Source organism: Ranitomeya imitator, chromosome 4 (genome assembly GCF_032444005.1).
Source record: "Ranitomeya imitator isolate aRanImi1 chromosome 4, aRanImi1.pri, whole genome shotgun sequence".
NCBI lineage: Eukaryota > Metazoa > Chordata > Amphibia > Anura > Dendrobatidae > Ranitomeya > Ranitomeya imitator.
Window position 1 is genome coordinate 285,812,441 of NC_091285.1, and position 277,948 is coordinate 286,090,388.

The 277,948-nt window shown below is 45.0% G+C and overlaps 3 protein-coding genes across 5 annotated transcripts; 2 read left to right on the top strand and 1 right to left on the bottom strand.

Moving 5' to 3' along the window:
- Positions 1-26,115: 26,115 nt before the first annotated feature.
- FGD6 (FYVE, RhoGEF and PH domain containing 6) lies at positions 26,116-198,841 on the top strand. 2 transcript variants are annotated; one of them, XM_069764725.1, is made up of 21 exons: positions 26,116-26,259; positions 115,296-117,405; positions 128,227-128,365; positions 133,066-133,133; positions 133,214-133,244; positions 147,406-147,572; positions 148,235-148,391; positions 150,767-150,854; positions 156,120-156,170; positions 159,344-159,402; positions 159,537-159,608; positions 172,227-172,295; positions 175,551-175,634; positions 175,730-175,809; positions 178,590-178,692; positions 179,443-179,586; positions 183,259-183,361; positions 190,864-190,988; positions 191,969-192,097; positions 195,374-195,522; positions 198,515-198,697. In XM_069764725.1, exons 1-21 carry the CDS (start codon positions 26,250-26,252, stop codon positions 198,549-198,551), a joined length of 3,975 nt encoding a protein of 1,324 aa, XP_069620826.1. In that variant the 5' UTR covers positions 26,116-26,249; the 3' UTR covers positions 198,552-198,697. The 2 variants fall into 2 exon arrangements, with proteins under 2 accessions (XP_069620826.1, XP_069620825.1); XM_069764724.1 differs by having other exon boundaries at positions 26,126-26,259; positions 147,406-147,557; positions 198,515-198,841.
- On the top strand, positions 73,169-74,847 carry LOC138675980 (uncharacterized). Its single transcript, XM_069764721.1, has 2 exons — positions 73,169-73,604; positions 73,756-74,847. The coding sequence occupies exons 1-2, from the start codon at positions 73,258-73,260 to the stop codon at positions 74,639-74,641; spliced, it is 1,233 nt and encodes a 410-aa protein (XP_069620822.1). The 5' UTR covers positions 73,169-73,257; the 3' UTR covers positions 74,642-74,847.
- On the bottom strand, positions 76,722-81,299 carry LOC138675981 (pneumococcal serine-rich repeat protein-like). 2 transcript variants are annotated; one of them, XM_069764722.1, is made up of 7 exons: positions 80,806-81,299; positions 80,354-80,436; positions 79,467-79,528; positions 79,294-79,380; positions 78,937-79,132; positions 78,629-78,788; positions 76,722-77,857 (listed from the first exon to the last, which is right to left on the bottom strand). In XM_069764722.1, the coding sequence occupies exons 3-7, from the start codon at positions 79,509-79,511 to the stop codon at positions 76,756-76,758; spliced, it is 1,590 nt and encodes a 529-aa protein (XP_069620823.1). In that variant the 5' UTR covers positions 79,512-79,528; positions 80,354-80,436; positions 80,806-81,299; the 3' UTR covers positions 76,722-76,755. The 2 variants fall into 2 exon arrangements, with proteins under 2 accessions (XP_069620823.1, XP_069620824.1); XM_069764723.1 differs by having other exon boundaries at positions 80,354-81,299.
- Positions 198,842-277,948: the final 79,107 nt, after the last annotated feature.

Here is a 277,948-nt window from a genome sequence, read left to right on the forward strand (position 1 = left end):
CACGGGCTGCAGGTGACAGTAGTGAGGCACGGGCTGCAGGTGACAGTAGTGAGGCACGGGGTGCAGGTGACATTAGTGAGGCACGGGGTGCAGGTGACAGAAGTGAGGCACGGGCTGCAGGTGACAATAGTGAGGCACGGGCTGCAGGTGACAGTAGTGAGGCACGGGCTGCAGGTGACAGTAGTGAGGCACAGGCTGCAGGTGACACGAGTGAGGCACGGGTTGCAGGTGACAGTAGTGAGGCACGGGCTGCAGGTGACAGTAGTGAGGCACGGGCTGCAGGTGACAGTAGTGAGGCACGGGCTGCAGGTGACAATAGTGAGGCACGGGTTGCAGGTGACAGTAGTGAGGCATGGGCTGCAGGTGACAATAGTGAGGCACAGGCTGCAGGTGACAGTAGTGAGGCACGGGCTGCAGGTGACAATAGTGAGGCACGGGCTGCATGTGACAATAGTGAGGAACAGGCTGCAGGTGACAGTAGTGAGGCATAGGCTGAAGGTGACAGTAGTGAGGCACGGGCTGCAGGTGACAGTAGTGAGGCACGGGCTGCAGGTGACAGTAGTGAGGCACGGGCTGCAGGTGACAGTAGTGAGGCACGGGCTGCAGGTGACAATAGTGAGGCACAGGCTGCAGGTGACAATAGTGAGGCACAGGCTGCAGGTGACAGTAGTGAGGCATAGGCTGCAGGTGACGGTAGTGAGGCACGGGCTGCAGGTGACAATAGTGAGGCACGGGTTGCAGGTGACAGTAGTGAGGCACGGGCTGCAGGTGACAATAGTGAGGCACAGGCTGCAGGTGACACGAGTGATGCTCGGGCTGCAGGTGACAGTAGTGAGGCACGGGCTGCAGGTGACAATAGTGAGGCACGGGTTGGAGGTGACAGTAGTGAGGCACGGGATGCAGGTGACAGTAGTGAGGCACGGGCTGCAGGTGACAATAGTGAGGCACGGGCTGCAGGTGACAGTAGTGAGGCACGGGCTGCAGGTGACAGTAGTGAGGCACGGGCTGCAGGTGACAGTAGTGAGGCACGGGCTGCAGGTGACAGTAGTGAGGCACGGGCTGCAGGTGACAATAGTGAGGCACAGGCTGCAGGTGACAGTAGTGAGGCACAGGCTGCAGGTGACAGTAGTGAGGCACAGGCTGCAGGTAACAGTAGTGAGGCACGGGCTGCAGGTGACAGTAGTGAGGCACGGGCTGCAGGTGACAGTAGTGAGGCACAGGCTGCAGGTGACAATAGTGAGGCACGGGCTGCAGGTGACAGTAATGAGGCACGGGCTGCAGGTGACAGTAGTGAGGCACGGCTGCAGGTGACAGTAGTGAGGCACGGGCTGCAGGTGACAATAGTGAGGCACAGGCTGCAGGTGACAGTAGTGAGGCACGGGCTGCAGGTGACAATAGTGAGGCACGGGCTGCAGGTGACAATAGTGAGGCACGGGCTGCAGGTGACAGTAGTGAGGCACGGGCTGCAGGTGACAGTAGTGAGGCACGGGCTGCAGGTGACAATAGTGAGGCACAGGCTGCAGGTGACAGTAGTGAGGCACGGGCTGCAGGTGACAATAGTGAGGCACGGGCTGCATGTGACAATAGTGAGGAACGGGCTGCAGGTGACAGTAGTGAGGCATAGGCTGCAGGTGACAGTAGTGAGGCACGGGCTGCAGGTGACAGTAGTGAGGCACAGGCTGCAGGTGACAGTAGTGAGGCACGGGCTGCAGGTGACAGTAGTGAGGCACGGGCTGCAGGTGACAATAGTGAGGCACAGGCTGCAGGTGACAATAGTGAGGCACAGGCTGCAGGTGACAGTAGTGAGGCATAGGCTGCAGGTGACAGTAGTGAGGCACGGGCTGCAGGTGACAGTAGTGAGGCACGGGCTGCAGGTGACAGTAGTGAGGCACGGGCTGCAGGTGACAGTAGTGAGGCACGGGCTGCAGGTGACAGTAGTGAGGCACGGGCTGCAGGTGACAGTAGTGAGGCACGGGCTGCAGGTGACAGTAGTGAGGCACGGGCTGCAGGTGACAGTAGTGAGGCACGGGCTGCAGGTGACAATAGTGAGTGTCACGATATGGTATGAAATATCATATAAGTTTAGTTGCTCGTCAGCTCATGAGGTGGGCTAAACCCCCCCTTCACTAGCTGACTCTACTTGTTTCTCTCTGGGCTACGGACTGTATGCTAGAAGGGGGTTTTATTGCCCTGGGGTCGTAAATTCCAGGCTCCGAGGAAAGTCCCTCACCCCTCCCACCTTCACTAGTCAGAACTGGTAAAGTGGCTCCAAAATTCATGAAAGATCCTTTGTTTGGTTTTGGTACGATATTATGCACCATGTTTACGGTAAGAACACGAAAATATATATTCGTATTCCCACTCGGTGTAGGTACCCATCCCTTTAAACTCGGGCTTCTAACTCCGTCTGGTAAAGAAGTAGGGTTTTCTCTGTAAATATGTATCCCAGATAGGACATATTTGATCTCATTAGAATGCTCACGTTAACCCGAGATGATTGATGGGTTTGTTAGAACTATGACGTGTTTTGTAGTGAAGTTATAGAAATTAGAGAGAATAGTTTAAAGTTTAGGCAGAATGTAGAGAGAGGAGGGTCTGGATAAGCCAGCCTTTCTGTGATGTCACAGCCTTAATGTTTTAAGTGTCTGGCAGGCTCTGAGGAGTCTCTTGCTGCTTGATTTCTTGTCTTGTCCTGGAAGAGCCTTGCTCACGTCCAAATGAGCTGGGACGTATGGGAAAAACTGCCCTAGCCTGGTTGCCTGTCATGCTTTGAACATGTAAGTGTTGCTTTTTCTCATTTATTCCCTTTATGTTATAATTACCCTTGTACATATTTGCAATTGTCTCATTTGTAACTTCTTTATAAAATATTTTTGATAAAGCACTGCCTAATTAATTTCAATGGAATATACTATTATATATTAGTTCGTTCATCCATGCTCTAAACTTACCCTGTCTTCTGAAGGGAAATACGCTACTGTTACTGTTGTGTTGGGTTAGCTTCGGACCCGTTTAATTGAAGCTGGTGGCAGCGAAAGTGCGCTGACTGTTGGATTATGCTGAAGCAACTGCGGGTTTGATAATTATTGTTCCTGCCTGAGTGGGAGTAGTTATCGCGTCGCTGCAGCGTGCCCAATAGCCAGTACATAGCAGGCAGCCTTTCTGGCGACTAATTACCCAGGGTGCAGTACCTAATCTGACCTGAGAGTAAGGGGGGCGCCAGAGAGCTGCAAGTGTTAAGGGGAACTGTAAGCGGGATATACATAAATCCCTGCAGTTCGTGATATACAGAAAAGCAGTGGGATACCTAGAATAAGCCCCTGCTGTAAACTAAGAGGTCAATAGCCTTGTGTGTGGTTTTTCATCACATCGTGGAGTGGAGGGATAACTAAGATAAGCCCCCCTGCACATGTGATAGCCGTCTGTTGGCCTAAAGTCACCTCAATCCGTGACGTAGGGGTGACGGTCACGGTGTGAATCCTGACCCATTGGTGACAGTGGTCAGGGGAATCGTGACAATTGGTGGCAAGGCGGTGAGATATCTTAGAGCATTAGTGATTTGGTTTGAGTAATCATTCCTCTCACTAAAAACTTGCAGAAAGTTCTTGCGAGGACTCTGCGCAAATAAGTTTGGAGAACGAACTCAGTGCTTTTTAGTTGTGAGACAATTGTGTACTGGTAATTATCCCTTCCCTTTCTCTTCGTTTTTCTATCCTATCTTTTATTTGGCAACCATGGCTGCGAAAGGGGAAGCCTGGTACAACCAGCAGAAGAAGGACATTCTTGCTGGGATATGCACGTACCATGGCCTGAACCCCCAGGGTAAGACCAAGATCCAAATGGTCGCTGAACTGGTGCAATTTGAAGCAGACCAAGCCAGGTCACAGAGCCCAGAGGCCGCAGAAGCCAGCACAAGCGAACATGGTGCTGCAGCAGAGGTCCAACCACTGAATACGGGCCCTACTGGCAACCAGGGGGGTGCAGACCTCCTCCTGTAGCTGGCTCTGCAACAATGCTCCGCAGATGACCTAGAGAGACGTCTGCAGCTGATCCAGCAATACCAGGAGCAAGCCGAGAGAGAGGCCCGAGCTGAGAGAGAGGCCCAGGCCCAGCGAGCCGAGAGAGAGGCCCAGCGAGCCGAGCGAGAGGCCCAGGCCCAGCGAGCCGAGCGGGAGGCTGAGAGAGCCGAGCGCCAAGCCCAGCGAGAACATGAACTGGAGATGCTCCGGCAGGGGGGGATGCCCTCCACCGCCCAGAGACGTGAGCCCAGCAGCGCTCAGATACCTAAGCCCCAGCCCGATCACTTCCCTGTTATGGAGAAGGACGGGGACTTGGACACTTTTCTGCGGGCCTTTGAGAAAGCCTGCAGGCAGTACCAGCTGCCTACAGATGAATGGGCCCGATACCTGACACCAGGGCTGAGAGGTAAAGCTCTGGAGGCGTTTGCTGCCCTCCCTCAAGAACAAGATGGTGACTATGAGGCCATCAAAAAGGCTCTGATAGCCAAGTACCAGCTTACACCCGAGGTGTACCGTAGAAAGTTCCGGACCCTCCAACGTGGCCCACACGACAGTTACAGTGATGTGGTGCATGGACTGGGGACCCACTTTGACCAGTGGACCCAAGGACTGTCAGTGACCACCTTTGCACAGCTGCGAGACCTGATGATCAAAGACCAGTTCTTTCATCTTTGCCCAGCTGAGGTGCGACAGTTCGTGATGGACAGAGAACCCAAAGACGTGACGAAAGCAGCACAGATTGCCGATGCCTATGAGGCCAACCGTAGATCGGAAGGGCGGAAGCCAGTCACCACCAGCTGGAGAGGGGGTAAGCCTGCAACCAACGCCAGTACCCCTGCCAGCCAACACACCAGAGGTCCTGGCCCCGTGGCCAACAGCACCAGACCGACCACCGAACCTCGCACGTGTTACACCTGCCATCAGACTGGTCATATCAGTCTCTCCTGCCCAACCAAGCAGAAGAACACCCAAGCCAAGGCCCCAGGGCCTAATGCAGCAGTTCTTTTGGTGGGTGGTGTGGTTGGGAGGGTGTGTGACAACGTACAGCACGTCACTGTGGGAGGCCATGTTGCTACAGGCCTCAAAGACACCGGGGCTGAACGAACCCTCATCCGACCCGAACTGGCGGCCCCTGAAGAAATCATTCCGGGGAAAACCCTAACTGTCACTGGGATTGGGGGCATCAGCTGTCCCTTACCGATGGCCCGGGTTTTTATTGATTGGGGTGCCGGGAGCGGGGTGAAGGAAGTGGGGCTGTCTGATAATTTGCCCACTGATGTTTTGTTGGGGACTGATTTGGGGAGGATGTTTGCATACTACGTCCCTGACACCCCTCCCCAATCTACTAATGAGGGTAAAGTTAACCCTGATGATGATGATGATGGGAGATCGCATGTGTTACCTGACCATGCTTTATCTTGTAATGATGCATCTATTAACCATTTTTTTCCTAGGATTGATGGTGAAAATGTTGTACCTGTGCCAGCTGAACCTGATAATGATTTTTCTGTGAAGGTTAATGTGTCCATAGGTACAGGTGTGCCCAGCCACGTCGCTCTGCGGAGTGAGACGGCTGAGGAACCCCTACCAGGGGCAAGTGTCGGTGCTACAGGAAATGGGGAGATGCATGGGAACCGTGAGGAAGGTGACGCCATGAAAGTGACCAGTGCCACCGAGGAAGGTAACTGGCCCATAAGTAGCACTGCCCCTGGAGTGTTGGGGGTGGATGGGGAGGTAGAGCCCATAGCAGCGCCGGCTGATGGGACTGTAGAAACCCCCGGGGAGACAGCCTACGTAGCTGCTGTCACCCGCAGTCAGAGTGCCCGGAACGCAGATAACTGTCTGCCTTCCGGACCCTCCTCAGTCATCACTGTGACTGAACCAGAGGTGGACCCAGAGCAGGTCCAAGAGGGTTCCCGTGGGGAAGGGACCCTGACGTCGCTTTTGGCTTCCCCTAGCCAGGAGTTTCAGGCCGCTCTGCACACAGATGCGAGCCTAGAGAGTTTGAGACAACTCGCCGGGACGCGCTTCTCCGAGACCGATAAGGAGAAGGTGTTCTGGGAACAAGGTAGGTTGTACCGGGAGACAGTACCCGGAGAATCACAAAAGGAGTGGTTGAGGGAAAGACAGCTGGTCGTCCCACAGCAATTCCGGGGTGAGTTGTTGCGGATTGCCCATGAGATCCCGCTAGCTGGACACTTGGGGATCAGCAAAACTCAGGCCCGGCTGTCTCAACACTTCTATTGGCCTAAGATGGGGACAGATGTGTCAAACTACTGCCGCTCCTGTGTCACCTGTCAAAGGGTGGGGAAAGCGGGGCCTGCTCTTAAGGCTCCCCTGATCCCTTTGCCAGTGATAGAGGAGCCTTTCCAGAGGATCGCGGTGGACATTGTGGGCCCGCTGGCCGTCCCCAACAGCTCTGGAAAGCAATACATCCTTACTGTGGTAGACTATGCTACCCGGTACCCAGAGGCAGTAGCTCTGTCGTCAACTAGGGCACATAAGGTGGCGGATGCCCTGTTGGCCATCTTTTCACGTGTAGGATTTCCCAGGGAAATGCTTACTGATCAAGGGACCCAATTTATGTCTCGCCTATTGGAGGCTCTCTGTAAGAAAATGCAGGTGAAGCACCTGGTATCGAGTGCGTATCACCCACAGACCAATGGCTTGTGTGAACGCTTCAATGGTACCCTCAAACAGATGCTACGCATGCTGGTTGAGACTCAAGGGCGCGACTGGGAGCGGTACCTCCCACACCTGCTGTTCGCTTACCGAGAGGTTCCACAGGACTCGACGGGGTTCTCCCCCTTCGAGCTCCTGTACGGCAGGCGAGTCCGGGGACCCCTTGGGTTGGTAAGAGAATCCTGGGAAGAGGAGCCGAACCCTTCTGAAGTGTCCATAGTGGAGTATGTCATGCGCTTCCGTGACAAGATGCAGACCTTGACGCAGTTGGTGCATGACAACATGACGCAGGCTCAGGCTGATCAGAAGCACTGGTACGACCAGAACGCCCGGGAGCGGACCTACCACGTGGGTCAAAAGGTGTGGGTGCTGGTCCCTGTACCAACGGATAAGCTTCAGGCCGCCTGGTAGGGCCCGTACGTCGTCCACCAACAGCTCAACCCGGTCACTTACGTGGTCACCCTTGACCACGCTCGGGGTAGGCGAAAGGCCTTTCACGTGAACATGATGAAGGCTCATCACGAACGTGAACCTTTCGTCCTACCGGTCTGCAGCTTGCCCGAAGACGGTGAGGAAGACACCCTCCTGGACATGCTGGCCCAAGCCAAGGCCAATGGGTCCATTGAGGACGTGGAGGTAAGCGCCTCGTTAACTGAACCCCAGCGGTTGCAGTTGCAAACCACACTGGAACCCTTCCGGGTCCTGTTCTCCAACCGACCTGGGAGGACTGAGTTAGCCGTCCACGAGGTTGACACCGGGAATCACGCCCCACTACGGCGAACACCCTATCGAATCTCTGACCAGGTGCAGCAGACTATGCACCAAGAGATCAATGAGATGTTACAGCTGGGGGTGATTCGGCGGTCAAAGAGCGCGTGGGCATCACCTGTAGTTCTCGTGCCAAAGAAGGACCGGACCACCCGGTTCTGCGCGGACTACAGGGGGCTCAACGCCATCACAGCCTCGGATGCGCACCCAATGCCGCGCATGGAGGAGCTTCTTGAGAAGTTAGCTGGCGCAGATTACCTAACAATAATGGATCTGAGTCGAGGATACTGGCAGATTCCCCTGAGCCCCGAGGCGCAGGAAAAGTCCGCCTTTATCACACCCTTTGGACTGTACGAGTCCACGGTCATGCCCTTCGGCATGAAGAATGCCCCTGCCACTTTCCAGCGGATGGTCAACCTCCTGCTTCAGGGACTGGAGACGTACGCCGTGGCGTACTTGGATGACATTGCCATCTTCAGTCCCTCCTGGAAGGAACACCTGCAGCATCTCGAGGAGGTGCTCAGGCGAATTCACCAAGCAGGACTGACTATCAAGCCGGGAAAGTGTCAGATGGGCATGAGGGAGGTTCACTACCTGGGGCACCGGGTAGGCGGGAACACCCTGAAGCCAGAGCCTGACAAAGTGGGAGTGATCGTGAACTGGCCCACTCCCGTGACCAAGAAACAGGTGATGTCCTTCTTGGGCACTGCAGGGTACTATAGGCGCTTCGTAAAGCACTATAGTAGCCTGGCAAAACCTTTGACGGACCTCACCAGGAAGAAGCTACCTCACATTGTCAACTGGACAGATGGCTGTGAGGGGGCCTTCCAGGCGTTGAAAACTGCACTGTGCAACGCCCCTGTGTTGAAAGCAGTCGACAGCAGTCGACCGTTCTTGGTGCAGACCGACGCCAGCGAGTTTGGCCTTGGTGCTGTACTTAGCCAGGTTGACTCGGAGGACCAAGAGCATCCCGTGTTATACCTGAGCCGGAAACTTTTGCCGAGGGAAGTGGCCTACTCCACCATCGAGAAGGAGTGCCTGGCCATAGTCTGGGCCCTGCAGCGCTTGCAGCCCTACTTGTATGGTCACACTTTCACTGTGGTGACCGACCACAACCCTCTGCGCTGGCTAAACGCCATGTGTGGAACCAACGGCAGGTTGTTACGCTGGAGCCTTGCCCTTCAGCAGTTTGACTTCACCATTGAACATAAAACGGGCAAAGAGCATGGGAATGCAGATGGACTCTCCCGCCAGGGTGAACCTACTGAGGTGCCCATGGAGGCATACCGTGGGGTACTGCCTCCCTAGCGCACACCAAAAGGGGGAGGTGTCACGATATGGTATGAAATATCATATAAGTTTAGTTGCTCGTCAGCTCATGAGGTGGGCTAAACCCCCCCTTCACTAGCTGACTCTACTTGTTTCTCTCTGGGCTACGGACTGTATGCTAGAAGGGGGTTTTATTGCCCTGGGGTCGTAAATTCCAGGCTCCGAGGAAAGTCCCTCACCCCTCCCACCTTCACTAGTCAGAACTGGTAAAGTGGCTCCAAAATTCATGAAAGATCCTTTGTTTGGTTTTGGTACGATATTATGCACCATGTTTACGGTAAGAACACGAAAATATATATTCGTATTCCCACTCGGTGTAGGTACCCATCCTTTTAAACTCGGGCTTCTAACTCCGTCTGGTAAAGAAGTAGGGTTTTCTCTGTAAATATGTATCCCAGATAGGACATATTTGATCTCATTAGAATGCTCACGTTAACCCGAGATGATTGATGGGTTTGTTAGAACTATGACGTGTTTTGTAGTGAAGTTATAGAAATTAGAGAGAATAGTTTAAAGTTTAGGCAGAATGTAGAGAGAGGAGGGTCTGGATAAGCCAGCCTTTCTGTGATGTCACAGCCTTAATGTTTTAAGTGTCTGGCAGGCTCTGAGGAGTCTCTTGCTGCTTGATTTCTTGTCTTGTCCTGGAAGAGCCCTGCTCACGTCCAAATGAGCTGGGACGTATGGGAAAAACTGCCCTAGCCTGGTTGCCTGTCATGCTTTGAACATGTAAGTGTTGCTTTTTCTCATTTATTCCCTTTATGTTATAATTACCCTTGTACATATTTGCAATTGTCTCATTTGTAACTTCTTTATAAAATATTTTTGATAAAGCACTGCCTAATTAATTTCAATGGAATATACTATTATATATTAGTTCGTTCATCCATGCTCTAAACTTACCCTGTCTTCTGAAGGGAAATACGCTACTGTTACTGTTGTGTTGGGTTAGCTTCGGACCCGTTTAATCGAAGCTGGTGGCAGCGAAAGTGCGCTGACTGTTGGATTATGCTGAAGCAACTGCGGGTTTGATAATTATTGTTCCTGCCTGAGTGGGAGTAGTTATCGCGTCGCTGCAGCGTGCCCAATAGCCAGTACATAGCAGGCAGCCTTTCTGGCGACTAATTACCCAGGGTGCAGTACCTAATCTGACCTGAGAGTAAGGGGGGCGCCAGAGAGCTGCAAGTGTTAAGGGGAACTGTAAGCGGGATATACATAAATCCCTGCAGTTCGTGGTATATAGAAAAGCAGTGGGATACCTAGAATAAGCCCCTGCTGTAAACTAAGATGTCAATAGCCTTGTGTGTGGTTTTTCATCACATCGTGGAGTGGAGGGATAACTAAGATAAGCCCCCCTGCACATGTGATAGCCTTCTGTTGGCCTAAAGTCACCTCAATCCGTGACGTAGGGGTGACGGTCACGGTGTGAATCCTGACCCATTGGTGACAGCGGTCAGGGGAATCGTGACAGTGAGGCACGGGCTGCAGGTGACAGTAGTGAGGCACAGGCTGCAGGTGACAATAGTGAGGCACGGGCTGCAGGTGACAGTAGTGAGACACAGGCTGCAGGTGACAATAGTGAGGCACGGGCTGCAGGTGACAGTAGTGAGGCACGGGCTGCAGGTGACAGTAGTGAGGCACGGGGTGCAGGTGACAGTAGTGAGGCACGGGCTGCAGGTGACAGAAGTGAGGCACGGGATGCAGGTGACAATAGTGAGGCACGGGCTGCAGGTGACAGTAGTGAGGCACGGGCTGCAGGTGACAGTAGTGAGGCACAGGCTGCAGGTGACACGAGTGAGGCTCGGGCTGCAGGTGACAGTAGTGAGGCACGGACTGCAGGTGACAATAGTGAGGCACGGGTTGCAGGTGACAGTAGTGAGGCACGGGCTGCAGGTGACAATAGTGAGGCACAGGCTGCAGGTGACACGAGTGAGGCTCGGGCTGCAGGTGACAGTAGTGAGGCACGGGCTGCAGGTGACAATAGTGAGGCACGGGTTGCAGGTGACAGTAGTGAGGCACGGGCTGCAGGTGACAGTAGTGAGGCACGGGCTGCAGGTGACAATAGTGAGGCACGGGCTGCAGGTGACAGTAGTGAGGCACGGGCTGCAGGTGACAGTAGTGAGGCACGGGCTGCAGGTGACAGTAGTGAGGCACGGGCTGCAGGTGACAGTAGTGAGGCACGGGCTGCAGGTGACAGTAGTGAGGCACGGGCTGCAGGTGACAATTGTGAGGCACAGGCTGCAGGTGACAGTAGTGAGGCACAGGCTGCAGGTAACAGTAGTGAGGCACAGGCTGCAGGTGACAGTAGTGAGGCACGGGCTGCAGGTGACAGTAGTGAGGCACGGGCTGCAGGTGACAATAGTGAGGCACGGGCTGCAGGTGACAATAGTGAGGCACGGGCTGCAGGTGACAGTAGTGAGGCACGGGCTGCAGGTGACAGTAGTGAGGCATGGGCTGCAGGTGACAATAGTGAGGCACGGGCTGCAGGTGACAGTAGTGAGGCACGGGCTGCAGGTGACAGTAGTGAGGCACGGGCTGCAGGTGACAGTAGTGAGGCACGGGCTGCAGGTGACAGTAGTGAGGCACGGGCTGCAGGTGACAGTAGTGAGGCACGGGCTGCAGGTGACAGTAGTGAGGCACGGGCTGCAGGTGACAGTAGTGAGGCACGGGCTGCAGGTGAAAGTAGTGAGGCACGGGCTGCAGGTGACAGTAGTGAGGCATGGGCTGCAGGTGACAGTAGTAAGGCATGGGCTGCAGGTGACAGTAGTGAGGCACGGGCTGCAGGTGACAGTAGTGAGGCACAGGCTGCAGGTGACAGTAGTAAGGCACGGGCTGCAGGTGACAGTAGTGAAGCACGGGCTGCAGGTGACAGTAGTGAGGCACGGGCTGTAGGTGACAGTAGTGAGGCACGGGCTGCAGGTGACAGTAGTGAGGCACGGGCTGCAGGTGACAATAGTGAGGTACAGGCTGCAGGTGACAGTAGTGAGGCACGGGCTGCAGGTGACAATAGTGAGGCACGGGCTGCAGGTGACAGTAGTGAGGCACGGGCTGCAGGTGACAGTAGTGAGGCACGGGCTGCAGGTGACAGTAGTGAGGCACGGGCTGCAGGTGACAGTAGTGAGGCACGGGCTGCAGGTGACAGTAATGAGGCACGGGCTGCAGGTGACAATAGTGAGGCACGGGCTGCAGGTGACAGTAGTGAGGCACGGGCTGCAGGTGACAGTAGTGAGGCACGGGCTGCAGGTGACAGTAGTGAGGCACGTGCTGCAGGTGACAGGAGTGAGGCACGGGCTGCAGGTGACAGGAGTGAGGCACGGGCTGCAGGTGACAGTAGTGAGGCACGGGCTGCAGGTGACAGTAGTGAGGCATGGGCTGCAGGTGACAGTAGTGAGGCACGGGCTGCAGGTGACAGTAGTGAGGCACGGGCTGCAGGTGACAGTAGTGAGGCATGGGCTGCAGGTGACAGTAGTGAGGCACGGGCTGCAGGTGACATTAGTGAGGTACGGGCTGCAGGTGACAGTATTGAGGCACGGGCTGCAGGTGACAATAGTGAAGTACGGGCTGCAGGTGACAGTAGTGAGGCACGGGCTGCAGGTGACAATAGTGAGGCACGGGTTGCAGGTGACAGTAGTGAGGCACGGGCTGCAGGTGACAGTAGTGAGGCATGGGCTGCTGGTGACAGTAGTGAGGCACGGCCTGCAGGTGACAGTAGTGAGGCACGGGCTGCAGGTGACAGTAGTGAGGCAGAGGCTGCAGGTGACAGTAGTGAGGCACGGGCTGCAGGTGACAATAGTGAGGCACGGGCTGCAGGTGACAATAGTGAGGCACGGGCTGCAGGTGACAGTAGTGAGGTACGGGCTGCAGGTGACAGTAGTGAGGCACGGGCTGCAGGTGACAGTAGTGAGGCACGGCCTGCAGGTGACAGTAGTGAGGCACGGGCTGCAGGTGACAGTAGTGAGGCACGGGCTGCAGGTGACAATAGTGAGGCACGGGCTGCAGGTGACAATAGTGAGGCACGGGCTGCAGGTGACAGTAGTGAGGCACGGGCTGCAGGTGACAGTAGTGAGGCACGGGCTGCAGGTGACAGTAGTGAGGCACAGGCTGCAGGTGACAGTAGTGAGGCACAGGCTGCAGGTGACAGTAGTGAGGCACGGGCTGCAGGTGACAGTAGTGAGGCACGGGCTGCAGGTGACAGTAGTGAGGCACAGGCTGCAGGTGACAGTAGTGAGGCACGGGCTGCAGGTGACAGTAGTGAGGCACGGGCTGCAGGTGACAGTAGTGAGGAACGGGCTGCAGGTGACAGTAGTGAGGCACGGGCTGCAGGTGACAGTAGTGAGGCACAGCCTGCAGGTGACAGTAGTGAGGCACGGGCTGCAGGTGACAATAGTGAGGCACGGGCTGCAGGTGACAGTAGTGAGGCACGGGCTGCAGTTGACAGTAGAGAGGCACAGGCTGCAGGTGACAATAGTGAGGCACAGGCTGCAGGTGACAGTAGCGAGGCACAGGCTGCAGGTGACAATAGCGAGGCACGGGCTGCAGGTGACAGTAGTGAGACACAGGCTGCAGGTGACAATAGTGAGGCACGGGCTGCAGGTGACAGTAGTGAGGCACGGGCTGCAGGTGACAGTAGTGAGGCACGGGGTGCAGGTGACAGTAGTGAGGCACGGGGTGCAGGTGACAGAAGTGAGGCACGGGCTGCAGGTGACAATAGTGAGGCACGGGCTGCAGGTGACAGTAGTGAGGCACAGGCTGCAGGTGACAGTAGTGAGGCACAGGCTGCACGTGACAGTAGTGAGGCACGGGCTGCAGGTGACAACAGTGAGGCACGGGTTGCAGGTGACAGTAGTGAGGCACGGGCTGCAGGTGACAATAGTGAGGCACAGGCTGCAGGTGACACGAGTGAGGCTCGGGCTGCAGGTGACAGTAGTGAGGCACGGGCTGCAGGTGACAATAGTGAGGCACGGGTTGCAGGTGACAGTAGTGAGGCACGGGCTGCAGGTGACAGTAGAGAGGCACGGGCTTCAGGTGACAATAGTGAGGCACGGGCTGCAGGTGACAATAGTGAGGCACGGGCTGCAGGTGACAGTAGTGAGGCACGGGCTGCAGGTGACAGTAGTGAGGCACGGGCTGCAGGTGACAGTAGTGAGGCACAGGCTGCAGGTGACAATAGTGAGGCACAGGCTGCAGGTGACAGTAGTGAGGCACAGGCTGCAGGTAACAGTAGTGAGGCACGGGCTGCAGGTGACAGTAGTGAGGAACGGGCTGCAGGTGACAATAGTGAGGTACGGGCTGCAGGTGACAGTAGTGAGGCACGGGCTGCAGGTGACAGTAGTGAGGCACGGGCTCAAGGTGACAGTAGTGAGGCACGGGCTGCAGGTGACAGTAGTGAGGCACGGGCTGCAGGTGACAATAGTGAGGCACGGGCTGCAGTTGACAGTAGTGAGGCACGGGCTGCAGGTGACAGTAGTGAGGCACAGGCTGCAGGTGACAGTAGTGAGGCACGGGCTGCAGGTGACAGTAGTGAGGAACGGGCTGCAGGTGACAATAGTGAGGCACGGGCTGCAGGTGACAGTAGTGAGGCACGGGCTGCAGTTGACAGTAGTGAGGCACGGGCTGCAGGTGACAGTAGTGAGGCACGGGCTGCAGGTGACAGTAGTGAGGCACGGGCTGCAGGCGACAGTAGTGCGGCACGGGCTGCAGGTGACAGTAGTGAGGCACGGGCTGCAGGTGACAATAGTGAGGCACGGGCTGCAGGTGACAGTAGTGAGGCACGGGCTGCAGGTGACAGTAGTGAGGCACGGGCTGCAGGTGACAGTAGTGAGGCACGGCTGCAGGTGACAGTAGTGTGGTACGGGCTGCAGGTGACAGTAGTGAGGCACGGGCTGCAGGTGACAGTAGTGAGGCACGGGCTGCAGGTGACAAAAGTGAGGCACGGGCTGCAGTTGACAGTAGTGAGGCACGGGCTGCAGGTGACAGTAGTGAGGCACGGGCTGCAGGTGACAGTAGTGAGGCACGGGCTGCAGGTGACAATAGTGAGGCACGGGCTGCAGGTGACAATAGTGAGGTACGGGCTGCAGGTGACAGTAGTGAGGCACGGGCTGCAGGTGACAGTAGTGAGGCACAGGCTGCAGGTGACAGTAGTGAGGCACGGGCTGCAGGTGACAGTAGTGAGGCACGGGCTGCAGGTGACAGTAGTGAGGTACGGGCTGCAGGTGACAGTAGTGAGGCACGGGGTTCAGGTGACAGTAGTGAGGCACGGGCTGCAGGTGACAGTAGTGAGGCATGGGCTGCAGGTGACAGTAGTGAGGCACGGGGTTCAGGTGACAGTAGTGAGGCACGGGCTGCAGGTGACAGAAGTGAGGCACAGGCTGCAGGTGACAATAGTGAGGCACGGAATGCAGGTGACAGTAGTGAGGCACGGGCTGCAGGTGACAGTAGTGAGGCACAGGCTGCAGGTGACAGTAGTGAGGCACGGGCTGCAGGTGACAGTAGTGAGGCACGGGCTGCAGGTGACAGTAGTGAGGCACGGGCTGCAAGTGACAGTAGTGAGGCACGGGCTGCAGGTGACAGTAGTGAGGCACGGGCTGCAGGTGACAGTAGTGAGGCATGGGCTGCAGGTGACAGTAGTGAGGCACGGGCTGCAGGTGACATTAGTGAGGTACGGGCTGCAGGTGACAGTATTGAGGCACGGGCTGCAGGTGACAATAGTGAAGTACGGGCTGCAGGTGACAGTAGTGAGGCACGGGCTGCAGGTGACAATAGTGAGGCACGGGCTGCAGGTGACAGTAGTGAGGCACGGGCTGCAGGTGACAATAGTGAGGCACGGGTTGCAGGTGACAGTAGTGAGGCACGGGCTGCAGGTGACAGTAGTGAGGCACGGGCTGCAGGTGACAGTAGTGAGGCACGGGCTGCAGGTGACAGTAGTGAGGCACGGGCTGCAGGTGACAATAGTGAGGCACGGGCTGCAGGTGACAATAGTGAGGCACGGGCTGCAGGTGAAAGTAGTGAGGCACGGGCTGCAGGTGACAGTAGTGAGGCACGGGCTGCAGGTGACAGTAGTGAGGCACAGGCTGCAGGTGACAGTAGTGAGGCACAGGCTGCAGGTGACAGTAGTGAGGCACGGGCTGCAGGTGACAGTAGTGAGGCACGGGCTGCAGGTGACAGTAGTGAGGCACAGGCTGCAGGTGACAGTAGTGAGGCACGGGCTGCAGGTGACAGTAGTGAGGCACGGGCTGCAGGTGACAGTAGTGAGGAACGGGCTGCAGGTGACAGTAGTGAGGCACGGGCTGCAGGTGACAGTAGTGAGGCACAGCCTGCAGGTGACAGTAGTGAGGCACGGGCTGCAGGTGACAATAGTGAGGCACGGGCTGCAGGTGACAGTAGTGAGGCACGGGCTGCAGTTGACAGTAGAGAGGCACAGGCTGCAGGTGACAATAGTGAGGCACGGGCTGCAGGTGACAGTAGCGAGGCACAGGCTGCAGGTGACAATAGCGAGGCACGGGCTGCAGGTGACAGTAGTGAGACACAGGCTGCAGGTGACAATAGTGAGGCACGGGCTGCAGGTGACAGTAGTGAGGCACGGGCTGCAGGTGACAGTAGTGAGGCACGGGGTGCAGGTGACAGTAGTGAGGCACGGGGTGCAGGTGACAGAAGTGAGGCACGGACTGCAGGTGACAATAGTGAGGCACGGGCTGCAGGTGACAGTAGTGAGGCACAGGCTGCAGGTGACAGTAGTGAGGCACAGGCTGCAGGTGACACGAGTGAGGCTCGGGCTGCACGTGACAGTAGTGAGGCACGGGCTGCAGGTGACAATAGTGAGGCACGGGTTGCAGGTGACAGTAGTGAGGCACGGGCTGCAGGTGACAATAGTGAGGCACAGGCTGCAGGTGACACGAGTGAGGCTCGGGCTGCAGGTGACAGTAGTGAGGCACGGGCTGCAGGTGACAATAGTGAGGCACGGGTTGCAGGTGACAGTAGTGAGGCACGGGCTGCAGGTGACAGTAGAGAGGCACGGGCTGCAGGTGACAATAGTGAGGCACGGGCTGCAGGTGACAATAGTGAGGCACGGGCTGCAGGTGACAGTAGTGAGGCACGGGCTGCAGGTGACAGTAGTGAGGCACGGGCTGCAGGTGACAGTAGTGAGGCACGGGCTGCAGGTGACAGTAGTGAGGCACAGGCTGCAGGTGACAATAGTGAGGCACAGGCTGCAGGTGACAGTAGTGAGGCACAGGCTGCAGGTAACAGTAGTGAGGCACGGGCTGCAGGTGACAGTAGTGAGGCACGGGCTGCAGGTGACAATAGTGAGGTACGGGCTGCAGGTGACAGTAGTGAGGCACGGGCTGCAGGTGACAGTAGTGAGGCACGGGCTCAAGGTGACAGTAGTGAGGCACGGGCTGCAGGTGACAGTAGTGAGGCACGGGCTGCAGGTGACAATAGTGAGGCACGGGCTGCAGGTGACAGTAGTGAGGCACGGGCTGCAGGTGACAGTAGTGAGGCACAGGCTGCAGGTGACAGTAGTGAGGCACGGGCTGCAGGTGACAGTAGTGAGGAACGGGCTGCAGGTGACAATAGTGAGGCACGGGCTGCAGGTGACAGTAGTGAGGCACGGGCTGCAGTTGACAGTAGTGAGGCACGGGCTGCAGGTGACAGTAGTGAGGCACGGGCTGCAGGTGACGGTAGTGAGGCACGGGCTGCAGGCGACAGTAGTGAGGCACGGGCTGCAGGTGACAGCAGTGAGGAACGGGCTGCAGGTGACAATAGTGAGGCACGGGCTGCAGGTGACAGTAGTGAGGCACGGGCTGCAGGTGACAGTAGTGAGGCACGGGCTGCAGGTGACAGTAGTGAGGCACGACTGCAGGTGACAGTAGTGAGGTACGGGCTGCAGGTGACAGTAGTGAGGCACGGGCTGCAGGTGACAGTAGTGAGGCACGGGCTGCAGGTGACAATAGTGAGGCACGGGCTGCAGTTGACAGTAGTGAGGCACGGGCTGCAGGTGACAGTAGTGAGGCACGGGCTGCAGGTGACAGTAGTGAGGCACGGGCTGCAGGTGACAATAGTGAGGCACGGGCTGCAGGTGACAATAGTGAGGCACGGGCTGCAGGTGACAGTAGTGAGGCACGGGCTGCAGGTGACAGTAGTGAGGCACAGGCTGCAGGTGACAGTAGTGAGGCACGGGCTGCAGGTGACAGTAGTGAGGCACGGGCTGCAGGTGACAGTAGTGAGGTACGGGCTGCAGGTGACAGTAGTGAGGCACGGGGTTCAGGTGACAGTAGTGAGGCACGGGCTGCAGGTGACAGTAGTGAGGCACGGGCTGCAGGTGACAGTAGTGAGGCACGGGGTTCAGGTGACAGTAGTGAGGCACGGGCTGCAGGTGACAGAAGTGAGGCACGGGCTGCAGGTGACAATAGTGAGGCACGGAATGCAGGTGACAGTAGTGAGGCACGGGCTGCAGGTGACAGTAGTGAGGCACGGGCTGCAGGTGACAGTAGTGAGGCACGGGCTGCAGGTGACAGTAGTGAGGCACGGGCTGCAGGTGACAGTAGTGAGGCACGGGCTGCAGGTGACAGTAGTGAGGAACGGGCTGCAGGTGACAGTAGTGAGGCACGGGCTGCAGGTGACAGTAGTGAGGCACGGTCTGCAGGTGACAATAGTGAGGCATGGGCTGCAGGTGACAGTAGTGAGGCACGGGCTGCAGGTGACAGTAGTGAGGCACGGGCTGCAGGCGACAGTAGTGAGGCACGGGCTGCAGGTGACAGTAGTGAGGCACGGGCTGCAGGTGACAATAGTGAGGCATGGGCTGCAGGTGACAGTAGTGAGGCACGGGCTGCAGGTGACAGTAGTGAGGCACGGGTTGCAGGTGACAGTAGTGAGGCACGGCTGCAGGTGACAGTAGTGAGGTACGGGCTGCAGGTGACAGTAGTGAGGCACGGGCTGCAGGTGACAGTAGTGAGGCACGGGCTGCAGGTGACAATAGTGAGGCACGGGCTGCAGTTGACAGTAGTGAGGCACGGGCTGCAGGTGACAGTAGTGAGGCACGGGCTGCAGGTGACAGTAGTGAGGCACGGGCTGCAGGTGACAGTAGTGAGGCACAGGCTGCAGGTGACAGTAGTGAGGCACGGGCTGCAGGTGACAGTAGTGAGGCACGGGCTGCAGGTGACAGTAGTGAGGTACGGGCTGCAGGTGACAGTAGTGAGGCACGGGGTTCAGGTGACAGTAGTGAGGCACGGGCTGCAGGTGACAGTAGTGAGGCATGGGCTGCAGGTGACAGTAGTGAGGCACGGGGTTCAGGTGACAGTAGTGAGGCACGGGCTGCAGGTGACAGAAGTGAGGCACAGGCTGCAGGTGACAATAGTGAGGCACGGAATGCAGGTGACAGTAGTGAGGCACGGGCTGCAGGTGACAGTAGTGAGGCACAGGCTGCAGGTGACAGTAGTGAGGCACGGGCTGCAGGTGACAGTAGTGAGGCACGGGCTGCAGGTGACAGTAGTGAGGCACGGGCTGCAAGTGACAGTAGTGAGGCACGGGCTGCAGGTGACAGTAGTGAGGCACGGGCTGCAGGTGACAGTAGTGAGGCATGGGCTGCAGGTGACAGTAGTGAGGCACGGGCTGCAGGTGACATTAGTGAGGTACGGGCTGCAGGTGACAGTATTGAGGCACGGGCTGCAGGTGACAATAGTGAAGTACGGGCTGCAGGTGACAGTAGTGAGGCACGGGCTGCAGGTGACAATAGTGAGGCACGGGCTGCAGGTGACAGTAGTGAGGCACGGGCTGCAGGTGACAATAGTGAGGCACGGGTTGCAGGTGACAGTAGTGAGGCACGGGCTGCAGGTGACAGTAGTGAGGCACGGGCTGCAGGTGACAGTAGTGAGGCACGGGCTGCAGGTGACAGTAGTGAGGCACGGGCTGCAGGTGACAATAGTGAGGCACGGGCTGCAGGTGACAATAGTGAGGCACGGGCTGCAGGTGAAAGTAGTGAGGCACGGGCTGCAGGTGACAGTAGTGAGGCACGGGCTGCAGGTGACAGTAGTGAGGCACAGGCTGCAGGTGACAGTAGTGAGGCACAGGCTGCAGGTGACAGTAGTGAGGCACGGGCTGCAGGTGACAGTAGTGAGGCACGGGCTGCAGGTGACAGTAGTGAGGCACAGGCTGCAGGTGACAGTAGTGAGGCACGGGCTGCAGGTGACAGTAGTGAGGCACGGGCTGCAGGTGACAGTAGTGAGGAACGGGCTGCAGGTGACAGTAGTGAGGCACGGGCTGCAGGTGACAGTAGTGAGGCACAGCCTGCAGGTGACAGTAGTGAGGCACGGGCTGCAGGTGACAATAGTGAGGCACGGGCTGCAGGTGACAGTAGTGAGGCACGGGCTGCAGTTGACAGTAGAGAGGCACAGGCTGCAGGTGACAATAGTGAGGCACGGGCTGCAGGTGACAGTAGCGAGGCACAGGCTGCAGGTGACAATAGCGAGGCACGGGCTGCAGGTGACAGTAGTGAGACACAGGCTGCAGGTGACAATAGTGAGGCACGGGCTGCAGGTGACAGTAGTGAGGCACGGGCTGCAGGTGACAGTAGTGAGGCACGGGGTGCAGGTGACAGTAGTGAGGCACGGGGTGCAGGTGACAGAAGTGAGGCACGGACTGCAGGTGACAATAGTGAGGCACGGGCTGCAGGTGACAGTAGTGAGGCACAGGCTGCAGGTGACAGTAGTGAGGCACAGGCTGCAGGTGACACGAGTGAGGCTCGGGCTGCACGTGACAGTAGTGAGGCACGGGCTGCAGGTGACAATAGTGAGGCACGGGTTGCAGGTGACAGTAGTGAGGCACGGGCTGCAGGTGACAATAGTGAGGCACAGGCTGCAGGTGACACGAGTGAGGCTCGGGCTGCAGGTGACAGTAGTGAGGCACGGGCTGCAGGTGACAATAGTGAGGCACGGGTTGCAGGTGACAGTAGTGAGGCACGGGCTGCAGGTGACAGTAGAGAGGCACGGGCTGCAGGTGACAATAGTGAGGCACGGGCTGCAGGTGACAATAGTGAGGCACGGGCTGCAGGTGACAGTAGTGAGGCACGGGCTGCAGGTGACAGTAGTGAGGCACGGGCTGCAGGTGACAGTAGTGAGGCACGGGCTGCAGGTGACAGTAGTGAGGCACAGGCTGCAGGTGACAATAGTGAGGCACAGGCTGCAGGTGACAGTAGTGAGGCACAGGCTGCAGGTAACAGTAGTGAGGCACGGGCTGCAGGTGACAGTAGTGAGGCACGGGCTGCAGGTGACAATAGTGAGGTACGGGCTGCAGGTGACAGTAGTGAGGCACGGGCTGCAGGTGACAGTAGTGAGGCACGGGCTCAAGGTGACAGTAGTGAGGCACGGGCTGCAGGTGACAGTAGTGAGGCACGGGCTGCAGGTGACAATAGTGAGGCACGGGCTGCAGTTGACAGTAGTGAGGCACGGGCTGCAGGTGACAGTAGTGAGGCACAGGCTGCAGGTGACAGTAGTGAGGCACGGGCTGCAGGTGACAGTAGTGAGGAACGGGCTGCAGGTGACAATAGTGAGGCACGGGCTGCAGGTGACAGTAGTGAGGCACGGGCTGCAGTTGACAGTAGTGAGGCACGGGCTGCAGGTGACAGTAGTGAGGCACGGGCTGCAGGTGACGGTAGTGAGGCACGGGCTGCAGGCGACAGTAGTGAGGCACGGGCTGCAGGTGACAGTAGTGAGGAACGGGCTGCAGGTGACAATAGTGAGGCACGGGCTGCAGGTGACAGTAGTGAGGCACGGGCTGCAGGTGACAGTAGTGAGGCACGGGCTGCAGGTGACAGTAGTGAGGCACGACTGCAGGTGACAGTAGTGAGGTACGGGCTGCAGGTGACAGTAGTGAGGCACGGGCTGCAGGTGACAGTAGTGAGGCACGGGCTGCAGGTGACAATAGTGAGGCACGGGCTGCAGTTGACAGTAGTGAGGCACGGGCTGCAGGTGACAGTAGTGAGGCACGGGCTGCAGGTGACAGTAGTGAGGCACGGGCTGCAGGTGACAATAGTGAGGCACGGGCTGCAGGTGACAATAGTGAGGCACGGGCTGCAGGTGACAGTAGTGAGGCACGGGCTGCAGGTGACAGTAGTGAGGCACAGGCTGCAGGTGACAGTAGTGAGGCACGGGCTGCAGGTGACAGTAGTGAGGCACGGGCTGCAGGTGACAGTAGTGAGGTACGGGCTGCAGGTGACAGTAGTGAGGCACGGGGTTCAGGTGACAGTAGTGAGGCACGGGCTGCAGGTGACAGTAGTGAGGCACGGGCTGCAGGTGACAGTAGTGAGGCACGGGGTTCAGGTGACAGTAGTGAGGCACGGGCTGCAGGTGACAGAAGTGAGGCACGGGCTGCAGGTGACAATAGTGAGGCACGGAATGCAGGTGACAGTAGTGAGGCACGGGCTGCAGGTGACAGTAGTGAGGCACGGGCTGCAGGTGACAGTAGTGAGGCACGGGCTGCAGGTGACAGTAGTGAGGCACGGGCTGCAGGTGACAGTAGTGAGGCACGGGCTGCAGGTGACAGTAGTGAGGAACGGGCTGCAGGTGACAATAGTGAGGCACGGGCTGCAGGTGACAGTAGTGAGGCACGGGCTGCAGTTGACAGTAGTGAGGCACGGGCTGCAGGTGACAGTAGTGAGGCACGGGCTGCAGGTGACAGTAGTGAGGCACGGGCTGCAGGCGACAGTAGTGAGGCACGGGCTGCAGGTGACAGTAGTGAGGCACGGGCTGCAGGTGACAATAGTGAGGCATGGGCTGCAGGTGACAGTAGTGAGGCACGGGCTGCAGGTGACAGTAGTGAGGCACGGGTTGCAGGTGACAGTAGTGAGGCACGGCTGCAGGTGACAGTAGTGAGGTACGGGCTGCAGGTGACAGTAGTGAGGCACGGGCTGCAGGTGACAGTAGTGAGGCACGGGCTGCAGGTGACAATAGTGAGGCACGGGCTGCAGTTGACAGTAGTGAGGCACGGGCTGCAGGTGACAGTAGTGAGGCACGGGCTGCAGGTGACAGTAGTGAGGCACGGGCTGCAGGTGACAATAGTGAGGCACGGGCTGCAGGTGACAATAGTGAGGCACGGGCTGCAGGTGACAGTAGTGAGGCACGGGCTGCAGGTGACAGTAGTGAGGCACAGGCTGCAGGTGACAGTAGTGAGGCACGGGCTGCAGGTGACAGTAGTGAGGTACGGGCTGCAGGTGACAGTAGTGAGGCACGGGGTTCAGGTGACAGTAGTGAGGCACGGGCTGCAGGTGACAGTAGTGAGGCACGGGCTGCAGGTGACAGTAGTGAGGCACGGGGTTCAGGTGACAGTAGTGAGGCACGGGCTGCAGGTGACAGAAGTGAGGCACGGGCTGCAGGTGACAATAGTGAGGCACGGAATGCAGGTGACAGTAGTGAGGCACGGGCTGCAGGTGACAGTAGTGAGGCACGGGCTGCAGGTGACAGTAGTGAGGCACGGGCTGCAGGTGACAGTAGTGAGGCACGGGCTGCATGTGACAGTAGTGAGGCACGGGCTGCAGGTGACAGTAGTGAGGAACGGGCTGCAGGTGACAGTAGTGAGGCACGGGCTGCAGGTGACAGTAGTGAGGCACGGGCTGCAGTTGACAGTAGTGAGGCACGGGCTGCAGGTGACAGTAGTGAGGCACGGGCTGCAGGTGACAGTAGTGAGGCACGGGCTGCAGGCGACAGTAGTGAGGCACGGGCTGCAGGTGACAGTAGTGAGGCACGGGCTGCAGGTGACAATAGTGAGGCATGGGCTGCAGGTGACAGTAGTGAGGCACGGGCTGCAGGTGACAGTAGTGAGGCACGGGTTGCAGGTGACAGTAGTGAGGCACGGCTGCAGGTGACAGTAGTGAGGTACGGGCTGCAGGTGACAGTAGTGAGGCACGGGCTGCAGGTGACAGTAGTGAGGCACGGGCTGCAGGTGACAATAGTGAGGCACGGGCTGCAGTTGACAGTAGTGAGGCACGGGCTGCAGGTGACAGTAGTGAGGCACGGGCTGCAGGTGACAGTAGTGAGGCACGGGCTGCAGGTGACAATAGTGAGGCACGGGCTGCAGGTGACAATAGTGAGGCACGGGCTGCAGGTGACAGTAGTGAGGCACGGGCTGCAGGTGACAGTAGTGAGGCACAGGCTGCAGGTGACAGTAGTGAGGCACGGGCTGCAGGTGACAATAGTGAGGCACGGGCTGCAGGTGACAATAGTGAGGCACGGGCTGCAGGTGACAGTAGTGAGGCACGGGCTGCAGGTGACAGTAGTGAGGCACAGGCTGCAGGTGACAGTAGTGAGGCACGGGCTGCAGGTGACAGTAGTGAGGCACGGGCTGCAGGTGACAGTAGTGAGGTACGGGCTGCAGGTGACAGTAGTGAGGCACGGGGTTCAGGTGACAGTAGTGAGGCACGGGCTGCAGGTGACAGTAGTGAGGCACGGGCTGCAGGTGACAGTAGTGAGGCACGGGGTTCAGGTGACAGTAGTGAGGCACGGGCTGCAGGTGACAGAAGTGAGGCACGGGCTGCAGGTGACAATAGTGAGGCACGGAATGCAGGTGACAGTAGTGAGGCACGGGCTGCAGGTGACAGTAGTGAGGCACGGGCTGCAGGTGACAGTAGTGAGGCACGGGCTGCAGGTGACAGTAGTGAGGCACGGGCTGCAGGTGACAGTAGTGAGGCACGGGCTGCAAGTGACAATAGTGAGGCACGGGTTGCAGGTGACAGTAGTGAGGCACGGGCTGCAGGTGACAGTAGTGAGACACAGGCTGCAGGTGACAATAGTGAGGCACAGGCTGCAGGTGACAGTAGTGAGGCACGGGCTGCAGGTGACAGTAGTGAGGCACGGGCTGCAAGTGACAATAGTGAGGCACGGGTTGCAGGTGACAGTAGTGAGGCACGGGCTGCAGGTGACAGTAGTGAGACACAGGCTGCAGGTGACAATAGTGAGGCACAGGCTGCAGGTGACAGTAGTGAGGCACGGGCTGCAGGTGACAGTAGTGAGGCACGGGCTGCAGGTGACAGTAGTGAGGCACGGGCTGCAGGTGACAGTAGTGAGGCACGGGCTGCAGGTGACAGTAGTGAGGCACGGGCTGCAGGTGACAATAGTGAGGCACAGGCTGCAGGTGACAATAGTGAGGCACAGGCTGCAGGTGACAGTAGTGAGGCACGGGCTGCAGGTGACAATAGTGAGGCACGGAATGCAGGTGATAGTAGTGAGGCACGGGCTGCAGGTGACAATAGTGAGGCACGGAATGCAGGTGATAGTAGTGAGGCACGGGCTGCAGGTGACAGTAGTGAGGCACGGGCTGCAGGTGACAGTAGTGAGGCACGGAATGCAGGTGACAATAGTGAGGCACAGGCTGCAGGTGACAATAGTGAGGCACAGGCTGCAGGTGACAGTAGTGAGGCACGGGCTGCAGGTGACAATAGTGAGGCACAGGCTGCAGGTGACAGTAGTGAGGCACGGGCTGCAGGTGACAGTAGTGAGGCACGGGCTGCAAGTGACAATAGTGAGGCACGGGTTGCAGGTGACAGTAGTGAGGCACGGGCTGCAGGTGACAGTAGTGAGACACAGGCTGCAGGTGACAATAGTGAGGCACAGGCTGCAGGTGACAGTAGTGAGGCACGGGCTGCAGGTGACAGTAGTGAGGCACGGGCTGCAGGTGACAGTAGTGAGGCACGGGCTGCAGGTGACAGTAGTGAGGCACGGGCTGCAGGTGACAGTAGTGAGGCACGGGCTGCAGGTGACAATAGTGAGGCACAGGCTGCAGGTGACAATAGTGAGGCACAGGCTGCAGGTGACAGTAGTGAGGCACGGGCTGCAGGTGACAATAGTGAGGCACGGAATGCAGGTGATAGTAGTGAGGCACGGGCTGCAGGTGACAATAGTGAGGCACGGGCTGCAGGTGACAGTAGTGAGGCACGGAATGCAGGTGACAATAGTGAGGCACAGGCTGCAGGTGACAATAGTGAGGCACAGGCTGCAGGTGACAGTAGTGAGGCACGGGCTGCAGGTGACAATAGTGAGGCACAGGCTGCAGGTGACAGTAGTGAGGCACGGGCTGCAGGTGACAGTAGTGAGGCACGGGCTGCAGGTGACAATAGTGAGGCACGTGCTGCAGGTGACAGGACTGAGGTACTTTCAGGCTGCAGATCAGAGGAGTGATGCACACGCCACTAGTACTGGAGCAGGAGCATCTTAGCACTCACTCAATACGTGTAATACTAAATACTAGGAGTCCGTCCACGCATGCGCAGTCGCAGTCTGGTGAGCCGTAGGGTGGTGACGTCATTCGGGCACTCCCCTCCTCCCTCTTTACCATAGTGGGAAGCGGCATCTCCCAGCTCCGCCAGGCGGCCCCGAGTTCGGACACACGGCGGAGTTCATCCCGGAGCAGCCCCAGGAGCCGAGCGCCGACTGCCCGGTAGTATGGATTAGGAGCGACCCTCCATGGTACAACATGAGTTCTGGTGAGTGCTGGCAGGGGTGGTCGGTGCCAGGGGCACAGCAGTGCTCGGCTGCCTCCATACAGTACGGGGAGGTCGCCACACGCGGGGACGAGAACTTCAGCTCTTCTGAGGAGTTCTACAACGGCAAGTACCAGTGCTCCTCATAGTGTGAGAGCGGCTCACTGTCCGTGCATGGGAACTTCTGCCTCACAGCCCGGGGATGAGCCCGGTGCCGGTCACTGCTTACAGTGTGTGTGTGTGTGTGTGTGTGTGTGTATATATATATGTGTGTGTGCCGGGAGGGTGAGCCCGGTGCCGGTCACTGCTTACTGTGTGTGTGTGTGTGTATGTATATATATATGTGTGTGTGTGCCGGGAGGGTGAGCCCGGTGCCGGTCACTGCTTACTGTGTGTGTGTATGTATATTTATGTGTGTGTGCCGGGAGGGTGAGCCCGGTGCCGGTCACTGCTTACAGTGTGTGTGTGTGTATATATATGTGTGTGTGCCGGGAGGGTGAGCCCGGTGCCGGTCACTGCTTACTGTGTGTGTGTGTATGTATATATATGTGTGTGTGTGCCGGGAGGGTGAGCCCGGTGCCGGTCACTGCTTACTGTGTGTGTGTGTGTGTATATATATGTGTGTGTGCCGGGAGGATGAGCCCGGTGCCGGTCACTGCTTACTGTGTGTGTGTGTATGTATATATATGTGTGTGTGTGCCGGGAGGGTGAGCCCGGTGCCGGTCACTGCTTACTGTGTGTGTGTGTGTGTATATATATGTGTGTGTGCCGGGAGGATGAGCCCGGTGCCGGTCACTGCTTACTGTGTGTGTGTGTGTGTATATATATGTGTGTGTGCCGGGAGGATGAGCCCGGTGCCGGTCACTGCTTACTGTGTGTGTGTGTGTGTATATATATGTGTGTGTGCCGGGAGGATGAGCCCGGTGCCGGTCACTGCTTACTGTGTGTGTGTGTGTGTGTATATATATGTGTGTGTGCCGGGAGGGTGAGCCTGGTGCCGGTCACTGCTTACTGTGTGTGTGTGTGCCGGGAGGATGAGCCCGGTGCCGGTCACTGCTTACTGTGTGTGTGTGTATATATATATGTGTGTGTGCCGGGAGGATGAGCCCTGTGCCGTTCACTGCTTACCCTGAGTGTGTGTGTATACTGTGTGTGTGTGTCGGGAGGATGAGCCCGGTGCCGGTCACTGCTTACTGTGTGTGTGTGTATATATGTGTGTGTGCCGGGAGGATGAGCCCGGTGCCGTTCACTGCTTACCCTGAGTATGTGTGTGTGTACTGTGTGTGTGTGCCGGGAGAATGAGCCCGGTGCCGGTCACTGCTTACTGTGTGTGTGTGTATATATATGTGTGTGTGCCGGGAGGATGAGCCCGGTGCCGTTCACTGCTTACCCTGAGTATGTGTGTGTGTGTGTGCCGGGAGAATGAGCCCGGTGCCGTTCACTGCTTACCCTGAGTGTGTGTGTGTGTACTGTGTGTGTGTGTCGGGAGGATGAGCCCGGTGCCGGTCACTGCTTACTGTGTGTGTGTGTGTATATATATGTGTGTGTGCCGGGAGGATGAGCCCGGTGCCGTTCACTGCTTACCCTGAGTATGTGTGTGTGTACTGTGTGTGTGTGCCGGGAGAATGAGCCCGGTGCCGTTCACTGCTTACCCTGAGTGTGTGTGTGTGTACTGTGTGTGTGTGTCGGGAGGATGAGCCCGGTGCCGGTCACTGCTTACTGTGTGTGTGTGTGTGTGTGTGTGTATATATATGTGTGTGTGCCGGGAGGATGAGCCCGGTGCCGGTCACTGCTTACCCTGAGTGTGTGTGTGTGTGTACTGTGTGTGTGTGTGTCGGGAGGATGAGCCCGGTGCCGGTCACTGCTTCCACTGGTGTGTGTGTGTGTGTGTCTACTGTGTGTGTGTGTGTGTGTGTCTGTCGGGAGGATGAGCCCGGTGCCGGTCAGTGCTCAGGCTGCCATCACACTGTCAGTATTTTACCTCCGTATTTGTAAGCCAAAACCAGGAGTGGGTGATAAATGCAGAAGTGGTGCACATGTTTCTATTATACTTTTCCTCTAATTGTTCCACTCCTGGTTTTGGCTACAGATACGGATGTAAAATACTGACCAAATACTGCTAGTGTGACGGCAGCCTTAGGGTATGTGTCCACGTTCAGGATTGCATCAGGATTTGGTCAGGATTTTTCATCAGTATTTGTAAGCCAAAACCAGGAGTGGAACAATTAGAGGAAAAGTATAATAGAAACATAAGCACCACTTCTGTATTTATCACCCACTCCTGGTTTTGGCTTACAAATACTGACATAAAATCCTGACCAAATCCTGATGCAATCCTGAAAGTGGACACATACCCTTACACTGTGTGTGTGTGTGTGTGTGTGTGTGTGTGTGTGTGTGTGTGTGTCGGGAGGATGAGCCTGGTGCCGGTCACTGCTTCCACTGTGTGTGTGTGTCGGGAGGATGAGCCCGGTGCCGGTCACTGCTTCCACTGTGTGTGTGTGTCGGCAGGCGAGGTGCTGGCAGTATGCAGTGCACTGCTGAATGATACGTAGCTGGAGACCCCGCTGTATGGCAGCCATGTCCCCTAGGGGCCAGATGTGACAGTAACTCCATGCACTGAGTGGCTTTTCATCTCCAATACCATCAGTCATTGTTGTGTCCTTTCTTCTTAAGGTACCTTCACACTGAGCAACTTTAGAACGATAACGATCCGTGACGTTGCAGCGTCCTGGATAGCGATATCGTTGTGTTTGACACGCAGCAGCGATCAGGATCCTGCTGTGACATCGCTGGTCGGAGCTAGAAGGCCAGCACCTTATTCCTTCGCTGGATCACCCGCTGACATCGCTGAATCGGCGTGTGTGACGCCGATCCAGCGATGTGTTCACTTGTAACCAGGGTAAACATCGGGTTACTAAGCGCAGGGCCGCGCTTAGTAACCCGATATTTACCCTGGTTACCATTGTAAATGTAAAAAAAAAAAAACCACTACATACTTACATTCCGGTGTCTGTCACATCCCCCGGCGTCAGCTTCCCTGCACTGTGTCAGCGCCGGCCGTAAAGCAGAGCACAGCGGTGACGTCACTGCTCTGCTTTACGGCTGGCGCTGACACCGGGGAAGGCGACAGACCCCGGAATGTAAGTATGTAGTGTTTTTTTTTTTTTTTTTACATTTACAATGGTAACCAGGGTAAACATCGGGTTACGAAGTTCGGCCCTGCGCTTAGTAACCCGATGTTTACCCTGGTTACCCGGGGACTTCGGCATCGTTGTTCGCTGGAGAGCTGTCTGTGTGACAGCTCTCCAGCGACCACATGACTAAACAGTGACGCTGCAGCGATCGGCATCGTTGTCTATATTGCTGCAGCGTCGCTTAATGTGACGGTACCTTTACATACATTGGGGTATAGTGGATGATGTCCACGTCTCTCTGAGGCTGCCGTCACACTATCAGTATTTGGTCAGTGTTTTACATCAGTATTTGTAAGCCAAAACCAGGAGTGGGTGATAAATGCAGAAGTGGTGCATATGTTTCTATTATACTTTTCCTCTAATTGTTCCATTCCTGGTTTTGGCTTATGATGTAAAATACTGACCAAATACTGCTAGTGTGACGGCAGCCTGAGCGCGGGACCCTCACACTGTCCCTGGAGAGGTTGTCCCTATACATGGGAATTCTGACATGTCCTGGCGCCCCGTTCTTGGGATAGGAACATTGGGGATAGCTGCACCTCCTATATATTTGTGGTCTATCAGGATATGCCATACATGCACATGATGGGAATACTCGGTCACATAGTGATTGCTAATGTCGTCTTGCTTTTCTTTCTGACTCTTCGGATTGGCACGTCTTCTTGTGATTGGTCGGGTTGTGCCTAGTAGCGCGCTGGTGTACAGTAGGTACGGATGGAATCTACCTATTTGTAGATTGGTATCGTGTCCGGTGATCGGGAACAAGCAGTATATTGGGCCTGAGTCATTATTCCATTTGTGCCTGTTGTTTTGGTTTTCCTTTTGTACCAAATCCATCTTTCTACTTGTGTCTATTTTAATTCTATTTTATGTATTCATTTTTTTTAAGCTTGTCACTGCCGATTAGGGTTTTCTGATGTGTCTAATTTAATCATTTGGAACTTTTCAAAAAGTTGCAAAATTTGTTGCAGATGTCCAGTCCTTCCTCTCAAAAGAGGCAATTTCTCTTCTGTTCATCAGCAATTTCTGCAACATTTTTTGATATGAAGTAAGTCCCCAGAGGAGGACCGCGGGAGGTCACTATATGTATAACTGCATTACGAGATATATGCCTTCAAAGTATCAAGTACCAGCAAATAAAGAAGGCACTACTAAGTATCTAAATATATATCTATATTTGTGTTTATTATAGATGTTATTAAAATAAAGTGTTTGTATATGAATGGCCCCAATGAATCAAAAGTTTAATAATGACATGCATCATTGGCAGACATTATAAGATACATATAAAGTGCCTGGTGCCAGTACAGTTCTCAAGGATAGGGAATGGACATTTTGCAAAATATGCTATTAATTACACTAAAAGTCGGAATTACGGTTCAAGTCATGAAGAAAACTCACAATTTTTGATTTTGTGCAATATTCACAAATCACGTGCGCCATGTTAATGAATTTGTAACAAAAAATGCCACAAGTTAAAAAAAAAAAAAATAATAAAAAAAAATCTTAAAACTCCCCCCACATGATGAATCGGGGCCAATGGTGTTTTGTCTGGTCACAGGAGGTGCCATTCTTTTACCCTGTGAGTGGTCATGTTTCTGGATTGGTCATGTTGGAAATGTGTGGGGCATTACAGGCAATCCAATGTCTTCAGGAAGGAAATGTTTAGAATGACTGTCTGTCTGTATCATGGATGTAGGGGTCACACTTTGAAGGTGAAGTGCTTCCCCTTGTGTGCAGGCTTGTAGACCACAGGATGTTTATTTGATATATTCGAGGCTGTAGTTTGCTGGTTCCAGCTTCAGTCACTTCCACATGTTCCTGCAAAACATTGGGGGAAAAAAAAGTGCTGCGCTTACTGTACATCAGTATAGCAGATGGCTGAGAACTCGGCATGGCGATATGAGCACTACTGTAAACGGAATTCCTCCATAGTTTATACAGGGCTGCGTGTAGTGTATGGGGGTGTCTCCTTGGAAAATGGTTCTACATGGACAGACCAATGGCTCTGCGCTCTGGCTATTCTAATTCTATTTATTTGTTTATTGAACATTAGCTGACTTTATGGCAGTAGGACAAATAATGTATGTATAGCTAATGCGCCTGAACTGGACACACCACACGTTTTATTTAGAAAACAAACAAAACACATAAGGTATCGTCACACTAAACGATATTGCTAGCGATCCGTGACGTTGCAGCGTCCTGGCTAGCGATATCGTTCATTTTGACACACAGCAGCGATCAGAATCCTGCTGTGCTGTCGTTGGTCGCTGCAGAAAGTCCAGCACTTTATTTTGTCGCTGGACTTCCTGCTGACATCGCTGAATCGGCGTGTGTGACGCCGATTCAGCAATGTCTTCGCTGGTAACCAGGGTAAACATCGGGTTACTAAGCGCAGGGCCGCGCTTAGTAACCCGATGTTTACCCTGGTTACCAGCGTAAAAGTAAAAAAAAAAAAAAAACTTCATACTTACCTTCAGCTGTCTGTCCCTCGGCGCTCTGCTTCTCTGCCCTGTGTAAGCAGCGGCCGGAAAGCACAGCGGTGACGTCACCGCTCTGCTTTCCGGCCGCTGTGCTCACAGTCAGTGCAGGAAAGCACAGCGCTGGGGACAGACAGCAGAAGGTAAGTATGAAGTGTTTGTTTTTTTTTACTTTTACGCTGGTAACCAGGGTAAACATCGGGTTACTAAGCGCGGCCCTGCGCTTAGTAACCCGATGTTTACCCTGGTTACCGGGGACCTCGGGATCGTTGGTCGCTGGAGAGCTGTCTGTGTGACAGCTCTCCAGCGACCAAACAGCGACGCTGCAGCGATCCGGATCGTTGTCGGTATCGCTGCAGCGTCGCTTAGTGTGACGGTACCTATAGTCTTAAGTGGTTAGAATGGAGACATCAAACTTCCAAAGCCACAGACAGAAACTTTCATTTGTATTCAAGTAGCCAAAAAAGGAAACGAGAATTTGGTTTGAAGACTGATGTTTGTTCCTGGGATCGTTTTCACACATTGACAATGAAGTAAGCCTGGGAATTGAGCACATCAACCGTAATTTAAAGGGAATCTGGTTTTACGACCTAATCTGAGAGCAGCATAATGTAGAGAACGATCCTGATTCCAATGATGCCACTTACTGAGCTTCTTGCTGTAGTTTTTCTTTCTTTAGGCCGGCGTCACACCCAGCGTAGGGAAATACGGTCCGTATTTTACAGGCGTAATACGCAGAAATGATCCCAAAACAGTGATCCGTATATCATCCGTAGGCAGGGTGTGACTGCGTATTTTATGCATGTAAACCTCCGTATGTAATCTGTATGGCATCCGTGCTGCGAGATTTTCTCGCCAGCTTGCAAAACGGACATAGAATGCATCCACGCCATGGGCTCAAATATTTGTGAATATCTATCTATCTATCTATCTATCTATCTAGTCATTCCATATCAAGTATATATATATATATATATTTTTATACAGCGCCGCTAGATAGAAGAAAAGCCGGTAATTCAATTGCCGGCTTTTGATATCTCCTTCCCAAACCCGACATGGTTTACATACAGTAAACAATTTCATATCCCTTTTTTTTGTGTTTGCATATTCCTCACTACTAATGTTAGAGTGTGTGTGCAAACTTTGGGGGCTCTGTTGTGAATTCTGTTATCGAACTCCCTCCTGTGGTCATGAATTGTACTTCGGCGAGTTCTGTCCATGGACTCCCTCTGGTGGCTGTGAGTGGTGTTGCTGCTTCTGAGGTTCCTTCCACAGGTGACGGAGTTTATTCGTTGGCTGGCTGCTCTATTTAACTCAACTCAGATCGTTACTCCATGCCAGCTGTCAATGTTCTTGTACTGGTTCAGTTCGCTCTTGGATCCTTCTGGTGACCTGTCTACTCCAGCAGAAGCTAAGTCCCTGCTAGTTATTATTTGTTCATTGTTTTCTGGTCCAGCTTGCTATCATGATTTTGTTTTGCTAGCTGGAAGCTCTGGGATGCAGAGTGGCACCTCCGCACCGTGAGTCGGTGCGGAGGTCTTTTTGCACACTCTGCGTGGTCTTTTTGTAGTTTTTTGTGCTGACCGCAAAGTTACCTTTCCTATCCTCAGTCTGTTTAGTAAGTCGGGCCTCTCTTTGCTGAAACCTGTTTCATTTCTGTGTTTGTGACTTTCATCTTAACTCACAGTCAATATATGTGGGGGGCTGCCTTTTCCTTTGGGGAATTTCTCTGAGGGAAGGTAGGCTTTATTTTCTATTTCTAGGGCTAGTTAGCTCTTAGGCTGTGAAGAGGCGTCTAGGCCGTGTTAGGTACGCTCCACGGCTATTTCTAGTTGTGTGATAGGATTAGGGGTTGCGGTCAGCAGAGTTCCCACTTTCCAGAGCTTGTCTTGTGTCAGTTTAACCATCAGGTCGTTCCTGGTGCTCCTAACCACCAGGTCCATAACAGGGCTCTAGGTGTTAAAATAAAGGGTTAAATCGCGGAAAAACCTGGCGTGGGCTCCTGTGCAATTTTCTCCGCCAGAGTGGGAAAGCTGGTGACTGAGGGCAGATATTAATAGCCTAGAGAGGGTCCATGGTTATTGCCCCCCCCCCCATCCTGGCTAAAAACATCTGCCCCCAGCCAGCCCAGAAAAGGCACATCTGTAAGATGCGCCTATTCTGGCACTTAGCCTCTCTCTTCCCACTCCCCTGTAGTGGTGGGATATCTAATATATAAAGCTGAATGTGTGTGTATGTCCGGGATTGGCATCTGCACCGTCGCAGCTACAGCCACAAAATTTTGCACAGTCACACGTCTGGACCCCGAGAGCGTCATAGGCTATATTGTGAGGCGAAATTTTAACCCCGCGCGTTCCAATTCACCAAACAATTTTGCCCCTATCTACATAATGGGGAAAAAAGTGAAAGGAAAAGTGTTGGAAGCCTCGCAGCTACAGCAACAAAATTTTGCACAGTCACAAACGAAACTCGCCCTAAAACACACACAAGTCTGGTATTAGCCTTCAAAAATAAAAATCTGATTAATAAGCAGACAAACTACAAGAGCAACAAATGTACCATATAGGACATACGGCAGCTGTCAGTCACATGACCTGTCTATTATGTGTATGTGTGAGCTAATATATACTGCCAGGGGGAGGGCTTCCTGTTGGCTGGGGATTTATCAGGCTGCCAATTTAGCTTACAAATACTGAGGTAAAAATACTGAGCAAATAACGTGTGAACGAGTTCTAATACAGGAGGAGATGACACACAGGTATATACTATATACAGGGGAGATGACACACAGATATATACTATATACAGGAGAGATGACACACAGGTATATACTATATAAAGGAGGAGATGACATACAGGTACATACTATATACAGGAGGAGATGACATACAGGTATATACTATATGCAGGAGCAGATTACCTACAGGTATATACAGGAGGAGATGACATACAGGTATATGCTATATATATAGAAGATGACATACAGGTATATACTATATACAGGAGGAGATGACACACAGATATATACTATATACAGGGGAGATGACACACAGGTATATACTATATATAGAAGGAGATGACATACAGGTATATACTATATATATAGGAGGAGATGACATACAGGTATATACTATATATAGGAGGAGATGTACAGGTATATACTATATATAGGAGGAGATGACATACAGGTATATACTATATACAGGGGAGATGACACAGCAGGTATATACTATATACAGGGGAGATGACATACAGGTATATACTATATACAGGAGATGACATACAGGTGTATACTATATATAAGGGAGATGACAAACATGTATATACTGAGGTGAAAATGAGAGGTGTGAGGTGAAAATGAAAAGGTGTGAGTGCAAAATGAGAGGAGTGAGGGAAAATAGTGTAGTGATCGGAAAATGACAGATGTGAGGTCGAAATGACAAGTGTTAGGCGGGAATGAGAGGAGTGACGGAGAAAATGAGAGGTGTGAGGGAGAAAATGAGAGATGTGATTGGGAAAATGAGAGGCGTGATGGGAAAATAAGAGAAGTGACGTGCTATAACTAACCACAGATATTTACTATGCCCAGGCAACGCCGGGCTCTTCAGCTAGTGGGGTAATAAAGGGTTAATGTCACCTTGCTATTGTAAGGTGACACTAAGCCTGGTTAATAATGGAGAGGTGTCAATAAGACACCTACATTATTAATCCAATAGTAGTAAATGGTTAATAAAACACACACATTAGGAAAAAAGTATTTTATTGAAATAAAGACACAAAATGTTGTAATAGTTTATTATACTCTCAATCCAAATGACGATTCTCGTTCTGTAAAAAAGGAAAAATAAAAAAACAACAATATCCCATACCTTTCCGCCGTCAGTCATGTCCCACGATGTAAATCCATCAGAAGGGGTTAAATAATTTTACAACCAGGAGCCTGCTAATGCAGCCACGCCTGCCTGTAAAAGCTGGGGAATTAATGGGAAGCAGGGGAACGTAGCATCGTAGACTTGCGGTGATTTTCCCCCTGCTGGCATAAACTCATATGAACTCTAGCGTGAGAAATTATTAAGAAAAATTCCCACGCTAGAGTTCATATGAGGTTATGCCAGCAGGGGGCGCAGCACCGCAAGTCTAAGTAGCTACTGTACGTTTCACTGCTTCCAATTCATTCCCCACTTTTTACAAGCAGGAGCACAGCTGCATTAGCAGGCTCCTGGTTGTAAAATTATTTAACCCCCTCCTGATGGATTTACATCGTGGGACATGACTGTAACGGTGGAAAGGTATGGGATATTGTTTTTTTATTTTTCCTTTTTTACAGAACGAGGGTTGTCATTTGGATTAAGAGTATAATAAACTATTACAGCACCCTGTGTATTTCAATAAAATACTTTTTTTCCTAATGTGTGTGTGTTTTATTAACCATTTACTACTATTGGATTAATAATGTAGGTGTCTTATGTTTTTAGCCATTTTAAATTTTTCACTATCATTTATAGATTGTCAACCAATATTGTTCTATAATAATACTTTTAACTTTAAGTTATACATTTTCAAGTTTACAAAGGGTAAAAGATCTCTAGCGACTCAGAAAAAAAGGAAAGGAGGGGGATATGATATAGAATGTTGTGACCTATTAATATCCATTTCATAGAGGTCATATTTTAAATATGGCCCAAAAGAAATCCCAAGGGGACTAAATAAGGTTAAATCTCTCTAAAATATTGTCATTAAGGGCTGCCCTTAGATTTCTTATATCCTTGATGTGAGAGTAAAGATCTAGTTGGTAAGGTGGAGCGGTTTGCTTCCAGTGGTAGGCAATCAAACAGCGTGCTGCTGTCAGCATATGTAAGAGCAGTCTAATGGATCTCTAATCATAGGACAGTTCAAAAAAACATGAAAAATACAACCTTTAGATGGGGCGCACCGACAGCAAAGGGATGGAATAGATGGGTCCATTTTATGTAAAAATTCAGGCGTATGGTACCAGAGATGAAGGATTTTGTACTAATTTTCTTTGTATGAAATACAAGATGCAGTCTTGGTGCTTTGGTCCAAACATTTCTCCATTCTACCACGGTCAGTGTTTTACCCAGGTATTCCTCCCATTTGAGCATATAAGAGTGTCTAGTTAGGGAATCTGTGTTTGGAATCTGTAGAATATTGTAGTACTAGATATTAACCCCTTCGCGACATGCGCCGTACTAGTACTGCGCTGCCGGCACTGCATTTGTGCCTGCAGCAGTACTAGTACGGCGCATTGATCACCGCGGTCTCGCGCTGAGCGCCGCAGTGATCGGGTGCGGGTGTCAGCTGTATATGACAGCTGACACCCTGCAGCAATGCCCACGATCGGCGCTAGCGCCGATCGCGGGCATTTAACCCCTCTGATGCCGCTGTCAGTAGTGACAGCGGCATAGAGGGGGATCGCGCAGGGACGGGGGCTCCCTGCGCTCTCTGACCGGAGCAACGCGATGAGATCGCGTTGCTCCGGTGATCCAGAAGGAGTCTCCGGATCCAAGATGGCCGCGGGACTCCTTCCGGATCATGAAATGACCTGGCTAGCCGGCGCCTGCTGAGAGTTGCTGAGAGCAGGCGCCGGAAAGCCACCTAAACTTGCCTGTCAGATCGTTGATCTGACAGTGTGCTACGCACACTGTCAGATCAACGATCTTATCTAATACAGTAATGTCCCACCCTGGGACAATGGTAGAAAGTAAAAAAAAAAAAAAAAATAGAATGTATAAAAATAATAAATAAAAAAAATCACCAAATAAAGAAAAAAAAAACATTTCCCGGTAAATCCATTTATTTATGTAAATTAAAAACAATAAAAGTACACATATTTGGTATCGCCGCGTCCGTAACGACCCGCTCTATAAAACTATCCCACTAGTTAACTCCTTCAGTGAACACCGCAAAAAAAAAAAAAAAAAAAAAAAAAAAAAAAAAGGTAAAAAACATTGCTTTATCATACAGGCGAACAAAAAGTGGAATAACACGCGATCAAAAAGACGGATATAAATAACCATGGTACCGCTGAAAACGTCAACTTGTCCCGCAAAAAGCGAGCCACCATACAGCATCAGCAGGAAAATAAAAAAGTTATAGCTCTCAGAATAAAGCGATGCAAAAACAATTATTTTTTTTATATAAAATAGTTTTTAGTGTGTAAAAGCGCCAAAGCATAAAAAAAATTACATAATTGAGATGTCGCTGTAATCGTACTGACCTGAAGAATAAAGCTGCTTTATCAATTTTATCACACAAACGTGGAACGGTATAAACGCCCTCCCTAAAAGAATTTCAGGGATTGCTGGTGTTTGTTCATACCGCCTCCCAAAAATCGGAATAAAAAGCGATCAAAAAATGTCATCTGCCTGAAAATGGTACCAATAAAAACGTCAACTCGTCCCGCAAAAAAACAAGATCTCACATGACTCTGTGGGCCAAAATATGGATAAATTATAGCTCTCAAAATGTGGTGATGCAAAAACTATTTTTTGCAATAAAAAGCGTCTTTTAGTGTGTGACAGCTGCCAACCCTAAAAATCCGCCCCAAAAAATGCTATAAAAGTAAATCAAACCCCCCTTCATCACCCCCTTAGTTAGGGAAAAATAATAAAATGTAAAAAAATTTATTTATTTCCATTTTCCCGCTAGGGTTAGGGATAGGGCTAGGGTTAGGGTTAGGGCTAGGGTTAGGGTTAGGGTTGGGGCTAGGGCTAGGGCTAGGGTTAGGGCTAGGGCTAGGGTTGGGGTTAGGGCTGGGGTTAGGGCTAGGGTTGGGGTTGGGGTTGGGGTTAGGGCTAGGGTTAGGGTTGGGGTTAGGGTTTCAGTTAGAATTGGGGAGTTTCCACTGTTTCGGCACATCAGGGGCTCTCCAAACGCGACATGGCGTCCGATCTCAATTCCAGCCAATTCTGCTTTGAAAAACTAAAACAGTGCTCCTTCCCTTCCGAGTTCTCCTATGCGCCCAAACAGTGGTTCCCCCCAACATATGGGGTATCAGCGTTCCCAGGACAAGTTGGACAACAACTTTTGGGGTCCAATTTGTCCTGTTACCCTTGGGAAAATAAAAACGTGGGGGCTAAAATATCATTTTTGTGGAAAAAAAATATTTTTTATTTTCACGGCTCTGCGTTATGAACTGTAGTGAAACACTTGTTGGTTCAAAGTTCTCACAATACATCTAGATAAGTTCCTTGGGGGGTCTAGTTTCCAATATGGGGTCACTTGTGGGGGGTTTCTACTGTTTAGGTACATCAGAGGCTCTGCAAAGGCAACATGACACCTGCAGACCAATCCATCTAAGTCTGCATTTCAAACAGCGCTCCTTCCCTTCAGAGCTCTGCCATGCACTCAAATGGTGGTTCGCCCCCCACATATGGGGTATCAGCGTACTCAGGACAAATTGGAAAATAACTTTTGTGGTCCAATTTCTCCTGTTACCCTTGGGAAAAAAAATTGCGGGCTAAAACATCATTTTGTGGAAAGAAAAAATTATTTTTTAATTTTCACAGCGCTACATTCTAAACTTTAGTGAAACAATTGGGGGTTAAAAGTGCTCACCACACATCTAGATAAGTTCCTTAAGGGGTCTTTCCAAAATGGGGTCACTTGTGGGGGGTTTCCACTGTTAAGGCACGTTAGAGGCTCTCCAAATGCGACATGGGCTCCGATCTCAATTCCAGCCAATTTTGCATTGAAAAGTCAAATGGCGCTCCTTCCCTTCCGAGCTCTGCCATGCGCTCAAACAGTGGTTTATCCCCATATATGAAGTATCAGCGTACTCAGGACAAATTGCACAACAACTTTTGGGGTCCAATTTATCCTGTTACCCTTGGGAAAATAAAAAAATTTGGGGCAAAAAGATCATTTTTTGTGAAAATTAATATGAAATTTTTTTTACGGCTCTACATTATAAACTTCTGTGAAGCACTTGGAGGTTCAAAGTGCTCAACACACATCTATTATTATTATTATTTATTATTATAGCGCCATTTATTCCATGGCGCTTTACATGTGAGGAGGGGTATACATAATAAAACAAGTACAATAATCTTGAAAAATACAAGTCACAACTGGTACAGGAGGAGAGAGGACCCTGCCCGCGAGGGCTCACAATCTACAAGGAATGGGTGAGGATACAGTAGGTGAGGGTAGAGCTGGCCGTGCAGCGGTTTGGTCAATCGGTGGTTACTGCAAGTTGTAGGCTTGTCGGAAGAGGTGGGTCTTCAGGTTCTTTTTGAAGGTTTCGGTGGTAGGCGAGAGTCTGATATGTTGTGGTAGAGCATTCCAGAGTAGGGGGGATGCACGAGAGAAATCTTGTATGCGATTGTGGGAAGAGGAGATAATAGGGGAGTAGAGAAGGAGATCTTGTGAGGATCGGAGGTTGCGTGCAGGAAAGTACCGGGAGACGAGGTCACAGATGTATGGAGGAGACAGGTTGTGGATGGCTTTATATGTCATGGTTAGGCTTTTGTACTGGAGTCTCTGGGTGATGGGGAGCCAGTGCAGGGATTGACAGAGGGGAGAGGCCGGGGAATAGCGGGGGGACAGGTGGATTAGTCGGGCAGCAGCGTTTAGAATAGATTGGAGGGGTGCAAGAGTGTTAGAGGGGAGGCCACAGAGCAGGAGGTTACAGTAGTCAAGGCGGGAGATGATGAGGGCATGGACTAGGGTTTTTGCAGATTCTTGGTTTAGGAATGTGCGGATCCGTGAAATATTTTTGAGTTGGAGGCGGCAGGAAGTGGAAAGGGTTTGGATATGTTCCTTGGATTAGTTCCTTAGAGGGTCTACTTTCCAAATGGTGTCACTTGTGGGGGTTTCCACTGTTTAGGCACGTCAGTGGCTCTCCAATCGCGACATGGGCTCCGATCTCAATTCCAGCAAATCTTGCATTGAAAAGTCAAAAGGCGCTCCTCCACATATGTGGTATCGGCGTACTCAGGACAAATTGTACAACGACTTTTGTGGTCCAATTTCTCCTGTTACCCTTGGTAAAATGAAACAAATTGGACCTGAAGTAAAAATTTTGTGAAAAAAAAAGTTAAATGTTCAATTTTTTTTTACTGATTTGGCTTTAATCCTAAGTCATATTGCACAACTCGTTAAAGAGTTGATTGTGACTTGTAGGATCGCTACTTCCAATAGGTGGCGCTATAGAGTTTAAGTCCTCTTTTTCTCAGAAGAGGCAATTTGCATATTCAATTTTTTTTAAACATTCAAAAAATTCCTGTGAAGCACCTGAAGGGTTAATAAACTTTTTGAATGTGGTTTTGAGTACCTTGAGGGGTGCAGTTTTTAGAATGGTGTCACTTTTGGGCATTTTCTGTCATATAGACCCCTCAAAGTCACTTCAAGTGTGAGGTGGTCCGTAAAAAAAATGGTTTTGCAAATTTTGTTGCAAAAATGAGAAATCGCTGGTCAACTTTTAACCCTTATAACTCCCTAACAAAAAAAAATTGTTTCCAAAATTGTGCTGATGTAAAGCAGACATGTGGGAAATGTTGTTTATTAACTATATTATGTGATATAACTCTCTAAGGCTAGGTTCCCATTGCGTTAATGGGAACGCGCTAACGGACAGCGTTGCACGGCGAAATTAACGCCATGCAACGCGTCCGTTAGCGCGCCCATTCATGGCAATGGGAACGCGCAGCACTAGCATGTGCCATGTTCGGCACGCGCTAGCGACGCGCCGGTGTTTCCTGGCGCGCCGCGGACGCTGCTTGCAGCGTCCGTGGCGCGCCCGCGGTCCGTTCCCCGCTCTCGCAGATCGGGGATCTGCGCGAGCGGGGACGTTACCGCGACCCCGGGACGCGGCCCCGTTAAAAACATTGCGTTAGCGCAATCCGCTAGCGCTAAACGGATTGCACTAACGCAATGTGACCCTAGCCTAATTTAAGGGCATAAAAACTAAAAGTTTGAAAATTGCTAAATTTTCATAATTTCCGACAAATTTTTGTTTTTTTCACAAATAAATGCAAGTCATATCAAAGAAGTTTTACCACTATCATGAAGTACAATATGTCACGAGAAAACAATGTCAGAATCACCGGGATCCGTTGAAGCGTTTCAGAGTTATAACCTCATAAAGTGACAGTGGTCAGAATTGTAAAAATTGGCCCGGTCACTTAGGTGAAAACAGGCTTCGGGGTGAAGGGGTTAAACCTCTTGTTGTTGAACTATTCTTGAACAGGTAGGAATTGAGACATGTAGACCATGGAATAATAAGGCAAAGTGCCCGATCTTGGTGTATTGGCATAATGAAAGAGAATGGAGAACTTTGTTTTCGGCTAATAAGAATGTGAAATTCACGCTTCATAGTTTGTCGGTGCTTTCTGTAGTTTTGATAAAATCACTGTTTTATTAGCAGGAGATTATCACTAGAGGGCCATTAAACGTGCTGCCGTGTAGTCTTCCATATTTATAGGCTCTGGATAGCCATGCCCCCACCACTGATTGGCAGCTTTCTGTCAATGCACAGTGGTGTGGGCGGGGTTATACAGAGCCCTGCATTCAGAGAACTCGTAGATCTGAAGCAGCTAAGGCCCCTTTCACACATCAGTTTTTTGCCGTCAGTCACAATCCATTGGATCAACGGATCCGTCTCAGATTGTAAAAATCTGATGCAACGGATCCATTTTTTGGACGGATCCGACTAACGGATCTGGTTAATTGGATCGGAGCATGCTCAGTTAAAAAAACGGAATCCGTTACCGGATTCCGTCATTTGACGGGTCCGGTGCCATAGGCTTCCATTCTAGCAAACGACGGACAGCAACGGATTCATCGCTATCCGTTTTTTTTCGACGGGCACAAAAAAGTTACTTTGTCCGTTATCTCCGGCCGCCGGAACAAAAATTTCAATGGATCCTGCGAACTACGGATGAAATGTGAGGCCATCCGTCGCTAATACAAGTCTTTGAGAAAAAATGGATCTGGCGGCATCAGTCGTTGGATCCGTTTTTTTTTTTTTTAAATTTGACTGATGGCTTTTATCAAACGTGCAGCACAGTAAGTGATACATCTCTGGAATCAGGGTCTATAGGGCAGCATGGTGGCTCAGTGGTTAGCACTGTAGCCTTGCAGAGCTGGAGTCTTGTATTCAAATCCCACCAAGGCCAACATCTGCAAGGAGTTTGTATGTTCTCTCCGTGTTTGCGGGGGTTTCCTCCAGTTTCCTCCCACATTCCAAAGACATACTGATAGGGAATTTATATTGTGAGCCCCATCGGGGACAGTGATGATGTCTGTAAAGTGCTGCGGAATATGTTGGCGCTATATAAAGAGATTATTTTTTATTATTATTATGATGCTCTCAGGTTAGCAATAACCTGGTGACAAACTCCATTTAAGTATTTCTGGGAGATGCAATTGGATCTTAGAAATTGGGTTGCTTTTTCTTTATCAGTTTGAATGGGATAACACAGTGGCTTATTGTGTACAAGTACGGTAAATGGAAAGTCAAACCAACATTTAACAGCTAGAAAGCAGACTCTCCTGCTCCCTTTGGGATTGAATTAGAAAGTTGCACTTATTTCTTTTCGAACAACAACTTTGCTCTGGAAACATTTGAAAAGTCCTGGACAGCCCCTCTAAGCTTGTTTACTCTGGCAAGTTGTCACGATTTGCTGGTTTCTGAGCAATCGTAACAATAATTCTTCAGTGTAAGGCCCCAGTTAGATGTCAGTATTTTTCATGTACGCAAAAAGAAATGGTACAAGTGTTATCAGTGTTTTTCACATATCTATATACATAATTGTCTAAGGGGTACTTCCGTCTGTCTGTCCTTCTGTCACGGATATTCATTGGTCGTAGCCTCTGTCTATCACGGAAATCCAAGTCGCTGATTGGTCGCCGCAAAACAGCCACGACCAATCAGCGACGGGCACAGTCCGGAAGAAAATGGCCGCTCCATACTCCCCGCAGTCAGTGGCCGGCGCCCGCTCCATACTCCCCGCAGTCAGTGTCCCTGGCGCTCCGCTCCCCGCAGTCAGTGTCCCTGGCGCTCTGCTCCCCGCAGTTAGTTTCCCCGGCGCTCCGCTGCTTACTCCCCGCAGTCAGTATACTCACCCTCCGTTGTCCGCTGAACCGCTTGCGCCTGCCGCCATCTTTCTTTCCCACCAGCGATGCTTTGTGAAATTACTCATAAGACCTAGCGGTCTCACGAGACCGCTAAGTCATATGGGTAATTTTGCAAAGCATCCTGGGAACGCAAGATGGCGGCAGCAGCGCCCCCATCTGCACAGCGCCGTTGGATCCCAGAAAGCGGAGAGACGGGACGCTGAGGAGCAGCGACAAGAATGGTGAGTATGTTCAACTACAAGGGGCCCTCGGATCGTTAGGTGAGTATGTTTATTTTTTATTTTTTTTAACCTGTGACATACGTGGCTCAGTAATATAGTACATCACTGGGCAATATCCTACGTGGCTCTGTGCTTTATACTACAAGGCTGGGCAATATACTACGTCGCTGTGCAATATACTACGTGGCTGGACAATATACTACGTGGCTCTGTGCTGTATACTACGTGGCTGGGCAATATACTACGTGGCTCTGCTGTATACTACGTGGCTGGGCAATATACTACGTGGCTGGGCAATATACTACGTAACTGGCCAATATACTACGTCGCTCTGCAATATACTACGTGGCTCTGCTGTATACTACGTGGCTGGGCAATATACTACGTGGCTGGGCAATATACTACGTGGCTGCGCAATATACTAGTCGCACTGAGGGTCCGTGCGGTGTCCAATTTTTTTCTCGCACCCATAGACTTGCATTGGCGAGACCCGGGCGATATATGCGCACAATACCAGCATGCTGCGATTTCTCATGCACATTGAATACCCCTGAGGAAAAAAAACCGTGATGTGAGCTGCACTGGTCTGAGTGCTATGCGATGTTTTCTCACATGGCACTCCTCCGTATTCTACTGTAGTGTGACTCCGGCCTAAATCTAATGTGTATGGGGGGCCTTTACTCTGTAGTTCGTTAGTTCTCCAGAAAATACAGTATATTTGGTTGACTTGTCAACAGTTCTTATCCGTACACCGTCTGATCCTGCCCAATCAATGCTGACAGGTATTATTTATCGTTCACCTAATAGTACTTGGCATCACTGTGGTTGTTTTTTCAGACAAATTCCTGTCCATGGAATTCATGGCGATACTAGTCATCGAAAATATACCAAGCCCATCTATTGTCTATATGACTGATGGGGCGTATGAATAGATGTTGTCTTAATGATGCAGCTCCATTTAATGTGTTTTTAGTAAGACTAGATCCAGTCACTAAATAGCTATGTTCAGATTAAGCAAACTTTAGGCATAGTGGTTGATGTATGGCTAAAATGCCATATTTAACATTTTTATAGTGTACATTCGCTATAATACACACACACACACACACACACACACACACACACACACACACACACACACACACACTCTGTAATTTTGATCGTAGGAACACTTCAAGTGTGAGAGACTAAATGTTAAAAAACAGAACACCATTGTATGATTTTTACATACGGTAATTAATTTGCACTATGTAGAACTCCAGGACCTTGAAATGCTTCTTACGGACCACTCCTGTGTGTTTCGGGTCATTTTCATGCTGGAAGACCCAGCCACGACCCGCCTTGAATGCTCTTGCTGAGGAAAGGAGGTTGTTGACCAAAATCTACATGACCCCATACATCCGCTCTTCAATACGCTGAAATCATCCTGTCCCCGTTGTAGAAAAGCACCCCCTAAGTTTGCCTCTTCCCCCACCACATTTCCCGGTTGGCACGGTGTTCTCGGGTTGTACTCCTCCTCCTTCTTCCTCCAAACACAGGGAATGGAGTTGATACCAAAAAGTTCTATTTTGATCTCATATGGCCACATGACCTTCTCCCATTCCTCGGTGAGTCAAAAGACGTGAGCACAGCTACTAGGGTGCACGGGTAGGTTCCCAAACCATATGCATATAGATATAAAGAACCCGGCACTCAACTTGAATTAAACTTGAGGTTTTTTATTCCATAGTACGAAAAAACGTTTCGGCCTAGTGTCACACCCGGGCTTTCACGCCGACAGCGGTGGACACCGCGTCAGGACCCGGCCACTCTCAGCTCACAGCTGCGCTATATCTATTTAAGCGGACCACCATTAAGTGATAATCCACGGATCTATCACACATACTGAGGTTATTCTCAGTCATCCTTCAGTACGTAACTGACGAAAGCCACACCAGGCCGAAATGTTTTTTCGTACTACGGAATGAAAAACCTCAAGTTTAATTCAAGTTGAGTGCCGGGTTCTTTATATCTTCTCCCATTCCTCGTCTCAATCATCCAGATGGTCATTGGTGAACTTCAAATGAGTCTGGACATGTGCTTGCATGAGCAGGGGGACCTTGCGTGCCCTGCAGGATTTTAACCGCTTTACCCCCAAGGGTGGTTTGCACGTTAATGACCAGGCCAATTTTTACAATTCTGACCACTGTCCCTTTATGAGGTTATAACTTTGGCACGCTTCAACGGATCCCGGTGATTCTGACATTGTTTTCTCGTGACATTATACTTCATGATAGTAGTAAAATTTATTTGATATTACCTGCGTTTATTTGTGAAAAAAAAAAAATGGAAATTTGGCAAAATTTTTTAGAAAATTTTGCAATTTTCCAACTTTGATTTTTTTAATGCAATTAAATCACACAAAATACTTAATAAGTAACATTTCCCACATGTCTGCTTTACATCAGCACAATTTTGAAACCAAAATGGGAGTCATAAGGGTTAAAAGTTGACCAGCAATTTCTCATTTTTACAGCACCATTTTTTTTTTTTTTTAGGGACCACATCTCATTTGAAGTCATTTTGAGGGGTCTATATGATAGAAAATAACCAAGTGTGACACCATTCTAAAAACTACACCCCTCAAGGTGCTCAAAACCACAGTCAAGAAGTTTATTAACCCTTCAGGTGTTTCACAGGAATTTTTGGAATGTTTAAATAAAAATGAACATTTTACTTGTTTCACTAAAAATTTACTTCACCTCCAATTTGTTTTATTTTACCAAGAGTAACAGGAGAAAATGGACCCCAAAAGTTGTTGTACAATTTGTCCTGAGTACGCCGTTACCCCATATGTGGGGGTAAACCACTGTTTGGGCGCATGGGAGAGCTCGGAAGGGAAGGAGCGCCGTTTGACTTTTCAATGCAAAATTGACAGGAATTGAGATGGGACGCCATGATGCATTTGGAGAGCCACTGATGTGCCTAAACATTGAAACCCCCCACAAGTGACACCATTTTGGAAAGTAGACACCCTAAGGAACTTATCTAGATATGTGGTGAACACTTTGACCCACCAAGTGCTTCACAGAAGTTTATAATGCAGAGCCGTAAAAATAAAAAATAATTTTTTCACAAAAATGATCTTTTCGACCCAAATATTTTATTTTCCCAAGGGTGAGCGAAGAAATTGGACCCCAAAAGTTGTACAATTTGTCCTGAGTATGCTGATACCCCATATGTGGGGGTAAACCACTGTTTTGGCGCATGCCAGAGCTCGGAAGGGAAGGAGCGCCATTTGACTTTTCAATGCAAAATTGACTGGAATTGAGATGGGACGCCATGTTGCGTTTAGAGAGCCACTGATGTGCCTAAACATTGAAACCCCCCACAAGTGACACCATTTTGGAAAGTAGACCCCTAGGGAACTCATCTAGATGTGTTGTGAGAGCTTTGAACCCCCAAGTGTTTCACTACAGTTTATAACGCAGAGCCGTGAAAATAAAAAAATCTTTTTTTTCCACAAAAATTATTTTTTAGTCCCCAGTTTTGTATATTTCCAAGGGTAAGTAACAGTTGAAATTGAACCCCAAAAGTTGTTGTCCAATTTGTCCTGAGTACGCTGATACCCGATATGTTGGGGTGGGAATCACGATTTGAGTGTATGGCAGAGCTTGGAAGGGAAGGAGCGTCATTTGGAATGCAGACTTAAATGGATTGGTCTGCAGGCGTCACATTGCGTTTGCAGACCCCCTAATGTACCTAAACAGTAGAAACCCCCCACAAGTGACCCCATATTGGAAACTAGACCCCCAAGGAACTTATCTAGATGTGTTGTGAGAACTTTGATCCCCCAAGTGTTTCACTACAGTTAATAACGCAGAGCCGTCAAAATAAAAAATCTTTCTTTTTTCCACAAAAATCATTTTTTTTAGCTCCCAGTGTTGTATTTTCCCAAGGGTAACAGGAGAAATTGAACCCCAAAAGTTGTTGTCCAATGCTGATGCCCCATATGTTGGGGTAAACCCCTGTTTGGGCACATGTTTGGGCGCACGGGAGAGCTCGGAAGGGAAAGAGCACTGTTTTACTTTTTCAACGCAGAATTATATAGATTAAACAACATGCACAAGATGAATTTCATCAAACAAGATATAATTTTATTCAGTATAACGGCGCTGACCTGACACTGTCTGTAGGTTACTGTGCACAATCCAGCTGTCAGGTTCCCTTTAAAACATAAACATCATGCCACAATCCAAAGATATTCTATCGGTCTGGAAAAGGTTATAAAGCCATTTCTAAAGCTTTGCAACTTCAGTGAACCACATTGAGAGCCATTATCCACAAATGGTGAAAACATGGAGCAGTGGTGAGCCTTTTCCAAGCTGGGGGACCAAAGTTACACCAAGAGCTTGGCAATGTCCAGAGTGAGGGATCTATCTATCTATCTATCTATCTATCTATCTATCTATCTATCTATCTATCTATATATCTATCTATATCCTCATTCATTTATATATATATATATTCTCTATCTAGCGCGATGGGAAACATACAGTTATGCTCAAAAGTTTGCAAACCCCGGCAGAATTTTTGCTTTCTTGGCCTTTTTTTCAGAGACTATGGATGATAACAGCAAAACTTTTCTTCACTCATGGTTAGTGGTTAGGAGAAGCCATTTATTGTCAAAATACTGTGTTTTCTCTATTTAAATCATAATGACAACCCAAACCATCCAAATGACCCTGATCAAAAGTTCACATACCCCATTTCTTAGTACCGTGTATTGCCCCCTCTAACATCAATGACAGCTTGAAGTCTTTTGTGGTAGTTGTGGATGAGGTTCTTTATTTTCTCAGATGGTAAAGCTGCCCACTCTTCTTGGCAAAAAGCTCCCAGTTACTGTAAATTTCTGGGCTGTCTAGCAGGAACTGTGAACTTGAGATCTCCGCAGAGTGGCTCTTTGATATTGAGGTCAGGAGACTGAGATGACCACTCCAGAACCTTCACTTTGTTCAGCTGTAGCCAATGACAGGTTGACTTGGCCTTGTGTTTTGGATCGTTGTCATGTTGGAACATCCAAGTACGTCGCATGCGCAGCTTCTAGACTGATGATTGCAAATTTGCCTCCAGTATTTGCTGATAACATTTATCTTTCCTTCAACTTTTACCAAGTTTCCAGTGCCTTTTGTAGCTCACACATCTCCAAAACATCAGCAATCCACCTCCGTGCTTTAAAGTAGGAAAGATGTTCCTTTCATCTTGGTCCTTGGTGACCTCTCTCCAAATGTAACGTTTATGGTTGTGGCCAAAAAGTTAAATTTTGGTCTGATTACTCCAAATTACTTTGTTTCAGAAGTTTTGAGGCTTGTCTCTGTACTGTTTTGTGTATTGTAGGCGAGATACTTTGTGGCATTTGTGCAGTAATGGCTTTCTTCTGGCGACTTGACCATGCAGCCCATTTTTCTTCAAGTGCCTCCTTATTGTGCATCTTGAAACAGCCACACTGCTTGTTTTCAGAGAGTCCTGTATTTCAGCTGATATTATTTGTGGGTTTTCCTTTGCATCCCGAACAATTTTACTGGCGGTTGTAGACGACATTTTTGTTGGTCTACCTGACCGTGGTTTTTATATTTACAGAGCCCCTGATTTTCCTTTTGTTAATCACAGTTTGAACGCTGCTGACTGGCATTATCAATTCCTTGGATATATTTTTTGTATCCCTTTCCTTTTTTATACAGTTCGACTACCTTTTCCTGTAGATCCGTTGACAATTCTTTTGCTTTCCCCATGAATCACAATCAAGGAATGTCAGTGGCTGGATGAAAGATGCAAGAGTCTGTGTGCATCCCAGAAACTCACTCAGCTTTTAGGCACACACACTGATTACAAGCAAACAGGACACGGGTGAGGATGTTACCTTTAGTAGCCATTCAAACCCACTTGTGTCAACTTCTGTGCATGTTATCAGGCCAAAATCACCAGAGAATGTGAACTTTTGATCAGGGTCATTTGGATATTTTGGGTTGTCATCATGTTGCTGTACGGTCCTAAGGAGGGGACAGTGATGCCAGTGGCGATTGAGCGCCAAGCATCTCGTGTCATAACAACCACACAGACATGGGTATGTGAGTGTTCACCTTGCTGGAATGGCGCCGGCACGATCAGTGAGTATAGTGAGAAGGAGTTGTCCTAGCAGTGTACAGCTCCTTTTTAAGAGCATATAAACTTTGATGGGAGTGCTTCTTTATGAAAAGAGGTACTACTTTTCCATCCCATTCATTTTAAAGTGAGAACCATCCATACTCATACACTTTGAATCACTACATATTATATACATGTTATATGCATGTTTGCTCATATGGAATTTGATGCACATGACCCTATGTATGTATTCCTTGTCTGTTTTTGCAACTGCATATAAATTAAAAGCTGCAGGTCTCCGGATCTTCAGGCTCTGCATAGGACACAGTTACAAGGTGTGTGCACGGGTTGGTGGTGACCTGAAGTTTGGGGCAACACAGTGACTCTGGGAGCAACACATGTAACATGTCCAAAGGTCACTACATCCTACATCATAGGTGAACAGGGTTACTTTGACACCCACAATGTACTTCAACCATGACATACCTCAGCCATGACAAACAAGTCGCAGAAAATTCAACTGGTTCTTGCTCTTTGCATATGGTGTGACTGTCCCTCGTGGGTTGCAATTCCGACCCATTCATCAGCGTTACGCTGCGCAGTAGCACAGAATGATCTTTGCCCACATGACCATTGTCACAGCCAAAGTTGCCACGTAGCCCTAGCTTGGTCACTGTAGCTCCAAAGAACTGGTTTTATTCCTGTAAAAATCCCAATATAGCCTACACCTTATTAGGTTACATATACTTGTAGGGTACAATGTAACAAGTGATGATATTCCATTGTAATGAACTCGTGCACTCCGGTGTCATTTAGGGTTAAAACATTTCCGTTTAGAGCATTTGTTTGGTGTATTTGAAGGCAACAGTTCACTGAAGACATTTTATTTACCATGCAAACATGTATCATAAGTGTGGTAAAACTGGTTTTCTAATGTGCAAAATCAGTTTCCTTTGGTCATAGAATGAAACAATGGAGGTAAGCAAAACTCAACTCCATGGATTATGATGTTAGACTGGAGATGTGTCCTCGGATGAAGACCCCTTTTTGAACAGCTGATTCATTCAGTTCTGGGGTCAGCTTTTATATTTTTAGCTGATGCAAGGGTCACCAAACGCCACTATATATCGGGCTATATAAATGGCATTGTTATATATATCTCTATCTTGCAACAACTAAAATATAAGTATACCCCAGAATCGAATTGATATAGTAGTGATGTATGCTACTTACATGAATTCCCAATGCTGCATGTAATTTTAGTTTTCTCATTTATATAGCTACGGTACATTAATTCCTTAGCACTTTATAGACACAATCATTGATGTCCACATTGGGGCTCACAATCGAAATTCCCTATCAGTATGTCTTTGGAGTGTGGGAGGAAACCCACTGAAACACAACTGTTGTCCTTGGTGGATTTGTACCCAGGACCCCAGAGCTGCAAAGCCACAGTGTTAACCACTGAGCCAATTGCATTGTATTCCTACTATAGCTCCTAATAATCATTAGCATAGCCTGATGGCTTTATTGGTACAAATCACTTATTGCCCCCCAGTCCTTCCAGGGCATTATCCTAACGCTGCATTTATAGTCCTCTGGATGCTATATTATCTATGTTGGGAAGACCAAGGAAATAGAAGACGTCTCTGAGGGAGATAATTATTTTAATATCAATACATAACTGAAAAAAAAAATTTTTTTTTTCAATTATAATTTGGATGGTAACTGATTTATACATTTCATGTGTGAGCTAAAGACTGCTGAAAAAGTGGAAATTCGAATTTATTGGCACTGACCCCCTGACACCTGCCCCTTCCGCTGGTGCTTTCTTCCTGACCTAATGAAAGCTGTTTAATCATCATCAAAGGTTTCCTTGAGGCTATTGTATCTGGGTAAAAGAAAGCCATTGTCCTCACTAGTATCAAGAGTTCATCAAAGATCAGGCTATTTTCACAGTGGATGTAGGTTACTTCCTAACGTTTCTAAAAATAATTGGAAATCTGATGACCTTTTCTCTATAGTCAGTCAGCGACCTGATGTAACAGGTTTACTATTATTTGTGTATTCTTTGCTGAGCGACATGGGGCATACATTTATCTCTCCAGATCATCAGCTTTAGGCTATATTCACACATCCATGTCTAGTCTTACATCTTTGTAAAATTGACAGTCTTTCTTTTTTTTTATCTTTATTGCCTCTTTTTTGCATCCTTTTTTTTTCACTAAAAAACGTGAAATGTCTGCATTTTTTTCTTTTATCCATTGACTCTTCACAATAGATCAGTGACAACTGAGTGACTTACTGATGGGAAAATGGAAGTAAAAATGATGCCTTAAAGGGAACATGTCACCCCGTTTTTTGAGATTGAGATATAAATACTGTTAAATAGGGCCTGCGCTGTGCGTTACTATAGTGTATGTAGTGTACCCTGATTCCCCACCTATGCTGAGAAATACATTACCAAAGTCGCCGTTTTCGCCTGTCAATCAGGCTGGTCAGGTCGGGTGGGCGTGGTGACATTGCTCTTTTCTTCCCCAGCTTTCCGTTGGTGGCGTAGTGGTGTGCGCATGTCCAAGTTCCGAATTCCCTGCGCGCACGTGAAGACAGAGCGCGCGATCTGCGCTGTCATCCCTTTCATCGGTGGGGGCGGCCATCATCCTGGGGCCGCGCGTGCGCAGATAGCGTGCTCTGCCGCACGGGGCTTCAGGAAAATGGCCGCGGGATGCCGCGCGTGCGCAGAAGAGATCGCGGCGGCCATTTTCCCAAAGCCGAGATGCAAACTGATCGCGCGCTGCTTGTTCACGTGCCCACAGTGGATTAGTCACTTCAACATGCGCACACCACTACGCCACCAACGTAAAGCTGAGGAAGAACCAGCGCTGTGAACACGCCCACCCGACCTGACCAGCCTGATTGACAGGCGAAAACGGCGACTTTGGTAATGTATTTCTCAGCATAGGTGGGGAATCAGGGTACACTACATACACTATAGTAACGCACAGCGCAGGCCCTATTTAACAGTATTTATATCTCAATCTCAAAAAACGGGGTGACAGGTTCCCTTTAAATTTTTCATCCCTTGTTTAATGGATTTTCATAGAATTTTTAATGGCTGACCTGCAAAGTGAATGAGAATAGGACATGCTTTGTAGTCTCACTAGCTGGAGACTCAAATCTCTTTTAAATGATTACGTGTATGATTACGTGTATGAATCAATGATACTCTATGGGTCTGTGTACTTTTGGGGGGGCTGGGGGTGGAGGGGTTAATATCCTTACAGCATTGGGATATGTCACACATGAATGTAGCCTTATAGGTGGGATTTTTTTTTTTGCATAGATAACATTCTGAACAATAAAGTTAAAATTATCTGAAAATACCGTAATGATGCAGAAGTCAGCTGATATTCTACTGATATCTCACAGGCTTAACCTGGTTAACACATGTTTACCATTCTGCAAAGTATTTACTTGTCCAGGAAATGCCCACACAAATTTGAGAAGGTTTAGTCACTCTGGTATGAGTCAGTCTACCGCTACGACCCTGGCACCCCCTAGATTATTAGCTAATGGGGTTTACTTTTATTGGTAGCAGAGGAGTGGATGAGTGTGTGTGTGTGTGTGTATACATGGGTATGTCTGGGTGTGATTGTGTTTGTATTTCGTTGAGTACTATTAGACATGTTTATCTGGAATTAACACATTGATTACTGCAAATCCTTTTTCTATATCTCTTCGTTATCCTCCTCTGTAGAGTAAGGGTACCGTCACACACTGCCATTTCGATCGCTACGACGGTACGATTTGTGACGTTCCAGCGATATCGTTACGATATCGCTGTGTCTGACACGCAGCAGCGATCAGGGATCCTGCTGAGAATCGTACGTCGTAGCAGATCGTTTGGAACTTTGTTTCATCGCTGGATCTCCCGCTGTCATCGCTAGATTGGTGTGTGTGACACCGATCTAGCGATGCGATCCAGCGATGCGTTCGCTTGTAACCAGGGTAAACATCGGGTTACTAAGCGCAGGGCCGCGCTTAGTAACCCGATGTTTACCCTGGTTACAAGCGTAAAACTAAAAAAAAACAAACAGCACATACTTACATTCTGGTGTCCGTCAGGTCCCTTGCCGTCTGCTTCCCGCACTGTGACTGCCGGCCGTAAAGTGAAAGCAGAGCACAGCGGCTGTGCTTTCACTTTCACTTTACGGCCGGCAGTCAGTGAGTGCGGGAAGCAGACGGCAAGGGACCTGACGGACACCAGAATGTGAGTATGTGCTGTTTTTTTTTTTTTAGTTTTACGCTTGTAACCAGGGTAAACATCGGGTTACTAAGCGCGGCCCTGCGCTTAGTAACCCGATGGTTACCCGGGGACCTTGGGATCGTTGGTCGCTGGAGAGCTGTCTGTGTGACAGCTCCCCAGCGACCACACTACGATTTACCTACGATCACGGCCAGGTCGTATCGCTGGTCGTGATCGTAGGTAAATCGTATAGTGTGACGGTACCCTTAGTGTCGTAGGTACTCTTTTGTGTAGATTTTTTTTTATCTTTCTATATATTACTTGAAAATTATAGTTCTTATTACTTTTCATTATGAGTGTGCACCAGATATCTTTTTCAGGAGTATTCCATTCCGAAAACAGACTGAAAATGCGGTAACTAAATTGTCAAAAGAATTAAAATATTCATTTCTATATTACAAAGACTTGTCTTTTGTACAACTTTTAAATGGAAGTGGAAGCAACCCTCCTAGGCTGTCTAGATGAGCATTTAGGTAATAGGAAGTTGAATAAAATGATACCTTAAGGTCTTCTTTCCGCTGTCTTAATCTTGAGAAATCCACATTTTGTTAATACATAAATGAGCTCTTAAGATCTATGGCCCGGACATACATTTTCTTTTGACTTTGACTCCAGAGCTTATTTTAAATGATAGTTTTTTTTTTTTTTTACCAGTGTGAGACATGTAATGACTGACAGTCTGCTTTTCTGATCTACATCTCTCACACTGATAACTCTCCCTTTAATTTAAAATAATCTCTGGAGACCGATTCTAAAGGAGATTTATGTCCAGCCTATAGATCTTAATAGCTCATCATTAATGTATTTTTTATTAAAAAAGTGGATTTCACCTTCATATTAAATGGTGCAGGTTTCTTTTTAGCAGTGCAGGGGTTAATCTGCTCAGTTGAGAGCTCTTGGAAGCATTCCTGCATTAAGGCTCTCTGCTGTTCACTGTTGGCCATTCCCTTCTCCTATATATCCTGGACCATGGCAAGCACTCATTGCCAGAGAGAGCTTCTAGCTTCATTCTGCATGGTTAGGAGATGGTGGTTTGTGAAACTTTGGTGGATTTATCTGAGACTGCTACTACTGCCCTCTTCCATAGGTGGGGGAAGGGTACAGATGGAGGGCAGATTCAGGAGGTAAGGTACTTGGCCCCGGCATCTTCAGCATCACAAGTATTCCAGGGAACAGGGTGAGCTTGGGTGCCCTTGGCGTTACGGGCAGGGAAGGAGCCCCTGGTCCCAGGACACCCAACAGCGGAGTCGTCACGATGTGAAAACCTCTAGTGGTTTCTTTATTGTTGACCGCCCTGAAGGCGGTCTAAACATTAAAGTGTATGACAAAGAAACTTCATGGGGAAAAAAAGCATATTCTGCTTGAAAAACTTGGTGCATTCGTCCACCTGAAAAAAAATGCTGTGTGTATTCAGTCATCAGTTTTTCCCGTACAAGTGTTATCCGTGTTATTCATGGATAGCACTTGTACCTATGATTAGTTTATGGCAGTGGTCCCCAACTCTGGTCCTCAAGAGCCAACAACAGGTCACGTATTCAGGATTTCATTAGTATTGCACAGGTGATGCAATTATCACCTGTGCAATTCTAAGGAAATCCTGAAAACATGACCTGTTTGGGAACACTGGTCTATGGAACAGTTCACATGTTCCTTTTTTCCATTCGGAGTGGTCCACACAAGTTTTTGGAGATTTCTCAAATGTTGATCTAAGTGTCGGATCAAACTCTCCAATGCAAGTCTATGGATCTGGGAAAAATTGGACAGCACTTATATGCCATCTGTATGCTGTCCCTTTTTCGCAGACTCTTTGATGGTTGTTGTTTTTTTCCATCCAAGAAAGGGCTCAGTCCCATTTTTGATTAAATCGGACGAATACAATCCAATTAAATATTGTAATTGCATTCGGACCAATGTTATTTTATGATTGTGTGTTCATCTGCAATTTTTTTTCTGGATTAGATCACTATCAAACTAAAAAAAAATCGCAGCATGCGAAAGTCTGATCACATTCACCAATAGAAGTCAATCAGTGCGAGGGGAAAAAAAATCACACAGCACTCGGACCATGCGAGTGCCATCTGATTTTTACACACCCATGCAGGCTCGGACTGGCCCACCGGGAGATCGGAGAATCCTCCGGTGGGCCCGCCTCCCAGTGGGCCCTCCCCCTCACCAGCAGCAGACTCCTGCCTCATTCATTATTAGTGCCTGCACCCAGCGGTGAGTTCTTTATTCCATACCCAGTGCCAGCCGTCTGCACTGCTCAGTAACAAGTGACGTGAGAGCTTTGTCATCATTTGCTGCGGCTTCTGCTGATCTCGTGGCACTCACCGCTCTATCAGCTGTGGTGTGCTGAATGAGATCAATAGAAGCGGCAGCAGCAGGTGATGAGAAAGCGCTCACCTCACATCACTTGTTGCTGAGCAGTGCAGACAGCCGGCACTGGGTGTGGAATAACCCGCCCAGCACAGAGCCACAGGCTGTGAGACTGCACACAGCACAGAGCCTCTAGAGCGGAGTTGAAGATTTTTTTTAGAACCTGAGGGCAATGGCATGATGTCACCGGAAGGGGCGGGGCCTCCATCAGACCAGTGACCAGGAAGCAGCGTTGTTCTGAGGCTCAGGCTGCTGGAGAGGAATGAAATGAGAGGCTGCACCATGGAGCCCCGTGAGGAGAGGACCAAGGGGCTGCGCAAAGAACCCTTGAACAAATAGGAATGAAGACCCAGGATTCAGTGAGTGGTGAGAGGATGTTTTTTGGAAAGGGTTGATGTAACTAGAGTGGGGCTTGTATAGGGAAGATGATGAGAGGCTGTGTGGAGAAGTGGAGATGATAATGACGGGCTGCATGAAAAAAGGGTCATGATGAGGGGCTGTGTGAAAAGGGGGATGATCAGGGGGCTGTATGGAGAAGGAGGGATGATGAGGGTCTGTGTGGAAAAGGGGGGGTAATGAGGTCACTGTGTGCAGAAGGAGGGATGACGAGGCTGTGTGGAGAAGGAGGGATGATGAGGCTGTGTGGAGAAGGAGGGATGATGAGGCTGTGTGGAGAAGCAGGGATGATGAGGGGCTGTGTGGAGAAGGAGGGATGATGAGGGGCTGTGTGGAGAAGGGGGGTGATGAGGAGCTGTGTGGAGAAGGAGGGATGACGAGGCCGTGTGGAGAAGGAGGGATGACGAGGCCGCGTGGAGAAGGAGGGATGACGAGGCTGTGTGGAGAAGGAGGGATGATGGGGGCTGTGCGGAGAAGGAGGGATGATGAGGGGCTGTGTGGAGAAGGACGGATGATGAGGCTGTGTGGAGAAGGAGGGATGACGAGGCTGTGGAGAAGGAGGGATGATGAGGCTGTGTGCAGAAGGAGGGATGATGAGGCTGTGTGGAGAAGGACGGATGATGAGGCTGTGTGGAGAAGGAGGGATGATGAGGGGCTGTGTGGAGAAGGGGGGTGATGAGGAGCTGTGTGGAGAAGGAGGGATGACGAGGCCGTGTGGAGAAGGAGGGATGACGAGGCCGTGTGGAGGAGGGATGACGAGGCCGTGTGGAGGAGGGATGACGAGGCTGTGTGGAGAAGGAGGGATGACGAGGCTGTGTGGAGAAGGAGGGATGACGAGGCTGTGTGGAGAAGGAGGGATGACGAGGCTGTGTGGAGAAGGAGGGATGACGAGGCTGTGTGGAGAAGGAGGGATGACGAGGCTGTGTGGAGAAGGAGGGATGACGAGGCTGTGTGGAGAAGGAGGGATGACGAGGCTGTGTGGAGAAGGAGGGATGACGAGGCTGTGTGGAGAAGGAGGGATGACGAGGCTGTGTGGAGAAGGAGGGATGATGAGGAGCTGTGTGGACAAGGAGGGATGACGAGGCCGCGTGGAGAAGGAGGGATGACGAGGCTGTGTGGAGAAGGAGGGATGATGAGGCCGCGTGGAGAAGGAGGGATGACGAGGCTGTGTGGAGAAGGAGGGATGACGAGGCTGTGTGGAGAAGGAGGGATGATGGGGGCTGTGCGGAGAAGGAGGGATGATGAGGGGCTGTGTGGAGAAGGACAGATGATGAGGCTGTGTGGAGAAGGAGGGATGATGAGGGGCTGTGTGGAAAAGGGGGGTGATGAGGGGACTGTGTGGAGAAGGGGGGTGATGAGCTGTGTAGAGAAGGAGGGATGACGAGGCTGTGTGGAGAAGGAGGGATGACGAGGCTGTGTGGAGAAGCAGGGATGACGAGGCTGTGTGGAGAAGGAGGGATGACGAGGCTGTGTGGAGAAGGGCGGATGATGAGGGCCACTGCAGTTCAGGGGCCCAGCTGGGAACACAGCCTCAGTGACCTGCCATAACCTCGATGAGGTTAGCCGACGCCAGTGACCGGAGGTAAACTATACCTCCAATAACAGCTGCAGGCTCAGATCATTTGACAGCGTGTGGACCTCAGCTGTCTGACTGGCGGGGATGATTTTACCGCCGATCAGAAGCAGTGTTTGCCACTCTGTCTTGCAACTCACAGAGTGGTAAACACTGGAAGTTCGGGCCCCCCATTCAAGTGAATGGGGTCCGGGTACTGTTCTGTACCCGAACCTGGACTTTTTTTTAACTGTTCGGCTGGACCCGAACATCCAAGGGTCTGCTCATCTTTAATCCTGTGTCTAGTGTGTGACTGGTGTTTGTATCCTGTGTAAGTGTGTCATGTGTCTAGCGTGTGACTGGTGTGTGTCAAGTGTATGTATCCTGTGTTTAGTGTGTGACTGGTGTGTATCATGTGTATGTATCCTGTGTCTAGGGTGTGACTTGTGCGTATGTGTCATGTCTAGTGTGTGTATGTGGCACATGTCTAAATAATAAAATCTTTGTTCTTATAGAATATCATTGTGTTCGGCAGCACTTGTCTTGTTTACCCATAATTATCTGCTGCAGATAAGGGTGCTTGACTAGATGGAAGCTAAGGGAAGACTCTGCAGCTAGTACCCCTTAAGGTACCGTCACACATAACAAAATCGTTATGTGTGACAGCGACCAATGATCAGGCCCCTGCTGGGAGATCGTTGGTCGCTGGAGAAAGTCCAGCACTTTATTTTGTCGCTGGATCTCCCGCTGAATCGGCGTGTGTGACGCTGATCCAGCGATGTCTTCACTGGTAACCAGGGTAAATATCGGGTTACTAAGCGCAGGGCCGCGCTTAGTAACCCGATGTTTACCCTGGTTACCGTTGTAAATGTAAAAAACCAAACACTACATACTTACATTCCCGGTGTCTGGTCATGTCCCCCGCCGTCAGCTTCCCGCACTGACTGGTGAGCGCCGGCCGGCCGGCCGTAAAGTACAGCACAGCGGTGACGTCACTGCTGTACTTTACGGCCGGCGCTCAGTCAGTGCAGGAAGCTGACGGCGAGGGACATGACCAGACACCGGGAATGTAAGTATGTAGTGTTTGTTTTTTTACATTTACAACGGTAACCAGGGTAAACATCGGGTTACTAAGCGCGACCCTGCTCTTAGTAACCCGATATTTACCCTGGTTACCTGGGGACTTCGGGATCGTTGGTCGCTGGAGAACTGTCTGTGTGACAGCTCTCCAGCGACCAAACAGCGACGCTGTAGCGATCGACATCGTTGTCAGTATCGCTGCAGCGTCGCTTAGTGTGACGGTACCTTTAACCCCTTCCCGACCTGTGACACAGCGTATGCGTCATGAAAGTCGGTGCCAATCCGACCTGTGACGCATATGCTGTGTCACAGAAAGATCGCGTCCCTGCAGATCGGGTGAAAGGGTTAACTCCCATTTCACCCGATCTGCAGGGACAGGGGGAGTGGTAGTTTAGCCCAGGGGGGGTGGCTTCACCCCCTCGTGGCTACGATCGCTCTGATTGGCTGTTGAAAGTGAAACTGCCAATCAGAGCGATTTGTAATATTTCACCTAAAAAAATGGTGAAATATTACAATCCAGCCATGGCCGATGCTGCAATATCATCGGCCATGGCTGGAAATACTAATGTGCCCCCACCCCACCCCACCGATCGCCCCCCCAGCCCCCCGATCTGTGGCCCGCTCCCCTCCGTCCTGTGCTCCGCTCCCCCGTCCTCCTGTCCGCTCCCCCCGTGCTCCAATCACACCCCCCCGTGCTCCAATCAAACCCCCCCGCACTCCGATCCACCCCCCCTGCACACCGATCCACCCCCCCTGCACACCGATCCACCCGCCCGCACACCGATCACTCTCCCCCATGCTCCGATCCCTCCCCCCCCGTGCTCCGACGCCCCCCCGTGCCCTGATCTCCCCCCCCTGTGCCCTGATCTCCCCCCCTTATACTTACCGATCCTGGCGGGGTCCGTCCGTCTTCTTCCCCGGGCGCCGCCATGTTCCAAAATGGCGGGCGCATGCGCAGTGCGCCCGCCGAATCTGCCGGCCGGCAGATTCGTTCCAATGTGAATTTTGATCACTGTGATATAATCTATCACAGTGGTCAAAATAAAAAAACAGTAAATGACCCCCCCCCATTTGTCCCCCATAGATAGGGACAATAATAAAATAAAGAATTTTTTTTTTTTTTCACTAAGGTTGGAGTTAGAACTAGGGTTAGGGTTAGGGGTAGGGGTAGGGTTAGGGGTAGGGTTAGGGGTAGGGTTAGGGTTAGGGTTTCGGTATGTGCACACGTATTCTGGTCCTCTGCGGATTTTTCCGCAGCGGATTTGATAAATCCGCAGTGCTAAACCGCTGCGGATTTATGACAGATTTACCGCGGTTTTTCTGCGCATTTCACTGCGGTTTTACAACTGCGATTTTCTATTGGAGCAGTTGTAAAACCGCTGTGGAATCCGCAGAAAGAAGTGACATGCTGCGGAATGTAAACCGCTGCGTTTCCGTGCAGTTTTTCCGCAGCATGTGTACAGCGATTTTTGTTTCCCATAGGTTTACATTGAAATGTAAACTCATGGGAAACTGCTGCGGATCCGCAGCGTTTTCCGAAGCGTGTGCACATACCTTTAGAATTAGGCTATGTGCACACGGTGCGGATTTGGCTGCGGATCCGCAGCGGATTGGCCGCTGCGGATCCGCAGCAGTGTTCCATCAGGTTTACAGTACCATGTAAACCTATGGAAAACCAAATCCGCTGTGCCCATGGTGCGGAAAATACCGCACGGAAACGCTGCGTTGTATTTTCCGCAGCATGTCAATTCTTTGTGCGGATTCCGCAGCGTTTTACACCTATTCCTCAATAGGAATCCGCAGGTGAAATCCGCAGTAAATCCGCAGGTAAAACGCAGTGCCTTTTACCCGCGGATTTTTCAAAAATGGTGCGGAAAAATCTCACACGAATCCGCAACGTGGGTACATAGCCTTAGGGTTAGGGTTGGGTTGGAATTGGGGTTGTGGTTAGGGTTAGGGGTGTGTTGGGGTTAGGGTTGTGGTTAGGGTTACGGCTACAGTTGGGATAAGGGTTAGGGGTGTGTTGGCGTTAGAATTGAGGGGTTTCCACTGTTTAGGCACATCAGGGGTCTCCAAACGCAACATGGCGCCACCATTGATTCCAGCCAATCTTTTATTCAAAAAGTCAAATGGTGCTCCTTCCCTTCCGAGCCCCGACGTGTGCCCAAACAGTGGTTTACCCCCACATATGGGGTATCAGTGTACTCAGGACAAACTGGGCAACAATTACTGGGGTCCAATTTCTCCTGTTACCCTTGAGAAAATAAAAAATTGCTTGCTAAAACATCATTTTTGAGGAAAGAAAAATGATTTTTTATTTTCACGGCTCTGCGTTGTAAACGTCTGTGAAGCACTTGGGGGTTCAAAGTGCTCACCACATATCTAGATAAGTTCCTTGGGGGGTCTAGTTTCCAAAATGGGGTCACTTGTGGGGGGTTTCTACTGTTTAGGCACACCAGGGGCTCTGCAAACGCAACGTGACGCCCGCAGACCATTCCATCAAAGTCTGCATTTCAAAAGTCACTACTTCCCTTCTGAGCCCCGACGTGTGCCCAAACAGTGGTTTACCCCCACATATGGGGTATCAGCGTACTCAGGAGAAACTGGACAACAACTTTTGGGGTCCAATTTCTCCTGTAACCCTTGGGAAAATAAAAAATTCTGGGCTAAAAAATTATTTTTGAGGAAAGAAAACGTATTTATTATTTTCACTGCTCTGTGTTATAAACTTCTGTGAAGCACTTGGGGGTTCAAAGTGCTCACCTCACATCTAGATAAGTTCCTTTCGGGGTCTAGTTTCTAAAATGGGGTCACTTGTGGGGGGTTTCTACTGTTTAGCCACATCAGGGGCTCTGCAAACGCAACGTAACGCCCGCAGAGCATTCCATCAAAGTCTGCATTTCAAAATGTCACTACTTGACTTCCGAGCCCCGACATGTGCCCAAACTGTGGTTTACCCCCACATATGGGGTATCAGCGTACTCAGGAGAAACTGTACAACAACTTTTGGGGTCAAATTTCTCCTGTTACCCTTGGGAAAATAATAAATTGCAGGCTAAAAAATCATTTTAGAGAAAATAAAATTTTTATTTTATTTTCATGGCTCTGGGTTATAAACTTCTGTGAAGCACTTGGAAGTTCAAAGTCCTCACCACACATCTAGATTAGTTCCTTTGGGGGTCTAGTTTCCAAAATGGGGTCATATGTGGGGGATCTCCAATGTTTAGGCACACAGGGGCTCTCCAAACGTGACATGGTGTCCGCTAATGATTGGAGCTAATTTTCCATTTAAAAAGCCAATTGGCGTGCCTTCCCTTCCGAGCCCTGCCGTGCGCCCAAACAGTGGTTTACCCCCACATATGGGGTATCAGTGTACTCAGGACAAACTGGACAACAACATTTGCGGTCCAATTTCTCCTATTACCCTTGGCAAAATAGGAAATTCCAGGCTAAAAATCATTTTTGAGGAAAGAAAAATTATTTTTTATTTTCATGGCTCTGCATTATAAACTTCTGTGAAGCACCTGGGGGTTTAAAGTGCTCAATATGCATCTAGATAAGTTCCTTGGGGGGTCTAGTTTCCAAAATGGGGTCACTTGTGGGGGAGCTCCAATGCATAGGCACACAGGGGCTCTCTAAACGCGACATGGTGTCCGCTAACAATTGGAGCTAATTTTCCAATCAAAAAGTCAAATGGCGCGCCTTCCCTTCCGAGCCCTGCCGTGTGCCCAAACAGTGGTTTACCCCCACATATGAGGTATCGGCGTACTCGGGAGAAATTGCCCAACAAATTTTAGGATTCATTTTATCCTATTGCCCATGTGAAAATGAAAAAAATTGAGGCTAAAAGAATTTTTTTGTGAAAAAAAAGTACTTTTTCATTTTTACGGATCAATTTGTGAAGCCCCCGGGGGTTCAAAGTTCTCACTATGCATCTAGATAAGTTCCTTGGGGCGTCTAGTTTCCAAAATGGGGTCACGTGTGGGGGAGCTCCAATTTTTAGGCACACGGGGGCTCTCCAAACGTGACATGGTGTCCGCTAAAGAGTGGAGCCAATTTTTCATTCAAAAAGTCAAATGGCGCTCCTTCCCTTCCAAGCCCTGCCGTGCGCCCAAACAGTGGTTTACCCCCACATATGAGGTATCAGCGTACTAAGGACAAATTGGACAACAACTTTCGTGGTTCAGTTTCTCCTTGTACCATTGGGAAAATAAAAAAAATGTTGCTAAAAGATAATTTTTGTGACTAAAAAGTTAAATGTTCATTTTTTCCTTCCATGTTGCTTCTGCTGCTGTGAAGCACCTGAAGGGTTAAAAAACTTCTTGAATGTGGTTTTGAGCACCTTGAGGGGTGCATTTTTTAGAATGGTGTCACTTTTGGGTATTTTCAGCCATATAGACCCCTCAAACTGACTTCAAATGTGAGGTGGTCCCTAAAAAAAATGGTTTTGTAAATTTCGTTGTAAAAATGAGAAATCGCTGGTCAAATTTTAACTCTTATAACTTCCTAGCAAAAAAAAATTTTGTTTCCAAAATTGTGCTGGTGTAAAGTAGACATGTGGGAAATGTTATTTATTAACTATTTTGTGTCACATAACTCTCTGGTTTAACAGAATAAAAATTCAAAATGTGAAAATTGCGAAATTTTCAAAATTTTCGCCAAATTTCCGTTTTTATCACAAATAAACGCAGAATTTATTGACCTAAATTTACCAGTAACATGAAGCCCAATATGTCACGAAAAAACAATCTCAGAACCGCTAGGATCCGTTGAAGCGTTCCTGAGTTATTACCTCATAAAGGGACACTGGTCAGAATTGCAAAAAACGGCCAGGTCATTAAGGTCAAAATAGGCTGGGTCATGAAGGGGTTAAGCATGGTGGGCCCTTAGAATGATATTCTCTGGTGGGCCCAAGCTACTCCAGTCCGACGCTGCACTCATGTCCTTGAAAACCCGACATTTCAGCAGCCACATGCAGTTAAATCCCAGCTTGACCAAATAAAATAGAATAGATATATACGCATAGAATAGATAGATGTAAAGATGTCGGTGACCTATATAATTAGAACAGTGCTGGTATAGCTGTCTGCCTAGCCTTTGCTGATTAATAATTATAGGGGCAACTCTACGTCATTTTTCTCTGATCGCCCATGACTGCACCACGGAGAGAGGGGATCCGCCCACCAAGGACAGGAAACCTACGGATAAAAAGGCGGTACCACTCTCCTGCATCAGTTGGTTTCCTGTCCTTGATGGGAGACCTACGGACTTACCAGATCAACGTTGGAATTCCGGGGCCAACCAGTCCGACTCAGGCAGCTGGGGTCCCTCTGCCTCGGCTGGGGTGGTGACCCGAAGCGCCACCGCTGGGGGCTAGTGGGCCTCTAGGGTGTGCGGGGGAGGTGACAAGGAGTTCGCGGTCACCTCCCCAGGTAAGATGCAGCAGCGGCAACATCCAGGGGGGTCCCTCTGTGGTTGCGGGAGGTGCGGCGCGGCCCTCCCCATACAAGCGTCAGCCTGCACACTGCACTGCCATCAGGCATGCAGAGCCACGCGGTTGGGACTGCATAGGACCGGGGGCGCCGGTCAGCAGCGCCATATCTGCACTCCGGGCGCCATCTTGAAAGTCCGGCGCATGCCCGGAGTTGCACTGGTCTCGCGAAATGCCGGCGGTCGGATCTGCGCAGGCGCCGCTGAAGCCTGACTGCGACTACTGCGCAGGCGCGGGGGATTACCGATCAGGCCGCAGAAGCTCGACTGCGCAGGCGCCGGCGTTCGGCGCTCCTCGCCGTCGGCTGGGCGCCACTGCGCAGGCGGCATCGGGGGAATCTGCGATACCGCAGAAGCTCAACTGCGCAGGCGCCGGCGTTCGGCGCTCCTCGCCGTCGGCTGGGCGCTACTGCGCAGGCGCCGGGAGAAAGAAAGAAGAAAAAAAAAAAGACGGCGGGAAAGATTTAAATGGGAGAAGTTACTTCCTCCCAGTGGCTCTGCAATATATCAGCAGGAGCCTCAGGAGCTACCAGTCGTCGCAGCTCGAGCGCAGAAAGCGTTATTAGCAGCGACCGCAGACCAGCAGCAGTATGAGCGACCCGGCATCACCCTTGCCAGAATCACCTCCACCTATACCATCGCCGCAGCAGCAGCAGCAAAAAAGGCGACAGCAGAAAGGACACCAGCAAAGAACGCCAATGGTCCCAACATAGTAACGAGTCCAGTACGGCGTCGGGGAAAAAGCCAGAGGCAGAGAATCCCCAACCGGTATTTATGGGTCCTGGAGGTGGTAAGTGGATCTTCGTGAAAGTCAGAGACAGTAAGATTATTTGTCTCTTCTAGGGGAGAAAAAGCGTAGGTAAAACAAAGCACAAAATCTGTGCCATCTGTAGAGAGGATCTTCCACCCGCCTGGGAGAAGCAGCTATGTAATTCTTGCATACAACAGACAGTATCTGAAAGCCTGCCTGGGTTTGCAACCGATCTAAAAAACCTGATTAAGGAGCAAGTGGAAGACACCTTTAAATCCCTAAAAAGGGGAAAAAAACGGAGAGAGATCAGACACAGGTCCCCGTCTCCTGTCTCAAAATCTGACAGCGATAGTGCGAGTTCAGTATCCTCCTCATCTTCATCATCCACTTCTTCCTCGGGGGGGCACAATTGTTTCCCACTAGAGGACACCGATGGCCTCATAAAGGCAGTGAGAAGTACTATGGGGTTAGTAGACTCCCACCCTAAAAAATCGGCACAAGACATCATGTTTGGGGGCCTAGAACAAAAAAAGAGAAGAGCTTTTCCGCTTAATGACGCAATTGCAGCTTTAATTAAGAAAGAATGGAAAAAACCCATGAAAAAGACTCTCCTAACTCCAAAAAGGAAATACCCCTTCGAGGATGAATCCTGCTCCTTTTGGGAGAAAGCCCCCAAATTAGATGTAGCAATAGCTAAAGCATCAAAAAAATTCGCTCTCCCGTTTGAGGACATGGGGGTCCTGAAAGACCCTATGGACAAGAAGGCGGACGCCTTCCTCAAAGGCTCTTGGGAGTCAGCGAGAGGAGGCCTAAAACCAGCAGTAGCAGCTGCATGCACGTCTCGCTCCCTAATGATCTGGTTAAATCAACTGGAGGGTCAATTAAAGGGGAAGACTTCCCGAGACTCGATGCTGAATACTTTACCAGTAATACGGGGGGCTGCGGCTTTCCTGGCTGACGCCTCGGCTGACTCTATCATTTTCACAGGTCTCAAGAGATATCTCTCCCCTCCTTCTGTCCCAACCCTAAAAACAAGGAGGAACAAACATTACATACACTAGATGTAAGAAGATGTCTCTTACATTATCTATAAGTCACTAGAGAGAGTAGGGAGGATTCCTCTCTGTTTGTGTGTTTCCAGGGTCCCCGGAAGGGGAAAAAAGCATCTAAAGCCACCATAGCAAGATGGATCACGGACGCCATCAGTCTCTCATACTCGGCAAGTGGGATGTCCGTTCCCGGGGAGGTTAAGGCTCACTCAACAAGGGCAGTAGCAACTTTCTGGGCGGAGAAGGCCGGAGCTTCCATTGACCAGATATGTAGAGCTGCTACCTGGTCCTCACCATCCACATTCTATAGGCACTATAGATTGGACCTAATCTCCTCTTCAGATCTTACTTTCGGTAAAAGGGTTCTGGAGGCGGTGGTCCCTCCCTGAATGTACTATCTATGCAATTCTCTCCGTGGTGCCGTCATGGGCGATCAGAGAAAAATATAGTTCTTACCGATAACGGTATTTCTCTGAGCCCATGACGGCACCCGTACATTCCCTCCCTTCACTTGTGGGTGCTCACATCAAAATAGTGCCATAGTCTATTCATAGTTTTAAAGTCACGCGGTATCTCTTTATGATAAACAGTTAAAATTAACAAATGTTTTAGTAGTCTCCCATCGTTCTCTATGTAAAACAACTGATGCAGGAGAGTGGTACCGCCTTTTTATCCGTAGGTTTCCTGTCCTTGGTGGGCGGATCCCCTCTCTCCGTGGTGCCGTCATGGGCTCAGAGAAATACCGTTATCTGTAAGAACTATATTTTTTGAGGGGGTCCCCCAATTTAATAGCAAGGAAAGGGCTCCGTATACAGTTGTGAGCTGTTATTAATAACTTCATAGATATTACACCCTTCTCAGGCTAGAAACATCTGCCCCCAGCCATATGTCATTTTTTGAGGGGGTCCCCCATTTTAATAACCAGGAAAGGCTCCGTATACAGTTGTGAGCTGTTATTAATAGCTCCATGGGTATTACCCCCTTCCCAGGCTATAAACCTCTTCCCCCAGCCGTCTGCTTTCTCTCTGCTGGTTAATAACATTTCAAGGGACCCTACGCATTTTTTTTTCGGAAATTAGTTTATTTAGTTAAAATACATGTACAGTGAGCAACACACGCAAAGCACTATGTATCTCGCATATTTAGAACGATCTTTCTATATCTAATTTAAAAAAATAAAATATATATATATATATATATATATATATATATATATATATATATATATATATATATATATATATATATATATATATATATATATATATACATATATACACACTAGCTGAAGAGCCCGGCGTTACCTGGGCATAGTAAATATCTGTGGTTAGTTATAGCACGTCACTTCTCTTATTTTCCCATCACATCTCTCATTTTCTCCCTCACTCCTCTCATTCCCGCCTAACACTTGTCTTTTCGACCTCACATCTGTCATTTTCCGATCACTACACTATTTTCCCTCACTCCTCTCATTTTGTACTCACACCTTTTCATTTTCACCTCACACCTCTCATTTTCACCTCACTATATACATGTTTGTCATCTCCCTTATGTATAGTATACACCTGTATGTCATCTCCTGTATATAGTATATACCTGTATGTCATCTCCCCTGTATATAGTATATACCTGCTGTGTGTCATCTCCCCTGTATATAGTATATACCTGTATGTCATCTCCTCCTATATATAGTATATACCTGTATGTCATCTCCTCCTATATATAGTATATACCTGTATGTCATCTCCTCCTATATATAGTATATACCTGTATGTCATCTCCTCCTGTATATAGTATATACCGGTGTGTCATCTCCCCTGTATATAGTATATATCTGTGTGTCATCTCCTCCTGTATATAGTATATACCTGTATGTCATCTTCTATATATAGCATATACCTGTATGTCATCTCCTCCTGTATATAGTATATACCTGTAGGTAATCTGCTCCTGTATATAGTATATACCTGTGTGTCATCTCCTCCTGTATATAGTATATACCTGTATGTCATCTCCTCCTGTATATAGTATGTACCTGTATGTCATCTCCTCCTTTATATAGTATATACCTGTGTGTCATCTCTCCTGTATATAGTATATATATGTGTGTCATCTCCCCTGTATATAGTATATACCTGTGTGATCTCCTGTATTAGACCTCGTTAACACGTTATTTGCTCAGTATTTTTACCTCAGTATTTGTAAGCTAAATTGTCAGCCTGATAAATGCCCAGCCAACAGGAAGCCCTCACCCTGGCAGTATATATTAGCTCACACATACACATAATAGACAGGTCATGTGACTGACAGCTGCCGTATTTCCTATATGGTACATTTGTTGCTCTTGTAGTTTGTCTGCTTATTAATCAGATTTTTATTTTTGAAGGCTAATACCAGACTTGTGTGTGTTTTAGGGCGAGTTTCGTTTGTCAAGTTGTGTGTGTTGAGTTGTGTGTGGCGACATGCATGTAGCGACTTTTTGTGTGTCGAGTTGCATGTGACAGGTTAGTGTAGCAAGTTGTGTGCAGCAAGTTTTGCGCATGGCGAGTTTTGCGCGTGGTGAGTTTTATGTCTGGTGCCTTTTGAGTATGTGCAAGTTTTGTGCGAGGCAACTTTTGCATGTGTTGCAAATTTTGTGCATGTGGCAATTTTTCCGCATGTGCAAGTTTTGCGTGTGGCGAGTTTTCCATGAGGTGAGTTTTGCACTTGTGGCGAGTTTTGCATGAGCCTATTTTTTGCATGTGGCGAGTTTTGCGCGTGGTGAGTTTTGAGCGGCGACTTTTGTGTTTCGACTTTTATGTGGCGAGGTTGGTGTATGTGTGGTGAAATGTGTGCTGAGGGTGGTATATGTGTTCAAGCACATGGTAGTGTGTGGCGCATTTTATGTGTGTGTTCATATCCCCGTGTGTGGTGAGTATCCCATGTCGGGGTCCCACCTTAGCAACTGTACGGTATATACTCTTTGGCGCCATCGCTCTCACTCTTTAAGTCCCCCTTGTTCACATCTGGCAGCTGTCAATTTGCCTCCAACACTTTTCCCCATTATGTAGATAGGGGCAAAATTGTTTGGTGAATTGGAACGCGCGGGGTTAAAATTTCGCCTCACAATATAGCCTATGACGCTCTCGGGGTCCAGACGTGTGACTGTGCAAAATTTTGTGGCTGTAGCTGCGACGGTGCAGATGCCAATCCCGGGCACACGCACACACACACACACACACACACACACACACACACACACACACACATATATATATACATATATACACACACAGTGGGGCAAAAAAGTATTTAGTCAGTCAGCAATAGTGCAAGTTCCACCACTTAAAAAGATGAGAGGCGTCTGTAATTTACATCATAGGTAGACCTCAACTATGGGAGACAAACTGAGAAAAAAAATCCAGAAAATCACATTGTCTGTTTTTTTATCATTTTTTTTGCATTTTATGGTGGAAAATAAGTATTTGGTCAGAAACAAACAATCAAGATTTCTGGCTCTCACAGACCTGTAACTTCTTCTTTAAGAGTCTCCTCTTTCCTCCACTCATTACCTGTAGTAATGGCACCTGTTTAAACTTGTTATCAGTATAAAAAGACACCTGTGCACACCCTCAAACAGTCTGACTCCAAACTCCACTATGGTGAAGACCAAAGAGCTGTCAAAGGACACCAGAAACAAAATTGTAGCCCTGCACCAGGCTGGGAAGACTGAATCTGCAATAGCCAACCAGCTTGGAGTGAAGAAATCAGCAGTGGGAGCAATAATTAGAAAATGGAAGACATACAAGACCACTGATAATCTCCCTCGATCTGGGGCTCCACGCAAAATCCCACCCCGTGGGGTCAGAATGATCACAAGAACGGTGAACAAAAATCCCAGAACCACGCGGGGGGACCTAGTGAATGAACTGCAGGGAGCTGGGACCAATGTAACAAGGCCTACCATAAGTAACACACTACGCCACCATGGACTCAGATCCTGCAGTGCCAGACGTGTCCCACTGCTTAAGCCAGTACATGTCCGGGCCCGTCTGAAGTTTGCTAGAGAGCATTTGGATGATCCAGAGGAGTTTTGGGAGAATGTCCTATGGTCTGATGAAACCAAACTGGAACTGTTTGGTAGAAACACAACTTGTCGTGTTTGGAGGAAAAAGAATACTGAGTTGCATCCATCAAACACCATACCTACTGTAAAGCATGGTGGTGGAAACATCATGCTTTGGGGCTGTTTCTCTGCAAAGGGGCCAGGACGACTGATCCGGGTACATGAAAGAATGAATGGGGCCATGTATCGTGAGATTTTGAGTGCAAACCTCCTTCCATCAGCAAGGGCATTGAAGATGAAACGTGGCTATGTCTTTCAACATGACAATGATCCAAAGCACACCGCCAGGGCAACGAAAGAGTGGCTTCGTAAGAAGCATTTCAAGGTCCTGGAGTGGCCTAGCCAGTCTCCAGATCTCAACCCTATAGAAAACCTTTGGAGGGAGTTGAAAGTCCATGTTGCCAAGCGAAAAGCCAAAAACATCACTGCTCTAGAGGAGATCTGCATGGAGGAATGGGCCAACATACCACCAACAGTGTGTGGCAACCTTGTGAAGACTTACAGAAAACGTTTGACCTCTGTCATTGCCAACAAAGGATATATTACAAAGTATTGAGATGAAATTTTGTTTCTGACCAAATACTTATTTTCCACCATAATATGCAAAAAAAATGATAAAAAAACAGACAATGTGATTTTCTGGATTTTTTTTTCTCAGTTTGTCTCCCATAGTTGAGGTCTACCTATGATGTAAATTACTGACGCCTCTCATCTTTTTAAGTGGTGGAACTTGCACTATTGCTGACTGACTAAATACTTTTTTGCCCCACTGTGTATATATATATATATATATACATACACACACACACACACACACACACACACACACACACACACACACACACACACACACACACACACACACACACCTTTATATAGTAGATATATATATATATATATATATATATCTATCTATATATATATCTATATCTGTCTTGAATATTTATAGCTCTTGAATATTTCCTTTTGAAACCTGTGTAAATGACAGAGCAATTCTCCATGTAAAATCTCGTTAAAATCTCATTGCAATCGGATCGCATTCGCTTGTATATTGGATGTCATTCGGCTGCTAGGTGTTAAAAATCGGATTGTACTCACATGACACTCTTCCCACCTTTCAGGAACAAAATCGGACCAATTTTAAAAATGTTAGTGTGTCTCCGGCCAAACAGTGATGAAATATTGACCAAACTCTGAAAAACAACAATGATAAAACTCGGACTGTTTTTTTGCGTACAACAAAAATCACTGACATCTGGATGAGCCCTTTTGCAAAGGTTTATACTCTCCAGCACTGCACGGTGTCCACTCGGTAGGATTGTGCACACAACTGCTTTTTCTTTAGGACACAAACCCTACTAATGTGTTTTCTAATTTTTACATTCTGTCATGTTTAGGGTACGTTCACATTAGCGTCATGCGACGCTGCGTCGCCGACGCAACGCACGACGCATCGGAAACGCACGCAAAACGCAACTTTTATGACGCAAGCGTCTGACGGATGCGTCGTAAAACGCAGCGTTTTCGGTGCGTTTTTGGTGCGTTTTACCAAAAAACGCAGCGTTTTACGACGCATGCGTTGGCAAACACTGATTGGATCTTGAGCCACAATTTAGTGTCTAGACACTAGATAACACCACCAATGAATAGAAGAGGGTGGGTCTAGTGTCTTGACAATCGATAATGTCACCAATGGGTAGATGGGGGTGGGTATTAATGTCATAGTGGTATATATACCCCCGCATACCTTATTTCCAACCATACAGCATCAAGATGGATCGTTCCATGGAGAGTATCTACCTCACTTTTGAGCTGGAATTAGCCCTTGCTATAGCTTATGCTTTTGCCTGTCATGAACAGAGGAGAAGAGACAAACTACGGAGAAGGAGTCGGCGGCGTTTTTGGCTTCACCCTATAGTGGAAGTCCGAGAGAGTCGTGGAGCGTACCATTGTCTTTTTGGCGAATTAAATGAGAACCAGGACAAATACTTAGAATACACCAGGATGACAAAAGACAGCTTTCGATATCTGCTGCGTCTGGTGGAAGGAACCATTTCCAGGCAGGACACGCAGCTCCGTAAATCGATTTCCCCTGAGGAGCGTCTGCTGGTGACTCTACGGTACGTAATGGAATGTGAAGGATTTATATGTTCTAGCCCTTTTTTAAATTAACATGTTTTTGTTTTGCGGGGTGGGGGATTGTAATTAAAAATGGAAAATTCATTCATAACAATTAAATTAATTATATTTATTTATTTTTCTTCTTGTCAGTTTCCTGGCTACCGGAGAGACATTGAGATCACTGCATTTCCAGTTTCGGATTGGAGTCTCAACACTGTCGGGTATTATTGCAGACACATGCCGCGCATTGTGGGACAACCTCCGGGAGGAATTTTTGCCCATCCCTACACAAGAAATATGGCATGCCAACGCCCAAAAATTCCACAAAGTTTGTTCTTTCCCTAACTGTATCGGAGCTGTGGATGGGAAGCACATTAGGATTACCAAGCCGTCAAGAAGTGGATCTCTTTTTTATAATTATAAAAAATACTTTTCCACTGTGCTGATGGCAATTGCTGGTGCGGACTGCAGGTTTCTCGCTGTGGACATTGGAGCCTTTGGTCGTGCAAATGATTCACGGACATTTAAGGAGTCTGATATGGGCCAAAGATTGTACAATAACAATTTTAATTTCCCCCATCCACGACCTCTTCCCAACACTGACGGCCCGGACCTGCCATTTGTTGTTGTTGGTGATGAGGCTTTTCAAATGAGTGGCAACCTACTGAAACCGTACTCCAGTCGTGGGTTGGACCGTACCAAAACTATATTTAATTATAGACTGTCCAGGGCCAGAAGAACTGTGGAGTGCGCCTTTGGCATCCTGGTCTCCAAATGGCGTATATTAGGATCCGCTATAAATTTGAAAATTGAGACAGTGGATGAGGTGGTGAAGGCGTGTGTGGTTCTCCACAATTTTATTATTGATAAAGAGAGAGTCAACGTGGAACTCGATGAACACATACAAAATCCATTGCCTGATTATCAAGATCATCCTCTGCGGACAACTGTGGAGATTGCTCATATGAGGGACCAATTTGCTGCATACTTTGTTTCCGATGTTGGCCGTGTTTCATGGCAAGATGAAATGGTCTAATTCTGTATGTTTTATTATGATGTCATGTAAACACTGTTGTGTTCATCATTTAACCATCCTATGTATGGTGATTCTATGGTTATTGTTTTAATGTTCCCTGGATGTATAATGTGTTGTGTTTTCAAATACACTTCTTGAGCCTTTCAGTTTTAAAAAAAAAAAAATTCATACGTTTATACATATTAATAAAATTTAAAAAATCCTAATTTATTGAAATTTATTGAATTTATTGAAAGTACTAATGTGTGTGCCACAAAATTTGTGTGTTTCATAGTATTGAGGCATAACATAATCGGCTCCCACCTTGTCAACCATTTTTAATCCTGCAGACTATTTGCATATGGAACAAGGCTTGACAAGGAGGGAGACGATCATGTTTGCTAAACTCTACAGAGTGAACACTATTGTACTCAGGATGCTATAATACGTCCAGAGTCAAATAGTGGTGACACTGTCAACATTGCTTCCATCTCACCTGAACAATATTCTTAAGGTACATTTAATAAAACTATTATCCACCGATACCGACCAGTGATACGACTGGACCGAGATCGTTGTTTAGTTGTCGCATGGTTGCTGGAGAGCTGTCACACATACAGCTCCCCAGCAACAAAAAAAGAGCAATCTGTGTAATGCCACACTCACGATATTTACTATTGTTAATGTAATGTTAATTACAAAAAAAACCTTAAGGCCCCTTCACATTTAGCAACGCTGCAGCGATACAGACAACGATTCGGATCGCTGCAGCGTCGCTGTTTGGTCGCTGGAGAGCTGTCACACAGACCGCTCTCCAGCGACCAACGATGCCGGTAACCAGGGTAAACATCAGGTAACTAAGCGCAGGGCCGCGCTTAGTAACCCGATGTTTACCCTGGTTACCATGCTAAAAGTAAAAAAAAACAAACACTACATACTTACCTACAGCCGTCTGTCCTCCAGCGCTGCGCTCTGCTTCTCTGCTCTCCTCCTGTACTGTCTGTGAGCTGGAAAGCAGAGCGGTGACGTCACCGCTCTGCTTTCCGGCTCACAGACAGTACAGGAGGAGTGCAGAGCGCAGCGCTGGAGGACAGACAGCGTTAGGTAAGTATGTAGTGTTTGTTTTTTTTACTTTTAGCATGGTAACCAGGGTAAACATCGGGTTACTAAGCGCGGCCCTGCGCTTAGTTACCCGATGTTTACCCTGGTTACCAGTGAAGACATCGCTGGATCGGTGTCACACACGCCGATCCAGCGATGTCTCCAGGGAGTCCAGCGACGAAAAAAAGTTCTGGACTTTATTCAGCGACCAACGATCTCCCAGCAGGGGCCTGATCGTTGGTCGCTGTCACACATAACGATTTCATTAACTATATCGTTGCTACGTCACAAATAGCAACGATATCGTTAACAATATCGTTATGTGTGAAGGTACCTTTACACTACGGTGTGTGAAACGTCCATCGCCGTCAGCTTCCCGTACTGTGCCAGCCCTAAAGCACAGCACAGCGTTTAAGGCAACGGTGTGCTCAGCTTTACGGGCGGGAATCAGTGTCAGTGCGGAAAGATGACGGCGAGGGACTTGGTAGACACCTTTTTATATTAGTGGGGTATTGTAAACTTTTTATTTCAGTGATTAAAACAGTGCACTACCCAATTTTCCCTTGTTTAAAACAAAGACATCGCTGGATTGGTGTGAACTCACCAATCCAACAATGACAGCTTCTGATAAGTTACCCAAAAAAAATTCCAAATCATTTGCTGATAACCAAAAAATCACAGCAGGGGCTCAATCGTTTTACGATTTCAGAAAAGACAAAGTTAAAACAACTATATCCATACTGAAATCGTTGTGTGATGGTACTTTGTAAACGTGACATATTGAGCAATGCTGTTTGTGTTTGTAACATCTGAGTACAATGAACGACAGCCATATAAGAAAATGTTAAAAAAAATAGAGATAATATTGTCACACATTGCACATCTGGTGTTACAAGGACACGATTTGTGTGTACGGCGCAAGGTGTGATTTGGTGCAAACTTTATTTGAGACAATAAAAACCAAAATTTTTTTTAAAAAAAATATAACAAATTTATTTTGTGTTACAAAAAAAAAAAAAAAAGGGAACCCGGTTTTAAGGGGTGCCAATGTCCGCAACCAAAGGGGATTCATATCCCCCAGTTTTTTGTGATGAGGAGACCGAGGAGGAGGAAGAGGGGGAGGAAGCAGCATACTCTATGACACTAGACGGGATGCCGACATCAGTCCAGCCAGTGGATGGTGGTGGCGAGACTGCAACAGAAGCAGGTGAGAGAGGAGGAGGGACGACCAGTGTCCTTGGCTGGCTACTCCGGCTCTGGGTCGACCCAGGCTGTGTAGATGGTGTACTCCTGGTTGACCCAGGCTGGGTAGTGGGTGTACTCCGTGTAGACCCAGCCTGGGTACTTGGTGTGCTCCGGGTCGACCCAGGCTGTGTTCTGGTGGTACTTTGGGGAGCAGCCATAGCCAAGGACGTAGTGCTTGTGGTCGTCATGGTCTTCTTCTTCTTCTTTTTCCTCCTCTCTCCCTCTGGGTGGGGGTCGGCTTCCCGTCTGTGCCCCCTTGAAGGCCTGTCAGGCTCGGAACTTTGGGGCTCAGTTCTGTGGTGGCGGTGGCGGCGGCGGTGGCCCTCGGCACGCGGACCTCTGTGGTGGTGCTCTGCAGCAGGAGTCGGAGTCATGGCAGCCAGCGATGGTACTGCGGGCATATTTGTCGCTGACTGCATGACCCGAGCCTGCTGCAGAGCACTGACATATAAATTGTTGCAGCCCTGCATGAACGAAATCTGGAGTTCCGGCGTAAGATGTTCCACCATGCCGTTGTGAATGGCACTAAAGAAATGTTTTGCCGGCCTCGAGAGATCCGTTTCGATGTTTTCAAGACGCCGTTCGATATTGCACATTTTATCGCACAGCGCCTTGAAACCATTTTGAAATACGGTACTCAGATGTAAAAATTCGGACATGGGCGCCCTGTCCGAGGCCCGCTGACGCTGTCGGTAAGACCCAAAGGACGGAGCAACAGAGGCCTCGGCCAGAGGAACATCTGATGGACCGGCTGCCGGTTCGCCAGATTGTGTTGTTGCAGACCTGCTCTCGCTGTGGGATGGCCGCGACAGTTCAGATGGCGCTTCACAAAGGACCGCTCTTGAGGGTCGTCTTGAGGATTGGACAGTCTCGCGGGTGCTGCTGTGTGTTCTGTGAAAACATAAGGAAACCATTAGTATAAAAAATATCACATTTCACATGCGTCAGAACATTTTACCGCCAGGTATCCATTACCGCCATTAATATTACACTATTTTTAATATTGACACTGCATATGCACCATCAATATTAAACAAACGGTATTTATTTAATTCTAAAGAGTCACCCATGTTTTTAGTTTGCAACGCCAGACAATTATGCTTAGGTTGGAACTGCCATGACGTCACGGTCATGTGAACGAGACGTCATCACAGGTCCTGCGAGCTGAGCAACCATGGGAACCTAACCAGCTTTGCAGTGGAATGTATGCCGTATCTATTATATTTAACTTTATTATGTATAAAAAATCGTAGATACACCTGGCAAGTGTGAGAAGATAAGAAATGAATAAAAAATTCAAGGTCAACGAGTGGTGAAAAGTTTTAAAAAAAAAAATTATTAACTTCAATCAAAAGCAGAGGATGAAACATCTGCACAATACAATAAAAAAACTATCTACGCGTTTCAGGTCTGATGTTCCCTGTCACCTGAAACACGTAGATAGTCTATTGTATTGTGCTGATGTTTGATCCTCTGCTTATGATTCAAGAGGAGAAAAGTATGTATTTTTGCACAACTCTGTGAACTAGCCTTTTTTTTACTTCATTTATATACTTGGTACTTGGCAAAATAAATGGCTGGGCAATAAGCAACGTGACTGGAATGTAGTATGTGAATATGCATGTTGTGAAAACTAGGTGTGTGAATAGGTACTATACTTACTCTCTGCTTTCAAGGACCGGTCGCAAGAACTGCAGTATACGGTTATGCTTGTACACCGAGGTCCTTGAAGCGCCAGCACCACTACGAGCCTGTCCCTCCTTTTTCAGGCCCCTCTTGAAACGGTCCTTCATGGAGCGCCATCTGGTCCTCAATTGTTTAACTGTGTATTAAAAAAAAAAAAAAAAAAAAGGTTTTAGATAATATATCGAAAAAGATTACGCAACCGTGTGCAATCCCAATCAAAGACATCACAGACGGTTGTGTAATCCTGGCATGATGGGTCACAGCACTATTTTTTAAATACTTACGGAAACTGGCTTTGGCCTTGGCGTTAGCGCTGTCGAAGCCATCCCACAGCGTTTGTGCCACCTCCAACCACAGACGCCGCAATATGCCCTGGTCCGCGTGCTGGGGGTCACGGCTGTCCCACAACGGGCCCCGTGCTTCTATTGATGCCACCATTAGGTCAATGTTAAGTGGCTCATCCAGGGCCCGTTGTGAAACCTAGAAAAGAATGGAAAATATGAAGGTTTGAAAGAGAAAAAAATTGTCCCTATCTCCTCCACCAACACCTACTACACACAACACCACACCCTACCACCACCCCCCCAATACCCGCAAAAAAAAAAAAAAATAAAAAATAAAGGTTTGAAATAAATACTTACGCTCCGTCCTACAACCACAGCTTGGCCCCGTGGTCCCTGCTGCTGCTCCCTCTCTTCCTCCTGGTTCTCCTCCTCACTTGAAGAAGCCTGCAAAATAGTTTAACAAAAAGTTGAGTGACCCATCTACAAATGACAGCGAAAATATAGCAAGCAATAGTAGATCATGTACTCACCGGACTCCTCAGCGGTGGGGTGCCGGAATCACTGCCGCTGGCCATGACTAATTAAAGCAGTTCTGAAATTAACAAAAAAATAACATTGACTATGCTCCTATGCACTATCATGCAATAAATAATATTAAAAAAAAAAGGCATTTAAACCACAAATAACATTGCACTCCAACTGAACTAACGATGAGCAAACTACACTGCCACATTGATTAGATTAAAGAAACAATGGCAGAGACAACCCAATGCCAGAGTACAAAAGGCTAAAGATAAGAAAATTAACAAGTACACAATGTAGTAATCCCAAAAGATTTTTTTAAAAAAGAAAAATTACAGTATGCACGGATCAACACAAAAAACACAATATGTGGTTGTAATAAAAAATATTTCAACACGAAAAAAAATAAGGGCAGAAACATAAATACTTTACAATGAAACCAACAGTGCCGGAGAAAATAGAAGGGGATACAACGCCATACATCGCAACCAGAAACATACAACTATGTATTTACACAACCACAGTGCTGAAAATAATACACAAATTGCAATAAAAATGTAATAAAAGGCCGCAAAATCATTCTATACTACCATACTTTACAAAACAACCGACAGGGCCAGAGACAATGAAACGCCATCATATAACGGAAGAATAAAACAGCACAACTGAATACAAAAACAACACCAAACCAAAAAATGGAAACTCAAAATCAATCTTGGAAAGAACACTAATCAAGGCCGCAGACAATGAAACGCCATCCTATACACAATGCCGTACATCAAAACCAGACCAAAAAGACCACAATATCTTTAGCCACAGTGCAGAATATAAAACACTACTTGCAAAAATAATTGTAAAAACATGTAGAAAATGCACATAATCATTCTATACTTACATCTCTGGACAGCGGATGAGAAGACAGTTGCTCTGATGTGTCTGGTCTGATGTTGCCTAATAATTCTTTACACAACCACAGTGCTGAAAATAATACACAAATTGCAATAAAAATGTAATAAAAGGCCGCAAAATCATTCTATACTACCATACTTTACAAAACAACCGACAGGGCCAGAGACAATGAAACGCCATCATATAACGGAAGAATAAAACAGCACAACTGAATACAAAAACAACACCAAACCAAAAAATGGAAACTCAAAATCAATCTTGGAAAGAACACTAATCAAGGCCGCAGACAATGAAACGCCATCCTATACACAATGCCGTACATCAAAACCAGACCAAAAAGACCACAATATCTTTAGCCACAGTGCAGAATATAAAACACTACTTGCAAAAATAATTGTAAAAACATGTAGAAAATGCACATAATCATTCTATACTTACATCTCTGGACAGCGGATGAGAAGACAGTTGCTCTGATGTGTCTGGTCTGATGTTGCCTGTTGTGTAGCCGGCAGCAGAAGTGACAAACAATCCTACATTTTCTTTATATATGGGGGATGTTTTTCTCACTGTTTGCACTGTCTAGACACTGTCTAGACACTTTTTTGTTTCATTTTATGTTACGACGCATGCGTCGCACAACGCATGCACGACGCACACCCGCGACGCAAGTGCGTCGTCAATACGTTTCAATGGGAAATTGTAACGCATTGACGACGCACGAGCGACGCGCGCGTTTTTTTGGCGCTCCGAAAATGCAACATGTAGCGTCTCCGACGCCACCCAGGTGCGGTGTTACGACGCATGCGTCGTGCGTTTTACTGAAAACGCACGACAACGCAACGCATGCGTCCCCAATGATAAAGATAGGGGCGCATGACGCATGCGTTGTCGTGCGTCGGCGACGCAGCGTCGCATGACGCTAATGTGAACGTACCCTTAGTAACCCTTTTAAGACCTCGTGTACCCAAATAAATTGTGAGTTGTTTTTTTTTTTTTCATATTTGAGGAAAATCTGACAAACTTCTAAAACTTCTAAAATAAAGTACATGATTGTGTAATTTCCTATAAAAGTAATGGTTTCCTTTGAAATTGATGAGCCATTGGAGACTCAGTCCTCTAGCCCTAGGGCATACATAATATGCTGGGGTTGTTTCACAGTAGTATTCTATTATTATCGTGCCCAAATCCTTTGCTCAATAAGTTTAAGCCCTCTTTGTTTCCCCCTAGAGGCTTATTTATCATTCACTGTTTTGTACAGTATTGTTCAGGGTGATAACAAAACCCTGGCTTGTAATTTTTGAATATTAGGAACATTTAACCCCTTACAGACCAAATCTCTTTTCGTTCATATGTTTTTATTTGCCCCCTCTTCCAAAAGAATTTTTGTTTTCTTTCGCGAGACAAATTGTAGTTTTTAATTACCGTATGCCATTCTTTTTGCAATATGCCATACTGAAAAATGGAAGAAAAAATCTTAAGTGGGAAGAAATGGTGAGGAAAAAAAATCACTGCTCTAACAAAATTGTAAATTGAACAAAAGCAGCAAATTCATATAGATTTGATGCTGCTAAAAACGAAAATGACAGATAAAATTGATAAGCTCTAGTTTTTTTATTTTAGAAAGTGTCGATATTGGAGAATTGTAGTTCCTTAAAAGTATAGAGGCTAAGTCTTTCTTCATAGTAGGTTGGCAATTGAAAGATGAAAGAGGGTATCTTTGTTGGCTCTCAGATTTGGGAGCTTTACAAGGACATTCAGTTTGATGACGTACTTCAGGCTGTCATGAAGGTAGTGTGGAATAGTTTTAAGTGTTTGTTCAGGATTTTTGGGACACGTGCGTCCAATTACAAAGAGCTGGTGGATGAGATGCTCATGTGCTACCACAAGCTTGTGGCACATGTCTCTGAATATTCATTTTCTCCATTCCCACCTCTACTTCTTCCCAGAGAACTGTGGAGCCATCAGTGATGAACACGGTAAGAGACTCCATCAGGACATTGCTGCCAGTGAGAAAAGGTATGAAGGGAAATGGAGCCTAACGATTCTAGGAGGCTACTTCTGGACAATCAAGAGAGATGCTCCAGAGCTACACTACAAACGGCAGGTCTAGAGAAAGCGTCCAACTGGAAATTACAATAAATGTAGTTATCTATGTACTGTGGCCCATGTAATGATAGTTTGTCATAAAAAATCCCAATAAATGTGTGGAAGGCTTTTGCAGATTTTACCTCGTAACCATGAATTGTGTAATTCATTAACTTCACTGTCCCACACCTCCTATTTTAAATACTAGTGCTAATGATTTAGAGATTATGGTAATATTCTGTTCCCTTATGGTCATAGAAATGGATAAAACCTCCTCTTAATGCATTTAGGCTTCTTTTACAAATACTGTTGTTTTGTGACCCGTTTTTGCGGCCCCAATAGATTTCTATGGGGCCACAAAAACGGGCCGTAATAATTTCACGGTGCGCTGTATGGCCGTGAGGGCTGTATTTAAGGCTGTGAAAAGATCAAGCCTGCTCGATCTTTTTCTCTGCTTACAGACACGGCCCCCATTGAAAATAAACGGAAGCTTGTTTTTGCGATGCACTGTGACTTCCGATTTTGCGGAATGCGTGTTTTTTTTTTTTCAATACTATTTCCATAGTATTGGAAAGCCGAAAAACGGTGATCCGCAAGTTTTTTGCAGACCGTGAAAATTGCGGCGATACGGCCCGCAATAACGGGCCTCAAAAAACCCAGTATGTGTAAAAGAAATCTTACAAAGAATTCATGAAAATGTGTTTAAAGTAAACCTTTCACCAGGTTTGGCGGCCACTGCCTTTCAGGGCCTATCTACAGAATCATTGAATGCTGTAGCTAAGTCCTGACAGGCCGTGGCCATATCTTATATTGGCCAAAACTGCCGACAGATTCCCTTTAAACCGTGAAATGACACCCATTGTTTTTTTTTTTTGGTTTTCATCTCAAAAATGCAGCAACTTAGTTCAAGGAAAGCAGATGAGATTTATAAAAACATTATGCCCACTGTGCTTTTTTTTTTTTTTTAAGTGTTTTCTGCTCGTTATGAACTGAGCTGCGTTGCTTGTTTAAAGCTCGCAACATGTCCCTTACTCATACACAGTTTTATGCACAGATTTTTCCCATAGACTTGCATTAGATGTGGAAAATCTGCAAGTAAAAAATACAAATGCATTTTAGTGGGTGATTTTGACTTTGCATTTTGACGAATGACAGACAACATATTCTTGTTCTTCCTTTATATTAAAAAAAAAAAATATTGTAACAACTTTTATGATTCCCCTTAATGAGTAATACAAAAAGGGAAGGTAAAGCAGTATGTTTCCCTAAAGTACTTGATGAAACCTATTCCTACTTTGTAGTCATTCCATATCCTGTTTTGTACATGGCTGTGCAGAGAGCCTTTATTGTGAATCACTCCAGATCCGCATAGTCTTACCTTATAATATTGTTCTAACTTGTATGTGCAGGGTTTCCTTATTTTCTCGTTACACAAGTACTTTGTATTTTTTTTAATGTTTCTGTCTTATGATTGAATTTTTATAATAAAATAAACCTGTCTGTCAGTTTTTTTATTTTTTTCAGACTGAGTTGTAATGCCAGTAAAATGTCATACATGGGTCATGATGGCGATTGCAGCATTTGGGGGGCTAGGAGAGGGAGGGGGTGCCCTTACGATGTCATAACAACATCCCGGTCACCCAGCTACAACAAGCCTGTTAGACCATGCTTGAGTGCATGGTCCAAGAGTAGAGATTAACGAACCTGAACTTAAGTTCTAGGTTCATAACAGACAGTTAGTGTCTGGCGCTAAATGCCGAACACCAAAGTCTCCTTGTAAAAATATTTTTAACCCCTTAGTGACAGAGCCAATTTGGTACTTAATGACCAGGCCAATTTTTGCAATTCTGACCACTGTCACTTTATGAGGTTATAACTCTGGAACGCTTCAACGGATCCCGCTGATTCTGAGATTGTTTTTTCGTGACATATTGTACTTCATGTTAGTGGTAACATTTCTTCGATATTACTTGCGATTATTTATGAAAAAAACGGAAATATGGCGAAAATTTTTAAAATTTTGCAATTTTCAAACTTTGTATTTTTATGCCCTTAAATCAGAGAGATATGTCACGAAAAATAGTTAATAAATAACATTTCCCACATGTCTACTTTACATCAGCACAATTTTGGAAACAAAATTTTTTTTTGTTAGGGAGTTATAAGGGTTAAAAGTTGACCAGCAATTTCTCATTTTTACAACACCATTTTTTTTTTAGGGACCACATCACATTTGAAGTCATTTTGAGGGGTCTATATGATAGAAAATAATGAAGTGTGACACTATTCTAAAAACTACACCCCTCAAGGTTCTCAAAACCACATTCAAGAAGTTTATTAACCCTTTACGTGCTTCACAGGAACTGAAACAATGTGGAAGGAAAAAATGAACATTTAACTTTTTTTTGCAAACATCTTAATTCAGAACCATTTTTTTTATTTTCACAAGTGTAAAAACAGAAATGTAACCATAAATTTTGTTATGCAATTTCTCCTGAATACGCCAATACCCCATATGTGTGGGTAAACCACTGTTAGGGTGCACCGCAGAACTTAGAAGTGAAGGAGCGCCGTTTGACTTTTTCAATGCAGAATTGGCTGGAATTGAGATCGGACGCCATGTCACGTTTAGAGAGCCCCTGATGTGCCTAAACAGTGGAAACCCCCACAAGTGACACCATTTTGGAAACTAGACCCCTTAAGGAACTTATCTAGATGTGTGGTGAGCACTTTGAACCCCCAAGTGCTTCACAGAAGTTTATAACGTAGAGCCGTGAAAATAAAAAATCGCTTTTGTTTACACAAAAATGATCTTTTCGCCCACAAATTCTTATTTTCACAAGGGTAACAGGAGAAATTAGACCACAAAAGTTGTTGTGCAATTTCTCCTGAGTACGTCGATACCCAATATGTGGGGGTAAACCACTGTTTGGGCGCACCGCAGAGCTTGGAAGAGAAAGAGTGCCGTTTTACTTTTTCAATGTAGAATTGGCTGGAATTGAGATCGGACGCCATGTCGCGTTTGGAGAGCCCCTGATGTGCCTAAACAGTAGAAATCCCCCACAAGTGACCCCATTTTGGAAACTAGACCCCCCATGGAACTTATCTAGATGTGTGGTGAGAACCTTGAATGCCCAAGTGCTTCACAGAAGTTTATAATGCAGAGCCGTGAAAATAAAAAATATTTTTTGTTTCCACAAAAAAGATTTTTTAGCCCCCAAGTTTTTATTTTCACAAGGGTAACAAGAGAAATTGGACCCCAAAAGTTGTTGTCCAATTTGTCCTGAGTATGCTGGTACCCCATATGTGGGGGTAAACCACTGTTTGGGCGCACGGCAGAGCTCGGAAGGAAGGAGCGCCGTTTTGGAATGCAGACTTTGATAGAATGGTCTGCGGGCATTATGTTGCGATTGCAGAGCCCCTGATGTACCTAAACTGTAGTAACCCCCCACAAGTGACCCCATTTTGGAAACTAGACCCCCCAAGGAACTTATCTAGATGTGTGGTGAGAACTTTGAATGCCCAAGTGCTTCACAGAAGTTTAGAATGCAGAGTCGTGAAAATAAAAAATATTTTTTTTTCCACAAAAAATATATTGTAGCCCCCAAGTTTTTATTTTCACAAGGGTAACAGGAGAAATTGGACTGCAATAGTTGTTGTCCAATTTATCCCGAGTACGCTGATGCGCCATATGTGGGGGTAAACCACTGTTTGGGCGCACGGCAGAGCTCGGAAGGGAGGGAGCACCATTTGACTTTTTGAGCGCAAAATTGGCTGTCGTGTTTGGAGACCCCCTGATGTACCTAAACAGTGGAAACCCCCCAATTCTAGCTCCAACCCTAACCCCAACACACCCCTAACCCTAATCCCAAGCTGATCCATAATCCTAATCACTGACCCTAACCATAATCACAACCCTTACCCCAAAACAACCCTAATGTCAACCCTAACCATAACCCTAATCAAAACCCTAAATCCAACACACCCCTAATCCTAATCTCAACCCTAACCTCAAACCTAACCCTAATCCCAATACACCCCTAATCACAACCCTAACCTTAACCCTAATCCCAAACCTAACCCTAATCCCAAGCGTAACCCTAATGCCAACCCTAACCCTAATACCAACCCTAATCCAAACCCTAACCCTAATCCCAGCTCTAACCCTAACTTTAGCTCCAACCCTAGCCCTAACTTTAGCCCCAACCCTAACCCTAGCCCTAAGGCTACTTTCACACTTGCGTCGTTTGGCATTCCGTCGCAATCCGTCGTTTTGGACAAGAAACAGATCCTGCAAATGTGCCCGCAGGATGCGTTTTTTGCCCATAGACTTGTATTGCCGACGGATCGTGACGGATGGCCACACGTCGCGTCCGTCGTGCACTGGATCAGTTGTGTTTTGGCGGAGCTTCGGCACAAAAAGACGTTCAATGAAACGTTTTTTTGTACGTCGCATCCGCCATTTCTGACAGCGCATGCGTGGCCGTAACTCCGCCCCCTCCTCCCCAGGACATAGATTGGGCAGCGGATGCGTTGAAAAACTACAGCTGCTGCCCACATTGTGCACAATTTTCACAACGTGCGTCGGTATGTCGGGCCGACGCATTGCGACGGCCCCGTACCGACGTAAGTGTGAAAGAAGCCTAACCCTAAGTTTAGCCCCAACCCTAACCCTAAATTTAGCCCCAACCCTAGCCCTAACCGTACCCCTAACCCTACCCCTAACCCTACCCCTAACCCTACCCCTACCCCTAATTTTAGCCCCAACTGCTGTTCTCCTGCCGGCCGGCAGATGGAGACAGATGGCGGGCGCACTGGGCATGCGTCAGCCATGTTCTTCTGCCGGCGGCCAGGAGGAGCAGCAAGAGGATCCAGGGACCTAGGTGAGTATGCTAGGGTCCCCGAATCCCCCTATTTCTCTGTCCTCTGATGTGCGATCACATCAGAGGACAGAGAATTACACTTTACTTTTTTTTTTTTTTGCGGTCGCCGGTAAACAGTTAATTACCGGCGATCGCAAAACAGGGGTCGGTAATACCGACCCCGATCATGCTCTTTGGGGTCTCGGCTACCCCCGGCAGCCGAGACCCCAAAGATTCTCCCGGTGCCGGCGGGCGGGCGCACTGCGCATGCGCCCGCCATTTTGAAGATGGCGGCGCCCACCGGGAGACACGAGGAGCATCGGGGGAGCTAGGTGAGTATTGGGGGGCCACCTGGGACCCCTTTTCTCTGTCCTCCGATGTGCGATCACATCGGAGGACAGAGAAATTAAAGAGATCGCTTTTTTTTTTTGCGATCGCCGGTAAACGGTTAATTACCGGCGATCGCAAATGCGGGGTGGGTTAAAAACCCCCCGAATCATGTTCTCTGGGGTCTCGGCTACCCTCGGCAGCCGAGACCCCGGAGAAAATCGGCCTCTGGGGGGCGCTATGGACTTTTTCCACAGCGCCGTTAATTAACGGCGCTGTGGTTTAAGTACCCTTAGCGGCCGCCGTTAAAAGGCGTATCGGCGGTCGCTAAGGGGTTAAAAAATATCACAAAATAAATAAATAAAAATGCAAATTTTATACCAATGAATGGGTATTTATGTAAAACCCAAAAACCCTTCAGTGAACACCATAAAAAAAGGGAAAAAAGCATGCTATTGAATAAAACGCGGTCAAAAAGTCGAATGTAAACAAAAATAACTTATAACGTCATCTTGGCCCAAAAAAATAATCAGCCATACACCTCCATCAGCAGAGAAATAAAAAAGCTATAACTTTCAGAAGAGAGCTATGCAAAACCAATTCTTTTCTTTTGTAAAAAAGTTTGTGTAAAAGCGGCAAAACATAACAAAAAAAAAAAATAAAGTAAATGTGGTTTCGCTGTAATCATACTGACCCAAAGAATAAACCTGCCTTGTCACTTTTTTCCCATATGGTGTACAGCATTAACCCCTTTCTGCCAGTTGATGGAATAGTACGTCGGCTGGCAGTATCAACCGCTTTGAGGTGGGCTCCGGCGGTGAGCCCACCTCAAAGCCACAACATGTCAGCTGTTTTCAACAGCTGACATGTGCGCGCAATGGGCGCGAGCGGAATTGCGATCCACCCGCGCCCATTAATTAGTTACATGCCGCTGTCAAACTCTGACAGCGGCATTTAAGAAGCGCTGCCGGCCGCGCGGCCGTAAGAACTCACACAGCTGACCCCCATCACGTGATCGGGGGTCATTGGTGCATTGCCATCACAACCAGAGGTCTCCTTGAGACCTCTATAGTTATTGATGGCAGGTTGCTATGAGCGCCACCCTGTGGTCGGCGCTCATAGCAAGCTTGCAATTCTGCTGCATAGAGGTGATCTGTGCATCACCTTTATGTAGCAGAGGCGATCGAGTAGTGCATGCTTCTAGCCTCCCATGGAGGCTATTGAAGCATGCCAAAATTAAAAAAAAAAAGTGTTTAAAAATATAAAAAATTTATAAAAGTTCAAATCACCCCCCTTTCGTCCCAATCAAAAAAAAATAAAAAAAATCAAACTTGCACATATTTGGTATCGCTGCGTTCAGAATCGCCCGATCTATCAATAAAAAAATGATTAACCTGATCGCTAAACGGTGTAGTGAGAAGAAAAAAAATCAAAACACCAACTTACGTTTTTTCGGTCTCTGACATTGCATTAAAATGCAGTAACGGGCGATCAAAAGAACGTATCTGCACCAAAATGGTATCATTAAAAGCGTCAGCTCGGCACGCCAAAAATAAACCCTCACCTGACCCCAGATCATGAAAAATGGAGACGCTACCGTTATCGGAAAATTGCACCATTTTTTTTTTTTATTTAGCAAACTTTGGAATTTTTTTTGACTACTTAGATAAAAGAGAACCTAGACATGTTTGGTGTCTATGAACTCATAATGCATGTAGAAAAGCCGCAGAGACACCATCATGTGTTTTTCAACGTAAGCAATACATAGCCAGGTCTTTCACCGGGAAGGAACAACCACGGGAAGGGCAGCATCCAAAAAGGAAAACCACCTATGCCAAAACATGGTATCCATCCACAGACAGCTGTTTCGGGGTATTTGCCGCTCATCAGTGTGGAGTAGGAAACTGGCTATTAGGAGCAGTGCCTAGTAAAAGGACTATAAACATGAGGATGAATGACCTCGGGGAGATCAAAACATCGGTCTGAAACAGCTGTCTGTGGATGGATACCATGTTTTGGCATAGGTGGTTTTCCTTTTTGGATGCTGCTCTTCCCGTGGTTGTTCCTTCCCGGTGAAAGACCTGGCTATTTATTGCTTACGTTGAGAAACGTGATGGTGTCTCCACGGCTTTTCTACATGCATTTGCATATTTCCCATAAGGGATGGGAGCAGTGTTCTGGATCACTGCGTTGAGAAACACGTAATGGTGTCTCCGCGGTGTTGGATGTTTTGATCTCCCCGAGGTCATTCATCCTCATGTTTATGAACTCGTAATGACCTGGAGAATCAAAACTGCAGGACAGATTTAGCATTTAGTGAACCTAACAAAAATGCCAAACAAAAAAACAAGTGTGGGATTGCACTTTTTTTTTTGCAATTTCATCGCACTTGGATTTCGCACTTGGATTTTTTTTCCAGTTTTCTGTTACACGACATGGTAAAACCAATGGTATCAATGGTATTATTATTATTATTTATTATTATAGCGCCATTTATTCCATGGCGCTTTACATGTGAGGAGGGGTATACATAACAAAAACAAGTACAATAATCTTGAACAATACAAGTCACAACTGGTACAAGAGAAGAGAGGACCCTGCCCGTGAGGGCTCACAATCTACAAGGTATCTAAAGTACAACTCGGCCTGCAAAAAATAAGCCTCCACATGGCTATATTGATGGAAAAATAAAAAAGTTATTGCTCTGGAAAGAAGGGGAGTGAAAAAAGCTCCGGGGGTGAAAAGGTTAAACAAAAACAAATCCATAATTGCTGTGTATTTTTTTTTTTTTTTAAATTCTGTCTCACAAAAATCAATAGAAAGGGATCAAAAGAAAAATGTGACCAAAAATGATACCAATAAAAATGTCAACTCGTCCTTTAAAAAAGAAGCCCTAACATGACTCTCTGCAGAAATATAGAAAAATTATAGCTTGCAAAAAACGAGTGTTTTACTGTGATAGTAGCCAAACATAAAGAAATCTAAATTTGATATCCCTGTAATTGCACCAACCAAAAGAATAAAGTCATCTAATTACTTATACCGTACGAGAAATGCTGTAAAATATAAATGAAACAATGCTTAACCTGCTGTTGATTTGTTCTTTCTGCCTCACAAATGTCGCAGTAAGGCTCGGCTCACTTTTATGTTTAATCTATTTTATTAAACATTTTATTAACAAAAATTATATTATATGAAAAATGATAATATATGGAATCATAGAAAATATCTAGTATTCAAAATTAGAATACCACTTTTAACAGTAAGTCAAACATACCACAGTAGACAATAACAGTAACCATTTGTCGAACGCCAACAAGGTATTCAGTAAAGGAAGTATCCGCTATATTATGTAGAAGAAAGACATAGGATAACAAAAAAAAAGGGAAAGAAAGACCAGGGAAGAAAAAAAAAAAAAAGGGAACAAAAAGGGGTTATGTTAAAGGGGTCCTTAAAAAAAAAAAAAATATATATATATATATTATAATTTTTTTTTTTTCAATGCGCAAATTCTTATGTAACTGTAAAAATCAGCAGAACAAATTATGGAAATCAGGTGAATCCTGAAATAAAATCCATCCACTCCAAATCCTTCTAAATTAATCGTTTGTTCCATTGTCGGCTCACTTTTATTCTGCCCTCTGTGCTGGGTACTTACATCGAGATTTCTATGTAAATCTCTGAAATAAGTGATTCAGACTGAACCACCAGTAGAAGATTACCTAGATTACCTATAAGGCCGGGATCACACACAGCAAGATACGGCCGAGTCTCGCAGGTTAAAACCAAGCTCTGGCACAGGCACTCCAGAGCGGAGCGTGCGGCCGCATAGCAATACATGGAGCTGCACGCTCCTCTCCGGAGTGCCGGTGCCAGAGCTTGTATTTACCCTGCAAGACTCAGCTGTATCTCACTGTAGTGTGACTCCGGCCTTAGGCAGGTGGAGACACTGGACGCCGTCAGGCCTATGATCTGGCGGTGTCTGTCTTTTTAAATGTGCATAAAAGTGTGGTCGGCTACAGGACCCTGCTAAAGGACACTGCTGAACAGAGGCCAGATGGAGTCCAGAGTAACTCTGCTGCCTCATTATAGTGAATGGATCCCTCAGGGTTTTCATCTGAATCGCGTCATTCAGAGATTTATGTGGAAAACCCGATGTTGGTGTAGAGCACAGGATAAAAGTGATCCCAAACGTTATGGAAAATGTTCCCAGTAAGAGCTTCAACTCAATCAACAAAAAAAAAAGCATGTCCCCATTCAGGTTCTTCATCTGTCAATGGAAATATAGGGGGCTTCCATGTTACTGGTACTACAAAGGTTCAGGAAAAGCACTATGGCTCCTCGCCTACAAAAGAAATCCAGTTAAGGCCATGTGCACACGTACAGTATTTTTTGCGGTTTTTCGCTATAAAAACGTGATAAAAACGCGAAAAAAAAGCTTCCATATGCCTCCTACTATTTACAATGTATTCTGCATTTCTTGTGCAAATGTTGCTTTTTTTTCCGCGAAAAAAATCGCATTGCGGAAAAAAAAGCAACATGTTCATTAAATATGCGGAATTGCGGGGATTCCGCACACCTAGGAATGCATTGATCTGCTTACTTTCCGCATGGGGCTGTGCACACAATGCGGGAAGTAAGCAGATTATGTGCGGTTGGTACCCAGGGTGGAGGAAAGGAGACTTTCCTCCACGGACTGGGCACCATATAATTGGTTAAAAAAAAAAGAATTAAAATAAAAAAGTCATATACTCACCCTCGATGTCTTCCCGCCTCTCTGCGCTGCATGCTGACGCTTCTGTTCCTATAGATGGTCTGTGTGAAGGACCTGCGATGACGTCGCGGTCCTGTGATTGGTCGCGCGACCGCTCATGTGACCGCTCACATGACCGCGACGTCATCGAAGGTCCTTCACACACACACCAACTAAAGGAACGAACGCCGCTGAGGAGATCTGCTGTCTGCGGGTGAGTATAACCTTTTTTTTTTTTTATTTTATTTTATTATTTTTAAACATTCTATCTTTTACTATAGATGCTGCATAGGCAGCATCTATAGTAAAAAGTTGGTCACACTTGTCAAACACTATGTTTGACAAGTGTGACCAACCTGTCAGTAAGTTTTCCAAGCGATGCTACAGATCGCTTGGAAAACTTTAGCATTCTGCAAGCTAATTACGCTTGCAAAATGCTAAGAAAACTGCAAAAAAAACGCAAAAAAAAAATGCGGATTTCTTGCAGAAAATTTCCGGTTTTCTTCAGGAAATTTCTGCAAGAAATCCTGACGTGTGCACATACCCTAATTCTGCATTTGTAAATTCAAATCCCTCTCCCTTCTCTGCTTTAACAACATTAAGCATCCACATGTTTGGCATTTTTGTAGTGATGAGGTCCGTGTTTCCAGAAGCATGAGCTGGGCATAATGTATGGGCTCTGCAATGAACTGGGCACCACAATGTACTGGGAACTACACTGGCAAATTTACAATTTTCACTTTGCAACATCCACTGCTGCTTGTTCCTGGAAAACAGCCATGGAGTCAAAGTCATCACACCTGTAGATGCATTCCTGGAGGGGTGTAATCTCCAAAATGGGATCACTAGAAAGGGGATTCTGCTTTTTTGGCACTTAAGGGCTCTGTATATGGCGTTTGCAAATTTATTCTACGATAATTTGTTCTTTAAGAGTCAAATAGTGCTCCTTCCCATCCGGGTCTTGCTGTCTGGCTAAGCAGTACAGACACATATGGGGTATTTGCACGTTAAGCAGAAATTGTGAGACAAATTTTGGTGCCATTTTTACTAATTTCCCCATGTGAAAATATAAAATTTTGGCTAAAACAAAATTGTTCTGGTAAAAATATAATCATTTTTTTTCTTTACTGCCCAATGGTATAACATTCTGTGACCCGCCTGAAGTGTCAGTGTGATCACTGCACCCTTAGATGATTTTATTGAGAGATTTAGTTTGTAAAATAGGGTCACTTATGGGGGGTTCTGCTCTTCTGGTACCTCTTGGGCTCTTCCAGTGGGTCATGGCATCCACAAACCATTGCAACAAAATCTACACTATAATATGGCACTCCTTCTCTCCTGAGCTTTCCACTGTGCTTGAAAAATATTTCCCCAGTTACATTCTGGGTTTTTGACACTCAGGAGAAATTGCACAACACACTGAGAGGTCTATTTTTTCCTATTGACCCTTTTTATAAATAATTAAAAACTTGGTGCATGTGGCGTCAACATGCTCACTGTACCCCTAGAGAAATTAATTGGGGGTTGTAGTTTGTAAAATGGAGTCACTTATGGATGGGTTCTGCCTTTTCATGAGCTTTGTTAATGTGACATGGTACCCTCAAACCATTCAACTCAAATCTGAACTTCCAATATGGCCCCTCTGAGCTTTGCACTGTGCCTTCAAAAGTAATTTTTGACCACACGTGGGGTATTGGCATATTTGGGAGAAATTGTGTAACAAATTGTACTGTTCATTTTCTCCTATTATCCCTTTTGAAAATTAAAAACTTGGGGTCAAAGCAACATTTTGGTAATAAAAATGGTAATTTCTTCCCTTTACTCAGCCTAATGTTATAGAATTCTGTGAATTTCCTGAAGTTTAAAAATGCTCCCTACACTCCTAGATGAATTCCTCGAGAGGTGTAGTTTCCAAAATGGGCTCACTTGAGGGGGTTTCTGCTTGTTTTGGCATATGGTGGCTTTTCAAATGTGACATAGCATCCGCAATCTATTTCAACCAACATTGAGCTCCAGAATGCAGTTGATGTTCCTTCCCTTCTGAGACCTGCCGTGTTTCCCAGTACATATGTGGGTGGTATTGGTGTACTCAGGAGAAATTGCACAACAAATTGTGTGATCCATTTTCTCTTGTTACCCTTGTAAAAATACAACATTTGGGACAAAACCAACACTTTTGAGGTAAAAATATATTTTTTAATTTTTATGGCTCAACGTTATAAAATTCTGTGAACCACCTGTTGGTTCAAGGTGCTCACCACACCTCTAGATAAATTCCTTGAGGGGTTTAGTTTCCAAAATGGACTCTTTTGAGGAGATTTCCACTTTTTAGGCATATCGGGGGCTATGCAATAGCAACATGACCTCCTATCTATTCCAGCCAATTTTGCACTTCAAAAGTCAATTAGTGCTCCTTCCCGAGTCGTTTTCCACCACCTATAGGTTATCAGCGTACTAAGGAGAAATTGCACAACAAATTATATATGTTACTCTTATCAAAATGCAAAATGTGGGGCTAAATCACTTTTTTTTTGTGGTGGAAAAAAGTAAAGTTTTAATTTTTTTTCTTCCATATTGCTTTAATTCCCGTGAAGCACCTGAAAGGTTAATAAACTTATTGAATGTGGTTTTGAGCACTATGTGGGGTGCAGTTTTTGAATTGGTGGGACTTTCGGGTATTTTCTGTCATATAGGCCCCTCAAAGTCTCTTCAAATGTGATGTGGACCCTACAAAAGACAGTTTTGTCAATTTTGTTGGAAAATTTTGATACTGATGTTCAAATTCTGCTTATGTAAAGTAGACATGTGGTAAATGTTATTTAACTATTTTGTGTGACATAGCTCCCTGGTTTAAGGGAATAAAAAGTAAATGTTATGTGCTTCAAGAAGATTAAACAAACTACATTCAGTTCTGCGAAAGACATGTTTCCTTGTGGTTACATTAACCAAAAAATGTACGGTAAAGGAAAAAGTTATGGTTTTCAAGTGGTGATACAGTAACTACATTATCATTTATTTATTTTTTCCCCCCTTTTTGGGCAAATGCAGTAAAACTTAAAAAGGGAAGATCTTGCTACAAGTTTAAGATTTCACTATTGGGGAAAAAAAGTTTGAATTCTTTTTCTTGCTGGGTGGAAATTTTGGTGGAGCCCTTGCCTAATAATGCATCACATCACACGTTGATAGAATACAGTAAACCTTCTTAGTTCTACTAATTACAGGCAACAGTTTTAATCTATTGATGCATCCAGCCTCAGAAAGTGAGGTGTAAGATGTAACATTAGGAATGAATGAACTTTATACCCAGCTCTATATATAATCTACATGGAACAGATGCCTCATGAAACACCCCTGGTGTTGAGTGCATGACCGTGACAGCTGAGAGACCATTTTATCTTTTTGTCAAAGATTCAGGGTCAGTTTTCTAGGCGCTAAAGTGTTAAGGGCTAAACTGAAGGGGAATTGGAGGTTGAATGAGAAGAGGCTCAGATTGATGCATCCGACACTTAAAGGCAAATTTTTCCTTTACGTAAAGATTTAATGGTTTGTGCACTTAGGTTATGTTTTCTAGATTGGTTTATACACTTATTATTATTATTGTACAAGAAAGAAATGATCAGTCTGAGACTTGTGATCTGCTGCATGCTATATTTTGTGATTTATGGAAAATTCTGCACACCCACTCATAACCACTAAGTGCTGCCTGCACAAATCATTACTGTCACAGTATCATATCCTACATGTGTAGTTTGGTGCTGAAAACCTTCATCGCCTCAATTTATGTGGAGCAAGGTTGTTAACTACTTTCGCTCCTATAAAGTGCTGTCTCCACCAGCTATTACACTGTGGATGAGATTTCAGATGATCCCATTTATTACGCAGTGTGGTTAAAATGGTAATTTGTAAGACTTTCTGCAGTTTGTGAATTCCGGCAGTTCCTAGTGTGTATTACCTGTATTATTGGAAATGACATGTAAAAATAATAAAATAAAAATTGATACTTTTCCATAAATTTTCCAAGAACATTTTCCTTGAACTTCTGCGGAATTACTGCAGATTTACTGCGGTTTTTGTGCGGATTCCACCTGCGAATTCCTATTATGGAGCAGGTGTAAACCGCTGTGGAACCCGCACAACGAATTGACATGCTGCGGAATAAACGCTACGTTTCCGCCCGTTTTTTTCCGCAGCATGTGCACTGTGGATTTTGTTTTCCATAGGTTTACATGGTACTGTAAACGCAGGGAAAACTGCTGCGAATTTGCAGCGTCAAATCCGCTGCGGATCCTCAGCAAAATGCACAACGTGTGCACATACCCACAGTGTTTTCCTGCAGATTTAACCTATATTGAGTGGGGAAAAACGCAGCAAAAATGTATGTATTTTACGCTGTGTTTTTCCTGACATTTTTCTGCTGCAAATACTGAACTTGTGCACATACCCTAATCCTCCTCAGTGTTTTGATAATTATAAGGTTATAAATATGCATCATTGGCTACTATCTAACAACAAAAATATTTGTGGTTGTGTGTGTTTTTGGGTAATTAATTTTCAGGACATTTTTTTTTTTTTTTTTTAACCTAGAATTAAAGAAGTAAAGACGATCTACATGTTTGGTAAATTTGTGGCAATCTACTATATAATTGTCTAAGGGTCACTTCCGTCTGTCCTTCTGTCTGTCGGCCTCTGTCATGGAAATGCAAGTCGATGATTGGTCTTGCCAGCTGCCTGTCATGGCTGCCGTGACCAATCAGCGACGGCCACAGTCCGATTAGTCCCTCCCTACTCCCCTGTAGTCAGTGCCCGGCGCCCGCTCCATACTCCCCGCAGTCAGCACTCGCTCCATACTCCCCTCCAGTCACGGCTCACACAGGGTTAATGCCAGCGGTAACGGACCGCGTTATGCCTCGGGTAACTCACTGCGTTACCGCCGCTATTAACCCTTTGTGTCCAAGTTTTTACTATTGATGCTGCGTATGCAGCATCAATAGTAAAAATATGTAATGTTACAAATAATAATCATAATAAAAAAAAAACGTTATTCTCACCCTCCGACGTGCGCCCTCTCCTCGGCAGTGCAAGCGGCAGGTTCCGGTGCCAAAGATGCTATGCGAGAAGGACCTGCCATGACGTCACGGTCATGTGACCGTGACATCATCACAGGTCCTGCGCTCATACCAACCCTGGGACCGGAAGCTGCCGCGTGCACCACACAAGCGCCAGGGACCCTCGGAAGGTGAGTATATGTTTATTTTTTTATTTTAAGTCTTTTTTAACCTGTTACATACGTGGCTGGGCAATATACTACATGACTGGGCAGTATACTATGTGACTCTGTGCTGTATACTACGTGGCTGGGCAATATAGTACGTGGCTGGGCAATATAGTACGTGGCTGGGCAATATACTACGTGGACATGCATATTCTAGAATACCCGATGCGTTAGAATCGGGCCACCATCTAGTCCTATATAGTGACACATGTAAAAGTTTGGGCTCGGCTGATCAAAATGACTGTTGTGAACAGTTAAGCAAGTTGAAGGTGAAATGATCTCTAGAAGGCCTAAAGTTAAAGACGACACATTTCCGCAAAAAAAATGTGTTTTCATCTTTTACATTTTAAAAATGACAAAAGGGGAAATGGGCCTATGCAAAAGTAGAATAGAAACACGTGCACCGCATTTTAAATCTACTCCTAGTTTTGGCTTGTAAATGCTGACCGAATACTGAATATGTGCACGTCCTAAAATCAACTTCTGACTCACAAACAAACCCCAGTGTCAGTTGGCAAGTCAAAATATCTTGTCGCGTTACCCAGAAGAGGACTGGAGCGGCGCTGAAAATGGGAAAACAGCGATCAGTGAGCATATTGACCCCTTTACGACCAGAGGTATTTTCATTTTTTGCATTTTCGTTTTTTGCTCCCCTTCTTCCTAGAGTCATAACCTTTTATTTTTATTTTTTGATCAATATGGCCATGTGAGGGCTTGTTTTTTGCAGGAAAATTTGTACTTTGGAATGACACCATTGGTTTTGACATATCATGTACTGGAAAACGGGGAAAAAATCCAAGTGCAGTTAAATTGCAAAAAAAAGTGCAATTCCACAGTTTTAATTTTTTGCTTTAACTATGTTCACTAAATGATATGACTTGTCATTCTGATTCTCCAGGTCATTACAAGTTCATAGACACCAAACATGTATAGGTTCTTTTTTACTTGAAGTGGTGGGAAAAAAAAATCCAAAGTTTGGTTAAAAAAAAAAAAAAAAAAAAAAAAGGCGCTATTTTCCAAGACCTGTAGCATCTCCATTTTTCGTAATCTGGGGTGAGGGCTTATTTTTGCTCGCTGAGCTGACGTTTTAATTGTTTCTATATATATATATATATATTATTTACAGTACAGACCAAAAGTTTGGACACACCTCATTTAAAGATTTTTCTGTATTTTCATGACTATGAAGATTGTACATTCACACTGAAGGCATCAAAACTATGAAATAACGCATGTGGAATTATATACTTAAAAAAAAGTGTGAAACAACTGAAATGATGTCTTATATTCTAGGTTCTTCAAAGTAGCCACCTTTTGCTTTGATGACTACTTTGTACACTCTTGGCATTCTCTTGATGAGCTTCAAGAGATAGTCACCGGGAATGGTTTTAAATTCACAGGTGTGCCCTGTCAGGTTTAATAAGTGGGATTTCTTGCCTTATAAATGGGGTTGGGACCATCAGTTGTGTTGTGCAGAAGTCTGGTGGATACACAGCTGATAGTCCTACTGAATAGACTGTTAGAATTTGTATTATGGCAAGAAAAATATAGCTTACTAAAGACAAATGAGTGGCCATCATTACTTTAAGAAATGAAGGTCAGTCAGTCCGAAAAATTGGGAAAACTTTGAAAGTTTCCCCAAGTGCAGTGGGAAAAACCATCAAGCGCTACAAAGAAACTGGCTCACATGAGGACCGCCCCAGGAAAGGAAGACCAAGAGTCCCCTCTGCTTCTGAGGATAAGTTTATCCAAGTCACCCACCTCAGAAATCGCAGGTTAGCAGCAGCTCAGATTAGAGACCAGATCAATGCCACACAGTTCAAGCAGCAGACACATCTCTGCAACAACTGTTAAGAGGAGACTTGTGCAGCAGGCCTTCATGGTAAAATAGCTGCTAGGAAACCACAGCTAAGGTCAGGCAATAAGCAGAAGAGACTTGTTTGGGCTAAAGAACACAAGGAATGGACATTAGACCAGTGGAAATCTGTGCTTTGGTCTGATGAGTCGAAATTTGAGATCTTTGGTTCCAACCACCGTGTCTTTGTTTGACGCAGAAAAGGTGAGCGGATGGACTCTGCATGCCTGGTTCCCACCGTGAAGCATGGAGGAGGAGGTGTGATGGTATGGGGGTGCTTTGCTGGTGACACTGTTGGGGATTTATTCAAAATTGAAGGCATACTGAACCAGCATGGCTACCACAGCATCTTGCAGCGGCATGCTATTCCATCTGGGTTGCGTTTTAGTTGGACCATCATTTATTTTTCAAAAGGACAATGACCCCAAACACTCCTCCAGGCTGTGTAAGGGCTATTTGACCAAGAAGGAGAGTGATGGGGTGCTATGCCAGATGACCTGGCCTCCAGTCACTAGACCTGAACCCAATAGAGATGGATTGGGGTGAGCTGGATCCGCAGAGTGAAGGCAAAAGGGGCCAACAAGTGCTAAGCATCTCTGGGAAATCCTTCAAGATTGTTGGAAGACCATTCCCGGTGACTACCTCTTGAAGCTCATCAAGAGAATGCCAAGAGTGTGCAAAGCAGTCATCAAAGCAAAAGGTGGCTACTTTGAAGAACCTAGAATAGAAGACATAATTTCAGTTGTTTCACACTTTTTTGGTAAGTATATAATTCCATGTGTCAATTCATAGTTTTGATGCCTTCAGTGTGAATGTACAATTTTCATAGTCATGAAAATACAGAAAAATCTTTAACTCCTTCCCGACCTGTGACACAGCGTATGCGTCATGAAAGTCGGTGCCAATCTGACCTGTGACGCATATGCTGTGTCACAGAATGATCGCGTCCCTGCAGATCCGGTGAAAGGGTTAACTCCCATTTCACCCAATCTGCAGGGACAGGGGGAGTGGTAGTTTAGCCCAGGGGGGGTGGCTTCACCCCCCCGTGGCTACGATCGCTCTGATTGGCTGTTGAAAGTGAAACTGCCAATCAGAGCGATTTGTAATATTTAACCTAAAAAACTGGTGAAATATTATAATCCAGCCATGCCCGATGCTGCAATATCATCGGCCATGGCAGGAAACACTTTTGTGCCCCCACCCCACCCCACCGATCGCCCCCCCAGCCCTCCGATCTGTGGTCCGCTCCCCCGTCCTCCTGTCCGCTCCCTCCGTGCTCCAATCCCAGCCCCCGTGCTCCAATCCACCCCCCTGCACACCGATCCACCCGTCCGCACACCGATCCACCCCCCCATGCTCCGATCCACACCGCCCCCCCGTGCTCCGACGCCCCCCCCCCGTGCCCTGATCTCCTTCCCTTATACTTACCTAGCCTCCCGGGGTCCGGCCGTCTTCTTTCCTGGGCGCCGCCATGTTCCAAAATGGCGGGCGCAAGCGCAGTGCGCCCGCCGAATCTGCCGGCCGGCAGATTCGTTCCAATGTGAATTTTGATCACTGTGATAGGTTTTATCACAGTGATCAAAATAAAAAAAACAGTAAATGACCCCCCCCCTTTGTCTCCCATAGGTAGGGACAATAATAAAATAAAGAATTTTTTTTTTCCCACTAAGGTTGGAGGTAGGGGTAGGGTTAGGGTACGGTATGTGCACACGTATTCTGGTCCTCTGCGGATTTTTCCGCAGCGGATTTGATAAATCCGCAGTGCTAAACCGCTGTGGATTTATCGCAGATTTACCGCGGTTTTTCTGCGCATTTCACTGCGGTTTTACAACTGCGATTTTCTTTTGGAGCAGTTGTAAAACCGCTGTGGAATCCGCAGAAAGAAGTGACATGCTGCGGAATGTAAACCCCTGCGTTTCCGTGCAGTTTTTCCGCAGCATGTGTACAGCGATTTGTTTCCCATAGGTTTACATTGAAATGTAAACTCATGGGAAACTGCTGCGGATCCGCAGCGTTTTCCGCAGCGTGTGCACATACCTTTAGAATTAGGCTATGTGCACACGGTGCGGATTTGGCTGCGGATCCGCAGCAGTGTTCCATCAGGTTTACAGTACCATGTAAACATATGGAAAACCAAATCCGCTGTGCCCATGGTGCGGAAAATACCACGCGGAAACGCTGCGTTGTATTTTCCGCAGCATGTCAATTCTTTGTGCGGATTCCGCAGCGTTTTACACCTGATCCTCAATAGGAATCCGCAGGTGAAATCCGCACAAAAAACACTGGAAATCCGCGGTAAATCCGCAGGTAAAATGTAGTGCCTTTTACCTGCGGATTTTTCAAAAATGGTGCGGAAAAATCTCACACGAATCCGCAACGTGGGCACATAGCCTTAGGGTTGGGTTGGAATTAGGGTTGTGGTTAGGGTTAGGGGTGTGTTGGGGTTAGGGTTGTGGTTAGGGTTACGGCTACAGTTGGGATAAGGGTTAGGGGTGTGTTGGCGTTAGAATTGAGGGGTTTCCACTGTTTAGGCACATCAGGGGGTCTCCAAACGCAACATGGCGCCACCATTGATTCCAGCCAATCTTTTATTCAAAAGTCAAATGGTGCTCCCTCCCTTCCGAGGCCCGACGTGTGCCCAAACAGTGGTTTACCCCCACATATGGGGTACCAGCATAGTCAGGAGAAACTGCGCAACAATTACTGGGGTCCAATTTCTCCTGTTACCCTTGAGAAAATAAAAAATTGCTTGCTAAAACATCATTTTTGAGGAAAGAAAAATGATTTTTTATTTTCACGGCTCTGCGTTGTAAACGTCTGTGAAGCACTTGGGGGTTCAAAGTGCTCACCACATATCTAGATAAGTTCCTTGGGGGTCTAGTTTCCAAAATGGGGTCAATTGTGGGGGGTTTCTACTGTTTAGCCACATCAGGGGCTCTGCAAACGCAACGTGACGCCCGTAGAGCATTCCATCAAAGTCTGCATTTCAAAACTAAACTACTTCACTTCCGAGCCCCGACGTGTGCCCAAACAGTAGTTTACCCCCACATATGGGGTATCACCGTACTCAGGAGAAACTATACAACAAATATTGGGGTCAAATTTCTCCTGTAACCCTTGGGAAAATTAAAAAATTCTGGGCTAAAAAATTATTTTTGAGGAAAGAAAACGTATTTATTATTTTCACTGCTCTGTGTTATAAACTTCTGTGAAGCACCTGGGGGTTTAAAGTGCCCACCACACATCTAGATTAGTTCCTTTGGGGGTCTAGTTTCCAAAATGGGGTCATTTGTGGGGGATCTCCAATGTTTAGGCACACAGGGGCTCTCCAAACGCGACATGGTGTCCGCTAATGATTGGAGCTAATTTTCCATTTAAAAAGCCAAATGGCGTGCCTTCCCTTCCAAGCCCCGCCGTGCGCCCAAACAGTGGTTTACCCCCACATATGGGGTATCTGCGTACTCAAGACAAACTGGACAACAACATTTATGGTCCAATTTCTCCTATTACCGTTGGCAAAATAGGAAATTCCAGGCTAAAAAATCATTTTTGAGGAAAGAAAAAAATTATTTTTTATTTTCATGGTTCTGCGTTATAAACTTCTGTGAAGCACCTGGGGGTTTAAAGTGCTCAGTATGCATCTAGATAAGTTCCTTGAGGGGTCTAGTTTCCAAAATGGGGTCACTTGTGGGGGAGCTCCAATGCATAGGCACACAGGGGCTCTCCAAACGCGACATGGTGTCCGCTAACAATTGGAGCTAATTTTCCATTCAAAAAGTCAAAAGGCGCGCCTTCCCTTCCGAGCCCTGCCGTGTGCCCAAACAGTGGTTTACCCCCACATATGAGGTATCAGCGTACTCGGGAGAAATTGCCCAACAAATTTTAGGATCCATTTTATCCTATTGCCCATGTAAAAATGAAAAAATTGAGGCTAAAATAAATTTTTTGTGAAAAAAAGTACTTTTTCATTTTTACGGATCAATTTGTGAAGCACCTGGGGGTTTAAAGTGCTCACTATGCATCTAGATAAGTTCTTTGGGGTGTCTAGTTTCCAAAATGTGGTCACTTGTGGGGGAGCTCCAATTTTTAGGCACACGGGGGCTCTCCAAATGTGACATGGTGTCCGCTAAAGAGTGCAGCCAATTTTTCATTCAAAAAGTCAAATGGCGCTCATTCCCTTCCAAGCCCTGCCGTGCGCCCAAACAGTGGTTTACCCCCACATATGAGGTATCAGCGTACTCAGGACAAATTGGACAACAACTTTCGTGGTTCAGTTTCTCCTTTTACCATTGGGAAAATAAAAAAATTGTTACTGAAAGATAATTTTTGTGACTAAAAAGTTAAATGTTCATTTTTTCCTTCCATGTTGCTTCTGCTGCTGTGAAGCACCTGAAGGGTTAATAAACTTCTTGAATGTGGTTTTGTGCATTTTGAGGGGTGCAGTTTTTAGAATGGTGTCACTTTTGGGTATTTTCAGCCATATAGACCCCTCAAACTGACTTCAAATGTGAGGTGGTCCCTAAAAAAAATGGTTTTGAAAATTTCGTTGTAAAAATGAGAAATAGCTGGTCAAATTTTAACCCTTATAACTTCCTAGCAAAAAAAAATTTTGTTTCCAAAATTGTGCTGATGTAAAGTATACATGTGGGAAATGTTATTTATTAACTATTTTGTGTCACATAACTCTCTGGTTTAACAGAATAAAAATTAAAAATGTGAAAATTGCGAAATTTTCGCCAAATTTCTGTTTTTATCACAAATAAACACAGAATTTATTGACCTAAATTTACCACTAACATGAAGCCCAATATGTCACGAAAAAACAATCTCAGAACCGCTAGGATCCATTGAAGCGTTCCTGAGTTATTACCTCATAAAGGGACACTGGTCAGAATTGCAAAAAACGGCCAGGTCTTTAAGGTCAAAATAGGCTGGGTCATGAAGGGGTTAAATGAGAAGGTGTGTCCAAACTTTTGGTCTGTACTGTATTTATTTATTAATTTTTTTTACCTTTTGCATGTTTCAATAGTCTCCATCGGGGACTAGAAGATGCACTACTTAGATCACCTCTGCTACACACAGGCGATGAGCAGATCGCCTGTGTGTAGCAGAAATGCTCACTTGCTATGACTCATAGCAATCTGGCTATGACCGCTATAGAGGTCTGCTGGAGACCTCTGGTTGTCATGCCGACCCATTGGTGACCCGCGATCATATGATGGGGTCACCGATGGGCGGTATTAACGACGCTCTTCCAGTAAGTGCGAGTTAAATACTGCTGTCAGAGATTGACAGCGGCATTTAACTAGCTAGCAGTCATGGGTGGATTGTGATTCCACCCGTAACTGTTGCGGGCACATGTCAGCCGTATAGATCAGCTTTCATGTGCCCGGAAAGGTGCGGGCTCAGCACCGTAGCCTGCACCAAACAGGGGGAGTCCAACATGAGCGTATTTGTACGCCCGATGTCGGAAATGGGTTAATGTACCTACAGTACAAATGTATTGAAACAGTTGCAATAAAAAGTTGATGGGAATTCTTCTTTAAAGCGAACCTGTCAGCAGGATTATAAGTAAACTACAGGCATTGTCAGATTGGTGTTACAATGATTAATATGATACCTGGGGTGAAGAAATCCATCTTGTGTAATCAGTGTTAAAAGTTTTAAGTTCATGAGATGCCCATGCTCCGGGGTGGGCCTGTAGGCAGAGTCTTATCTTCCTGCTCTGAGCCAGAGAAACCAAGGAAAGACCTGCCCACAGGCCACCCCAAAGCCCAAATATGTTCCTCATAATAGAGACAGACTGTGCTATTAGGAGGAACATGTTTGGGCTTTGGGGTGGCCTTTGGGCAGATCTTTCCTTGGTTTCTCTGGCTTAAAGAGCAGGAAGATCAGACTACAGTCCTGCCAGGGAACACGAACATATCATTAACTAAAAACTGATTACACAAGAACCACAAGACGGATTTCTACACTCCAGGTATTATTGTAATCAGTGTAACAACGTCAACCTGACACCTTTCTTTCGGACACTCCTCTGGCAATCAGAAGCTCCCTCGCACCTCAGACTATAGTTTCTGATAAAGGTAAGATCCAAACATTAATTTTATACAGATTGCTTATTAAACGAGTTACCTATTTTTCACTGCAACCTTCTGAGTGCCTAGTTTTCTCTACTACAGTATAAAGCTTACTTGGCAAAATCCTGCTGACTAGTTCGCTTTAAGAATCTTTTGATCTAAATATAGCTTGATATATATGAGGAGACTTTAAGATTACATTGGAAGGATAACTTTAAGCTGGAGTGCTGTATTAGTTGAACATTCCTCCCCCCCCCCCCCCACGCACTACGACTTTTCCCATAACAAATAATTTTAGTAGGTTTCAGAGGCAGCGTGTGACTTAATGAAAGGGGTAACATCTATCGTGTGTTTGACCACACTGTTTTCATTGTGAGAAGCCTAAGATGTCAAGCCATGTTTTCTTTTCTAAGGCTGGCATCACACTGGCGTACTGCATCCGATGCGAGATCATCGGATGCAATATGCTAATGGCACTCGGCTCCTGCTCGCAGCAGAGCAGGAGCCGAGTGTCATGCGTCTGTGCTCCGATTCTCTCGCACAGGGAGGATCGGAGCACAGCTGCGGAGGAGGTGGAGAAACTAATTTCTCCATCTCCTCCATTGCTTAGGTCCGCTTATAACGCACATCACTCGGATGATATCCGAGTGGTGTGCGCTGTCTCACTCGCACCCATAGGCTTATATGGGTGCGAGTTAGCCGAGAGTTTTCCTCGGTCCGAGATAATCGCAGCATGCTGCGATTGTCTCGGGCTGAGGAAAACGGTCGACAAAAAGTCGGCTGGTGGGAGCTGCCCCATAGCTTAACATTGGTCCGAATGCAATGAGATTTTTTTTTTTTTTAATCACATTGCACTTGGCCATTTAAAGTGCCAGTGTGACGCCGGCCTAAAAATGTAATTGGCACGATTTCTAACTATGGATAATTGGCTGCATTTTCATACAAAGGCTGCACAGGAAGACCTGTTATCCATGCCTTTTCACAACACATTAGTGCTATTTTTACTGCAGTCACTTGTGGGATAGATTGACTCACATCCTTTTTTACATATCCGCTTACCAAATAGTATCTGTAAAGCTTTTTCCTAAAATATGAAATTTTTTATTCCTTTCGCAAATCAAGGTTTTTTTTTTTTTGTTTTTTTTTTGTATAAAAGTACTTTAAACTTTTTTTCAATGCGACAATCACGTAATTGGTTTGGGAACCCAGAGAATATCACATTGTTCATGCACTCTGCCCTGGCAAATAAAGAAGCTCCTGAGTGAGGGTTTATCTTCTATGGCCTTGTGCCATAATGAAAATGAACAGGCAATGTTAGATCTGGTCATCCTTTTTTAAAGGGTCAGTGCTCTTGCGCATTAAGAAGTACACATAAAGAAGGTCAGATGTAGTCACTTCTGCAGAGCAAAGCAGCACTTACTCTGTGACGGAGCAAATTTTAACCAGGTCAAATTTTTTAATTCTGACCGGTGTCACTTTGAGGTAATAACTCCCGAACACTACAATGGATCCACTAAATTTTGAGATTGTTTTTGTTTTTTTGTGACATATTGTACTTCATGCTAGTGGTAAATTTTGCTCTATATGATTTGCGTATGTTTATGAAAATATTGATAATTTTACAAAAAAAGTGAAAATTTTGCAAATTTATAAACTTTAATTTTTATGCTCCTTAAATCAGAGCGTTATATCACACAAAATGGTTAATAAATAACATTTCCCATATGTCTACTTTACATCAGCACAATTTTGAAACAGAATTTTATTTTTTTAGGAAGTTAGAAGGGTTAAAAGTTGACCAGCAATTTCCCAATCTTTCATCAAAATTCACAAGAACATTTTTTTTTTTTTTTAGAAACCACGTCACATTTGAAGTGTCTTTGGGTATTTTCTTTCATATTGGTCCCTCAAACGTGACACCATTCTAAAAATGGCACCCTTCAAAGTACGGTACTCAAATTAAGTGTATTAACAAATCAGTTTCTTCACAGGAGTTAAAGGAAGTTTAGAAACTAAAAGAGCCACCTTGTGCAGCAGTAATGCATTCTGACAAGGTGGCTCTTTTAGTTGTTGGTGCTGTAAATGCAGAAATAATCAGTTTTGTAATTTCTCCAAAATACCTGTCTTCAGTCCTGGAGGCAGGTCTTTCCCCTCCTGCTGCACACGCCACACAGCTGTCACTCAAGTCTTCTTGGCGCCGCCTCCTCAGCCCTGTTTTGAAAACAGCCGGCGCCTGCGCTCTTTTGTCATGCCTTGGGCAGGCGCAGTGAGCTCTGCCCGTCCTCTGTCCTCATATGCAGTCTAGCTGACTGCGCCTGTGCGGCCGCCCTGCCTGTGAATCCCAGCACCGCAGTGTCTTCTGATTTATTCACACTGGGGAGCTGTGCAACATTTTAATAGTCATGGCCGAAAGTGTCGGCACCCTTTAAATTGTTCCAGAAAATTAAACATGTTTTGTTATACACATGTTTATTTCTTTTTGTGTGTATTAGAATAACACAAAAGGAGAAAAGAGACAAATTGGGCACAGTTTCACACAAACCCCTAAAATGGGCCCGACAAAATTATTGGAACCTTTTCCAAAATTGTGGGTAAACAACTCAACTTTTTCAAGCATGTGATGCTCATTCAAACTCTCCTGTGGCAACAAAAATGTGTAGGAAATATGATAATCACACCTGAAACCAGTTAAAAGGGCAGAAGTTGAATCAATCTTTTCATTGTATATCTATATGTGCCACACTAAGCAGAGAACTGTCTTGAGAACCCAAATTGTTGAAAAATATCAGCAATCTCAAGGTTACAAGTTAATCTCCAGAGATGTTGATGTCCCTTTGTCCATGGTGTGCAACATAAAGAAGTTTACAACCCATTACTCTGTAGCTAATGTCCATGGATGTGGACGGCAGAGAAAAAGTGCTGAAAGGTTGTAACACAGGATAGTCCGGATGGTGGATAAGCAGCCCCAATCAAGTTGCAAAGAAATTCAAGCTTTCCTGCAAGCTCAGGGTACATCGGTGTCAGCGTGAACTATACATCAACATTTGAATGAATGGAGGACCCCACTGCTGACTCAGAGAAATAAAATGCTAGACTGTAGTATACCAAAAGGTACGTTGTACATGAATAAGCCAATATTCTTCTGGGAAAGCGTCTTGTATACAGATGAGCCCAAGATAGATTTTTTTTTTTTGTAAACTACATCATTCTACTTTTTATAAAAACTGAATGAGGCTTATAAATAATACAAAAAGCACAGTACCTACAGTCAAATATGGTGGCGGTTCAAAGATGTTTTGCGCTTGTTTTGCTTCTTCTGGCACTAGGTGCCTTGACACAGTGCAAGGCATCATGAAATCTGAAGATTACCAAAGGATTTTGGGTTGCAATATAGTGCACTGTATGTGGGATTAAATCCTATATTATGGGTATTCCATTAGGACAGTGACCCCAAACATACTTCATTAAGTACGTAGAAATGGATGGAAACAAAGTGCTGGAGAGTTCTGAAATGGTCAACGATGAGTCCAGATCTAAATCCCATTGCACACCTGTAGAGAGATCTTAAAATTGCTGTTGGGAGAAGACACCCTTCAAATATGAGAGACCTGGAGCAGTTTGCAAAAGAAGAGTGGTCCAGAATTCCAGTTGAGAGGTGTACGAAACTTGTTGTTGATGGTAATAGGAAGCGATTGGTTAGTTATTAATTCCAAAGGGTGTCCAACTAGGGTTGATCGAATAGCTTTGGATAAGAGGTTATCCGAATAGCTATAGCACTTCCCGAATAGCAACCTCAGTAAAACCTAGATACATGGAGCGATCCTGATAATCTGTTGTTCTGCTCCGCAGCTACATGTGTCGTGGCTGTGTTACTGTTACAACAAACAGGCTCTCCATGCATGTGTTGTGACTTTCACAGAGCCGTGACACATGCAGCTGCTACACCGAACAGCTGATTATCGGGAGCGCTGCAGGTATCCAGGTTACAGAGGCAGCTATTCGGGAAGCGCTATATCTATTCGGATAAGCACTTAACTGAAGCTATTCCATCAACCCTATGTGCAACCAAATATTAAGTTTAAGTTGCAATTTTGTCCTGCCCTTTTTTTTGTTGTCTTGTTCCATATACAAAGGAAATAAACGTGTATAACAAATTGTGTAATTGTAAGAATCTTCTGGAAGAAATACTTAATTTTCTGGACTAATTTCAAGGGTGCCAACACTTTAAGCCATGACTGTATGCCTTAAGCATTATTCAAATTTAACTTTTTCTTTTTTTATATTGCCAGTAGTACAACGTCTATCCAACTGTGCCTTTTGGTTGTAGTGTGACATATGTATCATGTAGTTAACAAAAATGTAGATTGAACAAAGAGTGAAAAATCTAAAGTCAGCAAATTAGTTGATACCTTTTGAGTTTTGTAAACATATGCTGTTAAAATTAAAACTAATCGTCCCCGATTGCAAATTAGTTCTAAAGGCAAAATTTACAAATCTTCTGCTGTTTCAATAAATCAAACTAGAACAATTTTAAATAGCTCAACACAACTAATAAAACAAGTGGTTTATCCAAATTCAACGCTAATGGTCAGTTTTAATGACTACTGCAGTCTCCGAATTATTCAACCCTTTCATGACAAAACTTTTTACCGTAGTACTTAGTAGATCATGCTTATGGCCATTATGATCTACCAACAGAATGGACAGCAATACACTTCTGGCAGTGTTTCGGAGGAATCTTAGTTTGGTTCTCACTGGCATTCAGGTCACGAATATTCATGGGTTGTCAAGAGAGTGATCCAAGAGTTGAAAAGAGAGATCATTGCCTTACATAAAGAAAAAGATACAAAAAAATAGCAAAGCCTCTGTTTCTAGCCATACAGTTGGAAGCATGGTTCACAAGTTCAACGTTAAAGAAACACTAGCCACACTACCTAGATAAGTTTGAAGGAGCAAGTATCCCAAACTACCACCTGATTTTTAAGCAGGTAGCTAGTCAGAAACTGCAGTGATTACAAAAGACCTGCAGATGATTTGGTGGCAGCAGGCACTGATGTTTTAGTTTACTCAGTAAGGTGTGCTGTATACTAAACTCTAAACGTCTCGGTGCCCAAACTCTCGGATGCACTCCTCTACTGACCCAAAAGCACAAGGATGGTCAGCTTCAATATGCTCAAAAACATAAATCAACCTCAGTTTTGGGATTATGTTCTAATGAGCAATGATACAAAACTGGAACTTTTCAGGAGTGTTGATCAGCAGGAGGTCTGGCGGAAGAAGAATGAAACATGCTGAATATAGCACCCTGCTTAGGCTACGTTCACATTAGCGTTGTGCGCCGCTGAGTTGGTGACGCAACGCACAACGCACGCAAAAACGCTGCGTTTTGCGACGCATGCATCGTTTTTTGCCGAAATTTGGACGCAAGAAAAATGCAACTTGTTGCGTTTTCTTGGTCCGACGCTTGCGGCAAAAAAGACTCATGCGTCGCACAACGCAACAAACAAAAACGCATGCGTCCCCCATGTTAAATATAGGGGCGCATGACGCATGCGTCGCCCGACGCAAACCCGACGCAAACTAGCATAACGCTAGTGTGAACGTAGCCTTACAGTGACGTTTGGTGACTCGATGCCCTGTAACTGCTTTGCTTCCTCTGGCACTGGAACCCTGTTGCATGTGGAGGTCAAGATGGATTCAGTTATGTATCTGGAAATCTTAGTAGAAAATGTTGTGCTTTGTGTGAGGAAGCTGAAGTTTGTAAGTTATCGAACCTTCTGACATGACAGGGGTACTAAACATACTTCAAAGTTCACCATGGTTTGGTTTCAGAAGAATTCAGAATTCCTGGAAGATTTTGGAATGGCCAACAAATGCCTGACTTGAACACCATAGAAAATCTTTGGGATTTTCTAGGCAGTTGTAGCCTGCAAACCCAAGAATATTACTGAACTGGTAGCCATTGCCCGTGATGCCAGAAGCTGGTTTATTTTGTGTGCATCGGGTTTACAGCAGGTGATAACTGTCAAAGTATACACTACTAATGATTATATCATGAATAGGTTGAATAATTCTGAGACTGCAAAAGTCAATAAAGTTACTTTTTTGTGTTGAATTTGCAGAAACTACATGTTAAATTCATTGTAATGAGTTATTTCAATTTGTTCTTAGGTTTAAATTCACTCTTTTTCAGTAAACCAAATTTGCAATGGAAGATTGAATAACTGTATTTGTAACTGCATGGCTATAACAAAAGTGGACTAAACAATATTCTTGGCTGCAATGCCACATTTGATCTTATAGTGTCATTATTATTACGCAAATAAATGGCCATTAAACTTGGTTGAGCTTAGTTTTTTGCTGAACTAAAAAGCATGCCATCACTTATCAAAAAGTAGTTACCGGTAGTTTCACCGATCCAACTTTGCTATACACTGTGAACTTGTGAAATCACCAAAACATGGAGTAACCAAAAACCAATAAACGCCAATTAAAATATTAAATTAATTAAAAATAAAAAAATACCAAACATGTAGAACTGTTTTGTGCACTTTGGTTTTTCCCATACCCTATATTGGACTCTGCCATGCCTTCTATTATTCATGTTGTATATGTTTGGTATTTTTAATTATCTCAATAAACTTGTGGTGGTTTATCGTTACTCTGTTTTCTCAAGTTTTCATCATGTATAGGAGTACTCCACCTCTTTATTTTCTTTCTAACTCACACATGTCAAACTCTTGCCCGCGGATCAAATCTGGCCCTCAGCATGATTTTATTTGGCCCACAATGCCAAGGACTATGTGGGGCCATTACACTGTATGGAGGGCTATGTGGGGTCCATTACACTATGTGGAGGACTATATGGGGGCCATTACACTGCATGGAGGACTATGTGGTTGGGAGCATTACACTGTATAGAGGACTATGTGGTGGAGAGCATTATACTGTATGGGTATGTGTACACATTCCGGATTTTTCACGTGTTTTTTCGGCGGCTTTCCGCAGCAAAAACGCTTAAACGCATACATTAAGCATCCCATCATTTTTAATGGTTTCTGCAATTTTTGTGCACATGTTGCGTTTTTTTCCGCAACAGCATGTTCATTAATTTTGCGGATTTTAAGCGGATTTCCCACTATATTATTGCATTGGGAACCTCTGGAAAAAAACGCGAAAAATCCGCACAAAAAACGCCCAAAGTACGCGACATAAACGCGTCCAGAATTCCTGTGGAAAACCTCAGAAAGTATGCAGAAATTTCCTGAGAGAATTCTGGACGTGTGCACATAGCCTATGAAGGACTATGTGGCGGGGGAACATTACGCTGTATGGAGAACTATGTGGCAGGGAGCATTACACTGTAAGGAGAATTATATGGCGGGGAGCATTAGATCAGAGTTTTGTCATCATACTGTGCTGGGTCACCATACTTTCCTGGAGGGGGAGCACAGTAGGGTTATCATACTGTGGGAGTATCATACTGTGTTTTTTTGCAAGTACTTTTGTTGACATCAGATGTATAATATGTATGTATATTTTGTACGACTTGAGTTTTCTTCCTACTCCACTATACCGTTTGAGCTGAGGCTAGTGTGAATCTGAGACGGATGGAAAATTTGTTCCATACAGTAAAATGCATTTGTAATTATGTGCTAATTTTATTCTAAGATCTGTTGATTAAAAATGTACTTGTTTCCATATGAAAAGTTTCATCATTATATTTGATAAGAAAAAACGTTCTCAATTACGGTAGTCATTTTTTAAATTGTTTTTTTTTATAAATATCTAGGGTGACCTGCGATGTTGTCCAAGCTTTTTAATTTTGTTTCTCTGTTTTGAGTTTGACATCCCTGATCAAACTGAAGGGAGAACACCTTTAAAATTTTGTGGATATATTATACACTGACATATAATAACACGAGCCTGACTGAACTATTAAATTGATTAGAGGCAAAGCGATAAGCTTAAATTTTAGTGGATAACATTCGCGCTGCTGAACAAATGAAAATCCAGACGTATTGATGCAGTGGAATTGTGGCTTTATTCTACGCGTTTCGAAGTCTGTGTATGACTTCTTCCTCAGGAATACCACATGTATACATGATGTATACATGTGGTATTCCTGAGGAAGTAGTCATACAGAGACTTCAAAACGCGTAGAATAAAGCCACAATTCCTTTGCATCAATATGTCCGGATTTTCATTTGTTCAGCAGGGCGGATGTTATCCACTAAAATATAGTAAATGCCTGACCTGTGGATCTGCGGCAGCTGACGTTTATATGCCCTTTCATAGGGGCACCAGGTGAGCAGTTTTCTGAGTAACAGATTCTGAAATTGTCAGATAAGACCCTATGTACGCCTCTCCTATAGTTTTTAAGGTAAAATTTTGAAATGCTACTCTGGTAGCCAATTACACACATACTGTATATTCCCAGTGTGAGCAGTTCTCATAGTAACATAGTTAGTAAGGCCGAAAAAAGACATTTATCCATCCAGTTCAGCCTATATTCCATCATAATAAATCCCCAGATCTACGTCCTTCTGCAGAACCTAATAATTGTATGATACAATATTGTTCTGCTCCAGGAAGACATCCAGGCCTCTCTTGAACCCCTCGACTGAGTTCGCCATAGTAACATAGTCACTGTAAGAGCTTTTGATATGGCCTTGAAATGTCAAGACCTCTGACAAATTAAAGTGTGTTGCTACTTTTAAATGTCATTTTACATCCTCATAAGTTTTTTATAGATTTGTAATTCCCAGCTTGGAAATTTTACGGCATATCATGCAGATATAGATGTATAATATGTATGTATATTTTGTACGACTTGAGTTTTCTTCCTACTCTACTATACCGTTTGAGCTGAGGCTAGTGTGAATCTGTGACTTTTTAATTATGGATGGGAAATTTGTTCCATACAGTAAAATGTAATGTTAATTTGAAGGTTTCCTGTTATTTGAGTGCACGAAAACAAGCATTCAGGAATTTTATTTATTTTTTTTAAGAATTTTTTTTTTTTCATTAGCAATCGAAACTGTTACGCTTTTCAAAGTTGTTTGGTAAAATATGAATGCATTACGCATAGTAGCAGTACTTATCTTTTACTTAAAGAAACACTCCTAGCAAAGTTTTTTTATCAACTTTAATATATTACAGACATCATATCATATAGCACTGTGTACTTATAATTGATTATTTTGCCTTTCTAACAAATTTGACCTCCTATTTCTACATAGAGCTTAGAAGGATTCAGTTAGTCAGTTTTTAATCATGTGGTGTCATAGACCTAATGGAAAAAGAGAAGAATTAGCTGGGTAGAAAGGCAAAATGAGCAATTGTTAGTACTCAGTGCTATATAATATAATTAAGAGGATAACAATTTAGATGGGAGTGCTTCTTTAATACTATGCTTTAGGGCTCATACTCGCCTGCGAGAAACTCTGAGTCTCGCACGTCAATACTCGGCACTGCACCCAGCACTCAGGAGCGGAGCGTGCGGCTGCATGTGTTCCTATGCAGCCGCACGCTCCGATCTGAGTGCTGGCAGCAGCACAGGGTATTAACATGCGAGACTCATCTGGGTTTCTCGCAGGTGAGTATGAGCCCTTAGACTAAAAAGTGAAAATAATTTAAATTACTATTTAATTACAGTTAAGAAGTTGCTAAATATTATTATTTTTTTCCCCAGTGGATATCAAGAAGCCTCCATTAGCCCCCAAACCTAAACATGCAGTGGCTCAAAGACCTAGTCCACCACCTATTGCGCCCAAGCCTGATACTGGTCAGCCTAAAGTGGCACCAAAAAAATCAAAGCCTACAATTGCTCCCAAACCGAAGGTCATTAAAAGTTCATCTGTTGGTGAAGAGAAGCAACATAACACCATCAAATCAAATAGTGAAGGCCAAGAGGAGCACACTGGCTCTGAAAACCTCATTTGTAAGCTAGAAACGCCAGCCAGTAATGAAAGTTCCACATATATCATTTCACCATGTTCCTGTAACAGTGACTGCAGCCACAAGCTTGGTAATGGGGAGTACTTGAAGAAAAAGCAAAAAGCTATCGAACAGCTGGAAAATCTTGAAAATAGAAAGATGTGTGGGCAGCCTGTTCCATGTGTAAGAATGAGACGGAAACCTTGTAGTCAGCAGGTAAAGCCGTCAAAAATGAATCAAGTTAATTTGAAGGCCAGCATTGTGGAAGATAAGTTTAAGGAAGTATTAACACACAATATTCTTGGCAATGGACATACCTGCAAGCATGAAAGTGCTGAAGAGGACATGAGTATTGTCAGTTGCCATGTCACTGTAGGTTCTGATAGAAGCACAGAAAACAATAGCAAGTCACTTCTGCAACCGCTTTTATCCAATGGTGCTTCTCCGCTTCATTCATCATCTGACCCCATAAATTATAATGTGAAACAATGCAATGGGTTATTGCCTAAAAATGAGTCTATAAATGCAGAAGGCAAGGCCAGCGTTTTAAAACGGACTCCTCCTCCTCCGCCACATAAAAAACTTCCAGTGCCAAAACCAAGAAAGCCACGCACGCCTTGTTTAGTTCGTCAAAATTGTGTGGATAGAACCACAGAAAGTAGTGATAACTCTGTTTCAATGAACCTTGGACAGGTACAGAATGGAGTTGACGATTCCACAGTGGATCATGATTGTTCTGATAAACCAGTTGCAGATAGGGAGGACCATCCAAATTGCTCAAGTATGCAACATAACAGAAGTAACGATCAGAATGGAGATTTGCATCTGAGTTCGGGTATTTTATTGATTCCAAATGATAAAGAAAGGGAATATGCTATGAATGATTTGAAAGAACAAACAAAACCTGAAGAAAGCAGCAACTTTGTAAGGTGTACTACTCTATCAATGAGTTTACCAAAGCAACTGAAACTTATTTATGAACAGCAATTGCCTGTAAAGAATACTGCCACAGAGAGAAACGATGAAACAGATGCACCATGTGTAAGTTCACCAAGAGTTGCCCCTAAGAAGCCACAACGATACAGCTTACCGGCAGCTGGCCTGCTCAAAAGAGCTGCATCGGAGGAGAAACTCCTGAGCTCCAGCAATGAAGGTGCTTTAAATGGCACTACAGGACATGAAGGATTATGCTCAAAACAGTTACTAATGTCTGAGAAACCTGTATGGAAGTTGCAGCACCCAATTTTACCTTTCTCAGGTAGTCCAGAGACTTTAAAGACTTCCAGTAATCAAACACCAAATCCTCCTACTAAGCCCCGAGCAAAATCTTTATCTGCTGTTGATATGGATAGAATAGATAAACCCTTACCTGAAAGTCCTAAGAAAAGTTCCTTAAAGAAGTTGCTGAACCTGAAGTTATCTGTATGCATCATAAAAAGTGACTTTCAGAAGTTTCTTTCTCGAGGCAATCTTCTAGCAGACAATGTGACATCTGATATATTTTCTTGTACTGGGCAATCTACATCCCCCACTTTAGGAAAAAAGATGAAACCTGCAAAAGCACAGTCTGCTGATTCTTTCAGTCCTTTATCAAGGAAAAGACAAAAACACAAGAATGATTTAAACAATCCAGCTTCTGTGTCTTTAGATGAAAATCTGCTTTTAACACTCAGTCCCCAGGTGACATCTTCATGTGACACGGATATTCCTGAATATGAAAATGTTTGTCACTATGAAGAAATCCCGGAATATGAAAACCTGCCGTTCACACTAGTTACCGATGCAAATGAATGCAATGCAACTATTTATGAAGTGGAGGACCCAAATGAACCTAGTTGTGCAGCACCTAGTCATGTCACCCAGAGGTAGGAATCTGCTTATCTGTTACTATGTTTTATCTCCTTTAGGTGCTGACAACATGGCAGTTTAAAGAATGCTTTAATAGTCATGGGTTACCTTAGGCTAAATAGTCCAAAGTAAGACTGTAGGATACAAGTACATTCACGATTAGATTCTCACAGAGAATATTATAATTTTGTTCAAGACTTTGATTATGATTTCATTAAAGGGCATCTGCCACATACATTTTACCTATTAAATCAATAATATTGGAGTAAAGTAGATGTGGATCCATATTTGTGGCAGTTAAGATCTAATTGCCCAGAAAATAATCTTATATGACATGTGCTATTTACTGTTGTTTGCCAGAGCTCATTGGGCAGTCGTAAACCTTGATAGCATCCAGGATCTCATCAGTAAACTCTGACTTGTGCCCCTCTGTTGATATGGATTGACAGCTAGAATGTTGTCCTCCTTTAATCTGTGCTGAAATCTCAAGTGTGCACTATGGGATCTTTGGATGGCACATGTGATACTCTCCCTTTACTGGGCAGTGGCATCATACAGAGTACGTGCTTCTTCCCTTGATATAATATCACACATTCATTTCACTTGCATTTTGTAGAGATAACGCTATAGTGTATAAATGAGCAAATAATACTATAGTGTATCAATTGCTGCAAATTATAAAGAGAGTGCAGTGGTGATGCTACAACTTTTGGAGGCATGACTGCTGCAGCCTTTATTGAACTTAGAGGTGATGTGGACAAAAGAAGCCATTGAGCCTGCCAACAGACTGCAGCAGAGGCATGAATGTATTCTCTGCTTCTGCAAGTCTATTCCACCACCCCAAAAAAGAGAATCAAGATGACCTCTTTAATGGTGATGTTTCATCACACACAAACTATTTCATATTAGACCGAGAGAAGAACTATGGACTATGTTCATTTCAGGAGATAACTGGAAATAAGACACGAGTACCAAATATCAAGCTCCACCAAACGTGGAGATTTTGGTTTTGAATTTTAAAATGGTGCATTGCAAATTGAGCGTCTGGTTTGGCTTTTATCCTAAGTCATGTGACAAGGCTCGTTTAAGTCGACATTGACTGTTAGTATTGCTACTTCCAATAGGTGGCACTAGAGTTCATCCTCTTCCTCTCTGAAGAGACAATTTCCATATTTCCCAGAGGAGCAATGCGGCTTTAAGTCTCCTCCTCTTGACATGCTTAACATGTCACTCTCCGCAAGGAGAAACTATACTAAAATGGTGCATTAAAACGTGGAATTTTAAGGTTAAAATCTTATAGGTAAACCTTTCCACAGCAAAAAAAAAAACATTTTGGGAATTTAAAAGAATGAAATTGCCTTTAAAAACTCCATATCATTCTTTTCAGATATGTGTGAATAGAGATCTGCCATTTACTTGCATCGTAATTTGCTGAGGATTATTATTATTATTTTTTTTACTTGTCTTTGTTAGTTGCTTTTGTGTTAATTTGATAACTAAATAGAGTTGGTGTGATTCGATTCACAGTACCCACTCCAGAGGCTGAATCCGTATTCTGTGGCCGTCAGACGGGATCCCTGAGAGCTAACTGATGGTGTCCGCAGCTCTAATTTTCATTAGCCAACCTGGCTCGTCATCACGTGTGTCATGCCACAACGATAGTGTGAGGGGGAGGGCCAGGGCCGTAGTCGTGGCTGAGACTATCTGCTTACACGTGCCCTGGCCTCCCACCACATGCAAACAATGTCCCTTTTTTTGGCATACCTTCTGCTTCACTCTCTGCACCGTCAGGGTCCCATCAGGGCTGCTGAAGTTCTGCTGCTGGCAGTGTTGCGCACAAAGACACAGAGTCCAATTTAAACGTTAAATGTAGAACTTTACTTGGTTTCAATCGCAGCACGTCCACATCAGTTACAGCATCAACACAGAGTTCGGCACCTTTCACATCCTTTACTTTCCCTGTGCTCTTTTCTGTCTTCCAATTTATACCCGGTTCGTCCTGTCCCGACCGATACTGCAGCATCCTCCATGTTCAGCCTCACTATGTTTAGGAGTTCACTTGTCTGTTTCGCCTGAGACAGGAGGGCATCTTCCCATGTAGAAAACTGCCACATCTTGGAGCGACCTGCGTCCTTATTCTGCTGTAACCTTCTGCTGTAACATACTGGCCCTGGACGGCTGGGCACTTTTCCGTTGCTTAGTGACCGCACTGTCCCGGGCTCTAAAACCCTAGAGGACACCTTGGGCTCTCTGGCCCTTCTAACTAAATACAGGAAATGCTCCCGGCTTACCCACAGCATACTCCTCCTATTAGTTAACTATGTACACTATTGTGCTAATGTGTTCCCATCTAGTGGCCTAACTTAAGTACTGCACTTTCCCTACAACATACATATTTACACATTACACTATACAGTAGCAGCATTAGATACAGAATATTAAATATAACCATAAATACATGGTTTGGTGACTTTACAAAGCGGCAATATACATATAATTAACCGGGACATGTTTGGGGCACAAGACCGCTTTTATGACCCCCTTACAATGGCATTGTGCTAGAAGAGCAGAAATGGAGGCAGATCTTGTGGTCCCTGTCCAGCAGTCACATTAGTCACGTGGGTCATCAACTGATTCCTGTCAATCGATTTGTGCCAACTCTATAACCCGGGCTTGCTGCTTTCAGTGCTATCCTATTATCTTGTGGCTTACTTCCTGGCCATAAAATGCTTGCGTTCAACTAACTTTCTGGTCTCCACCTGTCTGGCCTGCTCCTCTTTCCTGTTCTTGACATTGGACGCATGCATTGTGTGTACACTGGTGTTTATCACACTGCCAGTTCTGCTCCGTGTGCCATTCGGGAAACTCTTTCAGCTGACATTATTCCAAAGATAACTTTTTCTCATAGGGTATGTTGGTTTTTCTTCCTTCTTGCCTGCTCGTTGTTCTTTGACGGTTAATCCAACCAACAATACTTTTTATTTAATATGGTGCTAAAAAGTATTTTATCATTGCAGTGAGAGATATTGCCTATATTAAAAGTTACAGTAAACTCTTCCCTCTCACCAAAGGGAGTAATTGATCCTCTTGGTTACTTCCTACAAATGTTTGGTGAGGTCTGCCATTATCTGATGCCCATGCACTCCCACCACATTAAGGCCATGTTCACACAATCCTTTTTTTAATGCGGAACCGCCGCGATTTTGCCGCTTCGGGTCCGCAGCTGTTTTCCATGCAGGGTACATTACAATGTACCCTATGGAAAACAGGAACTGCTGTGCCCACATTGCGGAAAATCCCGAAAAAAGCCGCGCTGAATAGCTGCGGTAAAAAAGAAGTACCATGTCACTTCTTTTTGCGGAACTGCAGCAGTTCTGCACCCATTGACCTCCATTGTGAGGTCAAAACCGCAGTAAAACCCGCAGACGAAAAAAATATCTGCGGGTTTTCTGCGGTTTGTGGTGCAGAACCACTGCAGCAGGAAGTGCGTGGGCGGAGTGTGGCTGCCCCCCCGTGTCCCAATCCCACCCCCCCATGCTCCGATGCCCCCCCCCCGTGCTCAGACGCCCCCCGTGCCCTAATCTCCCCCCTCTTATACTTACCGGGCCTCCCGGTGTCCGTCCGGCCGTCTTTTCCCTGGGCGCCGCCATCTTCCAAAATGGCGGGCGCACTGCCGAATCTGCCGGCCGGCAGATTCGTTCCAGGCACATTTTGATCACTAGCTAGGGTTAGGGTATTTTCAGCCATTTTAACCCTAAAAAAACTTCCTAGAAAACACACAGACTCTGCAGAGAAAACTGCATAAAAAACTGCACTAAAAACCGCATAAAAAAAGCACCAAAAAGCGCACCTGTGTTTTCTGCCAAGAGCTGCGGTTTTTAGTGCAGAAAAAACAGCAGGGAAATCAGGTACCTGTGAACATGGCCTAACTGTCAGCAGAGGAGCCGAAACTAATTGCCTATGCACCCCATCCCCCGAGTAAATTATTAGCAGAGCCCACCAAGTTAATTTGAGTTTAGCATGCTAAATCTGCAATTTATAAATGGAAGTACTTCAGAAAAAGCTGAGTTAAAATTTTGCAGAAATGTACTCATTTAGGCTATACGCCCACGTTGCAGAAATGCTGCGGAAATGTCCGCAGCATTTCCATAACTCCCTGCCGCAGGTAAAACGCATGCGGAATTCGCTTGCGATTACCCACAAAACACAAGCGTTTTGCAAGCTTGTGCTTTTACAAGCGATTTGAAGCATCGCTTGGAAAAGTGATTGACAGGTTGGTCACACTTGTCAAGCATAGTGCTTGACAAGTGTGACCAACTTTATTGCCTAGGCAGCATCAATAGTAAAAGATAGAATGTTAAAAATAATAAAAATAAAAAATATGGTTATTCTCACCTTCCGACGGGCCCCGATCTTCTCAGCGGCGCTTCAGGTACATTCCGTTCCCAGGGATGCTTTGCGCGAAGGACCTTTATGACATCACGGTCGCGTGACTGCGACGTCATGTTAAGGTGATTTGCGCAATGTATCCCTGGAAACGGGAGCTGCCGCGTGCATCGCTGATGCGTAAAGTGAGCATTTCAATGCAATCCTATGGCTGCGGAATCGCCGCGATTCCGCAGAAATAATGAACATGCTGCAGATTTTACCGTTATGCGATTCTGCAGCAGGAAAATCTGCAGCATAGGAACAGCAACTGCGGAATCCCATAGGATTGCATGGGAATGCGTTTTTAAGCGTGGTGGCAAAAACGTAGTGGAAACGCATAAAAAACGCAACGTGGGCACACAGCCTTACAATGGGTAATATACAGTAGGAAGTGGATATAAATGTACATGTCTCTGGAAGTATCCCATAGGAGGTCTGTATGGAGAAGCTACAAGGAAGTAAACCCCCTGCTACCATCCCAGAGATCACTTTGTGGAAAAGAATTTTAACATAATGTAAATAAAGCTGCTAAAGTTTTTTCCCTGGATGGACACATCAGATTGGAGGGGTCTGACACCTTGCATCCCCCACTAATCCGCTGCAGTCAGCTCCTTCAGTATGTAAACTGTACAGAGCCAGATCAGTGCTGCTTCAACTGAAGACACTGAGCTGCAGTACCTGGGAATGGCCACTACACAGTGAAGAGAGCCACCCTATTTACATTTGGTTGACTTGTACCTGATGGGTCAATTGATAGGGCTGCCGGCTGTTAATGGGACTCTGTCAGCACAGAAAGACTGTTCACACCAAGTACATGCGCTGGGTACATCATGGCAGGGCCAAAAATTTATATACACCTTCCCACCAACTTGTTTTCCATCTATGTCCACTAGTGATAAGCGAGTATACTCGCTCGGGTGATCTCTGAGTATTTGTTAGTTTTCGGACATATAGTTTTCATCGCCTCAGCTGAATGATTTACAGCTACTAGTCAGGCCGAGTATATGTGGGGGTTGCCTGGTTGCTAGGGAATCCCCACATGTAATCAGGCTGGCTAATAACTGTAAATCATGCAGCTGAGGCGATGAAAACTATATCTCCGAACACTAACAAATACTCGGAGATCACCCGAGCAACGAGTATACTCGCTCATCACTAATGTCCACCCTTCTCTGGCTCTAAGAAGCCAGAGCTGTCAATCAAATAAAAGAGGGGGGTGGATATTGAGGGAAAACAAGCAGGTGGGAAAGTACATAAATAATTGACCCCACCGTAGAGCACTATGTGGTGGTGCTTGGTTTGATCAGTCATTCTAAGCTGACAGAGTTCGCTTAAAGCCCCAAGTCTGATATTGATGACCTACTCGAAGTATTGGTCTTTCATATGTCAGTCATGGATAACTCATTTAAAGTACAAAAATCTTAGACCTAAAAAAGAACGAGTACCCCTAAAACACTCAGTTTGTCTGTTTATTCATTCTAAATGTCCTTTATGTTGTCCATATCTTTTTCTATTGTCACATCTTTGATTCTACTATGAACGTCATCGTGGGTTGGCATTCATGCAGGACCATCTGTTACATTATTAGGTTTAGAGGCAAATAATGTTTCTATACTTCATGCATTGAGCCGCTATCTCTGATAGGTTCTTCTTCATGGCTGTTGCATATTGGTGTATAAGTGCCTTTTCTATACGTTTGTCCTTGGGGAGAGCTTAAATATGGTAATGCGTTACTGACCCAAGTTCATGATCTGTGAGTTGGTATAGTGAAAGGAAACATCTGCTACATTTTCAGCTGTGCTATGCATTTTGCCCATGATAGTGTCCTGCTGATGGTGGGCTAATTTATTTTTGGGACTGGTAATAGTGCCTTATTAGATGTACGTACAAAGAGTTTCCGCATTGTGACTTTGTTATATGCAGCAAACCTAATTAGGAAAATGTATTAGTGCTCAAAATTGTTGGGTTACAGAAGGCCTTTGTATGTCTTGGTGGGAAGGAAATGTTCTCATTTTACACTCTGATATAGAACCTAGTATTTGAACATATCAGACAAAATTCAGATCATGAGAACTGTTCAGAATGACTGGAAAGGAACTTCCATTTAGAACAAGTTTATTACCGCTATGTCCATTTCAACTGATAGGACGCATACACATTATAGTAAAAGCATGTTAACATTTTTTTGTGGATCAGCTTTCTGAGAGGGAAAAAAGACATGTCCCACGGGAAATGTCTCCTAATGAGTGAAAACAGTACTACAAGGCATGTGCACACTAGAAAACAAAACGTGCAGTCTAAAGGTACCGTCACACATAACGATATCGTTAACGATATCGTTGCTTTTTGTGACGTAGCAACGATATCGTTAAGGAAATCGTTATGTGTGACAGCGACCAACGATCAGGCCCCTGCTGGGAGATCGTTGGTCGCTGCAGAAAGTCCAGAACTTTATTTTGTCGCTGGACTCCCTGCAGACATCGCTGAATCGGCGTGTGTGACGCCGATCCAGCGATGTCTTCACTGGTAACCAGGGTAAACATCGGGTTACTGCCGCGGTTAGTAACCCGATGTTTACCCTGGTTACCAGCGTTAACGTAAAAAAAAAACACTACATACTTACCTTCCGTGTCTGTCCCCGGCGCTCTGCTTCTCTGCACTGGCTGTGAGCGCCGGCCAGCTGGAAAGCAGAGCACAGCGGTGACGTCACCACTCTGCTTTCCGGCTGACCGGCGCTGAAAGTGCAGAGGAAAGCAGAGCGCCGGAGGACAGACACGGAAGGTAAGTATGTAGTGTTTTTTTTTTTTTACGTTAACGCTGGTAACCAGGGTAAACATAGGGTTACTAAGCGCGGCCCTGCGCTTAGTAACCCGATGTTTACCCTGGTTGCCAGGGGACTTTGGGATCGTTGGTCGCTAGAGAGCTGTCTGTGTGACAGCTCTCCAGCGACCAAACAGCGACGCTGCAGCGATCGACATAGTTGTCGGTATCGCTGCAGCGTCGCTTAGTGTGACGGTACCTTAAGTGCATGGGATTTAAAGAAATTCTGTTTACTCTTTGTGGAAAATATCAGAGCAGATGCTCGGGCTTGTTGCAGATTGTCAAATGGCCACAATTCCCTTTTATCTCCATTTCTTACAATCGATTGTGAATTCCTCGAGCATGTTGTGGATTTTGATAGAGATTTCTGGTGGGTTTCAACATGGTAAATCCTCCCTTTGGGAATGTCACCACTCTATTTTAATTAGATGTAAAGTAGGTATAATAAGATGCCTTACAAACTGTACATGCATGGTGGTCCAATAGTAAAAAACATACATTCTCTATAAGAGTCAAGATAATACTTCCATAGCAATATATATAGGTTTCCATCCATAAATAGATATAGGACAATCCTGGTACTCTAACAATAGATGTATACACATTTCAAGTAGCCCAGCATGTAGTTTAGTAATGGAGGTATTACCTGTAAATATAAGTTTAGCTGTATCCAGACAACGAGACCATCACCTTGTCCCTCCACTTCCAGGAGCGGCAACGAAAAGAAACACACATCAGGGTGGAGGGACCAAGATAGTCCTATATCTATTTATGGATGGACGATTTTTCTTAGTTCTTAACACTTCATTTAATTATTATGGGCAGGACATGGATCTCCCTGAGAATCTGCCTACAGATATTATTTTAAATAAAAGGGGGACTTTACCAGTGTAAGACTTCTTCCCTAATCTACATGCCCCCTGCCCTTTAAAATGTGCTCTGGAGGCCGATTCTTTGGGAGAGCGGTGTCCTGTTTCCCCCCCCCCCCCCTTTGGAAAAATAAAAATGTGGATTTCTCTGGAATAAGACATCGGATCGCAGATATCAAGGTAGTATTTTATTCAGCTTCCTATGACCTACATGCCAAGATAGACAGCTTAGGAGGGTTAGTCCCACTGACAGATTCTCTTTAAAAAAATATTTGTTTGCAACTGGGTTTCATTAAAAAATATGCACCTCTCTGCTGCTGTGTCTATGGCTGGCTGTAGAATATAGTTGAAGCGAACCTGTCAGCAGGATTTTGCTCAGTAAACTACAGACACTCTCAGGTTGGCGCTGTTATACTGATTAATATCATAATTTTGCATTTTGATGGATCCAATTTGTTTTTCCCCCCACAATACTATATGACGAAATCATAAATGTATATTATCCATTTTATCATGCTACAGCGCATGCGCCACTGCGAGTTTGATGAATGTTATTTTGTTTTGTAACCCCACAATATGATATACAGTATGTAAAAATGTAAAATAGGGGTCAGGTCAGTGAGGGATCAGTGACTATTGAGCGATATACTCCCGAGAATTTGGGCATGCTTGGAGATTTAGTTTGTGTCGCCGCAGCTGCATGAGCTGCGGCTGCTAGACAGCCTTAATACATGCAGGTATTGCCTGTTTGTTAGGGAATCCCCACATGTATTCAGGCTGTCTAGCAGTTGCAAATCTAAATCTCCGAGCACGCCTGAATACTCGTAGACCACATGAGCATGATAGGGAAATCTCGAGTAATGAGTATACTCGCTCATCACTATCATTGACCTGTCATAAGCCCATTGAGATGAATAGCTATTTAGAGCACCACATAAAGCCCCCGCCCACAGTGTTAGAGTAAAGCTAAGGTATTTGCTGTAAGGGAGCTTATCACTGATTTGTGGCCCTCTGGATCAGGCAATGTTAATCACCTGACAAGTTTCCTTTAACGCTTAAATTTAAAATGAATCTGTCACCACATTCGGCCGACAAGAAATACGGCCATCACCTTTCTGGGCTGATATACAGCATTCTATAATGCTATATTTAAGCCCCCATCCTGACCTGCAAGAGAAGAAAAATAACTTTTTTTTATACTCGCCTGCTGGGCAGTCCAGTCCTGTGGGCGTCACTGGTCATGGTCCGGCCCCTCCTGTCTACTTACGATCCCCGTCCTCTTGCTTGCTTCCAGCGACACCCATCGGTCTGGACCGCCCTACAGGTGAGTATATTAAATTATTTTTCTTCTCTTGGAGGTCAGTTTGGGGACAGATATACAGCATTATCAGCCCTGAAAGGTGATGGCCGTATCTCTTATCTGCCAAACCTGATGATAGGTTCCCTTTAAAGAGTCTGTGTTCTTATCACTTAGAAGGGATGTTCTCACCATGGATGTTCCTACACTCTCAGCATTTTCTGTTTATGATTTATTTAGCATGCCTCAACCTAAACTAATGTACTATACAGTAATTTAACCAGAAGCAATTGCTTAATATCCCGGAGAGTATCCTCTTTCTAAGAATTGACGAAACGCATTTAATAGATTGTCTCCAACTACTGCTGATGTTTATCCTGACATACATTGCCTTTAGTGAATCATTATTCAAAGACCAAATCACTTTTGTATATTTTAAACATGAAAAAGTTTATAGCATAGTTTTACCATTAACCAAATATTAACTTTAGTTTAAGTGGAAATACGCTTTTTGTGTACCTATTTTAAAGTCATAAAAGAATAGTGATGTGAAATGTTATAAGATTTGATCTGTAATGGTCTAGGTCAGTGCTCCCGTGTCTTCATTACCTCAAGAGCCATATTCAGATCTGAGAGAGGGTCTTCAGCAATATCCAGAGTTTCCTTTAATAGTGACATTCAGCTCACCTTCCCCACAGCAGTGATGCCTAGAACCCCCAGGATCAGTACCGTAACAGCCAAAACTCTCACGCCCTCTAAGAAATCACACCAATGCAGTATACCTAGTTCAAAGAATATCTACTTTACCCTCATACGGTATTCTTGCATCAAGCGCTCCCGCCACACTATCACATCCAGCTTCAAGTACTCCCTCTATCTGGCAGTATCATCCAATGTCCAGTTTAGAATTTACCGAACATCCAAGGCCAGTATGGCCTTGCTCATCCAGATCTGCTCTTCAGTGCTGGTCAACTCTCAAAAATCACTGTCTGTAGACCTGCTCTTCATAGCTGTTTGCTTGATCTCGTGCTAGCGCACCAAGTTGGCAAACTGCCACGAGGCGCACACATTAGCTCACGAGCCACATGTAGCTCCCGATCCACAGGTTGAAGATCTCCACCAGTTGCTAGTATGAAGTAGCATAATCTTTCAGATGAGCACTGTTTATTTAACTATCGTTTTCCACCTCTTGTTACTGTTGGCTTCTCTGTGACTAGAGGTAAGGGCTTTGTGACCAACCGTATAAAACAATCCAAAATATTAGAATTCAGAAGCTCATTTCTAGATGTGTTATTTTCCCTGCTGCTGAGTTCTGTCTTTTTTTTTTTTTTTTTTTTTGTCATCCTCTTTTATTTCCGCTAGGTTAGTGTCAGCACAGAATAATGACTATCATTACATATATATTAATGCTTTGTCATTTGCAGTGAGCCATCACAAGAAGATCCTGATGATGACTTGGGCCTTGTTCACTCTGATGAAGAGGAAATTATCAATAGCTCAGATGAAGAGGATTTCAGCTCAGACTCTAGCAAAACTGACCTTGATAATCTGGAAGAGAAATTGGTGTGTAGCTTGTGATTCTTGTAAAACCTATAGTCTTTGAGCATGACTAAAGGTTTACATAATTTCACAATTTCCTGTGGCTAATGTTTCCCAATCTTATATATACTAATGATTTTGCTATGCTTATATAGACCCATCATACTCCTTAGCAGTTTACAGGCCTTATCATCATTGTCCCCATTGGGCTCACAATCTAAATCTAAATTCCCTATCAGTATGTCTTTGGAATGTGGGAGAAAACTGGAGAACCCGGAGGAAACCCATGCAACGTGAGGAGAACATACAAACTCCTTGCAGATGTTGTCCTTGGTTGATGCTTTGGCTTGGGTGATTTTCCTGATACCAGCACCAACTACATCAGTATGTTCTCTTTATCAAGTCAGTTGTATAAATTCCAGTACAACCTACTTAGATTAAACTTATTCTGATTGAATTACCTGATTGCATCAGATTATGATGCCTACAGAAAATATGGAAAAGGCAAAAAGGTAAAGTAAAACGCTTATTCATCAGGTGAAATGATCTTTTATGCTGCATAAAAGATACCAGTGTTTGGTTTTGGTGATTCGTTGTTCTGGGTAATCAGGACTCCTACTGGCGAGAACAGTGGCAGCCTATGCACACCGAGTGATCTACTATAGATTGCTCAGTGCTTATTGTTTACTGCAGTCTGCTTGTGTAAGCAGGCATTCAAACGACTGCCAACAGGTAAAAGTTCATAAATCAGCGGTTTTATCGTGCCGCCAGTCAGTAGGTGTAAGCAGAGTCCTGAAATTTGATTGATATTATTAACACTTATGACCATTGCGTTTATGTCCTGTTTCCATATTCAAAGCAAAACTAGTTCCTAAGAATGAATATTTATAAAATTACAATGTATTACATGCATATGCATCAAGTAGACTACATTCAATTGAATAGAAATATTCTATGTGTAAATACATGAAGCTAACAAATGGCCCAGCTGACAGCTGTGTTATCCATACCTTTGGCACAGGCCCAAACACACTTGATCACGTCAAGGTCTCATCCCTTTAATATTTAGTACAGGAATTACTTGAGGATTTATATTACTGTGATTTGATGTTTTGTGTTGTAATAATCATCTAGGCAGGTTAATGATGGAACAATTTTTTGTATTCCTTATGTCCATGGTCATACAGCAATTCCGGGTAGATAGCCAAAATGCAATGCCCACAGGGCACAAGATCCCAACCTGGGATCAGTAGTTTCACTGCCCCATTACCAGGCGATACCCACTGTCTCCCAACTTTTGGTTTGCCCACAGCTTTTGTATCCCCCACCAGTAGTCTGTAGTCACAGTCCATGGTGCTTTAGATATCGAATACCACAACCGTAGTACGTGCATCCTGCTTCAGCCGGCAATAACATATAGTACAGTCTCACCCTTCCGCTGACTCACCAAGGATTAGAACATCTGCTAAATACCCCAGCCAGTAGCACCCCGCTTTGTGGACACCCACATAGAGGAAGTAGTGGCAAGCTCAATAGGCTTAACGAGCACAGTGAAGTATGTGGCCAAGTGACCATGGTTCTCCAAACGTCTTAATGTTCAGTGTCATGCGCCTAAACAGTGGCTTTCCCCCACATACGGGGTATTGGCGTACTAGGAGAAATTGCCCAACAAATTTTGTGGTCTGTTTTCTCCTGCTACCCTTGTGACAATAAAAAAAATTGGATCCAAAGTAAATTTTTCGTGAAAAAAGTAAAATGTTCATTTTTTTCATTCCACATTGTTTTAGTTCTTGGGAAGTACCTGAAAGGTTGATAAACTTCTTGAATGTGGTTTTGCGCACCTTGAGAGGTGCAGTTTTTAGAATGGTGTCACTTTTGGGTATTTTCTGTTATATTGACCCCTAAACTCACTTCAAATGTGAAGTGGTCCTTAAAAAATATGGCTTTGTAAATTTTGTTGGAACAATGAGAAATCGCTGGTCAACGTTTAACCCTTATAAATTCCTAACAAAAAAAATTGTTTGCAAATTTGTGCTGATGTAAAATTGACATGTGGGAAATTAATATACCGTAATTATTTATTAACTATTTTGTGTGACACCATTCTGATTTAAGGGTACAAAAATTAAAATGTGAAAATTGCTAAATAATTTTTGCCAATTTTCTGGTTATTTTTAAATAAATAAATGCAAGTTATATTGAAGAAATTTTACCACTAACATGAAGTACAATATGCCAGGAAAAAACAGGCTCAGGTTCAGAATTGGAGGGTTCCAGAGCTATAACCTCATAAAGTGACAGTGGTCAAAATTGTAAACATTGGCTTGGTCATTAAGTACCAAATTGTCTCTGTCACTAAGGGGGTCACTGAGCTTCTTATAAAACCAGGAAAATAAGAGAACTCATGAGTCCCAGGTGTTTAATCTCACCCACCCAGCCTGAGTGACAGCTGCAGTTTATATTGAGCAGTGTGAGATCTCAGGAGCAGCAGGGAAGGGTTGACACCAAGGAACTATCCATAAAGGTACCGTCACACATAACGATATCGTTGCTTTTTGTGACGTAGCAATGATATCGTTACCGAAATCGGTATGCGTGACAGGGACCAACGATCAGGCCCCTGCTGGGAGATCGTTGGTCACTGGGGAATGATCAGGACTTTATTTTGGTCGCTGATCTCCCGCTGACATAGCTGAATCGGCGTGTGTGACGCCGATTCAGCGATGTCTTCACTGGTAACCAGGGTAAATATCGGGTTACTAAGCGCATGGCCGCACTGACTGTGAGCGGCGCGCCGGCCGGCCGTAAAGCAGAGCGGTGACATCACCGCTGTGCTCTGCTTTACGGCCGGCCGGCGCTCACAGTCAGTGCGGGAAGCTGAAGGCGAGGGACGTGACCAGACACCGGAATGTAAGTATGTAGTGGTTTGGTTTTTTTTACATTTACAATGGTAACCAGGGTAAACATCGGGTTACTAAGCGCGGCCCTGTGCTTAGTAACCCGATGTTTACCCTGGTTACCCGGGGACTTCGGCATCGTTGGTCGCTGGAGAGCTGTCTGTGTGACAGCTCTCCAGCAACCAAACAGCGACGCTGCAGTGATCGGCATCGTTGTCTATATCGCTGCAGCATCGCTTAATGTGACGGTACCTTTAGACAGGTTGGGCAGCAATATAGATGACATTTCAAAAGTATTAGTTATTCTGACACTTCGTTAAAATAAGTACACCAGCATTATCAGGTATTGATACTTGTACTGTACTGTGCAATCTGGTGACACATTCATCTTGACCTTTCTTGTTTTATATCGTGTTTTGATTTTTTTTCTATAAACTTGGTTTGAAGTTTATTTTGAAGTTGTTGAACATATACTGTGTAATTAATGGGGCTATGTAAGGGTATGTTCACACGTTCAGGATTTCCATCCTTTTTTTTTCAGGACAGTTTTTTTTTAAAAAACTGCAGCTCTTGGCAGAAAACGCAGGTCCTTTTTTTGGTCCTTTTTTTGATGCGTTTTTTGATGCGTTTTTTGATGCGTTTTTTTATCCTTTTTTTATGCAGTTTTCTATGCAGAGACTGTGTTTCCTAGGAAGCTTTTTAGGGCTAAAATGGCTGAAAATACCCTACCCCTAACCCTAACCCTACCCCTAACCCTACCCCTAACCCTACCCCTAACCCTACCCCTAACCCTACCCCTAACCCTACCCCTACCCCTACCCCTACCCCTACCCCTAACCCTACCCCTAACCCTACCCCTAACCCTACCCCTAACCCTACCCCTAACCCTACCCCTAACCCTACCCCTAACCCTACCCCTAACCCTACCCCTAACCCTACCCCTAACCCTACCCCTAACCCTACCCCTACCCATATTCTAACCTTAGTGAAAAAAAAAAAAAAAAAATTCTTAATTTTTTTATTGTCCCTACCAATGGGGGTGACAAAGTGGGGGGGGTGTCATTTACTATTTTTTTATTTTGATCACTGAGATAGGTTATATCTCAGTGATCAAAATGCACTTTGGAGCGAATCTGCCGGCCGGCAGATTCGGCGGGCGCACTGCGCATGCGCCCGCCATTTTGCAAGATGGCGGCGCCCAGGGAGAAGACGGCCGGACGGACACCGGGACGCCGGGTAAGTATAAGGGGGGGAGATTAGGGCACGGGGGGGGCATCGGAGCACTGGGGGGGGGCATCGGAGCACGGGGGGGCATCGGAGCACGGGGGGGCGGGATCGGAGCACGGGGGGGCAGCCACACTCCGCCCACGCACTACCGCCCGCTCCCCCGCACTTCCTGCTGCAGCGGTTCTGCACATCAAATCGCAGTAAAACCCGCAGATATATTTTTGATCTGCGTGTTTTACTGCGATTTTGACCTCACAATGGAGGTCTATGGGTGCAGAACCGCTGCGGTTCAGGAAGAAGAATTGACATGCTCCTTCTTTTTTCCGGGAGCTATTCAGCGCGGCTTTTTTTTTACAATTTCCGGACCATGTGCACAGTGTGTCCTGTTTTCCATAGGGTACAGTGTACTGTACCCTGCATGGAAAACAGCTGCGGAACCGCAGCGGCAAAACCGCCGCGGTTCCGCGGTAAAAAACGCACTGTGTGAACATGGCCTAAGCGAGTAAAATAAAGGTGCTGTATTTACATAAGAATTAATTGTTTGCATCTATAGGAAAATTGATAATTTCTTAACGGACTGTTACTTCATTCACATAACAGGAAAAGAAGACAAGAAAGAAGACCAAAATTTATTACATTGCCAAGGAAATCATGAGCTCAGAAAAAGTGTAAGTTTGGACTGAGCAAATTATTTGCTTATTTTTTGTTTTTGTTGTTCCCAAATTTAAGTCTGCTTTCTATTTAACAGGTTTGTTGATGTCCTTAAGCTTCTGCATATAGTAAGTACAGCATAATTTAAATAACTGTGGTCTTGTAGTTTTGTATTACACAAGCTTGGCGTTATTTGTGTGCCCCTCACCCACCTAAACTCTTACAAATAGCCACAAAACAAGTCCATGTTCAGTTAGGTATTCTGTTCTTTACACCAGTGTTAAATCTACAAAGATGGATTATTAGTAGTGAAATAAGTGTGCAAGTTGTGTGCTGAAGTCTTTAGAGAGCTAATTACTTGCATGTCATGCTGTGACGGTCTTCAGTAAGGGAGAGGGGGCTTCCAACTGTCCCTGGAGCTGGGACCCTAACTGTCCCTGTCCTGGGTGCACTCTTAAAGGTAGGGAGTCATGAGTCTCCTACCTTACTATGCACCTGTAAAACCCCTAATTTTTTCCCCTCCCCCAACCATGAGGCACGGGACAGAAATGAAAGGTAACCCAGACACCAAGACAAAACGAGGAAAACAGAAAATCTCTATCATGCAAAAGCACTAACCAACAATATAGAGGAGGATAGGGACAAGGAGGAATAAACTAAAGGGGAAAAGGGACCAGGAGATAAACACACACACATACAACAACAACCTATAGAACACCACAACTCCAAACTTCAACTACTTAGCTTTAGCACACAGCACAGGAAGACAAATCTCCAATAGCAACAGTAAGCTCCTATTCAGCACAGGGACTCCTAATAGCAAGGAAGCAGAGGTTTCACCGAAAGGACAGAGAGGGTCTGGCTAGGTTTTATAGGAAGAGTTAAGGACCAGGTCAGAAGCAGCTGAAATGGAGCTGCATGTTTCTGACCAGCATAGAAAGGGTCGTTAACCTCTCCAGCATCAAAGGAAACCAAATTGATTTAAGATGGGATCCAAATACACAGGCTAAATAGAAGATCTGCGATTCACAGTACACAGGGATCTTCTACCCCCATGACAATGCATTTGGGTAATTGAATCCATCTATAGTATTTACTTTTCCCGTATTTAAATCTCCATTGTCAATACCATCAAGAACACATTGGCCCGGACTCATCAAATTTAGCAGAATTTTGGTGTAAACAAATGTAAAACTTTGCAACATTTTAAAAGCTGCAAAACTCATAGTTTTGTAAAGCTTTTTGCAACTTTTGGTGTTTTCACAGCAGCTTCTCCCAGCTTCCCCAAAATGAATGGAGCAGGATGGGGGTGAGGCAGGGGTGCGACGTCATGGCTCCGTTAATTCACAACGAACTGTGGTCTTTCCTAAGCAATAAATATTACTCCAGGGACTGTAGTAAGATCTTTGGCATTGTTCACGGTGGCATCCACTTCTTAATCAGTGGCATCTAACTCCTACACACTCCCTTATCAGGACCGGCGAGAGTATGGCTGGTCTTGATATATTGGGGCCAATATATACAAGCTCAATGCTGTGCTTTTGTTTTGGAAAAGGCTAAAAAGAACAAAAACTATTACTGTGCCATTGATTCTAAATAAAAAAAATAGAACTTCTGAGAATTAAGAGTAAACGAGCTAAGAATGAAAATGTTGTTTCCATCAACCTTCAAGTGTGGAGACACAGCTGTTGTTGAGATTTCTGAGGCTGCTGGCTTATCGCTAGAATTGGATTAGAAGGAAATCCAGAACTGCCGAGGAAGTTCTCTGCTTGTAAATATAAGTTTATATAAAACTTTCAATCCCTCACAACAGCTGCAAAAGGTGTAATATTGATGCCATTACTAAATATATGAAAATACAAACATCCTCTACATACAGATTTTTCTAAATCAAAAAAGTCACAAAAATGTATTTTGACCACATCAGGGGTGTCTAGAATTGCTTATCTATATTATCTCTGACTAGGTTTTTCTTTTTTTTCATTCCTCTACATTGCTAATGATTGTTTTTTGCTATTAATATAAAATATACACCATAAAACAGTGGTTTAAACCTAAACTAGCATTAGAATTGATTCAGTTTGTGAGAGAACATTAAAAATATACTATAAATGGCAATTTATAGGTAAGAAGGAGTTTGTGGATAGTCTCCGCGCTGCTGACAGGATTTAAGACCTACCGCATATACTCGAGTATAAGCCGAGATTTTCAGCCCATTTTGTGGGTTGAAAGTCCCCCTCTCGACTTATACTCGAGTCATACCTAGGGGTCAGCAGGGGAGGGGGAGCGGGGGCTGTCTAATTATACTCACCTACTTCTGGCCTGGTCCCTGCAGGTCCCTGCTTCCCTAGTGCCGCAGCTTCTTCCTGTACTGAATGGTCACATGGTACCGCTCATTACAGTAATGAATATGCTTCTCCACCTCCTGTAGGGGTGGAGCCGCATATTCATTACTCTAATGAGCAGTAACGGTGACAGCTCAATACAGGAAGAAACTGAGGCGCCGGATAAGCAGCGACTGCACCGCGCCAGGAGCAGGTGAGTATAACGGGGAGCACAGCACTGCGCGATATTCACCTGCTCCTCGTTCCGGTGCCGCTCCGTCTTCAGCATCTTCTGAAATGACGCTCAGGTCAGAGGGTGCGATGACGTTAGTGCGCACCCTCTGCCTGAACGTCAGTGCAGAAGACGCTGAAGATGGAGCTGTGCCAGAACGAAGTCAGGTGAATATTGAAAGTGCGGGGGCCTGAGCGACGAGAGGTGAGTATGTGATTTTTTTTTTTATTTTTTTTTTTTATCGCAGCAACAGCAAATGGGGCAAGTGTCTGTATGGAGCATCTTATGGGGCCATAATCAAAGTTTTTGCAGCACTGTATGGCGCAAATATCTCTATGGAGCATCTTATGGGGCCATAATTAACGTTTGTGGAGCATTATATGGGGCAAGTGTCTGTATGGAGCATCTTATGGGGCCATAATCAACATGTGGGCAGGATTATATGGGGCATATTTTAATATGGAGCATCTTATGAGGCCATCATGAACTGTATGAAGCATTATATGGGGCTCCTAATTCAATATGGATATTCAAAAACACTTAACCTACTGATGTCTCAATTAATTTTACTTTTATTGGTATCTATTTTTACTTTTGACAATTACCAGTAGCTGCTGCATTTTCCACCCTAGGCTTATACTCGAGTCATTAAGTTTTCCCTGTTTTTTTGAGGCAAAATTAAGGGGGTCGGCTTATACTCGATTATATACGGTATATTTCAGTGTAGTAAAATGATGGTTCATTTCGACGTGTTTCAAAGTACAAACTTACTACTTTTTCAGGAAAACCACATGTATGAGCACTAGTGATGAGCGAATATACTCATTACTCAAGATTTCTTGAGCACGCTCGGGTGTCCCTCCGAGTATTTTTTAGTGCTCGGAGATTGTTTTCCTCCCCTCATCTGAATGATTTACATCTCTTGGCCAGCTTGATTACATGTGGGGATTCCCTAGCAACCAGGCAACCCCCACATGTACTTATGCTGGCTAACAGATATAAATCATTCAGCTGCGGCGATGAAAACTAAATCGCCGAGCGCTAAAAAATGCTTAGTGGTCACCCGAGTGTGCTCGGGAAATCGCGAGTAACGAGTATGTTCGCTCATCAGTAATGAGCACGCTTTCAGAATTCACTGGTATTGGCAGTGAGAGTGGGCTAAAAGATGAAGAAACTGAAAGCAGACAAAACCCAAGACAGAAACAAAATGAGCAAATATACAGCCAAAGTACATAAGTAAAAGCAATAGTGCATTGAAATAACATTGAGTACTTGGTAAACACTGTTTTTAATTAAAAAAAAAAGCATAAAAGCCATCCCTCCAACGTCAAGGTGTAACCAAATTCGGGATAGTTCTAGCTTATAGTATTAAAACTTTAACATGTCTTGGGGTACGTTACCACGGTCAGTAAATGCTGCGGGTTGGACACTGCATACCTCCACAGTGTCCAGGCATTGCAGCATGCGTGCATCAGCAGCAGCGGCTCACCCGTTTAGATGGACATGTGGCACATCTTTCCAGACAGCAGCATGTCAATTTATTTTGCAGAGACGCGAGTCTCCGCAAGATAAATATCACCCACACAATGTATTGGACGTAGTGAATCACCTGCGTTCAAAAGCCGGCAGCGCTTTGGATGCAGCGGACATGTGCTGAACATGACCAGGTCCCAAACATGGACACACACCTAGTTGGGAGCTTTTTAAATGTACTATCCAGTTCAAAGGAAGGCAGGCCACACCCTTACCTGCACTAAATGCATAAACATGAAACAACATTAACCCCTTTCTGACATCGGACGTACTATCCCGTCGAGGTGGGGTGGGCCCCTATGACCACGGACGGGATAGTACGTCCAGCGCGATCGGCGGCGCTCATGGGGGGAGCGCGGCCGATCGCGGCCAGGTGTCAGCTGCCTATCGCAGCTGACATCCGGCACTATGTGCCAGGAGCGGTCACGGACCGCCCCCGGCACATTAACCCCTGGCACACCGCGATCAAAGATGATCGCGATGTGCCAGCGGTGCAGGGAAGCATCGCGCAGGGAGGGGGCTCCCTGCGGGCTTCCCTGAGCCCCCCGCAGCAACGCGATGTGATCGCGTTGCTGCGAGGGTCTTACCTCCCTCCCTGCCTGCTCCAGCCCCGGATCCAAGATGGCCGCGGATCCGGGTCCTGCAGGGAGGGAGGTGGCTTCACAGAGCCTGCTCAGAGCAGGCACTGTGAAGCAGCCTGCACTGCTATCAGATCGGTGATCTGACAGAGTGCTGTGCAAACTGTCAGATCATCGATCTGTGATGTCCCCCCCTGGGACAAAGTAAAAAAAGTAAAAAAATTTTTTTCCAAATGTGTAAAAAAAAAAAATAAAAAAAAATATTCCTAAATAATGAAAAAAAAAAAAAAAAAAATTATTCCCATAAATACATTTCTTTATCTAAATAAATAAAAAAAAACAATAAAAGTACATATATTTAGTATCGCCGCGTCCGTAACGGCCCGACATATAAAACTGGCCCACTAGTTAACCCCTTCAGTAAACCGTAAGAAAAAAAAAAAAAAGAGGCAAAAAACAACGCTTTATTATCATACCGCCGAATAAAAAGTGGAATAACACGCGATCAAAAGGACAGATATAAATAACCATGGTACCACTGAAAGCGTCATCTTGTCCCGCAAAAAACGAGCCGCCATACAGCATCATCAGCAAAAAAATAAAAAAAAGTTATAGTCCTGAGAATAAAGCGATGCCAAAATAATTATTTTTTCTATAAAATAGTTTTTATCGTATAAAAGCGCCAAAACATAAAAAAATGATATAAATGAGGTGTCGCTGTAATCGTACTGACCCGAAGAATAAAACTGCTTTATCAATTTTACCAAACGCGGAACGGTATAAACGCCTCCCCCAAAAGAAATTCATGAATAGCTGGTTTTTGGTCATTCTGCCTCACAAAAATCGGAATAAAAAGCGATCAAAAAATGTCACGTGCCTGAAAATGATACCAATAAAAACGTCAACTCGTCCCACAAAAAAACAAGACCTCACATGACTCTGTGGACCAAAATATGGAAAAATTATAGCTCTCAAAATGTGGTAACGCAAAAAATATTTTTTGCAATAAAAAGCGTCTTTCAGTGTGTGACGGCTGCCAAACATAAAAATCAGCTAAAAAACCCACTATAAAAGTAAATCAAACCCCCCTTCATCACCCCCTTAGTTAGGGAAAAATTAAAAAAATTTATTTCCATTTTCCCATTAGGGCTAGGGTTAGGGCTAGGGTTAGGGCTACAGTTTGGGTTGGGGCTAAAGTTACAGTTAGGGTTTAGATTACATTTACTGTTGGGAATAGGGTTGGGATTAGGGTTAAGGGTGTGTCAGGGTTAGAGGTGTGGTTAGGGTTACCGTTGGAATTAGGGTTAGGGGAGTGTTTGGATTAAGGTTTCAGTTATAATTGGGGGGTTTCCACTGTTTAGGCACATCAGGGGCTCTCCAAAAGCGACATGGCGTCCGATCTCAATTCCAGCCAATTCTGCGTTGAAAAAGTAAAACAGTGCTTCTTCCCTTCTGAGCTCGCCCGTGTGCCCAAACAGGGGTTTACCCCAACATATGGGGTATCAGCGTACTCAGGACAAATAGGACAACAACTGTTGGTGTCCAATTTCTCCTGTTACCCTTGGGAAAATACAAAACTGGGGGCTAAAAAATAATTTTTGTGGGAAAAAAAGATTTTTTATTTTTACGGCTCTGCGTTATAAACTGTAGTGAAACACTTGGGGGTTCAAAGTTCTCACAACACATCTAGATAAGTTCCCTGGGGGGTCTAGTTTCCAATATGGGGTCACTTGTGGGGGGTTTCTACTGTTTAGGTACATTAGGGGTTCTGCAAACGCAATGTGACACCTGCAGACCATTCCATCTAAGTCTGCATTCCAAATGGAGCTCCTTCCCTTCCGAGCCCTCCCATGCGCCCAAACAGTGATTCCCCCCCCCACATATGGGGTATCGGCGCACTCAGGACAAATTGGACAACAAATTTTGGGGTCCAATTTCTCCTGTTACCCTCGGGAAAATACAAAACTGGGGGCTAAAAAATGTTTGTGGGAAAAATTTTTTGTTTTATTTTTACGGCTCTCCATTATAAACTTCTGTGAAGCCCTTGGTGGGTCAAAGCGCTCACCACACATCTAGATAAGTTCCTTAGGGGGTCTACTTTCCAAAATGGTGTCACTTTTGAGGGGTTTCTACTATTTAGGTACATTAGGGGCTCTGCAAACGCAACATGGCGTCTCATCTCAATTCCTGTCAATTTTGCATTGAAAAGTCAAACGGCGCTCCTTCCCTTCCGAGCTCTCCCATCCGCCCAAACAGTGGTTTACCCCCACATATGGGGTATCAGCGTACTCAGGACAAATTGTACAACAACTTTTGGGGTCCAATTTCTTCTCTTACCCTTGGAAAAATAAAAAATTGGGGGCGAAAAGATAATTTTTGTGAAAAAATATGATATTTTATTTTTACGGTTCTGCATTATAAACTTCTGTGAAGCACTTGGTGGGTCAAAGTGCTCACCACACCTCTAGATAAGTTCCTTAGGGGGTCTACTTTCCAAAATGGTGTCACTTGTGGGGGGTTTCAATGTTTAGGCACATCAGGGGCTCTCCAAACGAAACATGGCGTCCCATCTCAATTCCAGTCAATTTTGCATTGAAAAGTCAAATGGCGCTCCTTCGCTTCCGACCTGTGCCATGCGCCCAAACAGTGCTTTACCCCCACATGTGGGGTATTGGCGTACTCAGGACAAATTGTACAACAATGTTTGGGGTCCATTTTCTCCTGTTACCCTTGGTAAAATAAAACAAATTGGAGCTGAATTAAATTTTTTGTGAAAAAAAGTTAAATGTTCATTTTTATTTAAACATTCAAAAAATTCCTGTGAAGCACCAGAAGGGTTAATAAACTTCTTGAATGTTATTTTGAGCACCTTGAGGGGTGTAGTTTTTAGAATGGTGTCACACTTGGGTATTTTCTATCATATAGACCCCTCAAAATGACTTCAAATGAGATGTGGAACCTAAAAAAAAAATGGTGTTGTAGAAATGAGAAATTGCTGGTCAACTTTTCACCCTTATAACTCCCTGGTTCCAAAATTGTGCTGATGTAAAGTAGACATGTGGGAAATGTTACTTAAGTATTTTGTGTGACATATCTCTGTGATTTAATTGCATAAAAATTCAAAGTTGGAAAATTGCGAAATTTTCATAATTTTCGCCAAATTTCCATTTTTTTCACAAATAAACGCAGGTACTATCAAAGAATTTTTACCATTGTCATGAAGTACAATATGTCACGAGAAAACAATGTCAGATTCACTGGGATCCGTTGAAGCGTTCCAGAGTTATAACCTCATAAAGGGACAGTGGTCAAAATTGTAAAAATTGGCCCGGTCATTAACGTGCAAACCACCCTTGGGGGTAAAGGGGTTAAAAAAAAAAATGAACTGGAGTACAGGTTGGTATGCATTCAGAATAGGAGCATGTTCACACTGGCCATCAAAGAGACGAAATCAAGTCAGAAACAAAAATTAACAAATACCCTGCTGTAAGTAAAAGCTATAGTACATATAAATAACATGGGGTACTTGGTAAACACCATCTTTGATTAAGAAAAAAAAAAAAAATTGTAAAAGCCATGCCATCAATTTCAAGCAGAATACTCTGGGCAGGAGGTAGATTAACATAAAAGTAAAATAGGCAACTTTTGACGTGCTGGCATGTGCTCTTTAAAGGGAAGCCTTTCATGTGGCACATCTGAAGCGTAAATACATGGCTGTTATATCTCCTTTTCTCTTGTGAGATTTTACATTATCTTGTACTTTTTTTTTTTTTTTTCTTTCTGGAAATAAATGCTGAAGTATCAAATTTCCTGGATTACCAAATTCCGTGTTAAAAGAATTCTAATGTATTGGTTGAAGAATTATATCCAATTAATGTATATTCATATTTAGTCGCAGAGAATATGCAAAATACCCAAAATAAAAAAACCCATAATCTTATCAAATAGAAAATACATACCCAAAGAGATAAAATTCAAGAAAAATCTAGCGCTATTATGTGTTCTGCTTGACGATCTATGTATTTTGTTCTGTATCTTTGTAGTATAGATACTTCATGCTCGATTAGTAGCAATACATTCTTGCAGGAAACAAGTACTAGAGGTTAGCCATTCACCTTTCCTGTTTTTCAGGAAACGCTGGAGATTTAAATTTTTCTCTTCCCCTGCTGAAACCACAGGCAGAACAATCTTTATTTTTAAATCCCTCAAGTGACTATATAAATGAAGGAAAACATGGAGGAAAATATTTGTATGCATATTATTAAATCTGAGCGATCGTTAGGACAAGCATACTATAAAGGCCTCAGTTCTATGTAAGAAGTTTTCAGCTACTGGAAAATAGATGGCGTACAGCAGAGTGTAGGCGAATTGAGGCGTGCAGATGAACCCGCTTCAGTTGAAAATGTTTAATCCACATCTGTTAATGTTTTCATACAGGAAAAACCGCAAAAATCAACATGCACGATTCCTAGCCGAACAGATTTTAATATTGTTTTACCTGACAATTTCCTAAGTTTGAATGTGGATGAATTTCTTTCCATGTGTTAGACTTCACTCCGAAGTTGTGGCAGTCCATTGCCTCCAAACTGCATATTAAATGGTCTATAGTATAGACTCTATACAGTGTTGTACAGGGACTTGGCCCGTTAACTCATTTTCAAATCATGAGGCTTCTGCCCTCCTTCCCAGAGCAAGTACTCATCCAGTGCTGCTGGCGTGTGTTTGGCCAACGTTTGGGCCACTTTAGTAATGCCACTAGCTACACTAATTCACCTGGAAGTGTAAATCCAGAAGGTTGTTACTCGTCAACATAGATTTTTCCCTGGGGGCGTGTGCTTCTTCCTCTCTATAATGTTGACCAATCATACAAGGGGGAAAGAAAAATAACCCCCCACAGTAGCTTGGAGCAGGTTTTCTTCTGTATAAGACATGTAATGACCGTCTGATCTACTCACTGTTCTTCCTGCAGAGTTGTGTGATTACATAGTCCCAGGAGTAGTGCAGAAAGTACTAACAACTTTCATCTCAAGGCAGTGTGGGGGAGGGGAGTACAGCAGAGCTGAGCTTTGTCTTGTTACAAATACATCTGCAACTGAAGCTTTTCTTCCCTCACATGGACTTATGGGATATAAAAGCCAAAAGGCGTTAGTACTCTTTGGTCTCCTTACTGCAGTAATTTTAAGTGCCAGAAGTACAGCAGACTGTCATTACATGTCTCACACAGGGTAACCTGTTTGTTTGTTTTTACTGTATGTTGTCACATGTTTAGAATTGGATAGTATCATACAAAGGAAGTACACCCCACCAGTGAAAAATCTCTGATAACATCATTTGGACTTAACAGGAACCTTTCATGTAAAAAAAAACGCTGTTAATCTGCAGGTTGCTAACACCATGTAGCGCTGGCATTGAGAGCCCAGCTACCGGGAGGAAATTAACGTTATTCCCCTGCGACAGAGCATGGCGCCTGCATGGTTTCAGTAACCGCTCAGTATATAGAGAACGGCAGCTGTAATGGTGCCCTCGGTACTGACTGACAGCCAGATTTAATGTTCAACGAACTGTTAGTCAGTGCCGGGGGTGCAGTTACAGCCGCTGTTTACTATGCATAGAGCGGTGACAGAAATCATTTGGACGCCACCCCTATAATTGGAAGTCAAATGTGCCGGCCTGCATGGTGTCAGAACGCTGTTAGCCTGCAGATTGACGCCCTATCTGTAGGTTAATAGCGTTTTCTTACGTGGCAGGCTCCCTGTAACAAAAATTATAACCTAATTTTTCAAGCTAATATCACTGCAACTGAGAGGGGAAATTTAAAAAATAAACATTACAATAAAGCTCTGCAGCCACTATTCCATGATGTTATCAGTTCAACATTCTCAGACTGGTGAAAGGTCTTCCTGAATGTCCCATCTGGCTAAGGCATTTTTAACCCCTTTACAACCTTAGACGTATACATAAGTCCAGGTCGCATGGTATTGAACGACCTTGGGCGTTCGGATACGTCATATCTTTAATGCAGCACCGCGACCGCAGTTGTGGTGATAACATTAAGGTTACGGCGCCATATTACCTCAGGGTACATGGGCTCCTTGTCCCCGGGGGTGGCGACGCCCCCACCTCAACTGCGATCACTGTGATTGGCTGTTCAATTTTAACATTTCAACCCCTATAACGTCCTAACAAAAAAAATGTTTGTTACAAAAATTGTACTGATGTAAAGTAGACATGTGGGAAATGTTATTTAGTTACTATTTTGTGTGATATCTCTTTAAGGGAATAAGAATTCAGAGTTTGAAAATTGCAAAAGTTTCAAAAATTTGCTACATTTCAATTTTTTTTCCACAAATAAACGCAAGTCATATCAAATAAATTTTACCACTATCATGAAGTACAATATGTCACGAAAAAACTTTCTCAGAATCACCAGGATCCATGGAAGCGTTCCAGAGTTATGACCTCATAAAGGGACAGTGGTCAGAATTGTAAAAATTTGGCCTGGTCATTAATATGCAAACTGCCTTGGGAGGTAAAGGGGTTAAAAAAATGCAGTTGAAAAATACAAAAAATGAGTCTAAACTTTGTATGTCTGTATATCCATTTTTAGGGTATGTGCACACGTCCGGATTTTTAGCGTTTTTTTTTGCGGAATTTCGCTATAAAAACGCTATAATTCCGCATCAAAAACGCTAAAAATATGCATCCTATCATTTAGAATGCATTCCGGATTTTTTGTTCAGATGGATGCGTTTTTTACCGCAAAAAAAACGCATTCCGCAAAAAAAATGGACATGCTCATTCTTTTTGCGGATTTTTTGCGGATTTATAAGCCAAAATGACTTTCAAGAAGAAAAAAAAAAAAACGCAAAAATTCCGCAAAAACCGCGAAAAATCAGCGCGGAAAAAAACGCGATTTTCTGCCAAAATTGTCCGGATTTTGTCAGGAAAAAAACCTGACGTGTGCACATACCCTTAAAGTAGAGCTGCACCATGGACATTGGTGTTGTAAATAGCATAGTTTTGTAATTTTCTTCCAGAGGCATTACTGGAATTGCTCACTGTACAAGCCAGAACGATTCAGAAATACATCCCTGTAGGGCTGCTGGAAATGTCACTTTATCAGCTGCGTATACTTTCAGAACAATATTGCCCACTTACGGGAATGATGTGGAATGTAAAATCTTCCAAAGCATTTTAGAATTAATATTGCATTGCTCTCACTTATGAGGGAGCAAATCCGATAATAATCCACTTTGTAATGGTATTGATTTTTGATACACATTAATTCCCTCTATGACAACACTGCCAGGTAATAGTTGAGAATCGGTATGTTTCTCGGCAGGAACATAGTGCACAATTGAGACATTTCCAATCTCTATAGAGTTTAGTCTGAGCCCTATAGAAAAGAACACAAATGGAATTGCTTCAATCACTGGCATTTTATTTCCTGGAGTCAAGTTACATAAGTAATTACATAAAATTGAGAGGCTCCATAATCTGCCCCGTGGTGGGGTGTACGGTAATTGTGATAAATGAGGATGTCAGTTGTAGTTACTTTTTGTATATGCAGTACATAGGACACATGAAATTAGGAATGTACACGTGACCAAATAGTGAAGTAAAATATTGCTAAGAATTAGGGCTACACAGAGCCTTTGGTTTGCTTAACAATTTTTGCCCACATGTTGCAAGTTGTATGCAACTTTGCCATCATGAATAGTTTTTCAGAATATGTATTTCCTTAATTGTAGATGATTACATTTAGTGTCTGCTACAGTGGGGTTCTTAAGATTGCGTTCTATAAATCCATATACTTATCCCTCTATAGACTGGGAGCCCATGTATAAAACACATATCTCTGTTTCAAAGACAGATTTACTCCACTCAGAATTATAGTCACTAATTAGAGATCAACGATTCATTACAAATCATATTTGTGTTGAATTTGAGGGAAATTTTTGTTTAGCTTTTAAAAGGGGATCAAAATTGCCGCATTACCAGGATAAGTTTTATTCCTTGCTCAGCGGGCAGATGACTGCTGACGTTATGTCGTTTTTTGACCACTGCTTATCAAAAAGTAATGGTTTCTTCTGTGTATTGTGTAATTGTAATTGTGTATCCATACCAGTGTGTCAATAATATGCCCCCAAATAGGGATAACTTTTGGACCATTTTTCATTTTAAAGAGGAAAAAAAACATGTCCGTGCATAGTGTTGTTAAACTGGCTGGTGGATACTAGCCGTTACCATAGAATATAAAAATCGTAGAGCAGGACTGCCCCAAGAGAATGCCGTGACGTGGCGGGGTGGCTCAAAGAATTGATCAATTGTTTGCTAAATGTCTCATTTTGATATACAGTCAGAAATTAATATGTGCATTTGCACTTTTTGTATTGCGTTCTGACCACAAACAGCGCTGGCTTCTCCCCTTTTTTGTTTAAAATTGGTTTATACATTTTTGGCTTAAAATTATTGATTGTAACAATGTCATAAGACAACTAGCGGAATTCTTTTACAATAATTTGGGCTTGGCACACAAGTGTGGTATGGAATGTTAATATTAAGGCCTGTTAAAGAATGCGTGATGTAAAAAAAATCTACACTTTTACGTCACGAGGGCCTTTTAGGCCCCCGTGCAAATCATATGGAGAAACTCACATAAATAACTTTTACAAGTTTATTTCAAAATTGCCAAATAAGATAGGAATAATGCACAACATTTTAATTATTACCCAAAAACATTTTTGTTCCAAATTTCAAAGATATGAAAAACGCACAAAGGTATATAAACCTAGAGTAAACTAGCTGCAGCTACATTTCTTGTACTGCTGAGTACATGATAAAAATAGCAGGGGCCTAAAAAGCCCCCATTCCGTACAGATGTGGTTTTCCCCCAAAAAGCATTGTTACACCAAAAAAATTATATGAACAACTGGATATTACCAACAATGACATACTTGAGGAATGCCTAGAGTTTCAAAATTCTAGCTAAAGTAGTTTTGCAGATAATGGAAAAAAGTAAGCATTAGGGCCTAAAAGGCCCCGATACGCATTCTAGGGTTAAGGATAGCTCACAAAAGAAGGGAATAAACCGGGAAACAGAGTTTGGAATACTGAATTGCTGTTTTTATTCTCTTTTGAACCCCTATGTAGCCGTACATAGGGGTTCAAAAGAGAATAAAAACAGCAAAGGCAAGATTGCCTTGTGCAGGCATGTACTACAGAGGACAGAGAATGAACTTCAATATTGCAGCCAGCATGCAGCCAGCGGGTAAGGAAAGGGTGAATCAAACACCCGAAAACCCCGCCCCTATGGCTGAAAATTGTTCCCTCCAAATTCAGGTGACAGTCCCTTTAAGGTAGTTCAGATTGTGGAAATTGTGGTTAATAAATTGGCTTGATGTCAGTTTTGTATCTCAATACACTAGTAGAAAACATGCCCCAAAAATGCACAAACACTCCTCTTTATATATTCACCACTATTTATTCCACTTTTTCGACCTTGTTTTCTTATTCCTCACCCTATAGAAGTCTGTGCTCGTGTTATTCTATTTCTGCTTGGCATGTACTGTAGAGGAAACGGCTTTGCTCAGACCAGGGTTTGTTATCCTTACTTTGGCAGGATTTCCGCTATGCTGTGGCTCAAGCGTCCAGGCATCTCGGGAAGCCAGTGATTGAGGACAAGATCCTAAATCAGATCCTGTACTACCTGCCACAGCTGTACGAGCTAAACCGCGATGTGCTGAGAGAGCTAAAGGAGAGGATGTCTCAATGGTACTTTATCTTCTGGTTTGTATAAGCACACAGAGAAGTTGGCAAACTTGTCATTTATACGTTCAAGTCTCTTAACAATCTAATTCTACATTTTATTTTAATGTAAGTTACTTTTTAAATCCTTTACCATTGTCTGTAATGAGGAATAAAATCCTCTTAATGCATTTTATTACTGAAATTGAACAACACTGTAGGCCAGTGTTCCCCAAGTCCGGTCCTCAAGAGCCAACAACAGGTCATGTTTTGAGGATTTCCTTAGTATTGCACAGATCATTGAATGCTTGCCTGTCCAGGTGATGCAATTATCACCTGTGCAATACTAAGGAAATCCTCAAAGCATGACCTGTTGGTGGCTCTTGGGGAACACTGCTGTAGGCAAAACTGTATGTGTGGGTTATGCCCAGTGCCCGGCCAGACAGAGATGTCAAAAATGGGGGAGCAAATCCATGTGGATCTCCCTCAGGCTATACACCAAGCAAAACGCAGTGCATAGTGTGTCTGAGAAAAATACCGTATTTGTTTGAGCTATAAATTGTTTAGATTTGAAAGGAAATGTATATACGGTATTTTAATTTTTCGGTTTCTTATTAATGGTTAGATCTGTTTCTTGTGGTTTATGGCTGTTTTAACACAATTAGCCATATTTTTCCGTGATCTAAAAAATCTTTGCCTTGTAGGAGTGAGCAACAGAAAATTGCGGATATTTTTCTGAAAAAAGGCCCCTACCTTAAGATGTATTCCACATACATTCGAGAATTTGATCGGAACGTGTCATTACTTGATGAACAATGCAAGAAAAATGCTGCTTTTGCTGGAGTAGTTAAAGATTTTGAGGTAATGAAATGCCAAATGCTTCATATTTTGGCGGCCATTTTGTGATTGAGCGTGCAATGGTGACGCTGCAGATATATGTTGTATTAAGGTTCAATAGCTTTCATTAAAGAAAAGCTCCCAGCCAAACTTTAAGTCCCTAAACCTTCCTAAATGTGTTTGGTGTAAGTGCGTTTAAAATACCAATTGCAGTCTTCCCGCTTTCCAGCGCCGCGCCGGTCCTCTTCTCCCTCTGTCTGTGGAGCATCATGAGACTTCACAGGCAAATTAGTTTTATGGCATATCCACCAAGTACCAGATTACCCATAAACATTTACAGGAGTTATTGTGGAATAATTGTTAATCTGAAGGGTTTAATACTCACCCATCCACCCGGTCACGTCTTTGTTGACAGGCTGCAGCAGTGACATCATGACTACAGCGCATGTGGCTGCTGCAGCCAATCAATGGACTTCACAGCTTATGCCACTGGGAAGTTAGTAGAAAAAATATTGCAAGAAATACAAATAAATAGCATATGTAGCATCAGTGCATCATTGTGTAGCTGCTGTAATACCCGTACAGTAGTCTGTATGGACATGGTATACCACACATTGCCAGGTAGCTGCACCATTCATTCCCAAGGTGGGGTGGATCAGCTGATGTAACATCACAATATCCTGATTTCTTCTGAATGGAGTATCTGGAAACGAGCAGAATAGATAAAACAACACTGCTATGAAGTTTTTGTTACTTTATGCCCATATTGACTGGTCGGAACCAGGTTATATAGAAAGCAATGGATATTTGCTCTCGATACAGTATTTCATCTGTATGTGAAAAAAATGCTATTTATCTGCAAATATAGAGTTAAGCTGCAGGTAAATTGTATTAAAATTCTGCCTGGCCACCTTTCTGAAAGCATGGCTTCTGGACCCAATAGAAAATAATCTATCAGAGCTGCCACCAGAAATTTCAGGGCTCCATTCTGGTAACATTTTCGGGCCCCCTTGAGACTCTATCCAGGCTCCACCCCAGTTGAAAACTGCAAATACAGATTAAACAACAACCACAGGACGGATTTCATCACACCAGGTATCATTTTAATCAGTGTAACGGTGCCGACCAGACAGTGCCTGTAGTTTAGTTAGCAAACTCCTGATGACCGGTTCGCTTTAAAGTAAATGTTTCCAAAACTTTAAACAATGATTAAAAGGATTGGTCATTTACTGGTTACTGTTGACAAATGTGTTTGAGCTGATGATAAGGCACTTAATAATATTGCCTTTTTTTGAATTTCGGTACTAAAAATGAAATATGGGAAATAGCCTATATTTCTATGTTGAAGTTCTGCAGTCCTCATCGCTGTCTCCCATAGAGGCGAACAAGAGGCGTGAAGGAAGGGGCGCTGTGGATATGCAGAAGTTCGGTGAGGCTGTCCACGCCAAACTTCTGCATGAAGATCCGCCATGTAAACTGGCCCTAATAATTATCCCATCTGTTGTGTTTAGGAGATAAGTATTAGTTAACTAGAATATCCCCTTTAAGACAGGGGACTGTACCATATTGCAGGTAGCAGTCTGTAGGGTTGAACTTATTAGTTTGTAGGTAGGCAGCAGACAGACGGCCTCCAACTTCACACTGCATGAGCAGGGAGGGGGTCACAAGAAGCGTAGTGGGTGAGTGGGAGTTTGAGCGGGCACATGCGTGGATCTCATCACTTCTGGACCCTACATTCATATAATGTGCAAGGTCACATGGAGCGCCGGCAGCTAAGGAACAGACGGAGGGCCAGCAGCATCTGATGTCAGACTCGGCTGGCCCCATTTGCTGCGGCCAATGTAAGTAGCTGTGGCTGTGAGTAACTGAGGCCCCGGAGCTTAATAAAGCAAAATAAAGTTATTGATGTTGGCCCCAGCGTGCCAGGCAGTCTGCCAGGCAATTTTATACAGTGGCTCGGTTGTGCTGCCTCATCGCAGGCTGTGCAGTTTGTCTTGCCCAGTCCAGGCACCCCCCTTTGACTTCTGCTCACCGGGCTCCATACACTTGTAATGGCAATAATGCCCTGCAATCGATACTAGTCTGCAGCAGCAGCTCCGATCTGGTAATGTTGGCTCTGTGGTTCCTTGGGGATCACATGACATTGTTGCGTCACGTGATGGCTGCAGCCAGTCAGCTGCCATTGTTCGACCGCAGCCTTTACTGCCTAGTCACAACAATGTTACGTGACCTGCTGGGAATAAAACCTCTGTCATTGCAAGAACAGTACCACTGCAGGAGGGGAGTTTAGATTTTTAAAAAAAATTTTCTATGGGGCTCTGAAGTCATCAAGCAGGGGTTATACAGTAGTGGAAAATACCATTAACATCATGCATTGTTGTTTTTGTTTTTTTATTCAGATGAGCCCTCGTTGTGCTAATTTAGCCCTGAAGCATTATTTACTCAAACCGGTTCAAAGGATTCCTCAGTACAGATTACTTTTAACAGGTACACGAACAAGGTTCTGTAAGTCACACTATGCATTTGTGTCACAAGTTGTAAATTGTATAGTTACCATTTTTGATTTGCTAATATTAGAGGCAGATGCATATTGTAAAATTTATCTGGCGTAAACCTGGTATACAGACCGCCTGTGTCAAAAATGTATGGCACATTAATTTTCTGGGAAAGGGTTCCCAGGTGTGGAAGAGGCTCAGGATTTGCCGTCATCTCTGCTGACCACGGCTGTTAACCGTTTAACTGCCTGCCACAGTCAATCTCTGATGGCAGTTTTTAGATGTAATAAGCACCAATGTCTTTGTGCGATGGCTCCCATTGCCCCTCGCAAGGGTCCGATAGGTTACTACAACAGCCAGGGGTACGCTGAAGACTACCATCACTGTCATCTCGGACCTCTTGTGAAGCTCAGTCACAAGATTTTCACTGTATACTGCAAAACAGGTGTATTGCAGTATATAGTATAAGCCATGAAACGATCACAGGTTTAAGTCCCATAGGGGGTGGGGGGAATAAACACTAACATTAAAAAAATTTTAAAATATAAAAATTCAAATCCCTCCCTTTCTCCCCCTTTTAAAAATCAGGGCTGTGGAGTCCGTAAGCAAAACCCCCAACTCCTCAATTTCCTTGACCTCAAGTCGACAGCACTGCCTCACTACTGAGCATGTACAAACCCCGACCCCACAGAACTGCCTCACTACTGAGCATGTACATACCTGGACCCCATAGCACTGCCTCACTCCTGAGCATGTACATACCCCGATCCCACAGCACTGCCTCACTACTGAGCATGTACATACCCCGACTCCACAGCACTGCCTCACTACCGAGCATGTACATACCCAGACCCCACAACACTGCCTTACTACTGAGCATGTACATACCCCGACCCCACAGCACGGCCTCACTACTGAGCATGTACATACCGACCCCACGGCACTGCCTCACTACTGAGCATGTACATACCCCGAGCCCACAGCACTGCCTCACTACTGAGCATGTACATACCTGGACTCCACAGCACTGCCTCACTACTGAGCATGTACATACCCCGACCCCACAACACTGCCTCACTACTGAGCATGTACATACCCCGACCCCACAGCACTGCCTCACTACTGAGCATGTATATACCCCGACCCCACAACACTGCCTCACTACTGAGCATGTACATACCCCGACCCCACAGCACTGCCTCACTACTGAGCATGTATATACCCCGACCCCACAACACTGCCTCACTACTGAGCATGTATATACCCCGACTCCACAGCACTGCCTCACTACTGAGCATGTACATACCCCGACCCCACAGCACTGCCTCACTACTGAGCATGTACATACCCCGACCCCACAACACTGCCTCACTACTGAGCATGTACATACCCCGACCCCACAGCACTGCCTCACTACTGAGCATGTACATACCCCGACCCCACAACACTGCCTCACTACTGAGCATGTACATACCCCGACCCCACAGCACTGCCTCACTACTGAGCATGTACATTCCCCAACCCCACAGCACTGCCTCACTACTGAGCATGTACATACCCCAACCCCACAGCTCTGCCTCACTACTGCGCATGACCCCACAGCACTGCCTCACTGCTGAGCATGTACATACCCCGACCCCACAGCACTGCCTCACTACTGAGCATGTACATACCCCGACCCTACAACACTGCCTCACTACTGAGCATGTACATATCCCGACCCCACAGCACTCCCTCACTACTCAGCATGTATATACCCCGACCCCACAGCACTGCCTCACTACTGAGCATGTACATACCCCGACCCCACAGCACTGCCTCACTACTGAGCATGTACATACCCCGACCCCACAGCACTGCCTCACTACTGAGCATGTACATACCCCGACCCCACAGCACTGCCTCACTACTGAGCATGTACATACCGCGACCCCACAACACTGCCTCACTACTGAGCATGTACATACCCCGACCCCACAGCACTGCCTCACTACTGAGCATGTACATACCCCGACCCCACAGCACTGCCTCACTACTGAGCATGTACATACCCCGACCCCACAACACTGCCTCACTACTGAGCATGTACATACCCCGACCCCACAGCACTGCCTCACTACTGAGCATGTATATACCCCGACCCCACAACACTGCCTCACTACTGAGCATGTACATACCCCGACTCCACAGCACTGCCTCACTACTGAGCATGTACATACCCCGACCCCACAGCACTGCCTCACTACTGAGCATGTACATACCCCGACCCCACAACACTGCCTCACTACTGAGCATGTACATACCCCGACCCTACAGCTCTGCCTCACTACTGAGTATGTACATACCCCGACCCCACAGCACTTCCTCACTACTGCGCATGACCCCACAGCACTGCCTCACTACTGAGCATGTACATACCCCGACCCCACAACACTGCCTCACTACTGAGCATGTACATACCCCGACCCTACAGCACTGCCTCACTACTGAGTATGTACATACCCCGACCCCACAGCACTGCCTCACTACTGAGCATGTACATACCCCGACCCCACAACACTGCCTCACTACTGAGCATGTACATACCCCGACCCCACAGCACTGCCTCACTACTGAGCATGTACATACCCCGACCCCACAGCACTGCCTCACTACTGAGCATGTACATACCCCGACCCCACAACACTGCCTCACTACTGAGCATGTACATACCCCGACCCCACAGCACTGCCTCACTACTGAGCATGTACATACCCCGACCCCACAGCACTGCCTCACTACTGAGCATGTACATACCCCGACCCCACAACACTGCCTCACTACTGAGCATGTACATACCCCGACCCCACAGCACTGCCTCACTACTGAGCATGTACATACCCCGACCCCACAGCACTGCCTCACTACTGAGCATGTACATACCCCGACTCCACAGCACTGCCTCACTACTGAGCATATACATAAAGTGCAGCACAGATTCATCTCAACTAAAAGCGGAGATCCTTAGATAAGGAAAAGAATAGACACTTATAGGATATTTCATAACTTTCCCAAATACTTAGAGACCCAGGGAACATTTCCCACACATCCTGCATTGTACTACTACCAGTTTATTATATATTTTAGGAGTAGGTCCAATTTATACCGACTAGGACTCCACAGCCCTGTTAAAATAAAGGTAAAAAATAAACATATTTGATATTGCTGCTCTTGTAAAATTCAGATCTATTAAAATATGAAATTTACTAGCCAAATTGGTAAACACTATAAAAGGGAAAAAAATCAAAACTCCATACTGCCATTTTTTGGCATCTCACTCCTTCTTAAAAGTTATAATAACAAGAAATCAAAGCATCTTATATACACAAAATTATTATCAATAAAAACATCAGCTCACTGTAAAAAAAAAAAAAAAAAAAAAACCCTCAGTCAGCTCCAGCCACAGAAATATCAGAATGTTACAGGTCTCGGACATTAATGACCCAAAGCAGAATTTTTTTTTTCCATATGCATGTTTGATATTGGCTTAATCAGACTGACTTGTACAATCATGTCTCCAGTTCATTTTTACCACACAACGAATGTCGTGAAAACAAAAACCTAAGACACAATGGAGGAATTGCATCCGCTCACCCTTTCATCTAATTTGGAATTTTTTTCCCCGTTTTCAGTACTTTATATGGTAAATTGGATGATGTCATTTAAAACTACTACTCGTATAACAAAAAGAACAAGCCCTCCCATGTTTGAGTTAGCAAAAAAGTTTTTTGTTTTTTTATGTATTTGGGATGATACTTTGTAAGGCAGGGTTCATATCACTTTGACCCCATGTTCCGTGTCTCAGTCGGGGCTTGCGTCCGAAAGCCCACAAATATGTATTCTGGTGTATGCGCTGACAGGTCATCGACTACGGTGCTGCACACTTCATCTTAGTGTTCTGTCATATATTATTCTCAGCCGTATATGCCTAGTTGAGACTGGCAGCAAAATGTAGTCTACTTTCTCAACTAGACTTACAGCCGAAAATAATGTATAACCGGTCACACTGTGGTTCATTACAGTCAATGGCCCCGTCGGAGCTACTGAACATGGGGACATGTGCATCAGCTCATCATGTGAGGCTACGCCGCACCTACACACACTTGTGCAGGTCCTATGTTGCACCCGCATGGACATGGACTGTTGTCCTGCCTTCCTTTTCCTTATTTCCTCCATTCCAATTCTTCCCTTCCTTCTTTTCTCACTCCCCCTCTTCCTTATCCCATTTGAACAGTAGAAAATATAGGTGTAACGTTTGCAATGATTCGGAAAATGTTCTATTAATGGCTCTATCAGCCTTCTACCCCCTGCTACACTCCGTTTGTCCCTTTTGTGACACCTAAGAGGTGTATGTATATAATTGCTTGTAAAATTGGAGATTAGTTACTTTCAGCTCCTTCTTTTGAAATATTAAGACCAGTACTCCACACCAAAGCAAATGATTTCAGCGCTTGCTGGTGAGGAGGCTCCCCGACATCGCCCCTCACCGGTTAGCGCCAAACTGTGGCTTTGTGCTCATCTCTGTGCCACATCAAAGCAGAGAGCTCATGCAATCATTCACTCTCTACTAACGAATGCCTTCTCTGCTGGGTTTATTATTTAACTGATGATGGATTTATTGTCCTTCTACTGTATATTTCTTGGCATTTCCTCTGCTGAGAAGTGACGGACCAGGATCTGACAACTCTCCAAGGGGTTTTGAGCATTTTGCTTATTTTATATAAAGATGTTGATGTCCATCTTTTGTGTGTACACATGTAAAGCGCTATAGACTAAATGGCACTATAATAATAATTATAATGTATATATTTCACAGTAATCTGTTCTGTGTATTTTACTCTTTAGTTTTTAGTTGTGATTTGGCGATTATTTTACTAAGTATCTAACCATAAAGCGAACTTTTCCCCTATTATCGGGTGGTAAAATGCTTGCTAATAGCCCAGTTACTGAGTGAGATAAAGTAACGTGATCTGTGGAACTTTAAAGGGCTTCTGTATTCTTTAGCTAAAGAAGCCACCTAGTGGTGATAGAGTATAATTATTCTCAAGCAGTTCTCTTCTGTGGGATTACATATGTGCAGTATTTGCGTACATTGCATAAAAAATATGTTCATCACTGTATATATGTGATTATTGAACAGTTGAATTCTGTCAGATATTATTCAATGTTCAGGTCTCAGACATGTACTTATCTCATTATTCTTTTCATATATGTATAGATTACCTCCAGAATCTCTCACAGGAATCCTCAGACTACAGTGACACACAAGGTAATGTATAAATACATAGGTATATTGCAATTAAGACATTATTAAAGGGAAGCTGTCAGCAGGATTGTGCACAGTAAACTACAGACAGTGTCAGGTTGGCACCGTTATACTGAATAAAATAACTGGGTGATGAAATCCGTCTTGTGGTGGTTGTTTAATTTTTTTTTTTAGTTTTTTGTTACTGAGATTCTCGTGCTCCGGGGCGGGGCAGGTGTATGTGGTGCTCTGATTAGCTATTCATAATGCAGACTGCTGACAGGTCACTGATCCCTCACTGACCTGCCACGGGGCACGAGCATATCATTAACACAAAACTGAAAATAAAGATTACACAACAACCACAAGACAGATTTCATCACCCAAATATTATTTTATTCGGTATAACGGCGCCGACCTGACACAGTCTGTAGGTTACTATGCACATCCCTGCTGACAGGTTCCCTTTAAAGGGGTTGTCTTTCTTATGCTCAGTTGGCATGTAGCTGTCATAGAGGGACTTCTCCTCTCTAAAATCTATAAGCCATAATGGCTGTGGCAAATTTTAGTTTTCCATGTTGTACATGGTCAACCATGAATCTAATTGGCCATCATTTAGTAGTAGGTAGTTGTACCTGCTGTAGAGCAACCCCTACAATATTAATAAAAATTATTACTTGTATTTTTTATTGTCATTCAATTATCTACTTGACAGCAGTTAATTCTAAATTGTATTGCCAATGTATTCTGCAATGTGCTTTAGAAAGAATCTTAATCATGTAATCATGTATTTTTCTATATCAAAATTGCCAATTTTCATTGTTTAAAGGGAATCTATCATCAGGTTTTTGCTATGTAGTCAGAGAGCACCATGATGTAGGGACAGAAATCTTGACCCCAGAGATGTCACTTTCTGGGTTGTATTTAGCTGTTTCAATAGAATCAGTTTTTATCAGCAGGAGATTATCATTACAGAACTTTCTACCCTCAGGCCATGTGCACACGTTCAGTATTTTTTTGCGTTTTTTTTCGCTATAAAACGTGATAAAAACGCAAAAAAACCGCAAAAAAAACGCTTACATATGCCTCCTATTATTTACAGTGTATTCCGCATTTCTTGTGCAAATGTTGCATTTTTTTCCACGAAAAAATCGCATTGCGGAAAAAAAAACAACATGTTCATTAAATTTGCGGAATTGCGGGGATTCCGCACACCTAGCAATGCATTGATCTGCTTACTTTCCGCATGGGGCTGTGCACACCATGCGGGAAGTAAGCAGATCATGTGCGGTTGGTACCCAGGGTGAAGGAGAGGAGACTCCCCTCCACGGACTGGGCACCATATAATTGGTAAAAAAAAAAAAAGAATTAAAATAAAAAATAGTGATATACTCACCTTCGATGGCCCCGGAGTCTTCCCGCCTCTCAGCGGTGCATGCTGCCGCTTCCGTTCCTATAGATGGTCTGTGTGAAGGACCTGCGATGACGTCGCCGTCTTGTGATTGGTCGCGCGACTGCTCACGTGACCGCGACATCATCGAAGGTCCTGCACACACACACTATCTATAGGAACGGACGCCGCTGAGGAGATCGGCTGTCTGCAGGTGAGTATAACCATTTTTTTTATTTTTTTATTATTTTTAAACATTCTATCTATAGTTAAAAGTTGGTCACACTTGTCAAACACTATGTTTGACAAGTGTGACCAACCTGTCAGTCAGTTTTCCAAGCGATGCTACAGATCGCTTGGAAAACTTTAGCATTCTGCAAGCTAATTTCGCTTGCAAAATGCTAAAAAAACGCAAAAAAAAAATGCGGATTTCTTGCAGAAAATTTCCGGTTTTCTTCAGGAAATTTCTGCAAGAAATCCTGACGTGTGCACATACCCTCAAGCCTTGTAGTCCAGCCACGTCCCCAGCACTCTCAGCTCTGTTACTATGGGGGGTGACCGATTTTATGGCCCTTGCCTGCTTGTTTCTCAGAACTGCAAACAGACTGATGTGAGCTTCTTTGTTCCATTCAAATTATTATGAATGTTGACTTTTTATGAACGGCATAGATATGGTAGGTTTGAAAATCATATTTTCTGAGCCATGATGAAATGGTGAATGGAATGCGTTGTCTTATGATACTGATCTGTGACCATAACACCTTCAAATTACCATAAATATCGGGCAGATGGATGTTGCCATCCATGCCATGTTTCCTAACCTATACAAAGGTAAAATCATGATAGGAAACATAACAGTAATATCTCACACATGGGACCTCCAGGGGTGAAGATATCGTAGAATTTGGGAATCTCATGATTTCATAAGACTAAGCCACATCCTATGGTTTTGTGAGCCACCGGAGGGGAGGTATGTGGTGGTAACTTGTGTTAATAAAAGCAAATGCCAAATTATAGTCTTTGTCAGTCCTGACAGGTGCAGTGTATTCTAGTTCTGTCCGTTGATTCCCTTCATAAAAGCCAGAGCCAAACCTTTTATAACACTTTCTACTTTTTGGATTAAATATATAAAATTTTAATAATTCCTGTTGTTCTACTGTATAAGCCGCACCTTTGAAGCAGTATTTTACCTGTCAGTTGTCTCATCGACATGATTGGTGGTGGCAGCTAGATCTTATTATTATGGAGTTATACACCCCGATACGGAGGAGTATATGCTCACTGTGAGTTGCCAAATAACTGACTTAGTAGGGAAAACAGACATGGCTTTGTCCATCGCTCATCTGTCAATTGTGTAATTGTCCTGATGATTAAAGGCATCAGAGTGTTGCCCCCTGACATATTGGTGGTCTTCCTGCCATGGAGTTATACACACAAATTTTAGATTCTTGAAACAGATATGTTTTACTGAGCAAATATGGCAAGTGTCCTTACACTGCTCTGTATCTGCTAGTGCTACATTGTCAGTACAAAGCATGTCTACTCTCTTCTGCATTCACAGGGTGCTTTCATATTGCGAATTATAAATTGGTAATAAATGTGTTAAGTGCACAATAAGAACTCATTCTTTGGTGCTTTGAAAAATCTCTTAACCTACATGAATTGGCTATGCCAGGTCACCACTAATTATATCTGATGATAGTTCTATGTGCAGCCTTGGCTAATTTCCTCCTTCCACTTTATTTTCTCCAATATTAGAGGCATTTTTAATTATTCATTTGATTTTTATATTTTTTTCCTTTTCTAGCTGCCTTGAGTGTTGTCATTGAAGTTGCTAATCATGCCAATGACATCTTGAAGCATGGGGTAAGTGCTAATTAGAGCAGGTTATCTCAGGAATACATGAGTATATTCAGTTGTAAATGCATTGAAATACGCTTCTGGATTAAATCATTTATAAATAACATATTTTGCATTTTCTTCCAATTTCCATTTGTAAGGACAATTTTCAAAAGCTTATGCAGATTCAGTACAGCCTGAATGGTCATCATGAGATAGTCCAGCCTGGAAGGGTATGTTTAAGAATCATTTGCACATTTTGTTTTATTACTTTCTATCTTTTTGTGTTTTTTTGTTTTGATTGCTTGGTATAAACTAAATTAATACCATTTATATTTACAATACAGAATTGCAATGATATTATATGCACAATATGCACTTTCTTTTCTCGACCATTTAATGGCATATGCCATGATCGTTATCAAAATATTCTTATTCAGATTAATTTAATCTAATGCTGTTATTTGGCACTTTGTACTGATGTTCCAATGGTTACAGCATTATGTCAAATATAGCTTTTTGTCTCATATTACATGAGGTTGGGAATGGCAAAATGTCTACTGCCTAGTCATTTTTTGTTTATTTGCTGTAAGTGTTAACCCTGAGTTAAGACACACTGGTTGCTAGTGATATGCTCCATTAACTTGTACAGAATGGCTCTAGAGTCTAGGGCAGTGGTTACAAACCTTTCTGACCTTGAGAGCCACATTCGGCTCAGAGAGGGTCGTGAGTCATGTTTGGCTTTAAGAGAGGGTCGCGAGCCACGTTTGGCTGCAAGAGAAGGTCGCGAGCCACGTTTGGCTCCAAGAGAGGGTTGCGAGGCACTTTCGGCTCCAAGGAAGGCTTTTCACGCAACTTTCTTCTCCGAGGGTGGGTCACGAGCCCCGTTCTTTTCCGAGGGAGGGTTGTGAGCCACGTCCGGCTTCAAGGGAGGGTCGCAAGCCACGTCCGGCTCTGAGGGAGGGTCGCGAGCCACGTTCGGCTCCGAGGGAGGCGTTTCAAGCCACGTTCTTCGAGGGTGGGTTGCAAGCCCTGTTCTTCTACGAGGGGGAGGGGGGTGTTGCGAGCCACGTCCGACTCTGAGGGAGGGTTGCGAGCCACGTCCGGCTCCGAGGGAGGGTCGCGAGCCAAATCCGGCTCCCGCCCCCCTCAGTAGTGGCAACCAAAAGCCCCCATTATAGGTATAATGATATCCAAAGCTTTTCCACATAAATCACCCTGAAAGCAGTATACCAATATCCAGGGGTTCCCACAATACACCCACTCAGTATTCTTCCATCAAGCCTCCCACTAGACTGTTGCATTCAGCTTCCACCTCCTCCTCTGACAGGTAGTATCATCCGGTCTTCCGTGTATCATACATAAATTATCTCTATATCCCTAAGACCAGTATATGTGCATCCAGATCTGCTCTTCTGTGCAGGGCTACGTACAAAATTCACCATTTGAAGATATGTTTTTCATGCCTGTTTTATAGACCTGGAGCTAATGCACCAAGCTGGCAGACAGCTGCGATCGCAAGCGATATGTGGCTCCTGAGCTACAGGTTGGGGACACCTGGTCTAGGGTATTGGTGAAGATTAATAAATCTTTTTTTTGAACCAATTTCTAAAGGCCAAAAAAATAACCATTGTAACCAAACCCAAAAATAAAATGTAACTTTTATATTACGGAACATTTATAGTGCATATCATTTTATAAAAAGCATTGTTAAAAAAAACCCGCTTTACCCTTTTTGTAGGTAATGCATAATCATCATTAGAAAATAGAATAATTTCAATGAAGGCTTGCCAAATTCACAATATATTGGGAGCTAGAGGTTTTCAAGAGATTATCCACAGTCATTACAAAGCCATAAAATGAGATATTGTCTCCTACATTTCACTTATAGAACATATAAATGGTTGGTCCTGACTAAGAGTATTTTTTTTTATGTGGCTAATTCCTGCCACTAAGACACAAAGGATATTTTTTATCTCTATATGGGTATTGGGGACCATGTTTTATTAAATGACTGTAGGGGTGAGGTAGTGTTAAAAAAAAAATTCAGAGCCTTCCCTAGACATGCTGCCTAATGGCTACAAATTGGGAAGGTATTTAGTTTCAAAAGAATGACCCCTAAACTGAGTGAAGAGGAAGGGCAAGCTGGTTTGGCTAGACTTGACTCGATAATGACAGTGTCGAACATCTGTGGCACTTGGTTCTAGGCTTTAACCCTGCTCCATTGTAAATATATGGTGCATGGTTTAAGCTTTTCCAATCTTGCAAGAGCTTGTCTGACCCCTGGCTGCCAGACACAGCTGGAACCTTGGTGAGAAGATAGTACCAGTTTATCACCATTTATGACTTCTTTTGCAGGCTACATGTAGTTCAGAAGCAATGGTAAACCCAATAGTTCTATTGGACCTGGTGATCACATGATCTGCTCTCTACTTGGCATAGCAGAGGTGCTAGGGCCTTGGGGACACAGATAAGCTTTGCCAATGACTTCTGCCTTTATTGGGAGTTGTTTTTTGCTGTAACTGGGGCTCCTTTATACTCTCTTGAAAGAAAAATTGTTATGTAAAACAAATGTATAAAACCTTTGCAAAAATGATAAAGTAGTAAAAAAAAATGTTAAGTTTCCACCAGAAAATATACAGTGGGGAAAATAAGTATTTGATACACTGCAGATTTTGTAGGTTTTCCCACCAACAAAGAATGGAGAGGTATGTAAATGTTCATTGCAGCTACGCTTCAACTGTGAGACAGATTCTTAAAAAAAAAACTCCATAAAATCATATTGCATTATTTTTACGTAATTAATTTGCATTTTATTTCATTGAATAAGTATTTGATCAATATAAAAACAGAACTTAATATGTGGTGCAGAAACCTTTGTTTTCAGTTACGGAGGTCAGACAGGAGGTCCTGTAGTTGTTAATGAAGTTTGCACACACTGCAGCAGGGATTTTGGCCCACTCCTCCATTCAGATCTTCTTCAGATCTTTCGGGTTTTTGGGCTGTCACAGGACAACATTGAGTTTCAGCTCACTCCAGAGATTTTCTATTGGGTTCAGGTCTGGAGACTGGCTAGACCACTCCAGGACCTTGAAATGCTTCTTACGGAGCCACTTCTTAGTTGCCCTGGCAGTGTGTTTTGGGCCATTGTCATGCTGGAAGAACCAGCCATGATCCATCTTCAGCGCTTTTACTGAGAGAGGGAGGTTGTTTGCAAAAATCTCGTGACTTATGACCCCATCCATCTGTAAGAAGATGAACCGGACCAGTGGTATCTCTTTGGCGCCGGTAAGAGAAATGTCGGGACTGTCACCATTGTTGCACAGGGGAAAAGCTTACTAGACCGCACCGACCTTTGCCCTTGTCAGTAGGTGGCGGGTCAGGTATAAGAAGGGCCGCGTGCGGGAAAGAGCGAGTAGTTTTGGCGGCAAGACTGAGCGTGCAGCGGGGGGAGGTGCAGGCCCGGAGAGCGCAGCATCTCGTGAGTAAAGGCCCACCTCTAGACATCCCAGTAGTCACGTCCCCTGTACCCGGACGACAGACTTTGACTTGCCCGATGTTCCCCATGCCGGGAGGTGAATCATATGAGATCCCTGATACTGCTACGTGCACGCGCCTTAGTTCAGCATCAGAGGCTGTCAGATCTTACCAACCCTTTACTCGCTGACACCGTGGAGCAAGTCTACACTCCAGCAAAACCGCATAGAGAACTTACGTTGGTACTGAGTCCAATGTCCAGGAACCGTGGGTGGGAGTACCCGACTTGTGCGACAAAGACTCTTTTCTATCATCGAGGAACCGGACCTCCGTCTACTCAGGACCATTCCAAGACATCACGTGCCACTGTTGTCGGTGCCAATGTTGGAGACCGAGGAGCTACAATCAAGAAACCGACAGACTGATAAGTTTATTCTTCTATTCTTTTTGCGAACATCCTCTCTATACCTGTTTTCCCTGTTGCCCCTTTCCAGTGCCTTATCCTCTCATAACCATTCCCTCCCTGCGTGGAGTTATATTTGTTAATAAATTTTGTTCACCCTTGATTTGCTTCTGGTCCGTGACAACACCCCGACTCCTGCGTTATTTCACATCCACCCTTCAATACAGTGCAGTCGTCCTGTCCATTTGCAGAAAAGCACTCCCAAAGTATGATGTTTTCCGCACCATGCTTCACAGTTGGGACGGTGTTCTTGGAGTTGTACTCATCCTTCTTCGTTCGAACGTACGGTGAGTGGAGATGATACCAAAATATAACTATAAGATCTATTTCTCTTACCCCATGACGGCACCACGGAGAGAGAGGGATCCGCCCTCAGGGACAGGAAATCCACAGGTTAAAAAGGCGGGACCTCTTTTCCACCTCAGTTCGGTTTCCTGTCCCTGACGGGGATCCCACAGCTCACAACATCCAGGATTCCAGGGACCATCGGGCCGAGTTCAGGCAGCGGGGGGCCCTGCTACGGTCTCGGGTGGATTCCTCCCTGAGGGTGCATTCCGGGGTCGGCGGGCCTCGTAGATATGTGCGGAGGGGAGGCAGTGAGGAGGACTGAGTCTGCCTCTTCTCTTTTTCTTTAAAAAAAAAAAGCGGCCGGTAATAGGTAGCGGCGGCTACCTGGAGCATCTCCGCCGGTCCACGAGGCTCACAGGAGAAGGTGACGCCGGTCACCAACAGGTGGACTAATGCAAGGAGCAGCGGCGGCTACGGGAGCTCCGTTCCTCCTGTGAGCCGGCAGCTAGTGAGCGCGCGCGGGGCCCGAATACTTACTGCGCAGGCACGGGGGTCACTTCCGGGGCGGCGCAGGGTACCTCTGGGTAATCCGGATGTTGCCTTGCGCCGCACTATTAGGATATAACTGGAAGGGAAGATGCATACCGCTGCTCAGAAAGTACCACCATGAGTGGAATAGAGCAGTCGGTGGAAGAAATTTCACAGGCCCCTGTGACAAAAAACCCGAAGGAGCGCCGTTCTTCGCAAAGGCCTACACAGCGCAGCAGCTCAGGATCCCAGTGCAGCAGAGCCTCTGGTGGATCCAGGAGGAAAACGGTGGTTCAAATGGAGGAGGCGTCCTCAAGACAAGAACCAGTATCTTCCTCACGTTAGGAGGGTAAGTGACCTCCGTGAAAGTGTATATTCTAATAGGGGTTTATTGTTTTCTTAGGGAAAGAAATGCCAGGCGAAAAATAAGCATAGAGTGTGCCCGCTTTGTTCAGCAGATTTGCCGGATACATGGGTTAAAAAACTCTGTGCGTTATGCATTGAGTACACCATTAATGAGGAGACTCCGAGATTCACGTCTGAACTAAAAGACTTAATTAAAACCCAAGTGGCAGACGCACTAAAAAGCGTAAAAAGCCGTAAAAGAAAACATAAAGAGAAAACTCCAGATTACAGTTCCAGCGAGGAAGATGGCACGAGTGATGATTCAGATAGCTCTACAGCTTCAGCGTCCTCCTCCGCATCTTCAGAAAGCGGCCGCAACTGTTTCCCAATTGAAGAAACGGATGCGCTGGTAAAAATGGTTAGGGCAACTATGGGTCTGGCAGACACTCGTTCCAAAACATCTGTGCAAGATCTTATGTTTAGTGGCCTGGAACAAAAGAAATATAGTGTTCCCATTAAACGAAAAAATACAATCCCTAATAAAAAAGGAGTGGAAAAGACCAGATAAAAAAGTATTGTTAACACCTAAAAGGAAATATCCATTTGATGACCCAGCCTGCGCCTCATGGGGAAAGGCGCCAAAATTAGACGTCGCTATTGCGAAGGCTTCTAAAAAATTCGCCCTGCCTTTTGAGGATATGGGGACCCTTAAGGATCCTATGGATAAGAGGGCCGATGTCTTCTTAAAAGGGTCCTGGGAGGCCGCCAGCGGGGGATTAAAACCCGTTATAGCTGCTACATGTACAGCTAGAGCGCTGATGGTCTGGTTGGATCACTTAGAAACTCAATTAAAAAATAAAACCCTGAGAGAGTCTATATTGGACTCCGTGTCAGCTATGAGAGGAGCCGCTGCATATTTAGCAGATGCCTCCATAGATTCGGTTAGGCTGACTGCAAGATCAGCTTCATTCTCAAATGCGGCCAGGAGAGCACTATGGCTGAAGTGCTGGCCGGGGGACTTGCAAACTAAAGCTAAGTTATGTTCCATACCGTGCGAAGGTGAATTTTTGTTTGGACCCACCCTAGACGATGTCCTCGAGAAAGCGGTAGATAAAAAGAAAGCCTTTCCAGGATTTCCAAATCGGTCCTATAGGCGGCCCTTTCGAGGGAGGAGGTTCACACAAAGACGCCCCCCAAAAAAACAAAAGGAGGGGTGGAAAGACAGAAAATTCAAAAGAGGAGGTTTTATGTTTAACAAACCGGATAATAAAAAACAGCCACAATGAGGGTGCGCCCCAGGTAGGAGGGAGACTGACCCACTTTCTTCAAACCTGGGAAAAAATTTCTGGAAGTGCTTGGACTTTAAACATTATAAAGATGGGCCTAAAGCTAACGTTTCACACAATACCACACAATCAGTTTGTGGTAACACCACAAAGAAAGTCGGAGGTCGGTCAGCTGAGTATCCAGAGAGAAGTTCTCAGTCTTCTGGAAAAGAAGGTTATACAGGAAGTTCCACAACAGGAAGAGACAAAGGGGTTCTATTCTCCGCTCTTTCTTCGAACAAAGCCAGACGGAACTTTTAGGGTAATAATAAATTTGAGACAATTAAACAAATACCTGGTGATAGAAAAATTCAAAATAGAAACAATAAAATCATGTGTCAGATCCCTTATCCCGTCTTGTTTCATGACTGTTATAGACTTAAAAGACGCATACTATCATGTGCCAATCCATCCGGATTTCCAAAAATACCTCAGAGTGGCAGTGATGATACAAGGGAAACTAAAACATTACCAATACAGGGCTCTTCCGTTTGGTCTAGCAATTGCCCTGAGGGTATTTACAAAGTTAATGGCGGAAGTAATGGCCCACATAAGGGAACAAGATATATTGATTGTGCCTTATCTGGACGACCTCCTAGTGATGGGCAGTTCCTCTCTACATTGCAGCCAGCAACTAGGCAGAGTGATGGTAGCCCTATCGAATCTAGGATGGTTATTGAACCTGGAAAAGTCCAGGCTTATCCCGTCTCAAGTGCAACTGTACTTAGGGATAATAATAGACTCAACAAAGCAAGAGTGTCGTCTGCCGGAAGTAAAAGTATCCAACATGATACACCTAGTGGATCATTTGAGTCTCACTCCGCTGATCACTTTAAGGAAAGCCATGTCCATACTGGGGTCAATGACAGCTTGTATCCCAGCGGTTCAGTGTGCTCAGAGCCACTCGAGAGATCTCCAGTGGGAGATACTAGAGGCGGTACCCCGCGCAAGAGGAAATTTAGAGAAGCAATTAAAAATATCCTAGCTTCGCTAGCTTGGTGGACAGATCCGTCCAATTTCAGGAGGGGGGTTCCATGGGTGTGGCCGGTTTCTGTAATCCTGACCACAGACGCAAGCCCTTGGGGGTGGGGAGCCCACCTAAACAGTCAAATTGCCCAAGGTCCTTGGTCAAGGGAAGAAAAAGGCCTTACTTCAAACATGAAAGAGCTTTTAGCAGTTCAGTACGCCGTCAATCATTTTTTAACATCCCTCAGTTCCCACCACGTGAGAGTACTGACAGACAACAGGGTGGTAGTAGCATATTTAAATCATCAGGGAGGAATGAGGTCTCAATCCCTAATGAAAGTAACAAATCTCATCCTGTCACAAGCAGAAGCCAACCTGTCCTCCCTGACAGCCCTTCACATCAAAGGGTCAGAAAATCAGACTGCAGATTTTCTCAATTAAAACAGGGGGAATGGGAGTTAAATACAAAAATATTCAAACGCATAGTGGATCAATGGGGGGCCCTGGATATAGATCTATTTGCAAACAATCAAAACCGGAAAATAAAGGCCTTCTGCTCAATAGATCCACGGGGGAGTCCAGTGGCTATAGACGCGTTGCTAATTCCATGGAGTTTCCATCTAGCTTATGCTTTTCCTCCGATAGCTCTTATTCCCTTGGTCTTGAAGAAAATCAGGGAGGACAGAGCCAAAGTGATAATGATAGCCCCGTTCTGGCCGAAAAGAGTATGGTTCCCATGGCTACGCCTAATGTCCATAGCGGATCCATGGGTACTCCCAGATATCCCAGACCTTCTGCATCAAGGGCCAGTGAATCACCCTCAAATAAAAAGTTTACATATGACGGCCTGGCTTTTGAAAGGGAACTGTTAACAAAAAGGGGGTTTTCTTCAAATCTAATTTCAACCCTGCTGGCCAGTAGAAAACCAATAACTACCAGAGCGTACGGTAAAGTCTGGAAAAAGTTCCTCTCCACTTCAGGGGTTATCCTATCAGAACAGATCCCAATTCAGGAAATTCTAGAATTTCTTCAAAAAGGATTAGAGAAAGGCCTGGCAACAAACACTCTGAAAGTTTAGATTGCAGAATTAGGTGCCCTTTATAACCAGGATTTGGCGGGGAATCACTGGGTAAAAAGGTTTATTAAAGCATCTACTAGGTCCAGACCAGTTATACATCTCACCGCTCCTCCATGGGATCTGAACCTAGTCCTTTCGGCACTAACTAAAGCACCGTTTGAACCCTTATCTCAGGCTTCATTAAAAATATCTCTGAAAACCTGTTTGTTGGTGGCCCTAACCTCAGCTCGCAGGATTAGTGATGTGCAGGCCTTATCAGCTTACCCACCTCTAACCCAAATATTAGAAGACAGAGTGGTCCTTAAAACTGACCCATCCTACCTCCCCAAAGTGGCGTCAAAATTCCACAGATCCCAGGAGATAGCTTTACCATCTTTTTGCCCTAATCCTAAAAACAAAAAAGAGGAAGCTCTACACACACTAGATGTGAAGAGATGCCTAACACACTATCTATCAGCTACAAGGGAGTGTAGGAAAGGGAGGGCTCTGTTTGTCTGTTTTCAGGGACCAAATAAGGGTCACAAAGCATTGAAAGCCACGTTGGCAAGGTGGGTAAGAGATGCCATCAAGATGTCATATACCTCATCCGGGGAACAAGCTCCAGACACAATTAAGGCCCATTCAACCAAGTCGGTGGCAACCTCTTGGGCAGAACGGGGTGGAGCATCAATTGATCAGATATGTAGAGCAGCCACTTGGTCTTCCCCCTCTACATTCTTCAAGCACTATCAGCTTAATCTATCTTCTTCCTCAGACTTAACTTTTGGTAGGAGAGTTCTTGAGGCAGTAGTCCCACCCTAAATACTCATTCTTTGAAATTCTCTCCGTGGTGCCGTCATGGGGTAAGAGAATATCGTAGTTACTTACCGATAACGGTATTTCTCTGATCCCATGACGGCACCCGTATATTCCCTCCCTTCACGTGTGGGTGTTCACACTACTAATATTTTAAGTCACGCGGTGTCGCAAAAAAAAAAAAAAAAAGGAGTTTATATAGATATATATGTATAGTTATGATTTCTTGTGTATAAATAACCAATTAAGTTACAGCAGAAAGTCCCTGCACGGCTCTGTAAACCAAACTGAGGTGGAGGAGAGGTCCCGCCTTTTTAACCTGTGGGTTTCCTGTCCCTGAGGGCGGATCCCTCTCTCTCCGTGGTGCCGTCATGGGATCAGAGAAATACCGTTATCGGTAAGTAACTACGATATTTGTTCTCATGTGACCACATGACCTTCTCCCATGCCTCCTCTGGATTGTCCAGATTGTCATGGGCGAACTTCAAATGGGACTGGACATGTGCTGGTGTGAGCAGGGGGACCTTGCGTGCCCTGCAAGATTTTAATTCATGACCGTGTAACAGTAATGTTTGAGAATGTGGTTGCAGCTCTCTTCAGGTCATTAGTCAGGTCCTCCCATGTAGTTCTGGACTGATTCCTGATCTTTCTCAGAATCCTCCTTACCCCACGAGGTGAGATCTTGCATGGAGCCCCAGACTGAGAAAGATTGACAGTCATCTTGTGTTCCTTCCATTTTTTAATAATTAATCCAATAGTTTTTGATTCTCGCCAAGCTGCTTGCCTAATGTCCTGTAGCCCATCCCATCCTTTTGCAGGCTTACAATTTTTTTCCCTGGTATCATTAGACAACTCTTTGGTCTTGGCCATGGTGGAGAGGTTGGAGTGTGATTGTGTGTGGACAGGTGTCTTTTATACAGGTAACGAGTTCAAACAGGTGCAATTAATACAGGTAATGAGTAGAGTAGGTTGGCTCCTTAAAGAAAAACTTACATGTCTGTGACAGCCAGAATTCTTACTATTGGTAGGTGATCAAATACTTATTTCATACAATAGAATGCAATTAGTTATGTAAAAATCATACAATGTAATTTTCTGGGTTTTATTTTTAGATTCTCTCTCACAGTTGTAGAGTACTTACGATAAAAATGACAGACCTCTCCATTCTTTGTAGCTGGGGAAACTTACAAAATCAGCAGTGTATTTAATACTTATTTTTCCCCACTGTATGATTTTTTTTTTTCATGAATTTTATTGTGTGTGTGTGTGTGTGTGTGTGTGTAGGCATCCACACAACTGTATTAACTTTGAACAATTTATTCAAAAGTTAATATGGTTTAAAATGTAAACAAAAAAATCTAATACCCAATTTTGGTTTTGAAATACAAATTTATAAGCTACAATTTATCTTGCAACCAACAAGGTCTCATATACCCACATCAATGGTAAAAAAGGCTGCTGAAAAAGGCAAAAAGAAAAAAATGGACAGTCAGTAAGGCCCTTTCAGGTTTGGTAATTTAGGATTTAAACCAGGCGTTTCTTTCGAACTGCTGTGTTGTGTTTGTAGAATAAATATGAGGGGGAGGAGATCCTTTTGAGGAGATGTATGATAATTTTTTCTGTATGACCCTTTTATTGAAGTGGGTAGACCTTTAGGGAGTCAGATTATAGCCGGTTTATAACAACTGGGCCCAGGGAGAGGGCTACATTGCTATATAGTTTCAGCTGTAAAAGCAAATGTTTTCTAAATGCTCAGCAGTAATAACTGTGACAGGTTAAAGTGATCAGAGAATGCGTCTGCCTGCCATATGTAAGTGATTTGACTGGGATATGTTTGCATTCATAAATCATTCAGCTGTAACAAGAGAACTGCTCAGTGATCTCTAAAGCTTATCACTGCCATCAGTAAATGTTAGCATACCAAAGGACCTCATACACAATTGATAGCTGTCAGATGAACAGCTGATGGTTCAGCCGGCAGTGGTATCTCGTAACTCCACCATACACAGGAGTGCTCACCCTGGTAAGCGCACCTGTGTCCTCTATGAGAGAGACACTGCCAGGCTCCTCTGGTGACAGCTTATCTCCCCGAGAACTAAAGGATTCAACAGTCTAAAATCAGACACGCCAGATAGCTACCTCATCCCACAGAGAGGGGCATCGGAAGGCCCACATATACATTAGACCGTCGGCCGAGCCTCCTGATTGTTGTCGTGTTTGGCTGACATTAGGTTAAATGTGGATGGAGGTATTAAGGATTGGTTCAATCGTGGCAGATATTGCAACTTCTAGAAAACCTTGCTACATGTGATTTAGGTACTTTGTGTGATACCGTTCTCTTATGTAGCTGTAAAGATGCTTACATTTGGTTGAGTCCTGGTCTTGGAAGGCTTAGTATTGGGCCGGCGTCACACACTACGTATATAAAGAAAAAAAAAAACGGTCCTTTTTACACGGACGAGAATCACAGAAATTTTCCCTGAACAGTGAAACGTGTGTCATCCGTTGCAGTGCGGGGATGCGATTTTCTCACATGTAAGCATCCGTATGACATCCGTATGGCATCCATATGGCGAGATTCAGTTCTCTGCGGTTAGGCGGGGAGTCATTGAGGCTGAGCAGACTCCCCGCCTGACGTGGTGAACTTGACAGCGTGGGAAAATGTTCAGAAACTTTCCCACGCTACAGAGTTCATGCCCGGTCAGGCGGGGAGGCTGCGCAGGCAGCTTTTCATTCATTCCTCCGTGGTTTACAGCTCAGCCGGTAGCATTAGCACCGCTCCGGGTTGTAAACTATTTAACCCCTTGAGATGGATTTACATTGTGGGACTTGACTGTACGGCGGACAGGTATGGGATATTGTTGCTTTTTTATTTGGGAATTTTTTACAGGAGAACGAGGGCTTTGCTTGGATTGAGAGTTCAATAAAGATGTTAAAACCTGTGTGTTTTCATTACTTCATTTAAAGACTTTGTTCTTAATGGGTGTGTGTGTATTTTTAACCCTTTCATAATATTGGATTAATAATGGATAGGTGTCTTATTGACATTTGGGACATTTTTTTTCTCACTTGTCATATATGTGCATTCCTTTTACAATCTTTTTTTTGTAGCAGCAGTTATTAATAATTTACAGTATCCTTTACAGTTCCCTGGGTTACAGAATTGAAATGTATTCTAGCAAATCAGTTGCTATACTATGGCGCCATAGAGTATCTGACTTTTTTTATGCACCCATAGACTTGAATAGGTGGGTCTCATCCAATTTACGGAAGACAGTAGTGCATGTTGCTATTTTTTGTCACATTCAGATTGTCATTGAGAATAATCGCACTTCTGCTTGGCTCTATTGAATAACCTTAGTTCCAAGTGCTGTCCTTTGTCTTTTTTTTTTTTTTCCCATGGACCGCACCCGGGCCAAAAATAAGGTCGTGTGAATGAGCCCTTAGAATGGTATTTTCCAAAACAAAACAGAATATTTCAAGATGTAGAGGGCAAATCATATTTAACAAGATGATCTTTTATTGTATTGTGGTAGTTTCTTATATTTTTTGCTCTTTATTTTATTGTTTCATTTTGCTGGCTCAGGTTTTTCTGAAAGAAGGGACTTTGATGAAGCTTTCCAGGAAGGTCATGCAGCCACGTATGTTTTTTTTGGTAAGTTGCCAGATTAGTGAAAACATGCCTGAGAATCCATTATTGACCATAGACAATAGTAACCCCATGCATATAGCCCAATGGAAAAGCAAAACGACTTTTCTGCAGCTTACGTATTTTTGTGCTTATTCACTCCTTTATAATTTTATATGGGGTACTGTACTCCATCTGCCCAAACATGTTGAATAAAAGAAACCTGAACTGTGCTGTTCTCATTCCCCAGTAATGTTCGCTTGGAGTATGTAACTAATCTGGTTATATTACATCTCAAAATACAGTTGTCATAGCATTAAAAAGTTAATCTCACAATATTAATCCTAGCTCGGTGGTTTAAAATCTTAAAATACACTTGCCAAATCCAATCAGTTTTCAAAAGAGCTTGCTGCTCCAGACATCACTCCACTGAAAGGAGCAATGGCTATCCTTCTCCGACTTCGCTGCTGGCTGTGTGACAGATGCAGAACTGCCAGCCAATACACTACCTATGTCTTTTTTTTTTTTTTTTTTTTCAAATCTACATCATTGCACTCATGTATGTTAGAATGGGCATCTCCTACCAGTGCTTCAACTATAGTCTCATGGGCCCAGTGCAATATTTTTTTCTATACATTAAAGAATAGCAGCAGAAGGGGGTACATATACCAGGATGGGGCCCTGGACATAAATATGTCCAGGGCCCCATCCTGGTATAAGTGTCCCCTTCTGCCGCTGCTCTTTAAAGTATAAAAAAAATATCATTATATTCACCAGAGGTGAACATCGTGTCATGGGGCCCCATAGCAGACGTATATTGTACTACCCATAGTCCTCCATATAGTGAAATGCACAGCCCATAGTCCACCATATAGTATAATGCACCCCTCATAATCCTCTATACAGTATGATGCACCCCCATTGTCCTCCATATAGTATGATGCACAGCCCATAGTCATCCATGTAGTATAATGCACAGCCTATAGTCATCCATGTAGTATAATGCACGGCCCATAGTCCTCCATTCAGTTAATGCACCCCACACATAGTTACACATGTAGTATAATGCACAGGCCATAGTCATCCATGTAGTATAATGCACAGGCTATAGTCATCTATGTAGTATAATGCACAGCCCATAGTCATCCATGTAGTATAATGCACAGCCCATAGTCATCCATGTAGTATAATGCACAGCCCATAGTCATCCATGTAGTATAATGCACAGCCCATAGTCATCCATGTAGTATAATGCACAGGCTATAGTCATCCATGTAGTATAATGCACTGCCCATAGTCATCTATGTAGTATAATGCACAGCCCATAGTCATCCATGTAGTATAATGCACAGCCCATAATCATCCTTGTAGTATAATGCACAGCCCATAGTCCTCCACTCAGTTAATGCACCCCACACATAGTTACACATGTAGTATAATGCACAGCCCATAGTCATCCATGTAGTATAATGCACAGCCCATAATCATCCATGTAGTATAATGCACAGCCCATAGTCCTCCACTCAGTTAATGCACACCCCACATAGTCATACATGTAGTATAATGCACAGCCCATAATCATCCATGTAGTATAATGCACAGCCCATAGTCCTCCACTCAGTTAATGCACACCCCACATAGTCATACATGTAGTATAATGCACAGGCCATAGTCATCCATGTAGTATAATGCACAGGCTATAGTCATCCATGTAGTATAATGCACTGCCCATAGTCATCTATGTAGTATAATGCACAGGCCATAGTCGCACATGTAGAATAATGCACAGCCCATAGTCATCCATGTAGTATAATGCACAGGCTATAGTCATCCATGTACTATAATGCACGCTCCATAGTCATCTATGTAGTATAATGCACGGCCCATAGTCGCACATGTTGAATAATGCACAGCCCATAGTCATACATGTAGTACAAGGGCACCGTGTACTCACGGGTTAAAAAAAAATGCTCATCTATCTTGTCCTTGCATACCACATGGCATTCTCTTCTGAAGCCGGCAGCTGACTTGAGCTTTCAAGCGACGGGAGCGCATAACATCACTGCCCTGCTCCCTCAGTCACGTGCATGCCAATGTTAGCTGCCTTTTACCCAAAAATACAATATAAATCCAGTGAGCTTCTTTTATCAAGATCTAAAAAGAAAATTTTGTTGCTCACAGCAACCAGTCAGAGGTCAGGTTTAATTTATTCAACTGCTTTTTAGAAATGAAAGTTCTACTGTGATTGGGTACTATGGACAACAACGACTATTTTTGGAGCTGGGAGAGGACACTTGAGGAGAATACATATATAAAACACCTGTAGAATTGGATAATTTAGAGTCCTTTACACAGTAATGGAGGCGCTGGAGTCAGAAAAACACGTAAGAAATTAGTGAGCATCTGAGAACTTAGTTGTTACATTAGAAAGATTATTAGACTATAGTATAGAGTGTTTGAAAATAAAATGATTTTCAGGGAATCACCTTTAAATTTATATTAAAAAAAGAAAAAAAAATCAGTTGATTAATCTGCCTCTGTGGCCGGAGCCCCATTAGCATATAGCATCTGATGCGAGCTCATCGGATGCGATCTACTAATGACCCTCAGCTCCTGCTCTGCTGCGAGCGTGATCCATGAGTCAGTGCACTGTTCTGATCCTCTTGCATGAGAGCATCGCAGCACAGGTACGATGGAGAAAGTAATTTCTCCATCTCCTCCATTGCCGGCATTCCCGGAAATTGCACTGCACTCGGGTGATATCCAAATACAGTGCAATGTTTCACATGCATCCATAGATTTATATGAGGGCGTGCGATCCGATTCTTAGATGTAATCGCAGCATGCTGCAATTGTTTCCGCATGCTGGATCGGCATGAGAAAATAATCACAAATATGAGCTGCCCTAAAGTTTAACATTGGGCCGGCCACAATACGATTTTTTTTATCGAATTGCACTCGTCCGATTTCATTGCAACTGTGATTGGGCCCTAAGTAACAAAGGACTAAGGTGTTGACATAAACAATAAAAACTTTGCTATATGTATGGCTGCCGACACACTAGCAGTATTTGGTCAGTATTTTACATCAGTTTTTGTAGCCAAAACCAGGAGTGGAGCAAATAGAGGAAAAGTATAACAAACATATGCACCACTTCTGTATTTATCACCCACTCCTGGTTTTGGCTACAAATACTGAGGTAAAATACTGACCAAATACTGCTAGTGTGATGGCAGCCTAATGAAGAATAATGGATTATAACTTTTTTTTTTTTCCATTCAGATGAACGACACTTTATTATACACCACCCCTGTTCAGTCAGGAATGTATAAGCTTAACAACATGCTCTCCTTGGCTGGGATGAAGGTAGGTGTTTTGTGCATAAACTATTGTCAGGCTATGTACATTTTTATAATTCACCGTGGAGCACAATATTTTATTACTGCGCTTTGTACTTCAAGGTAAGAAAGCCAACACAAGAGGCCTATCAGAATGAGCTGAATATAGAAAGTGTGGAGAGATCCTTCATTTTGTCTGCCAGGTATTGTACAATTTTAATTTACTCTCCTACAGTCCGACCATAAATCCAGCTCGAGTCGCTCCGGTTGTTTCTTTGACACGCTTTTCCAGTCACCTTAGTGCTGAAAGACATTCACACATTTCAGTGGTTCTTTTACATCCTAACGGAGTAGTCACCTCTTCCTGAGCCACTCCTGACCTGTGCATGACCAATTTACAACGTTAGAGGACATTTCACAAATTTGAGCATATTAAACTGGCCACATTGTAGAATAGTGGTCGCAGAGCTGAATAAAGAGTTATTTTTTTAATTTCTCCTTTCTGTTGCTAAGACATTAGCTTAAGAAGTTCACGTTATAACTTATACACTGCTCAAAAAAATACAGGAAACACAATGTTAATCCAAGTCAATCACACTTGAAATCACTGTGAAATTAATCTGTCCAGTCATGAATCAACACTGATTGTGCATCAATTTCTCCTGCTGTTGTGCAAGTGGAAGACAATGGGTAAAAACGATGGGCAACTAGCAAGACAACCCCTATAAAAGAGTGGTTCTGCAGGGAGTGACCACAGACCATTTGTGTTCTCATCCTTTTGGGTTGTTGTTTTGGTCACTTTTGCAATTTGTCACTGCTCTAACCCCTAGAGGTACAGTAGTATGAGGCAGTGTCTACAACCCACAGCCTACCTGCACTCAGGTATTGCAGCTCATCCTGAATGGCACATTGTGAGCTGTGGCAAAAAGGGTAGGTGTGTCTGTCAACAGTGTCCAGTGCATTTACAAGATACCTTGATGCAGGCCACTACACCATGAGATGTAAAAGGGGCCGTAGTGGTGCAGCAACCTAGCAGCAGGACTCCTGCCTCCTCCTTTGTGTAAGGCGTAACAGGAGGAGCAGTGCCAGAGCCCTGTAAAATGACCTCCTGAGGGCAACTGACATCCAGGTGTCTGCTCAAACTGTCAGAAGCAGACTCCATGAGGGTGGTGTGAGGGCCCATCGTGCAGGGCGATTGGCATTTGCCAGAGAATACCAAGATTGGCAGATTCAACATTGGCGTCCTGTGCTCTTCACGGATGAGTTTACACTGAGCACATTTGACAGGCGTAACAGAGCCTGGAGACGTTATAGCGAACGTTCTGCTGCCTGCAACAGAACTCCAGCATGTCCGGTATGGCAGTTGGTGAGTAATGGTGTGGGGAGGCATTTATTTGGAATGCTGCACAGCCCTCCATGTGCTCGCCAGAGGTACCCTGACTGCCATTGGGTACCGGGATGAGATCATCAGACCCATTGTGAGTCCATATGCTGGTGCAGTGGGCCCTGGGTTCCTTCTGATACACGACAATGCCAGACTTCATGTGGCTGAAGTGTGTCAGCAGTTCCTGCATGATGAAGGCATTGATGCTATGGACTGGCCTGCCTATTCCCCATACCTGAATTCAATCAAGCACATCTGGGACATCACGTCTTGTTCCATGCACCAATGTCACGTTCCACCATATTCTGTCCAGGAGTTGACTGATGCTTTAATCCAAGTCTGGGAGGAGATCCCTCAGGAGAACATCCACCACCTCCTCAGGAGCATGCCCAGACGTTGTACGGAGGTCATACAGGCACATGGAGGCCACACACATTTACTGAGAACCATTTACTACTTTTTAGGTATTTTTGGTTGGTTCAGCCTATAATTTGATTTTCCACTTTGATTTTGAGTACCATTCCAAATTTAACTTCCATGGGATATTAATTTTGATTAACATTGATCATGTTTTATTGTTCTCAATGCATTTCACTATGTAATGAATAAAGATTTGCAACTGGAATATTTAGTTCAGTAATATCTAGGATGTGGTATTTTAAGTGTCCCCTTTATTTTTTTGAGCAGTGCGTTAAGCCCATCTGGGCATTACCAGAGACTTTTCTCTGAAGGTGTGTACATAATCCCCCTCATGATGTTGACCAGTCATAAGCCGGCAGGAACGGGGGGGAAATAAATATAAGCCACCACAATAGTTTGTGTGAAATATGTAATTACAGAAAGTCTGCTCTTGCTGTAGAGGTGTGTGTGTGTGATTACAAAGTCTTGAGCTTAAAGTCCTGAGCAGAGCAGATGTGAGTGTGATTACATACACCTTTCATCTCTCTGCAGTCAGTGTAGGAGGAGCAGTACAGCAGAGCTGAGCTTTGTCTGCTTAGAAACATTTTTAGCAGCTCTCCACTGGCAGTGCTCTTGGCTCTGCTGTGCTGCCTTTCCACACACTGACTGCCATGACATGAAAGCTGAAGAAGTGTTACGATCAAACGCCTCTCTGCTTCCGGCAATTTGTAATCATACAGCTCTGCTGGAAGACTTTCGCGAGCAGGGATGTCTGTTATGACATGTATCACACAGAAAAAAGCCTGCTCTTGCTGGATTGCCCTGTGTAAATTAAGTGGTGGAGAGCATGTGTGGCCATTACTCATATAGTCAGTGAATGGAGCAGTTATTGCATGTGCTCACCATTGCTCTATTCACACAGAAGACCTTTGGACCCCTGTTATCCTGAAAATTCAGAATCCCAGCGATCAGATTCCAGCAATTATACATTTGTAATTTATCCTGTTAATTGGTTGTTTGTATATAGGAGACCATTTAGTTGAAGTACAATTCAGATAGTGAAGCAATATCGCTGTGACAACAAGGCACAATATATGCAAAATAATTGTAAAATATATAAAGAGATGACATATCTGATGCCTTTGGCATCTGAAATTCCATACATTTATTTGTTTTTTCATTTTCTTGTACTTTTAACAGTTCTGCCACTGAGAGAGATGATTGGCTTGATGCAATTTCTTCAGCAATAGAGGCTTATGCCAAAAAGAAAATTACTTTCAATCCTGCTAAAAGTCTAGAAGAGGTATGTCTGCTAAAAAAATAACCAGTTTCATTTGTAACAAAGAAAGTGTTGAATAATCACAAACTAATCATGATGCCAAGTATGAAGACACAAAAGAGAATAGTAAAACCAAAAACACTCAGTTTGAAAAAATGTTGCAGTAATCCGCAAGTGCTAGTAAAAGATGTAAAAAACAGGGTATTTGGTTGATACGTTTTTTGCAAAAAATGTATACTAAGCTGCTCTACCAAACTTCACGGTATACCCATATCAGAGCAGTCCTAACTAATGTATGCAATCCCTATCTGATGTATTTAAAAACATCAGATAGGGATTGCATACATTAGTTAGGACTGCTCTGATAAGGGTATACCGTGAAGTTTGGTAGAGCAGCTTAGTATACATTTTTTGCAAAAAACGTATCAACCAAATACCCTGTTTTTTACATCTTTTACTAGCACTTGCGGATTACTGCAACATTTTTTCAAACTGAGTGTTTTTGGTTTTACTATTCTCTTTTGTGTCTTCAGGTTTCTTGGTGGTGTGTGAACATGATCATACAGACTTGTTCACTGTGCAAGTAGCCCATGTGTTCCTGTTTCCATGATGCCAAGTATATAGTAAACTTCACACAATGGATGCAATGAGTCCTAAAATATTGTTTTCAAAGATGTGCTTCTGTAAGGTAGTACAAAAGCTATTCTGTTATGTATGTAATCTCCATTATGCAAGTACTAACCCAACAAATTATTTTGCTTCTTTCTCTTTCAGACTGATTCTGAAGAAGGAGGAGATAATTCTCTTGGCTCAAAGGCGCCAATCTGGATCCCTGATGGCAGAGCCACAATGTGCATGATGTGCACTAGTGAATTTACACTGACTTGGAGAAGGCATCACTGCAGAGCCTGCGGAAAGGTGTGTTGTTAAGTTGGGCAATGTCCTATTGTGCTAAATTGTTAACAATCTGCCATCATATTCGGCAGCGCTTTACAGACATCATCTCTGCCCTCATCGGGATTCACAATCTTAATTCACCATAAGTATGTCTTTAGAGTGTGGGAGGAGACTGACTCAAATACTTCTAATTATGGAATGTTGGCAAACAGAATATTCACCTGAATGGAAACTTGCATAAAATCCTGATTCTATGGCTGTGATTACAATGTCTTTTTCAGACTGGTTCTGCCTAAAATCTGCCTGAAGAATCACTCAGAAAGCGCTCAAAAGAATGAACATATGCATTTCTAAGTAAAAACGATTTTCTGTGCTTATATTCAGGCTTGTGGGCATCTTTTATCCGTTTTAAGATTTCAAGGAACTTAAATCAATAAGAATCAAGAGACACCCCCAATAGAAGCCTGGGTGTCATTTTGAGAGTTTTCCCTGCATTTCCGCTTCAAAAACTGGTAGATGTTTCTTCATTGTTCAATGGGAAAAAAGCTACTGCAAAATGCCAGTCAAAAAGACAATTGGAAAATGTTTGAAAAACCTAACGTTTGTCAAAAATGACAAAGCAAGGAATCGACCAAAAGATGCTTAAAGACATAAAAACGCTAATGCGTTTAAAGCATCTTACTCATGGAAAATTTGGAGTGTCTGGGCCCGTTGAAGCTGTAACAGGAAAACGGCTGTCGTCCTTACCTGCACTCCCCGCATTCCTCCCTAGCCTCCACGTCCTATTGCCAATGCCTGTACCATAAAGGTTTAAATAAGGGGCTTTTGAAACTTTCTTCATGCCGCATATTCTTCTTAATTTTGGAATTTGGCCATTATTTTTTCTTGCTGAGCACCAAAAACCTGTTGAATTCACTGTATGACATTACATTAAATAGGGAACCATTCTTTGAACACAGAGTGTGGAAATATATTCTCTTCAGTGCAGTTCGCTTTTTTCTTCTTCTTGGTTTGGATTGATATCCGATATGAAACCTTTGGTCGAAGGACCCCTTTTACATATCCTTTCGAAGGCAGTTGGTGTAGACGTCTTCAACCGGCCAAACAAGGAGGAAACCAAATGTTTAATCTGCATGTACTGAAAAAAATCTCTATTAGAGATAGCAAATCTAGACTAAGCATCATCAAATGAAAGAATCTCCAGCTTGTCCCCATCAACCAGGTCTGCAAATCTAAATACACCCGCCGAGACCCTCGGATGGACCATTGCAGGATCCATGCTATTTGCTATTAATGGCTGGTATATGAAGGATATCATCGGTGAATTAGGGGAAGCCAAACAAAACTTCCTCATACATGCAAGCCAGACCTCCCTCATAAACTGCATAGGGCCCAACAGCGAAGTTGGGACACCAATGGGCTTAATTGTCCATAATAAGGAATTTGCATGAAACCGAGCTAGCCATAGTTTTTCTATTTCTGTAAATTGTTAAAGGCCCATAGTGAAGCCCATGGGGGAATCCTACGCAGATGAGCTGCCCAATAATATTTCATAATATCAGGAACCGAAAGGCCCCCTGTGTTTTATGAGATGTGAGGACACGCTTGGAGATCCTGTGACGCCGACCATTCCAGACAAACCTCATTATAGCTGCTTGTAGAGACATAAGTTCCTGCATAGGGACCCTAACCTGTAAAGTTTCAAAGTAATAGAGCAACTTGGGAAGGAGAGACATTTTAATTGAGGCTATTCGACCTATCGACGAGAGCGGCGACCATCCATCCAGCAATCTCCTCAAACCACCAAAAAGTGACAGAAAATTGCAAGAGTATAGATTATCATAGGAAGAAGACAAATTAACCCCTAGATACTTAATAGGATCAGTCTTCCATCTGAATTTGAAATTTAGTTCTAAATGATCCAAGGTGCTAGAAGGAACATTTAATAGCAAGGCTTCTGTTTTAGACGTATTTAGTTTATAACCCAAAAGGCCACCATACATTCTTGCATGAACCCTTTAGCACTCACTCACAGTTTAATTAAAAGTAAATGCAGTGTGTCTGTAAAGTCATGGTGCACTTTTGACCAGTCACTGGAAAGCAACAAAAAATGATAGAAATGTGAAATCTGCACCAAATAAAAGAAATACTCTCACAGTTTTATACCTATTCAGTGCAGTTCGATGTGGGCTCCATTTATGCCCTACACACATCCAAACGATAGTGAAGTTCTTGCCACACATGGGTAAGGACGTCTGGTGTAACAGAGTGAATAGACTCTGTGATTCTCTGTTTTCAGTGATTAATGTCGTTAATACATTCAATGTACACATGTTGCTTCACATAACCCCAAAAGTAAAAGTCTAAGGGTGTCTGTTCCGGGGATCGTGGTGGCCATGGCTTGACAGAACCCTTGCCTATCCACCGCCGGGGGAATGTCCTATCCAGAAACTCACGAACAATGGTGGTGTAGTGTGGAGGAGCACTGTCCTGTTGAAAGATTACACCTTCTGGAAATTGTGGCACTGCATACAATTCCAACACGTCAAGATACTTGTTTGCCGTCATAGACCGCTCCGCGAAAAAAATTGGCCTATCACCTTATCATGCATCAGGCCACACCACACGTTCACTTTAGGGGTGTTACGTTCGTACTCAACGTAGGCATGAGGATGTTCAGCAGCCCAATTTGGATGTTATGGTGATGAACATGTCCACAGATATGGAAGGTCGCCTCATTGCTAAACACAATCTTCTGCAAAAATCTTGCATCATTGTCAATCCCATGAAGCATATCTGTGGCAAACGCGCATCGTTTGGGTCTATCCGCCGGATTGATAGCATGCATCAGCCGCAATTTGTACCCCATTAAACAGAGACATTTCTTTAACACCTTATAAACTGTAGTCTTGCTTAGGTGTAATTGTCGAGCACACGCACGCACAGATTTTTTTAGGGCTCCTTAGGTAGCTATCCCGTATAGCCTCTACAGACTTGTCACTGACGGATGACCTACCAGAACGGGGTTTCTCCACTAAACTGCCGGTTTCCTTCAACTGCTTATCCCACCGAGTAATGTTATTCCTATGTGGTGGCGCTTCGTTATAAGTGCTCCGAAATTCGCGTAGCACTTTGGTCACGTGAGCCACAGACACACTGAACTTTCCTCTGTACCGTCCATATCTCGACTGGCATGGAAAACCACACAGCTGGCATAAGCTTTTGGTTGCATGATGTCACAGATCTGGCAGTGTATTAATCAAAGTTGTTTATCAGGGGTTAATATGACTGGGGGCTCAGCAACAGCTTAAATGAGATTGTGTTGTTTGATTGGTTCTTGTTAACTCTCCTCATGAACAGGTCTGATATGATTGGGCCAGATAAAGGGCACCATGACATTACGGACACAGTGTATATCTCATGTTATGTATGTTTTTGGAGTGTAGCAGATAACAGTAGTACCCTGAGGGCGCCAGAGAAAACACACTACATAGAGTATAAAAGAAAGCATTTTGTAGTATCTAGCAATTACAAAAATGCCTTTTATTGGTATCCCATGGACCCATCCTTATGATTTTCTGTAGACTAGTGAACAATGATAAAGCCTGATCATGGAATATGCAATCAAGCAAACATATATTGTACCCAATGTCTGTAGATGGTTAAATACAATGTTGTATATTTGGCTTTTAGATAGTGTGTCAGGCCTGCTCAACAAACAAGTACAGCCTGGAATATCTGAAGAATCACTTGGCACGCGTGTGTGATCACTGTTTTCAAGAACTCCAGAAGCAAGGTAATGTAGCCCAGAAGCCATGACTGCATGCATTCTTCCTCGTGTTTCATGGACCAGAGACTCTGTAGCTGCTGAGGTGCACCAATTATTTAAATGAGCAAATATAAAAAAGCCATTACTGAATGTGTTATCCATAAGTGATTAAGTTGCACCTTCTCCTCAACTGTCATATTAAATTACTTGATTTCTTCCTCTGCATTTTCACTAACTATCTCTCCAAAAACACATGGCCAACTTTTCTACAAATGTTACATTATATTACTAAGGAATAGGACTGTCATGCATTTTGCTACTGGGATTCAAGCAAGATCTTTGTAATCAAAAAAATCAGGCCATGTTCACACCTTGCATTTAAATGATGCTATTTATGCCTAAAGGTACCTTTACACATAACGATTTTGTTAACGATATAGTTGCAACGTCACGCTTTTTGTGACGTAGCAACGATCCCGCTAACGATCTCGTTATGTGTGACAGCGACCAACGATCAGGCCCCTGCTGGGAGATCATTGGTCGTGGGGAATGATCAGGACCTTTTTTTGGTCGCTGATCACCCGCTGTCATCGCTGGATCGGCGTATGTGACGCCGATCCAGCGATGTGTTCACTTGTAACCATGGTAAATATCGGGTTACTAAGCGCAGGGATGCGCTTAGTAACCCGATATTTATCCTGGTTACCATTGTAAAAGTTAAAAAAAAAAAAAAAAAAAAAAAAAAAAAAAACACTACATACTCACATTCTGATGTCTGTCACGTCCCCCGCCGTCAGCTTCCCTGCACTGACTGTCAGCGCTGGCCGTAAAGCAGAGCACAGCGGTGACGTCACCACTGTGTTCTGCTTTATGGCCGGCGCTGACACAGTCAGTGCGGGAAGCTGACGGCGGGGGATGTGACAGACATCAGAATGTGAGTATGTAGTGTTTTTTTTTTTTTTTTTTTTTTACCTTTTACAATGGTAACCAGGGTAAATATCGGGTTACTAAGCGCGGCCCTGCACTTAGTAACCCGATTTTTATTACACCAATAAATATCCTCAAATATAGGAGGATCCCTTCAAACTTCAATATAAACAACAAAAAAAGAGAGAACAAAGAAGGACTGCCAATCCAATGTATAAAGCTATATAAACAGCAAATTTTATTAATACATATAATACATACAAAAAAGTACAGAAATATGGATACTCGGCAGATGGGACAGTACACAGACCAATATGTGCACGGAACACCGATGCCACAATGTATATATAGAGACTGACGTCAGCAGTATATATCAATCATAATAGTTGCTCCCTATAGAGCATAGGAGGTATATCTAAATGATGGAAAAATTTCTAAAAAAACACCTACCTATAGCTCAAATACATATACATAACCTGCTGACCACCAACTAATATAGTGCCACAGGTATAGCTAATAACAAATATGGCTATTGTGAAATACAAAGCAAACAAGCTGCCATAGTGCAAGAGAATTGCCTCAAAGCGTATAACTACACAAGACTATACCTGTAGACATGTTTCCACCTGTGGACATGGCGGCAAAAGTGCCCGTGCACAAAGATCCTCGACGCGCGTTTCGCTGTATACTACAGCTTCGTCGGGAGGTCGATGTTTACCCTGGTTACCCGGGTGCTGCAGGGGGACTTCGGCATCGTTGAAGACAGTTTCAACGATGCCGAAGTCGTTCCCCTGATAGTTGGTCGCTGGAGAGAGCTGTCTGTGTGACAGCTCCCCAGCGACCACACAACGACTTACCAACGATCACGGCCAGGTCGTATCGCTGGTCGTGATCGTTGGTAAGTCGTTTAGTGTAACGGTACCTTTAAAGATGTTCAATTAAAGGGAATCTGACAGCAGGATTTAACCCCCAAGCTATTTGTGTATACAGCTCTTTCAAAGACAAGTGGAAGAATAGTTACATAGCCAGTCTGTTCCTCCATTATTAACAAATCAGCCTTTGGATTGATATGCAAATGAGGCTGACTCCTCTGGCTTGACTGACACAGTGCTCTGTGACTTTTGGCCTGACACAGTGCTGTGTGACTTTTGGCAAAGACGTCTTCGTTTCCATAAGAGCTTGAATGCAAAGCTAAATGCAATGGCCATGGTTAACCTATACATGCTATGACCAAAAACTGCAAAAGCATGCAGTTTTATTATAAAGTCTGCAGTTTTGCAGATAAAACTCCAACCCCCACAAATGCATGTTTACACAGATAATACAGACCTGTATCCACCAAGTACAACTTAGGCCGGGTTCACACAAGCGTAGAGCATCGGATGCGATATGCTAATGACCCTCACTCCTGCTCTGCTGCGAGTGGGAGCCAAGTGTCAGTACTCTGTGCTCCGATCCTCCAGCATGACAGAATCGGCAGCACGGGTGCGGAGGAGACAGAGTAATTTCTCCATCTCTCCATCGCCTTCCTCTGTGTTTATCGGACTGCACTGGGCTGACATGCAAGTGCAGTGCGATGTTTCACTTGCACCCATAGAATTAGATGGGTGCGAATGAGCCGATTCTCACTGCCAATCGTAGCATGCTGCCATTGTTTTCTCAGGCCCAATCAGCATGAGAAAATAATTGCTGATTTGCTTGGCCCTATAGTATAACACGGGGCTGAGTGCTATCCAATAAAACATCGACCTGCACTAAGCCGTGTTACACGCTTGTGCCAGGCATAGTCCCCAATTTATCAAGCTGTTTTCATCAGTTTTTTGCTTAAACTTCGTCCGGCTGAGTAGGTACAATTGTAACTATTCCATTTTAAAATTGCAATAACTTTTTTTTTCGAAAAGCCGTAGAGGGCTGAAATTTCGTGACATCTCTGCAGTTTTGGTCCAGAATATATTGGCCAAATTTCAATAAAATATATATGAAGGTACAATTGTACCTCTGCAGCCTGTTAACGTTGTAAAATTATGCAGCCTGACGAAGGTTAAAACTGATTAGAAATGTTGACATTTTTTTGCGTAATTGTCACAAGCTCTCAGCATAAGTGTACGAGATCCGCATTCTGGCTCTCATAGACTTGCAATGAGTAGTGACTTCCGGCTTGCCCAACAAACACTGGAGGCATCCAGCAGGTGAAGATGGCATCTGGTAAGTGTGAAACTGGGTGCAGGGAACTTAGATTATTTGCACAACTCCAGGGGTAAAATAAAAGAAAAATCTAGAGTGATGCCTTAGGAGGCACATGCCTCTTAATGGACTTGGAGCATCTTACTCCTGCACACTTTCAGAATGCAGGCTAAATTGTCATTGGCTTCATCACACTATATCATTACCAACATTTACACATTTTGGCCTCGATTTATCAAGACAGGCATTTTGCACACCAGTCTGGATGAATCTGGGCCAAAATGTGTTGGCAATGGTAAAATGTGATAAAACCATTTACAATCTAGCATGCATTCTGGTAAAGCCACATGTTGCAAATCCAGTGTGTCTTCAATGCAGTTTTACTGTAGATGGCTGTGGTGTTACATTTTCATGATTTTTTATGAGTAAACCATTGTAAAAGCTCTTCAGGCAAATAAACTCGTGATTTTGTGGCACCTCAACTGTGATATTGTACTTTACCCAGAAAGATTCCTTCATTTGCACAAGGTTGATGATATAATGGTAGCATGATAACGATGATGGAAAAGTGCTCCTCTTGGAAAACGGGGCTATTTTGCTATGCTGGAGACCATTTTTCTGCCCCATTTTAGTCATTTGTAATTGGACGTTAATGTGATATCTAGATAGCTACTTATCTGAACGTACATAGAGCTGAGGGATGGAATGATCAGATTATGTAAACCCAAAGAGTTGTGATGGTAACGTTTTCATTTCCTCATGTATGCAATTCTTGTAGAACACTGATCTAATTACGGTCACTTGCTACCATCTAACGGCCAGAAGAGCTAGTGAAAGGCTGGCAGTTTAGTGTCCGTTCCCATCATCTGCTGTCAATAGGATTGCATGTCATGTAACTGGCAGTTGGTAGATTTTGGATTATCACATGGTGCAGGCCTGAATAAGCTGAAAACTGCGCTTCATGTGGCTAGCAGAGTTTTCAGCCACATTATTGCCAAAGCATGTCCCACGTCATACTCTCATATTTTGGCTAGTATAGTGTATTTGTAAGCAAAACATGGAGGAGGTAGAATTCTTTTTATTACTTTTTTTTCTCTGTAGATATCAAGTGTTACAATAAATGCTGCAGGTTTTTCCTTTTCAAATGATAAAATCTCCAACAATATCTGCTGCGCAAACTGACTTTCTACAGATTTCAAATCCACTGTGGAAAATCCACAAGCACTATAATGTTAACATGTTCCATATTACTGTGTAGTCATTAGTTATGATCCTGGTTCAGAATTCACACTACTCAAAAAAATAAAGGGAACACTTAAACAACACAATGGAACTCTTAGTCAATCACACTTCTGTGAAATCAACCTGTCCAGTTATGAAGCAACATCGATTGTGAATCGATTTCTCCTGCTGTTGTGCAAATGGAACAGACAACAGGTAGAAATGATGGACAATTAGCAAGACAACCTTTATAAAGGAAGAGTTCTGCAGGGGGAGACCACATGCGATTTCTCTGTTCTTATCCTTTTTGGCTGTTGCTTTGGTCACTTTTGCATTTTGTTATTGCTTTCACTCAGATGTTGCTAAGGTAGTGCAGCTCATCCAGGATGGCACATCAGTGCTAGCTGTGGCAAGAAGGGTAGCTGTGTCTGTCAGCACAGTGTCCATGGCATGGAGCAGATGCCAGCAGACAGGCCAGTACACCAGGGACGTGGAGGGGTCCGTAGGAGGGCAACAACCCAGCAGCAAGATTGCAAGCTCCTCCTTTCTGCAAGGAGGAGCAGTGCCAGAGCCCTGCAAAATGACCTCCAGCAGGCCACTAACATCCAAGTACCTGCTCAGACTGTCAGAAACAGACTCCATGAGGGTGGCATGAGAGCCCGACATCCACAAGTAGCTGTTGTGCTTACAGTCCAACACCGTGCAGGGTGATTGGCATTTGCCAGAGAGTACCAAGATTGGCAGATTTAACATTAGTGCCCTGTGCTCTTCACGGATGAGAGCGGGTTCACACTGATCATGTGACAGAGTCTGAAGACACCATGGAGAATGTTCTTTTACCTGCAACATCCTCCAGCATGACTGCTTTGGCAGTGGGTCAGTAATGGTGTGGGGAGGTATTTCTTTGGAAGGCCACACAGCCCTCCATGTGCTCGCCAGAGATACTCTGACTGCTATTAGGTTTCTGAGATGAAGGGCAGACACATTGTGCGACCATACGCAGGTGCAGTGGGCCCTGGATTCCTTCTGATGTATGACCATGCCAAGCCTCATGTGGCTGAAGTGTATCAGCAGTTCCTGCATGATGAAGGCATTGATGCTATGGACTGGCCTGCCTGTTTCCGAGACCTGAATCCAATCGAGCACATCTGGGATATCAGGTCTCTATCCATCCACCAATGCTACATTGCGCCACAGACTGTCCAGGAGTCGACTGGTGTTTTAAACCAGGTCTGGGAGGAGATTACTCAGGAGAACATCTTCCGCCTCATCAGGACCATGCCCAGATGTTCTAGGGAGGTCATACAGGCATGTAGAGGCCACACACTGAGCATTATTTCCTTGTCTTGCGGTATTTCCACTGAAGTTGGATCAGCCTGTAATTTGATTTTCAACTTTGATTTTGAGTATCATTCCAAATCCAGACCTCCATGGGATAGTAATTTTGATTTAAATTGATAATTTTTATGTTTTATTGTTCGCAACACATTTTACTATGAAATGAATAAAGATTTGCAACTTGAATATTTCATTCAGTGATATTTTGGATGTGGTATTTTAGTGTTCCATTTATTTTTTTTGAGCAGTCTATTTTCCATGGCACTCACCAGATATCCATTTAATTGCATTTATTCATAAATTGCAGGACACTGGGGAATGGTAGTATTCAAAGACAACCTATGGCCATTTTATGTGTAAAACACTTTCTCAAGCTCAAAATAGCCATAGGTCATCTTAGAATACTACTTTTTTGTATTTTACAACTTTTGAATAGATGCAATTAAATGAATATCTGGTTTGTGCTGTGGGAAGTAGATTCTGAAGATTCAGAACTATATAAATCCTACATTGTTATAGAATAGGTGCATCTCACAAAATTAGAATATCATCAAAAAGTTAATTTATTTCAGTCCTTTGGTTTCGGGAGCCATGTTATCTGCTGCTGTAGGTCCACTATGTTTTGTCAAGACCAAAGTCAGGGCAGTCGTCTACCAGGAAATTTTAGAGCACTTCATGATTCCCGTTGCCGACAAGCTTTTTGTAGATGGAAATTTAATTCTCCAACAGGATTTGACACCTGTCCACACTGCCAAAAGTACCAATACCTGGATTAAAAACAACAGTATCACTGTGCTTGATTGGCCAGCAAACTCACCTGATCTTAACCCCATAGATAATGTATGGAGTATTTTCAAGAGGAAGATGAGACACCAGACCCAACAATGCAGACAAGCTGAAGGCTGCTATCAAAGCAACCTGGGCTTCCATAACACCTCAGCAGTGCCACAGGCTGATCGCCTCCATGCCACACCGCATTGATGCAGTAACTGATGCAAAAAGAGCCTCGACCAAGTATTGAGTGCAGTCACTGAACATACATTTCAGTAGGCCAACATTTCGGATGTTAAAATAATTTTTTCAAGCTGGTGCTATAAAGTATTCTAATTTACTGGGATAATGGCTTTTGGGTTTTCATTGGCTGTAAGCCGTAATCATCAACATTAACAGAAATAAACACTTGAAATAGATCAATCTATTTGTTATTACTATCTAATACGAGTTTCGCTTTTTGTGTTGAAGAACTGAAATAAACTAACTTACTTTTTGATGAAATTCTAATTTTGTGAGATGCACCTGTATATCCTGTATTCCATCTGTTGGTGAGTATTTATTTACACATCATGGTCATCTGTCCATTTTTTAAATTCTTTTTTTTTATTGCAGGTTTTTTCCTAAACTAGAAATCCCCACCCTCCACCAAAACATAGGCCTATTGTTAATCAAGACCGACATGAACAACATCGGTATTGATGAGGAGGAATGGTGGAATCAGATGCTCCTGATTCATTAAGAGGCGCATTCCTTTTAATGAATCTGGTTCATCTGCAAAGTGGCATTGTCATGATCTGGCCACAAACCGCCATGACCCCATGGCGCCTCAGCTATGCCCATGTTTGTAGAGCTTTGGCAAAGCTGGCATAAAAATGCCAAACGTCACGGAGTTGCTCAAAAACTTTGCAACTTTTCAAAGCGATTTACAACAGCGTTCTGGCTTATTCTTTTTGAAGTATTGGGGCCATAGTGTTTCAGAAACAATTTTGTAAAATTCTGGGCAGATATCTCAAAATATGAAACCTTTACAACTTGCTGCAATACATCTGTGGAGTTTTATCTTGTACTTTTTTTTTTCTACATAGATAGCCAATACACGGCAAAGACAGGCTCACCTGCAAACCACAAGTCCCCTTCTAGTGCCCTTTCATCGGTGCTCCATAGTATTCCATCAGGAAGAAAGCAGAAGAAAATCCCTGCAGCTCTTAAAGTAAGTTTTTTACTTTACAGTCTGGTTTGTACAGCCCTTAGGGCATTCGAAAAACATTAATTCACAATTAGTGTTATTAATGGGGTTAGAGCAAATTTCCTTTTAGCAAAATCGTCTATTTACAGAGGGTCTTGAGAGTTATGATAACCAATGAGCCAAGCCCTTGTAGTAATATGCAAGTGCACAAGGGAACATTCTTTATTGGTCCATGAGCAGGCTATTTTCCAACAATCATTTGATGGCCTCAAATACTTCAGACTGATTACATCAGCCATTATTGGATTTTTATCGACCGATCATGCAGCCAGTGCTGAGTCAACCTGAAAAATTCAACATGTCAGGCTCGTGGTTTAAACAAATTTGGACGCTAGTCCCTCATTTCACAGTAACATAACCTTAAACGGCTATATCTGTTGACGTTCTGATACATATTTTCAATGGGGAAAGTGGAGTAAGCTGCTGTAAGTTATCTGTGGGGGTGGCTTTTTTCCAACAAATGGATTGGGCTGTGTAATTCAACATGTCCGATTGTGGAAAAGTTGGGATATAGATTTAAATGGTTCAAGGGTTTGGCTGACACACACCATATGCATAAGTTTGTGACAGGATCTCAAGGAAATGACAAAACAACCCGCAGCCACCGTACTTCTAGAAGAAATTAGTATATTAATACCAGTAGTGGAGACTGGCTTTTTTCATTTCTTCACATTTCATGCAAAGTACTTCAAAACCTGAAAGATTTCTGTTTAATATCCTGCGTTCACTGAAGTTTACACTATAATCTCAGCCATTTTACTTAAATGAAGAAAGATTGTAGTGAAAATCAGAAGTGCGTGTGTGCGTCTTAATAAGGTACGTAGACAGTAAAACTGGAATTTTAACTGGACAATTTTCCAGTAACTACCTCATAGTAAGCCAAAATTCTGTATGTAATCTGTAACGCAAAAGGTCTGGTCTAACGCTAGTATACATATCCTCAGGTGTCAGCCAGCACAGAAGATTCCACCATGAGTGGCTACTTACATAGATCAAAAGGCAGCAAAAAGCCTTGGAAACAACTGTGGTTTGTCGTAAAGAACAAAGTCTTATACACCTATGCTGCTAGCGAGGTAAGATGGGAGTTTCTTTTCATGCATACTTTTTTGTCACCACTGACTTAAAAGAACCAGCCATTTGTACATTATTCAATATGCATTGGAGTGCTCAAAATATTGCTTTTAATGTAATATGCAGATTTTTTTTTTTTTTTTATATAGCAAGTGACTGTACATACGGTGTAGGATCTAACTGTAGGATTTATTTCTGAAGAGACTTCTTTTACTTGTATCCATGTTTGTATATTTTCTAAGGTGATCTTTATTAAGCCGCATCATTTTTTCTGCATTTTATACTGATCAATGTACACTATTGTGCAAAAGTTTTAGGCGTGTGTGATAAAATGCTGCAAAAGTTAGAATGGTTTAAAACAAATAGCAGTGATAATAGTTTATTTTTAACAATTAGCAAAATTAATGAAAAGAAAAATGTAAATTAAACCAGTATTTTTTGTGACCAACCTTTTGCCTTCAAAACGGCATCAATTGTTCTTGATATTGCACACAGTTTTTGAATGAACTTGGCAGGGAGGCTGTTTCAGATATACTGGAGAACTAACCACAGATGTTCTCTGGATATAGGCTTGTCCAAATACTTTTGTCTCTTCATCTAAACCCACACTGACTTAATCATGTTGAGATCAAGACTCTGTTGGGACTTCCATTGAAGGAGAACTCCCCACCTCTCATGGCAGCCTGTTCCACTCATTGACCACCCTAACTGTCAAAAAGCTTTTTCTAATATCTAATCTGTATCTTCTCCCTTTCATTTTCATTCCATTGCTGCTTTGTTTTTTCATGTGCAAGTGAGAATTTAGGATGATCCCTCTACACTGTGACATTCCTTCAGATATTTGTAGACCGCTATTAAGTCTCCTGTTAAAGTTCTTTTTGGCAAGCTAAATACTCCCAGATTCTTTAACCTTTCCTCGTAGAACATACTTTGCAGTCCGCTTACTATCCTGGTAGCTCTTCTGTGAACTTGCTCCAGTTTTTCAATGTCTTTTGTGGTGCTAAGAACTGAACACAATATTCCAGATGCAGCCTGACCAAGGAGGAGTAGAGGGGGATAATTACTTCACGTGATCTAGACCCTATGCTTCTTTTAATACGTCCTAGAACTGTGTTTGCCTTTTTGCTGCTGCCTCACACTGTTGACTCATGTGCAACCTGTGATCTATTAGTATACCCAGATTTTTTTCATACGTGCTGTTGCTTGGTTCTATTCAACCTATTCTGTAGATGTAATTTTTGTTTTTCTTGCCCAGGTATAGAATCTTGCATTTCTCCCTGTTACTGTAAATAAATATATACTAGAGTGTAAGCTGAGTTTTTCAGCACATTTTTTTGTGCTGAAAACGCCCCCCTCGGCTTATACTTGAGTGAGGTGTCCAGAAGATAAAGGAAGAGCGGCAGTGGTGGAGCAGCAGGTCACAGAAGGCAGGAGCCGGCTGCTGCGGCTAACTACTATGCCCACTGCTAAAGAGAAATGAATATTCACTGCACTGGCAATGAATATTTATTTCTCTGTAATAGTGTGCACGGTGTCAGCCGCAGCAGCCGGCTCCTGCAGCTGCCGGGCGGTCACGTGTGTCGCTACTTAAGAGAAATTAATTTTCACCTCTCCACTCACATAGGCGTGGAGAGAGGTGAACATTAATTTCTGTTATGTAGTGGCACACGTGACCAACCAGCATCTGACACTGTGCACGCTACTTAATACTCACTCCCCACGCGCATAGTTCTGGCGTGGGGAACGGTGAGTATTCCGGCAGCTGTGCTCTGCTTGTTAGCAGCACATTAGTAAAGATATTGGCCTGCACTCTGTCGTATGGTGATGTGCTGGTGTAACAGGCCAAATTACCCTTAGTCCACTCAATAAAAATTCACTGCGCACTCTGTATTTTTGTGGTGGTGCCAAAAAATATTTATTTGCAGTTTGTGGGAACAGAAAAAATAGAAATAGGTAAAGCACAGGAGAAAATTCTAAAGCGACTATACTTGAATGACGTTTCGACCTGTCCCAGGTCTTATTCAGTATGTCGTTGATAATTCCGTAGTCATGGAGATAGATGCAGTTTGTATGGGTCTATTTCCCTGAACAGGGTAGTGTGCAAAGTGAGCTGTATCGTCCCCAAGATGAGGAAAAATATGGCACTCTGCTTTAAATCACATTACTGGCGGCGCTCCCGCACCTTGTCTCGCGTCACCAGCAGCAGTAGGCTAGACAAGGTGCGGCCAGTAATGTGTGTGTATATGTGTGTGTGTGTATATGCTATGCAGCTATTCATTTGCCAACAGACTTCACATCCCTAATCCCTGTCTACAGATTGAATTCTGTCCCTGCTCCATGCAGATTGTATGTGATACAAGCAGCAAAACACACTATTAGCCCTTAGAAAGGGCTGTTACTATGATGGTTCAGCTTCAGCACCAGTATCAGCACTACAGACCTCTGATTCGTTATTATGTGCACGCATTTTTCTCTCCAATACGAAGTGTCACAGAGCTTTGCAATGGAGTCAGTGTGCCGAATTAGGCTGCGCATGTTCTTTTTTTAACCCCTAATGATGTCACATGGACAGCCAATCACAGTAATACCACAACCAAGATGGCTACGTCATTACGGTGACACGCAGGCAATCCCTGCATGCTTATTAGCGGTGTGACAGGCACCAAAATTGTAGGGCGGGGATTCGAGTTTTATATAGAGCACCACCCAGTACTTGCCAAGTAACGAGTACATCAGAGCACCGTGATACTGGAATGATAAGAGTACCACCGTGCACTTTTGCTCATCCCTAATTGCATGCTCTTTTCTGGTCAGCATGTTATTAATACTCTGAAACTGGGCAGACCACTGGTTTCAGCCATCTCCAGTGTAATTGCACTCGTACGATGCTGCAGAGGCAAAGCTGCTTCTGTTTGAAGTGTCACTCGCAGTTTGAACCAGCAGTGCAACTATGCCGCCGGTCTGAATTGTCAATTTATCCAGAGCGCACCGCTCTCTAACAAGCGGGAAGACGAGCGGCTAGGAGTAGTGTGCGCCAGAAGAATGAAAATGATAGACTTAACTATTACCATAGGTTGTCTAGGATGCAATATGTTCAGGAATTTAGATCATGTAGGGTTGATAGACCTGCCTGTTTATTTACATATGTTAGAGGCATCTGTTAATCTGCTTCTGTGTGCCAAGAAAAAGTAAGCTTTTACTCACTATCAAAGACAATGTGATCCAGAAAGTACACAGAATTCCCAGTCTAAAATGAAAATGTTCTTGCATAATTCTAGGACATTGCAGCATTGGAGAGCCAACCTCTTCTAGGATTCACGGTTCAAGTAGTAAATGAAGATGTCAGTGAAAGTAAAGTAATTAATCTGCTACATAAAAATACTTTATTTTATGCTTTCAAAGCTGATGATGTGCACACTACTGAGAGGTATGTTACCTTACTACATTCGTTTTATCCTTTAAGCCCAATTCAAACTTTTCAGTTTGATGTCGCATTTTTTTCAGAGGAAATGGGTTTAAAGAAAAAGGAAATAAAAAGTATAAATCTTTCAGTGATACTTTTATCTACTTTTGATTGCCTTTTAGCAGCCTTTTTATGTTTTTGGTGCACCATAAACACACAGTTTATCAGCATCTTAAATGTTGGGGATGTATTTTTCATTAAATTTCTGCACATTCACTTTGCTTGTACTTAATTAACACAGCAGATTTTCTGCACAAAAATTGCAGTGCAGCCATCTAGGAAAGTGGCCTAAGATCATTCTTGTAGCAAACCTGTGGCTGTGTTTGGTAATAACGCTTATGTTTCAGGAGCCATTCAATTTTTATAAAGATGTACATGATTATGTTTATATAGGACATAAATATGTGCAAATGGGAAAATATATGAATAATTTCGACTCGAACTGTATATTTAAAAGATTATGAGCAGTTCTCAAGGAGTCTGAAGACAGTTTAGAAGCACAGGTTTGCAGACATAGCTATTTGTACGTGTCTCTGAGCTTTTAGTATTGGAAGGAAAGAAAGGAATAGATAAATATTGCCTTGCATAGCACCAATCATCTCTATAATTTAGGTTTCACAAATATTAGGGCGTCAATGGAAAGTCACTTGTAATATACGGTATAGTATATTTGACTAGCATTCCAGTGGCAATCACCAGCTTTTTGACTGCTCCTGCATAGGAGATATAATAGTACTGGCTATAGACAGATTTGGATCTGTGGCTGAAGTTGCATTCTAGGATACTAAAAGTTTGCAAAAAGGCAGTGTAAGGGTTAAACAGGTTGTTTAATCACTAGATATTGTAAAAAAGTATCAGATGGAGAGAGTTCAATACCTGGCACCCACCAGATCAGCGGTTATCTCCAGTAGTGGCCGAATGTTAATGTATTGGAATGGAGATGTGTTGTGAAACTTGTTTCAATGTGTAGCAGCCGCTGCCGGGTACTGCAGAACAGCTCCTCTGCAAAAGAATACACAGCTCCGCATTGCAGCTTCTTTCAGTGTGTTGCCATTTGGTGTAAAGAGCCATTTGGTGGGGTGTGCTGAGTATAGGACCCAGACGGTCTGCTATTCATGGCCAATGTGAAGCTTCATTCAACATGTATTCTTTTGAATAGGAACTGTTCTACAGTGCCTGACATCAGCCACTAAAAAAAAATGAAGCTGTACGTTGCATCTCCATGCAATGTGATTCCATCCGATTGCCACCAGTGCTAATAGGATTGGTTATCAATATATGTAACCTTATCGTTCCCAAGTGTGTCAGGATGACTTGTTACTAAATATTTATGGTAATTGCACAGTTCATCAGATTTTGTCTCCAGCAGCTAATGCCAATGACCATACTACAGCTTCATGCAGGAGCTGTATACAGTATTTAGTGCTAAGGACAGGAGTTGACAATATCCCAGAATGGGAATTGATTTAGTTCACGCCACTAAGTATACAGGTAATCCATAAATCTGCTCTAATGCATAATTTATGAATGGGATTACACCTCAAGTTCACTCTGTGAAGTTTTTTGTTCAAAACAGAATTCCCAGATCTATGGCAGAAATTGATCCATCACTATACTCTCCATATATTTAAAGTAAACTTTACAGCTAATTCATGTTGCCAGAACCACGGGAAGCATGATTCAGAGTCTAGCTCTGTAATGTCAATTGGGTATGTTTATCTATGAAATGCAAATCAAATAATAAAGCTGAAAAGACAGAAAATGCAAATAGTGTCTTATCTAATAAATGAAATAAAACAATGTAGGTACGCTTACCTGATAGGGTTGTGACCGTCACAGCTCCTCTAAAAACATGTAAACTTCTGCTGGGCTACCAATAAAATGCCATGCAGAAAAAGAGGAATACGGTGGTTCAGAGTCCACGATGCCCAAGGTTCAAAGATATAGTCACACACAAGGTTAAAGCAGGAATGTGGTTCATCACGCGTTTCAAGGTTTCCAAACCACAATGATCCAACTACACCTTTGAACCTTGGGTATCGAGGACTCTGAACCATGTTATTCCTCTTTTTCTGCATTTCTCTGAAAGGCTGCAGCATTTCAGATAAAATATACTTTTAAACGCTGGCCAGGGACCATGTGATTCGGATGACTAGTCCAAGGTTTCTGTCACTTAAGTGGTGGCGAACAGGGTGAAAACACATCGGACCTGCCTTGGACTAGTCACTAATCTGCATCGTCCCTGGCTGGCTTTTAAAGGGAACCTGTCATCCCCCCCCCCCCCCCCCGCGCTGTAAGTTCAAAGGGCAGCACAACTGCACATGCCCGAAAAAAAAAAAAAAAAATGCGCAGGCGCCAGGGACACTAATGAAGGAAGAGGAGGCAGCGGCGGGCGCGCAGAGGCCATGAGTGAGAGCTGCGAGGCGTCTGGATTAGGGGGGGAAGGACCTGCCCCCAAGACAATTTCACAGGTATGAGGGACAAACTTCAAAAGCGATTATTGCAGCAGTGCCAGGGACCCGAACTAAAAGAGCCACCTTGTCAGACTGCAGCATTAGTGCTGCACAAGGTGGCTCTGTTAGTTACAAACGCCTGGGGGGGTGGCAGGTTCCCATTAAATGTATGTGTCCTCTGAAACACCACAGCGATTCAGAATAAAACATACCTGGCAGAAAAGACTGAACTTTATCCCCCCCACCCTGGAAGTGTACAGGTTTCAGTCACGGGGGTTGCCTTGGCGTGGGTACATTCACCACTCTGTGTATAGAGGGCGGCCACTGTAACTGTGCCCCTGCACTGAATGACAGCTGGCCCTAATGCTCATGTGCTGTACTAAGTTGTTGGTGATCTGCATAAAAGTACATTGATGGCAGTGTGGACCCATGATAACTCTGGTCCTATGGGAACATTCTACTTTATGACAGAGAGTGATCTCTTTTTGTTTCTTCTCCCATAGGTGGATTGAAGCCTTTCAAGAGGCAACAGTATTGTAAAATCAACATCATCTTGTGACAAGAACACTACAGCTATAATATTTTGGATTATTTTGTATGTTTTCACAATTCCTCTTATCCGTTTTTTACAGTCCTTTTACATCTTTGTATATTAGTCATTTGAACTTTGTGTACATATTATTTATTAATTCACGGATTTGATTCCATAGTACGTTTTCCAGTAGATCAGATACTTGTGAGACTGACATTTTGTACATATAGAAATATTTTATTAGACTGTCCTTGTTTTTATACATATTGTATTTTACATAAATGTTTGAAGAATGTAAGTGTACTTTTTATGTGTTTGTTACTGATGCCATCAAACACTGGGATAGTTTTAACATAATTAACCTCAAGTTAGGTTAAAAAAAAGCAGACCAACTTTGTTCTTCCACTTCTTTGGATTTCCTGGAACCAAAATGAATATCCGCATAAGGGCTATTGCATATGGCTGTATTTTCAGTCTGACTGTGATCTGTCAAAACATCAACTCTCACTCATACCAATGTTATTCTATGGAGCCGTGCATATGTCTGACTTTTTTCTTGTGACCGAAACAGTCCAAGGAAATAATTGCAGCATGCTAGAGTTGGATCTGATTATCAGATCACACTCAGTCTTGCAAATCAATGAGTCCGTGGAAATCATTGTACCACATTTGGATGACATCTGACTGCAGTCTGATTTTCATAGACTGACGAGAGTGGAGAAGTTGGGGGGACAAAAATCCTCTGAAAAAAGCTGATTATACTGAGAAATAAACTCTGATCACAGTGTGATTTTTATAATAGATCCGGTTCTCTTGGATAAGATAATATATGTTCTGGTAACCCTAGACTAAAGTTGTCTTTTAAAATGATGCTCTGACATGTCTGTTTATTACATTAGTGGGAGCGAAAGTTAAAGGGGTAGTCTGAAGTTAAAGTAATTTTAATCCTAAATCCCTATCTATTAGTGTTATGAACTAAAGTATTTTCGATTATACTTAAATAAAAAATTCCCTATCCTTTACTAGCTAAATGATTTTATTTTTTTTTTAGTTTTTATCCACTTCCTCTTTGACGCGTTGTTATAGAATCCCAGTGCATGCTGGGATACTCAAATGAAGCCTCATCAGGGGTAGAGGCTGCGGTCACTGTCACAGCCTCTGCTCCCTTACTGAAATGAAGTCACTAGTGACACTTGTTCTAGGGGCTGGGCTAGCTCCAGCATGATGTGTACACTGACAGTGTGCACTCTGCTAAATCAGCAGTAATGAGCCGGCACCAGAGCAAATTATTAGAGTACCCAGCATGCAGAGAGCCGTGGCGCTGCTCTCTGGGTAGTCAGATCAGCAGTAACAAGTCAACAGTGTGCGTTGTCAGAGCTGGCAGCAGAGAGTGCACAGTCATTGTGCTTATCACACAGTGCACATTGCGCTGGGACTAGTCCAGCCCCTGAAATGAACGTCACTGATGATTCTTCGTTTCAGGGAGAGGGCAGAGGCTGTGACACCGACTGCAGCCTTTTCCCCCTGAAGACGCTTCAGTTGAGTATACCAGCATTCACTTGGATTCTCAAACAAAGTGTCATCAAAAAGGAAGTGGGGAAAAAAAGAAAATCAGTGAAGGTAGGGAAAGATATTACATTTTTAATTCAAGTATATTAGAAAATAGTTTAGATTATGGCACTAAATAGATAGGGATTTAGGATGCAAATTACTTTGAACTAGCTGTTTAACAACCTCCCCGACATGTGCCGTATATGTACGGCGCTGCGGGAGCTGCGTTCCTGCAAACCGCCGTACATATACTTCTTCTATACTAGCACCGATTGTGGACATTTAACGCTTATAATGCTGTTTTCAATAGTGACAGCTACATTGAGGAACATCGCAGAGGGAGTGAGCTCCCTGTCTGCTCCCATCAGCACAAAGCGATGCAATCATGTTGTGCTTATGGTCTCCATGGTGACCCCGGGCCGCAAGATGGGGGAAGGTGTCCTGTGAGTGCCTGCTCCCTGACTATTTTGACGCTGCTCTGATGCCCTGCAGTGCAGAAGTATTTCAGAGTATCAGATCAGTGTAAAGACGACATAAAGATATAGAAAAACACAAAACAAAAAAAATGAAAAAAATAATATTCCAATAAATACATTTACTTATGTATAAAACAAAAAAAAATACACATTTGGTATTGCCGCGTCTGGATCAAACTGACCAATAAAAATGTCCCGCTAGCTAACTCCTTCAGTGAACACTGGGGAAAAAAAAAGAGGCAAAAAGCTGTGCTTTATAATCATACAGACAAACAAAAAGGGCAATAAAATGTAATAAAAAAGACGAACTTAATAACTCTGAAAATGTCATTATGACCCACAAAAAAACAAAACTGCCATAGAGCTCCATCATCGAATAAATAAAGTTTTAGCTTTCAGAATAAAGCGATGCAAAAAGTTTTTTTTCCATTAAACCGTTTTTATTGTGTACTTGTGCTGACCAGAAAAGTAAATCTGCCTATCAATTTTACCACACACAGAACGGCATAAAAAAAACAATTCCTGAATTGTTGGTTTTTATTCATTCTCATTCACAAAAAAAATCAGAAAGTGATCAAAAAATGTCATGTGCCCGGAAATGGTACCAATAAAAATGTCAACTTGTCTCACAAAAAAGCTGTCACATGACTTGTGGCCGAAATAAGGAAAAATTATAGCTGTGTAAATATGTGGATGCATCAAAAAGCATCTTTTAGTGTGTGACAGCTGCCAAACATAAAAACTCATTATTAATCTGTTATTGCTGTAATCATATCGATACAAAGAATAAAGTCATCTAATTGCTTACACCACACAAGGAATGGCGTTAAAAATAAATAAAACAAATTCATCACCTTCTGTTGATTTGTTAATTCTGCCTCAAAAAGATCGCATTAAAGGGACTCTGTCACCTGAATTTGGCGGGACTGGTTTTGGGTCATATGGGCGGAGGTTTTGGGTGTTTGATTCACCCTTTCCTTACCCGCTGACTGCATGCTGGCTGCAATATTGGATTGAAGTTCATTCTCTGTCCTCCATAATACACGCCTGCGCAAAGCAATCTTGCCTTGTGCAGGTGTGTACTATGGAGGACCGAGAATGACCTTCAATCCAATATTGCAGCCAGCATGCAGCCAGCAGGTAAGGAAAGGGTGAATCAAACACCCGAAAACTCCGCCCATATGACCCAAAACCAGTCCCGCCAAATTCAGATGACAGGTTCCCTTTAAGGCTCGGCTCACATTGAGCGCTTACACCAGGTTTTCCATTTAAATCTCAAAAATACGTGATTCAGACGGAAGCCCCTGGTGGAAGATCCCCTATAATGAAGCAGATGGAGGCACTGTGGATGCTGTATAACCTGTGATCTGGCGGTGTCAGTGTTTTTAGGCGTGCATAAAAGCATGGTCGATCAGTTTTGTGCACTTCTGAAAAGGACACTATTGAACAGAGGCCAGACTAAGTCCAATGTAACTCTGCTGCCTCATAATAGTGAATGTATCCATTGTGGGTTTCATCTGTCACGTCACTTGGAGATTTAGATGAAAACCCCAAAGTAAGTGCTTAGCGTAGAGCGCCAGATAAATGTGATCCTAAATATTATTTTCTCAAGTAAATAAAACTCGCCACTCAAGTCTGTCCTCTGTTATCGGAAATATAGAGGGCTTCCATGTTACTGGTAGTACAAAGGCTCTTGAAAAGCAAAATGGCTCCTGAACACCTCCTCCCCCCAAAACATTCAGCAAATTCTGTGCTTCCAAATACCCCGCTCTGTTCTGAACCCCAGTGTGTCTAAACCACATTTAGTGTCCATATGTTTGGCATTTCTGTAGCGATGAGAGCCCACCTAATTTACTGGTGCATGTCTCCAGAAGCATAAGCTGGTCAGTACAACGTGCTGGTCACTACAACGGCAGTTTGCAATTTTCACTCTGCAACATCCACTACTGCTTTTTTCTGGAAAATACCCATGGTGTCAAAATCAATACACCTGAGGATAAAATCCCAAAAGGGGTATAATGTCCTAAATGGGGTCACTTTAAGGGGATTCTGCTTTTCTAGCACTTAGGGTCTCTGTATATGGAGTCCACAAACTATTTTAGGAAAATCTGTGATCCTGTAGGCAAATAGCACTCCGTCCCTCTCGGGTCTCGCCGTGTGGCCAAGCAGTTGTACAGCCACATATGGGGTATTTCTGCATTCAGCAGAAATTGTGAGACAATTTTTGATACCTTCTTTACCCATTTCCTAGTATGAAAATGTAAAACCTGGCACTAAAAGTACCGTCACACTAAGCGACGCTGCAGCGATACCGACAACGATGTCGATCGCTGCAGCGTCGCTGTTTGGTCGCTGGAGAGCTGTCACACAGACAGCTCTCCAGCGACCAACGATCCCGAGGTCCCCGGTAACCAGGGTAAACATCGGGTTACTAAGCGCAGGGCCGCGCTTAGTAACCCGATGTTTACCCTGGTTACCAGCGTAAACGTTAAAAAAAACAAACACTACATACTTACCTTCAGCTGTCTGTCCTCCGGCGCTCTGCTTTCCTCTGCACTGTCAGCGCCGATCAGCCGGAAAGCAAGAGCGGTGACGTCACCGCTGTGCTTTCCGGCTGGCTGGCGCTGACACAGGATGCAGGAGGAGTGCAGAGAAGCACAGCGCCGGGGACAGACAGCTGAAGGTAAGTATGTAGTGTTTGTTTTTTTTAACGTTTACGCTGGTAACCCGATGTTTACCCTAGTTACCAGTGAAGACATCGCTGGATCGGTGTCACACGCCGATCCAGCGATGTCAGCGGGAAGTCCAGCGACGAAATAAAGTTCTGGACTTTCCTCAGCGACCAACGATCTCCCAGCAGGGGCCTGATCGTTGGTCGCTGTCACACATAACGATTTCCTTAACGATATCGTTGCTACGTCACAAAAAGCAACGATATCGTTAACGATATCGTTATGTGTGACGGTACTTTAACATACATTTTGGTGGTAAAAAGCCAATTATTTTTTCTTCACCGTTCAATTGTATAAAATTCTATGACACACCTGTGTTAACCCATTATCTACTAATGTTCTTTTTTTTGGGATGCCTAATCTTTAGCTTCTAGCAACTAAGATTTTATAATTTTTATAATTAGGTCCAATTTTTTGTGTTGTGTTTGTAAAATGAATGTTTTCAAAATAGGAAATCAAGTCATTGTCATTTTTAATTGAATATTGGGACGCCCTTTTCTGAAAAATCAGTACTTGTGAAAATTTTAATTTGGCAAGTAATGGGTTAATATGATCACTGCACCCATTTATGAATTGAGATATGTAGTTTGTAAAATGGGATAGCTTATGGGGGGGGGGGGTGTCTGCTTGTCTGGCACCTCAGGTGCTTTACCAATGGCACCCTCAAACCAGTTCAGCTAAATCTGAATTTCAGTATGGCACTGCTTCCCTTCTGAGCTTTTCACTGTGTCTGAAAAGTAGTTTTCAACAACATATGGGGTATCTATGTACTCAGCAGAAATTGCACAACAAATTTTGGGTTCCATTTTCTTTTGTTACCCTTGTGAAAATGCAAAATTTCGGGCTAAAAACATTTTTGTTGTAAAAATGTGTTTTTAGATTTTCTTGACTCAACGTTATAAACTATGAAGCACCTGGAGGTTGAAAGTGCTCATCACACATCTAGATCCCTGAGGGGTCTAGTTTCCAAAATGATGTCCCTTGTTGGGGGTTTCCACTGTTTAGGCATATCAGGGACACTCCAAGCGTAACATTGCATCCTCTAATTATGCCAGCAAATATTGCGTTCAGAAAGTAAAATGGTGCACCTTCCCTTCCAATCTCTGCTGTGTGCCCAGTTTTTTTCCCCTTCATCTAAGGTATTAGCCGCTCAAGAGAAATTGCACAACAAATTTTGGGGTCCATTTTCTCCTGTTACCCTTGTGAAAGTAAAAATAATTGGGTCTAAAGGAAACTTTTTGTGAAAAAAGTTAAATGGTTTTTTTTTTTCCTTCTCCATTCCATTAATTCCTGTGAAGCACCTGAAGGGTTAATAAACTTCTTGAATGTGGTTTTGAGCACCTTTATGGGTGTAGTTTTTAGAATGGTGTCACTTTTGGGTATTTTCTATCGTCACATAGGTCCCTCAAAGTCACTTCAAATGTGATGTGGTCACTAAAAAAAATATAAAAAAAAGTTTTGTAAATTTTGTTGGAAAAATTAGAAATTGCTGGTCAACTTTTAACTATTATAACTTCCTAACCAAAAAAATTGTTTCAAAAGTTTTGCTGATGTAAAGTAGATGTCGGAAATGTTATTTATTAACTATTTTGTGTGACATGAGTTTCTGATTTAAGGGCATAAAATTTAAAATTTTGAAAAATGATCGCCAAATTCCCCTTTTTTTCATATCAAAGAAATGTTACCACTATCATGTAATATAATATATCACAAGAAAACAGTCTCTGAATTAGTGGGATCTGTTGAAGCGTTCCAGAGTTATTACCTCATAAAATGACAGTAGTCAGAATTTAAAAAATTGGCCTGGTCAGAAAGATGAAAATATGGATAAGCTCCCATGAGATACCTCCAGAAACAAATGCATAAATATACATATTTACTTCAACATGCTCAATTTTCATTTTAGCAATCAGGCCATAGCTGAGATGTGTCTGAGGGATGTGAGCACGGATTTCTGTACAAGCAATGGAACCACTTTGAAAAACTCTGGAAGGTAATCAAGAGGATGATGGATAGTCACAAGCAAAGAAGAACTCCTTACATTTTTGTGCCAGAAGCAGTGTGAAAGACTGGTGGAAAACATGCCAAGACGCATGAAAGCTGTGATTTACAAATCATGGTTATTCCACAAAAAGGAGATTTGTGTACTCACCGTAAAATCTTTTTCTCTGAGCCAATCACATGGGTGTTATGCTGCTTGCTACTAGGAGGACACTAAGTAAACACAAAGAATTAACTCCTCCTCTGCAGTATACACCCCTTGACTGGCCAGTAATGACCCAGTTCGGTAGTAAAGCAGTAGGAGTATAAGAAAAACCAAGACAAGGAAACTATGTCAAAAACTGAGGAACAAACCACAGCAACAACCTGCCAATAGGCTAACAGGGTGGGTGCTGTGTCCCCCAATGATTGGCTCGGAGAAAAAGATTTTACGGTGAGTACACAAAAATCTCCTTTTCTCCTACGCCTCATTGGGGGACACAGGACCATGGGACGTCCTAAAGCAGTCCCTGGGTCGGGAGCAATTGCACTGCTAAAACCCCATGTACCACTGACTTACTGAGGTACCGCTGTGTGCAGAATGCGCCTGCCAAGGGCAGCATCTGCCGAAGCCTGGGTATGAACGGGATAGTGCTTTGTGAAGGTATGCAGACTGGACCAAGTCACAGCTTTACAAGCTTTAAGGCCGAGTTGAATGTGCCTTAATCCCTGCTGGGACAGGGGTGTTCCTGACGCGGTAGGATTCCTGAATAGTGGAGCGAATCCACTTGGCTAGAGTGGCCTTTGAGGCGGGTAGACCTTTCCTATGTCCCTCTGGAAGCACGAACAGGACATCTGTCTTACGGAAGGGAGCCGTGCGAGATATGTACCGCCGAAGAGCTGTAACCACATCCAGAGTATGGAGAGTTTTCTCGATACGATGGGTTGGTGCCGGACAAAATGACGGCAAGACAATGTCATTTAGATGAAAGGAGGAGACTACTTTAGGTAGGAAAGAGGGAGAGGTTCTCAAAACTACCTTGTCTGGGTGAAAAAAAATCAGAAAAGGGGGTCGGCAAGAGAGGGCCGCCAACTCAGATACTCTCCTGATTGACGTAATCGCCACGAGAAAGACCACCTTCCATGAAAGGAGGGTGAGAGATGTCCTGCAATGGTTCGAAAGGGGCCTCCTGAAGAACTCCGAGACCCAAGTTAAGATCCCATGAAGCCAAAGGCATTCTGTAGGGAGGGACCACCCGGGAGACTCCTTGGATGAACGTCTTAACTGGCAGTTTGGAAATTATCTTGCGTTGGAATAGAACAGACAATGCGGACACCTGTCCCTTGAACGAGCCTAGGGCAAGGCCTCCAGAGTGGACGGAATGGAAAACACCAGAGGAGAACGTCCATGGGCATTGCACCATGAAAAGAAAATGCACCAGATACGATAAATGCGCATGGATACGGGTTTCCTAGCACGAATCATGGTAGAAGAAACCCCTGGAGAGAATCTGGCTTGGGCTAAAATCCAGGATTCAATGGCCACTCCGTCAAAGACAAGGCCCCGGAGTTCTGGTGGCAAATCGGGCCCTGTGAGAGAAGATCCATGCAATCTGGAAGGCGCCAGGGGACGTCGGCGACTATTTGGACGAGTTCCGCGTACCATGCTCGGGGCAGCCAGTCAGGCGCGATGAGGATCACCGGTCTCCCCTCTGCCCTGATCTTCTTGATGACTCTCTGGAGCAGAGGAAGAGGCGGAAATATGTATGGCAGCTGGAACCGATCCCACGACAAGACCAGAGCATCTACTCCGATGGCGCAAGGATTGCGGAATCGAGCAATGAACTGGGGAACCTGGTTGTTTAGCCTCGAGGCCATGAGATCAACATATGGCGTCCCCCAGCGAAGACAAATCTGCTGGAAGACTTCCGGATGGAGGGACCACTCGCCCAGGCAAGACCTTGGCGACTGAGGAAGTCCGCTTCCCAATTCTCCACACCCGCTATGTGGATCGCCGAGATGAGCGAATGATTGGTCTCGGCCCAGCGTAGGATGTGGGAGCCTTCGAGCATGGCTGCTCTGCTGCGCGTTCCCCCTTGCCGGTTGATATACGCCATGGCTGTGGCGTTGTCAGATTGGATTCTGATGGGATGGCCTGCGCGATAGTGGTGAAAGTTGCGTAAGGCAAGTGTGATCACTCGAATCTCCAAGATATTGATTGGAAGATGCGACTCTTGTGGACCAACGCCCCTGTGCCGTGTGGTGATCGAAAACTGCGCCCCAGCCCAAAAGGATGGTATCGGTGGTCACCACTAACCAGCGCACTGGGAGAAAGGACTTCCTTGGTTCAGGGAAGACTGCAGCGTCCACCACCTGAGGGTCTGCATGACCTGTGGGGACAGGTGAAAACGACGGTCGAGGGAGAACGGACTCCTGTCCCAGGCTAACAGCAGCGCCTGTAGCAGGGGACGGAGATGGAACTGCGCAAATGGAACGGCTTCCATCGTCGCAACCATTTTCCCGAGGATGCGCATCGTGAAGTGAATGGAGTGAGGGACTGGTTGGGAGAGCTTGCGTGCTCCCTGTTGTAAGGACAAGACCTTCTCTGGAGGGGGAATGACTAATCCTCTGGAAGAGTCCAAAATCATGCCCAGGAAGCAGATTTGCTGAGCCGACACTAGAGATGATTTCTCGAAGTTGATTTTCCAACCCAGGCGAGAAAGATCGGTGATATTTACAGACTCCTCGCAGGCAGAATGGGACGGACCCTTGATTAATAGGTCATCCAGATACGGAAGAACTACCACTCCCCGAGCGTGAAGAATGGCCATGATGGCTGCCATGACCTTCGTGAAGACTCTGGGGGCAGTGGCGAGTCCGAAGGGCAAGGCCACAAACTGGAAGTGTTCTTCTTGGACTGCGAAGCACAGGAACTGCTGATGAGAGGGAAAAATTGGGATGTGTAAATAAGCATCCTTGATATGAATGGATGCAAGGAACTCATTTTCCAGGGATGCGACAACTGAACGAAGCGAGTCCATCCTGAAGTGTCGGACCGTACGAACTTGTTTAGCAGTTTGAGGTCCAGTATGGGCCGTAGAGTCTCATCCTTCTTTGGGACCACGAATAGGTTGGAGTAAAACCCCTTGAACCTTTGGTCTTGAGGGACCAGAACGATGATACCGTCTCTTTGGAGCGCCTGAAGATGATGTGACGCCCTTGATTTGGAGGGAGAAGACTGGAAGAAGCGTGGAGGGGGGAATGGAAGAAATCTCAATTTTGTATCTGGAAGACAAGAGCTCTCTGACCCACTCGTCGTTAACTACTGAGAGCCAATTTTGACGGAACGAAAGAAGACGTCCGCCTTAAGAGATGCGCATGCCTTAGGGCCAGAAGTTCTGGGTTTCCAGGAACGGTTAGGTCTGTATGAGACCTGGGGATTTCTATTTTCCCGCCGTCCTGAACCAGGGGAAGTGGAGGACCAACTGGAGCTGTTACGAAAGGACCGGAATCGAAACTGTTGTTGATTCCAAAAAGGCCAGGCAGGTTTTTGCTGGGGAAGACATTTACTCTTCCCTCCGGTAGCATCAGAAATGATTTGGTCTAGTTTCTCCCCAAATAAACGGCCAGCTTGGTAAGGTAAAGAAGTCAGCGACTTTTTAGAAGCAGAATTTTCTTGCCAATCATGGAGCCATAAGGCTCTCCTGATGGAGATTGCGTTTGCAGCCGCTTGTGCTGCGCAATTAGCCGCATCTATGGAAGCGTTAACTACGAAATCTCCGGCCTGACCTATCTGGTTAGCTAGTCTAGCCGCCTCTGGGGGGAGATTACTGTCGTGGACGGTAGAGGTTAACACCTCTGCCGAGGCAACCATTGCCTTAGCCACCCAGGTAGCGGCAAAAGATGGAAGAAGAGCTGCTCCTGAGGCCTCAAAGACTGAGCGAGCCAGGTAGTCAATTTGACGGTCAGAAGGATTTTTGACTGATCAACCGTCGGACAGAGATAAGACTGTTTTGGATACGGCAGGATCCACAGAAGGAGAGAGAATCAACTCCTACATAAGGTCCTTGGAGAAAGGATATTTAGCTTCCGTGGCTCTTTGAGCCGTAAATCGATTCTCCGGGGGTTCCCTGTGTTTTTGGACAATGTCCTAAAACTCAGGGTGATAAGCAAATATCTTTTGAACGTGCTTAGTCTTTTTAAAAGACACGATGTGTTCCTGAGTGGATACAGATTCCTCATCCACCATTAGTTTTTTGTTGACTGCCTCAATAAGGGAGTCAAGTGTCTCCTGACCGATTGAGGGTTAAAGATTCCTCCAACTCGTATTCCGAGTCATGTATGCTGCGACCTTCGGGGGAGGGGGAGCGAGAAAATAAGCTTGCAGATGCTGAAGCTTGAGCGTGTACGGGAGATGAGGAAAGGGTCCTTTTTCTGGCACCGTGAGATTCCCGTAGTACAGTACGCCCCCTGTGGTCGGACGGCCCCGCACCGGCGTCAGATTCCGTCGCAGTCAACGGAGGTGAGTTCTGGCTTAGGGAGGATCCCCGGAAAGAGTCCAATTCCTTGACCAAGGAATCCATTGAACGTGACAAAGACTCGGCCCACTCAGGAGGGTCAGCCTCGACGGGGTCGGTGGAGACATTGGAGGTGGAGGCAGAAGGCGGCTGTGCACAGGCCTGGTCACAGCTCTGGCACAAAGGGGTATTGTGGGCACGTGGCAACGCAGAATTGCAAGTGGCACATGAAGTAAAGAACACTGTGTGCTTTTTATTGCCCCTTTTAGCCTCCTTAGATTGAGACATAGTGTATGTCTATTCTCGAATAAACTGCGATAGCAGGGCTATGGGTGCAGAAAAGGGGTTAAGCTTTTCCCTATGGAGTGGAGCAGCACGGTCCTGTGCTGGCATCCACGGGGAGGAAGAGAGGGAAGTAGCGTTTTCGGCTGAATTTCCCCGCAAAAGTGGAGTCCCAAGATGGTGCCCGAGATTTGCAGGTCTCTTCTCGTTTAGAGCGAGAAGCGCCTGAGTAGTGGGTGGGATTTGTGAACTGCGGCCTAGTCCGGCTGAAGAAGCCAGGGGCTAAATTTGTGGAGGCGGCCACGCCGAATGATCGTCCTCTTCCCAGGGACCCGGACCGCACCTTCCCACGCTGGCAGCGTGAGGAAGGGTAGTACTCACCGAGGAGGGAGCCACCTCCAGCTCAATCAATCCTCCCTGTGCCGGGGGATGGAGAGCGTCCTGATGTGTGCCTGCCGCAGGGGGCTTACGGCTACTGTGGGGACTACATGACGCCGTCAGGTGAGGGCTTAATTGCGGAGGAGCCCGGGAGATGCACATAAGGCCGGAGTCACACATGCGAGAAACACGTCCGTGTCTCGCATATGAACAGCAAGCTCTGGCGCCGGCACAGCGGAACGTGCAGCCGCATAGCACCACATGGAGCCGCACGCTCCGCTCCGAAGTGCCGGCGCCAGAGCTTGCTGTTCACATGCGAGACACAGACGTGTTTCTCGCATGTGTGACTCCGGTCTAAGAGGTATACTCTATGTGCTTGTCATCTTACAGGGGGCGGGGAGAGATCGGGACCGTATAGGAACCGTCGCCCTAACGTAGATTAGGCGTGCCCCAGTCGTCGCAGGAGAGGTACGGGGAGGTATTCTCGCCGTGCTCTCCTGTTGATGGTTCGGGGGAGAGCGGACCCTGAAAAGGAATCCATTTCAAAAACCTGACCTGCACATCCAAACATAGACTGAGTGTGAACAGGTGCTGAACCCAGAGTCGCCAACTCGTATATAGTTAAGTAAAAAGGGCAGCACACTGCAGCGCCAAAACATGCAAACTTGAAAACACGAAATTTGAACTGCATTACTGCACTAGAAATATGAAAAGAGAGCTTTTAGCGCATAAAAATGGCCATATTTATGTGTACCTCGTAGCCACTTTACGGCATCTCTCTTATACGAGGTCCTACGCTTGACCTACCTCACCGAGAATAAACGTCTCCATCTGAATGGGTACATGTGAAACCTCTTCTTGGACTCAAATTCTCTCTTTCTGTGGAGGGGTATTGGACCTACTATAATTAAAACACCTGTGGCTAGGAGGCGGGGAGTGCACGATCAGAAGGCTAAAGAATACATTTCAAAAACCTGACCTGCACATCCAAACATAGACTGAGTGTGAACTTAACTATATACGAGTTGGCGACTCTGGGTTCAGCACCTGTTCACACTCAGTCTATGTTTGGATGTGCAGGTCAGGTTTTTGAAATGTATTCTTTAGCCTTCTGATCGTGCACTCCCCGCCTCCTAGCCACAGGTGTTTTAATTATAGTAGGTCCAATACCCCTCCACAGAAAGAGAGAATTTGAGTCCAAGAAGAGGTTTCACATGTACCCATTCAGATGGAGACGTTTATTCTCGGTGAGGTAGGTCAAGCGTAGGACCTCGTATAAGAGAGATGCCGTAAAGTGGCTACGAGGTACACATAAATATGGCCATTTTTATGCGCTAAAAGCTCTCATTTTTCATATTTCTAGTGCAGTAATGCAGTTCAAATTTCGTGTTTTCAAGTTTGCATGTTTTGGTGCTGCAGTGTGCTGCCCTTTTTACTTAACCTGAAAAGGAATCCGTCACCCCTTCACTCTGTTAATTAAAAAATGAAAATTTATAGAATAAAAATAAAAACGTTGGGGTCTGAAAACAGACCCAAGTGCTTCCTACAGACACTAAGCAAGAACTGGGTTGTTACTGGCCAGTCAAGGGGTGTGTACTGCAGAGGAGGAGTTATTTCTTTGTGTTTACTTAGTGTCTTCCTAGTGGCAAGCAGCTTAACACTCATGGTCCTGTGTACCCCAATGAGGCGTAGGAGAAATATTGATTTCTGAACTCTTCCAGAGTTGAAACATTAATATTGTTGTTTCTAAATGATTATGAACTTGTTTCCTTTGCATTATTTGAGGTCTGAAAGCACTGTTGTTTTTTTTAAATTTTGACCGTTTCTCCTTTTCAGAAAAAAAATACAAAATTTGTTTGGAAATTCGGAGACATGTTGTCAGAAGTTTATAGAATAAATGAACAATTTTACTCAACAATATACCTATAAAGAGAAAAATAAGCGAAAGTGAACATCGTTCAGTGGTCGGTAGCAGACAGCACAACAAACACAACAGGATGGAAAAGGAGTCAGGAAGGCCCTGAAAATGAAGGAAGGAACACCCCTGAACTCAAACCTGAGCCTGTCCCTGAACTCCCCTAACTGGGTCTTTCCCCCCACTGCCTTCAGGAACCTTGTCCCTTGCTGTCACCTTACACTGCCTTGGCTAGTGCACTGGCCAGCAAGGGGTGCTAGCCTCACCACTGCAGATGGTACTACACAGGGGATAGTGACTTACACAAAAGTAACAAGGAATAAACACAACACTTAGCTTCCAGACACAGCTGCCAAGCTCCATACCGCAGGTGGCACAGAAGCCAGACTCCAAACTCCAGAAACAGCAGACACCAGAGAGCTGCAACTGCAAACTCTATCACCAACAGTCAGCTGATGCATCAGGTGACCATTTAAAGGTTGGTGGGAGTGGTCACCACCCACATCAGCTGATCCAGCATATTGCCATCGGGGGAAAACTGACATTAACCCCCGATGGTCCTGAAAGGAAAAAAGCTATATTTAAAACAGAGTGGAACAAGAACTGTCATGAATCCAAACATGGATCACGTGACACTTTTCCCCATTAATCATCCAAGAGAAAATCTGATACTGCTACTAACATTGCCTATATACAGCCTTTGAGTTGTACAGAGCTGAATGTTGCACCCTATTTGTCGGCCCAAATGTCACCAGTTTTATAAAACCATTTTTTCTGTAAGATTGCATATAAATTGAAATAAAATAACAGGTACCATATGTGCAGAAGTATTCTCATAAAGTATAGGGTGAAAATAGCTCTTATACATACAGCTTGTGATGGCGCACAGTCTGACATCTTACCCTTAGTTGCTTTAGTGTCACTTCAATTTCAAAGGGAACCTTTTGGCACGTTTTTAGATATTATTTATTTATATAGCATCATTGATTCCATGGTGCTGTACATGAGAATGGGTTACATACAAATTACAGCTATCATTTACAGTAAGCAAACTAGCAATTACAGACTGATACAGAGGCGAGAAGACCCTGCCCTTGCGGGCTTACATTCTACAGATATGGAAGTATTGGTTTCGCGATATAGGTTGCCCCCTAATAAAATGGTGTTTTTTTGAGAGATAGATCTGATGTGGTGAGATGAATCTAGAGAAGACATATGTGACCCTTCCCTGAAATGCAATGGGGGATTATCAATCCATTTACAAGTAGTCCAAGTGCACTTGCAGCCTCCCAAGCAAGGAGAGCATTAACCTGAGCTGTTGATCTCTGCTGCACCACCAGAATGACCAGGGGCCTCATGACTGCGTCTCTAAATATAATTTGAAAAGCAGCCACAAGGCCCATGGTCACTCTGGAGGCGCTGCAGAGATCCACAGCTCAGGTGGGAGGCTGTCCACAGGAAAACTTAGGCCTTTGTCACACTTGTGAGTGCAATGCGAAAAACTCGCATCAATTCCTGGCACTGCCGCCGGCACTCATAACCGGAGTGTGCGGCTGCATGTATTTCTGTGCAGCTGGACACTCCGGTCCGAACCGCAGGCGGCATGCCAGGAATTGATGCGAGAGATTAGCATGAGTTTCTCGCACTGCACTCCCAGGTGTGACCCCAGCCTTAGTCATAAACTACACCAATTTGGCCCCTATGGAAGTGTGCCAAGAAGAAAGCCATAAGAGGTCCCATTTGCAGTTTGACATATCATCTCCAGTCACTGTGTACTATTTGGGAATCTGTCAGTAGGATGAACCCTCCTAAATTGTCCACATGGGCAAGTAGGTCATAGGAAGCTGAAGAAAGTAGGACCTTAATATCTGCAGTCCGATGCCTTATTCCGGAGAAATCCATGCTTTTGTTATAGATAAATAAGCTGTTACAAACTATGGTCCGGAAACTGATCTGCTCGAGTATCTGCCTCCACACCTTATTTTTATAAAAAGGAGGGATTACCAGTGTGAGACATGTAAAGTACAGTACAACTGAACTTTGTCTTCTTACAAGCACATTTACTTCAGCTCACAGCTCTGCTGTATTGCAACACTCTGCCTGTGAGATGGAAGCTGAGAGGAACCTGCAGATGTGTCAATTAGGCCACAGTGTTTGTAAGCAAGAACCGAGAGTGGAATAATCAGAGGAAAAGTATAATTAAAAAAAATGTGCACCACTGCATTTTTCACCCACTCCTGGTTTTGGCTTACCAATACTGTCGTTAACCCCTTTCTGCCAGCTGACGGAATAGTACGTCAGCTGGCAGATCCCCTGCTTTGAGGTGGGCTCCGGCGGTGAGCCCACCTCAAAGCCGCAACATGTCAGCTGTTTTGTACAGCTGACATGTGCGCGCAATGAGCGCGAGCGGAATCGCGATCCGCCCGCGCTCATTAACTAGTTAAATGCCGCCGTCAAGCGCTGACAGCGGCATTTAACTAGCGCTCCCGGACGCGCGGCCGGGACTGCTCGCACTGCTGACTCCCGTCACATGATCGGGGGTCAGCAGTGCATCGCCATAACAACCAGAGGTCTCCTTGAGACCTCTATGGTTGTTGATGGCCGATTGCTTTGAGCGCCACCCTGTGGCCGGCGTTCAAAGCAACCCTGCATTTCTGCTACATAGAGGTGATCTGTACTTCACCTCTATGTAGCAGAGCCGATCGAGTTATGCATGCTTCTAGCCTCCCATGGAGGCTATTGAAGCATGCTAAAATTAAACAAAAAAGTGATTAAAAATATAAAAAAAATTTAAAATATATAAAAGTTCAAATCACCCCCCTTTCGCCCCAATCAAAATAAAACAATTAAAAAAAAATCAAACATACACATATTTGGTATCGCCGCGTTCAGAATCGCCCGATCTATCAATAAAAACAAAGGATTAACCTGACCGCTAAATGACGTAGCGAGAAAAAAAATCAAAACGCCAAAATTACGTTTTTTTGGTCGCCGCAACATTGCATTAAAATGCAATAACGGGCGATCAAAAGAACGTATCTACACCAAAATGGTATCATTAAAAACGCCAGCTCGGCACGCAAAAAATAAGCCCTCACCTGACCCCAGATCACGAAAATTGGAGACGCTACGGGTATCGGAAAATCGCGCAATTTTTTTTTTTTTTTAGCAAAATTTTGAAATTTTTTTCACCACTTAGATATAAAATAACCTAGACATGTTTGGTGTCTATGAACTCATAATGACCTGGAGAATCATAATGGCAGGTTAGTTTTAGCATTTAGTGAACCTAGCAAAAAAGCCAAACAAAAAACAAGTGTGAGATTGCACTTTTTTTGCAATTTCATCACACTTGGAATTTTTTTCCCGTTTTCTGTTACATGGCATGGTAAAATCAATGGTATCGTTCAAAAGTACATCTCGTCCCGCAAAAAATAAGCCCTCACATGGCCATATTGACGGAAAAATAAAAAAGTTATGGCTCTGGGAAGGAGGGGAGCAAAAAACGAAAATGAAAAAGCGGAAAAAGCTCCGGGGGTGAAGGGGTTAAATACTGAGTACTGAGTAGATACTGAACGTCTGATCGTGGCATTATAATAACAGCCAGCTCTGCAGTGAGATTGGGAGAGCAGTCATTTCATATGACATTCATAAAGCCCCCATTCATCTATAAGAATCTCTGGAGGCATAGCTATCTTCCAGGAACCATCCTCCCTAAAAACAAAATCCTATATAGAAAAGTAATACCAAAAAGTATGACCAATAAGTACTATATTAATGAATATAAATCATAAACATAATCCCCCCAAAAAAATAATTAAACATATGATAAGTTGATTGTATTATTTTATTGATACATAAGATACTTAAAAAAATATATAAAAAAAAAAATGAATTAATTCAATAATCCTGTATGCAGGGGGCAGGGTATGTCAGACCAATTGGTAATATAATACGACAAAAAAAAAAAAAATAACACGCACCCAGCAAAGTACACACACACACCCAGGAGAACACACACACACAGGAAAACGCACATACCCTGGAAAACACGCCATGCCATATTTGTCAAATGTCACCCCCCACCCCCACTACTTAGCACAGCAAAAGATGAGATGGGCAGCTGGAGAGGTTACCCGGAATGTGCTGGGCAATGGGCAAACAGGGCAGCTACCTCTCGTCTTGTTCTGCTGTCCTGTGCTGCTGGCTGCTCTGCTCGCTGCTGCTCCTCCCCTCCTGGTCCTGGCTGATCGGTCATTTGAGACATATCTGCACATAGAAGAGGAGTATACTGCGAGTGATCACGATGTAAGTAACGCACCCTCCTATTCTTAGTTATGTGCCAGGTAGCAGCGCTGCCCCCTCTCACTGTTGCGTGCACATTACTGAAGCCGGCCATGGCTCCAGCCTCATATCCATGCTGCGCGGCCCACCGGGCAAATACCCAGAAGGGCAGATTAGCAATCCGGGCCTGAATAGTTCCATCAGCCACCGCCTGTGGTCTCTTTTATTACTTAAATGTAACTCTCATCATTCTCCCCTGCTCACGCCGATCACCGGGAAACACACTGACATGTGCACAGACCCAGACCTATGTGTATGCACGTGTGCGGGACGTTTTGTGGCCTGTGCTGACATTAAAAAATTTATACAAATTTTAAAAAACTGACCGTCACATCCAAACATAGTGTGAACAGGCGCTGAACCTAGAGTCACCAACTCATATACAGTCAAATAAATAAGGCAGCACACTGCAGCGCTAAAACATGCAAACATGAAAATTGAACTGCATTACTGCACTAGAAATATGAAAAAATGAGAGCGTTTAGGGCATCAATTGGCCAATTCATGTGTACCTGGTAGCCACATTTGGGCATCTCTCGTATACCAGGTCCTAAACTTTCCTTTCCTCGCTGAGAATAAACATCTTCATCTGAATGGGTACCTGTGAAACCTCCTTTTTGACTAAATTTCTCTCTCTCTGTGGAGGGGTAATGGACCTGCTGCGACTAAAACACCTGTGGCTAAGAGGCGGAGTGCTCAGTCAGAAGGCTAATGAATACAAATTTCAAAAAACTGACCATCACATCCAAACATTGACTTAGTGTGAACAGGTGCTGAACCTAGAGTCGCCAACTTATATACAGTCAAATAAATAAGGCAGCACACTGCGGCGCTAAAACATGCAAACATGAAACTTGAAAATTGAACTGCTTTACTGCACTAGAAATATGAAATGGACATTTTTTTTTAAATGAAACATTAAAAAATGGACATGTCAGCGTGTTTTGCCCACGGACACATGGTCCGTGGAAACACAGACATGTGCACAAACACATTCACTTGAATAGGCAAATAGTGCTCCGTACCTCCTGAGTCTCTCCACATGGCTAAGCAGTACTGTACAGCCACATGTGGGATATTGCAACGTTCTTTCGAAATTGTGGGACAAATTTTGTTGTTACTTGTGTGAAAATGTAAATCTTTGTCTAAAACAAAATTTTGGTGGTATTTTGTCCTCCCTGCCCAATGGTAAAAAAATTCTGTGACATACCCATGGTGTCAATATGATCACTGCACCCCTAGATGAATTCATTGAGAGGTGTAGTTCGTAAAATGGGTTCACTTATGGGGGGGTTCTGCTGTTTTGACACCTCATGGGCTCTCCCAGTGGGTCATGGCACTTGCAAACCATAACAGTAAAATCTGTCGCTCCTTCCCTTCTGAGCTCTGCCATGCGCCCAAACAGTGGTTTATCCGCACATATGGGGTATCAGCGTACTCAAGACAAATTGATCAATAACTTTTGGGGTCCAATTTCTTCTGTTACTCTTGGGAAAATAAAAAAAATGGGGCAAAAAGTTCATTTTTGTGAAAAAAAAAAAGATTTTTTATTTTTACGGCTCTACGTTATAAACTTCTGTGAAGTACCTGGGGGATCAAAGTGCTCACCACACATCTAGATAAGTTCCCTAAAGGGTCTAATTTCCAAAATGGTATCACTTGTGGTGGGTTTCCACTGTTTAGTCACATCAGGGGCTCTCCAAACGCGAAATGGCGTCCGATCTCAATTCCAGCCAATTTTGCATTAAAAAGTCAAACGGCGCTCCTTCCCTTCCGAGCTCACAGCTGTTTGCTTAGCCTTTTCTGGTGACGGTTGACCCCTGAAAAACAAAAAGACGTAGGGTCCCCCTATAAATTAAAATCAGCAATGGCTGAACAGACAACTGTGGGTTGATATTAGTAGCCTGGAAGACATATTGCCCCTCCCAGATTTCCAACATCAGCCGCCCCAGAAAAGGCGCATCCATTAGATGCTTCAAATTTGGTGCTTGGGCTCGCTCTTCCCACTTGCTCTATGGCGGTAGCAAGTGGGGTAATCTGGTTGGGGTTGATATCCCCTTTGTATTGTCAGGTGACATCAAGCCCAAGTAATGCAAAGGCCCCCAAAGACGCCCCCATTACTAATCCCATAGTAAGTTTGTAAATAAACACACAGCGGGAATTTAATCTTTTATCTAATATATAAAGCTGGATGTGTATGTGTATGTATGTGTGTGTGTATGTCCGGGATTGGCATCTGCACCGTCGCAGCTACAGCCACAAAATTTTGTTCCAATTCACCAAACAATTTTGCCCCTATCTACATAATGGGGAAAAAGTGAAAGGAAAAGTGTTGGAGGCAAATTGACAGCCAGGAGGAGATGACTTACAGGTATATCTAATATATAAAGCTGAATGTATGTGTGTATGTATGTCCGGGATTGGCATCTGCACCGTCGCAGCTACAGCCACAAAATTTTGCACAGTCACACGTCTGGACCCCGAGAGCGTCATAGGCTATGTTGCGAGGCGAAATTTTAACCCCGCGCGTTCCAATTCACCAAACAATTTTGCCCCTATCTACATAATGGGGAAAAAGTGAAAGTAAAAGTGTTGGAGGCGTCGCAGCTACAGCCACAAAATTTTGCACAGTCACACGTCTGGACCCTGAGAGCGTCATAGGCTATGTTGTGAGCTGAAATTTTAACCCCGCGCTTTCCAATTCACCAAACAATTTTGCCCCTATCTACATAATGGGGAAAAAGTGAAGAGAAAAGTGTTGGAGGCAAATTGACAGCTGCCAGATTTGAACAAGAGGGACTTAAAGAAGGAGAGCGATGGCGCCAAAGAGTATATACCGTACAGTTGCTAAGGTGGGGCCCCGACATGGGATACTCACCACACACGGGGATATGAACACACACACAAAATTCGCCACAAACTACCACGTGCTTGAACACATATACCACCCTCAGCACACATTTCACCACACATACACCAAGCTCGCCACATAAAAGTCAAAATACAAAAGTCGCCGCTCAAAACTCGCCACATGCAAAACTAGGTGTTAGGGCTAGCGGAACGCACCAAATAATAAGACAGATAGAGTATGGTGCGTTCGCAGTCCGGGGTCCACCGTGCAGAGATGGAACCTGCTGCCAAGTAATGACGGACTATATGGCGGTACAAAGTGAATACACACACGGGTTAACCTCACCCTGTGTGAAGGAAGCGTACCCTGTTGCGTCACAGGACCGCGGTACCGCACCAAAAGCGCAAGCAAGGAGTCTTAGAACTCAATCCCAAGACACAGGATTTGAGTGCATAGAGACCTCATGCGCTCGACACCGCAACTGTGGTGTCAGAGTGACTGAAATAATTATAACAAAGAAGAACGAGAGTGCATGCGGTGCCGCACTGGCGAACGCCACTAACCACCCAGGCTTGGGTCAGGAAAGCGCTGTGAAAGCGCACGGCGCCGCACTGGCGGTCACAGCAATTAGAGGCTGTAATGTGTAACGTGCTGATGGTTAAGTCGGGCGCTAGGTAGCAATCATCCACCTTCCGCGAGCAGTCATACAGTAGGGAGGGGATTTTAAAGAGCGACTTTCATCCATCGACATACATCCATCAACACACACACATTATCAAGACTATACTAGCGCATGGCCGTGTGGTCATGCGCAGCTTATATAGTTGCAGCACAGGAAGCTGCTACCGAAGTTTTGCCCTTTCAGGACCTTCCTGGAGGACCAATGGGACGTGCTGCAGTACCTGAGCATGTGACCCTCGATCTCCAACGGGAGATCTTGCCCTGGGCATGCTCAGTGTGTGCAAATAAGGACTTAGTCCCAAAAGCATCTGCTCTCCGCTGCCCAACACTGACTTCAATGGCAGAAGCAGGAAAAGCAGCAGTAACTCTTTGTACAGAGTGAGACTGAGCAAGACGCTGGGACCGACGTCTGCTGTGCAGACTCCACTGTGGCTGGAGAAGAATGGGAGACCGCAGCGGAGATGGCTCGAGATTCCCCTTGTGCAGAAGCGGGAACTCGACACCTAACATTACTCCCCCTCCTAGGACCCCCCCTCCTTGGGCCTCGCTACGCTCGAAGGCAGCAATGAGCTGTGGGGCCCGAATGTTTTCAGCAGGCTCCCAGGACCTGTCCTCTGGGCCATAACCCTTCCAATCCACCAGATAGAACTTTTTGCCACGTACCACCTTGCACCCCAAAATAGCGTTCACCTCGTAATCGTCCGTAGACGAACCCGATGTCCCGGCAGATGACTCGGAAAACCGGGACATGTATACGGGTTTCAAGAGGGACACATGAAAGGTGTCGGTGATACCCAAGCGTGGAGGAAGGGCCAGACGGTAGACCACAGGGTTAACCTGTTCAAGGACCTTGAAGGGACCCAAGTAGCGAGGTGCAAACTTAGTGGACTCAACACGCAGCCTGATGTTACGGGCGGAGAGCCACACTAAGTCGCCAGGAGCAAAGGTCGGAGCGGGGCGCCGATGAGCATCGGCGGACGACCTCATTCTCTCCTTGGAGGCCCGAATGGCATCCTGAGTGCGGTCCCAAATGTCCCGTGCCTCCACAGCCCAGTCTGCCACCCTGGAGTCAGCAGAAGACACAGGCATGGGCACAGGAACACGCGGATGCTGGCCGTAATTTAGGAGGAATGGAGTCTGACCGGTGGAGTCGGCTACGGCGTTGTTAAGCGCAAACTCTGCCCACGGTAGCAAGGATGCCCAGTCATCCTGCCTGGCAGAAACAAAATGTCGTAAATATGTGACCAAGGTCTGGTTGGCCCTCTCTACCAACCCAGTCGTCTCGGGATGATATGCCGAAGAAAGATTCAACTCAATACTGAGTAGACGACAAAGCTCTCTCCAGAATCGAGACGCAAACTGGGGACCCCGGTCACTAACAATTTTGTCTGGCATACCGTGTAGGCGAAAGATATGTTTGATGAACAAGACAGCCAACGCCCGTGCAGAAGGTAGCCGTGGAAGAGGCACCAAGTGCACCATTTTGGAAAAATGGTCGGTGATCACCCAGATAATGGTGCAGTTACGAGACTTGGGTAAGCCCACCACAAAGTCCATCCCGACCATCTCCCAGGGCCTGTCCGCCACCGGCAGAGGGTAAAGCAAACCAGCTGGCCGTTGCCGAGGGGACTTGTTCTTGGCGCAAGAGACACACGCCCGAACATATTCTGCGACATCACGAGCCATATGCGGCCACCAGTATGTCCTCGCCAATAACTCAGATGTCCTTTTGGAACCAAAATGTCCACCCACCCTGGACGAGTGTGCCCAAGAGAGAACCTCCGGCCGCAAACTGGATGGTACAAAAGTCTTGCCCGGAGGCACAGACTCTAGCGAAACCGGGGCCACAGTTCTCAAGCTCTCGGTGGGGACAATAAGCCGAGGCTCCTCTTCCTCCTCCGCAGATGACACAACGGAGCGAGAGAGAGCGTCGGCCCGAATGTTCTTCTCCCCAGAAAGAAAATGGAGGGTGAAATGAAACCGGGAGAAGAATAAGGACCATCTGGCCTGGCGAGAATTCAACCGCTGGGCTGTCTGCAGGTACACCAAATTTTTATGGTCTGTGAAGACTTGGAAGGGAAAACGAGCTCCCTCCAAGAGATGTCTCCACTCCGAGAAAGCCAACTTCATGGCTAGCAACTCCCTGTCCCCGATGGAATAATTCCTCTCTGCTGGTGAGAAGGTCTTAGAAAAGAAGAAGCAAGGATGCTTCCGATCTTGAGCATCCTTTTGGAAGAGGACTGCTCCAGCACCAACAGAAGAGGCATCCACCTCCATGATAAATGGCTTATCAACATCGGGGCGATGTAGGATGGGAGCGCTAGCGAAGTGTGACTTTATGGAGTTAAAGGCCTTGGAGACCTCCTCAGACCACAATTTGGGATTTGCCCCCTTCTTGGTGAGGGCAACCAAGGGAGCTACCAAAGTTGAGAAGTGCGGAATGAACTGGCGATAATAATTAATGAACCCCATAAAGCGCTGCACCGCTTTAAGAGAATGGGGTTCCTGCCAGTCCATCACGGCCTGTAGTTTGGCAGGATCCATAGCCAATCCCTGGGCAGAGATGATATAGCCTAGGAAAGATAAGGACTCCTGCTCGAACATACACTTCTCCAACTTGGCATAGAGGGAGTTTGCCCGTAGGAGGTCGAAGACTTTGCAAACATCTCTCCGGTGGGAGTCAATATCTGGAGAGTAGATGAGAATATCATCCAGATAGACTACGACCGAGGTGGAAAGCATATCCCGGAAGATGTCGTTCGCAAAGTCTTGGAAAACGGCTGGGGCATTACAGAGCCCGAATGGCATCACCAGATATTCATAGTGCCCATCCCTGGTGTTAAAAGCCGTCTTCCATTCGTCCCCCTCACGGATGCGAATCAGGTTGTAAGCACCCCGCAGATCTAATTTAGTAAATACCCTTGCTCCCCGAAGCCTATCGAAGAGCTCAGATATCAAGGGCAAAGGATACTTATTCTTAACGGTGATGGCGTTAAGACCCCTGTAGTCTATGCATGGACGCAATTCCCCATTCTTCTTCTGCACAAAGAAGAACCCTGCCCCAGCAGGTGACACTGACTTCCTAATGAATCCTCTTGCCAGATTTTCCTGGATATACTGTGACATTGCCTCTGTCTCCGGGAGAGATAACGGATAGACTCGACCCCGGGGAGGCTCAGCACCAGGCAAGAGATCAATAGGACAGTCATAGGGGCGATGGGGCGGAAGGGTCTCCGCCGCCTTTTTGGAGAACACGTCTGCATAAGACCAATACTGCTTGGGGAGAGAGGATAGATCTGCGGGTACCTCTGTAGTAGCAACCTGAACGCACTCCCTCTGACACCTACCCCCACAAGATTCGCCCCATCCTAGAATTCTGCCTGAGGACCACTCGATATGAGGAGAGTGGTACCGTAGCCAAGGTATTCCCAACAGGACCTCATCAATTCCCTCAGGAATGACGAGCAGAGATATAATCTCCTGATGAGATGGCGACATGGACAGAGTAAAAGGGATGGTCTGGTGTGTTATCTGTGAGGGCAGTGTCGACCCATTCACCACTCGTACCGTTACTGGTTGAGCTAGCATAACCAGGGGTATTGCGTGATGTTGGGCGAAGGCAGAAGACATAAAATTGCCCTCCGGCCCAGAATCCACGCAGAGCTCTACCGAGTGCGAGAATTAGCCTATAATAATTGTCCCCTTAAAGGACAATTTAGAGGCAAACGTCGCCGTGTCTAGTGTACCTCCACCTACTACCACTAGACGCTGATGTTTCCTCGACCGCTGAGGACATCTGGTGGCTAGATGTCCTGACTGCTGGCAAACATGACAGACCTTGAGTGTACAAGCGGTCCGGGACTTAGATCCCGCTTGTGACACTTCCATGGCCTCATGTGACTCAGGAACCAGGACCGGAGATTCCAGAGGTTTGGCGAAGGTAGGAGCCAGCCGAAACCTCTGCCTACACTGGGCTCGCTCTAACCTCCGCTTGTTAAAACGGAGGTCAATTCGAGTGGAGACAGTTATTAACTCCTCCAGTGTGGCAGGAATCTCCCTGGTGGCCAGAGCGTCCTTAACGTGATCAGCCAGGCCCCTCCAATATATGGGGATAAGGGCTTTATCCGACCAGTCCAGCTCAGAAGCTAAAGTGCGGAATTGGACGGAAAAATGACTGACCAAGGACTCACCCTGAGTTAATGCCAGCAGTTGGAGCGCAGTATCATGGGTAACTTGAGGTCCTAAAAAGACCTGTTTCAGAGTGCTCAGGAACAGCGGAGCACTCTGCACCACATGATCGCCACGCTCCCACAGCGGCGTAGCCCATTCCAACGCCCTGTCCGACAAGAGAGACACTATAAATCCCACCTTAGCCCGCTCTGTGGGAAAACGTGCAGCCAGGAGCTCGAGGTGAATAGAGCACTGACTCACGAATCCCCTACAAAATTTGTTATCACCAGAAAATTTTTCTGGCAGCGGGAGGCGAGATAATGTCGGAACAGGGGTGGCAATGGACAAGGTTGCTGCAGCCACGCTAGCAGCCTGTACAGGAACTGCGGTAACATCCACAGCTGAGGTTGAGCTCTCGAGAGCCGCCAACCTACCCTTCAGCTGCTGGATATACCGCAAGGATTGCTGTTTCTCCGTCATTACTAGCCAGACCCTGGCGCTAGTATAATGTTAGGGCTAGCGGAACGCAACAAATAATAAGACAGATAGAGTATGGTGCGTTCGCAGCCCGGGGTCCACCGTGCAGAGATGGAACCTGCTGCCAAGTAATGACGGACTATATGGCGGTACAAAGTGAATACACACACGGGTTAACCTCACCCTGTGTGACGGAAGCGTACCCTGTTGCGTCACAGGACCGCAGTACCGCACCAAAAGCGCAAGCAAGGAGTCTTAGAACTCAATCCCAAGACACAGGATTTGAGTGCATAGAGACCTCATGCGCTCGACACCGCAACTGTGGTGTCAGAGTGACTGAAATAATTATAACATAGAAGCACGAGAGTGCATGCGGTGCCGCACTGGCGAACGCCACTAACCACCCAGGCTTGGGTCAGGAAAACGCTGTGAAAGCGCACGGTGCCGCACTGGCGGTCACAGCAATTAGAGGCTGTAATGTGTGTAACGTGCTGATGGTTAAGTCGGGCGCTAGGTAGCAATCATCCACCTTCCGCGAGCAGTCATACAGTAGGGAGGGGATTTTAAAGAGCGACTTTCATCCATCGACATACATCCATCAACACACACACATTATCAAGACTATACTAGCGCATGGCCGTGCGGTCATGTGCAGCTTATATAGTTGCAGCACAGGAAGCTGCTACCGAAGTTTTGCCCTTTCAGGACCTTCCTGGAGGACCAATGGGACGTGCTGCAGTACCTGAGCATGTGACCCTCGATCTCCAACGGGAGATCTTGCCCTGGGCATGCTCAGTGTGTGCAAATAAGGACTTAGTCCCAAAAGCATCTGCTCTCCGCTGCCCAACACTGACTTCAATGGCAGAAGCAGGAAAAGCAGCAGTAACTCTTTGTACAGAGTGAGACTGAGCAAGACGCTGGGACCGACGTCTCTGCTGAGCAGACTCCACTGCGGCTGGAGAAGAATGGGAGACCGCAGCGGAGATGGCTCGAGATTCCCCTTGTGCAGAAGCGGGAACTCGACACCTAACACTAGGCTCACGCAAAACTCGCCACGCGCAAAAATTGCCACATGCACAAAAGTTGCAACACATGCAAAAGTTGCCTCATACAAAACTTGCACATACTCAAAACGCACCACACATAAAACTTGCCATGCGCAAAACTCACCATGCGCAAAACTTGCTGCACACAACTTGCTACACTAACCTATCACATGCAACTCAACACACAAAAAGTTGCTACACGCATGTCGCCACACAAAACTCATCTCACAAAAGTCGCTACATGCATGTCGCCACATGCAACTCAACACACACAACTTGACACATGAAACTCGCCCTAAAACACACACAAGTCTGGTATTATCCTTCAAAAATAAAAATCTGATTAATAAGCAGACAAACTACAAGTGTAACAATTGTACCATATAGGAAATACGGCAGCTGTCAGTCACATGACCTGTCTATTATGTGTATGTGTGAGCTAATATATACTGCCAGGGGGGAGGGCTTCCTGTTGGCTGGGGATTTATCAGGCTGCCAATTTAGCTTACAAATACTGAGGTAAAAATACTGACCAAATAATGTGTGAACGAGGTCTAATACAGGAGGAGATGAGACACAGATATATACAGGAGGAGATGACACACAGGTATATACTATATACAGGAGCAGATGACACAGGTATATACTATATACAGGAGGAGATGACACACAGGTATATACTATATACAGGAGCAGATGACACACAGGTATATACTATATACAGGAGGAGATGACACACAGGTATATATTATATACAGGAGCAGATGACACACAGGTATATACTATATACAGGAGCAGATGACAGGTATATACAGGACATGACACATGTATATACTATATTGATTTTCCATGGTATGCACTGACTTTACCCAGCTCTCCCTGGCTTCTGAATGTCTCTGTATACTGCATTGATTTTCCATGGTATGCACTGACTTTACCCAGCTCTCCCTGGCTTCTGAATGTCTCTGTATACTGCACTGGCTTTTCTATGCTTCCCCTGGATCTGAGTGTAGCACATATAATCCTTTTAGTATGCTTTCTCACCTATGAGCTTGTTTCCATGACCTGTTTTCATGTATCCCATTGTGTGATCCTGGCATCTCTTTGAGTGGTCAGTCTTACCCCTCCCTCACTTTATGACCTTTGCTTAACTCTCTACATCTGGTCTCCCATACCCAGCCACCCCCTCATTCACACCTGATTGCCCTTAACTGGGGATATATTCACATGCAGGAGTCTGCTATAGACTCAGTCTGCTGCAAATCATCTTTTAACTTCCATCTTTTAAATTACATCTTTTTAATTATGATTCTGAATTGGACTGGAATTGACTGGAAGGTAACAGACTACTAACCACTACAATGTTTCGGTTTCTTTTCTCTTTCACCCCCATACTACTTTCCTTCTTACAATCTCCTGCAATCCCTCCTCCTAGTAAGGAACTAGTCATTTCTTCCTCCATACTCCCCAGCCATCTCACCATCTCCTCAGAACTGTTCCTCCACATACAATCCTTTTTCTCCAGACACACACGGCCGCATCATGTCCTATCCTGCTCCCACCTTCTAATGATCTGTCTGTTACTCCTCATTGCTGGTGACATATCCCCAAATCCCGGCCCTCCTCAATTCATCCCCACACTTGTTTCTAACCCCCTGCCACGATCCTCCGCATGTTTTCCCAACCACGACAACCTCATACCCATTCATCCAGCCCCCACTCCCCAGCTCCCCCTACTTGGAGCACTATGGAACGCACGCTTCATCTGCAACAAACTGATATTTATCCATGACCTCTTCATCACCAACAAACTCTCCTTCCTCGGCCTCACTGAAACCTGGCTCACCCCCTCTGACTCGGCCTCTCCAGCTGCGCTCTCCTATGGCGGATTCCACCTCTCTCACACCCCTCGCCCCAGCAACAAACGCGGTGGAGGAGTTGGCTTGCTCCTGTCCGACACCTGCTCCTTCACTCCAATCCCGCTACCACCCTCCGCTACTCTTCCCTCGTTTGAGGTGCACTCTGTCCGCATCTATTCCCCCTCCAACCTCCAGCTGGCTGTCATCTACCGCCCCCCAGAACTAGCCATCTCCACCTTTCTCGACCACTTCACCACCTGGCTACTTCATTTCCTCTCTGTTGACATCCCCACTATCATCATGGGTGATTTCAATGTCCCCATTGACACTTTCACCTCAGCTACCTCTAAACTTTTATCACTGACTGCCTCCTTTGGCCTCACTCAATGGTCCTCTGAGGCCACTCACAAAGATGGCCACACGCTGGACCTCATCTTCACCCGCCTCTGCTCCCTTACTAATCTCACTAACACACCCCTCCCCCTGTCTGACCACAACCTACTGACATTCTCGTCCCTCTCCTCTCCTAGTGTGCAACCCCCACTCCACAAACTCACTCACCCTCGCAGAAATCTCAAACATCTCAACTTACAATCACTCTCTGAGTCCCTTCTCCCTCTCACAGACATAGCTTCCCTTCATGACACAGATGCTCCTGCCACTTTTTATAACACCACAATAACAACAACACTCGATTCGGCCGCCCCACTCATGCATAGTAAAACTCGTACAATTAACAGGCAGCCCTGGCTGACCAGCCTGACCAAAGAATTGAGACGGGCTTCCAGGATTGCTGAGCGGAGATGGAAGCGATCCCACTCTGCCGACCACTTCACTGCATACAAGCAGTCCCTCGCCAGCTTCAAGTCTGCGCTCACTGCCGCAAAACAAACTTACTTCTCATCCCTCATATCCTCCCTGTCTCACAACCCTAAACAGCTTTTCAACACTTTCAATTCTCTACTCCGTCCCCCCGCACCTCCTCCCTCCCCCCTCATTTCTGCTGATGACTTCGCCTCTTTCTTTAAACAGAAGATCAATACGATCAGAGAAAGCTTTGGCCCACAGCGCCCACTGCCCATCTTAGCTGCTCAACCCTGCTCCTCCAAAACCAGCTTCTCCACCATGACAGAAGATCAGCTCTCCACCCTCCTGTCAAGATCACACCTCACCACCTGCACGCTTGACCCGCTCCCATCCCACCTCATCCCTAACCTTTCCACGGTCTTCATCCCAACCCTAACGCACCTCTTCAACTTCTCACTCACAACAGGTGTCTTTCCCTCATCCTTCAAGCATGCCAAGATCACACCCATCCTCAAAAAGCCCTCCCTCAACCCATCCTCTGTGTCTAGCTATCGCCCAATATCTCTTCTCCCTTATGCCTCCAAATTGCTGGAACAACACGTCCATCTTGAACTGTCCTCCCACTTCTCCTCCTGCTCCCTCTTTGATCGGTTACAATCAGGCTTCCGTTCCCATCACTCAACTGAAACTGCCCTAACTAAAGTCACCAATGACCTACTAACTGCCAGGAGCAAGCGACACTACTCTGTCCTCCTTCTCCTGGACTTGTCTTCTGCCTTTGACACTGTTGACCACTCCCTTTTGCTACAAATCCTCTCATCCCTTGGCATCACAGACTTGGACCTTTCCTGGATCTCGTCATATCTGACAGACCGAACATTCAGTGTCTCCCTCCCCCACACCACCTCCTCACTTCGCCCCTTGTCAGTCGGTGTTCCTCAAGGCTCTGTTCTAAGACCCCTACTCTTCTCCATCTACACTTTCGGCCTGGGACAGCTCATAGAATCCCACGGTATGCAGTACCATCTCTACGCCGACGACACGCAGATCTACCTCTCCGGACCTGACCTCTCCTCCTTGCTTACCAAAATCCCGCACTGTCTGTCTGCCATTTCAGCCTTCTTTTCTGCTCGCTTTCTACAACTGAACATGGACAAAACAGAATTCATCATCTTTCCCCCATCTCACTCTACCCCTCCACCACATCTATCCATCAATGTCAATGGCTGCTCACTATCCCCAGTCCCACACGCCCGGTGCCTCGGGGTGATCCTCGACTCTGCCCTCTCTTTCAAGCCACATATCCAAGCCCTTGCCTCCTCCTGTCGTCTCAAACTCAAAAATATTTCCCGGATCCGTGCTTTCCTTGACCGCAACACTGCAAAAACGCTAGTGCATGCCCTTATCATCTCCCGCCTCGACTACTGCAACCTCCTACTCTCTGGACTCCCCTCTAGCACTCTGGCACCACTCCAATCCATCCTACACTCTGCTGCCCGACTAATCCACCTGTCCCCCCGCTATTCCCCAGCCTCTCCCCTGTGTCAAGCCCTTCACTGGCTTCCTATCGCCCAGAGACTCCAGTTCAAAACCCTCACACTGACATACAAAGCCATCCACAACCTGTCTCCTCCATACATCTGTGACATGGTCTCCCGGTACCTACCTACACGCGACCTCCGATCCTCCCAAGACCTCCTTCTCTACTCCCCTCTCATCTCTTCTTCCCATAACCGCATCCAAGACTTCTCCCGTGCTTCCCCCATACTTTGGAACTCTCTACCCCAACACATCAGACTTGCGCCTACCATAGAAACCTTCAAAAAGAACCTGAAGACTCATCTCTTCCGACAAGCCTACAGCCTGCAGTGATCCTCAACCTACTGAACAGCCGCACAGCCAGCTCTTCCCTCTCCTAGTGTATCCTCACCCACCCCCTGCAGACTGTGAGCCCTCGCGGGCAGGGTCCTCCCTCCTTATGTACTCGTGTGCCTTGTTATCTGCTCATGTTTAATGTAATTGTCTATATTTGCCCCGTATTCACATGTAAAGCGCCATGGAATAAATGGCGCTATAAAAATGTATAATTATAATAATACAGGAGGAGATGACACACAGGTATATACTATATACAGGAGGAGATGACACACACATATATACTATATACCAGGGAGATGACACACAGGTATATACTATATACAGGAGGAGATGACATACAGGTATATACTATATACAGGAGGAGATGACAACCTGGTATATACTATATACAGGGGAGATGACACAGGTATATACTATATACAGTGGAGATGACAGGTATATACTATATACAGGAGGAGATGACATACAGGCATATACTATATAGAGGAGATGACAAACAGGTATATACTATATACAGGAGCAGATGATACACAGGTATATACTATATACAGGAGGAGATGACTTACAGGTACATACTGTATACAGGAGGAGATGACACACGTATATACTATACACAGGAGGAGATGACATACAGGTTTATACTATATAAAAGAGATGACACATAGAGGAGGAGATGACATACAGCAGGTATATACTATATACAGGGGAGATGACATACAGGTAAATAGTATATACAGATGAGATGACATACAGGTATATACTATATACAGGAGGAGATGACACATGGGTATATACAATATACAGGAGGAGATGACATACAGCAGGTACAGTGGGGCAAAAAAGTATTTAGTCAGTCAGCAATAGTGCAAGTTCCACCACTTAAAAAGATGAGAGGCGTCTGTAATTTACATCATAGGTAGACCTCAACTATGGGAGACAAACTGAGAAAAAAAAATCCAGAAAATCACATTGTCTGTTTTTTTATCATTTTTTTTGCATATTATGGTGGAAAATAAGTATTTGGTCAGAAACAAACAATCAAGATTTCTGGCTCTCACAGACCTGTAACTTCTTCTTTAAGAGTCTCCTCTTTCCTCCACTCATTACCTGTAGTAATGGCACCTGTTTAAACTTGTTATCAGTATAAAAAGACACCTGTGCACACCCTCAAACAGTCTGACTCCAAACTCCACTATGGTGAAGACCAAAGAGCTGTCAAAGGACACCAGAAACAAAATTGTAGCCCTGCACCAGGCTGGGAAGACTGAATCTGCAATAGCCAACCAGCTTGGAGTGAAGAAATCATCAGTGGGAGCAATAATTAGAAAATGGAAGACATACAAGGCCACTGATAATCTCCCTCGATCTGGGGCTCCACGCAAAATCCCACCCCGTGGGGTCAGAATGATCACAAGAACGGTGAGCAAAAATCCCAGAACCACGCGGGGGGACCTAGTGAATGAACTGCAGAGAGCTGGGACCAATGTAACAAGGCCTACCATAAGTAACACACTACGCCACCATGGACTCAGATCCTGCAGTGCCAGACGTGTCCCACTGCTTAAGCCAGTACATGTCCGGGCCCGTCTGAAGTTTGCCAGAGAGCATTTGGATGATCCAGAGGAGTTTTGGGAGAATGTCCTATGGTCTGATGAAAGCAAACTGGAACTGTTTGGTAGAAACACAACTTGTCGTGTTTGGAGGAAAAAGAATACTGAGTTGCATCCATCAAACACCATACCTACTGTAAAGCATTGTGGTGGAAACATCATGCTTTGGGGCTGTTTCTCTGCAAAGGGGCCAGGACGACTGATCCGGGTCCTTGAAAGAATGAATGGGGCCATGTATCGTGAGATTTTGAGTGTAAACCTCCTTCCATCAGCAAGGGCATTGAAGATGAAACGTGGCTGGGTCTTTCAACATGACAATGATCCAAAGCACACCGCCAGGGCAACGAAGGAGTGGCTTTGTAAGAAGCATTTCAAGGTCCTGGAGTGGCCTAGCCAGTCTCCAGATCTCAACCCTATAGAAAACCTTTGGAGGGAGTTGAAAGTCCGTGTTGCCAAGCGAAAAGCCAAAAACATCACTGCTCTAGAGGAGATCTGCATGGAGGAATGGGCCAACATACCAACAACAGTGTGTGGCAACCTTGTGAAGACTTACAGAAAACGTTTGACCTCTGTCATTGCCAACAAAGGATATATTACAAAGTATTGAGATGAAATTTTGTTTCTGACCAAATACTTATTTTCCACCATAATATGCAAATAAAATGTTAAAAAAACAGACAATGTGATTTTCTGGATTTTTTTTTCTCAGTTTGTCTCCCATAGTTGAGGTCTACCTATGATGTAAATTACAGACGCCTCTCATCTTTTTAAGTGATGGAACTTGCACTATTGCTGACTGACTAAATACTTTTTTGCCCCACTGTATATACTATTTACAGGGGAGATGACATACGGATATATACTATATACAAGAGAAGACATACAGGTGTATACTATATATAAGGGAGATGACAAACATGTATATACTGAGGTGAAAATGAGGGGTGTGAGATGAAAATGAAAAGGTGTGAGTGCAAAATGAGAGGAGTGAGGGAAAATAGTGGAGTGATCAAAAAATGACATGTGAGTTCGAAATGACTAGTTTTAGTGGGGAATGAGAGGAGTGAGGGGGAAAATGAGAGGTGTAAGGGAGAAAATGAGAGGCATGATGGGAAAATAAGAGACGTGAGGTGCTATAACTAGCCACAGATATTTACTATGCCCAGGCAACACCGGGCTCTTCAGCTAGTGTAATATATAAAGCTGAATGTGTGTGTATGTCCGGGATTGGCATCTGCACCGTCGCAGCTACAGCCACACAATTTTACACAGTCACACGTCTGGACCCTGAGAGCGTCATAGGCTATGTTGTGAGGTGAAATTTTAACCCCGCGCGTTCCAATTCACCAAACAATTTTGCCCCTATCTACATAATGGGGAAAAAGTGAAAGGAAAAGTGTTGGAGGCAAATTGACAGCTGCCAGATGTGAACAAGGGGGACTTAAAGAGTGAGAGCGATGGCGCCAAAGAGCATATACCGTAGAGTTGCTAAGGTGGGGCCCCGACATGGGATACTCACCACACACGAGGATATGAACACACACACACAAAATGTGCCGCACACTACCACGTGCTTGAACACATATCACCCTCAGCACACATTTCACCACACATACACCAACCTCGCCACATAAAAGTTGAAACACAAAAGTCGCCGCTCAAAACTTGCCACGCGCAAAGCTCGCCACATGCAAAACTAGGCTCACGCAAAACTAGCCACACGTGCAAAACTCACCTCATGGAAAACTCGCCACACGCAAAACTTGCACACGCGCAAAAATTGCCACATGCACAAAAGTTGCAACACATGCAAAAGTTGCCTCATGCAAAACTTGCACATACTCAAAACGCACCACACATAAAACTTGCCACGCGCAAAACTCGCCATGCGCAAAACTTGCTGCACACAACTTGCTACACTAACCTATCACATGCAACTCGACACACAAAAAGTTGCTACACGCATGTTGCCACACAAAATTCATCTCACAAAAGTCGCTACATGTATGTCGCCACACGCAACTCAACACACACAACTTGACACATGAAACTCACCCTAAAACACACACAAGTCTGGTATTATCCTTCAAAAATAAAAATCTGATTAATAAGCAGACAAACTACAAGAGCAACAACTGTACCATATAGGAAATACGGCAGCTGTCAGTCACATGACCTGTCTATTATGTGTATGTGTGAGCTAATATATACTGCCAGGGGGGAGGGCTTCCTGTTGGCTGGGGATTTATCAGGCTGCCAATTTAGCTTACAAATACTGAGGTAAAAATAATGAGCAAATAACATGTGAACGAGGTCTAATACAGGAGGAGATGACACACAGGTATATACTATATACAGGAGATGACACACAGGTATATACTATATACAGGGGAGATGACACACACATACTATATACAGGGGAGATGACACACAGGTATATACTATATACAGGAGGAGATTACACACACATATATACTATATACAGGGGAGATGACACACAGGTATATACTATATACAGGAGGAGATGACATGCTGGTATATACTATATACAGGGGAGATGACATACAGCAGGTATATACTATATACAGGGGAGATGACATACAGGTATATACTATATACAGGGGAGATGACATACAGGTGTATACTATATATAAGTGAGATGACAAACATGTATATACTGGGGAAAATGAGAGGTGTGAGGTGAAAATGAGGGGTGTGAGGTGAAAATGAAAAGGTGTGAGTGCAAAATGAGAGGAGTGAGGGAAAATAGTGGAGTGATCGGAAAATGACAGATGTGAGGTCAAAATGACAAGTGTTAGGGTATGTGTCCACGATCAGGATGGCTGGTGGTTTAGTCGGAGCGGCAAACCCTCTCAGCGCTAAGCTCCGCCCCCTTCTGGGACGCGATGATGCCGGATGTGTTAATAGCACACATCCGGGATCATCGCACCCCACGCATAGGGCCCTGTGCTATACCTTGCGGCAACGCAGCGTCGCTGCAAGGCATACTGACATGCTGCGATCTGAAAAAGCATTTAGAGAATTAAAGGAAGTAGGTAGTGAGGAGGCATTAAATAAATGCAAAAATTAAATAAATTCTGTAAAAAGCAAATCAAGGCAGCAAAGATTGAGACAGAGAGACTCATTGCCAGAGAGAGTAAAAATAATCCTAAAATATTCTTTAACTACATAAATAGTAAGAAACTAAAAAATGATAGTGTTGGTCCCCTTAAAAATAGTCTGGGTGAAATGGTGGATGAGGATGAGGAAAAAGCCAATATGCTAAATGACTTTTTTTCATCAGTATTTACACAAGAAAATCCCATGGCAGACAAAATGACTAGTGATATAAATTCCCAATTAAATGTCACCTGCTTAACCCAGCAGGAAGTGCGGCGGCGTCTAAAAATCACTAAAATTTACAAATCTCCGGGCCCGGATGGGATACACCCTCGAGTACTGCAGGAATTAAGTACAGTCATTGATAGACCATTATTTTTAATCTTTAAAGACTCCATAATAACAGGGTCTGTACCACAGGACTGGCGTATAGCAAATGTGGTGCCAATATTCAAAAAGGGGTCAAAAACTGAACTCGGAAATTATAGGCCAGTAAGCTTAACCTCTACTGTGGGTAAAATCCTGGAGGGCATTCTATGGGATGCTATACTGGAGTATCTGAAGAGGAATAACCTCATGACCCAGTATCAGCACGGGTTTACTAGGGACCGTTCATGTCAGACTAATTTGATCAGTTTCTTTGAAGAGGTAAGTTCCGGATTGGACCAAGGGAACCCAGTGGATGTAGTGTATATGGACTTTTCAAAAGCTTTTGATACGGTGCCACACAAAAGGTTGATACATAAAATGAGAATAATGGGGATAGGGGAAAATATGTGCAAGTGGGTTGAGAGCTGGCTCAGGGATAGGAAACAAAGGGTGGTAATTAATGGAGCACACTCGGACTGGGTAGCGGTTAGCAGTGGGGTACCACAGGGGTCAGTATTGGGCCCTCTTCTTTTTAACATATTTATTAATGACCTTGTAGGGGGCATTCAGAGTAGAATTTCAATATTTGCAGATGACAGGGTAATCAATACAGAGGAGGACAATTTTATATTACAGGATGATTTATGTAAACTAGAAGCTTGGGCTGATAAATGGCAAATGAGCTTTAATGGGGATAAATGTAAGGTCATGCACTTGGGTGGAAGTAATAAGATGTATAATTATGTGCTTAATTTTAAAACTCTGGGCAAAACCGTCAATGAAAAAGACCTGGGTATATGGGTGGATGACAAACTCATATTCAGTGGCCAATGTCAGGCAGCTGCTACAAAGGCAAATAATGGGATGCATTAAAAGAGGCATAGATGCTCATGAGGAGAACATAATTTTACCTCTATACAAGTCACTAGTTCGACCACACTTAGAATACTGTGCACAGTTCTGGTCTCCGGGGTATAAGAAAGACATAGCTGAACTAGAGCGGGTGCAGAGAAGAGCGACCAAGGTTATTAGAGGACTGGGGGGTCTGCAATACCAAGATAGGTTATTACACTTGGGGCTATTTAGTTTGGAAAAACGACGACTAAGGGGTGATCTTATTTTAATGTATAAATATATGAGGGGACAGTACAAAGACCTTTCTGATGATCTTTTTTAATCATAGACCTGAAACAGGGACAAGGGGGCATCCTCTGCGGTTGGAGGAAAAAAGGTTTAAGCATAATAACAGACACGGATTCTTTACTGTAAGAGCAGTGAGACTATGGAACTCTCTGCCGTATGATGTTGTAATGAGTGTTTCATTACTTAAATTTCAGAGGGGACTGGATACCTTTCTGGAAAAGTATAATGTTACAGGGTATATACACTAGATTCCTCGATAGGGCGTTGATCCAGGGAACTAGTCTGATTGCCATATGTGGAGTCGGGAAGGAATTTTTTTCCCCAATGTGGAGCTTACTCTTTGCCACATGTTTTTTTTTTTGCCTTCCTCTGGATCAACATGTTAGGGCATGTTAGGTTAGGCTATGGGTTGAACTAGATGGACTTATAGTCTTCCTTCAACCTTAATAACTATGTAACTATGAAAAGACGCGCCGCTTGTCCGGAGTCGCAGGGCCGCCGCGTGCGTGTTACCACGCATAGTGGAGACTCGATTTCATTAAATCCCCTCCAGTATGCTGTAACATCTGGACACTGCGTGTTTGACGCTGCGTCTCTATGCAGCGTCAAACACGCAGCGTTTACTGCACGTGGTCACATACCCTTAGGGGGGAATGAGAGGAGTGAGGGGGGAATGAGAAGAGTGAGGGGGAAAATGAGAGGTGTAAGGGAGAAAATGGGAGATGTGAGGGGGAAAATGAGAGGTGTAAGGGAGAAAATAAGAGATGTGAGGGGGAAAATGAGAGACGTGATGGGAAAATAAGAGAAGTGAGGTGCTATAACTAACCACAGATATTTACTGTGCCCGGGCAATGCCGGGCTCTTCAGCTAGTTTTAAATAAAACTCAATACCCTCTTTAACACATTTATTTAAAAATAAAAAAACACAGTTATTGAATCCATTGAAGCCATGTCCCCTGTAAAATAAAAAACAAAAATAATACACCACCATATCCCTCACCTGTCAGACTTGAAGATAATCTTCTGATGCCCATGTCCCTTGTAATAAAAAATATATTTATACAGTACAGACCAAAAGTTTGGACACACCTTCTCATTTAAAGATTTTTCTGTATTTTCATGACTACGAAAAATGTACATTCACACTGAAGGCATCAAAACTATGAATTAACACATGTGGAATTATATACTTAAAGGGAACCTGTCACCCCCCTACCCCCTCCAGCCGTTAGAAACTAAAAGAGCCACCTTGTGCAGCAGTAATGCTGCATTCTGACAAGGTGGCTCTTTCAGTTATTGGTGCAGTCAAAGCAAAAATAAAGTGTTTTATATATTCGTTAAAATACCTCTGTTTAGTCCTGGATGCAGGTCTTAACTCCCCTGCTGCAAACGCCACACTTCCGTCACTCACAGCTTCTTCGGCGCCGGGCGCTGCCCCCTCCGCATTGTTTTCAAATCAAATCCGGCGCCTGCGCTATTTTGTTCTGGCTGGGGCAGGCGCAGTGAGCTATGGCCATCTGACCTCCGATGCAGTCTTGCAGACTGCGCTTGTGCGGCCAACCAGCTTGTGAATCCCAGCCCCGTACTATGCATAATCTCTTGGGGGGCCACCAGCCCGTTTTCCGGCTGCCGGCCCCTTTAACTTTTCAGGCACCTGGTGGTGCACCATGATGGGTGGTGGGACATGCAGTGTGGCTGGAGCCATGGCCGGCTTCAGTAATGTGCAAGCAATGCTGAGAGGGGGCAGCGCTGCTCCCTGGCACACAACTAAGAATAGGAGGGTGCGCTACTTTCTTAGTGATCACTCGCAGCATACTCCTAATCTATGTGCAGATGTGTCTCTGATGTCCGATCAGCCAGGATCAGCAGGGGAGGGAGGAGCATCAGCGAGCAGAGCAGCCAGCAGCACAGTACAGCAAGACAATATGAGAGGTAGCTGCCCTGTTTGCCCATTGCCCAGCACATTCCGGCTCACCTCTCCAGTTGCCCATCTTAACTTTTGCTGTGCTAAGTAGTGGGGGCAGGGGCGGGGGCATTTGACAAATTATACACGGCATGGTGTGTTTTCCAGGGTATGTGTCCGTGTGTGTTTTCCTAGGTGTCTGTGTTTTCCTGTGTGTGTGTTTTCCTATGTGTGTATGTGTTTTCCTATGTGCGTTTTCCTGGATATGTGTGTTTTCCTATGTGTGTTTTCTCAAGTGTGTGAGCGTGAATGTGGGCTTATGTTTTTCTTGTCTTTGAGCATGCATATGCGTGAGCGTACATGTTTTTCTTGTCTTTCAGCATGCATGTGTGTGAGCGTGCATGTGTGCGTGTTTTTCCCGTCTTTGAGCATGCATGTGTGCGAGCGTGCATGTGTGCAAGCGTCTGGATAGCACATAATTTCACTTTCAAATATCAAATTTGTAATGTATATATATCAGTCAGATAGTGGTCGGAACAGGCGTATCCTGCGTGGTGGATAGTGGTCAGCCCCAACGGAACCCGGGTGGAAGATAGTCATTGGCCCCGGCGTATCCATTGTGGTCGATAGTGTTCGGCCCTGACTTATCCCATGTGGCGAATAGTGGTCGGCCCCGGCGTAACCCGTGTGTCGGATAGTCGTCGTCCCCGGCGTATCACGTATGGCGGATAGTGGTCGGCCCCGGCGTATCCCACGTGGCGAATAATGATTGGAACCCGTGTGGCGGATAGTCGTCGGCCCCGGCGTATCCCATGTGGCGGATAGTCATCGGCCCCGGCGTATCCCTTGTGACAAATGGCATAATTAAAGGGAACCTGTCAGCAGGATTGTGCACATTAACCTACAGTGTCAGGTCGGCACCGTTATACTGATTAAAATGATACCTTGGTTGATGAAATCTGTTTTGTGGTTGTTGTTTAATCTTTATTTTCAGTTTTGTGATAATGATATGCTCGTTCCCTGGGGCGGCCTGTAGGGGGTCTTCATGTGGTGCTCTGATTAGGTATTCATAATGCAGACTGCTGACATGTGACTGATCCCTCACTGACCTGCCCCCTAGTTTACATAATGAATATTATATACGGTATATATCGTGGGAAAAATAAATCCCCTTCTGTAGGCAGATACCAGCGGTGGCACCTGAGCTGCAGCCTGATCGCATATGTACTGTGTATATAATTAGTTAAAGGTTATACTGAAATTCATTAAAAAATGTTTTGAAAATGGTGCCGGCCGCGCCTGCGCAGTAGCAGCTATCGGTAATCCGAAAGCTGCTACTGCACATGCGGCTCCATCTTTGTAGAGAAAAAAATATCCTCCTCCCAGATGGCATCGCTGATGCAGGCGTAGTAGCTACTATTGCAGGCAACAAAGAAGAAACTTGGCGGCACTCACCGGTCTTCAACACAGGTTTCTTTATTACATAACTTCACGGCACGGGGATGTATACAACAAGAGCAGCTGGCGAACGACGGCCGTTTCGCGCCCTTTTGGCGCTTCAACGGGTTCATTGGGACTACGGACTTGGGATTAATTGTCCCACCTTATGTTCCATTGGCCCAATATGTAGAGTCCTATCTGTTATATGTTGTTTACAGAATTTACAGTGCCCACACCGATAATTCCCCACCGGGATACTATTATTCAGCCAGTTGTCGGCTTATTCTCTACCACTCTGTTCCGCACCAATACATCCCTAAGTCTAGTACTCCTTCTATTGGAAATAAGGGGGCCCCTGGCTACCACCTCAGCTAGATCTTTGTCCCTAACCAACAAATGCCAATTCTTTCTGATGGCAGACCTAATCTGCCTGTCCATGGGGCCAAACTGAAAGCAAAATGTGAACCTCTTCCCAATTGGTGATTGCATCTTACTCATGTGTTGATTTCTATTATTCATCTTTTCACGGGCATCTTTCCACATATAATCTGGGTATCCTCTATACCTCAACCTCTCTTGTAAATCTAGAGTTTGAGCCTCTAGGCCCTCCTGTGTATTGTTGGCACGACTAGTACGTACTAACTGGCCATAAGGTAGCGATCGTTTGGTGTGCCCCGGGTGATAACTCTGGTAATGCATCAAAGCGTTTGTGGAAACTGGTTTACGATACAGGGAGGTATTCACCTCCCCATTCACTATGTCCACAGATACGTCCAGAAATTCCAAATGTGCCCCTCCAAAATTAGAGGTAAAGGCCATGCCCATGGTGTTGTCATTTAAATACGATACAAATTGTCCGAAGGTGTCTTCTGCCCCATCCCATACAAAGAACATATCATCGACGTACCGTAGGTACATCTTGATATGTCTCAAATAGGGATTCTTCAAGGAGTACACATATCCCTCCTCGAAGTACCCCAAATACAAATTGGCGAAAGTACAAGCTGCCGGAGTCCCCATCGCCGTACCGACGATCTGTAGGTACCAGAGGTCCAAGAATGTAAATGCATTGTGCGTAAGGATAAAATTAAGGCTGTCACATATGAATTCTATAGTGCCCTGTCCCATATCTGTAGTATCTAGAATATAGCGCACTGCTGTAACTCCCAAATCCTGTGGTATCCGTGTGTAGAGATTAACTACATCTATTGACACCAACTGAAAGGTTGGCTGCCAAGTGAACGAACGGATTTGTCGCAGGAACGCACCAGTGTCTTTGGTATATGCTGGTATATGTGTCAGCAGGGGTCGTAACAACCAGTCTATATATCTGGAAAGAGGTTCTGTAAGTGATCCCACCCCTGACACTATCGGTCGACCTGGGGGATTGTCGACAGCCTTATGTATTTTAGGGACATGGTACCAATGCGGCTTGTTGGGGAACTCCGGCAGCAACTTCCCAGCTTTAACTGTGGATATGACGTTGGTTTCCACCGCTTCCCTAAGTAAGGTTCTCAACTCATTTTTAAATTTGTTAGTGGGGTCACCCTGTGGTTTTTTATATGTCTCTGTATCAGCTAATTGCCTATAGGCCTACGCGATATACATCTCTTTGGGTATTAGCACCGTCTTGCCCCCTTTGTCCGCCGGTCGAATTACGGTATCATTCCATCTCATTATTTCCTGCAGGGCTGCTTGTTCAAGCACCGTCAGATTGGCCGGTGCTTTTGGATAAATCAAGGACTCTATGTCTTTGATGACCTGTATCTCAAACAAATCAATAACGTTCCCAGGGGACACTGGGGGCATATATCGTGACGTGACACCCCCTGTGAAAGGGGCCATAGATGTGGTATATTTCCCTGGATTAAAACCATCGGGTTCCGTCAAGCCCACCAATATCTCGGCTTCACCATGAGTATCTGCCAGTGAGTGCAGTCCTGCCCCTGCCATAAATCCCAGGGGCCCAATAGTACACGGGCGCTCGCCCTCCAAAGTTTGTTGTGTTCTAGGGGCATTAAGGAAGTGCTTATATAGATGGATTTTACGAATGGACTTAAATAGGTCAATCTGAAACTCCGCCATGTCGAAATCTTTTGGGATACAATAATTTAAACCTTTTGCAAGCAAAGAAAGGTGAGCTGGTTTTAATATGTGGTCAGTCAAATTAACTATATGCTGTGCGTGGAATCTATTCATCTCCTCTGCCTCCATGACACGGCCTTCCTTTTCCGATCGGGCATAGTTCTGGTTCCTCTTGCCTCCTCGGCGTGTCTTTCTTCTCCTAAAGGGAGATCCGTCATGGAGGTGCCTGGAAGGGTTAAGTCCTCTATCAGACTTCCTGAGGCTGCGGTTCCCTCACTCTGACTAGAGTCGGATTCGGTGGTAACATAATCCCTTCTCTGATGGGTGTTACGCCTCCAGGGTCTCTTTTTTTGTCGACCTGTTTTATCATAATTAAATCGTCCTTCAGTCTTAGGTTGTTTGTTCCATGTAAAAATCTGGCCCAGTTCAAAGTCTTTTTTATCTGTAATAAATTTATCGCGTTTCTTATGTTTAATGTCCGCCTGTATAGGGATCAGCTTGGCCTCTAATTTTTTATTTAGTGATGCCCACTGGTTATCCGTGAGCCGCGTCTGTAGTTCAACCCGCGTTTTTTCAATGTCACTCTCAACTGATTCGTAATTTTGCGTATTCGATTTAAGGACCAACATCAATAACTCCTGAGAGCATTTCAACATAATTTGCTCCCACTGTGTTCGGAAGCTAGGGTCATTTGTAAAGTGTGAGATCTCCTTCCACACTCTCAATCCTCGTGGGACCCTCCCGCTATTCACATAGGATGTTAAAGAATTGTTAGTCCAAAATAATTTTACCTCTCTTTCAGATAAGGTAAACAATTTCTGCTCCAATGCCCTTGTGCTCAGGGTGTGTACTTCATCAGCCTGCTCGCACTCTTTGAAGTAATTTACAACATCTACCCGGCCGGCTTGTAAACCTGGGTGTCCGGATCTGGCTTCTATATCCATGATCGTGACCAACGTTCCAGAAGTACAACTTGTACAATGTCACTGTGGTTCACCAGTTCCGCGGTGTGCTACGTCAATACAGTCTTAGGAACTACTTGCGAAAAAGAAAACAGCTGACCGCACTACCGCATTTACTCCAACCAAGACGTTGAGAACTCACAGCTTGCAGCCAGCCGGCAGACCAGAGGTGCTCAGCCGGAACGAACATCAGCGATGCAGGCAACAAAGAAGAAACTTGGCGGCACTCACCGGTCTTCAACACAGGTTTCTTTATTACATAACTTCACGGCACGGGGATGTATACAACAAGAGCAGCTGGCGAACGACGGCCGTTTCGCGCCCTTCTGGCGCTTCAACGGGTTCATTGGGACTACGGATGTGACGCCTGAAGTAGCGCTGAGATCAGACGCCACCCCCCGCGATAACACCCGCCCACCCTCAGTACACATACCATTAAAAACAATTTCCATTAAAAACAAAACCCTTTGCACCGGACACTGGACTAACAACATATTAATGCATAGTATCGCAAAATTATAAGATACATAGCCGCCACTTAGGACGGACTTCTATTAGCACATCACAGCTGTGAGGACTCTCATATATGCAGATTACAATTGCATGAGATCATTACGAACCTCTCTTACTGATCATTTCAAATACCTACCATCCGGCTCTTCATAAAATGCAGGATCGATTACAGTCCGATTTCTTGTCCCTAAACATCTGCGCCAAACGCAACCTATTCTATAATATTATCAGAGAAAAATGGACATGTCCACTTTATCATTGAGCCCTGCCGGCCCCATGGCCCCTGTGCGTAAAATCCACATCGCCTCACATCTCAATAGGGTATTATGATGGTCCCCCCCTCTTTGTGGAATCTTTACTTGCTCCACACCTGCAAACGTTAATACCTCCACATTCCCTTCATGCTCCTCCTCATTCCACAATGATAAAGGGCTCAATGATAAAGTGGACATGTCCATTTTTCTCTGATAATATTATAGAATAGGTTGCGTTTGGCGCAGATGTTTAGGGACAAGAAATCGGACTGTAATCGATCCTGCATTTTACGAAGAGCCGGATGGTAGGTATTTGAAATGATCAGTAAGAGAGGTTCGTAATGATCTCATGCAATTGTAATCTGCATATATGAGAGTCCTCACAGCTGTGATGTGCTAATAGAAGTCCGTCCTAAGTGGCGGCTATGTATCTTATAATTTTGCGATACTATGCATTAATATGTTGTTAGTCCAGTGTCCGGTGCAAAGGGTTTTGTTTTTAATGGAAATTGTTTTTAATGGTATGTGTACTGAGGGTGGGCGGGTGTTATCGCGGGGGGTGGCGTCTGATCTCAGCGCTACTTCAGGCGTCACATCCGTAGTCCCAATGAACCCTTTGAAGCGCCAGAAGGGCGCGAAACGGCCGTCGTTCGCCAGCTGCTCTTGTTGTATACATCCCCGTGCCGTGAAGTTATGTAATAAAGAAACCTGTGTTGAAGACCGGTGAGTGCCGCCAAGTTTCTTCTTTGTTGCCTGCATCGCTGATGTTCGTTCCGGCTGAGCACCTCTGGCCTGCCGGCTGGCTGCAAGCTGTGAGTTCTCAACGTCTTGGTTGGAGTAAATGCGGTAGTGCGGTCAGCTATTTTCTTTTCCGCAAGTAGCTCCTAAGACTGTATTGACGTAGCACACCGCGGAACTGGTGAACCACAGTGACATTGTACAAGTTGTACTTCTGGATCGTTGGTCACGATCATGGATATATAAGCCAGATCCGGACACCCAGGTTTACAAGCCGGCCGGGTAGATGTTGTAAATTACTTCAAAGAGTGCGAGCAGGCTGATGAAGTACACACCCTGAGCACAAGGGCATTGGAGCAGAAATTGTTTACCTTATCTGAAAGAGAGGTAAAATTATTTTGGACTAACAATTCTTTAACATCCTATGTGAATAGCGGGAGGGTCCCACGAGGATTGAGAGTGTGGAAGGAGATCTCACACTTTACAAACGACCCTAGCTTCCGAACACAGTGGGAGCAAATTATGTTGAAATGCTCTCAGGAGTTATTGATGTTGGTCCTTAAATCGAATACGCAAAATTACGAATCAGTTGAGAGTGACATTGAAAAAACGCGGGTTGAACTACAGATGCGGCTCACGGATAACCAGTGGGCTTCACTAAATAGAAAATTAGAGGCCAAGCTGATCCCTATACAGGCAGACATTAAACATAAGAAACGCGATAAATTTATTAGAGATAAAAAAGACTTTGAACTGGGCCAGATTTTTACATGGAACAAACAACCTAAGACTGAAGGACGATTTAATTATGATAAAACAGGTCGACAAAAAAAGAGACCCTGGAGGCGTAACACCCATCAGAGAAGGGATTATGTTACCACCGAATCCGACTCTAGTCAGAGTGAGGGAACCGCAGCCTCAGGAAGTCTGATAGAGGACTTAACCCTTCCAGGCACCTCCATGACGGATCTCCCTTTAGGAGAAGAAAGACACGCCGAGGAGGCAAGAGGAACCAGAACTATGCCCGATCGGAAAAGGAAGGCCGTGTCATGGAGGCAGAGGAGATGAATAGATTCCACGCACAGCATATAGTTAATTTGACTGACCACATATTAAAACCAGCTCACCTTTCTTTGCTTGCAAAAGGTTTAAATTATTGTATCCCAAAAGATTTCGACATGGCGGAGTTTCAGATTGACCTATTTAAGTCCATTCGTAAAATCCATCTATATAAGCACTTCCTTAATGCCCCTAGAACACAACAAACTTTGGAGGGCGAGCGCCCGTGTACTATTGGGCCCCTGGGATTTATGGCAGGGGCAGGACTGCACACACTGGCAGATACTCATGGTGAAGCCGAGATATTGGTGGGCTTGACGGAACCCGATGGTTTTAATCCAGGGAAATATACCACATCTATGGCCCCTTTCACAGGGGGTGTCACGTCACGATATATGCCCCCAGTGTCCCCTGGGAACGTTATTGATTTGTTTGAGATACAGGTCATCAAAGACATAGAGTCCTTGATTTATCCAAAAGCACCGGCCAATCTGACGGTGCTTGAACAAGCAGCCCTGCAGGAAATAAGGAGATGGAATGATACCGTAATTCGACCGGCGGACAAAGGGGGCAAGACGGTGCTAATACCCAAAGAGATGTATATCGCGGAGGCCTATAGGCAATTAGCCGATACAGAGACATATAAAAAACTACAGGGTGACCCCACTAACAAATTTAAAAATGAGTTGAGAACCTTACTTAGGGAAGCGGTGGAAACCAATGTCATATCCACAGTTAAAGCTGGGAAGTTGCTGCCGGAGTTCCCCAACAAGCCGCATTGGTACCATGTCCCTAAAATACATAAGGCTGTCGACAATCTCCCAGGTCGACCGATAGTGTCAGGGGTGGGATCACTTACAGAACTTCTTTCCAGATATATAGACTGGTTGTTACGACCCCTGCTGACACATATACCAGCATATACCAAAGACACTGGTGCGTTCCTGCGACAAATCCGTTCGTTCACTTGGCAGCCAACCTTTCAGTTGGTGTCAATAGATGTAGTTAATCTCTACACACGGATACCACAGGATTTGGGAGTTACAGCAGTGCGCCATATTCTAGATACTACAGATATGGGACAGGGCACTATAGAATTCATATGTGACAGCCTTAATTTTATCCTTACGCACAATGCATTTACATTCTTGGACCTGTGGTACCTACAGATCGTCGGTACGGCGATGGGGACTCCGGCAGCTTGTACTTTCGCCAATTTGTATTTGGGGTACTTCGAGGAGGCATATGTGTACTCCTTGAAGAATCCCTATTTGAGACATATCAAGATGTACCTACGGTACGTCGATGATATGTTCTTTGTATGGGATGGGGCAGAAGACACCTTCGGACAATTTGTATCGTATTTAAATGACAACACCATGGGCATGGCCTTTACCTCTAATTTTGGAGGGGCACATTTGGAATTTCTGGACGTATCTGTGGACATAGTGAATGGGGAGGTGAATACCTCCCTGTATCGTAAACCAGTTTCCACAAACGCTTTGATGCATTACCAGAGTTATCACCCGGGGCACACCAAACGATCGCTACCTTATGGCCAGTTAGTACGTACTAGTCGTGCCAACAATACACAGGAGGGCCTATAGGCTCAAACTCTAGATTTACAAGAGAGGTTGAGGTATAGAGGATACCCAGATTATATGTGGAAAGATGCCCGTGAAAAGATGAATAATAGAAATCAACACATGAGTAAGATGCAATCACCAATGGGGAAGAGGTTCACATTTTGCTTTCAGCTTGGCCCCATGGACAGGCAGATTAGGCCTGCCATCAGAAAGAATTGGCATTTGTTGGATAGGGACAAAGATCTAGCTGAGGTGGTAGCCAGGGGCCCCCTTATTTCCAATAGAAGGAGTACTAGACTTAGGGATGTATTGGTGCGGAACAGAGTGTTAGAGAATAAGCCCGACAACTGGCTGAATAATAGTATCCCGGTGGGGAATTATCGGTGCGGGCACTGTAAATTCTGTAAACAACATATAACAGATAGGACTCTACATATTGGGCCAATGGAACATAAGGTGGGACAATTAATCACATGTAAAACAAAAAACGTAGTTTATGTGGTATGGTGCCCTTGTGGGCGCTTTTACTTAGGCAAGACTATTAGATGTTTGTATGTACGCTTCAGAGAACATTGCCGCTCGGTTACTACAGGAAAAGGAGCTCCCAGACTCATTAAGCACGTACGAGAGGAGCATGAAGGGAATGTGGAGGTATTAACGTTTGCAGGTGTGGAGCAAGTAAAGATTCCACAAAGAGGGGGGGGACCATCATAATACCCTATTGAGATGTGAGGCGATGTGGATTTTACGCACAGGGGCCATGGGGCCGGCAGGGCTCAATGATAAAGTGGACATGTCCATTTTTCTCTGATAATATTATAGAATAGGTTGCGTTTGGCGCAGATGTTTAGGGACAAGAAATCGGACTGTAATCGATCCTGCATTTTACGAAGAGCCGGATGGTAGGTATTTGAAATGATCAGTAAGAGAGGTTCGTAATGATCTCATGCAATTGTAATCTGCATATATGAGAGTCCTCACAGCTGTGATGTGCTAATAGAAGTCCGTCCTAAGTGGCGGCTATGTATCTTATAATTTTGCGATACTATGCATTAATATGTTGTTAGTCCAGTGTCCGGTGCAAAGGGTTTTGTTTTTAATGGAAATTGTTTTTAATGGTATGTGTACTGAGGGTGGGCGGGTGTTATCGCGGGGGGTGGCGTCTGATCTCAGCGCTACTTCAGGCGTCACATCCGTAGTCCCAATGAACCCGTTGAAGCGCCAGAAGGGCGCGAAACGGCCGTCGTTCACCAGCTGCTCTTGTTGTATACATGTCCGTGCCGTGAAGTTATGTAATAAAGAAACCTGTGTTGAAGACCGGTGAGTGCCGCCAAGTTTCTTCTTTGTTGCCTGCATCGCTGATGTTCGTTCCGGCTGAGCACCTCTGGTCTGCCGGCTGGCTGCAAGCTGTGAGTTCTCAACGTCTTGGTTGGAGTAAATGCGGTAGTGTGGTCAGCTGTTTTCTTTTCCGCAAGTAGTAGCTACTATTGGATAACCTTTAAATACACCGATAGCTGCTACTGCTACTATGGTTTACAAATACTGATGTAAAATACTGAACGTGTGAACAGGGCCTTATTCTGTATTTATACACTCCATATATACACTTCTCCTGTCACGATGTCTGAGAAGCTGTATTGCACTATGTCGGATTGACATTATTGGTTTATTTTTTATATTCCTATGGCCAAACAAAAACAAATCTTGGAAAACCTGTTTAAATGGGCTACCCCAAGTAACCCCCTCTCCTCGGTGTATGGGATAACTTGCCAATCTCTGGGACCCCCCAAAATCTTGAGAACCAGAGCTCTGAAGAGCATCATGTAACTAGAGCGGTCGTCGATTCTGCGTACTGTGGCGCCATTCACATGTAGCTCCTCAAATAACTCCGTTAAAGCAACACTCCTGCATTTTTTTTATTTCACAGCTGGATTGATACCTTAACCCCTTTCTGCCATCCGATGTACTATCCCGTCCATTTGCCCTGGGCCCATATGACCATATACGGGATAGTACGTCGGAGCCGAAAGGCCGCTCACGCGGGTGGTGTGATTCTCACAGCTGACACCTGGCACTAAATGGCGTCCCAATCGCTGCCATGGAGACCCGATGTCATGACGACATCCGGGTCTCCAGAGCTGAGAGACTTCCTGTCATACGCAGTGCATGTCAGGAAGTCTCTGAGGTTACTGTGCACAGAATGCAGTGCTAACAGCTTCTGTAGCATGCAGATCTGCATGCTATGGAAGCGATCAACCTGCACAAAATGAGTGTCCCATAGTGGGACAAAGTACAAAACTAAGAATGAAATAAAAAAATTTTTTTTAAATAATTGTAAAAATATTTTGAAAAAATAATAAAACAATCTTCATTCCATAAATAAATATTTGAATTAAAGAAAAATCATAATAAAAGTACACATATTTGGTATCCCCAGGTCCGTAATGACCTGACCTCTAAAACTGTCCCACTAGTTAACCCCTTTAGTGAACACCATTAAAAAAAAAATCAAGACAAAAAAACAATGCTTTATCATACCGCCGAACAAAAAGTGGAATAACACGAGATCAAAAAGACGTATATAAGTAAACATGGTACCGCTGAAAACGTCATCTAGTCCCGCAAAAAAACAAGCCACCATACAGCATTATCAGCATAAAAATAAAAAATATATAGCTTTCGAAATAAAGCGATGCAAAAATAATTTTTTATATAAAAGTTTTTATTGTATAAAAGCACCAAAATATAACAAAACGATATAAATGAGGTATCACTGTCATCGTACTTACCCAAAGAATAATCAATTTTTCCAAACGCGGAACGGTATAAACGCCCCCCCAAAAGAAATTCATAAATTGCTGGTTTTTGTTCATTCTGCCTCACAAAAATTGGAATAAAAAGTGATCACAAAATGTCATGTGCCTGGAAATGGTAACAATAAAATATCAGCTCGTGCCGCAAAATAGATGACCTCACATGACTCTGTGGGCCAAAATATGGCAAAATTATAACTCTCAAAATGTGTTGATGCAAAAACTATTTTTCCAGGACGTACCTCCTGACAGCACCACCACCAGGAGGTTGTCCTTCGTATCCTTGATAGGGACAGGAACACAGAAGAGGTTAAATAGCCCCTCCCCACCTCCACCCTTCAGTGTTTTTCTTGTCCCTACCAATGACAGACGCAGGAGAGTGCTCTCCAAGAAGATAGAGTACCTGGATATGATGTCGGGGAGCAGAGGCTCCCGATGGCAGTCCTTTTCTCCTGGAGGTGGCTCTGGACCGCGGGGCTCCCGATGAAAGGGACTCATACAGATGGCAGCATACCGACGGATGTCCTTCCTGTAATGTAGGTAGAGCTCTGTGCTCCTGTCAGCTGCCTCACTCCTTTCTAAAGGGCTCTGAGGCAGCAGCTGCTGCAGCAGGGTTCGGCGACTCCCTGGTCTGCGCTCCACATGAGCCAGTGCCAGCGGCATTTCCCGACACACCGGTGGCGGCGGCGCCTCCCTGGGACTTCCGGTGCCGGGGATATCTCCCACACTTCCGGTGCTTCGCATAGGAGAAGGTGATCAAAGAGGAGGTTCAGACTACGGTATCTTCTCTGATGCCGGTTGAATCCCCCCGTCCTAAAAAACCCATGTGGAAGCAGGATTTCAGCTCAGAAGAAGGAGAGGTGTCAACTTATTCTATATCAGATTCCGCAGAAGCCGAATGTTCTTCAACTTTGCTTCCAGAAGAGAGGCGGAGGTATCTATTCTCTTCCGAAAACACGGACATATTCCTACAGGCTGTCAGAAACACCATGAAGGTGGAGGAAGCCACAGAAGCTCTGACGGTTCAAGAAAAAATGTTTGGCGGGCTTAGAGCTCGCAGGAACAGGGTGTTTCCAGTAAACCACCATATAATAGAAATGATTCTGGAAGAATGGGAGGATGTCGGACGGAAGCTCATAGTCCCAAGGGATTTTAAATGCCGACTCCCATTTGGTCCAGACGAAACTAAAATATGGGAATCCGTGCCTAAGGTAGATATCCAAGGTCTCAAAAAAGACTGCCATACTGTTTGAAGATTCGTCTGGTCTCAAAGACCCTATGGACAAAAGATCAGATCTCCTCAAAAAGGCCTGGGAGGCATCATCAGCCATTATGAAGGCTAACATTGCGGCAATCTCAGTGGCCAGATCAATCTCACAATGGGTAGAAAAACTAGAAGACCAGATTAACAATAAAACTTCTAGAGAAGAGATCCTAAAATCATTATTATTGTTGAAGATGGCGACGGATTTTATGGCTGATGCTTCGGCAGTATCTGTTCGTTTTGCAGCAAGAAACAATGCTTTATCCAACGCGGCAAGACGGGCTCTATGGCTTAAGTCATGGTCCGGGGATACACAATTGAAGAATAAACTCTGTTCAATACCCTTCTCTGGCCTTCATGTCTTCGGTCCAGTATTGGACGAGCTGCTTGAAAAAGCAGCAGACAAGAAGGGCTTTCCTGAAGAGAAACCGAAAAACACACCTTTCGTAGGACTCGTTCCCATCCCATACAGGACTATAGAGGGAAAGGGAAAGGTGGAGCTACCCGAAAGGTGGTAGAGGTAACTTCCAGGATCAGATCCAACAAACAATGACGCCAGAGCATTGGGTGGAAGACTCCATTACTTTTTAGAGGGCTGGCAAGAGATCACCCAGAATTCGTGGATTTTAAGTAAAATAGATCAGGGGTACAGAATGGAATTCAGCCAGATTCCCCCCCCCCCCCTTCCCCAAGAGATCTTGTCTGACTCAGACCCAGTCTCCGACAGTTCACCAGAGATTTCTAAAGGATATACAGGACCTTCTCCAGTTAAAGGCCATTATCCCGGTACCCCATTCTCAAAGATTCAAGGGACACTATTCAAGCCTATTCTCTATAAAGAAACCAGGTGGAGAATATTGTACAATCATAAATCTGAAACCACTAGACCAGTGGGTAAAATACAAACAGTTCAAGTTGGAGTCCCTCAAATCGGTAATACCTCTAATCAGGGAAAACTCAGTAATGAGCACTCTAGACCTAAAAAGTGCTTACTACCAGGTCCCCATCTATGCCTCCCATCAACAATATCTCAGATTTGCTATAAAAAACCGAGATCAGATACAACACTTTCAGTGCAGGTGTCTACCATTCGGGCTCTCGACTGCTCCCAGAATCTTCACCAAACTTATGGCAGAAGTGATGGCCTTTCTGAGAGAAAAATAAATCCTGATTGTTCCTTATCTGGACGACATTCTGCTTATAGCAGACTCCCCTCAACAAATGGAAGAACATTTAACGACAACTGTGTCAGTCCTAAAGAGCATAGGATGGCTAATAAATCTAAAAAAATCAAATTTCAAACCAGAAACAAGGAAGTTGTTTCTCGGAGTGATTCTAGACTCAACTCAGGAACTTCCGCAACGCAAGCAGGAATCCATCAGAAATTCAGATATTAGAGGCAAAAGCACACCTCCATAAGGAAAGCCATGCGGGTGCTGGGGTTAATGACATTGTGCATTCCCAGTGTTCGATGGAGCCAGTATCATTCAAGACCTCTGCAGCAGGAAGTTCTTTCACTATGGGATGGCAGAGACACATCTCTGGACAGCAGGGTGCACCTATCCATGGAGACCAAAAGTTCACCGTCATGGTGGACCAGGACAACAAACCTCGGAAAAGGAAGACCCTGGAGAACATCTCCATGCGTGAACATCACTACAAATGCAAGTCTCAGAGGCTGGGGAGCCCATATGGAGGAAAACTACTCTCAAGGAACTTGGAACCTGGCCCGTGTCAATACGCAACAGGTTTTCCAACTACAGAGAGCTCAGAGCAGTCTGGGAAGCTTTAAAGAGATATCAGGAAGAGCTAAAAGACCAACACGCCCGTATCTTCTCAGACATTCAGACAATTCTACAACAGTAGCCTTCCTACTACAGCAGGGAGGTCCAAAACATCGCCATTTACAGGATCTCTCAAACACAATATTCTCCTGGGCAGAACTCACAGTAAAATCAATAACAGCAGTTCACCTGAAAGGCGCCAAAAATCAAGTAGTCGACTTCCTGAGCAGAGAAAACCTATGTACCTACTGAAACCTGGATCCAGCAGTCAGACACCACCGCTGCTGCTGCTCTTTCATATGGTGGACTACATTTCTCTCATACACCAAGATCGGACAACAGAGCAGGTGGAGGCGTTGGCCTGCTTTCACCCAAATGTACCTTCCAAGTTATCCCCCAAGTACCCTCACTTGTCTTCCCTTCCTTTGAGGTCCATGCTGTCAGACTCTACATCCCCTTCTCCATGCGAGTGGCGGTGGTGTATCGTCCTCCCGGCCCCTCTCATCAGTTCCTGGATCACTTTGCCACCTGGCTTCCACACTTTCTCTCCTGTGACACCCCCACCCTCATCATGGGTGATGTCAACATGCCCATTGCTTCTCCCCTCTCCCCATCTGCTTCTCACCTTTTATCTCTAACCTCCTCTTTTGGCCTCTCGCAGCATACTAACTCTCCAATGCATGAAGATGGAAACTCCCTCGACTTGGTCTTCTCCCAGCTTTGCTCAGTGGATGATTTCACAAACTCCCCTCTCCCACTCTCTGACGACAACCTTCTTTCATTCTCTATCAAGAACTACCATCCCGCACAGGTCACCGCAACTTTCCATACTTATAGAAACATACAGGCCATTAACACCCAGAAACTTATGAAGAACTTGCAGTCCTCGTTGCAGTGGCGTAGGAAGGGGGGTGCGGGCCGCCCCGGGCGGCACACTGCGGGGGGCGGGTCACCGGGCCGCGGCCGGCGCTGCAGGAGGAGTGAAAAAAAAAAAAAAAAGATGTGTGCCCTTTAAATCTTCGGGCGCCCCCCCCCGTGCCAGCGCTAATACTCACCTCTCCTGGTTCCTGCGGCTGCGCGGTAGCTGCAGCATCTTCAGCGCTCTCTGACTCTGCGACGTCTCAGGGCAGAGGGCGCGATGACGTCATCACTGCGCGCTCAGCCTCTCTGTCCTGAGCGTTGCAAGCCGGAGAGACGCTGAGTGCACCGGACCTGCGCTGGGAACGGGAGAGGTGAGCATTTTACTTTTTTTTTTTCTTTTTCTGACTCTGTCTGTCTGGGGGCAATGCTGGAGACCCTGGGGCAGATTTCTGGACAGACTGGGGCAGATTTCTGGACAGACTGGGGCAGATTTCTGGACAGACTGGGGCAGATTTCTGGACAGACTGGGGCAGATTTCTGGACAGACTGGGGTAGATTTCTGGACAGACTGGGGCAATGCTGGACACTGGGGCAGATCGCTGGACACACTGGGGGCAATGCTGGACGCACTGGGGCAATGCTGGAGACCCTGGGGCAGATTTCTGGACACACTGGGGGCAATTCTGGACACACTGGGGGCAATGCAGGACACACTGGGGCAGATTGCTGGACACACTGGGGCAGATTGCTGGACACACTGGGGGTAATATGCTGGACGCACTGGGGCAATGCTGGAGACCCTGGGGCAGATTTTTGGACACACTGGGGGCAATGCTGGACACACTGGGGGCAATGCAGGACACACTGGGGCAGATTGCTGGACACACTGGGGGTAATATGCTGGACACACTGGGGCAATGCTTGAGACCCTGGGGCAGATTTCTGGACACACTGGGGGCAATGCTGGACACACTGGGGGCAATGCAGGACATACTGGGGCAGATTGCTGGACACACTGGGGGTAATATGCTGGACACACTGGGGCAGATTGCTGGACAACCTGGGGGTAATATGCTGGATACACTGGGGCAGATTGCTGGACACACTGGGGGCAATATGCTGGACACACTGGGGCAATGCTGGAGGCCCTGGGGCAGATTTCTGGACACACTGGGGGCAATGCTGGACAAACTGGGGGCAATGCAGGACACACTGGGGCAGATTGCTGGACACACTGGGGGTAATATGCTGGACACACTGGGGCAATGCTTGAGACCCTGGGGCAGATTTCTGGACACACTGGGGGCAATGCTGGACACACTGGGGGCAATGCAGGACATACTGGGGCAGATTGCTGGACACACTGGGGGTAATATGCTGGACACACTGGGGCAGATTGCTGGACAACCTGGGGGTAATATGCTGGACACACTGGGGCAGATTGCTGGACACACTGGGGGCAATATGCTGGACACACTGGGGCAATGCTGGAGACCCTGGGGCAGATTTCTGGACACACTGGGGGCAATGCTGGACAAACTGGGGGCAATGCAGGACACACTGGGGCATTGCTGGACACACTGGGGCAGATTGCTGGACATACTGGGGCAGATTGCTGGACACACTGGGGGTAATATGCTGGACACACTGGGGGTAATATGCTGGACACACTGGGGGTAATATGCTGGACACACTGGGGCAGATTGCTGGACAACCTGGGGGTAATATGCTGGACACACTGGGGGTAATATGCTGGACACACTGGAGCAGATTGCTGGACAACTTGGGGGTAATATGCTGGACACACTGGGGGTAATATGCTGGACACACTGGGGCAGATTGCTGGACACACTGGGGCAGATTGCTGGACACACTGGGGGCAGGACTGGAGGCATGGGCAGAATGTAGACACGGGGCAGAATGAAAGACATGGGGCAGGATTGGATCATGGGGCAGGATGGATACGATGGAGACTGATGGGGCAGGATGGGGAGATCATATGGGGTAGAATGGATACTCATGAGGGCAGGATGGGAGAACATATGGCTGGAGCCAGGAATGAGATAAACGGGGCCAGGGTGGGGAATATTATTACCATAGGGGCTAATTAAGGGATGTTATTACTGCAGTGATGTATTTATTTTATTTTTTGAGTATACTGTTTTAAATGGGGGGGGCGGGGCGGTCCTGTTACTGTGCAGAGTGACACTATATCACCTTTTTTTCTTCATGTGGTGTAATGTAGAAGTTGTTAAAAATTAAGTAATGTGTTCTGCAAGCGGAGCTCGAGATAACTGTGTTATTTCCTGCAGAAACGAGTGCTGGCTGGGAGAAATGATGGCGGTCTGTGCTGGATGAAAGATGAATGAAGGACTTCATCTAGAGACGTCACTGGTGAGTCAGTGTTACCTATACACTGACACTATACACTATATACTATATACAGCGGTCCTGTGTACAATGTCACCAGTGATCACTGTATTACCTATACATTATATACAGAGCTCCTGTGTATAATACCACCAGTGATATCTGTATTACCTCTACACAGACACTGCATACTAAGTACAGATCTCCTGTGAATACTGGCACTTATGGTGATAGTATTGTGTTTTTTTTTTATTTATTACTGATCAGTATTGTAGTACTATGTGGTGGTAATATGTGGTCTGGAAATGGTGTTGTGGTATTTGTCCCTTGTATGTGCTATTTGGTCACCAAGTGGTGGTAATATGTGATCTGGTCATGGTGAGGCGGTATTTGTCCCTTGTATATAGTATTATTCGGTCACTATGTGGTCTGGTCATGGTGTGGTGGTATTTGTCCCTTGTATATAGTATTATTCGGTCACTATGTGGTCTGGTCATGGTGTGGTGGTGTTTCTTCCTGTATGTGATATTATTGGTCTTGGTATAGTGGATTCTGTTGTGTATGGCGGTCATTTGTTCTCTCTGATATTAATTAATTAAAAGTCACAGGTTTGGCATGTGGGGGTGACACCATTAGGCCCAGTTTAAGTTCTACAAAACAGGAAAACTATTTTTGGTAAACTTTGTGTGTATTGAGCGGGGGGAGGGGGGAGAGGGGGGCGCCAAACTCGGGAGCAACCCCGGGCGGCAAAAGCTCTAGCTACGCCTCTGCCTCATTGGCCCCAATCTCCTCCATCTCATGTCCTGATTCTGCTCTGAAGCATTACAATGAAACCCTGCAAAGTGCCCTGGAAGAAGCTGCTCCTCCTATACATAAAACAACTCAGCACAGACGGCGACAACCGTGGCACACGCTACAAACATGTTTCCTGAGAACCACAGCTTCATAGGAAGCATACCCATTAAATAAGTCAGAACAAATCATATAAGGTCAAAAAATACTAAAAATGGGTTATAATGGATATAACTACGGGATACTCGCTACCATAGAACATAATACCAAAGAAAAAAAGTGCGATCAAAAAACACCCAACAATAAAATTAAGAAAAATATAACAAAATCTTTATTGATTGGTTAAAAAACAGGACATTTGGCAAAGCCAGGAGGAGAGGAAAAAAGTACTCAAGCCACAATGTGCACAAGAAAACGGCAGGGGTACAAGCATGAGGACCATAACCTTAGTAACAAAATAACAAAATCCCCTTTAGGAGATATAAATAGAATCAATTTGTATTATGTCAATCAGGGGAAAAAAAACAAGAGTACAATATTATACCAGGCCATGCCAGGAAACATATATGTAGACCATAGACATAGTATCTCTAGTAATGGCTGCACAGAGGCTGACCCAAAGTAGCTACATAGTTACCTGAGCAGGCACTGGAAAGCGATAGTCCGCAGCGTGTACCCACCCCAACGCGCGTGTTTCCTGCAGCTGTGCTTCAGGTGCGCTGAACGTCTGTGGAGAAAATCTAATCTACCCGAAGATTTCATCCATTATAAGTTCATGCTAAAAACATACAACTCTGCCCTTCACCTCTCCAAACAAACCTATTTCAACACCCTCATCACCTCGCTGTCCAATAACCCTAAACGTCTCTTTGACACTTTCCAGTCCCTACTCAACCCAAGAGTGCAGGCCCCAACTACAGATCTCCGCGCTGACGATCTGGCCAATTACTTCAAAGAAAAAATTGACCACATTCGACAGGAAATCATCTCCAAATCTCTTCATACCATGCACTGTCCTCCCTCCCCCACTGCATCTAGTTCACTCTCTGACTTTGAACCAGTTACAGCAGAAGTAGTAATCAGGCTCCTTGCATCTTCTCGCCCAACCACTTGCACCAGTGACCCCATTCCGTCACATCTCCTTTCCCCGGCTGTCACCTCTCACCTAACAAAAATATTCAACCTTTCTCTCACTTCCGATATTTTTCCATCCTCATTTAAGCATGCCATCATACATCCATTACTTAAAAAACATCCCTCGATCAAAACTTTGCCGCTAATTATAGACCTGTCTGTAATCTTCCCTTCATCTCTAAACTCCTCAACCGCCTGGTCCAGTCCCGTCTTACCCGCTATCTCTCAGATAACTCTCTTCTCGACCCTCTGCAATCTGGTTTCCACTCTTTGCACTCTACTGAAACTGCCCTCACTAAAGTCTCTAATTACCTACTAACAGCTAAATCTAACGGTCACTACTCCATGCTAATTCTCTTGGATCTCTCCGCAGCATTCGACACTGTGGATCATCAGCTCCTCCTCATTTGCTCCGCTCCATCGGCCTCAAGGACACCGTTCTCTCCTGGTTCTCCTCCTATCTCTCTGACCGATCCTTCACTGTATCTTTTGCTGGTTCCTCCTCCTCTCACCTTCCCCTTACTGTTGGGGTTCCTCAAGGATCAGTCCTAGGCCCCCTCCTCTTCTCTTTGTTTGTCCAATATAGGCAGTATACAATCAGTAGATTTGGTTTCCAGTACCATCTCTATGCTGACGACACTCAATTATACACTTCTCCTGTTATCACGCCGACCTTATTAGTAAACACCAGTGATTGTCTTACCGCTGTCTCTATCATCATGTCCTCCCTCTATCTGAAACTGAACCTGTCAAAAACTGAACTCCTCGTATTTTCTCCCTCTATTAACCTACCTTTGCCTGACATTGCCATCTCAGTGTGCGGTTCCACCATTACTCCAAAGCAACATGCCCGCTGTCTTGGGGTTATATTTGATTCCGAGCTTTCATTCACCCCCCACATCCGATCACTGGCTTGCTCTTCTTATCTGCATCTCAAAAACATTTCTAGAATTTGCCCTTTTCTTACTTTCGACTCTGCAAAAACTCTTACTGTTTCACTTATTCATTCTCGTCTGGACTATTGTAACTCTCTACTAATCGGCCTCGCTCTTACCAAACTCTCCCCGCTCCAATCTGTCCTGAATGCTGCAGCCAGGATCATATTCTTCACCAACCGTTACACCGATGCCTCTACCTTGTTCCAGTCATTACACTTGTTACCCATCCACTCAAGAATCCAGTACAAAACTACTACCCTCATCCACAAAGCACTCCATGGCTCAGCACCACCCTACATCTCCTCTCTGGTTTCAGGCTACCACCTTACCCGTGCCCTCCGCTCCGGTAATGACCTCAGGTTAGCATCCTCAATAATCAGAACCTCCCACTCCCGTCTCCAAGACTTTACACGTGCTGCGTCAACTCTTTGGAATGCACTACCTAGGTTAATACGATCAATCCCCAATCCCCACAGTTTTAAGCATGCCCTAAAAACTCATTTGTTCAGATTGGCCTACCGCCTCAACGCATTAACCTAACTATCCTTGTGTGGCCCATTAAAAAAAAATACAATTATTGGGTTACTCGCATCATGTTCTCATACACTTTATGCAGTTAATAGCCCTCTGTGTCTATACTGCTACATACTTAGGCAGTTAACTGGTTCGTGCAGCTTTACATGAACATCTGAGCCTTACACTATGACTGGTCCGACTAACTAAAGCAATTGTTACCATCCACCTCTCGTGTCTCCTCTTTTCCTCATAGTTTGTAAGCTTGCGAACAGGGCCCTCATTCCTCTTGGTATCTATTTTGAACTGTGATTTCTGTTATGCTGTAATGTCTATTTTCTGTACAAGTCCCCTCTATAATTTGTAAAGCGCTGCGGAATATGTTGGCGCTATATAAATAAAATTATTATTATTATGTCCCACAGAATGGTCTTTAAATCAGGAGATCTTTGTTCAGTTAACCCAACGCTGGGGTATCCCGGAAGTAGATCTATTTGCTTCAAGGAAAAATACAAAGACAGAAAGATTCTTCTCTCTAGATCCAGAAGACATGCCGTCAGGAATAGACGCCTTAGCCCAAAATTGGAATATGAATCTGGCTTATGCTTTTCCACCATTGGCGCTAATACCGAGGGTCTGAAGGAAGATTCAGGTGAGTCAGATGGCGGTAATCTTAATCGTACCATACTGGCCCAAAAGGAGCTGGTTTCCTCTACTAAAAAGAATGTCCTTAAAAGATCCAGTACATCTATCAGCAAGACTGGACCTTTTAGTTCAAGGCCCTCTAGTTCATCAAAACCCGGGCCTGCTACAGTTAACAGTATGGATCCTGAAAAGGAGATCCTGAGGTCTAAAGGTATTTCGGATCCAGTCATTTCTACCATCCAGAACAGTAGAAAGCCGGTGACTTCTGCAATATACCGGAAAATATGGACGAAGTTCTGTTCACAAAGTACAACTCCTGTATCGGTCTCTCAGAGCCCAGATATTCCTAGAATCCTAGACTTTCTTCATTCATGCTTCGAGAAAGGATTAAAACCTTGTACATTAAAGGTACAAATTTCAGCTCTCAGTTCCTTCTATGACTTCCAGCTAGCCAGTCATCCCTGGGTAATGAGATTTGTCAAAGCCACCCAACGGCTTAGGCCCAAATACACAGTACAGTATCTCCCTGGGATCTCAACCTAGTTTTGAATGAACTTTGTAAAGAACCATTCGAACCACTAAATCAGGCAGACTTAAGAGCAGTAACCCTTAAAGCTCTCTTCTTAGTGGCAGTAACATCAGCGAGACGTATCGGCGAGATTCAATCTTTCTCCATAAAAGACCCATACTTGAAAATCCAAGACGACTGCATCATCCTAAGACTGGATCCCGCCTTTCTTCCTAGAGATTGTTCTACCTACCTTTTGCCAAAATTATAGAAATGAGAAGGAGCGTTCCCTTCATGCTTTAGATGTTAAAAGAACAATTCTCCACTATTTAGAAATCACAAACAGTTGGAGAGTGGACTCTAACCTCTTCATCCAGATGGCTGGAAGAAACAGAGGGAAGAAGGCGTCCAAAGCTACACTAGCTAGATGGATTAAGTCAACAATCAGTGCAGCCTATGTCTCGGCGGGGAGATCCCCACCGGAAAGCCTCAAAGCGCACTCGTTGAGAGCAATCTTGGCTTTATGGGCAGAAAGCGCCAGGGCTTCTATGGACCAGATCTGCAGAGCAACCTGGTCTAGATGAAATACCTTCTGTAGGCATTATAAGTTGGAGGTTACAGCAAACCAACAAACTACATTTGGGAGGAAAGTCCTCCAAGCTTTAATCCTGCCCTAAAATAGGAGTTATTTGGTATTTCTCCTGGTGGTGCTGTCAGGAGGGACGTCCTGAAAAGTAAGAATTAGTCCAACCGGTAATAGTGTTTCCAGGAGTCCATCATGACAGTACCCCTTATATACCCTCCCTTGGATTTCCTGTCTGATATGTGATATGAACATGTGTAGAGAGGAAGTTCAATAAAATAGTGTTGCATCCATCCTGGTGATGTACTTGAGAAAATCACTGAAGGGTGGAGGTGGGGAGGGGCTATTTAACCTCTTCTGTGTTCCTGTCCCTATCAAGGTTATGAAGGACAACCTCCTGGTGGTGGTCAGTCATGATGGACTCGTGGAAACACTATTACCGGTAGGACTAATTCCTACTTTTGCAATAAAAAGCGTCTTTTAGTGTGTTACAGCTACCAAACAGAAAAACCCGCTATAAATAGTAAATCAAACCCCCCTTTATCACCCCCTTAGTTAGAGAAAAATAATAAAACAAAAAAAAGGATTTATTTCCATTTTCCCATTAGGGTTAGGGTTGGGGCTAAAGTTAGGATTACAGTTACGGTTGATATTAGGGTTAGGGTTGTGATTAAGGGTGTGTTAAGGTTAGGGGTGTGTTGGGGTTAGGGTTGAAGTTAGAATTGGGGGGTTTCCACTGTTTAGTCATGTCAAGGGCTCTCCAAACGCGATATGACGTCCGCAGACCATTCCATCAAAGTCTGCATTCCAAAATGTCACTACTTCCCTTCCTGATGTGTGCCCATACAGTAGTTTTCTCCCACATATGCGGTATCAGGGTACTCAGGAGAAATTGGACAACTTTTGGGGTCCAAAGAAAAAAGAAAAAACAGATTGCCGCACCAACCGCTAGTGGATACACCTGTGCATATGTGTGTCAGATATCCAGCGTGAATGCCAATTGCAGGAATCGGGTGCTGCCACAGAAAAATAGTCCATAAGTAGCAAAATCATAGAAAAGAGTGGGCACTCACCATCCGCTAATATTTAGTCTTTATTGTGACCACATGTCAGTTGCAGGAATAGCAGGGAGAAACGTGATATAAAAAGACGATGGCCGTTTTGCGCTGCCGTGCTTCCACGGGTCTTGATCAAGACCCGTGGAAGCGCGGCAGTGCGAAACGGCCGTCGTCTTTTTATTTCACGTTTCTCCCTGCTATTCCTGCAACTGACATGTGGTCACAATAATGACTGAATATTAGCGGATGGTGAGTGCCCACTCTTTTCTATGGTTTTGCAACTTTTGGGGTCCAATTTCTCCTGTTACGCTGGAGAAAATAAAAAATTGGGGACTAAAAGATGTTTGTGGAAAAAATATGATTTTTCTTATTTTCACGCCCGGGCGTTATAAACTTTAGTGAAACACCTGGGGTTTGAAAGTTCTCACCACACATCTAGATAAGTTCCTTCGGGGGTCTAGCTTCCAAAATTAGCTCACTGGTGGGGGATTTCCACTGTTTAGGCACATCAGGGGCTCTCCAAACGCGACATGACGCCCGCAGACCATTCCATCCAAGTCTGCATTCCAAAACGTCACTACTTCCCTTCCGAGCTCTGCCGTGCGCCCATACAGTAGTTTTCTCCCACATATGGGGTATCTGCGTACTCAGCAGATATTGGACAACAACTTTTGGGGTCCAATTTCTCCTGTTAAACTTGAGAAAATAAAAAAATTGGGGACTGAAATATCATGTTTGTGGAAAAAATATTTTTTTATTTTCACACCCGGGCGCTGCAAACTTTAGTGAAACATTTGGGGGTTCAAAGTTCTCACCACACATTTAGATACGTTCCTTGGGGGCTCTAGTTTCCAAAATAGGGGTCACTTGTGAGGGGTTTCCACTGTTTAGGCACATCAGTATCAGCATACTCAGGACAAATTGAGTAATAACTTTTGGGGTCCTGTTACCCTTGGCAAAATTAAAATTGGGGTTGAACAGATCATTTTTGTGGAAAAAAATGATTTTATAATTTTACGGCTCTATGTTATAAACTTCTGTGACTGTGAAGCCCTTGGGGGTTCAAAGTTCTCACCACACATCTAGATAAGTTCCCTGGGGGGTCTACTTTCCAAACTGGTGTCACTTGTGGGGGGATCCACTGTTTAGGCACATCAGGGGTTCTCCAAACGCAACATGGTGTCCGATCTCAATTCCAGCCAATTTTGCGTTGAAAATAGACCCCTCAAAGTGACTTCAAATGTGATGTGGTCCCCCCGAAAAAATGGTGCAAAAATTAGAAATCGCTGGTCAACTTTTAACCCTTATAACTCCCTAACAAAAAAAAAATTTGGTTCCAAAATTGTGCTGATGTAAAGTAGACACGTGGGAAATGTTACTTATTAAGAATTTTGTGTGACATATCTGTATGATTTAAGGGCATGAAAATTAAAAGTTGGAAAATTGCTAAATTTTTGCCAAATTTCCATTTTTTTCACAAATAAGCGCAAGTTATATCAAATAAATTTTACCACTATAATTAAGTACAATATGTCACAAGAAAACTATTTCAGAATCACCGGGATCCATGGAAGCGTTCCAAAGTTATAACCTCATAAAGGGACAGTGGTCAGAATTGTAAAAATTGGCCCGGTCATTAACATGCAAACCACCCTTGGGAGTAAAGGGGTTAAATGGAAGTCCGCTACCCCGTCTCATACTCACATTCTGCTGCCTTCATTGGTTTCCAGCGTTGCTCTGGTTCGTCTCCTGTGAAAAGTGACCTGCTCGCAGCTCTAGTGTTTCATGGAGCGGCATGGAGGTCACTTTTCAGTAAGAGTCTATGAGAGTCTTGTCCTGGCCTTGTTCTGGCTCTCATAACATTGTATTGACAGCTTGTGATGTAACTTCTGACTTCCAGCTGTCAGAAGCTGCTGAAAAGCGGGGAAGATGCCGGATGAGAATATCACTGAGGCTAGGGGGCTTACACTTGAAGCGCCACTCCAGCCCTTAAAAAAACAAACCACTGGAGTAAGTAAATAAAAACCCACTGATTGGGAGTGGGACGTGTTATAGTATGTGGGCTTTGTGTGGCAGGACTGCTTTGTTGTCTCAGTCCGGCCCTGGGACTATTACTCCCATCAGCCTACCCCTGCTGCTGCCAATAACAGTAACAGCAGGAGCGGCGGATGGGAGTATTCATCTGCCACTCCTGCACAATAAATACGTCATTAAAAGAAAAAACGCCCCCATATTTTTGATAACCAGCCAGACAAAACTCACAGCTGGGGGCTGCAACCCTCATGCCATATTTTTTAATTATTTAAATAATTTTTTTTAAATAAAACAGCGTGGGGTCCCCCCCATTTTTGACAACCAGCCTTGCTAAAGTTCATAGCTGGGGGCTGGTATTCTCAGGCTGGTAAGGGGCCATGTATTTTGTTTTCCCCAGCCTAAAAATAGCAGCTCGCAGCTGCCCAGAAAAAGCACATCTATTAGATGCGCCAATTCTGGAGCTTTGCCCGGCTCTTCCCACTTACCCTATAGCGGTGGCAAGTGGGGTAATAGTTGTGGGGTTATGTCACCGGTGACATCAAGCCCACGGCTTAGTAATGGAGAAGCGTCTCTAAGACTTTTTTTTTTATGTTTTGGCGCTTCTATGCAATAAAAACTTTTATATAAAAAATAATTATTTTTGCTTCCCTTCATTCTAAGAGATATTACTTTTTTATTTTTCCGCTGATGGAGCTGTATGGGGGCTTGCTTTTTGTGGGACAAGATGACATTTTCAGCGGTACCGTGTTTATTTATATCCATCTTTTTGATCGCATGTTATTCCACTTTTTGTTTGGTGGTATGATGATAAAGCATTGTTTTTTGCCTTTTTTTATGGTGTTCACTAAAGGGGTTAGTTTTATAGGTCGGGTTGTTATGGACGCAGCGATACCAAATATGTGTACTTTTATTGTTAAGATTTTTTTTCATTAAAATATTTATTTATTGATAAAAAAATTAATAAAACTCAATATTTTAAAATATTTTTACAATTATTTAAAAAATGTTTTTAACTTTTTTCCTTTGTCCCACTATGGGACAATCATTTTTTGCAAACAAAAAGGCAGCACACTGTAGCTCATAGCATGCAAACATGAAATACGAAAACTGAATTGCATAACTGCACTAGAAATATGAAAAAATGAGAAAGTTTAGCACATAAATTGGCCAATTCATGTGTACCTGGAAGCCACGTTAAGGCATTTCTCGTTTCCAGGACGTAGCAATGCCTTTCCTCACTTAGAATAAAGTCTTCATCTGTATGGGAACATAAATCCTCTGTTAAGGTACCTTCACACTGAAAACTTAACAACGATATCGCTAGCGATCCGTGACATTGCAGCGTCCTGGATAGCGATATCATTGTGTTTGACACGCAGCAGCGATCTGGATCCTGCTGTGACATCGTTGGTCGGAGCAGAAAGGCCAGAACTTTATTTCGTCACTGGATCTCCACAGCGTCACCGCGGTGACGTCACCGCTCTGCTTTACGGCTGGCGCTTACACAGTGCAGGGAAGCAGAACGCGGGGGGACGTGACAGACACCGGAATGTAAGTATGTAGTTTTTTTTTACATTTACACTGGTAACCAGGGTAAACATCAGGTTACTAAGCGTGGCCCTGCGCTTAATAACCCGATGTTTACCCTGGTTACCCGGGGACTTCGGCATCGTTGGTCGCTGGAGAGCTGTCTCTGTGACAGCTCTCCAGCGACCACACAGCGACGCTGCAGCGATCGGCATCGTTGTCTAGATCGCTGCAGCGTCGCTAACTGTGACGGTACCTTAAGACTAAAATCTCTCTCTCTGTGGAGGTGTAATGGTCCTGCTGTGATTAAAACACCTGAGGCTAAAAGGCGGAGTGCTCAGTAAGAAGGCTAATGAATACAAAATGCAAAAAACTGACTGTCACATCCAAAAATAGACTAAGGCCATGTTCACACTGCGTTCAGTGTCTCCGTTAAACGGACTACGTTACACAGTGGCATAACGCGGTGTAACGTAGTCCGTTAACGCCGCCATTGAATGCAATGTCGGACACATCACTAGCGCACGCCCAAAATGGGCGTGCGCTAGCGATGTGCCGTCATTGGGTGACGGACCCTGAGACGCGGGCTGCAGCATTTTCGGGTCCGTCACTGCTAGCGCAGATGGAGCTAGCAGATGCTCCATCTGCACTAGCGATGTGCCAAAGTCGGCACTTGCGTTAGAGCAGTCCGTTTAACGTATGCGTTTAACGGACTGCACTAGCACAATGTGAACCTGGCCTAAGTGTGAACAGGTGCTGAACCTAGAGTCACCAACTCATATACTCTCAAACAAAAAGGCAGCACTCTGTAGCGCCATAGCATGCAAACATGAAATATGAAAATTGAATTGCATCACTGCATTAGAAATATGAAAAATTTATAAAGTTCAGCGCATAAATTGGGCAATTCATGTGTACCTGGAAGCCACATTAAGGCATTTCTCGTATATACAGTTGTGGCCAAAAGTATTGACACCCCTGCAATTCTGTCAGATAATACTCAGTTTCTTCCTGAAAATGATTGCAAACACAAATTCTTTGTTATTATTATCTTCATTTAATTTGTCTTAAATGAAAAAACACAAAAAGAATCGTCCTAAAGCCAAATGGGAGATAATTCCACACCAAACATAAAAAAGGGGGTGGACAAAAGTATTGGCACTGTTCGAAAAATCATGTGATGCTTCTCTAATTTGTGTAATTAACATCTCCTGTAACTCACCTGTGGCACCTAACAGGTGTTGGCAATAACTAAATCACACTTGCAGCCAGTGGACATGGATTAACGTTGACTCAACCTCTGTCCTGTGTCCTTGTGTGTACCACATTGAGCATAGAGAAAAGAAAGAAGACCAAAGAACTGTCTGAGGACTTGAGAAACCAAATTGTGAGGAAGCATGAGCAATCTCAAGGCTACAAGTCCATCTCCAAAGACCTGAATGTTCCTGTGTCTACCGTGTGCAGTGTCATCAAGAAGTTTAAAGCCCATGGCACTGTGGCTAACCTCCCTAGATGTGGACGGAAAAGAAAAATTGACAAGAGATTTCAACACAAGATTGTGCGGATGTTGGATAAAGAACCTCGACTAACATCCAAACAAGTTCAAGCTGCCCTGCAGGCCGAGGGTACAACAGTGTCAACCCGTACTATCCGTCGGCGTCTGAATGAAAAGGGACTGTATGGTAGGAGACCCAGGAAGATCCCACTTCTTACCCCGAGACATAAAAAAGCCAGGCTGGAGTTTGCCAAAATTTACCTGAAAAAGCCTAAAACGTTTTGGAAGAATGTTCTCTGGTCAGATGAGACAAAAGTAGAGCTTTTTGGGCAAAGGCATCAACATAGAGTTTAGAGGAGAAAAAAAGAGGCATTCAAAGAAAAGAACACGGTCCCTACAGTCAAACATGGCGGAGGTTCCCTGATGTTTTGGGGTTGCTTTGCTGCCTCTGGCACTGGACTGCTTGACTGTGTGCATGGCATTATGAAGTCTGAAGACTACCAACAAATTTTGCAGCATAATGTAGGGCCCAGTGTGAGAAAGCTGGGTCTCCCTCAGAAGTCATGGGTCTTCCAGCAGGACAATGACCCAAAACATACTTCAAAAAGCACTAGAAAATGGTTTGAGAGAAAGCACTAGAGACTTCTAAGGTGGTCAGCAATGAGTCCAGACCTGAATCCCATAGAACACCTGTGGAGAGATCTAAAATGGCAGTTTGGAGAAGGCACCCTTCAAATATCAGGGACCTGGAGCAGTTTGCCAAAGAATGGTCTAAAATTCCAGCAGAGCATTGTAAGAAACTCATTGATGGTTACCGGAAGCGGTTGGTCGCAGTTATTTTGGCTAAAGGTTGTGCAACCAAGTATTAGGCTGAGGGTGCCAATACTTTTGTCTGGCCCATTTTTGGAGTTTTGTGTGAAATGATCAATGTTTTGCTTTTTGCTTCATTCTCTTTTGTGTTTTTTTAATTTAAGACAAATTAAATGAACATAATAATACCAAAGAATTTGTGATTGCAATCATTTTCAGGAAGAAACTGAGTATTATCTGACAGAATTGCAGGGGTGTCAATACTTTTGGCTACAACTGTATGAGTTGGTGACTCTTAAGTTCAGCACCTGTTCACACTTAGTCTATGTTTGGATGTGACGGTCAGTTCTTTGTTGTTTGTAATCATGTTTTTGCAGGCTGATCGCTTCTATGGCATGCAGATGAAGCAGCATTTACATGCCATATAAGCTGTCAGCGCTGCAGTGACAGAGAGAGACTTGGTGATCATGCACTGTGCATGATCGTGCAAAAAGAAAAGAAAAGGCCAGCTCACCGAACTTTCAGGTGCAAAGGAACTTCGTCCTGATGAGATGTGCTCCAGAAAAAGGAAAGTCTTTGTTCCAGCTCCTTGGATTAAAATATTTTCAAATTGTATTCATATGGTTACAATGTGAAAATGGACATGCTCCGAGACCACACCAAAGATGCACAAAGGGGCAGCAAGCGATAGCAGCTTTAAAAAGATTTTAATCCAGGAAGCTGGAGCAAAGACTTTGTTTTTACTGCACAAGTTTCCTAGCTCTGGTAACCCGGATGTCGTCATGACATTGGGTCACCATGGCAACATTGGGATCCCGCGTCACGCCGTGAGGTCTCCGATACAAAGGCAGAGGGGCTCTCAGCCCCTGCGCCGCCTTCCGAGATGCTGCAATCATGTTCGATCGCAGTATTTCGGGGTTAAAATGCTGGGTGCTAGCTGTCAGAATCAGCTGACACCAGGCAGCGAGCAGCCGCGATTCCCCTGTGATCACGGCCAATCGCTGAGACGTAATATTCCATCCATGGTCAAATTGGCCCAGGTCACATGGACGGAATAGTACATCTGATGTTAGAAAGGGGTTAAAGTTACGTGGCAGCCCATGCCGTTTTTTTAAATTCTTTATTTTACACAGGAGGACACAGCTGCTGCCGAATACAACTCCCATCATTGTCGCCTGGCCCCGCTAATCTCAGGGAGACCAAGCGATACCGATGAGAGCTGCCTTCTGCAGCCGGCGCCTCGGATCGGCATGTATTGCTTTTCCCAGGTGCCGGTACGTCACATGTACTGCACACGGATGTGAAATAGATGGCATACGTACATATGGAGGGCGCACACACACATGGACCACGGATCTCACCAGTACAGGTTTTTCATGTATAGGAATCACCAAGACATGTAAAGGAAGCCTTAGTCACTATACACAGAAGAGAGAGCGCACAGACACTGTATGCAGAAGCTCGGCCTCTGCAATGTCAATATGTGCATCAGATCAGGTAGCGTCCCAAAAAGCTGTATAGAAGGGTCAGAAAGCTGCAGCGAGCCATTAGTCACACCAATGCCCCCAGTCATTCAAGGTTTTGGGTGACAGGCTTACAGTAACTATGTTGTGTGGCATACCTATCTGTTTTAAGGGCATTAAAAGGTAGAAAAAGTTTATTTTTTTACGCCCCTTTTTCCAGGATCCAGAGCTTTTTTATTTTTCCAGCGTCCCCTTCTGATGGCTTACTTTTTGCAAGACAAGTTGTAGTCTTTGAACCACACAATTTTGCAGGACAAGTTCCCCGACACCATTCACTTTACTATATAATATGTACTGGGAAATTCCAAATGCTGCAAAATTTTGAAAAATCCCCTACAAAAAAAAAAACGCAAAAAAAAAAATTAAAAATGTTGGAATTGTGTTTATGTTATTGCGCTCTCCCAAAAATACAATAAAATCTGTGAAAGTGGAATGAAATAAAAGTACATGTCAGTGCGTTACAACCAGCCCTATATAGTGATGACGAGGCTGAAGTTGGTTTCTTATTCGTTCAGTTTCTTATCCGGAGCTGGTTGGTTTCTTATTCGTCAGTTTCTTATTCGGCAATTTTTTCTTTTCTGTTTTTTATAGGTTTAACAACAAAAAAATAGGCATCACAATAATAAAAGACAATGCAGTGAGGTGCCCTGATGTGAATACACTTAAAAACGGCTACAAAAACAATAAAACTGGCACAAAAATGGGCATCAAAATGGGCACCAAAGAGCACTGAAGAAAGGGTTAAATGCCTTTGGGCCACTGATCTCACACTGCAGACATATAGAACAGGGCGCCCCACATCAAAACCAGCTATCTCCAGCCTGGCCCAAATGGGTTCTGGGCATCAGAACTGGCATCAAAGTGGGCAGTCAATTTTGGCCATTCGAATAAGTAACTGATGTTTTTAAGGAGTTAAATGACTTTGGGCCACTGATCCGATACAAAAAATACACAGATAGTGATGCCCTGCATCAAACTCAGGTCCCTCCAGCCTGGCCGAAATGGGTTCTGGGCACCACAACTGGCATAAAAGTGAGCAAACAGCCCATTTTCACATATTTGAATAAGTAACTGATGTTTTTAAGGGGTTAAATGCCTTTGGGCCACTGATCTGACACTTAAAATACACAGATAGTGATGCCCTGCATCAAACCCAGGTCCCTCCAGCCCGGCCCAAATGGGTTCTGGGCATCACAACTGGCATCAAAGTGGGCAAACTGACGATTTTCAGATTTGAATAACTGATGTTTTTAAGGGGTTAAATGCCTTTGGGCCACTGATCTGACACTTAAAATACACAGTGATGCCCTGCATCAAACTCAGGTCCCTCCAGCCTGGCCCAAATGGATTCTGGGCACCAGAACTGACATCAAAGTGGGCAAACAGCCCATTTTCACAGATTTGAATAAGTTACTGATGTTTTTAAGGGGTTAAATGCCTTTGGGCCACTGATCTGACACTTAAAATACACAGACAGTGATGCCCTGAATCAAACTCAGGTCCCTCCAGCCTGGCCCAAATGGGTTCTGGGCACCAGAACTGACATCAAAGTGGGCAAACAGCCCATTTTCACAGATTTAAATAAGTAACTGTTTTTAAGGGGTTAAATGCCTTTGGGCCACTGATCTGACACTTAAAATACACAGACAGTGATGACCTGCATCAAACCCAGATCCCTCCAGCCTGGCCCAAATGGGTTCTGGGCACCAAAACTGGCATCAAATTGGGCAAACAGCCCATTTTCACAGATTTGAATAAGTAACTTATGTTTTTAAGGGGTTAAATGCCTTTGGGCAACTGATCTGACACTTAAAATACACAGATAGTGATGCCCTGCATCAAACCCAGGTCCTTCCAGCCTGGCCCAAATGGGTTCTGTTTTTAAGGGGTTAAAGGGAACCTGTCACCAGTTTTTTTGCCTATCAACTAAAAATATCATCTAATAGAGTGTAAGCTATACATTCCCTAACTACTTGTGAACCCCCCGACTCCACATGAATCCCCCATAAGAATCTTTTATATTTCTCCCGTGCTGTATGGAAATATCCTTGGTCCGGTCCGATGGGTGTTGGTTCTGGCCCCTTTTCCCACCTCAAATCGGCGTGCTGTACGCATTCCGTTCTGTGAATAGAGTGGTTCGTGCACAGCTCTCGCGCGTGCGCCTTCAAATTGCCTCCTGCGCGTGCGCAGTATGCTTTGCCCAACTACGGGCAAAGCCGAAAAGCATTAGTGCGCATGCACGGGTAAACTACGTCCTGGAACACAGCGAAAGACTTCAGGGACATTGTACTTCCGATGCATGCGCACTAATGCTTTTCGGCTTTGCCCGAAAAAAAAACACAATAAAAGTACACATATTTAGTATCGCCGCGTCCGTAACGACCCAACCTATAAAACTGGCCCACTAGTTAACCCCTTCAGTAAACACCATAAGAAAAAAAAAAACGAGGCAAAAAACAACGCTTTATTATCATACTGCCGAACAAAAAGTGGAATAACACACGATCAAAAAGACAGATATACATAACCATGGTACCGCTGAAAACGTCATCTTGTCCCGCAAAAAACGAGTCGCCATACAGCATGATCACCAAAAAAATAAAAAAGTTATAGTCCTCAGAATAAAGCGATGCCAAAATAATTATTTTTTCTATAAAATAGTTTTTATCGTATAAAAGCGCCAAAACATAAAAAAATAATATAAATGAGGTATCGCTGTAATCGTACTGACCCGAAGAATAAAACTGCTTTATCCATTTTACCAAACGCGGAACGGTATAAACGCCTCCCCCAAAAGAAATTTATGAATAGCTGGTTTTCGGTCATTCTGCCTCACAAAAATCGGAATAAAAAGCGATCAAAAAATGTCACGTGCCCGAAAATGTTACCAATAAAAGCGTCAACTCGTCCTGCAAAAAACAAGACGTCACATGACTCTGTGGACTCAAATATGGAAAAATTATAGCTCTCAAAATGTGGTAACGCAAAAAATATTTTTTGCAATAAGAAGCGTCTTTCAGTGTGTGACGGCTGCCAATCATAAAAATCCGCTAAAAAACCCGCTATAAAAGTAAATCAGACCCCCCTTCATCACCCCCTTAGTTAGGGAAAAAGTAAAAAAATGTATCTATTTCCATTTTCCCATTAGGGCTAGGGTTAAGACTAGGGTTAGGGTTGGGGCTAAAGTTAGGGTTAGGGCTAAAGTTAGGGTTTAGATTATTTACGGTTGGGAATAGGGTTGGGATTAGGGGTGTGTCAGGGTTAGAGGTGTGGTTAGGGTTACTCTTGGGATTAGGGTTAGGGGTGTGTTTGGATTAGGGTTTCAGTTATAATTGGGGGGTTTCCACTGTTTAGGCACATCAGGGGCTCTCCAAACACGACATGGCGTCCGATCTCAATTCCAGCCAATTCTGCGTTGAAAAAGTAAAACAGTGCTCCTTCCCTTCCGAGCTCTCCCGTGTGCCCAAACAGGGGTTTACCCCAACATATCGGGTATCAGCGTACTCAGGACAAATTGGACAACAAATTTTGGGGTCCAATTTCTCCTGTTACCCTTGGGAAAATACAAAACTGGGGGCTAAAAAATAATTTTTGTGGGAAAAAAAAGTATTTTTTATTTTCACTGCTCTGCGTTATAAACTGTAGTGAAATACTTGGGGGTTCAAAGTTCTCACAACACATTTAGATAAGGTCCTTGAGGGGTCTAGTTTCCAATATGGGGTCACTTGTGGGGGGTTTCTACTGTTTAGGTACATTAGAGGCTCTGCAAACGCAATGTGATGCCTGCAGACCAATCCATCTAAGTCTGCATTCCAAATGATGCTCCTTCCCTTCCGAGCCCTCCCATGCGCCCAAACGGTGGTTCCCCCCCACATATCGGGTATCAGCGCACTCAGGACAAATTGGACAACTTTTGGGGTCCAATTTCTCCTGTTACCCTTGGAAAAATACAAAACTGGGGGTTAAAATATAATTTTTGTGGAAAAAAAATATTTTTTATTTGCACGGCTCTGCATTCTAAACTTATGTGAAGCCCTTGGTGGGTCAAAGTGCTTACCACACATCCAGATAATTTCCATAGGGGGTCTACTTTCCAAAATGGTGTCACTTGTGGGGGGTTTCAATGTTTAGGCACATCAGTGGCTCTCCAAATGCAACATGGCGTCCCATCTCAATTCCTGTCAATTTTGCATTGAAAAGTCAAACGGCGCTCCTTCCCTTCCGAGCTATACCATGTGCCCAAACAGTGGTTTACCCCAACATATGGGGTATCAGCGTACTCAGGACAAATTGTACAACAACTTTTGGGGTCCAATTTCTTCTCTTACCCTTCAGAAAATAAAAAATTGGGGGCAAAAAGATAATTTTTGTGAAAAAATATGATTTTTTATTTTTACGGTTCTGCATAATAAACTTCTGTGAAGCACTTGGTGGGTCAAAGTGCTCACCACACCTCTAGATAAGTTCCTTAGGGGGTCTACTTTCCAAAATGGTGTCACTTGTGGGGGGTTTCAATATTAAGGCACATCAGTGGCTCTCCAAACGCAACATGGCGTCCCATCTCAATTCCAAGTCAAATTGCCCTCCTTCGCTTCCGAGCTCTGTCATGCGCCCAAACAGTGGTTTACCCCCACATATGGGGTATCAGCGTACTCAGGACAAATTGTACAACTTTTGGGGTCCATTTTCTCCTGTTACCCTTGGTAAAATAAAACAAATTGGAGCTGAAGTAATTTTTTTGTGAAAAAAAGTTAAATGTTCATTTTTATTTAAACATTCCAAAAATTCCTGTGAAACACCTGAAGGGTTAATAAACTTCTTGAATGTGGTTTTGAGCACTTTGAGGGGTGCAGTTTTTAGAATGGTGTCACACCTGGGTATTTTCTATCATATAGACCAATCAAAATGACTTCAAATGAGATGTGGTCCCTAAAAAAAAATGGTGTTGTAAAAATGAGAAATTGCTGGTCAACTTTTAACCCTAATAACTCCCTAACAAAAAAAAATTTTGGTTCCAAAATTGTGCTGATGTAAAGTAGACATGTGGGAAATGTTACTTATTAAGTATTTTGTGTGACATATCTCTGTGATTTAATTGCATAAAAATTCAAAGTTGGAAAATTGTGAAATTTTCAAAATTTTCGCCAAATTTCCGTTTTTTTCACAAATAAACGCAGGTATTATCAAACAAATTTTACCACTATCATGAAGTACAATATGTCACGAGAAAACAATGTCAGAATCACCAGGATCCGTTGAAGCGTTCCAGAGTTATAACCTCATAAAGGGACAGTGGTCAGAATTGTAAACATTGGCCTGGTCATTGACGTGCAAACCACCCTTGGGGGTAAAGGGGTTAAAGGCTGTGTGAAACCTGGGAAGCCTCTTGTGCTGCAGGAGATCTGATATCAGTGTTTTGGCTTCTCAGGCTCATTGCCCCTGAATGCGTCACACCTTTGACGATTAGAATTTGCTGTTTTTATTCCTCCCAATTGTTTTTTTAGCTTGTTTTATGAATAGCTAGTGCTAAATTTGTGGATTTGTCATAGAAGGTTTTGTTAGAAATAAGAGTGTGCTTCACATATTCTCTCTCTTGCTTCTGCTTTTCTTCTGAAATGGCGAGGAGAATATTTGACTTGTCCAATGCCCTTCATGTTGAGCAAGTGCAAAATATACTGCTTGATGATGAGACAGACCTCTTACAGCTAGAAGATTTAGGGGAAGAAAGTGACATTAATTCAGAAGATGATGTGGAAGAATGTCCAGATGTGTCTGATACAGATCAAGATGGAGAGAGTGAGGAGGATGCAGAAGACATAATAATAATCTTTATTTTTTATAGCGCTATCATATTCCGCAGCGCTTTACAGTTTGCACACATTATCATCACTGTCCCCGTTGGGGCTCACAATCTAAATTCCCTATCAGTATGTCTTTGGAATGTGGAAGGAAACCGGAGTACCCGGAGGAAACCCACGCAAACACAGAGAAAACATACAAACTCTTTGCAGATGTTGTCCTTAGTGGGATTTGAACCCAGGACTCCAGCGCTGCGAGGCTGCTGTGCTAACCACTGAGCCACTGTGCTGCCCCAAAACATAGAAATATATTACTTTTCTGGTTATTAAACATTTATTTTTACACCTGATTATGTGTATTCTCATTTATTACATTCCTGTTAACCCCTTCATGACCTTGGGATTTTTTCGTTTTTCCGTGTTCGTTTTTCACTCCTCTCCTTCCCAGAGCCATAACTTTTTTATTTTTCCATCAATTTGGCCATGTGAGGGCTTATTTTTTGCGGGACGAGTTGTACTTTTGAACGACATCATTGGTTTTAGCATGTCGTGTACTAGAAAACTGGAAAAAAATTCCAAGTGCGGTGAAATTGCAAAAAAAGTGCAATCCCACACTTGTTTTTTGTTTGGCTTTTTTGCTAGGTTCACTAAATGCTAAAACTGATTCTCCAGGTCATTACGAGTTCATAGACATCTAACATGACTAGGTTATTTTTTATCTAAGTGGTGAAAAAAAATTCCAAACTTTGCTAAAAAAAAAAAAAAAATTGCGCCATTTTCCGATACTCGCAGCGTCTCCATTTTTCGTGATCTGGGGTCGGTTGAGGGCTTATTTTTTGCATGCCGAGATGACGTTTTTAATGATAGCATTTTGGTGCAGATACGTTTTTTTGATCGCCCGTTATTGCATTTTAATGCAATGTCGCGGCGACCTAAAAAACGTAATTCTGGCGTTTCGAATTTTTTTCTCGCTACGCCGTTTAGCGATCAGGCTAATGCTTTTTTTTACTTGATAGATCGGGCGATTCTGAGCGCGGCGATACCAAATATGCGTAGATTTGATTTTTTTTATTGATTTATTTTGATTGGGGCGAAAGGGGGGTGATTTAAACTTTTATATTTTTTTCACATTTTTTTTTTACTTTTGCCATGCTTCAATAGCCTCCATGGGAGGCTAGAAGCAGGCACAACTCGATCGCCTCTGCTACATAGCAGCGATGTGCTGATCGCTGCTATGTAGCAGAAATGGAGGTGTGCTGTGAGCGCCAACTATAGGGTGGCGCTCACAGCCACCGGTGATCAGTAACCATAGAGGTCTCTAGGACCTCTATGGTTACCATCCTGACGCATCGCCGACCCCTGATCAGGTGACGGGGGTCGGCGATGACGTTATTTCCGACCGCCCGGCCGGAAGCGGTAGTTAAATGCCGCTGTCTGCGTTTGACAGCGGCATTTAACTAGTTAATAGGTGCGGGCAGATCGCGATTCTGCCCGCACCTATTGCGGGCACGTCAGCTGTTCAAAACAGCTGACATGTCCCGGCTTTGATGCGGGCTCACCGCGGAGCCCTGCATCAAAGCAGGGGAGCCGGCATCGGACGTACTATCCCGTCCGAGGTCAGAAAGGGGTTAAGGTAACTGAATGAGGCTGAAGTTGGTTTCTTATTCGGCAATTTTTTCTTTTCTGTTTTTTATAGGTTTAACAACGAAAAATAAGCATCACAGTAATAACATACAGTGCAGTGAGGTGCCATAATGTGAATACGCTTAAAAACGGCTACAAAAATAATAAAACTGGCACAAAAATTGGCATCAAAGTGGGCACCAAAGAGCGCTGAAGAAAGGATTAAATGCCTTTGGGCCACTGATCTAACACTGCAGACATATACAACAGGGTGCCCCGCATCCAAACCAGTTATTTCCAGCCTGGCCCAAATGGGTTCTGGGCACCAGAACTGGCATCAAAGTGGGCAGATAGTCAATTCTTGCCATTTTAATAAGTAACTGATGTTTTTAAGGGGTTAAATGCCTTTGGGCCACTGATCTGACACGTAAAATACAGACAGCTATGCCCTGCAAGCAACCTAGGTCCCGCCAGCCTGGCCCAAATGGGTTCTGGGCACCAGAACTGGCATCAAAGTGGGCAAACAGCCCATTTTCTCAGATTTGAATAAGTAACTGATGTTTTTAAGGGGTTAAATGCCTTTGGGCCACTGATCTGACACTTAAA

Coding starts and splice junctions, on each gene's coding strand:
- FGD6 (XM_069764725.1), top strand. Junction 172,296..175,550: donor AGCCACGTATGTTTTTTTTG/GTAAGTTGCCAG, acceptor TTTTCCATTCAG/ATGAACGACACTTTATTATA. Junction 192,098..195,373: donor ACACCTATGCTGCTAGCGAG/GTAAGATGGGAG, acceptor GCATAATTCTAG/GACATTGCAGCATTGGAGAG.
- LOC138675980 (XM_069764721.1), top strand. CDS start 73,258: ATGGATCGTTCCATGGAGAGTATCTACCTCACTTTTGAGCTGGAATTA. Junction 73,605..73,755: donor CGTCTGCTGGTGACTCTACG/GTACGTAATGGA, acceptor TCTTCTTGTCAG/TTTCCTGGCTACCGGAGAGA.
- LOC138675981 (XM_069764722.1), bottom strand. CDS start 79,511: ATGGCCAGCGGCAGTGATTCCGGCACCCCACCGCTGAGGAGTCCG. Junction 78,789..78,936: donor CAAGGCCAAAGCCAGTTTCC/GTAAGTATTTAA, acceptor TTTAATACACAG/TTAAACAATTGAGGACCAGA. Junction 77,858..78,628: donor CCGGTCCTTGAAAGCAGAGA/GTAAGTATAGTA, acceptor ATGTTTTCACAG/AACACACAGCAGCACCCGCG.